Source organism: Macaca thibetana, chromosome 17 (assembly GCF_024542745.1).
Source record: "Macaca thibetana thibetana isolate TM-01 chromosome 17, ASM2454274v1, whole genome shotgun sequence".
Classification (NCBI taxonomy): domain Eukaryota; kingdom Metazoa; phylum Chordata; class Mammalia; order Primates; family Cercopithecidae; genus Macaca; species Macaca thibetana.
Window position 1 is genome coordinate 19,237,989 of NC_065594.1, and position 233,577 is coordinate 19,471,565.

The window sequence follows — 233,577 nt, forward strand, 5'->3', positions numbered from 1 at the left end:
TGGTAAAATGGATTCCCTAAAGTCACCCCGCTAGTAAGCAGCTAACTCCAGCCCCAGGTCTCCCTATAGCAGTATCTAGTCTGATCCATGAATGTAATGAGCACGTTTCTGAGCACCTGCCCAGATCGGGACAGTGACTTCATCCCTGCCCCATGCCTTCTATCATGAGCCCCTTACACTGTTTATATCACTTGAGACTCCCCGGGCTCGAACTGATGCCCATGCCGGGCCAAGCTGGGCGAGTCAGATGGTCTCTCCAGGGAATGTAGAACTTGCACCTAGAGGGACAGATGGCAGGAGGGGTAGAAGGGGCATCCGGAGCCATCGTGAGAACAGAGGAATGGCAGGTTCAGGCATGGGAAAATCACATGAAGCCATCTGCATCTCCCACTCTCCCTTCCATATCCTAAATGGCTCCCAAGGAGACACAGTCTAGAGGAAGGCTGGGGTCTCCCATACGGCCAGGTGATAATAATCCAGGAACTTAAAGAAAACTGCTTCACGTGTCCTCACCTATGGTCAAAAATCTGCCAGACCTGCTGGGAGAGAAAGTTCCAGGAGGATGGAGAGTAGTGGCTGGCAACATCTACCGCTTCATGTTTACAAACATATGTAGCACTTGCTATGTGTTAAATACCCTTCTACATGTTTTACATCTGTCAGTTCATTTAATTGCAACAACCCTATGAGACAGGTATTATTATCATCAACCCCAGTTTATACGTAAAGAAACCGAGGCACAGAGAGGTTAGGTAACTTGCCTGAAGAAGTCACACAGCTTGTATGAAGTAGAGCCAGGATTTAAACCCAGACCGTCTGGCTCCAGAGCCTAGGTGTTTAACCCTCTTAGAAGCTGCCTCTCAAAAGTGTTATTCTGGCCAGTCTGAAATAAGCAACATGCAATTTCCATTTTTAAGTTTCATTTTACCTTCACAAAATGCAGTGTCTCAGAAGTCTTGACTATTTGAAATCAGTAAGGCCTCTGAGCAGTCAAAAGGGATGTTACAAAGACGATACACAAAAGCGTGAATATTCAGTCCCTCCAATTCCCACTCAATGCCTATTTGCTCTATCTCCCTCTTTCTGTCCCTCCCTCTCTCTCTCACTTACACACACACACACACACACACACAGAGAGAGAGAGAGAGAGAGAGAGAGAGAGAGAAAAGTTTTGTTATCCACTTTCAAGCTCACAGTAAGTGAGAAGGAAATGGTAGTTCACTATGCTGACAAACATTACTATGAGCCTGGCAGTAAAAGAGGAGACAGAAAAACCCTAAAATCAATTCGATAAACGTACAAAACATGGCAGCAGGGCTTCATGGAATAATGTTCAAACAGCCCTAAACACCTTCATCCTCTATCCCAACTGTTTATTATACAAATAGCCTTCTCTTGGTAGTTAAGCCATTTCCAGCAAGGTTATCAATGATTTGCAGATGAAGAAATCCTGATTCAATAAGCTGCTCAGAATATTTGCCACATTCAGTAGATGACATTTGAAAAGGCAGAGGAATATGTGTTACTTTTTTTAAAGATTTACGTCTAAAATGGTTACTTTAGGAAAAAAGTTTGAGAGCTTAAGTGGGTAGACAGATATTTTTATTTCTTTGTTGGTTGGTTGATTGGTTAGTCGAGGGGGAGGTGCTTGTTATTTTGGGTTTGTACTATATGTTGGTTTTCTAAAAAAACGTAGTTGCCCTTTAAAAGAGTCATGTGCTGTCTAGTTCACCACAGTCCCCACCCTTCCTTCTTCATGTTGAATTTTTTGTTTTAAGATAATGGTAGGTTCACATGCAATTGTACAAGATCATTTAGAGAGATCCCATGTTCTTTTTACCCAGTCTCCCCCTAACTGTGACATCTTGCAGAACTCTAACACAAGATCACAACCAGGATATTGACAAGGACAGTGAAGACACAGACAGTTCAATCACCAGCAGGATCCCGCGGGATAGACCCACCCATCCTTATCCTGCTCCTCCTCAGCCCCAGGCAAAGGCAAACACTAATCTCTTCTCCAATTCTGTAATTTTGTCAAATGGAGAGTGTTATAGAAATGAAATCATGGAGTATGTGGCCTTTGGGATTTTTTTTTTTTTTCACTCATCGTAATTCCCCGTAGGTTGATCCATCTTGTTGCGGGTATCAATAGTGCGTTGCTTTCACTGGCCAGTAATAGTCCAAGGTGGTTTGTTTACCCAGACACCCACTGGAGGACACAGGCACCATTCTTTTTTGCTTTTTTCCCGGATGGTTTCCTCATTCATATGACCTGCCTTGCCCTGTGGACATTTGAACTTTCAACCCCCGGGGTGGTGTCTCACCTAGGACAGGAAAACTATCCGAATCCAAAAGATATCCACAATGACTCACTTCCTCTCAGGGTAGAGCTTTCAGTCTCTCCTCTCTGTGGATTATTCATGGCCACAATTTTAATCCCAAGGAGGAAAGCTTCCCCAGAATATAAGCGGCTCTGGCCCCCTATTATTAGCTGGTGTGTACTCAGGAAATGCAAAACTGGAACCAATATAAACAGGACAATAGATAGCACCAAAAGACACTCGAACATAAATATGGGAATTCCTTAGGGGGCACCTCCGCTTTGTGTTCTGCCTTCTGATAGCTTCTTTTGTGAGCGTAGATAAGCAGGGTCAAGTCCATTGAGAACTCTCTGTGCCTTATCTTTTACCCATCCTTATCTCTCCCTGATCCCAGGGAGATTTCAGAATGCTCCTGGGTTATGTACTTCATTCTTTCTCAGTGAATTCCTATTTTTCATCTGGCTAACTTCTGGGACATATCATCTTTGTTTTTTTAACATCTCACTCTTAGTATGAGATAAATTCTACTAGCCCTAAAGCACTCGAAGTGTCTTATATAACATATTTCGTTCAGTAAATATCTTCTGAGCACCTATTCTATGCCATGACTGTACTTAATGATGACATAAATTCAAATTCTTTAACTCACAAAATATATTCTCTAACTCAGCCACAAACAGAGTCATAAATGAGGGTTCTCCAGAAAATGGCCACCATGCTGGGTCCCCCACTGCCAGCATCTCATCTGTAGTGGATCAAAACCTTCTTGATTGAGCTGACTTGCTAGGACCTATGTCAGGAATTGGATATGTGTGGGTTGGATCAGTCTGCTCAGCTAGGTCCTGGCAGCAATAACCTCCTCGTTCCACCACAATACATTTTCCAATCATTCTTCACCTGGATTACTGGCAATGCCGCCTGAACGACTCCTCCTATCAATGTTGCTCACTGGTCATTCCTTTGACACTGAGGACCGTACTACACACCAAGCACTGGGAATTACAGCAAGAGCACCATTCTGTTTGGTCCCATGATGTTTGGGAAAATAAGTATGACTGCAAGATAAGTATGACTATTATTCCTGTTTTACAGAAGCACCTGAGGGGCAGACAGGTGACAGGACCTCAAAATCCCAGAGTTGATCCATTGGAGCGGGAATCTGAACTCAGGTCTGTCTGACATCAGAGCCCATTCTCTGGGGACTTGGCCAGACCACTTTTCTAGCCCCAAAGTCCCAGAAAAGACCTTCGCCCACCTCCCTGATAAGACAAATGCTTATCACCCATCTTTCTAGAAAAGAAGAACCCAGTCTGGGCCTCCTCTCAGAGGGTTCACGTAATTTCACTCCTCTAACACTGCAAATCAAGCTCTCAGGAAGCTGACTTCAGATGCAGACTTGGGTCGGTTCCTAAGGAGTGATGTGTGGATCAGGACCAGTGGGGGAGTAAAGAAAGGACTGGGTGCAGGGGGTGCAGGGGGATGTTGAACTTCGGTGCAGTCAGAGTTCAAGCCTCGGCGTACCCAAGGGGAACTGAAAGTGGCCCAAGTTAAGTCAAGGAGACCGTGCCTTTGTACCCACACCAACCAGGCACCAGGTGCAGACTGCCCCAGGAAGCAGGTCTGACCTTGGCCCATGCGAATCCCAGGGAGGGACTCAGCTGCGAGCTGTCTGCTGCCCTGCAGCTGGGGAATTGGGCAGTGCACTCCGGCATCTGTTAGGCTTAACTCTAGTTTTCTTTCTGTAGCTCTCCTGTCTTACAGAACCTCTAAATTGGGTCCAAGGAGAAGTCAAGTCAATTTTGTACATGTTTCCTACATTCCTCTTCTAAAGATCCCAGTATTCATTTTTCAATTCATTCCTTCCTCTTTCTCAATAAAGATAACAAGGTTTCTCTCCGCGGCCTCTACTTACCTGAGAAAAAATCAGGAAAATTGTCTCCCTGCATCTTCAGAGCTGTGACCTCTAGAAAGGTGCTCTGGGGGTGAGTTCTGCTGCTAGAGCCTGGAGTGAGCCTCTTCCCGTCTGCTCCAGCTGCCCTCTTCCTAGAGCCTCTGCCTTCTCTCCCCATCCCCCTCTGCTCTCCGACCCTCTGTTCCTGCCCATGCCCTTCGTGCCCCTCTTCCTAGAGCCTCTGCCTTCTCTCCCCATCCCCCTCTGCTCTCCGACCCTCTGTTCCTGCCCATGCCCTTCGTGCCCCGCACCTGGACCATGGCCACAGCATCCCACCATCCCCAGTCTTGCCCCCACAAATCCACCCTGCGCCCCTCCTGCTGCCCTAGAGATTTTTCTAGATGCAAACCTCCATGTGCCGGGTTCACCCATTGTTTCCACGATGAGAGTCCCATTCTTTACCCTCACATTCAAGACTCTCCCGATCTGGCCCTGCTGACCTCTTCAGCTTCTTTTCTTTTCTTTGTTTTTTTTTAAGTTCTGGGATGCATGTGTAGAACGTGCAGGTTTGTTACATAGGTATGCATGTGCCATCGTGGTTTGCCGGACCCATCAACCCGTCATCTACATTAGATATTTCTCCTAATGCTATCCCTCCCCTAGCCCGACTTCTTTTCTTGATAGCCCCTCCCCGCAATGACACACATATGCACATGCACACACACACACACGTGCACACACACGTGTACACACGCACACATCTGTGCACACATGCACATGCCACATGCACACATCATTCTGACGATGCTGAACTGGGCTTGGTTTTTCCTCATCCACCACATTACTCCTACCTCCACGCCATTCCCCACAAAGTTCCTTCCATCTGACGTGGCTTATCTTTCCTACACCAGGTTAACTCCTTCAAGATCCAATTAAGGTGTTTTCTCCTCCAGGCAGCCTTGCTTGCCACCAGAAGCTGGGCTACACCACCTTCCTGCCCGCAGCCTGGTTTCCACAGCACTCAGACTTGCTTCTACCACACCCCTTATTCTTCGGAAGTGTCTGCCATCACCGCGCTGCCATGCGCCTGCAGGCAGGAGAGCATCCCTTCTTTTTCTGTGTCCCCCATGCCTGGCACAGTATAGGAACTCAGGTTAAGCTTGTTGACCTGAACAGACCCAACCGCCTCTTCGGCATCCACACCAGCTATTTTCTGCATGTCCTCAACTCTCTACCTCCTTCCCCTTCACAATTCTGGCTTGCCCCAAATGTGCCCATTTTCTCTACTTCGCAAGGTGAGTATTCAGCACAGTTGTGCTGCACATTAAGTAAAACTGGTGTTAGGAAAAGTCTGTATTGTTTAAAAAAAAAAGTGAGGGTGATTGTTTCTCTTTGTAAAAGGCTGCTAGCCTCGGTTTCTTTAACAAGCAAGCTCCAAGCACAGTCACAAAGAGTACATGCCTGCAAATGCCAGTCTTCAAACTGAATGTGATTACCTCAGGATGCCTGTACTTTCTTCTTTATATTTTTATATATTATTTAAATTTTATATAATGAGAATGTCTCACACATTCATAAAAATCAAAAAGAAAACAGAAATATATTTTCATTGTGGGACAAACATGGAAAAATAATAGGCTTCCTGGTGACTTTTTTTAAAATCTCCAAATAGATATAAAAAAAAAAAAAGTAGGGCCAAGCATGGTGGCTCACACCTGTAATCTCAGCACTTTGGGAGGCTGAGGTGGGTGGATCACCTGAGGTCGGAGTTCGAGACCAGCCTGACCAACATAGTGAAACCCCGTCTCTACTAAAGATACCAAATTAGTCAGGTGTGGTGGCACATGCCTGTAATCCTAGCTACTAGGAGGCTGAGGCAGGAGAATCACTTGAACCTCAGCCTCTGAGGCAGAGGCTGCAGTGAGCCAAGATCGTGCCATTGCACTCCAGCCTGGGCAACGAGAGTGAAACTCCATCTAATAAAAAAAAAAAAAACCCAAATCCCTTAATCTCTAGGCTCACTAGCAGGAACAAATTGCACATTCGTAGGGCTCTATGCCCAAATGCATTTTAAATCATTCCATTTGAAAACTGTTTCTTTCACTATAACTCTCCAAGAGCCAATGTTTTAGAAACAACGTTAGCCATCCGGACACTATTGTGACACTGAAGATGTACACAAGAAGCAAACTCACAGTCAGGGAGCCTCAAATCCCAATCCACACAGTAAAGTAACTCTCAGCAAGTCAACGGCACTCGCTGAACCTCCACTGCTTTGACCATAATGAGCTAATCTCTGCACCCCCCACAGCTTTCCAGTAACAGGGGAAAAAAGTGAGACAACATATGTACACTTGCTTTAAAAAGTAAAAGACTAGGCTGGGAGCGGGGGCTCACACCTGTAATCCCAGCACTTTGGGAGGCCGAGGTGAGTGGATCATGAGGTCAGGAGATCGAGACCATCCTGGCCAACACAGTGAAACCCCATCTCTACTAAAAATACAAAAAATTAGCCAGACGTGGTGGCGGGCACCTGTAGTCCCAGCTACTTGGGAGACTGAGGCAGGCGAAAGACGTGAACCTGGGAGGCGGAGTTTGCAGTGAGCCGAGATCGCGCCACTGCACTCCAGCCTGGGCGACAGAGCAAGACTCTGTCTCAAAAAAAAAAAAAAAAAAAAAAAAAAGTAAAAGACTAAAGTCACCATGATAACAAGTGGCAGAGGGGTTAGGATTACTAATAATATGCCAGTAGCTGCCATTCCCCTGTCCCTTGCAGTCTCTGCCCCGTCCCTGTGGGTACAGCCATCCCTGTGTGTGGATTCTCCCCTCCCTGCAGGCTGCCCTCCAAATGCTGTCCTCCATCCTCATCAGGCAGGACTGATTCCCAAGCTCTGGTGCTTTCTGCCCATCCCTCCTTCAGGTACCAACCCTGGATGGCACTGAGTTTTTACACTAATGGGCAAAAATCACCAGCTGAACGGGAGCCTGAAACTACATACTCTTTCCTAAACATACATTTGTTTTTTTACTTTTTCATATTATTTTTTAGGGAGGGGTATCTCAAAAATTATTTTAAAGAAGCATTTGATTGCCCAATCTGGAGAATTCTTTTCTTAACAAGTTTTAGGACTTAAAAAGCCACATCATCTATTGGCTTACATCTTCCAATAGAGAGACTAAAAATCACTTTCACCTGTATTAAATCCCATTACATCCCTGCCAGGTGGGAGGCAAATTGTCTCAAATCCATGAGTCTTCTACACCATGAATGATATGGTTTGTCTGTGTCCTCACCCAAATCTCACCTTGAATTGTAGTTCCCATAATCCCCAAGTGTCGTGGGAGGGACGCAGTGGGAAGTAATTGAATCCTGGAGGCGATTACCTCCATGCTGTTCTCGTGATAGTGAGTGAGTTCTCACAAGATCTGATGTTTTTATAACAGGCTTTTCCAAACCCTTTGCTTGGCACTTCTCCTTGCTGCCGCCACGTGAAGAAGGACGTATTTGCTTTCCCTTCCACCGTAATTGTAAGTTTCCTGAAGCCTCCCCAGCTCTGCAGAACTGTGAGTCAATTAAATCTCTTTTTATAAATTACCCAGTCTTGAGTGTGTCTTTACTAGCAGTGTGAGAACAGACGAATACAATGGATTATCAAGTATCTGAGTGAGGGTGGTCAGGCCAGAACTAGAAGCTCCATGCCAGACCTGCTTGGTCCACTGGACCAGGCATTCACTTTTTTTCAGTAGCGAAGAAGATGGCAGGGAACATATCTGTCAATAACAAAGTGAACACTGTCTTTAAGACACTCCCCAGGGCATTTATCCTAAAGAAAGGAAGTTGATATACTGAAGAGATACCTACACCCCCATGTTTATTGCAGCACTATTCACAATAGCCAAGATTTGGAAGCAACCTAAGGGTCCAGCAACAGATGAGTGGATGAAGAAAATGTGGTGCATATACACAATGGAATAGTATTCAGCCATAAAAAAAATTAAATCTTATCATTGGCAGCAATGTGAATAAGCCTGGAGGACGTAATTGTAAGTAAAATAAGTTAGGCATAGAAAAATAAATACCACATTTTTTTTTACTCATATGTGGAAGCTAAAAAAAAAAAAAGATTGAGCTTAGAGAAGCAGAGAGTAGAGTTGTGGAGATTAAGATGGGAATGGTAGTGGGGAAGGGAGAATAGGGAGAGGTTACAACCAGATGGGAGGAATAAATCCTAGTGTTTTGTAGCACTGGGTAGGGTGAATATGGTTAACAATAATTTAGTGTTATTTTCAAAAGCTAGAAGAAAGGATTTTGAATGTTCACAACACAAAGAAATGATAAATGTTTGAGGTGATGGAAACGCTAACTATTCTGATTTGAGTATTGTACACCATATGTTGAAATATCACCTGTACCCCAGAAATTTGTACAATTATTATGTGTCAACTAAAAATAAAAGGAAAAGAAAAAATATATTCCCCCAGGACCTGGCAGCAAATATCCCATTGAAAGAAAACTGGGATTCCCAGTTTTGCTTTTATAAAAACCTCTGATATTCATCTTCTCAAGCAATAATAGCATCTTTGTCTAGGGAAAAAATCTGGTTTATTTATATGGTTTGACTTATATCTGGTAAGGAGAGGAGTAGAGGGTGGTTGGTGTTCATTAGTATCATGAAATCAGTACAGTGGAGCAATTAAGAGCTTAGACTTTAGAGTCTGAAACACTAGGGTCCCTTTCCCAGTTCAGCCACTCATGCATCGTGTGGACATAGACTAGTTACTTATCCTTTTATTGCCAACACCTGACTCAGAGTGTTGGCAATGAAATGACTTCATGAAAGCCAAGTTCAGGATAAAGAACTTCATGCATAGTGAGCATATAAAACATTATCATCATCATCAGCCATCAACAACCAGAAACTTCCAATCACCTGCCACATTCAAAGACCTGCCCAAAGCACTGAGAGTTGTTCACAGTTCTTTTTCAGAAGAATGTTTGAGAGATTTGAGAGGTATTTGTCAAGTATAACAATGGATTTAAAGATATTCAGGAAAAACTATCAGCATAATCACTTTTCTAAACTACAAGCAAACTGCCTAACATAAGCATTATCTTTTAACTATACAAACAATGCAAAGTAACTAGTTTAGAAAGCAAGGAGGTGCAAAGAAGCATCCATTTGCGTGGACATTTGGTCACTGGTTTCTCCTATGCTTAAGTTGGTTGTTTCTTAGGGGCTGGCCACAGTCCCCTTGGATGAGAAGCTTACAACCATCGTAGTCTTGCTTCTGCTACTTTAATTTCCAAGCTCATAGGAGCAACACTATAGCTAAATATCATGACTAGAGATGAATGTTCAACTCCACACACACACACACACACACACACACACACACACACACACACACACACATATCCTCCCCTCCATGACATCCCACGTCCCCATCACCCTCAACTGCAACTTTCTATGGAACTTTTATCCACTTCTCTGGTTCTTTGTTCTGGGACATCCTCCCTTTTACACCAAACATGGAGTCATGCCAGCTACTCTTGTTTATTACCACACAGAATGGCTCGTACCTCGTAATGTAGGAATGTTCTGTGCTATTGCTGCAAACCATTAAACTTTAAAGCACAGAACAGCTTTCGTGTTTCTTCTTCTTTGGAAGAAGACAAAGCACTGACTTCACTGCCATTTGTTTCATAACTTACTCACATTACAGCCCTGAAAACATTCTACTGTTTTGGGTCAAATGACTTCCTTGAGGGAGGACCATAGGTTTCTACAGCAGAACCAGCAGGTTAGCTCTCAGGATCAACCAACGTATGCGATGGACTCTGGCTTCCAAGAGCTGGTGCTTTGGTCCCCAGATTAAGGGCCATTACTATATATAGATCAGCCATCCTCACCACCCATACAGCAATGGACCAATTTGGAAGGAGCCACTGGTCGGCTTTATACTTAGAAGACAATTATAAGAGGAGCAACAGAGGGTAGTGACCTTACTGAATGCTCTTAGTACTTCTACTCATCCAGAGACCTATGAGGCTGTGAGAAGCCGAAACTGATGTGCTGAAAAGTAGAGTGAAATGGAAATAGATCTGTTATGAGACAGAAGGTCTTAGAGCCCAAAATTAACTTACTCCAAACATCCATCTTTGCTCCCAGTCCAAAAGTCATCCAACATAACTCAGCCAATGCCAGCGTCCAGAGAATTAATGAGTAGCTGCCAGTTTCTGCTAGATCATTCTTTATCAGAACATAATTCTGTAAGCCCCCTGTTAAATTTTCAGAACCCTAGAGGGAGGGAGCCTATCTCCTCTATCTTTACATTCCAGTTCTTAGCACAAATGGCTGGCACAGAGCAGGCTCACCATAGATATCTGCAAAGTGAGTTGAGGAAAAGCAAACATCATCTTCCTGAGCTTAGTGTTCTCAGGAATCCCCAAGCTTTTGAGGAATGGAGGAATGACCTTCTAACTCCAGTCACATCATGACTAGTGATGAATGTTCAGCACACACAGACACACACACACACAAACACACACACACACACACACTCCCCTCCGTGACACCCCATTGTTTCCCTAAACCAGAGTCAAGTACTAGGATGCAGGCTTTCTGGAATGTACCTCCCTGGAATTCCCAGCATCTGTTGATTCTATGAGTAACCGTCAGACACTGGCCACCACTATCTGTCATCAGATAATATCCTTTTCCTCCCACTAGCCAACTGGATTCTGAACCTGAAATACCCTTAGAAGGATATTTTCATTTCGGTTTGTAGTCTGGCTGCAGCCTCAGCCAGGCAGGCAGGCAGGATACAAGGGTCACCACACATTCCTGCTGGTTCTGGGAGGCAGAGCCATGGCCTCTCACCCTCAGGGCCTTGCCAGCCAAGATCCACCCATCCCAACAGCATTCTTCTTTCCAAGGGCCTCTCTCTCCAGCCAATGTCCTCTTCACCCTATTATTCTGAGGCACTTGGTTTTCCCTTGTTCCTGTGGGGTGGCCTAAGTGGGTGGCTACTTTCTACATGTCACAAAATTGCACTTGATTTTCTACCGTCTGGCCTTCTCCAATACACTGTCTATATGATCTGGTTTGCTACTCTCTCTCCAGTGTGATTTAAGAATTTCTTTCCCAAATGTGCTTTCCAGATACCAGGCTCCAGTGTTGAGCAACAGGTGTAGACTCCTTGTCAAAACTGTGCCAGAGGCTAACACCGCTGACAGGCAAGGGTCTCCTCACTCCCCAGGGACTCCACATCCTTGGACTGGAACAAGGAGAAAAGCTATAATTGGGTCCCCTAGAGCAGAGACTCAGGACTGGGGCCCATCTCGCTGGGGTTCTGGGGCGACATGAGATTCATACCTCTTCATTAATTTGATTGCCAAGAATTCAAGAGTGTATCCATTACTTCTTTTCAAAAATTGTATCTTCTTTATCTATTACTGCTTTTATGATTGAATTTTTTGTTACCGATTACTTGTTAATATCTGAATATTTCTATGGATTTCCTATGGAAAGGTATGAAAATAATTCTTTCTATGGTGCATTTACAGTTTCATAGGCTGCATTATCAGGTATACACTGGACAAGAGTCAGCTTATGTTTTGACAAGGCATTGATGACAGTTGAATCTTCAGTTTAAAATTTTATATATGTGATGACAGGAAGAATTTGTCACAGAATAGCTTCTGGCCCCTTCCATTTCAAACCTTGATCATCTTCTATTACCCACACATTTCTGGTGCCAGGTCCTTAACTGCCTGTTCACCTCAGCTCAGTCATGGAACTGGTTGAGTCAGCACAATCAGCATTAGAAGCATTTCTGTAAACCACTCCTAAACGAGTGGCTAGAAATAGTTAACTATACACAGAAGCAAATGTGAACCTCATAAATACATACCTCTAATCCAAACTAAATGTCTGCTTGACTCCACTTCCCTTAGTCTGATCCCAAAAATGGCATTGCAGTCACCAATTCAAGAAGGGAGTATATTGGAGAGGAAATTGCACTCGAAAGAGACCATGGTCTTAACCAATTATAGTTCATTTATCTTACTTGTATAAATTTTACAAAAACCTACAAGCATGTGAACAGTTTACTGGACCCTCACATGGCTGAGAAGGTGAAGGGGCCTGAGCCGAGGCTTTGATTGTCTTTATAGAAATCCATTCTGTCAATCAGAACAGATGTAGCTGATGAGCAGTTGGCTCCATTACCGGCACCTACTGGCTGAACGAGCATCCCTGAATGTTGACTGCTAACGTTCATAAACATCTGCACATGTTTATGACTAAAGACTAGGTTCTCACTCTAACTTGTTCCAAGTTCTGTTTTGCCACCCTTTGCTTTCGTTATATGTTATTGCAGCCTTCATCCGTACAGTTAGGCATTTTTAAATATGTGGTATATATTAAGGGGCTTTCTAGGATCACAGAACATATCTCTCTACAAAGGAGGATGTAAGAATAGTTTGGATTAAAGGGCAAAATCCGAGCATCCCTGAATGTTGACTACTGACATTCATAAACATCTATAGGTGTTTATGACTAAATGCGAGGTTCTCACTCTAACGTGTTTCAAGTTGTTTTGCCATTTTTTTCTTTCATTAAACCGTTCCTTCTTGCCTTCCTTTAAACACTCATTTGCTGTAGTCTCAACCTCTTTCATTTTTATGTTACTGAAGCTTTGATCTGCAGACAGTAGGTATTTTTAAATACATGGTGTATACTAAGGGACTTTATAAAGACAGGATTACAGAAGATATCTATCTCCAAAGGAGTATGTAAGAATAGCTTGGATTAAAGGGAAAAACATGTAGATCAGGTAGAGGAAAGTATTAAGCAGTCAACTGATGAGCGAGCCAACCAACCAAGCCACCGGGAGTCCTAGGAAGCATTTCCTGCCCTCAGATCAGGTCAGGAGCCAGACATTGGTGTCTGTGTGTTGACTTCTCCTCTACTGGAATGCACGTGTGTTGACAGGAGGAACTGCATCCTTCATCTCATGTGTCCAGCATGGTACATGTGCAATCAGCTTTATCAAACGAATGAATGAATGACCAAACATGGAGAATGGTCTATTTTGTTGACGGACGGTTAGGATTGTTGATGATTAGGAGTCATTGGAAACCTTGGCAAGTGTGATTCTGGCAAAGGTGAGGCAGAGGAAATCAGATCAGAGAAATTCCGGAAGCATGTTGTTTATGAAGGAAACTCATTGTGGATGCATGCTACAGGATGTAGGGAGTGAGGGGAACCGGAAGTGCAGTTCCGAACAGGGCCAAACATCTGGGTTTTATTTTATAAAAGAAGGTTTCCAAAAAGAGAGGCGGAGACCCAAAGAAAAGAGAGCTGGAGGCCGGGTGCAAGAGGCAGAACAGGGATGTGTCTAGATGAGGGTGACAAAAGGCCTTCCTGAAGCCGGTGACTTAACGGGCTTGTATGGTGCAGGGTCCTGGACCTTGGTCTCCTGTAGGGAAATGCTTACCTCAGGGGCCACAACACCGGCACAAGCAAATGAACTTCCTGGTAAAAAGGAGGGACACCATCACAGAGACATCAGAAGGGAGGCATCAGAGGCACCAGGTAACGGGAGGGGAAGCAACATGCAGCATGGACAGAAGGCAACAGTGGAATGAGAATGCGCCAGAAGGTCCTGGTGGGTGGCAAGCAGCATTCTGCCTCTGCCAACTCATCAACACAACACGGGTTCTTTTCGTTTTTCCTCTAACCACAAATCATTCATTAATTTTCTTTAGTGTCCTCCGGGATTGCCATCCTCCCATTTCCATTGAGGAGATTCCTGAACTTTACAAAAGTGTTCTGTGGGTTACAACCAGACTTGAAAGCAGTGAGGGAGGAGCACAAACACACATTTCATCATGAATTTTCATCATGAATTACATGCACCTGGTAGTCCTTCCTCAGACGGGTGCATATTTTACCTAAGTGAATTACCCTGGAGTTGTGACTTTCTAATTCTGTCTTAATTAAACATGTTTCCTTTCCCAATTAGCCAGGTCTATGTTGAGTTTTAATGTAACCCTCCAAGGTGCCAACATTTCCCCCAACATACTGTCACACACAAATTAAATGTCCACACATTCCACTTATTCAAGTAAAAGAACCAGATGTTCATTCCCATTTTTTTTTTTTTTTTTTTTTTTTTTTTTTTTTTGAGACAGAGGCTCACTCTGCCACCAGGCCAGAGTTGCAGTGGTGTGATCTCGGCTTTCTGCAACCTCCACCTCCTGGGTTCAAGCGATTTTCCTGCCTCAGCCTCCCGAGTAGCTGGGACTACAGGTGTGCACCACCACGCCCAGCTAATTTTTTGTTTTTTTAGTAGAGACAGGGTTTCATCATGTTGGCCAGGATGGTCTCGATCTCTTGACCTTGTGATCCACCCACCTCGGCCTCCCAAAGTGCTGAGATTACAGGTGTGAGCCACTGTGCCCAGCCCATTCCCTCTTTAATTAGCTTTTTCTCCTTTTTTTCCCTATGCCTTTTTGATTTTTTGATCTCAACACAAAGCAAACACAAATCTAGAAAGACAGAGAGAGAACTTCATCTGGAAACAAAAGATAGAACCCTTTTCATTTCATTGGCTGGCAATAAAGACTGAAACTTCATCACCATGTTGCCTGGCAACCCAGGAAATATTGTTGTGATTAAACAAAAACTATCTGGAGTAAATTCACAATGAAACAGCCGAAAAGCATTATATCATCCTGCATTCCACTATGAAGACATGAGCAGCAGACACCCTGGGACAGTTCACCCCCCAAAACACAAAAAACAAATATACAACATCGCCAAGAAGCAGCCTAGAGGCCAGGAAATTCCCTGGACTAGGATCAGAAATCCTGGGCAAGTCTCATAACCTTTGGGGCAGTCAGAGTTTTTTTCATCTGCAGAAAGAACAAGTAGAATTAATAAGCTCTGACATTTCATGTTTCAAAAGAAATAGTAAAGACTGGGAGCATCGTGCCAGTCATCTTTTTGAACAGCAGCATTCATTTAAGAGCCATGAACAGTGATCCACAGGCCTAAAGGGTCAAAGTCGCCGATCTTGCCTTACATAAAATCCACAGCGGGATTGGTTGGGTTCCCATAAGCTGTTGATGCCCCAGTTATTACAAGTAACTCTCCTGGCTTAAAAAAGCAGCAGCTCGGCGTTATGAGAACAGCTCATCTCATTAAGACAAAAACATCTCCTAGAAATTTCTTTAAGGCTATTATAGCGAGCAACCTTGGAATCAAAGGGACCTCGCAAAATTAAAGCAACTTGTTTGTGGAAATCACAAATGAGAAGACTTTAAAAAAAAAAATCCGACAAAAGAAGCTGCAGATGAAACCTAAAAACCGCAGCAACAAAGCTTTGAAGAATATAGTGTGGTGGCTAAAAACATTAAAATCAAAAGACTCTGGGTTCAAATTCTGTCTTTACCACTGATTGGTTGGGGTGTTATTGAAACTCTGCATCTTAGTTTATCCATCTGTATGTGAGTATGATCACTGTAGGAATGAAATGAGTTAATAATATGCTTAGAAGAGTGGCTGACACATAGTTAGCGGCTGCTGTTATTTCAGCATGAGCCCATAATTGTTAATACCAGTGCTAGGGTCAGATGGGCCTGGATTCAAAGCCCAGCACCACTGGTTATTAGCAGCTGACCTTTGTGCAAGCTTCTTAGCCTCCCTTTAAGTCTCGGTTTTTCATCAATAAGATGCGAATAATCATATAATACCTCATAAAGTCGTGAGGATTAAATGAGATAACGCTTGTGAAATGCACAGCACAATGTAGCTATCACAAATAGTACTGTCCAGGATTCATCAAGAAATTTTTCTTCAATTTCCTTATTAATAGTTTCTCACTGTTTTTCCATGCCATAGAAAATAACAATGGGCCAGTCATGGTGCCTCATGCCTGTAATCTCGGTGGGAAGATCACTAGAGCCCAGGAGTTCGAGGGCAGCCTGGGCAACAAAGTGAAACCCCATCTCTACAAAAAATTTTAAAATTACCTGGGCTTGGTGGTGTACACCTGTAGTCCCAGCTACCTGGGAGGCTGAAGTGGGAGAATCACCTGAGCCCAGTAGGTTAAGGCTGCAGTGAGCCGTGATCATGCCACTACACTCCAGCCTGGGCAACAGAGTGAGACCCCATCTCAAAAAAAACAAAAACAAAAAACAAAACCCAAACAATAAATGGTTAAGACGGTAAATTTTATGCTGTACATATTTTACTACAACATCTTTACATTAAAAAAAGAAAACGTCGGCTATCATGACATTTCAATGAGGAAAAAAATAGTCTTTTCAACAAATGATGCTGGGAAAGTTGGATAGCTGCATGCAAAAGAATGAAGTTGGACCCTTTCCTCACACTTACAGAAAAATTACCTCAAAATGAGTCAAAGACCTAAATGTAAAAGCTAAACTATTAAACTCTTAGAAGAAACATAGGCATAAGTATTTGTGGTCTTGGATTAGGCAATAGTGTCTTAGCTATTATGCCAAAATCACAAATATCCACAAAAAATACATAAATTGGACATGATCAAAATTACAACTTTTGCCTTTCAAAGGACACCATCGAGAAGGTTAAAAAAAAAAACCTACAGAATGGGAGAAAATATTAGCAAATCATATATCTGATAAGGGACTTGTATCCAGCATATATAAATAACTTTTACAACTTCTTAATAAAAACACAAATTACCCAATTAATAAATGGGCAAAGGTTTGGACTAGACACTTCTCCAAAAGAGATATACAGATGGTTAATAAGCACATGAATGGATTCTCAACATCATTAACTCTTAGGGAAAGGCAAATCAAAGCCACAATGATATCATTTCATACCCATCAGGATGAATATAATAAAAAAGACAGAAATAACAAGTGTTGGTGAGAATGTGGAGAAATTGGAACACTCATTGACATTGCCAATGGGAATATAGAATGATGCAGCCATTTGTTTGGAAAACAGTCTTGACAGTTCCTCAAAAGGTTAAACATACAGTTACCATATGATCCAGCAATTCAACCCCTAGGTATATACCCAAGAGAACTAAAAACATGTCCATGCAAATATTGTACACAAATCATCATAGCAGCATTATTCATAACAGTCAAAAAGTGTAAACAATTAAAATTTCCACCAACTGATGAATAAATGTACCATATCCAGAAAATGGAATAGTATTCAACAATAAAAAGGAATGAAATGCTAATAAATGCTGCTGTATGAATGAAACTTGAAAACCTTGAAAGAAGCCAGTCACAAAAGACCACAAATACTGTGATTCCACGAAATCATACAGCCCATCAAGATAGCAAATCCATCAGCAGGAGAAAGTAGATCAGTGGTTTCCCAGAGGTGGGTCTATGGGGGATACCAATTATGGGAAATGGGGAAAGACTGCTGATAGGTACAGGGTTTCCTTCCAGAGTGATGAAAATGCTCTAAAACCGATCGTGGCAATGGTTACACAATTGTGAATATATTAACAACAACTGAATTGTACCCTTTAAATGAGTGAATTGTATGGCATGTGAATTATCCTTTAAAAGCAATGCTATACCCAGTAATGGATTGCTGGGTCAAATGATATTTCTGGTTCTAGGTTTTTGAGGAATCATCAACTGTTTTCCATAATGGCTGAACTAATTTACACTCCCACCAACAGTGGAAAAGCGTTCCTGTTTCTCCACAGCCTCGCCAGCATCTGTTGTTTCTTGGCTTTTTAAAATTGCATTCCGACTGGTGTGAGATGGTATCTCATTGTGGTTTGATTTGCATTTCTCTAATGATCGGTGATGTTGAGCTTTTTTTCATGTTTGTTGGCTGCATAAATGTCTTATTTTGAGAAGTGTCTGTTCACATCCTTTACTCACTGTTTAATGGAGTTGTTTGGTTTTTTTCTTACAAATTTGTTTAAGCTTCTTATAGATTCTGAATATTAGCCCTTTGTCAGATGGATAGATTGCAAAAATTTTCTCCCATTCTGTAGGTTGTCTGTTCACTCTGACAATACTTTCTTTTGCTGTGCAGAAGCTCTTCAATTAGATACCATTTGTCAATTTTGGCTTTTGTTGCAATTGCTTTTAAAGTTTTCATCATGAAATCTTTGCCCATGCCTATGTCCTGAATGGTACTGCCTAGATTTTCTTCTAGGGTTTTTTATAGTTTGGGGTTTTACATTTAAGTCTTTAATCCATTTAAAGTTAATTTTTGCATAAGGTGTAAGGAAGGGGTCCAGTTTCCATTTCCTGCATATGGCTAACCTGCATATCCCAGCACCATTTATTAAATAGGGAATCCTTTCCGCATTGCTTATTATTGTCAGGTTTGTTGAAGATCAGATGGTTGTAGATGTGTGGTCTTATTTCTGAGATCTCTGTTCTGTTCCAATGGTCCATAAAGGAATATAAATCATTCTATTATAAATATACATGCACATGTATGTTCATTGCCACACTATTCACAATAGCAAAGATGCGAATTCAACCTTAATGCCCATCAATGATAGACTGGATAAAGAAAATGTAGTAGAAATACACCATGGAATACTATGCAGCCATAAAAAGGAATGACATCATGTCCTTTGCAGGGACGTGAATGAAGCTGGAAACCATTTTCCTCAGCAAACTAACGCAGGAACAGAAAACCAAATGCCACATGTTCTCACTTATAAGTGGGAGTTGAACAATGAGAATACATGGACACAGGGAGGGGAACATTACACACCGGGGCCTGTCCAGGGGCAGGGGGAAGGAAAGCATCAGGAAGGATAGCTAATGGATGCCGGGCTCAATACCTAGGTGAAGGGTTGGTAGGTGCAGCAAACCACCATGGCACACATTTACCTATGTAACAAACCTGCACATCCTGCACATGTATCCAGGAACCTAAAATAAAATAAAATAAAATATTTGCAAAAAGACAAAAAAAAAAGCTGTTATAAATAAAAAATTAACAGTAGAAATACTCAGAAGCCTCTTCAGCTTGGAGGATCAATTCTGTAGACCTTCAGATGGGCCCAGGCCTATCTCCCAGCGTAAGCAGTAGGGGCTGACAATGGGACTGTCTGGAAGGCACCCAAGATGGAGAGAACCTGGGAGAGATTCCAGACCAGTCGCTGAATGTGTGCGAGTTCCCTGCACCCTTTCCCTTCTTCAGTTTCATGGGCGAAAGGTTGTTCAGTTTCACGGGTTAATGAAATTTGGAAACGCAGATAAACTGAGCACCCAGCCCTCTTTCCCCCAGTAAAATAGAACTGGTCACACCGCAAGTAGGCGTTCGTCTTCCTTGCTCAAGCCCCATCCCATGAATCCTGTCTACCTGTAAGAATCTACAGGAGAGCGCCATGAGGTAGACTGTGCTTTGGAGGATAGCATCTCAAGGGAGTTGAAAGTGAGGAAACTAGCAGTGAGCCACTGGTCAACAGTGTGCAAACTGTGAAGAGTTTGCCAGCAGAGGCTGGGGTGTTTGAAGCTTACCTCAAAAAGGAGTCCCAAGGCTTTGTGTAAAACACTGTCTACACATAGTATTACTGCAGATTCCTCCTAAGAACCTACTAGTTAAAATTTTGTGTGTGTGAGGTTGCAGGAAAAGCGTACAATATTAGAGCAGAAAAGACAAGAGACTCAAATAGAAATGCAAAATGTTTAAAAATCTTCTTTCTCACTTTCGATTACTCTTTTCTTTCTTGGCTTTCCTGTCTTCTTTCTTCCTTTGCCTCTCTTTCCCTCTTCTGTCCTGCAATCACCTTCCTCCTTCATGTCTGGTCACAAGATGTTTCAGTAAGCAGCTTGTGAACATCTCAGAAAATGTGTGTCTCTCTGTCTGTGTATGCTGATACCTACCGTGGCACCTCACATGAAATAATTACTCTCGTTTGAATTAAACGCTACTGCACGGTGATCATCGGTTACAGAGCTCGAGCCCAATTTCTGTGGGTTGATGCCATTTCCTTGGGTTTTAAAGCAGAAATCCTCTGAGCGATGTACCTTAGACCGTAGCCCTTACGTTTGGCTGGTTATTTTCCAAACCGCTCCTTGTTCATATGTGTATTCCTATTCTTTCCAAGGCATATTCTGTGAAAACACATCAAAGCATTTCATTCTTCTAAGTCAGAGACTGGGTCAGACTGTATTTTCCAAAGATGGCCACATTTTTGTGGATCCATTCTGACCATGTGAAAAACGTTGTCTACACATAGTATCACTGCAGATTCCTCCTAAGAACTACTAAAATTTTGTGTATGTGAGGTTGGCATCAAGAAATGGGGTCTATGTTCCCTCCCTTTGGACATGAGTGGAACTTTGTAATTCCTCTACCAATAAAGAATGGCTATGAGATCTCTGAGGTTAGGATATCAAAGGTAATACAGATTCCATCTGGGTCTCCTTTTCTTGGGACACATGAACTGGTATTCATTAGCCACGATGTAAGACATTTGACCCTCAAAGCTACTATGAGGGAGAGACAATAGGGAGACAGCACATAGAGAGTGCCAAGGAGCCCCAGCTGTTCCGGCCCCCAGCTGTTTGTGTCTTCCCAGCCCTGTCAGCAGACATATGAGTGAGTAAGCCTTCAGAGGACTCCAAGTTCAGCCTTCAAGTCATCCTATTCAATGCTAAGTGGAACAGCAACAAGCTATCCTTGCCCAGACTGAAGATTTGTGAGCAAAATAAATGTTTTTAAGCCACCAAGTTTTGGAATGAATATTACAGAGCCATACGACTGTAAGAGTGTCCTCCCCTAGACCAGGAGAAAGGAAGCTATTTTCTGAAATATAAACCTTCAGCTCCTCCATCACTCCTTAACAAGTCTCTAATCTGTAAGTCACCATCGTCTGATAGAACCTCCTGCCACAGAATGTGTTACTATGGGGCCTGCTCCCAAGTCACTGTCAGGTAGCAGCTGCTCGTCAGGGCAGGGCTGGAACAGAGAGAAGAAGGTTAAGCTAGTACCTCTGAAATATCTCCCAGGTATCATCCACGGGAGGTGACATCTCCCTCCCTATGTTTTAGTGATACAAACATGTATGGTAAAATTATGAGAAAAAAGCAAGAGAATGGTCAATAAGAAATTCAGTGTAGGGCAGGCGGTGAGGTCAGGCACACAGGTAGTGAATGTTAAATTCAAGGGTGCTCATTTGACGGTTACGCTTCCTAACTTACATATACATTACCTATATTCCTTTGTGTGTATAAAATATTGCATAGCAAAAAAAAATGACTAAAAATAAATGTTAGGTTAATAAACGTTTCTAACTTAAAAAAAAAACAAGAACCACTTGGCCCCATCCAATGAGTTGCCCTGCCCTGCCCTCACTATATATATTCTGTCTCGTGCTGACTTCTCCATTCTTGCCGCATTCACATGGCTCTATCCAGTACTGGTCCCCTCTTGCTGTGGCCTAACTGGTTTCCTGCCCCTATTTCTTCTTCCCATGACACACTTCTGCTGTCCTGTCAGCCTTCCTTTTTTTTTTTTTTTTTTTTTTTGTCTGAGACAGGGTCTTGCTCTGTCGCTCAGGCTGAAGTGCAATGGTGCCATTATTGCTCACTGTAGCTTCAACCTCCTGGGCTCAAGGATCCTCCCACCTCAGCCTCCCATGTAGCTGGGACCACAGGTGTGCACCACCACACCTAGCTAAATTTTAAAAAAAATTTACAGAGACAAAGGTCTCATTTTGTTGCCAGGCTAGACTCGAACTCCTAGGCTCAAGGGATCCTCCCACCTCCATCTCCCAAAGTGCTGTGATTATAGGCATGAGCCACCACACCCCACCCAGTTAGCCTTCTTAAAGCACCACTCTAACCCTGCCTTGCACAGCTCGGTCTCTTTCAGAGCCCCTCATGGGTCCAGCATTAAAATCTAGAGCCCAGGCTGGGCACAATGGCTCATGCCTGTAATCTCAGCACTTTGGGAGGCCAAAGCAGACAGATAACTTGAGGCCAGGAGTTTGAGACCAGCCTGGCCAATGTGGCAGAAAACCCATCTCTATTAAAAATACAAAAAATTAGCTGGGCGTGGTGGTATGTGCTTATAGTCCCAGCTACTCAGGAGGTTGGGCGTGGTGGTATGTGCTTATAGTCCCAGCTACTCAGGAGGTTGGGCGTGGTGGCGTGTGCTTATAGTCCCAGCTACTCAGGAGGTTGAGGACTGAGGCAGGAGAATCGCTGAATCCAAGAGGCAGTGAGCCTGTATCATGCCACTGTACTCCAGCCTGGGGGACTGAGTGAGACTCTTTCTCAAAAATAATAATAATAATAATAATAATAATAATCTAGAGCCTGACTTCCTTAGCCTGGTAGTCAAAGCCCTCACAATCCAGATGCTTCCTGTTCATGACGCTCCAGCCAAGCCATGCCTTTTCCCATTCATGTCTCCTGATCTCCCACACGAGTGTCTTTGTTCTGCGATTCCACTCGTCTCTCTCCTACTTCTCCGCGTTTCCGTCACATCCATCCTTGAAAACCCAGTTCCAGTATCTCCACTTTCTTTTTTTTTTTTTTTTTTTTTTTTTTTTTTTGAGACGGAGTCTCGCTCTGTTGCCGGGCTGGAGTGCAGTGGCCGGATCTCAGCTCACTGCAAGCTCCGCCTCCCGGGTTCACGCCATTCTCCCGCCTCAGCCTCCCGAGTAACTGGGACTACAGGCGCCCACCACCTCGCCCGGCTAGTTTTTTGTATTTTTTAGTAGAGACGGAGTTTCACCATGTTAGCCAGGATGGTCTCGATCTCCTGACCTCGTGATCCACCCGTCTCGGCCTCCCAAAGTGCTGGGATTACAGGCTTGAGCCACCGCGCCCGGCCAGTATCTCCACTTTCATGAGGGCTTTTCTGATCTACCCTAGGGTAGATACACGCACAGCATTCTCACCACTCCTTGCCAGCAGGGCTCCAAGTGTTATGGACAGGGAGCACTCCTCACTTTCTGACCTGCGTATAGGTAGTCCATGCCCGTTCCTTTCCCCTATGAGACTGCAGGTTCATTTAGGGCAGGGGCCATAACTGATTCATTCTGTTTGCCCTTAAAATTTCTTAACACATCAGGCAGGGCGTGGTGGCTCATGCCCATAATCCCAGCACTTTGGGAGGCCAAGGCAGGTGGATCACCTGAGGTTGGGAGTTTGAGGCCAGCCTGACCAACATGGAGAAACCCCGTCTCTACGAAAAATACAAAATTAGCCGGGTGTGGTGGCATATGCCTGTAATCCCAGCTACGTGGGTGGCTGAGGCAGGAGAATCGCTTGAACCTGGGAGGCGGAGGTTGCAGTGAGCCGAGATCGCGCCATTGTACTCCAGCCTGGCGTTAAGAGCTAAACTCCATCAAAAAAAAAAAATTTCTTAACACATCAAACATTCTATATTTTTAGAATGAATGAATGGGACACTAAATAAATGAATTCTACATCAAGATAATGAATGAATTCTACATAAAGAGCTAACCTAGGAACACTATGAAGTGAAGAAAATTTGTCTTTGATGTCTCCAGCCTACCTAGCTAGTTGCCCTCCCTGCTAGGAGTTTATCCCTTCCCATCCTAGGAACTGCATATCTACTCGCCCAAGCAGAACCTGCCTCTGGAAAAATATCTGCTAAATTCATTTACGCTCCTATATAAACCACTGAGAAGGCTTCTGAGGTTATTGCTCTTTCACTGAGAAGCACTTATTTTGTTAGCAGAATACAAGGTTGAAGACTATATCAGTACTGGATTGAATAGTGTAGTCCCAAAATTTGCTTCCCCTCCCGCAACCTCAGAAGGTGACCTTATTTGGAAAGAGGGTCTTTGCAGATCTTAGTTAAGGTGGGATCATACTGGACTGGGGGGACCCTCAGTCCAATGACTGGTATCTTTATAAAAAGATCATGAAAGACACAGAGACAAAGACAGCTGCATGAAGAGACAGAAATTGGAGTGACGCAGCTAAGGAATACTAAGGATTGCCCGCAACCACCAAAAGCTAGGGAGAGACAAAGACGGATACATCCCTGGAGCCTTTAGACACTTTGATTTCAGACTTCTGACCTCCAGAACTGTGAGAGAATGCATTTCTGTTGTTTTAAGCCACCCAGTTTGTTGTACTTTGTTACAGCAGCCCAGGAAACTAATACCATGTCTAAAAATCTGAAATACTGGCTTCTATGGCACAACTGGACCCTTGGGAGAGGTATGTTGGGAGAAGGCTCCTGGTGCCCCAGAAGAGACCCACACCACCTGTTCTACTGTCCCAACCAGGCGGCTTGGCAGATGAGGGGAAGGAGCAAGGCTGAGAGGCGAACAGACCCTCAGCCATCACCATCGACAACTTGTAAAATGTGGGAACCAACAAGCACCCACTAACCTCTTTTTGCACTGAGCTTGTTCAGCTGCCTGCTGAGTGGGCTGAGAACAAAGTCAGGTGCAGTCATGAATACATGAGCCAATGCAGTGGTTATTAATACTTTGGTGTCATTGATCCTCAAAGAACATGGTGTGACCTAGGGACTTTCTCTGCAAGAAACACATGCAGATACTCACTGAAATTTGCATACAGTTTCAGGGGGTTTCACAACCCCCTGAAGCCTCTCCATAGAGGTAAGAACCTTTGATCTCATCAAACAATGATGTGTCCAAATTTAAACTTACAGAAGAGGTACAATTCCAACATTGGCAAGTAGTTTTGTTTCTGTGTATGAGCACTGAGTACAGAGTAGAAGCTCACCAAGTAAAATCCTAGCACTTCCCTTTCACCAAGAAATTTACTTAAACTTCTCAGCCTCAGTTGTCTTGTCTGAAAAAATGAAAAATAGTGATACTGCTTCCCAGAGCCACGGTCAGGATGAAATCAAGTAATGTCAGCTATAGACTCCTGAATCGCCCTGGACTTCCCCTTCCGAACCCTGAGTCCTCTTGTAATCATTCAACTTAAGCAGTTGTTCAGTAGCCATAACCCAGTAAATTGTAAGCTTCAGGAAAGCTTTATTCACAACTGTATTCCCTGGGGCTCTGACTGTCTCGTTCAGTATGGTGCCCGCCTCATGGCTTCTGCTCAGTAAATGGTAGCTCTTACGAATATCCAGTTCAAACTGGTAATGACAAGGAAGCATTGCTAGACAACGAAAGGGTATCTGCTAAAATGTCTGCGTTCAGAAACCTATAGTGGGCTCCATGGAAGAAGAACAAGTGTTGTCTTCTTTCTTTGTTGCTGTCCTCAAACAAAGAAGTGAGGCATTGTTGCAAGACTCAAAGTCTATCACTCCCACAGAGCACCAGGAAATGAACCTCTTCCCTCAGATTCCCCCACCCCAGTTCTGATCCACACAGAGCCTTCTGAGACTCAGCTCGATCTGTGAGTCTAAATGGACAAGACAGCAGCTGCTGAGTGGGAGGCAGCACCATCTCTGGCGAGAGGCCCCAGCCCTTTCCCAAGAAGGTGTTACTTTTGATTTCCTTCAAGTGTGATCAAGGTGGGTGAAGGGTGACTGCTGGAAGTCTAGGCGAGGTGTGGGCTGGCTGAGTCAGGGCTGGCCACGTTCCCCTTGGGAAATTCCCATAGGGAGGGAGCAGGTGGCAGTTGTCAGCTGGGAAATTAACCTGGCGTGACTTTAAGATCAATGGGTAGACTGTAATCTGCCCACGGAAAAACCTGGGTCTAATTAAGGGACAGCACTCTGGGTGGAAGTGAGATCCTGTGTGTGGAATGAAGTCCTTCACCTTGGCCTTCTCTGTCTCCAAGTGGTACTGTTTCCACCTCTCTAGTTCACAGGAATGTTGTTAGAATAAATCAAATGAAATGATAAATATATACATTTGAAAACTGAAAAAGTGCTCACGGAGTAGATTAATAAAATAGTATCTAAAAGAATAAGGCAGATTTTCATATTGTTACTTAAAAAGTTTAATTAAAATGCTATTGAAAAATATTAATGTAATTTATTACTATTAATTTACCTCCACTTAGCATCAGGAAGCAATTTCCCCATTTTAGGGGATGGAGCCCTGGCCAAGGAATCAGCATCTGTGGCTGACTCTTACTTGATTAGCCACATTTGCTTCAGGGCAGCATATCACAAAGGAATAAAAAAAATACCAGAACTGCCCAACAATAAAAAGTTTTCTTGGAGACATTTTAAGCTTCCTCTCAAATCCTCGTGTTTTACATATATTTCAAATTCTTAGCCCAAGTCCAAAAGACGGACTATAAATAAATTTGCAGACAGATATTAAAAGGTAGAAAGTTCAGGGTGACATGGGACCCCATGAACCCTGGGATTCATGGGGGAATGAAATCTAGAGAGAGGGACTTGTTCCTCCCGGACCAAGATAAACTCCCAGGGAAAACTTCTCCTACAACGTGGAGACAAAGCAGGACTATTTCCCAGGAAAGGAGAACAGACAGCTTTCTATCAATAATGACTACCATTGTGTTGGACATCAACTATGCACTAGATACCTTCTCCGCATCACTTCTAACCCTCAAACAAGTCCCAGTTTATAAATGAGATTGAGAGAGCACACAGGAAGTATAAGATCACAGAGGCTAAAGAATGGTGGGCTCCGGGTTTGAACCGAGGCCTACCTGTTCCGTCAGCTCACCCTTCTCAACCATGCTGTGGTTATTCACCATGAGACCCAGAGGAGCTGGCACTGCCCATCTTGGAGAATGGGTGTGATCACATGAGGTCCAGCTGGGCATTTTTGCAGGCTGAGCTGTGCCTCTTCCCTAATCGGGGACAGTTATACTGCCAGAAGTCCAATATTAAGCTAGACAAGCCATTTTCTTAGCTTCCATCCAGGAAATAAAAGTTTTAAAACCAGACATGAAAAAATGTGGGTTTTTTTTTTAACTTTTTATTATAGAAATTTTCAAATACACACCAAAGTTAAGGGAATGGTAAAAGTTAACCTCCCTGTGCCATAACCCACTTTCAACCACCATCAACATTTTACCATTCTTGTTTCATCTGTTCTTCCTATTTTCTGGAATATTTTAAGTAATCCCAGACCTCAAATCATTTCACCTGTAAATATTTCAATATTGATCCTAATACATAATGACTTAAATTTAACATGACCACGAGTCCACTATCACTCTTAAGAAAAGTAATAATTCCTTAATGTGTTTGATTTTTCCCCAATTGTCTCCAAAATGTCTTCTTATAGTTGGTTTGAATCTGGTCCACATATTACAAAATTTGGTTGTTTTAGTCCTATGCAATTTCTTTTATGTAAAAATTCTTTTGTAAATACGGGAACATGATTGCTGGGTGGTCTAAGAGATTTCTTTCACAATCAATGTAAGAAGACAGAACTACCCAAGCAAATCAAACTACATTATCCAAGCAGTGTACTTCATGTTAGTTGAAATTATTTCAGCATTAAGAATTGATTCCTATTCTTGCTGTAGGCACAGAGTGGATTTTCCTTGTAATGAAGAATGTGTGCACCAATGAGGGAAACAATGTGTGTGGAACAGGTGTGAAGTGAACTTGGTGATCACCTTAACAGTCCATGCAGTTGTTCTGAAGTAAAAGAACTGTTTCTTAAAAAATAAAAGCAGTATATGCAGCACCAACAATAATGGCAATCAGTTGAAATTTGCAAATACTTAAAATTATTAGCAATTAGTTTTTACTCTCCCTTCTTTAGAAAATAAGGCGTACGTGTTGTCATTTTTGTGTTTTGTAATTAACACACGAGAAGATGATGCAAGGATAAGCAATATTTGTACACTCCCAGGCCTCAGTTTCTTTTTTTTTAATTAATTTATTTTTTATTATACTTTAAGTTCTAGGGTACATGTGCACAACATGCAGGTTTGTTCTATATGTATACATGTGCCATGTTGGTGTGCTGCACCCACTAACTGATGCAGCTGGAAGCCTCAGTTTCTTTAGCTTCAAAATGGTGGTGTCTGGCATCGAGGTGTTGGTGACGAAGGACTCTTCCAGTTAATCATCAGTAGTGAATACTGATCACATCAGTAGTGAACACATGGTGTGCCACCCAGACACCCCTTCAAGACTGAGACACTCATTTCCCAGGTTGCCTGGAGTCTTGGCAGCTGATGGCTCACAGTTAAGTTTCTCCCCAAGAATGACTCTTGGCCCAAGCACATTCCTTTCCATGACCCACCCACAACCATTGACTAGTTGATGTGGAAGGTGTTAAGGCCAGGCCTCACGTTTCAGTTGAGAAAACTCTAAAAGGCCATCCCTCTTTAGGATGGTCTCGGGCTCTACTGCAACTGTATCAGAGTCCAGTATTCCCCTCTGCCCAGTACTACTTTCCTTACTCCTTACAGGTAATGTTCAAAAGAGCACTCCCCAATGAACTTCTCACCCACAAATCTGAGTTTCAGTTTCCTGGGAACTGACCTACAATAGCTTCTATAATTCCATGATCTGCCTCTGCAGGTCATCAGCCAAGACCCTACCACATTTATCTGATGCCCAAACCCCAACATTTATGGCTCAAGTGCAATGGGCTGGCAGCCAGAAAGAAGATGGCTTCCTTTGGAATACAAGAGTTCTGAGGTCCACAAAGCAGACAGAACCACACCCAGGCCAAACTGTATCCCAAATTCCTCAAGGGTCAGATCATTTTCGTAATCCTGAACAGCTAAAACTGCCATCAGAACTTTTTGCAGAAAAAGAATGTCAGCAAAACTACCCGGAAATGATAAAGGCAACAATATTTCCATGTAATAACTAACACAGCAGCCAGAGTGAGCCTTTTAAAATTAAAGCCAGGTTATTCTTCTCCTCTCACTCATAATATAATCCCACATTTCTACCTTGGACTCCAAAACCTAACACGCGGCTGCTTATCTCTCTGACCTCATAGTCTACTACTCTTTCCCTTATTCAGTCCGCTACAACAACACAGGTCTTCTAACTGTTTCCAGAACATTCCAAGCCCACTCCTGCCTCAGGGTTTTTGCTCTTGAGGTTTCTTCTGCCTGGATTTCTCTTCCCCCAGTAGCTATGTGGTTTCACCTGCATTTCCTTCAGGTCTATTATCAACTGTCATCTTATCAAGGATGCCTTCCTGCCTTTTCCATAGAAGGGTCTTCAAAATACGGTGCTTGCTCCTAGGTTCACAAAATCTTTCCAAGGAGTACCTGGGCACTTAGGTAGTTTAAGGGAAATACTTTTCATGAGCCTCAAGCTTTACCTGCATTCATTCCTAAATTTGAGTATCACCAGGGTCAAGTATCTTACAAGCTCCCATTTCTCACCCCTGCTTTCATAATAGATCCTTTTCCCACTTTACAAAAGAAATATTTACCTGACCCTCATTTCAAATCTTATAATGATGCCTTGTCCATGCAAAACCTCCAGGGTGACCGGCAAAGGTTTATTTGAATGTTGAGGTTGTTTTTGAGAAAGTGCAATGAGTCTGATGACTAATAAAATATCTTTTTGCAGTTCAATTAGTTTCTAACTCATTACTTGCAACAAAATGAAAGGAGTTTCTAATAGAGTTATTCATGATAGATACCTAAAAATGGTTTTGATGAAAGATCACCAAGTGATTTTTGGCGTTTAACTCAGAAGGAATTCAGAGACTTGAGTAACACTGCTCTAACAGAAACTTTCTATGCTTATCTTCTTAGGGATGCAGACAAGATTTCTTTAGGACTTCCATCTATGAAAATCAAGACAGTAATACAATTGATGTTGAGCCTTGTATCACTCGAGCAGTAAGTCATACTCAGCCATGGGTATATGAACTAATTATGATTTAAAAGGGAGACCCAGACTATTTCATAACAAGATGCATTCTCAATGAAATTGTGCTTTTTATGTTATAAGAAATTATTAAGGTTTCTAAGCATAAAAACAAGTTATGTTAAGATAAAAATCTGGGGGAGGAGTAAAATGGAAATACAAGTTCAGGGAGAATATGGGATAATGTTAGGTGTTCTCACCACTAAAAATGGTAAGTATGTGAGATAATGCATATGTTAATTAGCTCAACTGAGCCATTCCACAACGTATACATGTTTCAAAACATCATGTTGTACATGATAAATAGATGCAATTTTATTTGTCAATTTAAAGTAAAATAAAAGAAAACTGAACGATGTAATATTTCCAATAAAGATAACCTTGTTTATGAGCTTTTAAACAGATAAATAGATGATGGTAGATATCAAATTAATATGGCATTTAGATTCCATTAGATACTTTTTTTTTTTTTTTTTGAGATGGCGTCTCGCTTTGTCACTAGGCTGGAGTGCAGTGGTGCGATCTCAGCTCACTGCAACCTCCGCCTCCTGGGTTCAAGTGATTCTCCTGCCTCAGCCTCCTGAGTAGCTGGGACTACAGGCACATGCCACCACGCCCAGCTAATTTTTGTAATTTTAGCAGAGATGGGGTTTCACCATTGGCCAGGATGGTCTAGATTTCCTGACCTTGTGATCTGCTTGTCCTGGCCTCCCAAAGTGCTGGAATTACAGGCATGAGCCACCGCGCCTGGCCCATTAGATACATTTTAAGAAAATATATAATCATTTAATTTTTCAGCAAAAGCAATACATTTTACAATATACAGAAAGTTAATTCTTTACAACTACTTATTATAAAATTTAGAAGTCCATATGAAAATAGTAAGAATTGTCACTATTAACACCATGGAAATTAAAAGGATAATAACAGAATGTTATGAAAAATTTTATGCCCACAAACTTGATAACTTAGATGAAATGTACCAATTCCTTAAGGACACAAACTATCATATTTCACAAAGGAGAAATAGATAATCTAAATAGGCTTGTATCTATAAGATAAATCGAATACATAATTAATAACCTTCTACAAAGAAAGCACTAGGCCCAAATGGTGAATTCTACCAAACATGTCAGGAAGAAATGATATTAACTCTCCACAATCTCTTCCAGAAAAACTGAAGCAGAGAGAACACTTCCTAACTCATTCTAAGAAGTCAACATTACCTTAAGGAGGAATAAGTTCTAGTGTTCTCTACCACTGTAGGATGACTACAGTTAACAATAATATACAGTTTCAAATAGCTAGAGGGAGGATACTGAATGTTCCCAATACAAGGAAATGAACTTTGGGATAATGGAATGCTAATTATCCTGATCTGATCATTATATATTATATGTATTGCAACATCAATATGTAGCCCATAAATATGTATAATTATTATTGTCAATAAAAAAAGTTTAATAAAAAAATATATTACCAGAAAGGAAAACTACAGACCAATATCTCCCATTAACACAGATGCAAAAATCCTCAATAAAACATTAGTAAATTGAATTCAACAATGTACAAAAAGGATTATAAACCATGGCCAAGTGGGACTTCTTCCTCCAGATATGCAAGGCTGGTTCAACATTCAAAACTCAATCAATGTAATTTACCATATCAACAGACTAAAGAAAAAAAATCATAAGATTTTATCAATTGATGGATAAAAGTCATTTGACAAAACCCAACACTCATTTATGGTTTTTAAAACTCTCAGCAAACTCGGAACAGAGAGAAACTACCCCAATTGATTTAAAAAAAAAAAAAAAAAAAAAAAAACCTCAAAACTCCTGCAGCTATTATATTTAATGATGAAAAACTAGACACTTTCCTCTAAGTACCTTGGGAACAAGGTAAGGGTGTCCTTTCTCATTACTCATAATCAGCATTGTACTAGAAGACTTAGCTAGTGCCATAAGACAGGAAAAGGAAAGAAAAGGTATGTAGAATATGAAGGAGGAAATAAAACTGTCTTTGTTCACAGATGATATAATTGTCTATATAGAAAATCCCAAAGAATCACTAAAAATCTCTTAGGACTAACAAGCTAATATAGCAAGTTTGCAGACTTACTATAGAAAAGTCCATTGTTTTTCTATACCAGCAATTAAAAATCATAATTTGAAGTTGAAAAAACAATACAATTTACAATAGCACTAAAAAAAGAAAATTTATGTATAATTCTAACAAAATATGTACATAGTCTGTATGCAGAAAACTATAAAACTGTGATGAAAGAAATCAAAGAAAAATAAATGGAAAGATTCCATGTTCACAGATTGGAAGACTCACTATTGTTAAGATGTCAATTCTTCCAAACATGATCTATAGATTTAATGCCATCCCAATAAAAAATTCCCAGTAAGCTACTTTGTAGATGTTGACATAATGATTCCAAAGTTTACATGTAGATGTTGACATAATGATACCAAAGTTTATATAGAAAGGCAAAGACCTGACTGGGTGAAGTGGCTCATGCCTGTAATTCCACCACTTCAGGAGGCCAAGGCAGGTGAATCACTTGAGCTCAGGAGCTCAAGACCAGCATGGGCAACATGGTGAAACCCCTTCTCTACCAAAAATACAAAAAATTAGCCAGGCGTGATGGCATGCACCTGTGGTCCCAGCTACTTGAGAGGCTGAAGTAGGAGGATTTCTTAAGCCCGGGAGGCAGAGGTTGCAGTGAGCCAAGATCATGCCACTGCACACCAACCTGGGTGACAGAGTGAGACTCTGTCTCAAAATAAAACAAAATATATTTTAAAAAGGCAAAAACTAGAAGGAAGACTAATTGGGAAAACTCACACAACCTGATTTCAACATTACTTTAAAGCTACAGTAATGAAGACAGCATGGTATTGGCAAAAGAGCAGAAACATAGATCAATAGAACAGAACAGAGAGCCCAGAAATAGATTAACACAAACATAATCGACTAATCTTTGATGAAAGAGCAAAGGCAGTTCAGTAGAGAAAGGACAGTCTTTTGCCAAATGGTGCTGGAAAAAAATGAACATCCATATGCAAAAACGTGAACCTAGATCTAATACCTTTCATGAAAATTAACTCAAAATCAATTAGAGACCTATATCTAAATTGAAACTAAAAAAATTCTAGAAGGAAGCATAGAAATAGTCTAGTGATCTTGATTTTGGCAATGAGTTTTTAGATACAGCACTAAAAGCATGATCCCTTGGGAAAAAATAATAAGTTAGACATTTTTAAAGTTCAAACCTGTTCTAGGCCGGCACAGTGGCTCACACCCGTAATCCCAGCACTTTGGGAGGCCGAGGCGGGAGGATCACGAGGACAGGTGTTCAAGACTATCCTGGCCAACATGGTGAAACCCTGTCTCTACTAAAAATACAAAAATTAGCCGGGTGCAGTGGCGCATGCCTGTAATCCCAGCTACTCGGGAGGCTGAGGGAGGAGAATTGCTTGAACCTGGGAGGTGGAGGTTGCAGTGAACCGAGATCACATCACTGCACTCCAGCCTGGGCAACAGACTGAGACTGCGTCTCAAAAACAAAAACAAAAACAAAAAACTTCTGTTCTTCAAAAGACACTGTTAAGACAAGTGAAAGACATGCCACAGACTAGGAAAAAATATTTGTAAAACACATATCTGATAAGACTTATATGCAAACATACAAAGAACTCTTAAAACTGAACAATAAGAAAATAAACAGCCCAAGTTTTTAAATGGCAAAACATCTGAACAGACTCCTCACTGAAGTAAATATATACATGAAAAATAAGCAAGTGAAAATTTTCCAAACATCATTTGTCAGAAGGGCACTGGAAATTAAAACAAGATACTACTATATACTTATTAGAATAGCTAAAATTAGAAAAAAAAAACTGAACTAATGGTTGATGAGCATGTGAGCAACAGGCACTCTCATTCCTTGCTGCTAGGAATGCAAAATGGAACAGACACTTTCAAAGACAGTTTGGCAAGTTCTTAAAAATCCAAACATAGTATCAACCAACAATCCAGCAACTGCACTTCTAGATATTTACCAAACCGATTTGGAAACTTCATATTCACACAATGGCCCATGCCTGTAGTCCCAGCAATTTGGGAGGCAGGGGTGGGGGTGGATCGCCTGAAGCCAGGAGTTCAAGGCCAGCCTGGCTAACATGGTGAAACCCCATCTCTACTAAAAATACAAAAATTAGCCGGGCGTGGTGGCACATGCCTGTAGTCTCAGCTACTCGGGAGGCCGAGGCATGAGAATCACTTGAATCCAGGAGGTGGAAGTTGTAGTGAGCTGAGATCATATCACTGCACTCCAGCCTGGGTGACAGAGTGAGATTCTGTCTCAAAAAAAAAAAAAAAAGACAACTTATATTCACACAAAAATGTGCATGTGAATGTTTATAGCACCTTTATTCATAATCACCATAAACTGGAAACATCCGGTATGTCAATAGTGAGTGTATAAACAAACTTTTGCATATCCATGCAATGGAATATTATTCAACACTGAAAAGAAATGAGATATCAAGCTACAAAAAGACATGGACAAATCTTAACTGCATATTGCCAAGTGAAAGAAACCAGTTTGGAAAAGGAAAATCTATAACTACAATAAAAAGGATCAGTGGTTGGCTGAGCGTGGTGGCTCACACCTATAATCCCAGCACTTTGGGAGGCAGAGGTGGACGGATCACCTGAGGTCAGGAGTTCGAGATCAGCTGGCCAACATGGTGAAACCCCATCTCTACTAATAATAGAAAAATTAGCCAGGTGTGGTGGCGCACACCTGTAATCCCAGCTACTTGGGAGGCTGAGGCAGGAGAATTGCTTGAACTCGGGAAGTGGAGGTTGCAGTGAGCTGAGATTGCACCATTGCACCCCAGCCTGGGCAGCAAGAGCAAAACTCTGTCCATCTCAAAAAAAAAAAAAAAAAAAAGATCAGTGGTTGCCAGAGGTTTAGTGTAGGAAGGGAGGAACTAATAGGTGTTGCACAGGAGATTTTTTTTTTTTGGAGTCATAAAACTACTGTGTATGACACTGTAATTGTGGATACATGACTGCATTTATCAAGACCCATTTAACTTAACAGCATGAAGAAAAAGCCTTAAGGTGTGAAATTTTTAAAGTATCATTTAGGAGCCTGGGGAATTCTCAGATGGAATGCAGAAAGTGACAAAAGAATCTAACTATATTAAAAATGCATGAAATGACCTCACTGAAGTAGATGTGGGAAAAAGTTGTTGTCCTAAAAAACTTTGGAAATGAGTGGAATCTGTAAGACTAACAGCAAAGAAGCTACACATAAGCACTGTATTCTGGCTGATAAAGTTGCTTCCCACAGGCATACTGGTTAACAATTCTGTTAGTGCTATGCAAGTATACTGGAATTGAATAAGCGAATGGATGGCTTGTACAGCGGGAGATTACAGACAAGCAACAGGAGGATGCTGGAGTGATCTGTGTGTGTGGTAATGGACTAGAGTTGGAGATGTCTGCTATGAACCCATGTTTAGCTTAATATGAACACGTGGTTACATAAAGAATTATTTACAGATGTTCTTACATACACTGGTTAGTCTACATATGTATTTCCTTGCTTTGTCAGCTGAGAAAAGTAATGACACACCAGAATCAGTAAGCACACCTATAGCCTAGGTATTGGTTTCTAATACCATTCTCCAATAAATGGAACCAGTGCTCCTTAGAATAATGGCTGATTGTAGAACTGGAGCAGGACATAGATAAGATGAATCTGGACATTTTGTAGTGCCCAGTAAGGAAGTGCTTTAAAAAAAATGACTGGGGTATGCCAAAGGGACATAGAAGCCAAGTAAAAGAGCTCCCAACAGCCAAAGCTGAAATAATTCAAGAAACAAAATAAATAAAATAGTACTGATTATAACCCAAAGTATAAAAGAAATATCCATGAGTCCATTCTAATATAGATAAATGACTAAATTAATAAATGGAGAGAAGAGAGAAATCGCCTGTGTAGAATAATGTAATAATAAATTATGTAGGTATTCCACCCTGAAACACGTGGAGCATCACTCTCCACTCCTTACATGTGGAAGTAGAGTGACCTCCTTCTAAAGAACACAGTATAGAAAATGGGGGCGGGGGGCACTGGGTGCAGTGGCTCATGCCTGTAATCCCAGCACTTTGGGAGGCCAAGGCAGGTGGATCACGAGGTCAGGAAATTGAGACCATCCTGGCTAACACGATGAAACCCCCTCTACTAAAAATACAAAAAATTAGCCAGGCGTGGTGGTGGGCACCTGTGGTCCCAGCTACTCGGGGGGCTGAGGCAGCAGAATGGCGTAAACCCGGGAGGCAGAGCTTGCAGTGAGCCGAGATCGCGCCACTGCTCTCCAGCCTGGGCGACAGAGCGAGACTCCGTCTCAAAAAAAAAAAAAGAAAAAAAAATAGAAAGAAAATGGGGAGTGGGGGAAGAGTAGCTTTACTGTGGAAAAACCTGAAAAACACTATTCTCAGTTAGGTCACCAAGGTGAAAATCAACAGTGATAATTCCTGTTGCCAGTATATACCCTTGATACGATGTGATGAGAATGGCACTTTACTTCTGTGGTTTTCCTCTCCAAACCCGTCCCAGTTTAAACATGAGAAAAACATCAGACAACTCCCAAGTGAGGAACATTTTACAACCCCCAAGTGAGGAACATTTTACAACTTTACTCGTGCTCTTCAAAACTGTCAACATCTTAAAAACAAGGAAAGTCTGAGAAACTGTCACAGTCAAGAGGAGGCTAAGGGGGCAGGGCAACTAAAGGTCATATGAGGCCGGGCACGGTAGCTCATGCCTGTAATCCCAGCACTTTGGGAGGCCGAGGTGGGCGGATCACCTGAGGTCGGAAGTTCAAGACCAGCCTCACCAACATGGAGAAACCCCGTCTCTACTAAAAATACAAAATTAGCCGGGTGTGGTGGCACATGCCTGTAATCCCAGCTACTTGGGAGGCTGAGGCAGGAGAATTGCTTGAACCCGGGAGGCAGAGGTTGCGGTGAGCCGAGATCGAGCCATTGCACTCCAGCCTGGGCAACAAGAGCAAAACTCCATCTCAAAAAAAAATAAAAATAAAAAATAAATATCATATGATATGCTGAAAGGGATCCTGGAACAGAAAACATACTTTAGGTAAAAACTAACAAAATCTGAATAAAGTTTGGACTTCAGCTAATGATATTAATAGTACGTCAATATTAGTTCACTAATTATAACAAATGTGCTACATGAATGTAAGGTGTTAATAACGGGGAAAACAGGGTGTGGGGTATATGGGAGCTCTCTGTACTGTCTTCTCAACCTTGCCCTAGAGGTTCTAACCAGTGTAACGAGGCAAAGAGACAGAGAAGGAGGGAGGGAGGAGGAGAGAAGGGCAGCGAGAAGGGTAGAGAAAGAAAGAAATTAAAGACATGTACACTGGTGAGGAAGAAGTAAAACGGTTTTTTATAGTCAATATATTCCTGTATAGAATTCTAAGGAATACATACACACACACACACACACACCCCTACTAGATTTAATAAACAAGTTCACCAAGGTCAATATACAAAAGGCTGTTGTATTTCTATATACTAGGAACCATCTGAAAATAAAATTAAGAAAATGTATATTCACATCAGCATGAAAAATGAATAAAATAGGAATAAACAGCAAAAAAGTTCAAGGTGTGTACACTAAAACTATGAGATATTGCTGAGAGAAGTTAAAGAAGGTCTGAATAAATGCAGAGGCATTACATGCTCATGGATAGGAAGACTCAATATCGTTAAGATGGCAACACTACCTAAATTCGTCTCAGATTCAGTGCAAACCCTAACAGAAATCCCGGCAGAAATTTTGCAGAAATTGTCAAGCTGATTTTGAAACTTATATGGAAATGCAAAGGATCTAGAGTGCCCAAAACAATACTGAAAAAGAACAAACTTGAAGATTTACATCTCTCAATTTCAAAACTTACTATAAAACTGTAGTAACCAAGATAGGTTGGTGTAAAAATAGACCTAAAGATGAACGAAGGTAAGTTAAGAGTCAAGAAATCATATGTTTATGTTCAATTAATTTTCAATAAAAACGCCAAGGCAATTCCATTGGAAAAAGATGGCCTTTTCAACAAATGGTGCTGGGTGCTTTTGGAGGCAATGGAAATGTTCAAAATCTAATTCTGGTGATGGTTGTACCACTCTATTAAGTTTATTAATAGTTATTTAACTTTAAACTTAAAATGGGGGAATGTATGATATATAAATTATGCCTCAATAAAACTGTTGAACAAAAAAGGCACTTCCTAAAAGTTGAAAGTGAACTAAAGCAAACACTGAAACATTTATCTTTAATGACCTTAAAACTCAGCGTTGTTGCTGGGCATGGTGACACGTGCCTGTAGTCTCAGCTACTTCAGGCTGAGGCAGGAAGATCCCTTGAGCCCAGGAGTTTAAGTCCAGCCTGGGCAACATAGTGAGACCCCATTTCTAAATTTAAAAAACAAACACAAAAAACTTAGTGATGTTATGTACACTCCCTAGTAGAAGATCCTGGGAAAAAAAAAAAAAAAAAAAAACTTTAAAAAGCTTAAACTGTTTTCAATAAGCATATTGTTTGTAGTAGTACTGGTATAGCTTTTCTAAGACCTCTATATGTGCTGATCAAGTAAACAAGTGATCATATTGGTGTGGTTGAAAATGAGAACATTCAGAGTGGAGGACGAGGATACAAATGTAAGATCAATTGGGCTAAATGAAAACTTAAATGGTCCTGAAATGGAGTAGAAAGTAACAGTATAAATGACTGATGTATTTGATCTTAAACATTGTTTTAGCTTTGTCTACTAAAAATCCTAGTGAAAAATGACCTACCCAGTATTTATGAGCCCCCTAGCACCCAAACTGTGGTCTCTAATACAATTTTCCACTGAAAAGAACCGATGTGTCCTGAAGAAGTGATCGATTCTAGATCTGTGATACAAAATGTACCAGATAAGTCTTGAAATGTTTGTCTAACCACAAAGAAAATAAACTACCAAAAACTACTAGCATCATGTCCAGAAGAATTGAGGTGCCACCAACCTGACTGGATTTCCACTGGTCAAAGATGGAACAACTAAGCATCAAAAAGAATAATAACCACAATGGACTGAAACACTTTCAGTATGTTTAAATCTCTGGCTTTGTAATGACACTAAAAAACAAAACAAAACCCACTGGTTGCCTTGGAATGATGCTGGGAAATCAACTCATTATTTTGAAAAATGGTAGAATAAAGCATTCATCTTGCCTTGCATACTCAAATTAAATGTTAGAATAACCGGTTCAAAAGGAGAAGTTTATCTTTAGAGAAATGATCCACATAATAAAGCAAGAAGGAAAGGTGAAATTAGAAAATCACCATTTTGGGCCGGGTGCGGTGGTTCATGCCTGTAATCTTAGCACTTTGGGAGGCCGAGGCAGGTGGATCACAAGGTCAGGAGTTCAAGACCAGTCTGGCCAACATGGCAAAACCCTGTCTCTACTAAACACAAAAAACAAAAACTAGCTAGGCGTGGTGGGGTGCGTCTATAATCCCAGCTACTCGGAGGCTGAGACAGGAGAATCACTTGAAGCCAGGAAGTGGAGGTTGCAGTGAGCTGAGATCGCACCACTGCACTGCAGCCTGGGCAATAGGGCGAGACTCCATCTCAAAAAAAAAAGAAAAAGAAAAAGAAAAGAAAATCACCATTTTACAATTTTACAACCCTAATGAAAAAATGAATTTGGGCAATAATTATCAAAGATTGCTAACATCCAGAAGAGAGAAATAATCACACACCATGGCATCCTATCTGAAGTACACAACACCCTCTATGATGTATGTGCTAAAAAAAATTTAACCTAAATCTGATCAAGCCTCCAAACCCAATTTACAGGAAATACAGGGTAGAGGGACATGTTAAATAGCACTACAATGATTCAGTTGACAGAATCTAGACTTTCGGAAATTCTAAAGACAAAGACACATTTCTAAACTGAAAAAAAAAAAGCATGGAAAAATGAGAGGGCGAACCAATAGATTAAAAGAGACTGAAAAGACAACCAATCACAGCACATGAGCCCTAATAAAATTCCGATGATCTATAAGTGCTCTAACCCGGGCTTGTAGCAATGTTTGCACAACTGTTTAAGTTTACTAACAATAGGCGGGGTGCGGTGACTGATGCCTGTAATTCCAGCACTTTGGGAGGCTGAGGCAGACGGATCACGAGGTCAAGAGATGGAGACCATCCTGGCCAACATGGTGAAATCCTGTCTCTACTAAAAATAGAAAAATTAGCTGGGCTTGGTGGCTGCACACTTGTAGTCCCAGCTACTGGGGAGGCTGAGGCAGGAGAATGACTCAAACCCGGGAGGCGGAGGTTGCAGCGAGCCGAGATTTCGCCACTGCACTCCAGCCTGGAGACAGAGCAAGATTCTGTCTCAAAAAAAAAAAAAAAAAAAAATTACTAACAATCAAACTGTATTTACAATGGATGAAGTTTACAGCTTGTAAATTATACCTCAATAAAACTGTGTCAGGCTATCAGGGAAATATGAAGACTAATGAACAATAAGCAATTATTGTTGATTTTTAAGGCATTATCTTTTTTAAAAATACTTCTTATCTTTTAAAGACAAATATTGAAGTATTTACAAATATTTGCAGATAATTCGAAGCATTTGTGTCCAAACATTCTGGTGTGGAGGTGATGGGGACAAACGGTAGTGAGCACACAGGCATTATTATACTATTCTACATTTGCGCACGTTCAACATGTTCTATAATAAAGTGGAGCAGCTGGGCGCGGGGCTCACAGCTGTAATCCCAGCACTTCAGGAGGCCAAGGCAGGCAGAACATCTGAGGTCAGGAGTTCAAGACCAGCCTGGCCAACATGGTGAAACCCTGTCTCTCATAAAAATACAAAAATTAGCCAGGTGTGGTGGCACGGCCTGTGGTCCCAGCTACTCGGGAGGCTGAGGCAGAAGAATTGCTTCGCTGCACTCCAGCCTGGGTGACAGAGCAAAACTCCGTCTCAAAAATAAATAAATAAATAGGCCGGGCGCGGTGGCTCAAGCCTGTAATCCCAGCACTTTGGGAGGCCGAGACGGGCGGATCACAAGGTCAGGAGATCGAGACCATCCTCGCTAACACGGTGAAACCCCGTCTCTACTAAAAAATGCAAAAAAAAACTAGCCGGGCGGGTTGGCGGGCGCCTGTAGTCCCAGCTACTCGGGAGGCTGAGGTAGGAGAATGGCGTAAACCTGGGAGGCGGAGCTTGCAGTGAGCTGAGATCCGGCCACTGCACCCCAGCCTGGGCGACAGAGCAAGACTCCGTCTCAAAAAAAAAATAATAGGGCCGGGCGCGGTGGCTCAAGCCTGTAATCCCAGCACTTTGGGAGGCCGAGACGGGCGGATCACGAGGTCAGGAGATCGAGACCATCCTGGCTAACACGGTGAAACCCCGTCTCTAATAAAAAATACAAAAAAAAACTAGCCGGGCGAGGTGGCGGGTGCCTGTAGTCCCAGCTACTGGGGAGGCTGAGGCAGGAGAATGGCGTGAACCCGGGAGGCGGAGCTTGCAGTGAGCCGAGATCTGGCCATTGCACTCCAGCCTGGGTGACACAGCAAGACTCCGTCTCAAAAAAAAATAATAATAATAATAATAATAATAATAAATAAATAAAGAGTGGAGTATTAAAAAATAATTTGAAAAAAAGAAAAGAGAAACAGTAAGGAAGAGAGAAAGCCTTTTAATTCATTACTTTGCTCTCTCTTAATGATTTGGCTCTCAACTTTCTACCTTTGCTATTAATGCAATTGATGTGTGGGAATAGATGGCATATAAATAACAATAAATTTTTATAATAATATAAAAACCAAATAACCATAACTTACATCCCATGCCTTCAAACCCATACAGAGTGTGGAACTGCTGCCCGCCATCCCTGGGATGTTGCAAAGGAAATGGAAACCAACCACTAATACAAGGATGTGACCCACAGATGGGAGGTGAAGTGCTGAACGGGGATCTGGAGGTGTTTTCGTCGTGGTTTGCGCGCACTGCGGTGCTGCGCACAGACCGCGCCTGGGCGTCCCACCACCATTTATAATAGTCAACCCAGTGAAATTAGATCCATTAAATGGCTTCTTTCTAAAGAAAATACTTTATGTTGCTGCACACTGCTGGGTGCGGTGGCTCACACCTGTAATCCCAACACTTTGGGAGGCCGAGGCGGGTGGATCACTTGAGGCCAGGAGTTCAAGACCAACCTGGCCAACATGGTGAAACTCCGTCTCTACTAAAAATACAAAAAATTAGCCAGGTGTGGTGGCGCGTGCCTGTAGTCTCAGCTGCTCGAGAGGCTGAGGCAGAAGAATTGCTTGAACCCAGGAGGTCGAGGTTGCAGTGAGCCAAGATCGCGCCACTGCACTCCAGCCTGGGCGACAGAATGAGACTCTGTCTCAAAAATAAATAAATACATAAATAAATTGTTGCATGAACATCAAAGCTTACACATTCACGAGTAATGTTATTTAAGTTTACACTAAAAATGGGTGAATTTATGATATGTAAATTATACCTCAATAAAGCTGGTAAACAAAAAAGGCACTTCCTAAAAATTGAAAGTGACACCTGTCAGGTGAGTAACAGGTTTTTTCACATCTGAGTGTGAACATCAGTCACTTGCTCTGGACACAGAGCCAAAAAAAATGCCGAACATGTTCTCTGGATTTATCTGAGTGATGCAACATAGCATGGTGGTAAAGAACGTGGCCTTGGGGGTTGGACAGATGGGCTCTGTTCAGCAAGCTTCAGTAAATGCTTAACCTTTCCAATCCCAGACTCCTCTTCAGGGAAACAGGAACAAAAACACCTTCCTTGCAGGATAGATGCAGGGATTAAATGAGGTAATGCAGTAAAGCTTGGCATCTAAGATTTCAACCCAAACCAGTGGCTATGATTGTTTCTAACACCAAGGCTTGCACAAGGAGACTGAACAAGAGGGGGACTTGCAGCATGTTTCACTGGCCAAAAAAATTAAAAATAGGCCGGGCACGGTGCCTCACGCCTGTAATCCCAGCACTTTGGGAGGCCAAGGCGGGCGGAGCACGAGATCAGGAGTTCGAGACCAGCCTGACCAACGTGGTGAAACCCCATCTCTACTAAAAATACAAAAATTAGCTGGGCATGGTAGCACGTGCCTGTAGTCCCACGTGCCTCAGGAGGCTGAGGCAGGAGAATCGCTTGAACCCGAGAGGCGGAGGTTGCAGTGAGCCGAGATCATGCCACTGCACTCCAGCCTGGGTGACAGAGCAAGACTCCCTCTCAAAAAAAATGAAAAACAAAAATAAAAAAACAGAGCACTTGAGCTGCCAGATGACCTGGCAGGGCACACATCTGACGAACAGAATTTTCCAGTGATGATTCTGAAATGATGAAGAAGTTTAAAAGAGCTTCAAAGGGCTGCGGCCGTCTCTCGAGCCCACACAGGCCGGTCAGCCCTGTCACCTCCAGAACGGGCCTGGCACCATGGAAAGGGCACGGAGCGGGCTGCCAAGGCCGGCCTCGCGCCCACGCACAGCACCACCAACCCCGCACCCGGGCCCAGCAGCTCCCCTCCATCTCCTCTCTTCAGAATGAAGACCCTAAGCTCTCCCTCGAGGAGATGAGTAGAAGCCCAGCGGCAGAGCTGCGGACACTAAGGCCAGCGCCGAGCTGGGTGCCGACACTCCCTGCTGCTGTTCCGGCCCCACACCATCTGGAAAACAAGGTCGCCTTACCCTGTTTCGTCCATGAGGAAAGAAAGGCTCAGCTCGGGGAGGACATTTGCCCAGGGTTACATAACTGGTGGGTGCACGGGCCAGGCCTGACACCGGGTCCACCCAGATGCCTCAGCCAGCTCCCAGCCTGGGACCCAGAAAGGCCCAGAGCCCGCGCTCATGCCAGCACACGATATTTTAGGTACTAATCCCTGGATTTCATTAATCCTTATCACAGGTCCAAAGAGGAGGGGTCGCTGAGGCTGGGCTAAGCTCCCTCCGAGTTTGACTTCCAACTTTCCATGAAGGCCTTAGCCCTGTTGCATCCCATGGGACCAAGTAAAAACCTTAGGCTCCCAGAAGATCAAGGGGATATTTATCTGGCATCTAGGGATCAACTTCTGGAAGAAAAAAATACAGCAATATATCTAAATCCACTTCTTCAGAAAATTAATGAATGGAAGGGCTGCTCTAGTAAGAGGCTCCAGAACTGAATATGCAGAGGGCTTAAGGGTACCTTTGCTAAGTAAGAGCTGTCTCACTGCTTACTATTTATTTATTTATTTATTTAGAGACAGGGTCTTGCTTTGTCACCCAGGCTGGAGTGGAGTGGCACAGTCATGGCTCACTGTAGCCTGGACCTCCTGGGCTCACACAATCCTCCTGCCTCAGCAACCAAGTAGCTAGGACCACAGGCACATGCCACCACACCTGGCTTTTTTTTTTCTTTTCTTTTCTTTCTTTTCTTTTTTTTTTTTTTTTTATAGAGAAGGGGTTTCGCTATGTTTCCCAGGCTGGTCTCTAATTATTGACCTCAAGTGATCCGCCCACCGTGGCTTCCCAAAGGGCTGGGGTTACAGGCGTGAGGTTACAGGCCGAGCCCTTAAATTATTCAAAGCTAAAGTTCTAGTCCCAAGACCCCTTGTTAAGTCCAAAAGTCCTCCGGTACCTGAAATACCTCACAGCTGCTAGGCTTTATGGCTGTTGTCAGACAGTTCAAACACAAACAGAGCCAAATATCCTGCCAGCCAGCACTGACCTGCTCCCAAGAATCATGTGTTATGGTTTCCATCACACTCAGCCATCAAGTCCTGTTTGAACTTGTCATCCCCGCAAACCATGTGACTGCTGGCACCTACCTGGGTCACATGTGCCTCTTCCCTTGGGACACAGCTTTTTGCAAAAAGGCCACAGCCACTTGCTAAGATGAGTCAGAAGTTCCCCAAATCTCCTGACACAACTCAGGGGCAAAGAGAAAGGGACAGCAAACAGGCCCAGCAGGGGCTGTCTAGCCATGACATAAGAAGCCAGCACATATCTTTAGAGAAGGCTTCAGCTCCGAATCCCAACCTGCTTCACAAACACGTGGGGCAAGCTCCAGAGATGGCATTTCCACTGGTGATGACAGGAACTGGACCAAACACCACAATCCGCCTGGATACTCTTGACGTTCAGTACATTCACAGAAGCTTCCTTGACCACTCCTGGGCCCAGGGACCCTGTCAGGCCAAGGAGCTGGTTCCCAGAAAGGGGAAGATTCTGACAAGCAGAGTATTTTCTCTCTGAGCAGGTGTGGTTCCTCACTGAAACAGGAATCCTCTGTGTTCCACAAGCGAGACACAGAACAAACAGTGCCCCAGGCCAGAGAACTGAGGCCAGACCTGCTTCCCAGGTGACCCCAGTGTCCACACAATAAATGCCCCTGTGGGATGGGGACCATCCGCCTGCCTCTTTGCACACACTAGTCCCCTGGCCATTCTCCTGCGAAGGCCTCAACCTCCCAAAGCCCTTTAAAAGATACCATTTTTTCCATCCCCCTTTAATTGTCTTGAGCCAATGGGGACAGGTTCAGACTCCGTCCCTGATTACTTTGGTGGGTAAATCCCCTGCTGCTCAGCCGAGGAGGGCTCTCAGTAACCTTGGTCCAGCCATCCAGTTCCCCACAGCCCCGGTGCCACGAAGAGCCTGGCTCCCCCACCCCCTGCCAGGCCCTTGACTTTCAGCCAAGCGTACCTGCTCACTCTTTTCCTGTGCTTTCCCACACGCATGCTTTGATTCCAACTTTTAAAAGGCCTGGCTCACGGGCTCACACCTGTAATCCTGGCACTTTGGGAGGCCGAGGCCGGAGGATCTCTTGAGCCCAGGAGTTCGAGACCAGCCTGGCCAACATAGAGAGACTCGCATCTCTACAAAAAAAATTAAAATAAAAAGATTATTGGGGCCGGGCGTGGTGATTCATGCCTGTAATCCTAGCACTTTGGGAGGCTGAGGCGGGCAGATCATCTGAGGTCAGGAGATGGAGACCAGCCTGGCCAACATGAGAAACCCCATTTCTACTAAGAATACAAAAATCATCCAGGTGTGATGGCAGGCACCTGTAGTCCCAGCTACTTGGGAGGCTGAGGCAAGAAAATCGCTTGAACCCGAGAGGCAGAGATTGTAGTGAGTCGAGATCACGCCACTGCACTCCAGCCTGGGCAACAAAGCAAGACTCCCTCTCAAAAAAAAAAAAGATTATTGGGTGTGGTAGTGGGTACCTGTAATGCCAGCTACTTGGGAGGCCGGGGCAAGAGAATTCATTGAGTGCAGGAGTTTGAGGCTGCAGTGAGCCATGACAGTGACACTGCACTCCAGCTGGGGCAACACAGTGAGACTCTGTCTCTTAGAAAAAAAAAAAAGTAGGAAAGAGAGTTTTTACATACCCTTCATCCAGCTTCTCCTAATGTTAATGACTTACATACTCATAGTACAATAATCAAAACCAAGGAATTAACTCTGGAATGATACTATTTCACCAGATTCTCCACTAATGTCTTTTTTTTCTGTTTCAACATTCAATCCAGGATCCCTCGCTGCCTTTATCCTCATGTGTCCTGCAAGCTGAGACAGTTCCTCTGCGTTTTCTTGTCCTTCAGGACCCTGACAATTTGGAAGAGTCCTAGTCAGGTATTTTGTAAGATATCCCTTAACTTGGGTTCGTCTGATGTGTTTTCTTACCGTTAAACTGAGGTTACACATTTCTGGCAAGATTCCCAAAGAGATGACGTGCCCTTCTCAGTGCATCATATAAGAAAGTATATGAGGAAACTGAGGCCCAAGAGCTTAAATAATTTCCTCAAAGGCAAATGGCTAATAATGGACAGAGCTGGTACTCAAGTTTGCACAACTAAAAAGGCATTGGTCTTTTTACCTTTCCCTGTTGCCTTCCAGAGCACAGAAACCATACTTTAAGCAACATACTGGTTATGTAATACATGAAACACAGTATTCTACATTATTGCAGGTACAATATGAATATACAGGCCAGGCGCGGTGGCTCATGTCTGTAATCCCAACACTTTGGGAGGCCAAGTAGGGTGGATCATTTGAGGTCAGGAGTTCAAGACCAGCCTGTCCAACATGATGAAACCCTGTCTCTACTAAAAATACAAAAATTAGCCAGGCATGGTGTCGTGTGCCTATAATCCCAGCTACTAGGGAGGCTGAGGCAGGAGAATCTCTTGAGCCTGGGAGGTGGAGGTTGCAGTGAGCTGAGATGGCATCACTGCACTCCAGCCTGGGCGACAGAGTGAGACCCTGTCTTTAAAAAAAAAAAAAAAAAAAGTACATGATGTTGATTTATCTTACCACTGGTGATGCTAATCTTGATCATTTGGCAAAAGTGATATCTTCCAGGGTTTTCCACTGTAATCTCATTCTTTTCCCCCTTTATAATTAGAAAATATTTGAGGGGAGATGCTTTGACACTATGTAAATATCCTATTTCTCCCTTTTGCCCTCTAACTTACCATTCATCAGCAGATCTTTCTACGGCAATTATTACTGTTATATTTTAAGGGTGATCTTCCATTTCCTTCTTATTCAATAGAAGAAAAGTAACGGGTAACTATTGTGTATAAATAGGGTGTCCACGTGATTTGTCATTCAAACCAGGACACTTTTGAAAGTGAAAGAAGGTACTATTAATAACTAGAGTATGGCAACAAGCATAAGTTTGTCCTGGGAAAACTGGGATGCACAGTCACTCTATGTGTAAAATCGAATCTCCAGCTCAAAACAACAGAAACTGGTCAAAATTTACTGAAAGGATCTGTATCTTCAAGAAAGTCAACAGCAATCTTTGGTGGGGTTTTGTGGGGAAATAGATCACCTTATGGCTGAGTTAAATGTGCAAAGGAATAGAAACTGCTGGCTTGTGGAAGATAATTGTGAAAGACAATCAAGGGCTAGGAAGCAAAAGCCATAAGCAGCCTAATATACAAGAAATAATCCCCCTCTTCCAAACAAGAGAGAATGCAAACCTGCCTGTGAACCAGCTGGACAGTACTTGTCCCTGCGAAAGGGACTATGTCGCATAAACTCATTAGTCTTTCAGACCCTAAACACTTTCTTCTCTCATGTCAAGGCCAATTTTGAGTATTCTGTTTAATAATTTCCTTCACACATCTAGTCACTTAGATCATTTCCTTTTAGAAGACACTAAGCCACGAAGAAGGTAAAATGGGGAATCTCACCAGGGAGGGTGTGTTCCCTGGAAGGTCGTTCTCCTATATTTATTTGGAAAAGGTTTCAGACCCCAGCATCTGCCCAAGCTGTCTCCAGTTGGTCTGTAGTGGGCAACACCTCTTTGGCACAAAGTCATGACCCAGTATTATTTTTTCCCATTCTACCAAGGAGGAAATGGAGCCTTTGTGAGGGGCAAAGGATCTGTTTAAATTCCTGACTTGACGCAGTAAGCGGCCAGAGTGGAGATTACTCATGCTGCAGCTATGGGCCTCCTCTTTCAACTTTAATGGGAATAGTCAACATCCTATTATTTGAATGTTTATCCTGGGTTCATATTATTTCACACAGGGAAAGGCATTTAATGGTAGAAATATTTTCAAACCTAAAAAGCTAAAAGAGAGGAAAATCTTCCACATATCCATACTGGAAACAATGGCCTGGAAGAAACCTGTACAGAGGATGAGAGATTATTTGATAAATCTGTTACCTTATGTGGAAAGCCATAGTGTCTATGAATAATAATTTCCAGCTCAGAGGATCTGACGAGTGCTTCAGTTAGACCCTGCCCGCAGAGTGCTCAACATAATGATTATTTTTCTTGTTGTTGTAAATATTAATAAGCAACAACTGTAGCCTAACACTGTGGAGAAAACTTAAAAACTAGTGATACAAAGCAGAGTAACAACTTCAGAAATGATTCCTTGCTTTCCTGGAGCTATTCAAGATAGAGTCCACAGGGCATCCAAATAGTCATTTCAAGGAATTATAATCATAAAAGCTTCCAGTTAATGAATTTAGAGGAAATGGTAGAATTCGGCCAGGCACAGTGGTTCACGCCTGTAATCCCAGCACTTTGACTGAGGCAGGCAGATCACCTGAGGTCAGGAGTTCAAGACCAGCCTGGCCAGCATGGCAGAAACCCATCTCTCTATTCAAAATACAAAAATTAGCTGGGTGTGGTGGCGTGCGCCTGTAGTCCCAGCTACTTGGGAGGCTAAGGCATGAGAATCACTTGAAGCTTGAACCCAGGAAGCGGAAGTTGCAGTGAGCTGAGATCATGCCAGTGCTCTCCAGCCTGGGAGACCGAGACTCTGTCTCAAACAAAAAAAAAAAAAAAAAAAAAAAAGAAGAAGAAATGGTAGAATTAGAATATCGCCATTATGTAACCCTCATGAAATAATGACAATAACAATGGTCATCAATGGCTGCTAATACACAAAAGGCAAGTGGACATCATGTGCTTCTCACCCTATCTATTCACAGAATACTATAAAGTATTCTTGACAAAGACTGGACCCAGGCTGGGCGCGGTGGCTCAAACCTATAATCCCAGCCCTCGGGAGGCCAAGGCAGGTGGATCGCCTGAGGTCAGGAGTTCGAGACCAATCTGGCCAACATGGTGAAACCCCATCTCTACTAAAAATACAACAGTTAGCTGGGCGTGGTGGCAGGTGCCTGTAATCCCAGCTACTCAGGAGGCTGAGACAGGAAAATTGCTTGAACCGGGAGGCGGAGGTTGCAGTGAACCGAGATCATGCCACTGCACTCCAGCCTGGGGGACAAGAGTAAGACTCCAACTCCAAAAAAGAAAAAAAAAAAAAAAAAGACTGGACCTAAATATGACCGAGCCTCTAGATCTAGTTTTCAGGTTACACAGGGGCAGAGAAATATACTAATGGCACCATGAGGATAAAATCAGCAAAGTCCAAACTATGAGACACATTACAAATGACACAGTTTCTTTAAAACAGTACCAAAAAACAAAACAAACAAAAAAAATAGGGGTGACCGATAGATTAAGAAAGACTCTTAGAATACATATCAAAAAAAGCAATGTATTATCAGGCATGGTGGCTCACGCCTGTAAATCCCAGCACTTTGGGAGGCCGAGGCAGGCAGATCACGAGGTCAGGAGTTCAAGACCAGTCTGGCCAACATGGTGAAACCCTGTCTCTACTAAAAATACAAAAACCTAGCCAGGCGCAGTGGCGGGCACCTGTAATCCCAGCTACTCGGGAGGCTGAGGCAGGAGAATTGCTAAAACCCGGGAGGCGGAGGTTGCCGTGAGCCGAGATCACACCACTGCACTCTAGCCTGGGAGACAGAATGAGACTCCGTCTCAGAAAAAACAAAACAAAACAAAAAAAACAATGTATTATAATATGAATGTTATCAGGATTCTAATTTGAATGAACAAATCATAAGAAAAACCTAAAAAGTAAGTGAGAAAATGTGAACATTGTGCTAACTGGGTATTTGATAATATTAAGAATTTTTATTCTTTATGTATTATGCTGTGTTTTGTGGTTATGCTTTTCTTGTTGTTGCTTTTTTAAGTTTCTGTGCACGTATATAAACACAATGTCATTAGAAGAAAACATAAGAGAATATTAGGGTAAGTAAAGATTTCTTGATGAAGACATAGAAAGCACAAATCACAAAAGAAAAAAGTAATATATTGAACTTCATCAAAATTTAAAATTGTTCATCAAAAGGCACTCAAGAAAATAGGTAACATTGGGAGAAAATACACGCAACACCTGTGTCTGAATATCTATTATATCTAATCTATATCATATACAAAGATATTACATCCTTATATACACATAGATTCCTATATCTTATATGCAGAATATATACAGACCTCCTACAACTCAATAAAAAGACAAAAAATAATAAAATAATAAAAAGACAACCCAATTTAAACATGGATAAAATACTTGAATAGACACTTCACAAGACATACAAATGGTCAATAAGCACATGAAAAAGCATTCACCATCATAATCATCAGGGAAATGCAAGTTAAAATCATAATGAGACACCACTACGAACACTAAAATAGCTAAAATGAAAAAGATGAAAAATACCAGATTTCGGAGAGGACATGAACAATCAGAGCTCTCATGCATTGCTGGTGGGAGTGTAAACTGGTACAGTCACTTTGGAAAACCATTTGGCATTTTCTTAAAAAGTTGAATGTACCTATGATCCTGCAATTACACTCCTAAATATCCCACTCAAGAGAAATGAAAATATATGCCCACAAAAAAACTTTGTACAAGAATGTATATAGCACTTTTATCCATAATAGTCAAAAACTGGAAATAGCCCAGATGTCTATCAACAGAAGAATGGATAAACCAACTGGTATATCTACACATTGCCAATACTACTTAAAAATAAAAAGGACCTGGCTGGGCATGGTGGCTCACACCTGTAATCCCAGCACTTTGGGAGGCTGAGGCGAGTGGATCACTTGAGGTCAGGAGTTTGAGACCAGCCTGGCCAACATAGTGAAACCCCGTCTGTACTAAAAAATGAGAAAATAGCTGGGTGTGGTGGTGCATGCCTGTAATCCCAGCTACTTGGGGGGCTGAGGCAGGAGAATCGCTTGAACCCGAAGGGTGGAGCTTGCAGTGAGCTGAGTTCGCACCATTGTACCCAACCTGGACGACAGAATGAGACTTCATCTCAAAACAATAATAATAAAAATAAATAAAAGGGACCAAATTACCAATACAAGCAACAACATGAATGAATTTCAAAAATAATACTCAAGTGAAAGAAGCCAGGAGCAAAAACATGTATATAGTAAATGATATGATTCCATTTATTTGAAATTCTAGAATAATAACCAAGGATTATTGAGAATGAGGATACAGTCACATACCGCATAACGTTTTGGTCAGAAATGGACCACACATGACAGTGATCTTATAAGATAATAGAGCTGAACATTGTCTATCACCTGGTAACATGGTAGCTGTCCTACTGTGCTAGAGCAATGCATACTTGTGTGTTTGTGGTGATGCTTGTATGAACCAACCTACCACACTGCCAGTCATTCAAAAGTACAGCACATACAATTATGTACAATACATAATCCTTGATAATGATAATAAATGACCATGTTACTATTTTTTACGGTTATTTTAGAGTGTACTCCTTCTACTTATATATATATATATATATACACACATATATATATATATATATTTTTTTTTAATATTAACTGTTAGCCTCAGGCAGGTCCTGCAGGAGGTATCCAGAAGAAGGCCTTGTTATCATAAGAGATGACAGCTCCATGGATGTTATTGCTCCTGAAGACCCTTCAGTGGGACAAGATGTGGAGGTGGAAGACAGTGATATTGATGATCCTGACCCTGTGAAGGCCTAGGCTAATGTGTGTGTTTGTGTCTTAGTTTTTAACAAAAACATTTAAAAAGTAAAAATATAGGCCAGGTACAGGGGCTCACACTTGTAATCCCAACACCTTGGGAGGCCAAGACAGGAGGATTGTTTGAGGCCAGGAGTTCAAGACCAACTTGGGTAATATAGTGAGAACCTGTCTCTACCCCAAAAAAAAAAAAAAAAAAAAGGTAAAAATTTAAAACATTTAAAAATAGAAAAATCCTTATAGAATAAGGATACAAAGAATATTTTAGACAGCTACACAATGTATGTGTTAAGTGTTGTTACAAGAGTCAAAAAGCCAAAAAAATTTAAAGTTAATAAAGGGACAGTAAGCTAAGGTTAATTTATTATTGAAGACGGAAACCATATGGTATAAATATAGTGTAGCCTAAGTGCACAGCATCTGTCAAGTCTCCAGAAGTGCACAGTAATGTCCTAGGCCTTCATATTCACTCACCACATACTCACTCACTCACTCACTCACTCACCGGAGCCACTGCCGGTCCTGCAAGTTCCATGCGTGTTAAGTGCCCTACAGAGGTGTACCATTTTTGTCTTTTATACCATATTTTTACTGTACCTTTTCTATGCTGTGTTTAGATATGTTTAGATAAACAAATACCACTGTGCTATAGTTGCCTACAGTATTCAGTACAGTAATACGCTGTACAGATGTGCAGCCTAGGAGCCACAGGCCATACCATTATAGTCCAGGTGTGTAGCAGGCTATACCATCTAGATTTGTCCAAGGGCACTCTCTGATGTCCACATAACAACAGATTTGCTTAACCATACATTTCTCAGAACACATCCCTGTTGTTAAGCAACACTTGACTGTGTACGAAGCAAGTTTAGTCATGAGCTGATAATTATTCAACCCGAGTAAGGAGAACTCCCAACACTTTGGGAGGCCGAGGCAGGTGGATCACCTGAGGTCAAGAGTTCGAGACCAGCCTGACCAACATGGAGAAACCCCATCTCTACTAAAAATACAAAAAATTAGTCAGGCGTGGTGGCACATGCATGTAATCCCAGCTACTTGGGAGGCTGAGGCAGGAGAATCGCTGGAACCCGGGAGGCGGAGGTTGAAGTGAGCCAAGATCGCACCACTGCACTCCAGCCTCGGCAACAAGAGCAAAACTCTGTCTCAAAAAAAAAAAAAAAAGAAAAAAAGAAAAAGAAAAAAAAGGAGAACTCATGGGGGTTTATTATATTTTTATTTCTCTCTACTTTTTTTATGTTTCCAATTTTCCATGATAAAGAATAAGTAGGGGGTTGGAAGGATTGAGGGAGGAAGAGAGGAAGGAAGGGAGTAAGGGAGGGAAGGATGGGGAGAGAGGAGAGAGAGAAGGGAAGGGAAGCAGGTAGGACAGAGTCCAAAAACAGGACCGACCTCCACAGCCCTGAGGACATGACTGAACACCAACTCTGCGCCATCACAGATGTTCCTAATGACGCCCCTGAGGCATCAGGAAAGGCCAGGTTGTATTGGATATGATCCTTGATTCTTTTTGCAACAGAGATTGATTTATGTCCACTTTGGGGGACACTTTACAAACAGCATAGAAAAAAATCCAGGCATCCTCCTTCAAATGTTCCTCAGCATTTGTGGCATGGAACAGAGCTCGGCCTGAGGACACCACCCAAATGAAGTGTCAAAGTGTTATCATCATGGAGTGTCTGGCCCTGCCCCAGGCGGCTCCGACCTTGGCCGCTGCTCCCTCGCCAGGGGTTTGGAAGTTGCCCTGGAGCTGCCTTTGCCCTGGAGCTAGCCTGAAGCAAGGTGGTGTCCACCCAGCCTGGAGTATGGGAAATTCATCCCAGCACCAACAACTGGGTCTAGCTTATGCTACCTCAAAGATCTTGTAAGAGGAGCTGCTTCTGTTTCACAGCTTTAAGAAAAGAGAGGCCCATTTCCAATGGAAAACAGACCCTCTGCGGGGGCTGGGTTGTTATTTTCCTCAGACCTGGATGCATTTAGCTCAGCCATGTGGTCCCCCCAGATCAAATAAGCCGGTTTCCAGATCTGCCTTTTGGCTCAAACGGTTTCAATGCCACTCCACAGTGTTATTCAGGGATTGATCCTTGTGCTGGCAAGACCAGAGGAGAGGCCAAACCAGGCCCAGATGCACAAGCTCCCAGAGCAGGAGACCAGGCTGTCCAACTCACTTATGCGGCACCCACAGTAGGTTAGGGAGGGAAAAGCCTCTGATGAATGATGGAATTTTCAGTTTCATGGCCTGCTATCAGCCCAGTATTTATTTGATCCAAAGAGCCTATTTTTACAGACTACTTCATGACATCTTTCTGCTAACCCACACTACACACTGAAGAGCAGCAGGAGACTGCAAGCCTCACGAGGAAAGACAGCGCGTCTGTCCCAGTCACCACACAGGATGTCTCTAGCATCTTGCATAGGGCCTGCTACGCAGTGGATACTCAGTAGGTAAATGTAACTATTGAATGAATGAATGAATGAATGAATGAATGAATGAATGAATGACAGAAAATGTTACAGCGTTTCTGTAGTCTAAGAGCAGTCCTCAAATTTCAGTGTTTGTAAAAATCACCCGGAATAATTAAAATACAGATTTCTCCACCATCACAACCCCCATCCAAGATCCTGTTTCTGTTCCTCAGAGGTTCTGGAATTTGCATTTTTTACCAATCTTCCCAAGTAATTCTGTTGCCAACGGTTAGTAGCTCACATTGGAGAAAGTCTCATCTCTGAAGTTCCCTTACAACTTCAGGGTCTTGGGTAACTAAACTCAGGGTTCCCTCAGGGTCTTGGGTAACTAAACTGCCCCCCGCCCGGGGGACTCATTTTTCACTTCTCCATGGTCCCCAGCGAATGGGTTTTTGCTCTACTCTTTTTAATTCAAAGGGAGGCTGAGGAATTAGCGTTGGCAGAAGTGGTTGGTATCCTTGGATGGAAGGTATTATAAATGCAAAGCGCTATTAAAATCACAAAACCTTTTGAATAAAAAGCCTTTCCTAATAATCCATACACTTTTCTTAATCATAGTTTTTTTCTACAAGTCTTAGAAGTGCCCTGGAAAAAAAACAAATCAGCTTATTTTGCATAGAAACAACCAATTCCAACACTTGCTTTATGCTGGTCAATGTCCAGCCTTGCTGCTTCCAAACGTTTCATACATGGGGCCTCTATTCTCTATAGCCTACAAGGTGACAGGCACCTCCCTGTCAGGCGTAAGCCTGCAGCTCTCTTTCTGGATGACACATTTGAGGCAAAGAGCAGCTTGGTTTCAGAATGCTTACTAAGGTCAAAGCAGCACCTTTGGGAGCTGATTCACATGTCTTCTAATCCCAGAGGGGCCATTATTGTCCATAACAAACACTGAATTTTCATTCATTCAATTCATAGCAGTCTCCCCAACACTCACATCCAGCAGCGGGGAACATGGCTGAGATCTGAGCCAACTCTTTGCGCAAGGAAAGGTAACTCAAACGCTGGAAGTATTACATGATAGAATGCCCAGGCCTGGAAACATTCCAAAGTCTTTTTTTAGTTATCCAGAAATGACAAAGGAAATTATTTACTCCAGAAAGGTTTGCAGATTGGTGTGGCTGAGGGATCCAAGAAAGCATTTTTCCTATGTCTTCCTCCCTCTCTTCTACTCCTGCCAGTAACCAAGTGACAACAGTATTGCTAGTCATCTATTTTTTTAATCATGTGATTTTCTTACAAAAGACAAGGACAATTGCTCAGATTGTTGTTTCCAAAAAAAGGCACATGATGGTTAGATGAGATTCCATACAGCTGTTAAATGCTTCCAGCCAGCCCTATCCAGGGTTTTGAAAATTATAGCCACGTTTTTAATGGAACAACAATTATTGAAGACAGAAAAATGGAGTCAGAGGGGAACTAGAAACTTACAGATAATATTGACTTAAAATATAGCTCATAGGACTCTTAGAACTTTTGAGTCTCAGAAGATGCATTTACAAGTACACATGAAGTTTTCTATTCAGGTTTTTTTGTGGAGAGGTTTTGTTTTTGTTTTTGTTTTGAGATGGAGTCTCGCTCTGTTGCCCAGGCTGGAGTGCAGTGGTACGATCTCAGCTCACTGCAACCTCCGCCTCCCGAGTTCAAGCAATTCTCCTGCCTCAGCCTCCCGAGTAGCTAGGATTACAGGCGTGCAATTAACCATGCCTGGCTAATTTTCGTATTTTTGGTAGAGACGGGGTTTTGCCGTGTTGACCAGGCTGGTCTGGAACTCCTGACCTCAAGTGATTCACCCGCCTCTGCCTCCCAAATTGCTGGGACTACAGGCGTGAGCCACTGTGCCCAACCAATTCAGGGTATGTTTTCTCACAACTTCCCAATTATTTCTAAACAGAATTGCTTGACCTCAGGAGGTCCTCCTTTTCACCAAGACATTGTTTTGGTAGGAGTGGGGAAATAAAACAAGAAAAACTTTTCTGTCTTGCAAAGGAGAATTAATTTCCTTTCAAAATAATATTTAATTCCAAAATATTTCAAAAATATTTGAATATTTCAAGGACTTCAAATTAATTTTTTTTTAAGTCAAAACACGAAATCCACATATTTTATCCAATCCCATTAGGCTGGGGAGAGATGGAGACACGCCCATCACACAACCGAGGCAAAAACTACAAATAACACTGCAATGTCCTTCTCAGGTGAGGTGGCATGAAAACAAATCACATATCTATTTAATTAAGGGTGGCCAGTTGTCTTGTTAAAAAACAACCAACCTCAGAGACTATAACTGTCCCAAGACGAGCACATCCTAGCTCTGCCTATGAACATGCCACCCTTTCTGGGGGAAAGCAGATAAACTGGCATTTCAGTCTTGTTAATGGTAATTTCGGAAGTAGGAACTAAGTGAAAGGGCTGCCTCTGTCCCTGGAGCCCAGAGAAAAACCTCTATGTAAAGAAAGGATTCTGCAGCCCTGGAGATGGCTGGAGGGCAGGCCAATGATCCCTTTTAGACATTTCATCATTGCCCACACCTTTCTCTCTTGCCTTTGTACTTGCCTCGGTTGAAGTAATAGCAGCTCCAGACTTGTCAAAAGACTTGGGGGTTCTTGGTCTGCTTTTAATTTGGTGGAATGTTGGCAGATGTGGGCTGGCTCACCAAAGAAGAATGTCTTTGGCTGTGTCCAGTGGTCAACTGCACTGGCCAGTTGCTTCGGGCTCAGTGGGAGGCTGTTGATGACCCAAAGTCAGGCAGGCCTGGCTCCAAACTTCTTGTTAGGATGGCTACATGGCTGCCTCGGGAGATTGTTAGTATTTAGCCAGGGCTAAACACAGCCACAAGGCTGTATTTGGGAAAGGAGTCTTAAATGGTTCCAGTTCACCTGTGTAACGGCTCTGATACTAGGGGGTGGGGTGGACTTTAATGATAGGGAAAGGCTTTGAGCTGGACTTTGGTAAGGAAGGGAGGAGCAAGACATTCCAGATAAACAGACATTCTGGATAAACACACCTTCCAGCATGCAAAAAGGCCGGAAGCATAAAAGGGAATGGAGTGTGACTGGTGCATATAGTGGAGATGCGAAGGCAAAGGTTGGTTGGGAAGGTCCTTGCATGCTCTCTGAGTACCTTCAGGCTGCTATAATAAAATACCATAATCCAAGTGGCTTAGAAACAACAGAAATTTATTTCCCTGTTTTGGAGGCTGGGAAATCCTAGACCAAGGCCCCTCCCTTTCCTGGTTCACAGATGGCACTTTCTAGGAAGAAGTACCTAGAGACAGGTACCTCTTTCGGGTTTCTTTTGTGAGGGCACTAATCCCATTCATGAGGGCTCCACTCTCATGACCGAATTACCTCCCAAAGGCCCCACCTCCTAACATTTGTCACCACAGGGGTCAGGATTTCAACATTTGCAACATTTGAATGGGGCGGTGGAGGTACACAAACATTCGGATGGTAGTATGTGTCATAGATTCAAGTTTATGCTGAGACACCAGGCTAACATTCCTTTAGAAGAAGAACCCTCCAGCCTGTGACAGATTCTTCCAGGGGGCCTCTGAGTCCTCTCACCCACTGGGTGCTCTTGGTATGTCTACTGTGAGGTGAGCGTTTCAGGAAGTAATTAAAAAGCAGTGATTTGTTGATAGGGTGAACATATAATTAATCACCCAAACCTGAACACTTTCACTAACAAGAAGAACTTACCATAACTGTGCTGGGACACCACCTTTTCCTAAGCAAACCAGAACATTTGATTGCTCTTATTTTGTGAGCCTTTCTATATGCCAATCACTACCATAAAGGCTTGGTTAACTCGGGTTATTTAATTTCCACAGTAACCCCAGTATGCAGGTGTAATTCCTCCCATCAAAAATGACTCTAAAAAGCAGAACTGGCATTCTTTGCATTCCTTTTCCAACTCCAGAATCTTTCTCTTGCACACTCATATTAAAAGCTGGGTCCATGCTTACGGCATCAGCCTAACCTGCTGTGTGTGTGCCCTTCCCAGTCACTGACATCTAGTGGCTACTGGCTCCGCATTTCTCCCCCAAATTAAAGGCACTGGCACTAAATGTGACTCCTCTCCACCCCAAGTCCCTTGGTTAGCTCTGAAATCTAATTTGCATGCTACATTCAATCTTGAGGCCCTATCATCCATCCCCTAACCTCTTCTCTAGGGCCCTGGACTTCACAGCTTCTAAGATACCTGCTGCCATGACCTCACCCCAGACCCTTCCTCAACCTCCTATTCTATCTTTCCCTTACTTCCATTCTGCCTGTTATTCTGGCACCAAAATCATTAGTCCTTTAATGCCTTCATACACCCAGTCGGTGGTGTGTTGGCCAATGTTTAACAACCTGCTCTGTGGGGAAATAGTGTGTGCCTGTATATACGTACATAAATGAAGAATTTCTTGATACAAAAGATGAGTAACAATTTACAAATAATAAAATATACAATACTCTCTACTGTAAATTATATTAGGTCAACTGATTCTCACAGAATTCTCTGATTGATTTTTTTGGTGTACTTTTATCCATAGCCAACATATATGGTGGCAATCCAACCAGGACTTGATGAACGGACTTGTATCCCAAACCATTTTTTTCCTCAGATTTACTTTCTCAATAAACTGATGTGATTTAACTGTTAAACTATTTCTCACTCTCACCCAAATTATATTAGTGAAGCTGAAACTCTGCTTAGTGTCAGCACAGCAGCAGTGTTAACAGTGAAATAGCAAAAGAGCTAACATAACTCACTCCATTTTGGTTTAAGTGGCCCTTACCCATTTCTGCACATAGGCAAGGATAATTTTAGAGTACTATTAATATGCAAAAACAGCAATCATGTAGTTTTAAAAACTAACTCTGGGATTACAGGAGAAATATGTAAACAACTATGTTTTTGTTAAAGATTTATAGGAGCACTGTGACCTGACCAAGGACAAAGAAGTTCCTGAACCCTTGTTGGCACCCAGATGTCGGTGGTTATCTGTTACCTCTTGATCTCAATCCCCTCCTCTTCCTTCTGTCCTTAACATAAAAAAAGCCTAAAATTTGTACTGTCTTAAGATGGTACCTTAGAAGGCTAGTTTCTCATCTTCTTGGTTTGCTGGTTCTCCAATTAATCCTGCTTTTCCTCCCACCAACCCTTGTCTCTCGAATCTAGCTTTCAAGCAGTGAGCCAAGCCACACCTGGGATCAGTTATGGGAGCACACCATTACACAGCATCCTCACCATGCAACACAGTCGCAGCCAACAACCTCGATGGTGGACAAGACTAACATAAATACGATCATTACAAAATGAGGAGTTTTGAGGACTTACTATCTTTGTTTTTAAATATAATAGTTTATCTGACTTGTTGATAATGAAGGTGTTTAAAATTGGCTCACAAAACTTCTGCAAGTTTAACCATTCATTTTTCTGGACCAGGTGACTGGGCTCCAACACACACCACTGTGGCCCCATCGACCTCAGGCTTTTCCTCTCCTCTCCTCTCCTCTCTCCTATCTTACAGATGGAGTCCCACAGAGTGTATTCTAGACTCAGATGAGGTCGAGGTCAAGAAAGCTTAAATGCCTGTAAATTCTCTTAGTACGGGTTCATGTTGGGGAACTTCTTGGGGAATAAATATCAATACTAGTTTTTATTGGGTAGATATAGGTTTACAGTTTTACTACTGATAATACTTTAGAGTTGCTGAAGAAAAACAGGCCCACTCACTCTTGGAAATGGGCCTGTAAACTGTCTACACTCTCCTGCTTAAGAAATGAAACACAGCAAATAGGAATGCAGAAAAACACTGGGGGCTGGGCACGGTGGCTCACGCCTGTAATCCCAGCACTTTGGGAGGCTAAGGCAGGTAGATCACAAGGCCAGGAGTTGGAGACCAGCCTGGCCAACATGGTGAAACATCATCACTATCGCTAATACAAAAATTAGCCGGGTGTGGTGGTGCACACCTGTAGTCCCAGCTACTTGGGAGGCTGGAGCAGGACAATCAACCGAACCCGGGAGGTGGAGGTTGCAGTGAGTGGAGACTACACCACTGCATTCCAGCCTGGGTGACAGAGTGAGACTTTGTCTCAAAACAAAACACAACAAACAAACAAAAACCAGAAAAACATTGGGGATGTACCAAATAGTTCTCACTTATCCTGCAGGGAGACGCTGTCAGAAGCCCCACTACGGAAACATCCCAAGGGCTACTATTACCTAAGATGACACCACTCAGCTGTACAGGCTTTCTCCCTGACACAGGAAACCATTCGCAGACATTACCTCATCCCTCTAATCTCCTATCAAACCTGTGAGGCAGGTAACAGAACGTATCCTCATTTTCCCTGTGGGGAAATTGCTGCCCAAGCATCAGAACTTCCCACTCGGCACACACTCCAAGTGTCCCTGACACCAGCATAGACTAAGAAGTGGGCATCTCTGGCTTATTCTGGGACCAAGTGCTAAAGTGCAAATGGATATCTATCTATCCCAATTCATCACGAGAGAAAAATCTGGTTTAAAATGTGAGCCTTATTCTAGGCAGCTATCTCATCTAAGGTCATCCGACTTGGGCAGCAATTTTAGTACTTTACAAGTCAAGTATGTTTGCAGAAACTCTAGCAACTGCAAGAACCCAGCAGGGCTCCTATGCTGCCACCTGCAATGTGTTTTTGTAGGAATTCTTTCTCAAAGTTGCTTGTTCGGGGATTTAAGCTCACAGAAGTTAATATGTAAAGGACAAATAACAAGCGACCTTCTTCCTGAAGGATGTAAATCTCTACTTTCCACCAGTGGCTTCCAAGAAAACAAGAGAGTCACTTTGGGGAGATACGACATGAGAAAGGTACTAACGGCAAGAAATTTCCTTCAGCCTTGGAGTCCGTGGAAATATGGGTGCCGAGGCCTGGGGGTGGAAGTGTCCTGCCACCAGTCAGGCAGGAAAAGCTGGCCCCAACCGTTTTTTACTTTGCTTCTTCTAACAGGTGAATGCCTTCTCAGTACAGAGTTCCCTCCTCCCACAGCCACATCACCAAAGCCACGTACTTGCACAGAAAGTCCCTTCAAAAGGGCTTTCTGTGCAAAGTCCCTTGCACAGAAAGTTGGCTTCAAAAACTCTCTTTAGCTTTCGGATGCCCCCGCGACACTCCGTAGCTTCCTCCCAAGGCCTACGGCTCCGCTTCACGTCTGGTTTCCTGATGTATTACCCACCACCACCGAGGACTACTTGTTCTTCTCCTTTATCCCTGCATACAGCTACCTCCCTTTCCAGTCCACCAGAAATTCCATTTTTTCTAGTTACTTAAACTAAAAGACACCCCAGAGTCTATGATTTGACAAGTGGACTTGTACCCCAATCCACTTTTTCCCAATAATTTTCTCAATAAATGTAACTGGTGTGATTTAAGTGTTAAACTATTTCTCACCAAAGCAACTTTTACACCAAAACAACAAACTGTAATAAGGAAGCCTACCAGGAATTGACCTTCATACACCTGGGCCCAGAATGAGCACCACCAGATGATACAGGGTTTGATGTGTACGTGATGACGTCTGCTTCAGAGACTGCCACTGTTAAGCATGGTATATCCAGTGGAACAGCCCTCCACCTACCTTACCTAACCCCACCAACCAGCGCAGTGTCCTTGTTATAGGTCACCTGAAACACGGAGAAACAATAGCCAAGGCAAAGGTCTTCCAGTGTGGCCGATTCACAGGTCAAGAAACAAGCCTAGGTACACAGCCTGATTCTACCGTCGGCTCTGGTCACATCAAGGGCCTAGATAACTGTCCAAGGAAGGAAGCCCGTCAGGCTACAAAGGCTAACACCGAGCTCCTCCTGGGAGGCCTCCCAGGGAAACCTTCCTGCTATATGTTGCTTATCAATTGATGTAAAACTTGGAAACTGGCCTCAAGTAATGACACTGGATGTGCAGTTTTGTATATATGTGCAGAGTTATGAAAGGCTAGCTGGTCACAGTTCTGGGGTATAATCAAGGGCTTTTTCCTAATTTGGACTAGATCTGCAGTATTCACACCGAACTGTGCATGAGCCCCAGGGGATGGGGGTAGGTGCTTTCATCTCTTCTATACATTGGGCTTCTGGCTATCGTGTCTTTTAAAGAAAGGGTTTCCACTTCCACATGTGGGTAAATTTTAAAATACTCTGAAAGCGGGATGGACCCTCAGTGTCTACACAGATAAAAAGAATAATCTTCTTCCTTGCTTCTCCAGCTCGTTCACTTGTCCGGTCAGAAACTCAGAAATTAAGAGAAAGTAGGCTTCACAATGATTTTAAAATGCATCTTAACCATCTTAATCTAATCCCGGCTCATTCCTCAGACATCTTCTGAAAAAGGCAAACATAAACTTCCCATCTACAGCTACTTAAAGGAGGGCTGATCCTCCCTCTTCAGCAAGGTGTGCAGTAGAGACTGGAGGAGCACTTATGACCTTAGCCATGGGGTTCAGGCACTCCACCTACCATATCTGCTCTGTGACCTCCTAGCCAGACCCTCCTAACTTGCCCTCAAGGTATTTTTACCTTTAGCAGAGTCTGTTCTAACATAAGACTTAATATGTCTAGTAATTACTGAAATTGATGTAGTTTCAGACATTCCAAAGATGAAGTATTCCAGGATTGTTATCAGGGATTGTACTTGTTCCCCATCTCAGGGGACTACGGTTTGGTCCCAGAGGGGCTGTTCCCCTTTTCTCCAAAGGAAATACCAGATTTGAACCAACCATAACACTGTGGCTGACAAGACTTAACTCAAGTATTTAATAGCTGCACAAAAAAATTCCTAATAAAGAGCTTATTCTGCATAATTAGCAAAGAAAGACACCCAGCCATTTAAACATAATTTATGTACATTTATGGCTTTATACAATTATAGCAAAGATTGTTCTTGTGTCTGTAAGTACATCAACATCATCAGGCACTTCTCAGAGAGTATCGGAGAACAGGAACGTGGAATCTGCACTGTTACTAAACTCGGGTAGCAAAATGCAGGAGGCATGACTACATCCTGATGGGACTTACATGGCCATCCCTGAGGTGCCAGGCTGTGCCCACCTCAAGGAGAGGCCAACTGTAATGCCAGGCTGGTCTGTTCGCATAAACCACAATGCTTTTTTTTTTTAATGAATGATTATTCCCAAACTAAAACCAGAAAAGAAACTTCTCTTTTAAAATTAGTTATAAATTAAGAACTCTTAAGAGCTTGAATGTAAGAATTTTAAGTTGGGGCTGGGGTTAATTGGTAGCATATATCCAGCAGTTGAACAAGTCCAATTTGTATATCGTTGGAGAATGATTTCCATTTTAAGTGTCCTTATCCTCTTCTTGGGATGTTCCATTGATTTACTTCTCACTGGGATACACTTGCTCATTAATTTAGACTTTGTCAGTTTGTCAAAGCAGAACTTTCCAAGTAATACATCTATTACCTAAATATATTCCATACGTCTATATTACGGAAACAATACATCTTTATATTTAAAATATCTGAATAGCTCTATAATACAATATGCTTTTAATAACAGTACAAACCAGAGAAAATAAATCAAACAAGGCTGCATAGGTGATATCATTTGCACATTTCACAAAGCAATCATGTACAATAACTGATATATACTCATTACTCCAGAAAGTCAGTATTCTTACAGGAAAAAAAACTACCAGAGGCCACATAATGTTTGCTTTCCAGACAGACCAGATGCTTTTCCCTGGACCTCACTGTTGTCAGAGAGCTACCCAGGATTCATGTCAGGATTTCAACACACAATGGCGGCTTGGGGGAGGTGTGATTACCCAGACTCAGGAGGAAGAAACATTTTCCTAAGAGCTACTCTATGAAGTAAGATTTTAACAGTGATTTTAAGTGTAGTTGTCTCTTCAATGAACAAATGGGGGCTCTGAGGTTCCTTGTATTATGGTGCAATAATGGCATGGGAGGAAAAGTGACAGTACGTAGTAATAGAAATGAGTACACAAGTACTTTGGCACCAAGTTCAATTACACACCCGGGAGGCCGTGCTTAGAGGAACTCGGGTTTCTAAACCCAGCTATGTCTTGGAGTGCCCAAAAATGAGGATGGTTAGAGTGGTGGTTGTTCAATGAATCTTCAAAAAAAAGATCACAGTGGGAAGCTTACAATCGAGCTGGCTTACTGTAGGTAATCTGATCAGGAACACTTGTGTTCTTGTTAAACATTTAGGAACTACTAAGCCAAAGAAGATGCAATTAACATACAAGACAAAGCAAGTGTGATGTGGACTATATACAGAAAAATTAGATCCTTCTCAAGAACGCAAGAGGAACAGTGCTCTGCACCTGTTCTCTTCATTGTGATGACTTTGGGCTTTCCACATGACTTGAAAATACTGATGGACTGAATAGGACACAAAGCCAATTAATTTGGTCTGTCAGTTACAGGTAATTGGGAAGTAATAAAACCATAATGATAGAAATTACAGTTTAGGTTGCTACAGGCTAAAGACATTTTTGAGTTCTTAAGCCAAGGCTTTTAACATAATCTCAATGCACAACTTACAGCTGGAAGTTTTCAAATAAATCTCCCCAATTTTTAAGTAAGTTCTATTCCATTTGCTACCCATCTGAACTTATGAACACAAACTCTACAAACCACACAAGTCCCATTTTTAAATTCCCTCATTCCACTTGAACTTCCACAGTGTGCTAAGTAACCTAATCTGCAGCAGAAGGGAGAATGGGAAGAAGTGTGAGTGTTGACATAATTCCTCAAGGCAGAACTACAAAACCAACCTCCACCTGGACTGAAATAAGAGCAAAGAATTACGAGGGGAAACTTTTGCTAAAGCTCAACTCAAAATGGTAAAGTGGATCAAAATCCCTTGTTTGACAAAGGACCATTGCTTTAGATGCAGATCTCCCTTTTCTGATCTGCAAACATTATGAGGCCTCCCAGGACTACAGAGGTCTCTAGAGAACACTTGTTGCTATGCAGTGCGCATAGTTCAGTAGAAGCAGATGAAATTTCTTTAAAATACATACATAAAAACATATTAAGTTATCCTAAATATGAAACGCAAAGTGTCCATAACTATACATCACTTTCCTGCCCAAATAGGGCCTGAAACGTTGAGTATGCAAGTACTAATTACAATGATTTAAGATTAGTCAGAAACATCACTAAGTAGCATCCCAAAGTGTACAAACCAGTTAAGCACGTATAAAATTAGTACTAATCCAGTTAGAATACAAAATGAAAATTATGAATGCTGCCCCAAATACCTGTGGTTCCACAAAATTTACAAGCCGACTATGTAACAAAGTAGACTCTAGTTTTAAGAAAACATTATTACAGTTCAATATCTATTCCAAAAATGTTCTTAAGTCCCACCAATAACGTCAAAAATCATTTATCTGGAAATTAGAACCATTTGAATGTTTGTACAAATTTGCAAATAACAAAATAAACAAAAAAAAAAAAAAATAGAAAAGACCTGTACAAAGCTGGCATTTAACCTTTTTTTCCAAAAGTTTAACAAGTCCATTAATTTAGCAGATTGATAACAGGCTACTTGGTTCTCATGTGAATTCTGTGGCAACATGAACAGGTCCAAAGCTGTTCAATGGAGGTGCAGAATGGAGATTCAGTTCTTTGTGATCCGTCAGTTCCGCAGAAAACAGGTAGTACAAACCAAAGTTTAACTTATCAAGACATGAGACCCATCACAGTATTACAAAAAGAGTATAAACTTTCCTTGGACCAAATGGATATTTAAAAAAAACAAAAACAAAAACAAAAACACACACAAATACAATCTGTATCTACTGCTTATATACAAAACGTGAAAGCACACCAGGATCTGAAAATCTTTTCTGCAATTATATGGTGTAGTGAGTTTGGCACTTCATTGTAATGAAATTTCCAATGGCACGGTCCTTATCTACAGCAGCACATAACCTGCACACATTGGGCAAACATCCTGTACAGGAAAAATGTCTTTGCTGCCAAGTCTGACGAAAGGAAAAAAGGAAGGTTTTTTTCGTTTTTTTTTTTTTTTTTCCGTTTTTTTTGTTTTGTTTTGTTTTGTTTTTTAAACCAAGAAAACTAAAAGGGAGTTGGTGAAGGACATCTTTGGACTGCTTCTCTCAGTTCCTGCTGTCAGACAATCTGAAGTACTTTTAAGTGTAACCTAGGAAAAAACACATACACACACACACACATACACACACAATGAAAATATAGCCAAATTAAAATCAATTCAACTTAACATGTTCAGAGTGGCAGACATACTTAGGGGCAAAAAGCTAGAGCTTTCTCAAACAGCTCTAAAATCATTCAATGGGGAAAATTCTACTTTACAAAAAACCCTTCAGCATTTGATTTATATCAAATGTATTCATTTATTGAAGAGCTACTAAAAAGATGCAGCCATCAAACTGTCAAAAAGAAATCTTTAAAGCAGTTAAAGGAAGCTTCCTTCTGTTGAAGCTAGGAAGGAAAATTGATAAGCTGCAAAAAGGACAGAGAATGAATGATAAAAGATCCCTCTCTGCAAGGGGCAGTCAGTTGACATCAAAGATGTGCTAACCATGGCAAGTTACTGTGTTCCTCCCTTTTAAGTTCTATTTTTCAAAAGGTCTTTTGATATTGGGGTGAACTTACCTGCTCACTAATCCTCAGCCTGACACCCAGCTATGTGTCGTCGTCTTGACACTGTGCGGGAAGCTTTGGTTGGGCAACACATTGTCAAAGTTAAAATCCAATGTATCTCCATCCATGAGGTCATTCCGAATGATGGATTCCATGTCACAGTCTAAGCGCTCAATGAACATGCCATCCAAGTCACTTGGGAGCTTCTCCTGGTGGAGAAGGCCCATTCTGCCATAGCCATTGCAGCTGCTCACGGAGGAGTAGCCCGCCAGGGCACTCATCTGCATGGGGTGGGGCACAGGCACTTGTACAGGTGTCTTCACTTGGGTCAGGCGGTTCATTCCCGAGGTGTGGGGCATGGTGCTTACCGTGTGGGACAGGGCACGCCCGTTAACTGCAGATGTCTGCTGAGCGTGTCCAGGGTGGGTATGGGAGCTGGGATTCATCATTTTGTTATGAGATGCCTGGCTGCCATAGGATGACATGACCGAATTAGGGCCCATCATGACGTTCTGGCCCAGAACCCGGCTGTTGGGTTGAGCTACCCCAGGATCAACTGGTGTCATAATGTCATTGTGGGGAGGAGAGTCAGAAGTCAGCAACTCCTTCAAGAGTCCAGGTGCACAGTTATACTGACTCATCCCTCCGTAACTTGACTTATTGTCCTGAAGTGTTTGCATAGGCATCTGGGGTAAAGGGTTCATGCTGGATTGGCCATATGTATATTTTTGGTAGTTTGGGCTGGGTGAATTCAAACTGGTGTTTGGTGGCGCAAACGAGTAGCATGGTGTCTGCTGCATCATGGTGCCAGGTGAGGACTGGGTCGAAACAGTTAATGATGTTGGTGATGAGAGAAGGTTGAGATTATCCAAAAGATTTTCCATGTTTTCGGGATTGCTTATCTCAGACAGACTGGGTAAAGTAGAGGCCATCTTTGCGGCAGATGGCGGGTACACCATAGAATGCACATCCCCTTCTCCAAGATCATCCTGTTCGGTCATAATGGGTGAGAGTCTCCCACTAATAGTACTAGCATTTGAGCTCGTTCGAGGGCGAAATGTACTCCAGTTATCAAAGTCGTCGTTGCTATGAGAGCCAGGGCTTGCAGGCCATTTGGAAAACTGTGACCCAGGGCTGTCCCCAGCACCCTCCTGGCCAGACTGGAGGGATGCTTTCTTCTTGGCAGCCCGGCTTCGGCTCTTAGCAAATTTACTGTTGTTGTCCATGGATGCGGCTCTTCTCCTGGGAGATTTCCCGCTCTTGCCGCCCTCTGGATTGAGCATCCACCAAGAACTTTTTCCAGTTCCTTCATTCTGCACACGAATGAACTTGCTGTGTAGGGACAGATTATGACGAATTGAATTCTGTAAGGCAAAACATCTTATTAGAAGTACAATACTTCTCTGCTTGCAAAACTTACTATTCTACATGTATTACATGGAAAACAAGTAAAAAATCTTAAAGAGTGTGTGGTACAGATTTTCATCTGAACAGTCCTAATGACTCTGAAGTCACTACAAAAGATCTCAAATAGCATAGGAATAAATAGTATCTTATCTTAAAAACAGTATCTGTGGCTGGGCACGGTGGCTTACGCCTGTAATCCTAGCACTTTGGGAGGCCCAGGCGGGCGGATCACGAGGTCAGGAGATCAAGAACATCCTGGCTAAAACAGTGAAACCCCGTCTCCACTAAAAATACAAAAAATTAGCCGGGCGTGGTGGCACACGCCTGTAGTCCCAGCTACTCGGGAGGCTGAGGCAGGGGAATGACGTGAACCTGGGAGGTGGAGCTTGCAGTGAGCCGAGATCGCGCCACTGCACTCCAGCCTGGGCGCCAGAGTGAGACTGGGTCTCAAAAAAAAAAAAAAAAATCTGTATTTTAATTTAATGAAGGGATAAAATTTAATAAAGAGTATTTAAATACCTTCTTTTATACAGCTATATTTTATAGAAAAATCACAGGAACTGGTTTTAATAACCGCTTAAATTTTGCTTAGCTACAATAGTATTCTCTGTATCAAAGTGCTATCAAAAACCCCTTCCATTCTACTATCCTTAAAACTACTGCCAATTCTCTTCAGTTTGAACATGTGCCCTTTACATAAAGAAATTTTATATTACTGGGCCCAAATGCTCATAGAAACAAAAAAGAAAGAATATAGAGAATATAGGCCAGGCATGGTGGTTCACACCTGTAATCCCAGCACTGTGGGAGGCCAAGGCAGGCGTACCACCTGAGGTCAGGAGTTCGAACCAGCCTAGCCAACATGGTGAAACTCCATCTCTACTAAAAATACAAAAATTAGTAGGGTGTAGTGGCCGTCACCAGTAATCCCAGCTACTTGGGAGGCTGAGGCAGGAGAAGGAGACTGTAGTGAGCTGAGATCACTTCAGCCCGGGTGACAAGAGTTCAACACTCTGTCGCAAAAAAAAAAAAAAAAAAAAAAAAAAGAATATAGAGCTGATCAAGAATTAAAGGCCCCCAAATTAGTAAGACTTGGATTCATTCATACTTTTAAAGCCCATTAAGCAAATACAAGTGAATATAAGGAAAACAGTCATTGCTTTTGTATTTGAGAAAGCTGATCTGCCAGAAGAAATTTTTGTTTTATTTCAAGTAGTGCCCCTACCCTCCAGTTCTACCAACAACCAGTAGTATGAGTAGGATGCACCAACTAACTCCATGACACACCTCCACGTAGCCAGATGCTACACTGTCCAGACAGACAACCTGGGATGGGAAGAAATGACAAAGAATGCAAAGAGCTCTAACACTCAAGCTAGCGCAGCTTCATGACTAATCATGCCACGTTTATCATCTGTAGGTCAACTAGGGAAGAAAAACCAACCATTTTTCTTTTGAGTATTTGGGTGGCTCTGCTACTTACTTACCTAGGTGACCTTGGGAAGCTGCCTAGCCCCTAATGTGTCTTAAGTTTCCTCACCTGTAAAGCAGGGATAAATTATAGACCCTTATCAGGGTTGTTACATGTATTAAATGAGATACATAAAAATGCTCAGTGGTGCCTGGCATGTAAGCAGTCACCATGAAGGGAATATTAGACCCCAACTTAGAATAGTGGTATCCTGCGCCCCCAAAGTCCTGCTTCCCTATTCCTATTCAGTGTGGCATGTATAGGAGCTTAGAAGTAGTACAGATACAAACCCACAACTGCAAATATATGGTGAAAGAGGCCAGAGGTGGTCTCTCCAAGTTTCAGCAGAAACACCAGAGCCAGGCTGCAGATGAGAAAGTCACGGTTTGATTTACCTCCTCTATACAACACACGGTAAGACGGTGTTCAGGAGAGTCCATGGGACACGTGGAAAAGGAGACGAGGGAAACGCTGACCATGCCCCCTGCATCTCTGCGGGCCCTCTCCTCAACCACAAAAAGGCTCTGGCTGGATTTGTGGTCACCCAGGGGTGCAGCCACAGCACCCACATCCTCATGCCATTGACATGGGCCGCCCAGGCCCGAGTGCCAACCACTGCGCCTGAGCAGAGCCTCTGCACAGCAGGATGAGGCCTGGCTCCAACACGAACTGAGAGAGAAGTCTTCTCTCATTAAAAGGTGGTAGAAGAGAGAAAATGGAGGGGCCTCACTTTCTAAAGGGAGATGCAAAAGTCAGGGCAAGGCCCGGCAGTCACGGCTGAGAAATCCACATTTCAAAACGCCCTCTGACCTCTGTACTGCATTCCGCCTAAAGATTTCAACACAGCAGCTACACGACAAGCCCTCCTGCCAGAGCATACAGTGAGTGTGAGGTGGGGAAGACACCACCAGAGCCCCAGATTCCCAGCTGGAGCGGAGCAGGTGTGTGACTGCATGGCAGTGACTGTCTCCTGTTCCCAAGACTCCCCGCCTTCCTCCGCACCCAAGGTCTACCCTCACCTTGAGACATGCTGTGAGGAGGGCCAGGGGCTTAAAGTTGGTACAAGAATCCCTAAAAGAGGCCAGGGAGTACATTTCCCTCCCATCCTATTTCATTCCCCTAAGATTCCCAAATTCCTATGGGAAGGCGCTACACACACACATGCATGCTCTCACAGAGCCATAGCCTTGTCTGCTATACTCACCAATCCCAGCAGAACCGAGTTCTTAATTCCTCCTTAATATCAGCAGGCCTGCCCCTGGGGTAGCGCTGGAATGCAGCCCTGCACTCTGACCCTGACGTTTTCTATACGCTGGAAGTCCAGGCATTTGCACAATATTCCATCATGACAGTTTTGTTCTTTGAACACAATAGACACACAGATAAGCTCCCATGAAATCTCCGGAGGAGAGGAAGCTTGACTCCTGTCCCTGTCACATTTAGTTAATGATAAAGGGGGAAGAAAGATCTTCCCAGATAGAAGCTTCCTGGTTGTTGCACTGACTTGGGGAGAGTAGGTGAAGTTCTCTAACATTCATGATAAGCCTGTCAGATCACTGGCAAGCGCAGCTGGGGGTCATATTTAAAAAGACTACAGGAGACATAATAAGGAAATCTTTAAAATAGTCAAGAAGCGTTCACTAACTCAGGTGGGACATATACTAATTTAGACTTTAAAAAAAAAAAGCCACAGCGGTCTCTTACTTATCAAAACATCGTATTACATATTTTTCTAAGAGGACATTTCAGGTCGCTCTTTGAGTAACAGAGTTGTCTCCTAACTTTGCCAACAATTAAAATTTTTTCCGAACAGGAAAAGGTTTGCTGTGCAGGGCTTGTTACATAAATTCCTGTTTTTCACACAGCCAGCAGGACATTAAAGAAGCTACGGTTTCTAGGGGGTGGGGTTTGAAAAGGTAAATCTTGTAAAAATGTGTTGCTATTAACGACGTTGTGTCTGCACTCCTCTACCGGCCACAAGAGAGGCTAGATGAAAGAGCAGTTCACCAGAGGGACTCCGCAGCAGAGCCACGTGGCACTGCTGGGCTCTGAGATATTATGCCCTTGAACTCTCAACAAATATTACCTGAGGACAGAGGCAGGGTGTCAGGACAGAGGCTCATGCCCTGTCAATCACTTGCCCAAATCCAGCGTTTCTACATGACAACAGTAGAGGAACACAAGCCAGCCAATCTCCTCTCCACTAGCTTGTTTCTCTGCAGCCCCACTCACAAGCCTCTGCACACACCCCATCTGCCATCCGCATGCCTGGCCACCCCAAGCCGTGCAGCATGTGCTTCCTGGGAAGCCTGACCCAATGAGCTCCACAAATGGGGGAGATGGGGAACCCCGACATGGTGTACTTGCTTATTCAACCTGCTCTGCTAGCTGTTCTATGTTCAGATTCTGAGCTCCTTAAAGAGCAAAGGGGCTAAAGTTTGTCTTAACTTTCTAATATCATAGCGTCAATAAATGTTTGTTGCTTGAACCTAAAAAAAACATTACAAGGAAGATATGGTATCTTAAACACTACACATCTTTTAACCATCCATTTGAGTACCAATTCATGTCAACTAACATTTACTGGAAACTATTTTGTGCTAGGAGTAGTGAAAGACATGAAGGAAAGAGACACAGAACATGCCCTCCAGAAGCTTTTGATCTACCTGGGGAGAAAATGAGTCCACGTAAAGAGCCACTTAATAGGACAGAAAACAACACAACCCACAGACTGCCCAGAAGCACGGACCTTTTCTTTCCAAAGGCTGCCACCCTGCCCTCCATGCCCCAGTTTCTGTCTCAGCCCATCTGTCCCCTCCAGAAGCATTTCTTGATGACCTCATCCCATCCTACAGCTCTAACATGGGACCTTGCTTACTCACCCCTCTTTATGATTCCACTATGTCGGGTCCCTGGTGGGGGGCATGCCTGGCTCCCCACTACACTGTGAGCTGCTCAAGTGAGCACAGGACCTTTGTCTGTCTTCTTGTACACTGTATCCTCACAGCGCCAACATATGGGCACTCAAGTAACAGTTGAATAGATTAGTATTTCCCACATTCACAGGGTTGTTGCGAAGATTAAATGAGATAGTATGCGTGGAACGGCTTACCTTAATCTCTACTAGCTAATGTTACTGTTATCACTACTGGCATAATAGCAGCCATAAAATAACATATGTCTGTGTTTTACAGACCTATGTATGTCATAAACATTAGTCTTATTTCTTTATAACCACACGTTGCAGCTCTCACTTAACATGAGGCTTTTTGGTATGTTAATTACTGGAAAGATTGACTGGTTTGGGAAAAACAGTTGATTTTTCTCTTCACACTAGATATTGCCTCAGAACTGATTCAAATACTAAGGTAAGTCTGTCAATGCCCTGGTCAGCCAGTGTCACTAGAATACTTAAGTCTTCTCAAGGTGCTGCAGCCAAGCCACATGTGCAGGCATTACATATTGTTGGGGCCAGGGCCCTCCAAGCTCTGGACACAGTCAGCATGTGCAGCGCAGCAGCAGGGGCTGGCAGAGCAGGGACCTCAACAGGCCAGTTGGGAGGCTCCACGAGGGATGGTTCCAACTGAGCACTGCTATTCTATTCCCTCACTGTTCTGCCTCTGTGGCTGGAAGAAGTGAGGTGCTGAGGCTGGTCCCCAGAGATCCCTGAGGACACAATGCCCTCCACAGGATGCTCCCAGCTGTCTAAGGCAATCATCAGATAGCCATTGAAGTGCAGGATGAAATCTTTACAACTTTCATTTACTTTAATTTTTTTTTTTTTTTTTAAAGACAGAGTCTTGCTCTGTTGCCCAGGCTGGAGTGCAGTGGCACAGTCTTGGCTCACTGCAACCTCTGCCTCCCAGGTTCAAGCATTTCTCCTGCCTCAGCCTCCCGAGTAGCTGGGATTACAGGCACCTGTCACAATGCCCAGCTAATTATTTGTATTTTTAGCAGAGGCGGGGTTTCACTATGTTGGCCAGGCTGGTCTCAAACTCCTGACCTCGTGATCTGCCTGCCTTGACCTCCGCAAAGTGCTGGGATTACAGGCGTGAGCCACCGTGCCCGGCCTACTTTAAATTTTTTATCTCAGTCTTTTAAAATTCTTATTTGTGAATGTATCATGTAATACCCACAATATATTTGAAGTGTATAAACAAGTATGTTTTATCAAAAAGGGTATGTGATTTTTTTAATAAAAACCATTTACAGACCACTAGTCAGTCTATCACAGTAGCCTTCTAGGAGCCTGAAGGCCCCAATAAAGATGATCAAACCAGCAGAACTAGCTCTATGTCAAGTCTAGTTGACTTTGCCCCCATCCTTCAAGACTGGGTTGAAAAAAGAGACCTGGTCCCACCCTCTGCTTGCAGCTCTCCACCTCCTCAGAGCTGAGCCTGGCCGCCTTCCCAGCCACTTCTCTTCACCCTGGCCTGGAGACTCACATCCCCAAATCCTGCCTTCCAACCTGAGCTACCAGTTCACATGCATCTAGCTTGTCCCTCAGCCTATATGAAGACCACCACCTGTCAGCCAGTGATCTCCACACCACTGCTACATGCTGCATTTCTTTCTGCTTGGCAGTTCTATGATAACCCTGGTCTTTATATTTAACCAAAAACAATGCAAAACCGCAACTTATGCCTTGCTCATGAAACCCTTAGATGGCCTTCATATCCAGTGTTTTATATTTTTTATTTATTTTACAGTTTATTATATAAACTATGTATTTTACAGTTTACTGCTGTCAATACATCTCATTCCATCCTTGCAACAGCCCTATAAGGCAGGTATTACTGGCCTCACTTTAGAAATGGAAAAGGAAAAATTAAGACTCAGAAAATGATCTGTCCAGTTAGGGCTCAAAGCAAAGTTCTGTGAGTCAACCTGCAACCCCACTGCTGGCTGAAAAAACTATCCCCTTGGCTTCACCACTGTTAAGAGGAATCAAAGGAACATACTTAAGGCTGAGGTTACATGTGTGCACCTTGAGGGAGCAGAAATAATTCTGTTCACTGGTTTACAAAGCTCATTTTCTGCCTTAACACAATGTGGCCAGGTGTGGTGGCTCACACCTGTAATCCCAGCACTTTGGGAGGCTGAAGCGGGCAGATCACAAGATCAGGAGTTCAAGACCAGCCTGGGCAATATGGTGAAACCCCATCTCTACTAAAAATACAAAAATTAGCAGGGCATGGTGGCAGTCGCCTGTAGTCCCAGGTACTCGGGAGGCTGAGGCAGGAGAATCACTTGAACCTGGGAGGCAGAGGCTGCAGTGAGCCAAAATCATGCCACTGCACTCCAGTCTGGGCAACAGAGTGAGACTGTCTTAAAAAAAAAAAAAAAAAAATTACACAATGTGATTTGCTTTTATTCTAGTGGGTTCTTCTTTATGGCAGGAATCCACAGCAGCTGAAGTGTGCATTTCAGATGTGAGCATCGTCCTAGGGAAAGACTGTGGGGACTCACAGACAAAGCAGAAAGGTCCTCAGAGACCCCCAGCTACCTAGAACTGCCTACCACCCTGCGTGAAGGTGTGAGCAACAGCCACCAAATCCAACAAAAATAACTTCACACTCAGAAACCGGAACATATGATTAAATGAACTCATTGTCCCAGAAATTCTAGAAATTCTTTCAAAATGCTAGACGAACTAGATTTTTCCAAAGCATTTTATCTAATTTATGTGAACTTTCTCAATGTGTGCAATTGTTAACGCAGGCTCCCGGCATGGTCTTTATTCCCTCCTCCTCCTTCCTCTCTTTTACACCATCTCTTCCTGCACTTCCACAAGTGAAAACAAACCAAAGTAGGAAAATCTATTCAACAGGGTTCCCATTAAGAGTTACTAATAAAACAACAACTTTTTAAAATAATCCATTTTGTTTGCAAACAGAAGGAAAACATGACCTTTTGCCAACCCTTCTTTTTACAAGAGATGTCAGTAGACACACGTTAGCAACAGACAGTATGTAAATCAATTTTACAAAGTGTTTTACACAAGATCTGCTGAGAATAGCTAATCTACACGCTTACACCCTAGATCCTTCCATAAGGCTGGTTCATTTCCCAGAATCGTTTCCTTCTTGCCTGAATATCCTCAAAGACCACTATAGCCCCCACTACTACCCGCAGTGTGCAGAGGTCTTAAAGTGTCTCCACTGATCCCAGGGCTGTGGACAGAGACTCGCGGCCTGATAAAACCGGAAGGTACTTCCAAGGTCATCTGGTTCAACACTCTTGTTTTATACTAGGGAAACAAAATTCAGAGAGATTGCAATGCAGATGGAAAACTTATGGGTGTTCATTTACAAAAAATAGAACTACATGGAGCTTTCGTACTGAAAGAAATGTAAAGCAAGTACCAAGAACATGCAATATTCCTCCCCTAGCCAAGCCAATCCTTACCTATAGTCTCAAACCATTATAGACACAAATTTAGTTCTACACAGTTTTATCTCTGACTCTAGTCATTCCAAAGGAAGGAAAAATATGACTATCCACTGTAAAAGGAATGTAGGAGATTATGCTTGCATGTCAAACAGTACTAAAAAGACAAATGGAAGAACTCACAGGTGTCAGGAGAAGCTTCATGGACTTGGGAAGTACACTGTGAGGCAGAACCGGAGGTGCCGGCTCTGGAGGCAGAGTTACCTCTGGGCCCTTCTGAGTTAAGCCCTGGATCTCACCACTAAGCCTGTTTTCACATCTGTAAAACAGTCATATGTACAGATGGCATGATATACATGAAGTTGCCTGGTACATCGCCTGACACAAAGACAATAAATGCGGGCTATTTTGTTTTAGGAAGTGAAATAATACATAAACAACAATTTTTTAAGCCATTATGAATGGTTGTAACTTGATTAAAAGTCACTCATCACAAACCTCCTGTTTAAAGGCGGCCAGCCTTCCTCAGGCTTATTTCCATGTCCTCACAACTGAGCTGCAATCCTTCATTTACAAAAAAATCGCATTTTCTCCCTGTTAAGAAAATTTTAAATGAAAGAATTTGAGCATTTAACTAGCATATTTTGAGGTGACCTGTGTCAGAACACGTGTGTCCAGGATGTTGTTCAAGTTAAGGGAGATGCAGCAGTTGTCTGATAATAGATTTTTAATTTTAAACAACTTTTTAAATAGATTGGGTTTTGCTATGCTGCCCATGCTGGTCTCCAACTCCTGGCCTCAACTGATCCTCCCACCTCAGCCTCCCAAAGTGCTGGGATTACAGGCCTGCACCACTGCACCTGACCCGATGACAAATTATATCCAGGATGGCAATTATCAGAATGATGTTCTCTCATCTCTTCGCAAATACTAGTCACCCATGACTATTTACTTTATGGAAAACAAATTCTAAAAGAGTCCCTAGGCCAGGCGCGGTGGCTCACACCTGTAATCACAGCACTTTTGGGAGGCCAAGGCAGGCGGATCACGAGCTGAAGAGATGGAGACCATCCTGGCCAACGTGGTGAAACTCCGCCTCTACTAAAAATACAAAAATTGGCCAGGTGTGGTGGCAGGTGCCTGTAATCCCAGCTATTTGGGAGGCTGAGGCAAGAGAATTCCTTGAACCCGGGAGGTGGAGGTCGCAGTGAGCCAAGATCACGCCACCGCACTCCAGCCCGGCAACAGAGTGAGACTCTGTCTCAAAAAAAAAAAAAAAAAAAAGGCCCTAAGATGTGAGGAGGTCAAGGAGTATGAGAACATACTACAGGACAAAATGTTTGGTAAAAAGGTGCATTACAAGTAAATGGGACTATGGTATTAAGGAACAAAGAAGGAAGAAGGGGGCTACCACTAGCCTACAAGACGGGGGGGCAGAAAGCTTTACGATGGAGGATGCTCTGTGGTTTGTCTGATCTTTATTAGCCAAAGGCCTAAATATTTCAGAGTAACATTGCAGCCAATAACCTCACACATTTAGGATTGAAGAAAAACTCTTCAGGGACAGAACAGAAAATGTACTTAATGATATTACACCATACCAAAGCTTTTGCATTTCAGAAGGTAGTAATTAAAAAGAAGCACTACAAAATTTCACTGTGTCCCACATGAGAACCCTGTAATAAAGGAAGTTACAGTTTTGTGAAAGGAAGGGCAAAGCCCTTTAATTTTCAGGAAGTGAAATGGAAGTCTCCTATGCCATTCAATACTATGGGCTCTATGCACTATCAGAAACAAAGTACCCCAAAAAGACAAACCCCAAAACAATCCAGGTGAGGCGAAAATGAGCAATAACCTTAGACACTAGCTCCAGATCACAAGGCATTCATTTTAATCACTTTCCTTCTATAACCCCTCTGTATCAGGTACTAATGTGGACCCCTGTTTAAGAAAAGCCTGGAAAACAGAAACTATCTCACACTGTCATATGCTTGGGTTTAATGATACCACACAACCCAAACAAGGCCAGCTCTCAAATGAATGTCATCAACCCTAGCTAATAAGGTCCCTGTGGTGGATATATCCAGAGACTAAATTTCATCTAGCTAAAATTCTTCTAAATGACTTGTTTTAAGAGATCTGTAGGTGGATGGGGAACATCACACACTGGGGCCTGTCGTGGGGTAGAGGGAGTGGGGAGGGATAGCATTAGGAGATATACCTAATGTAAATGATGAGTTAATGGGTGCAGCACACCAACATGGCACATGTATACATATGTAACAAACCTGCACGTTGTGCACATGTACCCTAGAACATAAAGTATAATAAAAAATAAAAAAAGAGTTCTGTAGGCTACCAAGGATTTCAAAGTGGAGCCTGCTTCCCCTGGGATTTATTGTTTTGATGCAGTCTGCAGTTACCCCCGGGGACCCTTTAACCCACTCTCCAGCTCCTCCCCAGGGAGGCACAGAAGCCAGGCATTGCCAAATCCACAGCAGACAGCCACAACTCCGCCATTTTGCCCATCAGGGACCTAAAGGGGCCTTCCTGAAACTTCGACTGAATTAACTACTGGAATATCCATGCTTTTTGCTACTTCCACCTAATGGCTGTCTCAGATGCAAAAGGCCCCACCATAGGAGAATATTAAGAGGAAACTCATTTGACGCTGAAGTAATTCTGCTGTTCCTAATGAAAATCTTCGTCTATTTTATAGGCCATGCAATTTTTCTAATCTGCAATGATCCTATAAACGCACAGCATAATAACACAATTAACTACCTTATCTATTTGGATACCAGAAGACTAAGGCACAACAAAGTTAAAACCAAAAACAAAGAACACATTAGCACCTACTCTCTTCTGATGAAGAAATTAAATTAGGCATAAAATAAAGCATAACCATACCAATACTTTGATCCATTTTAAAGCTTTCTAAAATTTTAAAGAACTAAAGTGAATTTTAAAGTATTCTGTCAGCATTATATTGATGAGCCTACTAATCCTGTTCATGTTAGGTATATTCAAGGTATGTTCCGGAATTGTTTACAGAAGCCAGTGAAAAACTTTATGGATACAAATTCAGAAACAAGAACACTGAAACTTTGACAGATTAAAATCCCTAGGACAATATCCCACCCATAGCACGTACTGTGTAGAACTGTTTTTATCCTAAATATGTTTGCTATCTGGAAAATCTAGGGAAGAATTTATCTATTGGATGCATAGTCTGTTTACTAAGAATTCTTAGTAAACAGAGTACAAAGTCTAGATTTATGTGTTTTTTCCTCCTATTTTGGGACCTAGATATGATAATCCAGATTACAAAAACAACAGCAAACTGCAATAAAGTGTAACGCTGAATTACACTACCTGCAATGTTGAGTTTTCCTGCAGGGTTTACACAGAATCTTGACACCATCTTGCCCATTATTCTGTCTAGGAAGCCTAATGCAACAATGACTTGAGACTGCTGAGTATATATCGTTTGGTGGTTACCACTCAAATATTATTCAAAGTTTGTCTCAAATCAAATAGCTTCCCAAATGGGTTGACCCAATAATAGCAAAACTATTTGGACCCAGGTTTATGCTAAAGAGAAACAACTCCCCCGACCACAGAGACTGAGCCCAAGGCAGGGCTGTGGCCCAGTTTCCCACAGACATCAGGGATCCACCTGAGGAGGCAGAGCACAATTACACTCTAAGACACAGTAGGTCAGTTGCGCAACAGCCCTGCTGTCCACACTTTCCTTCTAAATAACACAAAAGATATAGTCCCCTCACAAACTGCTGCTCCCTCAGCACCACCAGAAGCCCAGGCGTGTTTAGGGACTCCAAAAGAAGCTCACATAAATGTTTCAGTAATGCTGCTTTCATTAACATACCTAAAAGCCTCCATGACTCCTCCTGGCCCTCCTCAATGTGCCCACACTAACGCCACACATCCCCATCAGCACACACCTAACATGAATGAAGCCTACATTTTGCTTATTTGTAAGGTCAAATTTCCACCCCCAACGGAAGCACCTGTATGAGAGCCGCATTTTCACGTCTGTTTGAAAACTTGGCACACACTGAGCAGCAAAGAAGCCTGCGGAGCAGCCTTCACCACTGCGCATTCACTGGCACTCCACCAGAAGTGAGCACATCTGTGTCAGGGGTACCCAAGAGGACTTCCAGCTTAAATGCAGTTTCAGGTCAAAGCAAGCCAGCCCAGGAAGAATGTGTTTCCCCAAGATCACGCCTGGGCTAAAGGAATTCTGGAAGGCTCCAAGATGAGTCGGCCTTGGAACCACATTTAGATGACTTGAGGACATCCCACTAGGAATTCTTTGGGCTCCAGAGAGAAGGGAGAATGTCAGGTAGGACAAAAGGGATCCCTGAACCACCTGAGCAAATCTTACCATATGGAGAGTTTTCCTTGTATTAAATATTAAACGTTTTATTCTAATGCTGCAGTTCGAATCATGTCTTTTTTGGAAACACGGACGATATTGTTGTCATAAATTAAGACAAGACTATCTTTATAAACCTCCAAAGACCAAAACAAAAGAAAACAACAACAACAAAAACAAAACAAAAACACCTCACAGTTGCCTTTGGAAGTTATCGATATTATTTTTAGAAAAGTCTTGATCTTTTAAAAGACACTGGCTACACACAATACGCATTTGTTGTTTGAGGATGAAAACACAAAGATAATTATATACAGTTCATTTTAATAACTTTAGACAAATTAGCAAAGGCAGAAGGAATGAATGATTAAATGAACCATTTTTTAGGATGATTCAAACCAACGGAAAATTAGAACCTCCCACACAAGCCAATAATTTGCCATGGTACACCTTAAACTCCTCTTTGGAATTTTAGTCCTCGTTGTTTCAGCGTCTTCACTTTCAATTTCCTCCAAAAGGGAAATGACTATCAACCATTGTGGCTAGAATCTTGCACACAAGTACAACGGTTTTGTATCTCTTCCAAGCTACTATTCAAGGATACTCTGCACATGTATCCCATCACTTGAAGTAAAATAAAAAAAATTTTTTTTTTGTTTTGTTTGTTTGTTTGTTTTTTGAGACGGAGTCTCGCTCTGTCGCCCAGGCTGGAGTGCAGTGGCGCGATCTCGGCTCACTGCAAGCTCCGCCTCCTGGGTTTACGCCATTCTCCTGCCTCAGCCTCCTGAGTAGCTGGGACTACAGGCGCCCGCCACCGCGCCCGGCTAGTTTTTTATATTTTTTAGTAGAGACGGGGTTTCACCGTGGTCTCGATCTCCTGACCTTGTGATCCGCCCGCCTCGGCCTCCCAAAGTGCTGGGATTACAGGCGTGAGCCACCGCGCCCGGCCAAAATAAAAAATTTTTAAAAACGATACCCTGACCTGCTGCTAGTTTTCCACCACAATGTATGTATGAGCACATCTGGAGATGCCTTTTCTCTACTTCTCTTAAAACTACAAAGTTGCCAATATGGTCCAGTAGGAAGAGTACTAGAAGTCAGGCCTTGTATGTCTATATCCAAGTTAGATCATTACTGTGCATGTGAATCTGAGCTGTATGATGGCTGGTGCCTCCGTACCATATAACTCAATGGTGCATTGTGAAGATTAAATGAGAACATGTTTGGAAAACAAAAAACAGACTACACGTATGAAGAATGCTACCAATTTCAAGCATATTAGAGAATTATTCTATAAACTCACGATATTCTAGAACAAAATGCAAGATTTTTAGAAGAAATTATTGGCTCTACTGTCACAGATACTTATATAACAAAGAGAGAAGCAGTAAGGTCAGCCTAACAGATTACTTCAGCATTTCAACTCTCAAAGATCACTCTTCACTGAACTAACATGTAGTCTCTGATATTTCAATTTACTTTCATTTTGATTACTGACAAAACTAATTTAAATTCTGACAGCCTAGTTAAGATTGCAGTGGATGACTTAGAACTGTTGTTGACTGAACAAAGTGTAAAACAATCATTCTTCAGTGGTACCCTATCACCTCCAAAAAGAAAAATTTTACATTTTAAACATTTAAAAAATCTATCACACATAATACATAACCAAACCTAGAAAACTCTTTTAAAGAAATATTTTGTTCGAAAATTGCTTGCTATTCCTAGCTTAATTTATAGCTACTTTGAAGACTAACATGGTTATCCAATATATTGAGGTCTATCTTCATGAAGTCTCTGATAGAAATACATGAATATGACTTTAAAAGGGCCATTTGGGCCAGGCTGTTAGCTCACATCTGTAATTCCAGCACTTTCGGAGGCAAAAGAGGGAGGATTGCTTGAGCATAGGAGTTCAAGACCAGCTGGGCAACACAGTGAGACCATCCTGTCTCTACATTTAAAAAAAAAAAAAATTAAAAAATTAGGTGTGGTGGTGCACATTTGTAGTCCCAGCCACACAGAAGGCAGAGGCAGGAGGATAGCTTGAGCCCAGGAAGTTGAGCCTGGAGTAAGACGAGTTCACAACAATGCACTCCGGCCTGGGTGACAAAAATAAATAAATAAGGGACCATTCAGAGAATCAGGACTCAAACAGAACATGTCCAGTTCATCCTGCCCAAGTCAGTGTTAGAGCACTTGCCAGGGGTGGGGATAGGTGGAGTGAAGGGCACCAAGGAGGAAGGGTCTCAAAGGACCTTGTGTCAGTCATTTTTATTGGGAATACAAAACCAAAGATCAATTTTTATCTTCATTTTTGTCACTGGAAAATCCAGGCAAAATTAATTGGGAACCTGAGCAAGGCCTAGCTAAAGTGGGCCTAGTGTAAACTATTTCAATCCACTGACAATTTCAGAAGTTACTTTATTTCCATTCACATTTCAATAACATAAATTAGGATCTTTTGATTTGGCCAAATCAATACTGATCAATGTAATTTTCATTGAACAATTATTTACTAAGCCCCTACTGTATACTACGTACTGTGGAAATAACAAGTAGGCATTAAGGCTCAAGGCTCTCCCTGCCTCTCATGGTCTTACACTTATGTACAGAAGGCTGACAACACGGAAACGTTAAGGTGCAGCATACGCAAAACAAGAAAGGAAAGGCCCTACGCTGGAATTGGGACGTGAAGCAAAGGACAACTTGGATTGTTGGATAAAAGGGGATGGGAATTCTCAGTGTTGGATAAAAGGGGATGGGAATTCTCAGTGTAGGGCAGAGCATGAACCAATGTTGACAGACAAACTATGTGGTGGTGCAGAACATGTGTGCTAGAACCAGACCAGCCCGATTCAAACCCAGTTACCGCCTGAGTGCTCTTGGATAAGTGGCTTGTGATCTTTGGGCTTGGTTCCCTTGTCTGCAAGAATGAAATACTAACAGTACTTACTGACCACTGTGCAGAATATCCAATAAATATGAACTATTAGTGTTGGTGAGGAAACTTTTTAAAAAACACTAGTAAGGTATCTGGAGAAAACAGAAGAGGTCAGTATGGCCATATATGAGTTTAGACACAGAAAGGGGGAAGAGAGAGAGAAGGTATGGTGGGTGGGGCCTTAACACAGGAGCATGTTTTTTACCCTACATGCAATGCACAGGAGAGCAAGTGGAAGATCAGAGGACAACAGAATAAAGTTATAATGCAGAACCTAGAGCAAAGCACCAAACCTGTCTTCCCACCTGGATGATAGGAGAGTTCGGGCCCTGCTGGGAAAGCAGAAAGGTATTTCTGATTATCCACAAATGTAACTGTGTGTGGGTGTCTGTATTTTTGCATACATCTACATTGCTCTTGATAAGTAAAAGCACCTCCAGGAGCTGCTCTCCTTGGCTGTGGTTCTTCCCCCACCTAACAGGAGGCTGCTGCAGCTAGTGCTGAGAGAAGGGGCCTCCAGAAACAAGTTACCTTCAGGCCCTCATCTCTGTCTCCCTCGCTGAAAATGACAAGGTTTTAGATTCAAGCTTTGGCTTCTGTCTCATGACTTAAAGGATACTTGATTGTTTTCAAACTTATGGCATAATCTGATATTTTCATAGCCAAAGGAGGGCAGGATGCTGGGGCCAGGACCATTTGTTTTGAAAACAAATTTTAAAAGTCTCCCTCCATGAAGTTGACTGCTTTCATTACATTTTATCCATCACTCACAACATTTGGCATACAAACTTGGTTCTTACATTTTGAAGGTTTATTTTTGTTCCTCGAGGTCATTGTCTAGGCTCAACCATAACATCTTTCAGGTTGTTTTGAACAGCTAAAAGGAAATTAAAGGAAATAATGGCCTACAATGTAACCATGGATTGTTCCACATAAACATGGATAAAGCTGCAACAAAGTACTCAGGCATTAGTCAGTACCCTGGTGGGCACACAGGAGATTCAGGGTCAAGGCTGTGCATGCTGCAGGGGTATGAGGATAAGCTGCAATGGCAGACTCCCCCCACCCACCCACCCCTCCTCCTCAATGTGAAAGGCATGATTACCGCGCCCCCCCCCCCAACCAAATGCATACTAGAAGGCAAGTGGTCCAATTCTTGAAAACTTAACTTTTAAAAGGTTGATGAGCACTTCCCACAACAAAATTCGATTATATACATTTTATGTGATGTTAACCTTACCCTCAACAGATCCCATCCTCCTTTCTTTCTTCTTCCACCAACCAGATGCCTTGACCTCTAACTGCTTCCTTTCCTTCCTGTTACAAACCAGATGTGTGCCATGCAACTTAAGACAAGGTCTAAAAGTCACAGTTACTAGCAAACAAAGGAACCTTAGCAGATAGCTCAAACATTTTGTAGAATGGGTCACAGAGTCTAATACTCTGTCCACTTTATGAAGCACATATAACCACTTTATGGGTGACGGCTAAGAGATACCTGCAGACAGGAGCACCACACCTTAGGTTATTAACTTTTCCTATTTCATAGCACTTCTTCCAGTCACTCCTCCTACCAGGATCATTCTCCTCACCAGCTCAAACTAAGTAAACTAATCACCTCCATTAATCTAAAGTTTTGTTGGGATTTAAAAATATTGTACATGAACTTTTTGATCTATACTCAATGCTCAGAACAGAACAGAGCTGAGCACAACATAAAAGAATGAAACAGAATGGAACAGTAGAGGAGAAAAGATAGATCAAGGGTGATATCCGTGACCAGTTCTTAAGAGGTTAGACTTGCTTCCTTAGTTTCAGATATCAATGCAAAATAATTTATCCTTTCTACTTGGCTGGAACAAACTTACTTCAAAATAAAAGAGTTTTATCAAGTTCTATTTCTGCTAAAAGATAGCAGAAGAGCTGATGAAGGAGACGGATGCAGAATGTGCCTGCTGGCTGGCACCTTCACCACCAACCTCTCTTCCACTCTTCCCTCAATTGCCATCTAGTAAGAGCAAAATTGCAGGCAAAGTTAAACATTAAGTACTAAAGAAAGGGCAGTGGAGGGGGGTTTGATGCAGATGGCCTCACTCAGGGAATGTGCCTTGTCAAACTCCAGGCCAAGATGCAGTAGCATGCTGGCTGTTCTGGGTCCAAATTTCTTAAGTCCATCCTTAAACCAATAAATTCTGCAGCTGTCACTCAGGCTACAGTTCATGGAACTTTACCTAACAAAGCTGACAACTGGTCCTAGAATGCTGATCCTGTAGATTGAGAACTTTTGTGCATTCTGGTTAAATTCCTACTTGGTATGAAATCCTGGAGGCATGGTGCTTACAGTGACATGATGACAAAGATTCCCTGCAGCCAGCCTCCCATCCCCCTCCACCTTCGGGACAGTCTTTAAGCCCAAAGCATCCCCAGCCACTGACTGTGCATCAGCATCCTCTGGACTCTTCCCTGCAGGTTCCCTGAAGATCACATTTTCCTCTAACCATTGAGGTCTCCTGTAGCACCTCCAAAGTAACTCCAGGACAAAGCAGCCTACTAAAGCATTCTTCAGCATGTGCTCCACAAAATAATGGTTCCTTTTAGGGTGATTTGAATTCACTGAACAGGCCGGGCGCGGTGGCTCAAGCCTGTAATCCCAGCACTTTGGGAGGCCAAGACGGGCGGATCGCTAGGTCAGGAGATCGAGACCATCCTGGCTAACACCGTGAAACCCCGTCTCTACTAAAAAATACAAAAAACTAGCCGGGCGAGGTGGCGGGCGCCTGTAGTCCCAGTTACTCAGGAGGCTGAGGCAGGAGAATGGCGTAAACCTGGGAGGCGGAGCTTGCAGTGAGCTGAGATCCAGCCACTGCACTCCAGCCTGGGCCACAGAGCGAGACTCCGTCTCAAAAAAAAAAAAAAAGAAAGAAAAAAAAGAAAAAAAAAATGAATTCACTGAACAAACACCTTTGGGACACTCTGGCCACACAGAATTAAACAGGATTCATTCCTAACTGCACCGTTTTTTAGAGCCTTGAATACACAAAACAACGCAGAACAAACAAGAGCAAAACTGTTCCCTAAGACTTTGTTTTGTTGGTGGGATGACATGCATGCACATGCACACCACTCCACACACACACACATTTCTCTGCCCACGCTTCTTGACAGAATATACCAAGAAACTGATGTTCAGCAGCACACATATCAGAAAATGCTGATCTAATGGCAAGATGGTGGTAATGAGGAAGAAGATCTAAGTCTAGCTCTATCCTTCTGACTGGACAAACTTTATATCCTTTATGTCTCAGCTTTCTTGTATAAAGTGGGAAAACAATGCCTGTCCTAAATGCCCCACAGAGTTGTAATGGTATGTATAACTGCTTCAAAAAGCATAAAGTGCTATGTATTGGTGAGATTTTATGATTATGCCAAGGTAGAAGGAGAGGCTCTCACTGAAAGCCCCAGCACTGCCCAAACTTCCTACCAAATAACGCACCTGCCCTAGGTATCTCAGAAGGCCCAGGTGTTCTGTGGGACTTGCTGCTAGAAGTAATTGAACCATGCCTCACTCTTTGATGGAGGGAGGAGGAGACCAGACAATCCAAGCCAGGTGGGATTATCCCATGTGAAGCAAGACCCAGAGTAGACCTCTTTCTCCTACATCCCACCCCCAAGAGTCAACATCATCTTCAAAAATACACAGGCAGAGTTACGACAGGAGAAGAATGGGCTAAATCTTTTCCACCTCCTTAAATGCTTCTGTAAAAAGACAAGCAAGGTACAGGAAGGAACAAGCAAAGAAGGGGAAAAGAAGACAGGAGAAGAGTGATTCAGAAGTTGATTTGCTGAGAAGGCAGCAGAATGAAAAAAAAAAGTGGGGGTGGGGGTGGGGGTGGGGTGGGAGGGGTGGGGCAGGGAAGGCACAATCCTAAGACTTCTCCCAGGCCAGGAAAACCCTCTAGCCTTGGCTGTGATACTACTCATGCTGTTAGGAGCCATGATGTGAGCACAGAGGCAGTTTCTAGGGTCACCACAATAGAGCTTGGAAGATGAGGAACCTGTACACAGGGTTTCCCCATTAGTGTAATATGTGGTGGGATTAGTGTAGAACCTAACTAGGCAAAAACGCCATCTGGAACTGGAAAGTTTATTTACAACACCTGACAATGAACATCAATCACGACACCTCTGAAACCTATTGCACACTATTTGCAACTAAAATGCAGGGTGCTCTTTATTACCAATTATACAAGCTCTGTATGGTCACAATTACTTCTTTTACAAGACAATTTTGATGAATATAATAATGTTGCTTCCAGGTGGTGAATATAATGGGGCTTTTTACTTTGTAGATTACCTTTGCATGTTGTCTTTTTTGCTGCTGTTGTTAAAGAGCATTTTACCTTTCATAATGTTGCTACATTGGGGAAACCAACAAAAATCCAGGCATTTTCCTTTCTCATATATTCATTCAAAAATAAAGCAGTTCCGGCCGGGTGCGGTGGCTCAAGCCTGTAATCCCAGCACTTTGGGAGGCCGAGACGGGCGGATCACGAGGCCAGGAGATCGAGAGACGATCCCGGCTAACACGGTGAAACCCCGTCTCTACTAAAAAATACAAAAAAACTAGCCGGGCGAGGTGGCGGGCGCCTGTAGTCCCAGCTACTCGGGAGGCTGAGGCAGGAGAACGGCGTAAACCCGGGAGGCGGAGCTTGCAGTGAGCTGAGATCCGGCCACTGCACTCCAGCCTGGGTGACAGAGCAAGACTCCGTCTCAAAAAAAAAAAAAAAAAAAGCAGTTCCTATCAAGTGGAATATATCTGAGTGAAATATACATAATATTTACACACACACACACACACACACCTGCACAACCAAATAATAATTTGTAGTCTGCAAACCATATGCTAACATTTTGGTTTTTCCACGAAACACCCTATCTTTCCTTAAGCAGGAGAAGGGGAAAGAGGGCAACAGTTTTACACAAAACTAGTGCTAAGGAGCATGGGCTTGTTGTCACACAAACCTGGAATCTACATCCAGTACTGGCACTTAGCAAATGTGAAACCTTGGCTGAGTCACTTTACCTCTCCAGGCTTCAATCTCCTCATCTACAAAATGGGGATAAACAACTTCCATTTCAAAGCATTTTTGTAAGGATTAAAATGAGATACTCCTACAAAGCACTTATAAATACTAGATATTATAGGCACAAAATCTCAAGCAAATGTCTAGTCCCTGACTCCAAGCAAGGCGTACCTCATCTGACCTCATGTCACTCCCTGCACACATTCAAAGAAAACCCAGTGCTGGCATGTTCCTTAAGCAAAACACACAGAGGGCACTCGTCCTTAATGTTCACGCAACCACTATTAGCAGTAGCAACAAAAGATGCTGTCATTTGAAGGTGAAAGTCAGCCAGGACACAATCAAGCAAAATAAGTTCAAGTCCCTAACATCTCATGGCCAGAAGCTCAAAGACACTGAAGAACAAGGTGAGGCTCCAGGAAAGTGTCTACAGCACTGCTTAGCCTTCGCCTACACACTTAAATACACGGTGCTTCTGCCAGCTAGATGTGGGCCTTCTTGGGTTATGGTCAGGGCAACAACATTGGAAAGCCCACCAAGAGACGGAGTTAAGATAAGTAAGAAAAACTACAAAAGGAAATGCTTGGGCATTTTCTTGGAGACAGACTTTAGACTTTTCTGGGACACTACAAGTGTCCAGAGAGCATCACTGAAAATCTGGCCAGGTTCTGCGATCCCTTAACACCCTTTTTTGGACAAACCCTGAAGAGACACCGCTTGAAGGCAAAAAAGGAGCGAGCACAAACAGGGCCACAACAGCCTTCACATTTGTTGCTGGAACACATGCCTTCACCTTTGAAAGATACTCATGAGAACTTGCAGAGGGCTGTCTTCATACAATAGTACAAATTGTGTTTAAATTGAGAAACCAGCTGCTCGCTCCTTGATCAGTCATCCTTTTATCATCAACAGAACTTTAATTAGCCCCCATCTGCTTCCTGTTTTATGCTACAAATCTTAACTTTCACCTGTTTGAACCAAACTGCAGTAACTACACCCATAGTAAATTAAAACAATTAACTTTCCATACAACAAGCAATTAATCCCCATTAAGCTGTTATTAGGCTATTCAAAATAATACAGAATTCAAATCAACTAGTTTCCCACAAATGACAATGTTCTATACAAAAATTCAACAGAAACTCTATCCCACCCACTTCTTGCATTTTTTTCCATTAAGAAGGTTTTCAAGCAGTCTGGCTTCAATTTCCTGATTTTACTATTAAGTATGGGGCCATATCTGGTCATGTAAGAACAATACATCTCAAAAAATATAATGGTGACTTTTCTTTAAGAAAACCAAGTTACAGAATGGTGTTTACCTTAAATGATAACATTTATGTAAAGCTTTTTTTTAAAGGGGATCCTACAAAGCGTTTGTGGACCACATCTATCAGCACAGCCGGGGGACGGGCTTCTGGCAGGAAAGGTGCCCTTCAACACACCAACTCCGGAATCAGTGGCTACCTCTGGGACAAGGAGGGGAGGAATTCTATTTACAGCTAAAACAGAGAGGTAGAATATGGGTACTAATTATATTGGCCCCTATGCCTTTCTTCATGTATGAAATACAGGCCTACCTTAGAGATACCTCAAGTTCACTTCCAGAATACCGCAATAAAGCAAGTATCACAGTAAAGCAAGTCACACAAATTTTTTGTTTCCCTGTGCATAAAAGGTATGCAGTATACTGTAGCCTATTAAGTGTGCAATAGCATTATTTTTAAAACACAATGTACACATCTTAATTTAAAACTGTTTTATTGTTAAAATATGCTAATAATCATCTGAGCCTTCAGTAAGTTGTGACTGGTTGCTGGAGGGCCTTGCCTCGATGTTGATGACTGCAATCTTACCAGGGTGGTGGTGGCTGAAAGCTGGGATGGCTGTGGAAATTTCTTAAAACAGCACAATTAAGTTTGCCTCATTGATTGACTCTTTCACGAAAAATTTCTCTGTAGCATGTGATGCTGTTTGATAGCATTTTACCCACAGAAGAACTTCTTTCAAAATTAAAGTCAATCCTCTCAAACCCTGACACCGCTTCATGTAATATCCTAAAGCCTTTATTGTCATTTCAACAATGTTCTTTCACAGCATCTTCACTAGAAGTAGATTCCATCTCAAGAAACCACTTTCTTTGTTCATCCATAAGAAGCAACTCCTCATGAGTTCGAGTTTTATCATGAGATTGCTGCAATTCAATCACACCTTCAGGTTCCACTTCTAATTCTAGTTCTTTTGATGTTTTCACCACATCTGCATCTACTTCCTCTTCTGAAATCTTGAACCCCTCCCCAAGTCATCCATGAGGATTGGAATCAGCTTCTTCCAAATTTGTTAATATTGCTATTAGGACCTCCTCCCATGAACCACAAATTTCTTAATGGCATCTACAATTGCTAAATCCTTTCCTTAAGATTTTTAATTTTACTTTGCCCAGATCCATCAGAGGAATTACTATTTATTAAGGGCCTTAATAAAATATATTTCTTAAATAATAAGACTTGAAAGTCAAAATTATTTCTTGACCTATGGGCTGCAGAATAGATGTTGTGTCAGCAGGCAAGAAAACAACACTAATCTGCTTGCACATCTCCATCAGAGCTCTTGTGTGAGGAGGTACATTATCATGAGCAGTTTAATATTTTGAATCTTTCATCCTGAGCAGTAGGTCTCAACCATGGGCTTAAAATATTCAGTAAGCCACGCTGTAAACAGATGTGCTGTCAGGCTTTGTTGTTCCATTTACAGAGCACGGATAGAGTTGATTTAGCATACTTCTTAAGGGCACTAGAATTTTCTGAATGGTCCATGAGCACTGGCTTCAACTTCAAACCGCCAGCTGCATTACCCCCTAATAAGAGAATCAACCTGTTCTTTGAAGCTTGGCATTAACTTCTCTTCTCTAGCTATGAAAGTCCTAGATGGCACCTTCTTCCAATAGAATGCCACTTCATCTACATTGAAAATCTGTTGTTTAGTGTGGCCACCTTCATCAATTGTCTTATCTACATCTTCTGGATAACTTGCTGCCGCTTCACTTTGTACTTTTATGTTATGGAGATGGCTTCTTTCCTTACACCTCATGAACCAACAACCTCTGCTAGTTTCAAACTTTTCTTCTACAGCTTCCTCACCTCTCTCAACCTTCGTAGAATTTAAGAGTTATGGTCTTGCTCTGAAGGTGGCTTTGGCTTAAAGGAATGTCGTGACTGTTTTGATCTTCTATACAAACCACTAAAACTTTCTCCCAATCAGCAATAAGCTGATGCTGTATATATATATACACACATACACACACACACATATATATATATTATTTGGATGAATCTATAGAGATAATATTTCCTGTCCTGCTATTAATTAGCCCAGTAACCAAGTACATAAATTTCCCTTTCCTGAAGGCAACTGAATAAGTGAGTGGTCATCACTCCAGTCTAATGGTCAGACTCTTCTAGGAAGCTTCGGATGTTATTATTCACTAGGTATGAAGTGGGGCTTGGCAATCTATTAAAACAGTCATGATACTGGAGCCAGGTTTGGGAACACCTGAACTACTTTCATGTCTAAGATTCTTTTCAGTTCTACTATTCTAAGAAAATAAGGTAACCATGTATTCCAGGTAGATTCTGATTTAACAAGAGGAAGATGAAGTCTCAGAATATTCTTAACAAGTATCTTATATGACAGGCAAATATGAGAAACACTATGTTAGCGGTACTTTTGGTTACTAACACCAAATAATAAAAGGCAATTCATTAGATATTTATGAAAGGATGTCTAAAAAACAAAATTGTAATCTTATGGATAAAAAGCCAGTTGGTTCTGGGATCAAATTTTTAAGTCATCATTGTTTTTCAGAAAGAAAAACAGAAGCAAGCATTAAGAGAATAAGGAATGTCAACCTCACCTTCCAATTCCCTGGAATTTTCCTCCCCCACTTTCCGCTTTAGTATGTAAGTGTTTCCTTTGCGCGCGCGCACACACACACACACAGCCAACTTCACAATGGAGTTTTGAAAAGATTACTACTCCATATGCCAACAGGCAAGTCATGGACTCAGTGGGAAGGACACTATTCCAGGGCACAGCCTTCTCCAAGCCAGATCACACCAGCTTCAGCTGTTCCAGCTCTGCAGAGAAAGGATAATCACTTCTTATCAAACATTGGTAACACCTAAAATTCCTTTACAGTTCTGACTTCAGGGTGGACGTGCAATTCGTATTTGCCCTGAAGACATGAAAAGTGGAATGTGCTTTTATGAGATCAAAGCTTCTGCGGAAATAATTGATTCAGGTGAGCCTTACTCAGGTTAATCTCAAAAGAAAGAAGCATGAAACCTCATCCAGGAAAGTGGACCCAGCAGCTGCCCGTTTTCAACGGTTGAACACAAAAGCTAAATGACAAGATGTCCAGATGGGTGAAAAACCCTATCCTAGCTAGTGTGTGCCAGCAGGACTTAAAAACCAAACTGTATCTTTTGGGTCTGTTTGATTAAGTACATAATTTTAACTAGCTCCATGTCTGAGACCAATACAGAGAGGGGCTACTGAAAAACCAGCTCAGCCCAAATCATTGTGTGTTCAAGTGACTGACCTGTGAACTCCCTCCTCATTTCTCATATATGGCCAATTCTCCATATATGGATTCATCTACCTGTTTCCCCTAACTTCAATGCTGCTGCCATGACACAAAGGTCTTGAAAGAATGTGAGAAGGCCCTCAGGCTAAAACTCTGGATCACAATCCATAAAATAGTGAAATCAATTGAGAGGATTGTGGCTAGCATTTCTGTAAAGAATAATAAAACAGAGCAAGCATATCTTACATAAATGGCTAAGTACAGTACTATTTTGTAAAATTCTTCTACCATTGTGTGCACATGTGCACTGAGTCATACTGTAAAATGGATTTCTCACTATGCATCAGGATGGGAAGAAACTGAGAAAGCCACAGAAACAGAAGGAAACATACTACTTCCTACAGGATATGCTTTCTCTCTCTAAGAAGGGCTTAATAACAAAAGCCCAATAAAATGGTAGCACAGTCCCATCCCTGGGTTTCCAGAGAGACCCCAATCCCTTCAAGAACACCTACTCCTCACAGGCAACAGAGGGACCCCTTGTGAAGCTGTTCAGCAGCCTGCACAGAAGATGTGACTCTTGCAGTCTGGGATAAAAAGTACCAAATGGGAAATAATTGTGTAGTATCACTTTTGACAATCTTTGCAACCAAATAACTTTTGAGCAAGTTCCTCATTTCTCATTTTCTTATCAACAGAATGATCATGGAATGCTAAACCTCTACAGGGTACAATTTTAAGGAAATGTTAAACCTTTTACCTGCACAAGACTGCCCCTCTGTCTTTCCTCTCTGATGGGTACAGAAGTTACTGACATGCAAAGTTAGCACAAGGGAACCATGGCTCAGGCAAACAAGGAAAAATGAATTTAGATTATGTTTACAGCCAAGGGAAGGAGACACGTTGAACAATCCTCTACTGGAAACATTGCTAAAGTGTTTTTAAACTGAAGATTATACCACCACTTAAGATATTTTTTGTCTGCTATTTTATCCAGCATATTACAAAACTGCATCTAGGACTGAAATAGCAGATTGCCTCAAGAGCAAATGACAATATTTGTACCAGAAATGTTGGCAACCAGCAGCACAGATGGGTTTCTGCACAGCAATCTTCAAAGTGGGACTCCAAGAATAACTCCACCTACTGCACCAATGTTAAATTGCTGAATCCAAAGTCAGAAGGGCTCATTATTCCATATTTTTCTACCACCTTCTTCCCAAAGGCACGTGTACCTGCCTGACCTCCTCTGCCTGAGAAGGGCTCAGAACAAAGTAAAAAAAAAGTGGGGTGGGCAGGGTGGAGCAAGAGACCACAGTGAGAAGCAATACGAACAGATAGTGAAAGATCGATTATCCGTGAGAGGAAGGAACACAAAAATGACTGGAAAGTCCAGATAAGCCAAACAGCTATTTACATGACTAGTTTTAAACTTCCCCTTCAAATACAAATAAAAAAAAAATAAAGATTTATCTTAATTTCATCTCCTCTCCAAGGCTGGGTACCCTTGCTTGAGGAGTCAAATAAAAACTTATTTTTGCAAAAAGACTCAGGGATAGAGAGAGAAGCTGGCATTAACCATGATGATTACTAGGATGGCCCCAAGACAGTCCTTCTATACCTAGAGCACGGCTCAAGCGCTTGGAGAAAATCTTTGTTGCTTCTTCCACATCTGCTCCTCCTGCCTGCCAACTGAGATGCACTATTCTCCCTCCATTCCTCTGCATTTCTACCGAATGGTCTGGAAAGGCAAATGAAACAGAAGTCTTCACTTAATGAGACATTAACTATTAAGTCCATCCAATTAAAGTGCTGTCTTCAGTGTTCACAGTAGCCTTTCCCCACCTTTTAAGAGGGTCAGAGGGTTGATGCTGGTAATGGGTCTCTGCCCCTGTGCCACCCCAGGTTGACTTACAGGGGTAAACTTTAAGGCCTTTCATGTGAAAGGGAGTCAATGCACTGACATTTTCAGGCTAGAACAGCGCTTTTCAAATTGCATAACACAGAGTACAGAGCACTACTGCATTATGCTCCATATCCTCACATCTCCTATGGTGCGGGAGGAAGCCCAGGATATAAAGGATTCAATTCAATTAACAAAACCTTGGGAGTTCAGGCAAGCTGCATCCTACATTTAAATAAATGCCCATTTAACCCTAAAGAAACTGAGTAGAGGAGGGTTAGGGAGTGCTCATCTTCCACCCTTCCTCTCCAATAATCAAGGTGCTCCTTGCTCAGGCTCTAGTTACAATTCCCTGAACTGCAGAGTCAGGAAGTTTGAGTGTATCTGCACAAGACTTCTCTAGCTTCATAACAAACCTTGAGTCACCTGAATCTGATCAGGCCAACTGATGTTGTAAGTGAACAAAATTCCCTGCCTACCTTTTCTTTTTCCATTTATTGGGCTAAAAACCTAGTGAAAATGTGGGCGGTTAAACCCTCCATAACGGTCACTAACAGAAGCAAACAATGTTCACAGAATCCCAAAGTCCAGGAACAAATATGCTAAGTTTTCATCCTTAAACTGAGTTTAAGATTTTTTGGGGGGGACATTTACTCCAAGCCAAAAAGTAACCCTAAGAAGACCCCTCTCTTACAGCGGCTGGGAAGCACTATAATTATTTCCCCCTTACCCATCTAATCTCCTCAACCAACACTGGCAGAGGCCCCAGCCTAATAAGAACAACCCTCAACCAAATCTTCTTGAAAGAATTCAGAATGAGCAACTATGGAGGCCCCCTTGGTAGAATAAAGGGCCTGTCCCTCATAAAGTCAACATAAAAAGAGTCAAGTACACAAGTGATTTAAAAGTGTCACTGATTGACTGGGAGTGATGGCTCACTCCTGTAATCCCAGCACCTTGAGAGGCCAAGGTGAGCAGATTGCTGGAAGTCAGGAGTTCAAGACCAGCCTGGTCAACATGGTAAAACCCCGTCTCTATTAAAAATGCAAAAATTAGCCAGGCATGATGGTACATGCCTGTAATTCCAGCTACTTGGGAGGCTGAGGCACGAGAATCACTTGAATCCAGCAGGCAGAGGTTGCAGTGAGCCTGAGATCGCACCACTGCAGCCTGGGCAACACAGCGAGACTCTGTCTAAAAATAAATAAGTAAGTAAATAAATAAAAGTGTCACTGATGCCAACTGTCCATCAGACAGTCAAGGTAGACCATCATGAAATGGCTGCAAGAATACTCTACATTCAAAGACATCTCAAAAGTACCTATCTATTCACATAAACAGTTTAATACAACTCAATCCAATTCTTGCCAATTTGAAACAAGACTGGCATAAAATATAAATCTTCTCCCCAATCAAGGCCAACAATGAAATTAAAGGAAAAAACTCTCACATGAGTACAGTCTGTATTATTTATAGAAACAACTTTCATATCCATTTCAAGTTACTTAAATTCAAAACTTGCTAATAATAGAAACAGTATGTAAGTGTCACTAAAACCGGAAGCTGCTGCAAAATAACATAGAATATTTCAGAGTCAAATTCAAGGATCTGTGTTGTAAAATATTTGGTCTTTGTTACTCTCTCAGCATTTAATTTGTAAAAAGTGAAGATGTTCTAGTTTGGTTAATTAACCACTAACGTTAAGTCAAATAATGAATGCTGCTGTCTCCTAAATTAATCAGAATAGATTAACAGAATCCTTTGAGCTTATTGTTTCAGAACAAATTTCAAAGCCACCACAGTAACTTTCTGGAAGTTAAGAAAGAGGAAATGTGCTTCTCATGTCAACAGCAGAACAGTTTTCAGGAGTCTCATTGTTTCAGTGCAGGGAGCTCAGCTGTCCTGGACTGGCCTGAGTCGAGACAGGAAGAGCTATCAGACTTATGGGGCTGGTCACTCAAGCATGACTGGACAAGACCAGAAGCAGCAGATGTTTAAAGGGTGATGGGAAACAACTATGCAAAGAAGCAAACACTAGCAACTTAAAGAGTTACCAAAGCCTTACTCTGTTGACATAATTTGTAATCAATAAATACGTTTTAATAAAAGTCTGCAAGTTTGTACGATGGGAGCCTCTCTCTCCCTGCTGCTGTGGCCCCTACCCAACTCCTCCCAATAACAACAGTATTATTTCACAACCCCTAGAGCAGGTCTTAAAATGTAAGAGAGATTTTAAAACTATCATTTCTGTCCAAGAATGAGTATTCTGGCATAGTGACGCAAAGAGAAGCCATTCAGATAAACAAGAAACCTATTTTCCAAGAACAAAGAATTGGATTAGACTAGTAATATCTAATAACATCTAAGCCCAATGATGCAAACAAAACAACATGAGAGGAATGTGTACTATACTATGGGCCAAACGCCACAAACAGAAATCTTCTCCTTGCTAAGACTCTTCTTACATAAAGACTCCAGGCAATTATTGTCCCCCAAAATAGCTTTCTTTCCAAAATGACCATTAACCAAAAGCCCCTCTCGCAGAGCTGCGGATAGATGTCAAGTGTTCCATCAAGTGGAACAAGAACTAAAATATGGAACCTTGAAACCACAACTGCTGATATACCAAAGATGAATCCAAATAAACCAGAAAATTCACTCAGAAAAAGTTTAGTTTTCCATCTCCACAGCATGGGTTATCACAGCAGTCTCAAAGGCTCACACCTGTTTCACTGGCTCAGCTGTGCCATCAATGGGAGATGTGGAGATATGCTGAAATATCGTTCCAGTCTCAATAACATACCACGCTGAACTAATGCCTTCTGTGTGGCTTTTTTTCTTTTTAAAGAATATCAAAATGCTAGGGGCTTGAGAGAGATTTAGTTTAAACATTTCACCTGGTACAGTAGCATTAGGACTTTCAAAAATACCAAATTGTTCACATCACAATGTTTCACTTAAGTTCCTCTTTACGAGCTGGCCATCAAAATCCTCTTCCACTTCATACCTACTCTCCTCGTTTATCACCTTCTGGTTTCTAAGGTACTGAAGTATTAGAAAAAAACAAAACAAAACACAGTGCTCAGGTTCTGGAAGGCCTCTCGGGGGATGGGCCTGGGGACACATGGAGGACCCCTTTATACCAAAGGCAAGAGGGCTAGCAGTCCCAAGAGGGAGGACTGCTTCAGAGTTCAACAGAGGTCCATCACTTCTGATCTGCAAATCAGCTCAGCAATACAGAGAGACTCTTCCTGCCAAAAAGCACAAAGCAAGAAGGGGAGTAATGAGAAATCCAAGAGAGTCAAACACCTTGAAAGAGGGCAAGCTATAGCTTGCTGCTACTGCTAGGAGGGCAGCAGTGTTGAGTTTCCTAGCTGGGTGGCTCTCACCTTCTGGACACAGCACCAGGAGGAGGTCCAGGCAGAAAGCAGCTCACAGGGAAGAAGCAAGGCTCACAAAAAGAAGGGTCATCAGCAGCGCACTTCAGTCAAAGTTGGTGCAATTGAATTTTGAGCAGCTGAAGGTCCAGAGACCTCTAGGAATGGAGAAGTACAAAGCGGCCAGAGGCCCAGAACAGGAATCCTGGTGCCATACTTACTGGGTGGGCAGGCCAGCCAGGTAGGGTGCCCAAGAGGGATGATGGGAAGGACAGACAGTAGAGTGGAGGCTAGCAGACGATACATTCTGGGTGGCTACAAACTGAGAACGCTTTAGACCATAAAGGCCAATTGCTTTATAATTTTACTAGTCTTGTTACTTTCATAAAACTATAGCAAAAACTACCAAAACTATATATATTTTTTGAGACAGAGTTTCACTCTATCACCCAGGCTGGAGTGCAGTGGCTCGATCTTGGCTCACTGCAACCTCCCCCTCCCAGGTCCAAGCGATTCTCGTACCTCAGCCTCCTGAATAGCTGGGATATTTTTACAGCTGTGTGCCACCAAGCCAGGCTAATTTTTGCATTTTTAGTAGAGTCAGGGTTTCATCAAGTTGGCCAGGCTGGTCTTGAGTTCCGGGCCTCAAGTGATCCACCCACCTTGGCCTCCCAAAGTGCTGGGATTACAGATGTGAGCCACCGCACCCAGCCCTACTAGAAATTTTTTGTTTCTACAGCTCAGTAAGTAAATTAGAGCTCTACAAGTAGATTAAATGAAATAAATTACTACGCTTGCTGAATTCTCACAAACTGTGACATCTGTATCCTCACCCGTCAACACTACCTGTATACTACCTATGCATTACTCTTCCAAACTGGGTAAACCAGAATGTGCAATCCCCATCTTATTCAATCTTCATGCTACTCTGAACTCTTCCAATCTCCAGCACTCTGCTTACTAAATTCCAGACATATTAATTGAGGACCTGTATCCTGACCATGATTTAAAAAAAAACAACTTCATCAAAACTCAGGACAGAGAAAGTTGCTCCCGGCTCACTGTACAATTTGTTTTGTGAACTAGGCCTGCAATATCTTTGAAGGAGTTACCTGAAATTATTAAAAGCAAAAACCAATCTATATCTCAAAGTTCCAGAACAAAGCTTTTCACTTTCTGAATAGTAGTGAAGCAGAAAAGACGACTTAAACCAGAAGGGTGCCCTGATTACTACATTCCTCCCGAACATTTTCTGAATATCTCCAGTTCTCCTCTCCTGCCTCTTGGAGGAACACAACCAAAACTACAGCGTCAGGTTAACCTTGTCTTGAATGTAAGCTCCTGAAGATATAAATCTTTTGTCTCACACTTTGTCTTTCTGCAGTACTTAGCACAGTCAGGAAACCAGACTTTTAATAACTACAAAAGAATTTATATTACTCCCTCACTTTTTCCAGTTTCAATAATCCCAATCCCTATTTTCCAATCCTTTACACTTTATTGCTTCACAGTGATGGCAGGCCCCTACTGTCTTCCCAAGAAATGGTAAAGGTGTGTACAGGAGGCATTTCTGGGTCTCACACAATCAAAAGTAATTAAAAGTATATGGTTTATATTACCAAACCAATCTTATATAGGCAATCACTTTACAGCCTATATAAGATAATCATTATGTTTATACCACCACTAAAACATCGACTATGCCTCAAGAATAGAGGGAAGCATTTTGTTTTGGGGGCTTTTTTGTTTCGTTTCTGAGACAGGGTCTCACTCTTTCACCCACGTTGGAGTGCAGTGGCGTGATCATTGCTCACTGCAGCCTCAAATTCCCAGGCTCAAGTGATGGCCCCAGCTCAGCCTCCTGAGTAGCCGGGACCACAGGCATACGTCACCACGCCTGGCTAATTTTTGTTTTTTTATAGAGACACGGTCTCCCAATGTTGCCCAGGTTGGTCTTGAACTCCTGGGCTCAAGTGATCCGCCCACCATGGACTCCCAAAGTGCCAGAATTACAAGCATGAGCCACCCTGTCTGGCCTAAGGAAACATTTTGAATTAAGACTATTTAAAATCTAAGACTCAAAGGGGAGAAGTACTAAACCTCATGTCACCCTGCAACTGGAAAAATTTCAGGGTGTCAAGCACCAATTTACAATCATTCCAAGATGTCACTGTTTTCTTCCTAGGTAATCTAAAACTGCAGCAAAGAAAAGTTCTTACCGCTGTAGACTGTGCTTTAAAAATATTTCAAGTTCACACTTGAACTATGGTAATATGTAAGTAATACATATTACTTACTCAATACATATTACTTACTGAACATACCAACCTATGGGTTAGTTCTATTTATACCAAAGGTAAGAAAAAAAAATTAGTTTCCTTATTTGCTATTTTTGCAAATGGGAGTTAATTAGATAAAGAATCCTCTGGCTTACAGTAAATCTACCCCAATATAACAAAACAAAAAATCAGGACTTTGGATCCTTCTCTGACATCCTTCTATGCTCCTTAATTAGATATTTCATTGGCTTTCAAGTGCTCAACTTTTGGCTCTGAGATAATTTGCATTCAGTTAGACATTTTAAGCCACCCTGTCACCATTATAGAGAACTGCCTAATGAGGTCCCCTTAGACAAGGTCTGATTTGACAACCACCTGCAATTTTAAGACTAAATTTAATACTAAAATGATCCAAGGTTTCCTAATTTCTCTGAATTTGAAAGGATTTGGTGAATGTCATTCCCTAAAGATGGGGCAGTGGGGAGGTCATATTTCATTAAAGAATATCTTCAGTTTGAAACACTTTCAAGTCAACTATATAATTATCAAGTGAACAGAAAATCAGATAAACTCACAATTTCACCTCTGACTCCTTGAACACAGCATCTCCCTCCTTGAAAAGTTAATGGATAGTGAACAAAAAGACCCACCTGATCACTTCTATGCTCTTCTGGAGTTTAAGGGGGCCCATGGGGGCAGGGGGAGCCAGGTAAAAGTCAGCCAGGATGGAGGAAGAACAGAAGAGCAGGAAGGAGTCTCAGGTCCTCAAGAGCTGGCCAGAGAGCACAGAGCGCTGGAATCTAACTCCTTCATTTCAGGGTTAAGGAAACTGAGGCCCAGGGAGACAAAGTTATTTGCCCAAAGTACAAGGCCAGGAAGTGATGGGAAACAGGCCCAGGATACCTAAATCTAGTTACTGAAAGAGCAGAATTCACCGACATTAATTAACGAAAACAAACGTTCAAACAGCCACAATGGGGGGCACCTTTCTATGCGTTCACCTCATGATTTTCTCCAAGACAGACCACAAGATGAGGGCAGGGGAAAACGTGTCAGGGAGGGAGGGTTCTGAATAATACACACGGGCTGCTCTCCTCCACACCATTTACAGGAGATTCTGTTTTAGAGACAGGGTCTTGCTCTGACACCCAGGCTGGAATGCAATGGTACAATCATGGCTCACCTGCAGCTTCCAACTCCTAGGCTCAAGCTATTCTCCTGCCTCAGCCCCCCAAGTAGCTGGGACTACAGGTACACGCCACCACACTGGCTAATTTATTTTTTCTAGAGACAAGGTCTCACTATGTTGCCCAGACTAGTCTTAAACTTCTGGGCTCAAGCGACCCTCCTACTTTGACGTCCCAAAGTGCTGAGATTATAGGCATGAGCCACTGCACCAGTATACAGTAGATTTTATATGTGTATTTGGTTTTGATTTTTATACTTTTATGAGAACTAAGATGGAATCCGCCCCCCTTTTCCCCAGAAAAGGAATATCCTAATAGCTTCACATTGCAAATGGAATACAACATAAACAGAAAAAACTGAGATGGAGTAATTAGGAGGTTTAATAAGTCAGACTTTGCTAGAAATGGCAAAACACCTCCGATGCTGAACAGGTACACTTGAGATTTTTGTTCTCTAAAGCCTAGCTTTAAAAGAGCTTGAGACACTTTGTAAAGAAGAATAAAGCCTCCATTCTATAAGCGTAACCAGTAAGTTGGAGGGAGACTGAGTACCACAAAAATCAGTGCTTCTCATACTTGAACATACACAGGAATCAACAGGGATCTATCTATCCTGTCAAAATGCACATCCTCATTCAGTATGTCTGGGGGTAGGCTTGAGATTTCCTGGTGATACTGATGTCAATGGTCCATGCTACAATTTTATCTAAATTGACACATAATAATTATACATAATTATGGAGTACTGAGTAACACTATGATACATGTATACAGTGTATAATGATCAAATCAGGGTAAAATGGGGCAGGGGTGGTAATATTTAATAAAGAGACATATTCTGTTTGAAGGGCCTCTAAGACAACTATAAAATTATCAAGTGAACAGTAATAGAAATTCAACTAAATTCACAATTTCCTCTCTGACTCCTTGAACACAGAATCTCCATCCTTGAACAGTTAACAAAATGACCCACCCTGATCACATCTATGCTCTTCTGAGCATATCACCTCGAACATTTGTCATTTCTCTGTGGGCCATAAAATACAGGAGGTATTTTATCACCACATTTCAAAGTATGTTTATTTCACAATTTGGACTGCTAGCTACAAACAGTGACATGTGAGTCTTTTTCCCTCTGGTTAGTGGTAGGCCCTGTAGAAATGTCAGCTTTTTTTTTTTTTTTTTTTTCCCTTTGCGGGAAGGAGATAGGAGTCAAGTCCAATAAATAAGTGTAAAAGCATTTGGTACATGGCATGGTTATTTAATACAACAGAATTTACTCTGAGTTGGAAGGACAGGGGTTTCAGCCTTTGTGTTTGTCATACAACAAAGGGACTTTAGGTAGATAAAGTTATGGAACATGAGACTTCATTCTTCTTATTAAATGGCCAAATGGACCGAATGTTTGCATGAAAGCTAATCTTTCCTTCCATGAAAAGGAAATTAAGCCCACTTTCTCCCAAACGGGATGCTTTTCAGGAGTCCTGAGCTATGTTCTGGCGGAAAGCTGGGGTCTGTGACCATAGAGCAGGACTGCCATCATCCAGGCCATTATCATCAGGAATGCCTAACATCGCTTCTTTCTGCAGTCTCACGTGCCTTGGTTAAGATGTAAGCTTTCTGAAGACTACCTTGCATACAGCCTTTGTGGGCTACTCCATATTTGACAAAAGAAATTTTAAACTAGCTTTAGGAAGAGATGTAGCTTTGGAGATCTTGACTCAAATCCCTGCCAGTTATTTAGTTACATGACCCTGGGCAAATTACATAAGCTTTCTGTTTCTCAACTATAAAAGAAGTACGATAGATACCAGTGAGGTTCCAGTGAGATCCTGTACTTGTGACCAGCCAGTGAGCGTCTAGGGTTAGGATTATCACTGTCGCCATCAGGGCCATCCTTCTGCAACTGTCTTACTGTACTAAATACACGTGTCACTGAGCAGGCTCTGTTCTCAATGAGAACGGAAGTTCCATGCCAGCAACATCTAATTGTTCAAACATCACTGATAACTCTTGATTTCTGCATACTCATCTAAGCACTACAGTATACAGAAAAGACCGTAAATCATATGCACAACCATTCTCTCCACTGTCCCCAATGCCATCTCATCATTGATCCTCCCCTACCTTCCTACCACCTCCTCTCATCCTCATTCTGTCAAAAGACAGCAAGGTACCCCAAAGGGGAGGAAGACAGCACCTAAATTCTCATTCCACCTCCCTACATCAAGAAAAATGTGTCCTTCATGAGCCAGCAGCAACTCATCTCCCCAAGCATGGCGTAATAAGAATGGACTGCTCTTTTGCTGTCAGTTTAGTATTGATCACATGGGGGAGCCTATTTACTAAAAGCAAAAACCTACAAAACCGCTGTTCACAGCTAGTCACACGCGATTAATGCTTTAATATCTAGTCTTTCCTCATACATTCTCAATCAATCACCACAATAACCCCAGAATCTATTAGGACTATTACTATTATTACCAAGATAAAGACAAAGGCTATTGGAGTTTGTTGCCAGAGATGAGTTCCTGGTCACCCAGCCTTGGAGCCTGTTCTCTTACTCTCTAAGGCAGACATCTTCCCAATAAGAGGGTAGTGGGAACACAAAAACATCTTTGTTATCAGAATCACCTATGTAATTCAACTGCGCACATTTCTGACAGAGCCCAAGGCCCATTTTTATCAGTCTGAGCTGCATCCCTAACTGTGATCAGGACCGATAAATGACAGCCCACCACCTGGAGGCCCTTAGTCATAGCTTCAACAAGGTCCCCTGTGTCAAAATGTAAATGACAACGCTGAGTCAAGGTTGGAGCCTAAACCCTACATCTTCCCTCGGTAAACGGTCCTGCCTTAGAAAGAACTTTTCCCTAAGTCTCTTCTGCCAGTTCAGGGCAGAAAGTAATGGTCAGCCTTGGAGTGCTGCTGACTCGCACCCTGGGAACTTCTAAGGGGCCCTGTTCACCAGTGTGAAGGCGCCTCTCTCACTGCCCACACGCTTCTCCAGCTCAAAGGGCCTTTTCAAAGGGATTAGAGGTGTGCTTCAAAATCTTCATGAAGTAATTTAATAATGTATGTGTCCAGTACTTCAGTCCCCAAACAGAAAGGAATGTGCCCAGGAGCCGGCAGGCAGAGCCACATTCTTCCTGTTAACCTGTTATGGTGGGGGCGGTGCTCGGGCCAAGTCCTCAGAGGCTTTCCCCACCTCAGAGCATCAGGCTCTCATTTTCAATTTCCAACTTGGACTTTTCTCAGTTTCAAATCATAGGCTAACAGAGGTTGAAGATCCTGACAGGGCATAATATCCTCTACCAAGTCAAGACTGTGATAGGCAAAAGGGAACAAAGGAAAGAAAGAGGCCCCATTTCAGAGGAGGGAAATGGAAATCTACTCATGTTAAGTGAGAAGACGGAACATCGGTGAAACTGGCTCTTCAGATGGCATATGGCACGGAATAGCAACTTTTGTCAAGTACTATGCATGAAATAAAGTAACAAATGGGCAGGATGGTACTCTTTAGTTCAGTTTTTGGGGCTTTTTTGTTAATGTTGTTACTATTTCTTTAAAGAAGGGGCATTCACACAAATAAATTTCTTTCCCTAAAATTCTGATCAAATTCATGACCATTTCTGATATATTATTTGCAAGAGGGAACAAAAACAAACGAATGAACAAAAAACAAACTAATGAAATCAACCAGTCTTTTCCACTAGCATTAAAAAAAAAAATCACACAACATCAAAACTTTAAAAGACAAGCTGATGCTTTCTTGAATGGATTCTTTCAGGAATATTTACATAAATGTGGTTCACAAGGTCACTACCCACCCAAATTTGTGGGGTGGTTTTTATGAGCTAAGTTCTTGTTTTGCCCTTCATAATGTCCCATCTCTGAACCTGAATACACCCCTAGCTCTGCTCTACTCCCAGTGTGGTTCTGGGGCCAGCAGCACCGGCATCACTAGGAGCTGGTTACAAATGCAGGACCTTGGGCTTCAGCCCAGACCCACTAAATCAGAACTGACAAGATCCCCAGGTGATTAATACATACACGGAAGTTTGCCATCTCGCAAAATGGTTTATTATTTCATTTTCACAGCTCAATTAAGAAAGTCTTCCTTAGTCATATGCCTTCCTAATAAGTACCATTTATGGATGCTTCTCTGGTAACTAGATGACTTGGGAAAATAAATCTTGTTTGTTGTATGAAATACTTTTAAGATAAAGTTCTTTTTTGGTATGTGCAATGTTTTGGGGGAAGGGGGAATTGCTTAATCCATTAACAGCCTTCTACAACACACCCTACTGTCATTATTTCTATTGATCAAAAATGTACACTATAAACAAGAAAAAAAGCAAGTATATCCATATTAAACCAAAAATACCAACTGAGCAAAACATGGCAATAAAAGTCAAGTGAAAAACACACTGGGGAAAAAAAAAAAAAAAAGCTTACAAAGTCTGTTTGCAGAGTTACTCTTGTCAGAGAAGAATATATCTGCCATACAATTCAGAGTGAGAGCAACTGCTTCTGTCTAAAAGAGATGAGATTTCCCCCACATGCCAGGCCTTGCCCTCAGCATTTTATATACTACATTATATAATTTAAGCCTCACCACAGCCTTACATGATGGGCACTGCTTTACTGAGGTCTAATTTACACACAGCCAAATGCTCAAATGGGCTGTGTACAGCTGGATGAAGTTTTATACATGTACCCTGTGAAATCACCACCCACAGGTATTGTCACTTACTAGCACTTACGTTCGTTTTGCTTGTTTATTGAAATTTATACGAATGGAATTGTGTGGCATGTGTCTTTGTGAGCCTGGCTTTTTTCATTGAGTGGTTCTAGATAGGGTGGGTAGGGAAAAGGAATGCCCTGCTAAGGAGCACAGAAAAGTGTAAAATATCTCAAAGGGAGGGAGTGCCCCTCCTCGGGCCTGGGAGGGGTGGTAGAGGAATCTGTAGGAAAGGAAGCTGGAAAGATGGGCCTTTCAGATGGTGAGTGGTCTTGATGCCCAGGAAAAGGATTTAGATTTTATCCTCAAAGTAGCACAGTATCTGAAGATGTTTCAGGAGGTGAAATGTTATAATTAAAGTGATGCGTCATCTTGCCCACAGCAGAGTGAAGGAAGGAACCGGAGGCAGCAAGCCGATGAAAAGACCAGTGTAGTGACCCAAGCATGAAATGATGAAATGGTTCCAGCCAACTAGGGGAAGGGAAAGAGGAAAACTCCAAGAAGCCTCAAGTCCATGCTCCACTGCAGAGGCAAAAGAGTTGAATTGGAGTTTTTCCCACTGATCCAGCACTGAAAGCTATCCTCACCTAAAAAATAATGGTAAGTGCTATTCAAAACCTGATGACCTCAGGAGGAGAAACCCATTTCAAAGAGGAAGACAAGTTCAAAACAACAGCCAGCCATCTGGTCCTCACTGAGGTGACAAATTAGACCAAAGCTCAGGAGAAAAGATGGAGAGATATGGACATGAGAGGTGAAGAACAAGACAGCTGGAACTAAATGGGCCTCCAGAAACCATCTGTGTGTGTGTCAAGGTGACAGGCTGAACCAGTCAGAAGGCACCACCACAGAAGTGCACAGGGGCTTTACCTTGGGGGGCACTCACATAAATTAGTAAAAGGAGTGTGCAATCTGACAGGAAGAGGGTAGGAGTATGATAAAAATCAAAGACTGTAGCATTAGCAAAAATTCCTGCCAATTAGGCATTCAAAATTTAAAGTCGCCTTTTCTCAACTCCAACTACTGCAAATGCTGAGTCAGATTCTCCCAAAAAACACAGTATTTCAGAAGCTTCATTAACTCCTTCCAGCATCTTCAAGGTATTACTTTGCAAATTACTGTCTGGGTATGCTAAACTTAGTAAATTACTGTTTGGGTAGACTAAATAGTAGCTTAGTACTCTGAAAGAGTTAATGGAGCTTCCAAACTGTCTAATTTACTCCTAAGGTGCTTTTGATAGTCAAGACTCTTAACTTAATTTGCATATTACCAATGCAAATTTCAAGGCAATCCAATAAACTGGGAATTCAAATTTATGTCCAAATTGGATCCAATAGACTTTTATTTAGACTTCCTAATCATCATAAATCTTAGATGATTACAACCAATCAACAGGGGTCTTTCCTCAAGCAATCTACTACAAATTAAAGCTAAAAAGTGATGGAAAAACATAAAACTTGAGATCAAGGTTTACAATTAATGTGTGTTTAGAAACATGAGTCTGGGCTATGTCTGGTCTGTCTAAAACCATCCCACAGCCACAGATTATTATACCTCAACACCCCCCACCACCCGTTTTCTCTTCTTTGCAGCTATTTTCCCTTCCATCAGACTATAGTAACTTCTGCCACACGACAAATTTGTTCGTTAAAGTCCAGTCTTTGAAGGATATTAAATAATTCCTAAGATGAGGCATGTATCTCTTCTCTAAAGGAAAACAATAAATAACATAAAAACAAGAATTTAACTTTTGACTTAAAGGTGATTGTTATGTGCTCAAGTCACTTTCCAGTTATGCTGTCAATAATGTTAATAGTATTTTACATTATTCACTGACTGAACTTTGTTAATCAAAAAAGCCGGCAAGCTTTATACATACATTCACCTTCAAAAAGATAATGCATAGAAAACAAAGTAGAAGCACTGCTAAATAAGTAGTGATAATTTTGTTTAATTAAAACAATATGGCTGACTCTTCCCTATTTTTCAAATTTGCTTTAATATTTTTAAATTATATATACAAATTTAAACACGTATTTGTTCTCAAGCCCCCAAGCAAACCTGAATAAATCAATCTTCTGAATTGTCCAATGTACTAAACATTGATTCTCCAACATAATACTTTTTAAAATTTCTGTTAAAATTCTCAGTGACAAAATGGGTTTTTTGGTCAGATTGGCACCTTTTTAGGCACGTTTCTAAAAGATGTTGTTTTTGCCTTGTTATTCTTTTGAAAAATTTAGAGCAATATCTAAGCATCTTTGTACTAGTACTGTTTTACCATTAATGACTTGATTTGATAAATACTTCGAAATGGAAATATCACCAGAGATCACAGTTTAGACCTATTAATTTTAAAAAATAGAATTGTATCTACATTTTCAAATGTTAGCGTTTTAAAAATACGGCAACTAGCACTCTCTAGAGAGGTACCTACGTTATCATTAATAATGAAATTACATATGCATACATTTCAGAGCCAAGAGGCACTAGCTGAAACCACACACATAGAAAGATTCATGTAAACCTTAGTCCCACCATTAAAGCAAAAGACAAGCATCTGGTTTTCTTAATTTATTAATATTTTCAGTTCCATCACAGTGGTTTTTTACTAACTACAAATTAAGTAGCCAACCTATGCCTTGATTGCAGGCATAATATGCTTAATATGCTTTCCCTTTCCCTCACTTTCTGAAGGTGAATCTGAGCAAAAGAAATGTGGCAGGACAACCATGGGACAGTGAATCTAAACATATTCTATGGCATTTAAATTAGTCATTTGCAAGAAACTAACCCTGTTATCCACAGAGAAATTTTCAAAAGGAATAGGTATATAACTAAAAGCGTTCAAAGAAAAATTTTAAAGTCTTTTCTCTTTCTCCCCAGTCTCACTTTTGAGGACAAGAAAATTTTAAAATTCAAAGCATAAAACTCATTAATATCAATCCCTTAGGGGAATAAATGTGGAGGGTGGGAGGAGATGCATAATCAATGTACCTGAAAAACAGAAAGAAATTCACACAAGCAATGTAAAAGATTATTTCAAACATGAAGGGGGAGAGATTGATCTTTACCTGCTAATGTGAAAGCTGCTACAGCTTTCTTAATGCTGGTGTTTTTCTACCCAAGGTCATTTACATTTTTTAAAACGGTTATTTTAATTTCATTCCAACACAATGCATTCTATCTAGATGGCATGATTTACAAAGCCCTGATACAGCACCTTTCAACACTACCTGCCAATCATTTAAGGCTTTTCCAGGTTTTGTGTCAGAGATTTAGGTATAGGTTAGCAGCAAATCCTTCTTAGTTGACACATGTGAAGATGACCCAAATGCAAAACAAAGCAAAACACACTACCAAGCTCACCTACCTGATAAGTCTTCTCCAAGTTACACTACCATAAAATTAGTAAGAGTTCAAGGTCCCAATCCAGAGGCAACTTCATGTGGGATGAGTGATGGATGGATGGGAATGAACACCACACATGCTCTGCTCATGCACTCACTGCCTACATCACTGCACAGCTAGGCCACTAATGAAGATCTCAATCTGATGAAGTCATTTCCTCAGTTGCAATTTAGGGAGTTGGCAATGGTCCTTAAGGTCTCTCCCAGCTTACTATGCCTGTACCGTGTATTTCCATTTTAGGCTTCTCTCAGCACATGTTTAAGATAAATCTTATTTTATTACAGGGTAATGAGGAGAAACAATATGTATCCTTAAAAAAGTAGGTTAGCTATGGCCTTTTGGCAATCAATGCTCTTAATGCTGCTGACTATTAGGTGGAAAGGTGTTATCCAATCCCAATCCAACCCAAACCAGATGGAGACCCTAGTCAGCACATGAATCCAAAAAAAAAAAGGTTGAGTTACAGCAAGGATTTTAAATATATACATATATTATAAATAAAAAAGTATGTATACCTTATATGTGTGTGTGTTTGTGTTGTGCGTGTGTATATGTATATGTATTCCTTAAACATTTGACTTAAAAATATACAGGTAACTGTGCTTGAGGTACAGCAAACCTTTGAATCAAGATACTCTGGTTAGGCTTCCATTCTTTCTTATAAACCCACAGCATATTGTCACCACAGATTTACGATTTGGATTTCTTTCAAGTGGAAGAGGAATCCAACTGAACCCCTTTCATATCAATCCAACTACAGAAGTTCTCCATGGTTTCCCCCAATCTTACAGGGTCTCACTGCAAATAATTTATCAGCAGCTTAAGTCTTTCAAGGGGTTCAACTTAGTTCTTCCTAAAGATAATTATTTTCACATTCATATTTAACAGCTAACTTTTTATTAGGAAAACAAGCACTACTGCACAAACACATCTGAAAAAGCACAACTGAGTTTCAAGAAAACTGTAACTCAACTACTGTACTAGAGCTTAGCTTTAGCAGTCAGAGTGCCATATACAATCACAAAGTGTGTTTTGTCAAGGGAATTAAGAGCTGGGGTTGATGTGGTGTGCTGGGGAAGCAAACGTCAGGTGAGAAAGCTACAGTAGATGATGGTGTCGCCATAGAAATTTACCCCGAACACTTAATGTGCCAAAATGGGGCAAAGACTAGGAAAACTACAGAGCGTCTTTTTAACTGTGTGATTTATACTGAATGTGACAGAATTAGCCTAAATTTTGCAACTTCCACCAAAAAAAAACACACAAAAAAAAGACAAGACATGCCACCTAGAAGCACTATTAACACTTTAAATGTGTGAGTGTCACTTGTTCTTACAAGGCAATCTTTTGAAAAATCTAGTTAGTGATACTGTATATGTATGTGTATGTACCTACATGATATTTAATGTGCACGTATGACTGAGTTCACTCAACTATCTCATAATTAGTCTAATGTCAGATTTTTTTTATTATTATTCTTGCCTCTGGAATAAACCATATGATCTGTACGTGGTTCTCTTGGTATGTTTATCTTCCCGTGTGCTATTTACACTTATATTAGAATTGATTCATGTACATTCAGCCCAGAATCATATTGGCATCAGGCAAGGACACCTACCCACCAGCAACTATGACCAGGCAGACACAAACACATAATCTATACTACAGAGAACTAACTGAAAGGTGATGCTACTTCATCACAAGCCTTTCTCTCCTGGAAGCTTTCTTCTTTAAACATGCCATGACAAAAGGAGTCTAAACCAGACAACTCTATATTTTTTCACCTATTTGTAAATATTACTGTCATCCCTAAAAAGTCTTATGTATAAGAATCACACACTAGATTAAGATGTTAATTTTTTTCCAGACAGAAACCAAAAGTGTATTCATTTAACATTATAGACAGTAAAACAGCTATATGTTAACATCCTTTCTAAAATTCAATTGGTTCCTATTTCACACAAACCCTTTCCTCTAGTTCCCAGCCTCAGGAATGTAGATTTTGCTATGAATAATCATTTGTTAAATGCTATAGAAACCTGGAATCTTTGTTTCCAGAATTTAAAAACTGGTACATATTTGATTTAAGTAAATCAGTAATGATGTTCTTCATCATTTACTTTTTAAAAACCTGATATATATCATATATGTACATGTTGATATATACATAAAATATCATATAAATAAGTATTTTTAGTCAATGGTCATCCAGTCTTCATTTTTAGTCACCAAAACCACACACTGTGTGGGCAACTCAATAATAAAACACAGTTACTAACAAATGTTTATAGCAGTAAAGAAATAGAAAAATAAGCCGGGCGCGGTGGCTCAAGCCTGTAATCCCAGCACTTTGGGAGGCCGAGACGGGTGGATCACGAGGTCAGGAGATCGAGACCATCCTGGCTAACACGGTGAAACGGCGTCTCTACTAAAACATACAAAAAAAAAAACAAAACTAGCCGGGCGAGGTGGCGGGCGCCTGTAGTCCCAGCTACTCCGGAGGCTGAGGCAGGAGAATGGCGTGAACCCGGGAGGTGGAGCTTGCAGTGAGCCGAGATCGCGCCACTGCACTCCAGCCTGGGGTACAGAGCGAGACTCCGTCTCAAAAAAAAAAAAAAAAAAAAAAAAAAGAAATAGAAAAATAAAACTCTTAAAATTCACCGCTCAACCATGTCATTTTTTTTCCTGATCAAGGAAAATTCCAGGATATTTTAAGAGAATTCCAGAGTACCTGCAGATGCTCTGTGACAACACTAAGCATTCCAGTGCTCACAGTTGGTGCTTAAAACTGTAACCTAGCAGCATTACACACACACATTTCCTACTCGATAGCTCCCTACCCTCAAAAAGAAATGATGGGGACATGGCTCCCATTTCTCCAGCCTTAACTCCAATCACACAAATCCAACCACCTGTACTTCTCAATTCCTCCCCACTGTCCAGGCTGCTCCTCCCCGAATCTCCTCTCAATCTGGCCCAAATACAGCCTCAGCCTGTTGAAATTCTATCTATACTACAGTGCTCATCATAGGTGTGCGCTCTATTTTTTCCTGGTTCCAACCCAATGGTGACCTTTTCTAGCCCCTAAACCCCCAAGGTACTCCCTTTTCCACCTCTCTAGTCACTTGCCAGCAGTACATATGTATTAGTAGCTACATAAGCCCTGAACCTGCTCGGAGGTGTGGAAAGCTAGTGTGTGAAAGAAGGCCACAAATTATACCAGTAATGCTGCTGACACTAACCACTAAGAGATACCTCTTGATTATCAGCTGAGAAGTATTGAAAAGTAGTAGGTACGAGCCTAATAATCTAGAAAACATACATCGACCAAGCAATAATAAAAATATCAACAAATTTGGAACAACAAAAAACATATTCTAACAATAACGTAGTGGAATTTACTGAAAGGCATGTTCTACTTAACCAAAATACTGTGGAAAAACAATTTTTCCAAATGTTATCTAGCAAGATAGAGCAAATGTAAAAATTGAAGATCAAAATAACCTCCATCACTTTATTGACCAAGGTGGTTTTAAACCTATCAAGTTGACAGTTTTCCAAACTGAGTTTCTATCACTCTTCAACACAGACTACACCGTATATCTCATCACCCAGAGCTATATAGCCTAAAACTGACTATTTCAAGGACCAGCAACATGGTTGGTTGGTTTCTTTGTTTGTTTGTTTCTTTATTTAGAGACAGAGTCTCGCTCTGTCACCCAGGCTGGAGTGCAGCGGCACAATCTTGGCTCACTGCAACCTCTGCCTCCTGGATTCAACTGATTCTCCTGTCTCAGCCTCCTGAGTAGCTGGGATTACAGGCACGTGCTACCACCACACCTGGCTAATTTTTGTATTTTTAGTAGAGACGGGGTTTCGCCATGTTGGCCAGGCTGGCCTCAAACTCCTGACCTCAAGTGATCTGCCAGCCTCGAATTCCCAAAGTGCTAGGATCACAGGCGTAAGCCACCACGCCTGGCCATGAAAAGGGGATTTTAAGTGACAGCACAGCATGTTATTTTCTATGGTGGGGCTCGGGGAGAGGCAGGGTGCCAAAAGGGACTGAGGAGGACTGTAAGAGTGATTGTCCATAATGGACACTACTTGCCAGATGTCAGCCCAGCTCATGCCCCTCCACTGTCCCTCCATCCTCCCCAAGTCATAGTACAGCCTGCAGGTCCCTGCAGCTCCCACATCCAACTTCCTCACTGCCATTCCTATCTCATCACATCCCTGCCCCTGCTTTAAACTCCTCAGTAACTTCCTTTTTCCATCAGGTAAAGACCAAGGTCATGTCATGCAAGGCTCTCAGATCTAACCCTGTCTGCTTCTGAAGCTTTGTCTCACCCTGCCTTTCCCTTCAGACTTTGTAGTTAGGCCCCCAAAAAATATTGTGCCACTTCACCCTTCCCAGAAAGTTCTCTATAAACCCACAGATCCGCCCAACTTCTCCCCACTCCTCAATCAAGACCAGACCCAGGTTTCTTCCAAGTGAGATCTCCCTATGTCTCCCATGTGGCCCTTCTATGCCTTGGTTGGGCCTCTGGTACAGAAGGCACAGTGCAACTCTGTTTACACATTTGTCTCCCAGACAAAAACCGAAGGGCAGCAACCATGCTTCCTCGTGCTACACCCTGAGCGCCTAGCAAAATGCTGGGGACACAGCATGGGGTCAAATGTCTATGTCAATCTTGTTTGAACACTCCCAGTCCTCTGAAGCAGAAAGCTGTCCATCCTAGGCAATAAATATAACCACCAGAAAACCATCATTCTTCTTGGACACACTTTCAGGCTAGGGAATTGTTTCCCTACTAATTTCCCACTTGGGGTTTCTTCTTTCAACCATTTGTTCCTAGAGTGCTATACTACAAATCAGGCACTGTATTAGGTAGGTAGGTAGGTAGGTAGGTAGGTAGGTAGGTAGGTGGGTGGGTGCGTGGCACGGAGGGAGGGAGGGAAGGAAATAAAGTTATCAGGGAGCTTAAAGCCTATAGGGGAGATTCTATAACCCCAAACACAACATTCAACAGTCATTACTCCACACTATTTAGTATTGTACACATAGGTAGTACATCTCTATACATTCAATGTTTTTAACCCCATTTGTCTACTAAAGTCATTCTGTTGCCTTGAGCCTACACCAACATAAAGGTGGGAATGGAGGTGCCAATAAATGAAACCTGTATCAACAGATAAGAAATCAAATCTCAATTCTAGTAGTAGAAAGAACGAAGAAGATGGGCTAGCCCAGTATCTTCATTTTACAGAACAAGAGGCCCATGGTAGAAAAAGGTTACATGAATTGCCTGGAGTCCCCCAATAGGTACACTGCTGAACCAGATTTTGAATCCAGATCTCTTAAGTCTTGGCTCAATTCATGCACTCTCTTTCTTGTCCCTTACCTAGCTGATAGTAACATGTCTCTCATGGTGTGTTAAATTCAGTCCACGTCCATATGAAAAACTGAACTAGTGTTTCTTGGGGCAGAGGAAATGACAAAAGCCAAACGCAGTAAAACAGCACCATATAATCTCATAACCAAAAGCTACCCTCAGCTGCTAACATTTTTAGCATTTGTGGTAGGACAGAATTATTGGTCCCAATTCTTCACTCTCTGGTAACTGTATTTCTACAGCCTCTTGTGGGTAAAGCACACTTTCCTCCTTCTTGATTCCAGAGATGCTATGGCTAATGGGATGCTAGGGAATCTGATGCTGGCAAAGACTTGAAACATACTCATGCAGTCAGGCTTGCCCTCTTGCACATGACACTACCATGAGAAGAACTTACCCTAGTCACTCACCTTCCAGCCAAGGCCTCAAAGTGAGACACATGGAGTAGGCTGCTGCAGGGAATTTCATACATGTGAGCAATAAATAAATACATACGGTTGCATGCCATTGAGACTTTGGGGGTTGTTATGGAGCAAAAGCTGACTGATAATCACAATGTGTTATCCTTCAAGTCAAAAATGCATATTTCTCCTTATCTGTCACTGCTGTAACCCCTCAGAGTATTAGCTCGCTGTTGAAGTAGCAATCACCTTATTCTTTTTCTATTTTACATTTCTCTAGGCTATCTTTTTTCAGATTCTCTTCAGAAAAGAACAATGTCTACAAATTGAAGTGTCATCTCCAAGGCTTTTCCTGATTCTTAAGGTAGGTATTATATAAGAGGGTGGCAGAAAATGTTATCCTTTCAGTGTCACGTCACAAAATGCCTCCTTTTTCCTTCAAAGCAGTAAAGTAAGATTTGTCATGATCATGGTTAATTTATTAAAGATAATTTTCAACTCATATGATGGATCCTAGAGATGGGTGGGAAGGGGGTACATGTATCTTCCTTCACTGCAAGTACTAAAGATTTTTAAAAGCTGTTTTAAAACCTTCAGCTGAAATAAATGTTAAAATACAATGACTTTTGGTATTTTTAAAGGGCCTCCAAATCAGGGTAACTTTAAACAATGACACTCAATGTAAATGCCCTTCAATTGTGCCATTTTCCCATTCCAGCACACAGCTCAATGTCATTAAAACTACTCAAATTTAATTAATTATCATTATCATTTGTAATTTTTGAAGCTCAGTAGACCTGAAATAAAATTACGTTTGGATGACAAAACACATTATGCAATAAAGTCATCTGGAGGGTAGAATACCAAACTGGGAGCCTACTGCTTCTTTTTCCTTCTGCTTGCCATGACAAGGTTAATTTGTTTGCTTTCTTTTTCTTCCTTCTGTCTTACAAAGGAGATGCATACACTTACTTTGGAAAGGATGTAATTTCTATATATGTATCAGTCTACACTGTATTAATATGCCTAGAGTGTGCATAGAATTATGCATGAGTATTTGTAAATTTAAGTCTGTTTACTCAAAACCACAGAAAATACAGGTTTCAGTGCATCCTCCTTTTGATGCCAAAGGAGTGAGTGATTTTCTCAGGAAAATGAAAGCTAATTTCTTCAATTCTGGACTACAGATAATTAGAACTGACTACAAAAACAAGAAGTAAACATGTCTTCCTGTTTTTGAACCAAAGCTAGTAGAATAGCATTGTCTTCAAGGAAAACTTTATTTGCATATATTCAAATTCATGCCTAAAGAAATTCTTCAGGGTGGGAAAAAAAATTCCTCAAGGCCCAGGATTTTTAACCTGGAGCCCATGGACAGAACTCAAGGGATTCATGACCTTGGATAGGAAAAAACACATTTTTATGAGTCACTCATTAAAATGTAGCATTTCTTCCAATTACGAATGTAGGCAACACATCACAGTATTGGCAGTACCTGTGACTTTGACACCAATAGAAATTGGATGCCTTCACATTACAGTTGCTGTCAAAAACCCGAAATATTGTTTATTCATCTCCACCTCGAAATTATAGTGACCCACCACTAAATAGTATGTAATGTATTGATAAAGAAGCACATCTATTACCCTATGACAATTTTGACAACTGTATTCAATGTAACTGCTTTCCTTTGCAATCGCATGTAATTTAATATTATGTACCCTGCGACACTGAGGACACGCTGCATCCACTTGCCACACTCTCACTCCTCAGCTGCCCGTCTTTATTAACTAAGGACATCCGGGGTGCTTTTTGTGGAAGCATGAGCATACTGTACTGAGGGAAGGGAGAGGAGATAACAACCTATTTATATATATCTATAACAGTGAAATTTTTAAAAATGGTAATTATGATGAGGCATCTGTCTATTTGGCACCATCTAAAACCAGCAAGCAATAATTGTACAACAAGGGGGTGTTTAGTGTGTGAGGTTTAGGACATTGTGCCAGAAAACCTAAAGCATCCAAGTTGTAAAACATTGTAATAAGCAGGTAATCCTAGGCCCAGCGTCCAAGTTTCTGCCCTAACCTGTTCCTTATGATTATGATTTTAAAACATCTCAGTGTCAGCAGGTTCACTGTGAGTCAGACCTGAAATAATAAATGGCTTATTTTCCATCCTGATGGAGGAAATACATCATGGCTCATTGTGGCTCACTTAACTGAGGCTGTTTTTACAGGAAAATATAAAAATAACTAAGCCATTCCGCCTTACCATTTTTATTTTAAATTTTTTTATTAACAAAGCTCTACAATCCATTTTAAAAAGAAAAAGCATGTTTTCAATACAGGCTATAAAAACAATAGCTCACAAACATCTAGAAGGAAAAATAACATAAACTGAGAAAATTATGCTTGTAACCAACAAATACCCTGGTTTGCCAAAATAACCAGTGAAATGCATTCACTACATCAAGATAAAGTGCTGCTTATTTAAATAGTCAACCACGTGGTAATGCTGTTAAAAGACAGCCAAAATCTTCTACCAGTATTCATTAAGGTTGCCACGCCTTAAAAACCACATGTATCTATACACATACGTGTACATAAATTCCAGAATGCAAAGTCTTAGTTGTTGTAACCTCTCAACTGAATGTTACGAGAAAAGTTATATCTTCACCAAAAATAAATGCTTATTCAGTGGCATCAATACTGCACATAGGCTGTAAAACTCATCATGACTGAGGATAAAATGAATGAGCAATATATTCTCAGAACAATGAGTTTTGTTCTCTCCTGTTACATAAACAAGTTCTATGTGACCTCATGGGTTTTAGATATGATTTATGACACCATGTCAGAATGCAATCTTATTCGTTACCCAAAACTGTGCTAGAGTGCTACCACTATGGTGGGTTCAGACATTATTTAAAACAAACAAACTTAAGACAGCATCACTGTAACCAATACTAGGTTACTAGGTACATACGGTGTATAGTTCAGGATATGACCGACCAATAAATTTAGAATCATACATAAGGTTCTCAGTGTGTAATACAAATTTGAAGCTAAAAATATTCATCGTTTCTGCTGATTTCGTACATTAAAAGAGTTAGGCCATAATTGTATCCTATGTCCTTGAAACAGCGATGCAGGGCAAAACCCTGCTAGAGGGGTTCACATGGACTTACCTGCCCATTCCCTCCTCACCTGACTCGTCTTGTGCCCCTAAACATGGATGGCATGATAGGGAAAGAACACATCTAAAACACACGGAAGCTGTGTTTGGGAGAGAGGATGGTGCTCAGCACTCTCTCATGAGCCCTGTTAATTCCCTCCTCCCATCACAGCTACAGTAATGTCAACAGTAAAATATAAAAACTGAGGCTGGGCACGGTAGCTCACACCTATAAATGCCAGCACAGTGGGAGGCCAAGTTGAGTGGGTCACTTGAGCCCAGGAGTTCAAGACTACCCTGGGTAACATGGCAAAACCCCGTCTCTACTGAAAATACAAAAAATGAGCCATGCGTGGTGGTGCATGCCTTTAGTCTCAGTTACTCAGGAGGCTGAGGTGGGAGGACTGTTTGAACCCAGGAGTCGTGGGTTGAGCCAACATCACGCCACTGCACTCCAGCATAGGCAACAGAGTGAGACCCTATCTCAATAAATAAATAAACAAACAAACAAAAATAAAAATAAAAACTCTACTAGAGGGCTAGATTTTGCCCTGCCTTTTTACAGGCCTACTGAAGACAGGGTCAGTAGACTGAGAGGGCCAGCAGAAAATGCACTGACTCAAGGGTTACAGTTATCCATCTTCCATTTATCAGCTGTCATGCTATGGAGACCCTGGATCTCCCCAACAAAATCCAGGCTTCCCCACCTCTCCTACAGGGTTTTAGAAAGCTCAAATGGACAGAGCACAGCAGGCAGACAGCATATCATAGACACAGCTATGAAGAGAAAGTGCCATGTATGATGGAAAAAATGTTGCAGGGTCTCCATGAAATTATCAGGATGACACCTCAGGTTTTCAACCTTAAGGAAGAAAACAGAAGAGACTTATGTGTGTGTTACACATATGTACGTACACAAATGCGTGCAAGCGTGCCTAGGGAGATTTCTTTCAAAAAGAAGGCTGGCCCAACAATTTCAGTGGCCAAGAAATTTTATCATCCTGGGCACAACATTTCTTGTTTCCTTGATGTCAATTCCATGTACAGTGGTCCTTCCCTGAGTTCTCACCTTCCACCTTTTTGTTACCTGCAGTACAATATGGTAAGATATTTTGAGAGAGAAACTGCATTCATCTATCTTTTATTACAGTGTACTGTTATTATTGGTCTGTTTTGTTATTAGTTATTGTTGTTAATCTCTTACTCTGACTAATGTATAAACTATCATAGGTATGTAGGTACAGGGAAAAATGTAGTATACACAGGGTCTGATACTATCCACAGTTTCAGGCACTCATTGTGGGTCCCGGAACTATCTCCCTCTTATAAAGGAGGGCTACTGTGTATCAGCTGATCTACGATTTTAACAGCAACATTTTAAAAGAGGAATGACCCACAAACTGCTCTCCCTGTCTTCGTATTCCTTTCACCAGCAAGATAGAGGTGAAGAACTAAACTTTAATCAGCCACAATTTGAAGGCTGTCAGATGATCTCCAGTATTTAAACCTTGAAATCTGGGTGAAAAAGAACACCTCATGCCTGCAAACCCTATTTCTCCATGAGGATTATCACTTGGTCAATAAGAGATAGCAAAGTCAAAAGTGTCCTCTTTTTGGGGGTGGTGTATGTGTTGGAGGGCAGGATCTCTGTGAGAACGGTTAGAAGTAAAAGAGATATGGTGAAAGGTCAATAGTCTGTCATCTCTCTCTTCCTGAGGCACATAAGATGTGACATAGTTACATGTGGTTTGCAAGAGGCCTTCTCCCTTTACGATCTGCTTCTCCAACATCCCTAATCTAAATCAATTTTTATTTTCAGTTTGGTGTTTAAAAAAAACAAAAAAGTTACCACACAGAAAGGACTGTAAGTCTGAAATGTTAATCACATCAAAGTCTGGAACTTCAAAGTTGCAGTTCCCACACCAAGAGCCGCTCCGGCCCCCATCTGCAGTTTGAGTGTTAATCTAGATGGTGGTCTCTCTGATTTAAGACCTTGTTTTATGTGTACAGGGACTGTGGCCAAGTCACAGGCCCCACGAATTTGAATCTCCTAACTCTCATTTGGTTTAGTGGATGATTACGGCGTCAGCATGTGCATTTGAAACAGGTCCCCAAAGAGGAAGCACATTCAGGTCACTTGAACAAACACGAGCGTGGGCCACACCAGAGCCCTCCAGCTGACTGCCTAGCAGCAGTTACACGGTCTTCCATCAGGACCCTGTGACCAGAACTACCAGGCGGCTTTCATGGAACTGAAGTTGGGTCCTCACAGCTGGTACCATTAAATGGCTTATTTTTCTAAGAGCCTGTAAAGAGCTTTAACAGACAGAAGAAAGTAAATCAGACCTCTCTTTAAAGAGAAAAAATAAAGGGTGAAAAAACTAGCACTCAACCCGGTATTTTAACTACTGGCAGTTGCCTTTCCTCTACCATGCAACACAGTGACTTGCAAAGGTATTTTCCAGCAGTTCTGGTTCCTGATTTCAGTGGCTACTCTATTTCAGGAATAAGGACAAAACTCAATACAGAGACAAATGTTGGAAAAGTCCCAGGGAACTAACCTGGCACCAGCAGTTCTGTGCAAGTCCACCCGGCCAGGCCAGGATGCATCTAAAAGCCAAACAGTTTGCTGTGTGTTGCTTCTCATCATCTTCATCTCCTCTAGCAGCTGGAAATTTTAAAGCTAGATATGTTTAACCATCAGGAAACATGCTGACCATGAGCTCAGTCCTCTTCAGAAAGTCAAGAACACTGCAGGGATTAGGACCTCTTTTCAAAGCATGATTCTGCAACACAATTTAATTCATCTGAATTTTCTACTCAGCAAGAGGGACCTACAGGACTCAAGGTCACTGGAGTTGTAAGCAGCCTGAAAATATGGTCAATGACGTTTCATTTTGTAAAGAGGAAAACTAAGAAACTGAGGGGACAGCAAACCTTCACATAGAAGATTTTGTTACTGAGAACAACGCTAGCAACTTTCTCACACTGCACAGACAGTGGAAGATCTCTTGGCCCTGCAGAGAAGAAAGCACAAGAATAGCGATGCTGCTCCCCTTATCTGGTGGCCAACCTTCCAACCACCTCAGCCTCTGAAACACTCAAGACTATTTAAACAAACGTGAACCAGAAAGTCAGGGCTAAAAGAAAACAATGAAAGCCAAATGCTAATCCACAGAACTACAGAGCACAGAGATCCTCTCAAATCCTCATCCAGGGCCTGGCTGGATTTAAACTGTGTATAAAATAAGACCAGTTATTTAACACACTTTGTTATAAAGCTTCTCCTGAAAGGCTCACCCCTTCCTAGCTTGAAAACCATGCTGAAGTAGCTAGGAGGCAAAGCAATGTACACAGTAAGAGAAGGTCTTTGCCAAGCTCCAGAAGACATGGCATAGGTGGTAAGCAAAAATCCAGAAAATCCCAATGATCACTCCCATCACTCCAGTAAGGCAGAAAAGCACACAGTGAATGCAGAGGTAGGTAAAAAGCACATTCATGCAGCAAACAACTGCTGAGCACCTACTACCATGTGGGTTCAAAAGAATGAAAAACATAGAGGATGTTTGTCCTTGTGGAGCCTGTGCTCTATGGTGGGGGAGATGGACACTGGGGGTAGGTGTCAACAAGTGCTACAAGAAATAAAGCAGAGGGGGCCAGGCGCAGTGGCTCACGCCTATAATCCTAGCACTTTGGGAGGCCAAGGCAGGCAGATCACCTGAGGTCAGGAGTTGGAGACTAGACTGGCCAACATGGTGAAACCCCATCTCTACTAAAAACACAATTTTGCCGGGCATGGTGGTGCGCACCTGTAATCCCAGCTACTCGGGAAGCTGAGGCAGGAGAACCACTTGAACCCAGGAGGGGAAGGTTGCAGTGAGCCAAGATTGCACCACTGCACTCTAGCCTGGGTGAGAGTGAGACTCCGTCATACATAATACATACATTGATAGATAGATCAGATAGATAGATAGATAGATAGATAGACAGACAGACAGACAGACAGACAGACAGTCAGTCAGACAGAGCAGAGCAGAGAAGAGGGGACAGTGCATAGCATATACCGGGCATGCGGGGAGGCTGTGATTATCAACAATGAAGTCAAGGAAAATTGCTTTGAAAAGGTGACATCTGAGTGAGCGAGGTGAGGTGAAGGAAGTAGCCAGGCAGACACCTGGGAACAGTGTTCCAAAGAGAGGCAAGGGATATTGCCAAAGCCCTGAGGCAGAAGGATGCATCGCATGAAAGGAGGCCAAGTGACCAGAGAGACATGAAAGAGAGGAAAATGAGGTCAGGAGGGCTGGGCTATAATAAAGAGGCTTGCAGGCTGCTGCGGGAACCTCAGCTTTCAGGCTGAGGGAGGTAGGCAGCCAGGGGAAGTTTGGAGCAGAGGATCCGTCTGGCCTTGCTGAGTACAGGCTGCAAAAGAAAGGGCAGAAGCAGGAAAAGCAGTTAGGAGACAGAGCAACCAACCTGCAGAGAAACTACAGGGGCTTGAACCAGACACAGAAGTGGAAGCAGTAAGAAGTAAAGGAACTTGGATATATTTTGAAGATAAAGATGACAGCACTGCTGATAAACCAGATGTGGGATAGGAAGGGAAAGGAAAAACACTTTCTTCCTAAATTTGAAAGAGCTTTAGTTACTTGGAATATTTACTCAAAATGAAAAACAAGTATCTTTAGCTGAGACAAGAATATCTGGGAATGATAGTAAGGAGGGTTTTTTTTTTTTAATGAAAAAAAATTAAAACACAAAAAAAGAATATTGAATGCCTTGGCACACAACAGAAAATTAAGTCAGCGCTGCAAAGGGACTAATGTTTAAAGATGTATGAAGGAGAGAGAAAAAATTAAAAAGACAAGAACTAAACCAGGTATTCTGAAAAGTTCTGTAAAGGAAATGAGTCTGAAGGATGAGACGATGCTCATCTAATGAAGCAGACAGGAAAAAGGTCTGAAGAAGAGGGACCGTGGAGGGACAAACGCATGTGGAGAAGAGTGAGAAGTCTATTGGTACACTCACAGGAAGCAGCAGCAGGAGTGGCCTGAAAAGGCCATGATGAGCAATTGTATTTATGCTGGAGGTATCAGAAGCTACTATAGGGCAGAACAAGACTGAAATACAAGAGGGAAACAAAGCTGTGTTTCTCTGCTTAGGACAGAGTTGATCCGTGAGGCTGCGTGCAAGGGGTGTGAAGGGAAGGCGGCACAATAAAATTAAGACCTGAAGCAGACCAAGGAATGAAAAGAAAAATTGGCAGTACATGGCAGTCTAGATTGGGAGCCAGAGCAAAAGGGACAGATGGAGAAAGGAGCAAGGAACCAGGAAACAACGCTCTATTGCAACTCACCTCCTGTGAGCTTCCTGGGGCTCCTTTTTCAGTGGATAGCCCTCATGCTTTAGCATCTTTATGCCAACATGCAAATACAAACAAAACCTCCCCACACCCACCCTGCTGGATACAAGTCACTCGAAATAGAAATAACTGAACAGATATTTTAAAATATGATACGAAAGTATTAATTTCTGCATGAATTTCTAATGGGATAACAGAGAAATGACGGTTTAGGGAACAATCTATCTCTGACCAATAACAAAGGTGAAAGGCCAGGCACGGTGACTCACGCCTGTAATCCCAGCACTCTGGGAGGCCAAGGCGGGCAGATCACCTGAGGTCAGGAGTTTGAGACCAGCCTGACCAACATGGAGAAGCCCCGTCTCTACTAAGAATACAACATTAGCTGGGTGTGGTGGCACATGCCTGTAATTCCAGCTACTCGGGAGGCTGAGGCAGGAGAATCGCTTGAACCCAGGAGGCGGAGGCCGCGTTGAGCTAAGATCGGGCCATTGCACTCCAGCCTGGGCAACAAGAGCAAAACTCCATCTCAAAAAAAAAAAAGAAAGAAAAAGAAAGAAAGGTGAAAAGTTACTAAGAATGTTTACCATTAAAAGAGAGAAGGGTGGGAAATCATCAGAACTCACATTCTTGTGACCAGGTAATATGTCCCCAGCATCTAGGAGCCAGAAAAGGAACTCAGTCTCATCTAATAGAAACACAGAGCCACAGTACACAAGCCTTAATAGGTCAGCACTCCTCTCCTAACTATATTTGGGTGAAGGAACAGCTGGATAGAAAGAATACCAAACATGTTGGGGTGCGGGGGGCGGGGGGCGGACATGACCTGAAAATAGGGAAAAAGATTTAAGTAACAATGTTGAACAATAAATAAGAAGGCAAAAACTAACATGGTATTTCCTTTTTAATTTCAGAGATTCCTAACCAATGAAAGCATTAAGTGTTCTGTACGTTGTTTGTAATACAACAAAGGAGATGTACCACACTGAAAATTCTCTGAAGACAAGGAAAAGCTCCAGAGTGCAAGCCTCAGGTGATCAGAAACAAGAAATGGAGAAGTCCAGATCTCACACATACCTCAGGCCTGATGCATTCACTGGCAAAATAGAAATCAACAGGTGACACACTTGCCAAAATCACATCATCTGCCTTTCTAGATATTTCTTCTACAGTAGTGCAAGACCTGAAAACTTTTATTTTTTATTTTTATTTATTTATTAATTTTTTGAGACGGAGTCTTGCTCTGTCGCCCAGGCTGGAGTGCAGTGGCGCGATCTCGGCTCACTGCTAGCTCCGCCTCCCAGGTTCACGCCATTCTCCTGCCTCAGCCTCCCGAGTAGCTGGGACTACAGGCGCCCGCCGTCACGCCCAGCTAGTTTTCTGTATTTTTAGTAGAGACGGGGTTTCACCATGTTAGCCAGGATGGTCTCGATCTCCTGACCTCGTGATCCGCCCGCCTCAGCCTCCCAAAGTGCTGGGATTACAGGTGTGAGCCACCGCGCCTGGCCTATTTATTTATTTATTTATTTATTTATTTATTTTTAAGGCACGGTCCTGGCTCTGTCACCCAGGCTGGAGTGCAGTGGCGCAATCTCGGCTCACTGCAACCCCGCCTCCCAGGCTCAAGTGATCCTCCCACCTCAGCCTCCAGAGTAGCTGGGACAACAGGCATGTGCCACACATCCTGCTAATTTTTGTAGCAAAGGAGTTTCACCATGTTGTCCAGGCTGGTTTCAAACTCCTGGACTCAAGAGATCCTCCCATCTCACCCTACACTCCCCTCCAAGAGCTGGGATTACAGGCATGAGCCATGACACCTGGCCCTGAAAACTTTAGATGTACATGTGGAATACTATCAATTCATACTAAAATACCCACTCAACTTTCTTCTTCCAAGCTCCCAAGAGCTGTTCCACAGAACAGGATTGTATTCTGGTGGATGACTTGGCTAAGCCGAGTGGTAAGGGCAGAGAGGACAATAATTGCTATTTTACTGAACAGCAGAGTTATGAAACCAAGAACAGTACAGTAGTTAAAACTAAGAACCCTGAAGACCAACAGGCCTGGATTTGAGTTGGGAAGAGATGGGCAGCTCTCAAAAAAGGCACAAACAATTGAAGGATGGATACCATGGCTTATGTTAAAAGAATGTTGAAAGGAAAATAAGCAAGCCAGGAATCTCAGGATGAATCAGTCTAGATCTAGATCAGATGGTGGTGGTGAAGAAACCTTATCTCAAGACTGTAATCATTGTGAAAATAGGAGAAGATGGCAGCAAGAGCATCTCCACAGAGAAAAGGCCTATTAGCAGTTGATTAATTAACTCAATGACGAAGATTATCGGCTTATGAGAGACCATAATCTTTTAGGCTCCCCCAGAGAAATAATTATCAGAAGAACTGCAAAAGCGGTTAGATGGGGTCAACGAACAACTAGTATCTCAGCCTGACTTGAGAAATGGCACAAATTGGCCGGGCGTGGTGGCTCATGCCTGTAATCCCAGCACTTTGGGAGGCTGAGGTGGGTGGATCATGAGGTCAGGAGTTCAAGACCCGCCTGGCCAACATGGTGAAACCCCATCTCTACTAAACAGATACAAAAATTTAGCTGGGTGTGGCGGTGCATGCCTGTAATCCCAGCTACTCGGGAGGCTGAGGCAGGAGAATCGCTTGAATCTGGGGGGTGGAGTTTGCAGTGAGCCGAGATCGTGCCATTGCACTCCAGCCTAGGCAACAAGAGTGAAACTCTGTCTCAAAAAAATAAAATAAAATAAAATAAAAGGAACAAATTACAGAGACTCAGAAGTTCCCGGAGAAAGTTCAAATGAATATTCTCTTCCAGAATAGCTGAACACCTTTCAGGGCACAGGAAATGCAACTCGAAGTGGACAAAATGAGAATCAAAATTGGAGAGCTATGAGTCAAACAAACTTGAACAGTGGAGAGTTTCAGTTTAGTCCACATAAATCAAATCCACATAAATCAAGAAATGTGGATTTATGTGCAAATCCACATAAATCAAGAAAATAAAGGATTTGAAATTCATGGAGATTATACAAACATTCCACTTTCAGATAGTAACAGATATCATACTACAAATAGGCAACAAAAGTCAACTAGTCCTGTGGCTAGGCGAACAAGAAGCCAAATTTCAGTGAATTTCAATGGTGGTAGTTCCAACGTTCTAAGGACTAGTCTTGCTTCAAGGGGGAAAAATTCAGCTGAAGGATTTTTCTCAACATTGGGAAGATTAAGAACCGGAATTGGGGGATCAGCTGGCATTCCCAGAGCTAGTGCTTCATGCACTAATTTCAGTAGTCATACAAACCAGTCAGGTGGTAGCAAACTCAGGCAAAGGGAGGCGCAACGGTTTAAAGCAGCACATGTTTGGGAAAATGGAGCTAGAGGTAATGTTACAGTAAGAAATACAAACCAAAGATTAAGGCCAATAAGATCTACCTTCAGTAGCCAAAGTCGTTCACCAATTCAAGAGACAGAGTGGCACTGTTTATCATAATTCACAAAGGGAAAGTAGACCAATACCAGCAAACCACCAGAAGATCTGTTAGGAGGAGGGGTATAACTCAAGTCTTTTTAGAGCAAGATAGAGAACACAGAGGTACTGCATATACCCCATTCTCTAATTCAAGACTTGTGTCAAGAATAACAGTAGAAGAAGAAGAATCCAGCAGATCCTCAACTGCTGTACCACAACATCCAACAATCACACTAGACCTTCAAGTGAGAAGGATCCATCCTGGAGAAAACAGAGATCGGGATAGTATTGCAGACAGAACTCATCCAGAGTAGGGCTAACAGAAAATACGGTCACTATTCAAAAGCAATAATGGGGGCTTCTGCCAAATCACTTCTTGTTTAGAGCGGTCATGTATTCAAACCTATGTTAGTACCAGAATTCTTCCTAGGATTTCTGAGAATGAGCTTGTTGAGCCATCATCAGTGGCTCGTTGGTCAATTTTAAGGCAGATTATGACTGGGTCTGGAGAACCTAGTACTCTAATGGAGGACTCAACCATTAGAGAGAAACTCTAGTTCTCCAAGTCAGAGCTTCAGAGAAATGGTCAGCATTTACCAGAGATGCACTCCGAACTGAGTAACTTAGCTACAGTTAGACAGCAGCCAGCACAGGGAAGGTTCCTCTCAAGACAGGCAGGCCCAAGGAGATAGCACTGAAATGCATGGTGTAAATGAGACCACTCACCTCATACCTGAAACAGTGACAATAGGGGTAGCATGTAGTTGCAAAATTCAAATGATTTAGTCAAACTGGAACACTACCTATTCTTCCCCTTGCTCTCTCTTTTTTGTTGTTGTTGTTTTTTGGAGATGTGAGTCTCGCTCAGCCACCCAGGCTGGAGTGTGGTGTTGCGATCTCGACTCACTGCAATCACCGTCTCCCGGGTTCAAGCTATTCTCCCACCTCAGCCTCCCTAGTAGCTGGGATTACAGGAACCCGCCATCATGCCTGGCTAATTTTTGTATTTTAGTAGAGATGGGGTTTCACCATGTTGCCCAGGCTGGTCTTGAACTCCTGACCTCAGGTGATCCACCCACCTCAGCCTCCCAAGGTGCTAGGATTACAGGCAAGAGCCATCACGCCTGCCCGAATACATGATTGAACCAAAGAGCAGACTGATAATCTTTCCACCCAGTGCTAGAGCATAACAGTATTGATAGTGAACTACATAAAATCCTTAGTGCTTGTTATCAGTGATTACATAACTGGAAACAAGCTCAGGCAATTACCCTGCATGCATGAATTTCATATTCATTGTACTGACCGATGGCTCTCAGAGAATTTCACTTGCCCGATCTGTCAGCAGCCTGTTTTAGGGTCCAACATAGCAAACAATGGGTAAAGTGATGGGATCTACTCAAATATTGTATTTTAGTAGAACTGAATGTTTAAGCATTGTTTTGCTTAGTTACTTGTGATGAGCTAACTAGGATGAAAAATAACTGATTATATATAGTTGGAACTATTTTTGTGTGCTTTTTAAAATTTGCTATAAAGAGGAAATTTATATAAAATTTAAAAATATAAATGTTAAATTATCCAGAAACACAAAATAATTAACATTGCTAGAACCAAATAACGTCTAAAATGTTTTTATTTTGGTAATTTTGTCATGCTAAGCACTTTTGTCTCTGCACAATCAATAGGTTAAAAACCAATCTTCTTTTTCTTAATAGCACAGCAGACTTTACTTTCAAGTTTCACAGGCTTAGTACTTATGTCTAGACATTTCTATCTAAATAAGCTTTTCATTAACTTTTTAAGAATAATACCTCTTCATGAAAGAGTATTTGGCTGAATGTTTGCTATACATACGTTACTTGAAATGTTAAATTTAATATACAGCATACCATGTATGCATATATAGGTATATAATTTTAAGGTTAAAAGATTCAGTCTACAAGTCTGGTTCTTATTTAAGCTTTTCGGCTAAAACTGCATATGGCACAATGTTTAATATTGGCAAGATCATCTCAGAGAGAAAGGGGATTCAGATATCATTTTAATATAGAGATAATTTACTGAAGCATCTCTGACAATCTGACTTACTAGAAAGCAAGCAATATATAACACTGAACAAGCATCTATTCAGTAATGGAAAATTTAGGACATACAGGTTATTTAACTTGTGTTCAGACTTTTTGTAACTTTTTTGAAAGTGCAAACAATTCTTTGGATTATTAAATAAGGTATACAATATGCATGGTTTCTCAAATTTAGTTTTAAGATCTAAAAAAAAGTCTATAAAGAATCAATTGCATAGATAATATGTTAAGTTCACTTGGAGGCTAAGAATCTCCAATGGAAACAAAAACCTTTAAGAGAATGCAGTTTATATAAACACAAAGAATGCATTGATGATCTATTTCTACCAATAAACATTAAAACAAACAAAAAAATCTCAAATTTCATAACTGTAGGAAAAGCTAGACTTATAGAGGGAGTGTTTATTTAACCACCACCACTACCTTCAGGTGAACTGGCTGCATCTCCACCACATTCTGAGACATCAACTTTGAAGTGCTAGCTCACTGAAGGAGTTTCTTTTCTGGCAAAAGGCAAATCTGTCTTTCCCAAGCCAAAGAAAATCCAAACAAAAATCACCAAGCCTCCTGCCTGCTCGACATAATTCCACCATTGCCTGAGCCTGTGATGAGATAGTACACAGAAAGCACACGGCTCTATGACTGGCATAACATGGTTTTTCAAAGTTAAACTATTTTTTATCATTATTCCTCAGATTCCAATCCCCTAAAAATTATTTTCCAAATTTACTCCTATTTTGCCCATTCCCTAAGGATCACTGTAAGTAAGCATGGAAGAAGAAGAGAGTCCTGCTCTGTAAGAAACAATTCCAGACTAGAGATTTCTTAAAGTACTATCTGCTTCCAGGGTGTGATTCAAAGGTTTAAGCCCATGCCAATCAATTTATGACAGCAAGTCTGCTACAGCAACACTCTTAAACAGTCATATTCTCAGCAGAATCAATTCCTTTTATCAAAGGTACGAATAAATCAAAACAAAACCACCGATTTGCATTTATTCACCTTTCTCTAAGTTCTCCAATGGGAATGTTTTTTTTAAAAAAATGAAATACAGTTAAAGGGGAAAGAAAACAAACTTGGCTTCTGAAAAATAACACAGACATTATATTGAGATGCATTTCTCTCCAGGCCATAAAACATTTATCCCTTGGTAAGGCTGCTCTATGAACAAAGGCTTTTTTCCAAAAGTGACATGGGGGACCATGTGGGGCATTAGTTATTACTGTTGCTGACTACTATGAAAATCAACTTTTTTCCTCTGCATTTACGTCTGTATCACATGACAACCCAGAAGACAGATCGGTAAACTTGCCAACAACAAGAAATAAAATAACCAATAAAATCAACAACAGAATTAAATTACACTGACAAGTTAGAATGCTGGGTTTAAAAATCAACATAAAATTGGAAGTTCAGTAGTTTTTTTTCTTTTTAATGGGGAAATGTGTTTGGAGGCAGGCACAGAAATGTTTGCTGACTGTGTCATATGAACCACTGTAAGTGACAAAAACGTGTGGTAGTCTTAGGTTGCACTAACAAATGTACAATTTCCAGATCACAGGAAATAAAAGTCTCACTACACTCAGAATTGGCCACACTATATCTAGAGAACTAGATGAGTTCTTTATTAACACACTTTAAGAAGAACATTGATAAATTAGAGTGCATCCCATAATGAGAAAGGGGTAAAGTTCCGGGGACCATGGTCAAGAAGTTCCCCAGGCCAGGCATGGTGGCTCATGCCTGTAATCCCAACACTTTGGAAAGCTGAGGCAGGAGGAGTCTGAGACCAGACTGGGCAACAAAGTGAGACACCAGCTCTTTAAAAAAAAAAATTTTTTTTTTTAATTAGCCAGGCATGGTGGCGCACGCCTGTAGTCCCAGGTACTTGGGAAGCTGAGGTGGGAGGATGGCTTGAGCCCAGGAGTTTGAGGCTGTAATGAGCTGTGATCAAACCACTGCTCTTCAGCCTGGGTGACAGTGTGAGATTGTCTCAATAAATAAAAATAAGAAATAAAAGACTCCTAATCTCTGGAGATAAACAAAGCCTAGGGGACCCTCTGCAGAAGAAGCCAAAAGGAGGTATGTGGCCTAGTCCCAATTCTAAGATTTCATGCACCTGGGGACTATTATCATATCATAGCCTGATAGTACCACCAACAGAAAACAGGCCAGGAATGTAATCAAAGCTGTTAAAAACTAATATTGCTTTCAAAAAAAAAAAATCACTCAGGACATTCCTAAGAGCAAAGAGACATATGGTACTACATGAGTTTCATGAAAACTTACCCAGAAATTGCAGCAATGCTTTGCTTTATAATATTTAAAAATTGTGCTTGCCTATCTTACCCAATCACTTATAACATGCATTATAAGTGGTCAGTTCTGATTCATACAATATAAGAACAGCACTCTGACTAAAGGGGGTGGGATGGGAACCCCAGGGCCAGAGTACTCATCTCATCATAAATTAAACGGTGGCTAGGCAGGCAACTTGGCAGAGGGAGGTGACAGATGATACTGTATAGGAATTTAATAATTTTTAAATTTTTTGGAAATTTTGAGAGTATATGGAATCAACCACTCCCCCAACCAGGAATCATTTTTGGTAAGCATGTAATGGAACACAGAATTACAAGTTTCAATGAGAGTATTTCGAGTAATGAAAATAACTATCTCACTAGGAATTATGCATATAGTTTTTTATGCATATAACAGAGTATTTCTGGCAATCCATTAGATAGAAAATTTAACAATATACATTGCAATATTAAAATCTGTTTTCTATAGCTCTTTACGAACCAATCATAAAACATGGTTTTGGATGCTAGGTAAAAGTGACAAAAAGTCTAGTAATATATAAAGTTTTGACTGGATAAATGTAAGTCAGTACAATTGAAAGTACTTTTTATTGTGAGAGATTAAGTGGATTATTAGTGAAGATGAAAGTGCTTAAAGTTTTAATGCAATGGAATGACCACACTGAGTTGAGAAAAACACAAATTAACATGTTATGTTAATCTGGATTCAAAGTGGGGAAAAAAGAGGAAATAAAAGCATTATCTAACTACCACAAATGTGGCATGTTGATAATTTATTTTGACCTAGAATATGACATGCACAAATGTACTAATGATTAAGTACTAAATTCATCATCCAAAAACTCTTAACTCAAGGGTCTCTTTCTCCACCTAAAGAAAATAAAAATAAATATGTGTATCAACGATTTTATACTGCTTACGGCTTCCAATGCTGATGGATTACTTTTCAGCAAATCCAGCAAATTCTAAGTACTGCTCAGTGTAAGTGTCCACAATTTCCCATTGTTAACACTCAAGACAGCAAGAGCAGAAAATTCATGTATGGCCAGGTAGAAAATTCTGCTATAAAACAGAGTTTTTTTCCATTCTCCATTAGCTTAGACTCAATTACAGAGAGAGTCTAGATTGCTCTGCCTTTGGAGTAGCCCTTCTACATTCCCTTATTTTAATAAGCTGCTTTCACTTAAAAAAAAAAAAAAGTTTAATTTTCCACAGGGGGGAATGTGATTATATGATCTTATAATTTTACATAAGGCAATAAGTACTCTAAAATACTTTAGGTATAAGTTAAAGAAAAACATGGCGTATGATAGGTAATGACTTTCCTCTTACCATGTGAAAGCAGGCCCTGGCACATACATTTTCAAAAGCAATCCAAGGCAGTACAGTTTATCAATCCTACTTTATAGATTCTCAAATTGAAGCAAGAGTTTTAAATTATGAACCAGGTCCCTGACCAGGGATGAGGATAAAGTCATCTTTGTCTTCACTACCATTTATTTTACCTTATCTTATTTTATTTATTTTTTGAGTCAAGTTCTTGCTCTGTTGCCCAGGCTGGTCATGAACTCCTGGGATCAAGCCAATCTCCCACCTCAGCCTCCCAAAGTGCTGGGATTACAGGTTGAACCACCATGCCCAGCCTTACTTTTTATTTAAAACCTAAGGCTATTTAAGAAAACATCTAATATATGACATATTCTATTTAAATAGAACAACAGAATAACAAATCCTAGCCAGCAGACATTCTGATAATAGGATATATTTTTAACTAATTCCACTTCTCAAAACATTGTAAAAACTTTAAAGGATTCAATATTTGCAAGTCTCCTGACAAAGCAACCAAGTAAGAGCACTGGTCTCAGGAGGTTGTGATGTTTTAATATAACTGATAAACAGTTTACAACACTGAAAGCCTAATGACTTCTAAAGCTGTACTACTGGTGAGACAACTCATGTCCCACACTGAAATGTTCTCTACTCAGACTTAGTAAAACAAAGTATAAATGCATTTTGCATTCCAGAGGTTACCGCATGTTACTAAACATGCCTAAATTTTCTTTCTTATATAGAAGATTCAGAGGTAACTCCTTGCACTTGATAAAATGTTACACACCTACAGAAATGATAACTAGGCAACATAACAAAGTTGGTAAGTTGTACCAATACCTCTCCTTTCAAAACCCGTCCTTAAAGTGAATGTCTTCATATGCTCTCTCCTTGGGGAAAGATGCCTAGTTTCACTTGCAAAGACATTGGCCCATGAACTTCCCCTAAATTAGGTCCACCACACTCTCAATCCCTTAAAGCTGGAGAACAAACATTCCTCCATCTAAAGCTTTGAACAAGTACCCAAGGGTGACTTTATTGGCAACTGCCCTACATGCACTGAATTTCAATCTGGCCACTGGGTCCCAAACTCCTAAAATTTCACAACCTTTTTTCTAAGTAGTTACCCTCAGGGCTATCACAGTGTGCAGAAAGAAGAAATGTATGCATAACAACTCCTGGACATAAAACAGCCCTTTCCCAGTTTTATCTTTAATCCTCCCTGCTCTTTACTTCTTTAATTTTCCAGAACACAAGCATTAGAACCCTGCCATCACCTCTGCTTCTTTTCCAGGTCCATTCCTATCCAAGCAATTTTACCAACAATTCCCCCAACCACGGCTTCCACCAACCTAAGCCTGTGGGAATCAGAGCACAAGGCCACTGCCTCCAACTTCCTCCCCACCAACTGTATCCACCTCACTCACAACTGTTCATTTTTCCCAAACCCAGATAGATCACATTCACACACTGGCTCAAAACTCAAAACCCTTGGACACTTTAAAAATAGTTGGTCTGGTTTCTTCCAAGGTGTCAATGGCATGAAAGACTCAGAAAGGCTAAGGAAATGTTCAAAGCAAAGGTAACTCAAGAAAGGTAATGCTCAAATGCACTGTACAACCCTGGAATGGATTCTGTACAAGGAGAAAAATGTCCTTGCTATTAAGGAGATTATTAGGAAACTGACAAAACTGGAACATGAAATAAAAAATATTGTATTAACAATAACTTTCCTGGCCGAGCACAGTGGCTCACGCCTGTAATCCCAACACTTTGGGAGGCCAAGGTGGGCAGGTCACCTAAGGTCAGGAGTTCGAGACCAGCCTGGCCAGCATGGTGAAACCCCGTCTCTACTAAAAATACCAAAATTAGTCAGGCATGGTGGCAGGTGCCTGTAATCCCAGCTACTCAGGAAGCTGAGGCAGGAGAATCACTTGAACCCAGGAGGCAGAGGTTGCAGTGAGCCGAGATCACGCCATTGCATTCCAGCCTGGGCAACAGAGCGAGACTCAAAAACAACAACAACAACAACAACAAAAAAAAAAAAACACAACAGTAACTTTCCTGAATGTGATGGCTATACTACAGATCCATAAGAGACTATTCTTGTTCTTTGGAAATACACATTAAAGCATTAATGACTACAGCAGCACCACTCATAAAAGCTACCCCTTGACTGGGTTGGCAGGGGAACCGTGTCTGTGTGCACAAATGTATGTACCTATAAATATAGACATATACACATATATACATATATACATACATAAAGCATGCAAGCAAATTATCAAAATGTCAAAAACTGGTGAATCTGGGTAATGGGGACATAAAAGTTTTTTTTATTCTTCAAACTTACTTGAAAAAATTTCAAAATAAAAATTTTTTTTAAAAGCCCTTCTGGGGGGCAGGAGGAAACTTTTCAGGGTGATGAATAATGTTCTTTCTCGAGTGTGGTGATGTTTCACAAGTATACACATGTCAAAACTTACCAAACTGTACATTCTAAATATGTGCAGATTATACATCAGCTGTTCCTCAATAGAGCTGTTTACACACACACACAGACACACACACACACAGACACACACACACCCCTGTGAGGGTTTCAGTCTTCCCGGGCACTCTCGCAACGTATCTGGACAAACCTTGTCACTGTAGGATCCCCTCATCCCTTTCTGCACTTTTCACCCTTCCCCTCCCCAGTCCCAAAGAACTCACCGTGCTGAGTCTGTCCTCTTCAGCTTTTTTGTTCATGCTACTACCACTTCCTAGAAAATGTACAGTAGAATCAATTCATATGATCTAGACCCAAATCTCAGTTGCACCAAGCCACATGCTCAAAGCCGAGTTTCCTCATCTGTGAAATGGGGACATGGCCAACCTACTGACAGAAGCAGACGAGACCTGGCAGGAGGCAACAATGGTATAGAAGTACTTTGAAATAATACAAAACACTATTGGGAATCATTACCTTCACACATCCAAAGCCCTGCAGGCTCAACCTTCCTCCCCAGGTTGTCCCCCAGGCACCTGGCTCTGAAACAGACTCATCTCTCACTCCCCTGAATTGAGCAGTAACTGTACTACTACAGACAAACTGTGAGACCACCTATAGCCTACCATGTATATTTTTACAAGTGTATCTCATGAATAAAATATACTTATCCAAACTCCCCAAGTTCGGGACCTGTGAGTGCCCCACCTTTATGTGCCAGCCCAAAGCCTTGCTCATTCATCCTAAGACCTCAATACTTGAATTTAACAATGTATTGAACTAGGATTAGATCACAATGGTTGAAGAGGCCCAACCAACAAATGGCAATGAATAGTTAAAACAACATGACTTTTCTTTTTTTTTTTTTTTTTTTGAGACGGAGCTTCACTCTTGTTGCCCACACTGGAGTGCAGTGGCGCAATCTTGGTCCACTGCAACCTCCACCTCCCAGGTTCAAGCTATTCTCCTGCCTCAGCCTCCCAAGTAGCTGGGATTACAGGCATGCACCACCACGCCCAGCTAATTTTGTATTTTTAGCAGAGATGGGTTTTCTCCATGTTGGTCAGGTTGGTCCCAAACTCCCAACGTCAGGTGATCTGCCCACCACGGCCATCCAAGGTGCTGGGATTACAGGTGTGAGCCACTGCACCTGGCCAAACAACATGACTTTTGAACTGCCTAAGATTTCACAACCTCTAGAGATATATCAAGTACAGGCTGACTATCCCTTATCCAAAATGCTTGGAACCAGAAGCATTTCAGACTTGGGATTTTTTTCAGATTCTGGAACATTTGCATTAAGCTTACCAGTTAAGCACCCCTAATCCAAAAATCCAAAATCCTCCACTGAGCGTTTTCTTTGAGCATCATGTTGCCACTCAAGAAGTTTCAGATTTTGGAGCATTTAGGATTTTAGATTTTCAGATTAGGAATATTCAACCCGTATATGGACATAAGACCCATCCACCAGTGACCCTCACTTCACATGCTTGGTGGGTTGTGGGCTTCGGCTAAAACCTGTGAGGAGACCACAGATTCAAAGTTTCCTTGTGGGGCACTGTGCTCTGTAAGAGGAAGCTACAGTTGAGAAGGTTCAAGGCAACTGAATATGTGCTAGTAAAGTGAGCATCAATCATTCTGAAACCAGAGGACCTGCAACAAGTAACCTGGTTTGTGCTTTTCTTGTGCTCAGCACTCAAGTGATAAGAACCTTTACATCTAACATTTTTAATTTACGAAATAATGCCCACCACTTCAAAAAAAATTGATAGTATTATATCTTCTACCTTTCTATGTCCAAAAAATAAGGGAAGGAGGTTTAAAACATAAGTAGCTAAACCAGGAACTCCAGTCCCGCCACAATGCTAGGCATTTTGTTCTAGGAATTCAAGTCCTGCTAATTTAAACAGCAAAGGAAACTGAAACTCTTGAGAATCTCTGATTATACAGAAAATCTGGGTGTAGTTTATACACAGGGCAAGCCAACGGGATCCTTCTAAACAGTATAGGGCTGTTTGCTTTTGTTATTCTTTTTGTTCTCACTGAAAAGCAAAAATCATTTGTCAACATGGAAAAACCAGCCTGGTGCGGTAGCTCACGCCTGTAATCCTAGCTCACTGGGAGGCTGAGGCGGCGGATTACCTGAGGTCAGGAGTTGAAGACCAGCCTGGCCAACATGGTGAAACCCCGTGTCCACTAAAAATACAAAAATGTAGCCTGCTGCAGTGGCACACGCCTGTAATCCCAGCTACTTGGGAGGTTGGGGCAAGAGAATTGCTTGAACCCAGCAGGTGGAGGTTGGGGTGAGCCGAGATCGCGCCACTGCACTCCAGCCTGGCCAGGGAGCAAGACTTCTCAAAAAAAAAAGGAAAAACCAGGAAAAGCCTGTCACTTAATGACTCTCCTGGCAAACAGGAAAAGAGCCTAAAACTATTTTTCCCTTGCCATACTGTGAAGACTACGAGCTTTGCCAACACCACTCCTCAACACCACTCTGTCATTTTTCTTTGTTTAAATCTTTTTCTTAAATGGGAAGGAAGTTGCCTTAAGGTGTAATACCAAGATTCCTGCAGGGTACCACTCTGCAGGAATGTGGTTCAGAAACCAAGAAGCAAGGGGCACCGCCTCCACACAGGTGAGGCTTTTCCCACCCCAAAGAGGCTTACTAAAGTTAGGGGGAATTTTCCAGCTAACATAAATTATGTTGTGGGGTGGGTAAGTGAGAAAGAATAGAGCTGTTATGACCACTGAGAAAAAATGAAACGGATATAAAAACATTATTGCCAAGGTCTTTGTTCCAGAGTTCTCAATCATTCAGGGCCAAGAGAGGCTGGACTTAGGGTCCTGCAGGGTGATGGAGTGGCAGCATTGTGGAGAGGGATCCCCGTGAAAAGCATTTATGCTCCAACTTTTCAGCATAACCAAAGCAGACTAACAACTAGAGCTTAAGTTTAGCACCGCCATTCCATAAACTATGACTGTGACCTCATGGCATATAACAAAAGTAACTCAAAAGAATCAAAGACCTAAATGTAAGAACTAATACATTAAACTCTTAGAAGAAAACATAGGGATATATCTTTGTGATCTTGGATTAGGCAATGGTTTCTTATTAGACAAGACACCAAAAGCACAAACAACAAAAGAAAAAAGATAGATACACTGGACTTCATCAAAATTAAAAATGTTTTTGCTTCAAAGGACACCACCACTGTTTGTACATCCATATTCACAGCAGTACTATTCACAACACCCAAAAGGTGTCCATTGAGGGATGAATAAACAAAATGTGATATATACATAGAATAGAATAGGCCATAAGCTGCAACATGGATGGACCTTGAAGACATTGTGCTAAGTGAAATAAACCAGTCACAAAAGGACAAATACTATATGATTCCACTCATATAAAGGGCCTAAAGTAGTCAAATTAATAGAGACAGAAAGTAGAATGGTGACTGTCAAAAGCCTGAAGAAGGAGGAAATGTGAAGTTATTGTTGAACGGACACAAAAAGTTACAGTTTTGCAAGATGAAAAGAGTTCTGAAGATGAATGGTGATTACAATGGGTTGGCACAACAAAATAAAAGTACTTAATGTCACAGAACGGTACATTTTAAAATGGTTAAGATAGTGTATTTTATGTATATTTTACCACAAATTTTTTAAAAATAAGGACACCACCTCCAAAAAAATGAAAAAAACCCAGCCAGGCACGGTGGCTCATGCCTGTAATCCTAGCACTTTGGGAGGCCGAGACAGGTAGATCACGAGGTCAGGAGATGGAGACCATCCTGGCTAACATGGTGAAACTCCACCTCTACTGAAAATACAAAAAAATTAGCCAGGCATGGTGGCACGTGCCTGTAGTCCCAGCTACTCAAGAGGCTGAGGCAGGAGAATAGCTTGAACCCCGGAAGCAGAGGTGGCAGTGAGCCAATATTGCACCACTCCACTCTAGCCTGGGTGACACAGCAAGATTCCATCTCAAAAATAAAACACAAAAACGGCCGGGCGCGGTGGCTCAAGCCTGTAATCCCAGCACTTCGGGAGGCCGAGACGGGCGGATCACGAGGTCAGGAGATCAAGACCATCCTGGCTAACACGGTGAAACCCCGTCTCTACTAAAAAATACAAAAAACTAGCTGGGCGAGGTGGCGGGCGCCTGTAGTCCCAGCTACTCGGGAGGCTGAGGCAGGAGAATGGCGTAAACTCGGGCGGCGGAGCTTGCAGTGAGCTGAGATCCGGCCACTGCACTCCAGCTTGGGCGACAGAGCGAGACTCCGTCTCAAAAAAAAATAAATAAATAAAATAAAATAAAATAAAACACAAAAACCCCATAGAATGGGAGCGATTATTTGTAAAGCATATATATAAGGCATTAGTACCTAGAATATATGAAGAATTCTTAAAACTCAGTACTAAAAGAACAAATAACGCAATTTAACAATGGGCAAAGGGACCACTTGAGTCCTGAAGTTCAAGACCAGCCTGAGCAACATGGCAAAATCCCATCTCTACTGAAAACACAAAAATTAGCCGGGGGTGGTGGTGGGCACCTGTAATCCTAGCTACTTGGGAGGCTGAGGCACAAATATCTCTTGAGCCTGGGAGGTGGAAGTTGCAATGAGCTGAGATTGTGCCATTTGTACTACAGCCTGAGCGACAGAGCAAGACTCTGTCTCAAAAAAAAGAAAAGAAAAAAAAAGGGCCAGGCACAGTGGCTCATGCCTGTAATCCCAGCACTTTGGGAGACTGAAGCAGGCAGATCACCTGATGTCAGGAGTTCAAGACCAGCCTGGCCAACATGGTGAAACCCTGTCTCTACTACAAATACAAAAAAATTAGCTGGGCATAGTGGTGCATGCCTGTAATCCCAGCTACTTGGGAGGCTGAGGCAGAAGAATCACTTGAACCTGAGCCAAAGTTGCATCATTGCACAAGAGCAAAACTCTGTCTCAAAAAAAAAGGGAAAAGAAACAAAGAAGAAAAAGGGGGCCAAGAATCTGAGTAGATATCTCTTCAAAGATATACAAATAACCAATAAGCATATAAAAAGATGCTTAACATTCATTATTTAGCATCAGAAAAATGGAAAACAAAATTACAATGATATCACTTCACACCCACTAGAATGGCTAAAATAAGACCATAACAAGTGTCATCAAGGATGTAGAGAGATGAGAATACTCATACCTTTCATGGTAGGAATATAAAATGGTGCAGCCACTTTTCAATAGTTTGACATTCCTCAAAAGGTCAAACGTACAGTTCTTACGACCCAGTCATTTCATTCCTAGGTATATACCCAAACCAAGAGAAATGAAATATATATATATATGCACATAGAAAAACTATACATGAATAATCACATTATTAGTAACAGCAATAATTTTGAAATCTGGGGAGGTTTTGAAATTATTCAAAATCAACTGATAAATGGATAAAATGTACTATTTCCATACAATGGCATATTAATTGGTAATAAAAAGGAATGATACTGATACATGCTACCACGGGAATAAAACTCGAAAATGTTATGCTAAGTGAAAGAAGCCTGTCAAAGCAGATCACATATTGTAACATGATACCATTTACACAAAATGTCCAGAACAGGCAAATCTATAAACACAGAAAGCAAATGCAGGTTAGGGAGATACGGGAAGAATGGGGAGTGACTGGTGGTAGATTTCTTTGGGGATGATAAAAATGTTTGAAAATTGTGGTGATAGTTGCCCAAACTCTTGCAAATACACTAAAAACTACTGAATTGTACTCTTTAGTGGGTAAACTGGTATCTGAATTATATCTCAATAAAGCTGTTATTAAATATGTACGAATGTAGATTTCTTTATCCATTTCATACTAAAAGATACATAGTCACAGTAACTTTATAAATGACCAAGGAAAGAATTCTCAAGTCTCCTTATGCTCAAGTATAGAAACTCAACTTTCCTCACCACAGGCACACATCAATAGAAATGCATGATATTTTTATTTTGCCAAGCACCCAGGTTCATCAAAATAAACTTACAAATTACTGTACCCAGTAAAGCATTCACTATCAAGGTTGGAAACTGAATTATGAGAAGTTTCATGCCTATTCTCTGGATGAGGTACTTTACAATCTAATAACTGACAATAGTTCTTCAACATCAAACTGTTAGCCCACATGATAGGTATATGACAGGGTACCAAGGCTGTGTGATTTTATAGTAAAATGTAAAGAAGTTTCCCTTTTCTAATAAAACTGCCCACGACAAAGTCCCTTTAGTTTTTCCCAATGATACCACAAAGCCTTGCTTTGTGTTGGACTAATCTGCAACACAGAACTCAACAATTTAACTGGTTCAGATGCACACCCACACGACTACATACAAGAAAATATAATTATTATACCTTGCTGAATAGGCAATATGAAATCTCACTTAGGCATTAACAAATGAACACTCCCACATTAAATAAACTGAACACAAACCTAAGAAGCTGCAGAATACACACAATTTAAGTCACTCCAAGTGTATTAGTAAGAAAAGTGAGCCAGGGCAATACAGTTAGACCCCACTTCTATGAAAAAATTTACAAATAAGTGCCTGGGAGGCTTAAGGCAGGGCAATCACTTCAGCCTGGGAGGCCAAGGCTGTAGTGAGCCATCATCATGCCACTGCATTCCAGCCTGGGCAGCAGGGCAAGACCCTGTCTCAACAACAACAAAAACAGAAAGCAACAAACGTGGCTTTGACACCTTTTTTTTTTTTTTGGAGACAGAGTTTTGCTCTGTTGCCCAGGCTGGAGCACAGAGGCACAATCTCGGCTTACTGCAACCTCCGCCTCCTGGGCTTAAGTGATTCTCCTTCCTCAGCCTCCTGAGTAGCTGGGATTAAGGTGCCCACCACCCCACCCAGCTAATTTTTGTATTTTTAGTAGAGACAGGGTTTCATCATGTTGGCCAGGCTGGTCTCGAACTCCTGACCTCATGGATCCACCCACCTCAGCCTCCCAAAGTGCTGGGATTACAGACATGAGCCACCATGCCCGGCTCCAATTTTCAAAAACAAAACAAACAACCCTCTACAACTTCAACATTAATTTAGCATCATTCATTCTAAACCTCTAAACCTAACTCATATCATTTATAATTCATAAGCAATCATTTATATAAAAATCTACCTGGTAAGGCATATGGCATTGTTCACTATTGCCTGAAACAAAGTATTAGATATCAGACAAAGAAATTGTAATACCTAATTCTTTATTAACTAATCAAAAAATTTTTTTGAAAAATACTGGTTCCCATTCACTGTTTATTCCTTCTACAAAGAAACACAGGAGTAAATTTAAGATAAATTTTTTTCTGTATACTACTAAGTATACAAGTAATGCTGTAATTCTGCAGCATCACAGAATCATTACAAGCTTCTTTTAACATTTAGGAGAAAAAAAAAACTGCTCCGGATAAAGAACCCTTTAACCCAAGAAGGGCAGCTTTTGAAGGACCTAATTTCCAGTTTAATACTGCATCCATGGGGACCAGGTAGAGGCACTGTTTACATCACTGAGTAAGTTTTCAAAATATCATCATCCTGGTCAGTTTTGCTTTGACTCAGCTTTATAATCTGCTTGTCAAGCAAATATCCTGCTAAGACTACAATGAAAATATTTTCATTACCACGAGCCTGGAAGAGTATTTTTACAGAGGAAAACTGAGATGTCATGTCTGGACAATCCCTTAAGCTAAATTTCTCACCTCTAATCACTGCCCTCTACAGTCAGTAAGGCTGATGCCTTGTGCAGGAAAGGCCTCTGGACTGTCAGGCACACCACTGAGGAGAGTGAATCCTCTCCCCTCCACTGAGGGCCTGCCCTGCCCACTTCTGGGGACGTGACAGAGGTCCCGGCCAACAGGATGAGCTGTACTCTACCTGCTGCCCCTCCCTTGGAACCAGATGCATGCATGTGACAGACCCACAGTAGCACACATCTCTAAAAACCAGTGGGAGTCAGGCACGGTTGCTCACGCCTGTAATCCCAGCACTTTGGGAGGCTGAGGCGGGCAGATCACCTGATGTCGGGAGTTAGAGACCAGCCTGGCCAACATGATGAAACCCTGTCTGTACTAAAAATACAAAAAATTAGCCAGGTGTGGCGTGGTGGCGCACACCTGTAGTCCCATCTACTTGGGAGGCAGAGGCAGAAGAATTGCTTGAACCTGGGAGGCAGAGGTTGCAGTGAACTGAGATCTCACTACCCTACTCCAACCTGGGCCACAAAGCGAGATTCCATCTCAAAAAAAAAAAACAAAAAAAAAAAAACAAAAAAAACCAGTGGGGTCCGTTAAGCTCTACACAACCGTAAGCTCTACACAAGCTCTACAACCTCAAACAAGGTAGGGTCCTCCACCTTTCTGGGTCTCCATTTCCTGACCTGTAAAATGTTGATGATACTTACACCATGAAAGGCTACTATAAGAATGAAATAATGAGATGGGCCCGGTGGCTCATGCCTGTAATCTCAGCACTCTGGAAGGCCAAGATGAGAGGACTGCTTAAAGTGAGGAGTTCAACACCAGCCTGGTCGACATAGCAAGATCCCATTTCTTTTTTTAAAAAATAACTTTTTTTTTTTTTGAGACGGAGTTTCGCTCTTTGTTGCCCAGGGTGGTGTGCAGTGGCACAATCCGGCTCACTGCAACCTCCACCTCCCAGGTTCAAACAATTCTCCCGTCTCAGCCTCCCAAGTAGCTGAGATTACAGGCATGTGCCACCACACCCAGCTAATGTTTGTATTTTTAGTAGAGATGGGGTTTCATCATGTTGGCCAGGCTGGTCTCGAACTCCTGACCTCAGGTGATCCACCCGCCTCGGCCTCCCAAAGTGCTGGGATTACAGGCGTGAGCCACCGCGCCTGGCCAAAAAATAATAATAATGCTTTTTTAAAACAATGAAATAACAAGAAGTCTAGCACAGTACCTGGTGGAGTACAAGTGCTAGGCTGAATAAACTACTGTAATTATAAACAATGACTTTTCCTGAATACTACGTACCAGGTACTGTTCTTTAGGTACCTTGCCATGTATTACTAATTTAAGTAGTTCTCATAACAACCCTTGATCATTATTGCGCCAATTTATAAACGATGAAACTGAGGCATGAAGATTAAGAATTTCATTCACGAGTGGAGGAACGTTGGATTCAAACTTGACAGAAAGATCCCCCAACTCAACACTGTGGCAGCCTTTCTGGTAGCAGTGGCAATTCATCCCATGTAAAAAGCTTATGGCCGGGTGCAGTGGCTCACGTCTGTAATCTCAGCACTTTGGGAGGCCAAGGCAGGCGGATCAGGACGTCAGGAGATCGAGACCATCCTGGGTAACATAGTGAAACCCCGTCTCTACTAAAAATACAAAAAATTAGCCGGGCATGGTGACACCTGCCTGTAGTCCCACCTACTCGGGAGGCTGAGGCAGGAGAATGGCGTGAACCCGGGAGGCGGAGGTTGCAGTGAGCCGAGATCATGCCACTGCACTCCAGCCTGGGCGACAGAGACTCCGTCTCCAAAAAAAAAAAAAAAAAAAAAAAAAAAAGCTTACGGGTTACAATAGGTAATGCTGGGATTTCACCCTTGATCTTAAGTCTTCCTATCTATCAAATTTTAACCAACTCAAAAAATGTCAGTCTTCTATTTTCTACTTTCTATATATAATCTGTACTTCGCCAAAGTAATGATAATAGCTACCATTTATAAAACACTTCCTACACACCAAACACTGCTCTAGAACACATTTTATGTTTTGTTTAATTCTCACAACAACCTATAAGAGTTACTATTTACATTCTTCACACGAGTAAAGAGCAGCACAGTGAGGTCAACTGCCCAACTGATAAAGTTGGTAAGCACTGAAGGCAGGACTCCACCTAGGCAGTGTGACTGGCAGACCGAAGCTCTTAAGCACTCTACTATAATGACTTCCTCAGCACCTACTCACTTTATGGGAATAACTGGGTATTTAGATAAGCAGTACTATACAAAACTGCAGAAAAGGTTCATGTTTATCTGTATTACAGATGAGACTAAAATATTGGAGGCACCACACTTAGGGTCATCTGCAAGTTGCAATACACATTTTACTACCAACAGTCCACTACTGAGTTAACAGTGATATGTCTACCCACTTAAAAGTTTTTGTATTTCAAAAAAACTCTTGCAATTTGGTTTTCTGTCAGTAGACTCCAGTGGCAGAAAGGCTGGAATGTTGTGAGGTTCTTTCCATTTCTAAATTTAGGAACAGCAAGGATTGGTTTAGGGTCAGTTTAGTACAATGGCAGCAGTGAACCAGATCATTTAATTTAAGGACCTAGTAATTTAAAAGGTTGCACTAGAAAAACATGTCAAGCCAGATGAGAACGTCTGGCATCACCATCATCACCATAATGAGATACCTTATAGAGGAATGTTAAAGTGATGTCAGGAAGACATTATATGAAAGAATACATTTTTGCTTCTCCAACAAAAAAAAAGCTATAATTTGTCATTTTTAAAAGTCTGTTTCATTCCCATTGTATGTGAGAAACTATATTAAGATGTTTCCTGGGACCAGAAAGGAAAAGTAAATAGAATTCTGCCCTTAAAAGCTTACAGTCCAATGAGATTTGGGGGCAAGAGACTAACTCACAAAAAGTTCCAAAAGAGAGCACACCTGTTACGGGGGGAATCAAAGGAAACAGAGATATCCCATTCAACTGGGAAGGAAATCAAGACAACAAGCTTCATGAAAAAGGCAGCAAAACAGGCAGTCCAGGACGAGGAGGGGGCCTAAGGTTTCAGAAGGTAGCAATGGTCCTAGGAAAATACATGTCCGCTTATGACAGTGGTGAGAAGCGGTCATCAGAAGGATGGGCACTGTATTCATGCTGTGATGAGGCACTGAAGGCAGCAGAAACTTCAGACCATCACTGGAAGTTCTGAAATGGAAGGAAGGGGGACAGGGCAGCACACCATCACAGTAACTCAAGAACAGTCACTAAGGCCAGGTATGGTGGCTCATGCCTATAATCCCACACTTTGGGAGGCCAAGGCAGGTGGATCACCTGACGTCAGGAGTTCGAGACTAGCCTGGCCAACATGGTAAAACCCTATCTCTACTAAAAATACAAAAATTAGCCAGGTGTGGTGGCGCGTACCTATAATCCCAGCTACTTGGGAGGCTGAGGCAGGAGAATTGCTTGAACCCAGGAGCCAGGGGTTGCAGTGAGCTGAGATCAGATAGAGCCACTGCACTCCAGCCTGGGCAACAAGAGGGAAACTTTTTTTTTTTTTTTTTTAAAAAAAAAAAAAAAAAGAGAGAAGCAGGGATATGGAGAAGGTTCAAGAGCCATCAGAGTGACTCTGTCATCTCTTCAGAGGTCACAAGCCTTAGGGCTGATGGAATAGGAGGTCTGACCTTCTGACAGTCTAACCCTGCTCGGCCCTACCAGAGTGTCGCCTGTCAGTAGTCCAGAGCCCTACACATCGTTCTTCTAGTTTTAGGTGCAGTAAATAAAGACACTAGTAACTAAGTTAGGAATTCTCTCAATTTTTTATTCCAATAGTTTAAAATCACTCAGTAAGGAACAAAGGCATTTTCATGCAGAAAAGAAATAGACAATAATTTTGTCTAGAGCAGGGAGGGTTTCACAACCTCAACACTACTGATATACATAGTGGCCAGCACTACTGGTCAGATAATTCTCTGTTATGGGAGGTGAGTCCTATGAATTGCACAGTGTTGAGCAGCATCCCTGATCTCTAATCACTAGATGCCAGTAGCAACACACCCCCACCCAAGTTGTGACCAAAAAAAATGTTTCTTGAATTGCCAAATGTCAGAGGGACCAGCTGAGAACCGCTAGCCCAGTCTTTAGCAGAGGAAGAATTTAGACCTAAATAGAAGTTTTTTCCTTTCTCCCTTCTATCTGAAAAATCTTCGAAAATAAAACAACTGAGGACAGGGTCAAGAGAGCAACTTTTGCCTTATGTGGCAACCCTAATCCCTCAACCCTCACGGCAATCTCGGCTAGTACTATCCTCATTATACAGGTGAGAAAACCTGTACTTAGATGTTAATTTGTCCAAGGTTAAGTTAAAAAAGCTTGAATGGATTTGGTGACAATACTCAAAGTTCTAAACACTACAGAAACTCTGCCCCCAAAGGGCCATAGATTCCACTCCTTGAATAAAACAAACATTAATAACTCTAGATAATCCTACACTAAAATAGCACAAATCCTGTCCGTCTATTAGGAACTACTTACTCAAGAAAAAGTTAAAGGGCCACACTTCATGCAAGCATCATACGTAAAGGGAATTAAAAGAATTGCTTTTGGGCACTGTGATTTCTTTTAAAGGATAAGGAAAGGGAAAGGGAGGGAGGATGAACATTATTTGGAAGCAGAGTCCTAAGCCAAGCAATGTCTGGCTCTGAAGGCAGCCCTGGCTACCACCGCCTCTGAACCACACACTACACTCTCTCTCTATGTATTGTCCAAAGCAAAACCAAAAGACTTTCTCAATGAGGGCCCTCCTGGGTGCCACTCTGCTCAGCTGATGATCCAGTTAGAAGGGCAGCTTTAGCATCCCCCAAGTCCTGAGTCTCAGACCTCCAGTCTGGAGCCGATCACTTCGCTTCTCTTGGCCTCAGTTTCCTATGCATGCAACAGAGACAGTACTTAATGGGAAGGGCTGACCTGTTCTTAGTAAAATGTGGATGACAGCTTAAGGATTTCATTTTGTTCTAGTCCCTTAACTGAAGGATCAGTAGCCTTCCTGAAGCTTAATCTCACCCCAAGAACAAAGTCTTTTCTGTCCAAACAGGTCAGTGTTTGTTATTTCTTTTGTTGTTGTTGTTGGAGACGGAATTTTTGCTCTGTTTCCCAGGCTGGAGTGCAATGGCACAATCTTGGCTCACTGCAACCTCTGCCTCCTGGGTTCAAGCAATTCTCCTGCCTCACCCTCCCAAGTAGCTGGGATTACAGGTACCTGCCACCATACCCGGCTAATTTTTGTATTTTTAGTAGAGACAAGGTTTCACCATGTTGGCCAGGCTGGTCTTAAACTCTTGACCTCAGGTGATCCACCCACCTCGGCCTCCCAAAGTGCTAGGATTACAGGCATGAGCCACCGTGCCCGGCCAGTGTTTGTTACTTCTATGTGCCAACCCCACAGTATCAACAAGAACAAGTTTCCATTCCCCGTAAAAGGAGGTTCTTTTCCTCCATCTTCTAGGCAGTATGTGCAGGGGGTGACAGAGCCAACTGTGAAGCCAACTAAACAGAGCCCTTCCTATCCATCTGGTGAGGAAACCACAGGCAACTCCTCTTCACCACACCATGAGCCACAACAGGGCTACTTGGTCAACTCCTCCCAACTGCTCATTAATCATCACCACAAACACACCTGAATTTCCCTCCTCAGCGAACAAGAGAATTCACTAATACTTTGATATAAATCTCCTATCTCATTTTATATATACATATATTTTACATAACATATATATATCTATCTTTCATCTTTAAGAGTCTAGTTAACTAGCTGGATGAGCCAGTAAGACTTCTACCATAGGATTGTCAGTATGTGCATTAATTGCTTAGATTCTGTTAATTAACTGATTATTTATCTGTTAATTTTATTTTACTTTATTATTTCCAGTTTCAAATTTAAGTCCTAGTTTTTCTCTCCAAAATTCCAAATTATTCTTTTTGATGTAGCAAACTGAAGTGATTAAGAGTCAGAGACCTAGGTTAAAAACCCATTGGCAGCCGGGTGCGGTGGCTCACACCTGTAATCCCAGCAACTTTGGGAGGCCAAAGCAGGCAGATCACTTGAGGTCAGGAGTTTAAGACCAGCCTGGCCAACATGATGAAACCCTATCTCTACTAAAAATGTAAAAATTAGCCAGGCATGGTGGCACATACTTGTAATCCCAGCTACTTGGGAGGCTGAGGAGAGAGGACCACTTGAACCTGGGAGGCGGAGGTTGCAGCGAACTGAGATCGCACCATTGCACTCCAGTCTGGGAGACAGAGCAATACTCTACCTCAATAAATAAATAAATACCCATTGGCATCTTGAGTCCATTTACTGTGTAACATCCAACAAATTACTCAACTTCGTATCTCAGTTTCCTCATCTACAAACTGGGGATAGTGGGAATATCTACATTATATGTTTATAAGACTAAATAATACATAAAAGGCATTTATAGCAGTGCCTGCTACAGTAAGCACACAATAAATATCAGCTTCTTTTCTGTAGATAGTGTAACTTCACTGCTTTGAAAAACAGGTCTAATTCTACAGATTTTTTTCACATTCTTAAGAATTGCTAGGATGTGTATCAAGTGCAACCAAACCTCAATCTAGACATACAGTCAGCGAATGCCCTCTCAAAATGGATTGTGTACACTGTGTACTTCCCTCAACCAGTCTGTCTTCACTTATGCACTGTCAACTATACTCCAAAAAGGCCTCTCTCATGCCTGTCACCACATATAAATGTAAATTTCAGTTTCAGTGGAAATTTACATCTATACATCCAGACTATCAGATGGCAGATATAAGCTTGGCAAACTTACCCTTTGCAATCCTAACATGATCAGCTCAGTCCTGTCTCACTGTCTATCCCATAAAAGACCCTCAAAAGTTTAATTCCAGCCCTCTGCTCTTCCCTTTAACAACATAAATAGGCTGGGCAGGGTGGCTCATGCCTGTAAACCCAAGACTCTGGACGGCCAAGGCAGGTGGATTGCCGGAGCTCAGGAGATCGAAACCAACCTGGGCAACATGGCAAAACACCCTCTCTACCAAAAATACAAAAAAGTAGTCTGCCATGGTGGCGTGCACCTGTGTTCCAGCTACTTGGGAGGCTGAAGTGGGAGGACTGGCTTGAGCCTAGAAGGTGAAAGTCGCAGTGAGCCGAGACTATGCCACTACACTTCAACCTGGGTGAGACAGAGTGAGATCCTGTCTCAAAAATAAAAAATATAAATAATCTCAAGTTTGACTTCCTTGAATCCAAAATTCTCTAAAGGAGGAGAGTATGAAAACCACAAACAGCATTTTCATTTCAAAATTGTTAATGTTTCTATTAGAAGTGTTTGTTACTTCAAATGTAATACAGGACCGGGCGGGGTGGCTCATGCCTATAATCCTGGCATTTTGGGAGGCCGAGGCAGGTGGATCACTCGAGGTCAGGAATTTGAGACCAGCCTGACCAACATGGTGAAACTCTGTCTCTATTAAAAATAGAAAAATTAGCCAGGTGTGGTGGCAGGCACCTGTAACCCCAGCTACTCCGGATACTGAGGTGGGAGAATTGCTTGAACCCAGGAGGCGGAGAATGCAGTGAGCCAAGACCAATCCACTGTACTCCAGCCTGGGTGACAAAGTGAGACTCCATCTCAAAAAGAAAAAAACAAAAAGAAAAAGAGATACATACATACATACATACATACATACATACATAACTTACCCATATTTACACACTCCAAATACAACCCACTGCAAACTTTGGGTGTATTTCCTCCCAAGTGTAGCTATACAGTAGAGCCTAAGATACTTCACATAATTGAAATCAGTTGATATACAATTTTATATTCCACTTTCTCATGCTGCCAGGTTATTTCCCCATCCCATCAGAAGTTCTTTCAAAGCAGAAAAACAATATAAGTCTGCCAGAGCACCCTTATCAAACTTGCTACACAATTACTAGGAATGCCAGGAAAGATAGGTCTAAAGGTTTTGATTCTTTCTTTGGTTCTGATCTTATGTTTTTATGTAAAAATATTCTATATAATCCTAATGTCTATAAATCTAAAAAAAAAAAAAAATGAAAGCCCCAGAATCTCAGGTTTGCTAAGTTTTAAGTCCAAGTATTTTGGCTAGTGCTAAAATATGTAATACAGCATAATTACACAGCTCCTTCCTTTCAGCACCTCAACTTGTCGTACAAGTACTTCCCAGCAGTATCATTATCCCCATTTTACAGATGACGACGCTAGTACAGCAGTGATGTGACTTGTCTAAATATGAATTATCTGGTTACCAATGTAGAAACAGAACCAAAAACTCCTAATATTTACTGCAAAATTACAGACCTAGGTTAGGCTCATGAGGGCATTATAAAGAGCAAATGCTAGAGGGAATTCCGATAGTTCTGATGTGACCCCAACATGGGTTTTGAAATGCCGTAGTGATCTAAAGACATCCTCCCAGGGCATGCCGGTAAATACATCTAACCAGCACCTTTCATCCAGTGATCTCGAAGCAAGTTTTGCAGACACTAGCACTAGATGGCCCATTATCATGCTCCAAAATTACAGGTGGGGAAACTGAGACAAAAGGAAATTGAAACACACATCCCCAACAATCTGCGATTAGCACAGGACTAGACTCTTCCTCTCACCTCACCACACCCCAAGGGGAGCCAAATAGGCAAAGTTTCCATGTGGACTGACAAGGAAGAGTGAGGGCTTTACTGCCTCTAACAGAAAGGAAAAATTTACTGGGAGAGAAAAGTGGGGTGGGAGAATGAAAGGAGGACCGATTAGAAGCCAGAGATAAGAGTAAAAGCCAAATCTAACCAGAGCCGGAGAAAAAAATCACAACATAAGATCTGCACATGAGTCCAGTGAGATATACCAGGTCACACATACAATGATGGTTCAGGAACTTCTAAAGTGTTTTACAGGAGCTTGGTATTGGACATCCCACTTATACAATGCCCGGTCTGACTGGGTCAAACCTCTATACTCTCAACATATAAAATGTCTTTGGGATTATTCACCCAAACACAGAGAACGGCAGTATTCTCTCCCATCCTCATTCAAGCACAAAAACCAAACCACCCTGAGAATTTTAACTCCTTTTACTAACATTAAGAGACTTCTCCATCCAGTCCATGGTCTCATATTCTCTAAGCTAGAAGTTAAAATTAAGAACTTCAGAATGTGAAGGCAGCCAACACTACTCATCTCAAAGTTACTAATCTTAGCATTCTACACAGATGATGCAGGAAGGTTGCAGAATTTGGTAAACCAGACTACCGCTGGCGACAGAGTCGAGACAACACTGAAAACACAAAGGCATTTAGCTCAATGAGAATAGCCAGTGACATGCACATCTAGAACACTGAAATGGCTATGATTTCTTACCTCACACCTTGGTATTTCTGCATGAGTTTGTAGTTATCTCCTCCCAAAAGTCAAGTGTGAGTTAACAACATGTCACAGTAGGAAAAGGATTGGGTAGGTGCAGTTTCAGTAGAAATTTACATCTATACCTCCAGACTATCAGATGCCAGAAAACCTGTTTCCCTCCCTTTCCTTGCCCATTTTAAAGGTCCTATTTACCAGGACACAATGAAGGTAGTAAAACTACGGTAAGACAAACACATACTTACATATTTTCAGTTTAAACGGTGAAAATACACAGAGGTAACTTCTATTTAGCTCACTCCCCTAAGTCATCCTCCTTGTGGATTTCCTCTTTATGGGCCTTAAGGTGACTTGCATGCCCAGGCTCAAGTGTATCATCACCACCTGCAAATATTTCTAAATGGGATCAGTTCTATTAATAACAATGACTATTTCTAAAGGCAGTAATAAGTAAAATAGGGTTGTTGTAGCAAACTTAAAATTCACACCAGCAACCAGCAATGACTAAAAAAACTTTTCATCTAATTAAAGTTAGAGAAATTTATTCAAGTCAAATATTTTAAATGAGGTGGCTGAAAATGAGAAGGAAAGCAAAGAAGGGATGAAAAACTAGGGAAGGGGAGTAGGAGGTTATCAAAAAGTACTCATTTTTAACATCAGCCATTTAGATGTGCACCCTCAAAAGTCATGGCACTGGCCGGGTGCGGTGGCTCACACCTGTAATCCCAGCACTTTGGGAGGCCGAGGCGGGTGGATCACTTGAGGTCGGGAGTTTGAGACCAGCCTGACCAACATGGAGAAACCCCATTTCTACTGAAAATACAAAACTAGCCAGGCATGGTGGCACATGCCTGTAATCCCAACTACTCGGGAGGCTGAGGCAGGAGAATTATTGAACCCAGGGGGCGGAGGTTGTGATGAACTGAGATCACGCCACTGCACTCAAGCCCGGGCAATAAGAGCGAAACTCTGTATCAAAGAAAAAAAAAAGTCATGGCACTCTTCATTTAGTGAATAATTGAGAAAAGAACAGATAGACTCCCCACAATCTAAATTTTTAACTAGTCTATGATGGATATCAGCCTTAGATGGGAAATGAAAAAATTAATGAACAAAAAGCAAGCCTATTAATTGATTATTTGGGGGGTGTGAGGGAATTATGGTTTTCTTTTTTAAAGCAAAAGTTGACTGCTGTGACTTTTTTTTTTTTGAGACGGAGTCTCGCTCTGTCACCCAGGCTGGAGTGCTAACTTTTGTATTTTTAGTAGAGATGGGGTTTCACCATGTTGGCCAGGCTGGTCTCAAACTCCTAACCTTGTGATCCGCCCACCTCGGCCTCCCAAAGTGCTGAGATTACAAGCGCTGGTGCCATGAGCCGCGGCACCCGGCCAACTACTGTGACTTCTAAAAGGTGAATATTATAAAATTCCAGCTTCAGCAATTTCCCTCTGCTTCATCGAATTCTGGATATTTGAACTTCATAACAATTCATTTTTGTTTTGTTTTGAGACAGTCTCGCTCTGTCGCCAGGCTGGAGTGCCGTGGTGCAATCTCAGGTCACTGCAACCTCCACCTCCCGGGTTAATGCGATTCCCCTGCTTCAGTCTCCCAAGTAGCTGGGATTACAGACATGTGCCACCATGCCCAGCTAATTTTTTGTATTTTAGTAGAGACAGGTTTCACCATGTTGGCTAGTGTGGTCTCGATCTCCTGACCTCAAGTGATCCGCCTGTCTCAGCCTCCCAAAATGCTGGGATCACAGGCGTAAGCCACCGTGCCCGGCCTGAACTTTGTAACAATTCAAAAGGGATGTTGGGACCCAGGACACACTACCCCAAAATATGACTGTAGGAGAGCAGAATATGCCACCCAAAATATACTTCCTTGGCGTATTTTGAGCTGGTTATTCTGAGAAACTGCAGACACCGGAGTAGACAAGAAAAGCTGTCCTTTTGCAAAAGAAATTTGCATCCATAAAGGAAATCTACATTAGTAAAGTATCTGTACCAGGAATAGGGCTGCTCCAGACAACTTTTATTACCTGAGAGACTTTATCCCCAAGAGCAAGACAATTGTTATTCACCATATAATTCTTCCCCTCATCTTCCTATAACTTGTGTGGCCACCACTCCACCAAAAACCTCAAACCCTAATTATTTTCTGCAGCTCAGTATACAATATAAGCTTCAATCAAGGAACCTGCATTATATATTGTGGGACTCTTGTGCAAACATAAGTATAAATAAAATGACATTTTCTCCTGTAAGAGTCTACCTTGTGTCAATCTATTTATTTCTTCCCCTCCCCTGCCCTGAGATGGAATCTTGCTCTGTCACCTAGGCTGGAGTGCAATAGCTTGATCTCAGCTCACTGCAGCCTCCACCTCCTGGGTTCAAGCAAGTCTCATGCCTCAGCCTCCCAAACAGCTGGGATTACAGCCTCCCAAATAGCTGGGATTACAGCCGTGAACCACCACATCTTGGCTAGTTTTTGTATTTTTAGGGAAGATGGAGTTTCGCCATGTTGTTCAGGCTGCTCTCCAACTCCTGAGCTCAAGTGATCCACCTGCCTCGGCGTCCCAAAGTGCTAGGATCACAGGCATGAGCCACCTCGCCCAGCTATCTAGTGTCAATTTAAATCACGGCCCAGCCCAAAGAACTTAGAAGTGTGGGGGGAAGCCATTTTTCCCTAACATATAGCTTCTGGTGCCCAATGTGGAGCATCCTTCACTGGCTGGGACACCACTAGCTCCAGGACTGCTCCAGCTGCAGGATCCTGAGACCCTGACAAACACCAGCTGCAGCTAAAACTTTTTACCACATTGGGCTCCCACATCTCTGCCTGCAGAATCTGGTCAAAGCAAGAGTGGTAAGAGTCTCTTTTTCTTTTTGCCTTTATCTGTATAATCCCCATTAACTTATAGCTGAAGATGCTCTATAAGCTTCAATCATCTGACTCTTCTTCGAGTCACCAATGCATACGAAACTACAATTTTTTTTATCCTGTTAGTCTGCCTTATGTCAATTTAATTATTGGCTCAAAGAACCTAGAGTAGAGGAAAGCCATTTTGTGTTCCCCCACAGGGATAATTATTGATGGAGGTTCTGATTACATTCAGGAAACAGAAGCACACTCATAAACTTTTAGCTGGTAGCAGCAGAACACTCCCTTCCTCAGGTCAAAATACAAACTGGCTAAGAGTTCCTTTTTGTAGCTCTTCCCAACTGTTGATACTTTGTACTGACAATACTAGTAAAAGCATCACAAAAAGTTCTTTCCACCATGTATACTTAGATGCAAAACAGTTCAAAAACACTAAAATGTCAAACTAGTCAAAAAATAAATCCAAATAAAAAACGCAAAACCTAAATATGATTGTTAGCATTTCCTCATTATTGTGCACTATTTTCATAGGCTCAGGCTTCCATAAAAAGCATGTGCATTCAACTATACACAGCAGAAATAAAATCATTAATACTTTCTTAGTGCATTCCAATTTTACTTTTTTCCTGTCTTCCTCTGCTGAAGGAGCCAAAATGTGTATTTCCCCACACTACCACAGGAAACAAAACAAGGGAATTCCACCTAAATTGAAGTATGTCAAATTCCCAGGCATAGCCAAGCAGGATGTCAAAGGTCATACCCCATATCTGGCCAGCCCAAAATACTATTAATATATTTATAGCTAGTATGAATAACCATAAATCTAAAAGCTTTAGCCTGATGAAAGATAGAACAGGCATTAAAAATTAAGTTTTCTAAGCCTACATGGATATGCTGTCCTAGTAACATTCAGGTTCATTTGCACAATAAGTATGACCAAACGAGTCATTATGCTCTAATCAACAGCCTTTCATGTGATGTGCCTTGTGCAGGTCTGCGGAAAAGTGGCTAACTTGTTTCAGGCCAGAGTAACAAGACAGCAAACTGAGGGAGCAGGGATGTCCCCTGGAGAAGTGGGCTTTTGTGCAAAAAGCCCATCACAAACCTTAAGATTTAATATAAGTCAATGTCATTTTAAGTGAGTCTCAGCAAGCCACACAGAAACAAGCTTCATAGGGCACATGACTAAGTGGAAAGGGGGTGTCTTCATTTCAAATCCCAGGAGTGTATTCACACAGTTAAGGATCACAGACAATTCTGTCTTGAAAAGAATCAATCTGATGCATTACCCTAGAATCTTAAGTGTTTCAAGTTCTCATTTTATCTCTCTGACTTAATTACTTCTTCCTCCCAATACACTTTTTAAAATGAATTTTCTAAAACAAAAATGGGGGGGTGGAGAGTGTAAATGAGGCTTAATTGGAGGCCCCCAAGTTGTCAATCATGACAGAATTGATGATGACTTCCGTGGATGAAAGTGTTTTCCTTGTCCCTTCTTGCCGTAAACACAGGCGGAAGTCATGGTTAGTCTAAGAAACATAACCATCAACAGCTTGTCTTTGATTGAAATGTGTCCCTATTTTCATCACAAAGGAAATGATTAAGTAGGGTCCTCCTATATGTTCAGCATTTTATATGACCCAAGATCATCTACATCGTTAAATGAGATCGCAGAGCGTAATTATTTTAATTTTTTTCTTAGAAATATAATGTATAAGGCATACAATCAAATTAGGTAATAAATTCAGAAACTGACTGACTTCAAACATATACCCTTCAATTGTTTGTGAGGAAGCAGAATTCACAATAAATTATAGGCTCCATCTGTACTGATATATTCCCTTCAGTTTATTCCACATCCCTATATTCTCCACCTCTAGTTCAAAATAAAGCAATCACACCAAAGAATGCAATGGCACAAACTTTAACATTCAAACTGTTACAGGAAAGTGGTCCCAATCCAGACTCCAAGTGACAGTTCTTGGATCTCACGCAAGGAAGAATTCTGGACGAGTCCCTAGAGTAAAGTGAAAGCAAGTTTATTAGGAAAGTAAAGTAATAAAAGAATGGCTACTCCATAGACAAAGCAGCCCCGAGGGCTGCTGGTTGCCCGTTTTTATGGCTATTTCTCGATGATACGCTAAACGAGGGTTGGATTATTCATGCCTCCCCTTTTTAGACCATATAGGGTAACTTCCTGACTGCCACAGCACTTGTAAACTGTCATGAGGCTTGTGGGAGCGTGGCAGTGAGGACAACCAGAGGTCACTCTCGTGGCCATCTTTGTTTTGGTGGATTTTAGCTGGCTTCTTTACTGCAACCTGTTTTATCAGCAAGGTCTTTATGACCTGTATCTTGCGCTGACCAACTAACTATCTCATTCGGTGAGTTAGAATGCCTTAACCGTCTGGGAATGCAGCCCAGTAGGTCTCAGCCTCATTTTACCCAGCTCCTATTCAAAATGGAGTTTCTCTGGTTCACATGCTTCTTGACAAAACTACTTTTTAAGAGGTTTGAATCTCAATTAAGCTAAACATATTAAGAATGTTTATTTCTGAGTTAGGCACCACACGAAGAACTATAGGCTAAAAAGAGATCACAAAGAAGGGCAGTGACACCCTGAGGGTCTACTCCTCAAGCACAGGGACAGGTCGATTCCAAACCAAACACTCAAGAGCAGGCAGGTAATTCTTGAAGCCTGTGACAATCATGCTTTTTAAATTGTTATTTTAATAATCTGGATTCTGCTTTTGTTTAGCTTTGGTGGTGGTGGTTGTTTTTGAGATGGAGTCTCACTCTGTCGCCCAGGCTGGAGTGCAGCAGCGCAATCTTGGCTCACTGCAACCTCCGCCTCCTGTATTCAAGCAACTGTCCTGCCTTAGCCTCCGAGCAGCTGGGACTACAGGCGCCCACCACCACGTCCAGTTAATTTTTGTATTTTTAGTAGAGACTGGGTTTCACCACGTTGGCCAGGCTGGTCTCAAACTCCTGACCTCAAGTGATCTGCCGACCTCGGCCTCCCAAAGTGCTGGGATTACAGGTGTGCGCCACTGCGCCTTGCCTAGTTTTGCTTTTTTTTTTTTTTTTTTTTTAGAAGATACATGGTCCCGGTGTGTTGCCCAGCCTGGCCTTTGGGCTCAAGGGATCCTCTGGTCTCAGCCTTGCAAATAGGCAAGACTACAGGCACACACTACTCTCTCTGCCTGGACGGATTCTGCTTTTTTTTAAATATAAAAAGTACATTCTAGGTATAGTTCAGAACACTGAAAGTATCAAAATGGCATTTCAAGAAATACAAAGCACCTTAAAGAAATATCCACAATTGGCCGGGCGCGGTGGCTCAAGCCTGTAATCCCAGCACTTTGGGAGGCCGAGACGGGCGGATCACGAGGTCAGGAGATCGAGACCATCCTGGCTAACACCGTGAAACCCCGTCTCTACTAAAAAATACAAAAAACTAGCCGGGCGAGGTGGCGGGCGCCTCTAGTCCCAGCTACTCGGGAGACTGAGGCAGGAGAATGGCGTAAACCTGGGAGGCGGAGCTTGCAGTGAGCTGAGATCCGGCCACTGCACTCCAGCCCGGGCGACAGAGCGAGACTCCGTCTCAAAAAAAAAAAAAAAAAAAAAAAAAAAAAAGAAATATCCACAATTACTGGAATGTGATTCCCTAGGAGAACCACTACAGGGCACAGAGGTCACAGCAAGGAAAGTATCCACTCCAAAACCAGAAAGGAGGATGTCAGTAACATCAAAACATGCCTAATTACAGGAATCTTTAACCCTGATAAATTTCCTTCGCATGAATTTTTTTTAATTATACCAAATACTTCGAGAGAAAAAAAAGTAAAACATTCTGATAACCTCTAAAATGTAGTCATCAACTGCTAAATGTTTAAAAAGTGTTTTATCATCAGAAAGCCTTCATATTAATACAAATACATGACATATAAATATACATTTACTTATAATATAAACATAATTTATTATAAGTAAATCCAGGTCCTACAAAATTCATTCTATCTCACAAATTTCACAAGTTCAACAAACTGCTCCAGGCACACCGGTAACAGAAGAGACTGGGAGTATGGGAATCTTTCAAATTCAGCGTATGTAAATGTCATAATGGGCCACTGAAGAGAAAATTAAATCCTAAAAGGTTGAAGGGGAGAGACCAATTCAGTCATACAGATTACAGAACTCTCAGGGTAGGATGATCCACAGGAAGCTTTCCCATTCATCACATGTAAATTTCATGATGGCCTACATACCTACCCATCCAGAGAGAAAAGTTTCCAATGCAACCAGCTTGGTGCCAAGTACACAAACAACCCCAGTTGATATTTACAAGTTTTGCAAGTTCCCCTCTCCTCCCTCCTCCCTCCCCGTTTAGGAGGTAGCCCTGCAGAGAGAGAGTTCTGCTGCAAACAGACCAGGTAATTGTAACTCAAGAGAGTCCACTTTCTCCTATATTCAAATCACAGTACAGTATGATGGCAAGGCTGAAAGCTACTGGTGTGACAAACTGGCGATTCTTTTTTTTTTTTTTTTTTTTTGAGATGGAGTCTCTCTCTGTCACTCAGGCTGGAGTGCAGCAGCACAATCTTGGCTCACTGCCTCTGGCTCCTGAGGGCCCGCCAACATGCCTGGCTAATTTTTGTTATTTTTAGTAAAGACAAGGTTTCACCATGTGGTGCAGGCTGGTCTCAAACTCCTGACCTCAGGTTATCCACCTGCCTAGGCCTCCCAAAGTACTGGGATTACAGGCATGAGCCACCGTGCCAGCCCAAACTGCTGATTCTGCAAATTAAACCTCACAGCTCATTAAGGCACATCATCTGTGATACAAAATTATGGTGACCAAACATACTTATGTTGATGTTACTTATGCAACCTTATGCTGAAGGTTAGAAGAGAAAAAAACTTTCTCATGTCAAAATAGAATAAAATCCACATTGTGACTATTACTACCTCAAGAATCTGCCAAAATAAGAGCTTCTAGCTAAACCATATGCAAACCATTTCCTTTGACCTTGCTTCCAAGCAACCAAAATGTCTCAAGTATTTGAAGTTTACTTGTATGGACCACTCCCAAATATTTATGTGGTTATTTTGTTTTCAAGCTTTGAAGGACACAATATTTACACAAGCCTGGGAATTAGGTGATTCAATTATAATTTATCTCTCCAAACTTAATTTGAATCTAAATGCTTCCCCCCGCCCCCAAGACATAGTATTGCTCTGTCACCCAGGCTAGAATGCAGTGGCACAATCTCAGCTCACTGCAACCTCCACCTCCTGGGTTCAAGCCATTCTCCTGCCTCAGCCTCCTGACTAGCTGGGATTACAGGCATGCGCCACCACGCCTCGCTAATTTTTGTGGGTTTAGTAGAAGTAGGGTTTCACCATGTTGCCAGGCTAGCCTCGAACTCCTGACCTCATGATCCACCTGCTTCACCTGCTTCAGCCTCCCAAAGTGCTAGGATTACAGGCATGAGCCACCATGCTGAACCTCTAAATGCATTTCTTTTCAGATACAGAAGGCAGGATGCCTTTTCACTCTCACCCTTGCCACTGCTGCAAAAATGAAGACCCTCTCATTCTGTGCTGGGAATTCCTCACTCAAAAGGGGGTTTTTCCCTTAGCCACTCGCATGGCAGGCTTCTGCGCCTGGTACCCGCAGAGGAAATGCACTAATTTTTTAATTAAAAAAGGAAAACCAATATGAAAGGAGAGGGCTGAAACACTGAAGAGACAAAGCCCAGTGCCTCCAGACCTCAGCTAACTCTTCAGAATACCAAACCACTGAAGAAATCTTTATCTTCCCACATAATCCAAACTGGTTTCCCTCTTCCTCCTTTCCTTATTATGCCCAAATAAGACTTAGAAGATTAATCATGCACATTGGCTTTTTTACTGCAGTTACAAAATGCAACCACTGAGCTTCCCTCCCTTTCCTGATGCCAGATTCACTTAGCTACTTTAAGATTTGTAAGTACTTTGTAAGTACTCAGCAGTACTTGCAAAGGCAGTACTCTAACACCTTCAAGATGGGGAAACCATGGTTGTAAACAGAAACATGTATTTTCCACTCAACTTGGATGCTTTATCATATCTCTAACATGGTAAGAGCAGAGATTCACAAAACCATGACCTATATTTTCCAGATTGTTAGAACAGCAATTGAGAAAAACTGTTTATCCAAGAAATATCTTTAATCAAACAAAAAAGAACAAAAGGATACAAGGGAAGGCCTCTCTTCCACCCTCTTTCTCATCACAGGTTCGCTTTAATCAGATACGATGGGTAGGGGCTCCAGGGCTCTTAAGCTCATGGGGTATATCATTAGGACCAGCCCTGTAACTCAACTGCACAAAGAATGAATGACATTGTTATTAAGACAAACATCATCTAGGGAGAAAAATACATCAAGGCAGAAAAAAGATTTTTTTAGGTCTTGAAGATCTGTATACAGATGCTGGAACCAAGTCACACTGAAAAAGTTGACAGCCTGGAAAGTTTTCTATGTGGTTGGCCAGAGATGTATAAAGGATACAGTGGGGCTTGTTGGAAGTAACAGCACTTCCCAGATGAGGGGTGCTGCAGTGTAGACCAAGGGGCCACAACACTTTAGAGGTGGTACTGGGCTCTGAGAAGGCAGAGGTCTCTAAGAATTAAAGAACTCCTATGACTTAAGGTCAGCCGAGATAGGCTATCTTGAAAGAAATGATCTACCTCCCTTCCCTGAGGGAGATAAGACCCTACTACATTTCTTCCCTTCAAAATTAGAACCAAGATGAGAAAGGAGTTGAAGGATGAATATGTTTTACATAATATCTTTACTTACAGAAATTAAAAGACCAAAGATGAGCTGTAATTCTGAACTTCACTGGATCTACAAACATCAATAGTGGTCAGCAGGGCACGGGGGCTCATGCCAGTAATCCTAGCACTTTGGGAGGCTGAGATGGGCGGATCACTTGAGGTCAGGAGTTTGAGACCAGTCTGGCCAACATGGTGAAACTTCATCTCTACTAAAAATACAAAAATTAGCCAGACCTGGTGGTCTCTACTATTACAGGTGTGCCTGTAATCCCAGCTATTTGCGAGGCTGAGGCAGGAGAATCGCTTGAACCTGGGAGGCAGAGGTTGCAGTGAGCCAAGATCAGGCCACTGCACTCCAGCCTGGGTGACAGAGTGAGACCCCACCTCAAAAAAAAAAATTAGACTGGCCAATTCCATATTGTTTCCTGGTTGGTTTTGACTAGTTTTGCCCGGCATCATTAACAATCATACAAGCATGAGATCCTGGTGCGCTTTGAAAGCTATTTTCTCCATGTGGAAGGTAACTTAGACACGTAATAAAACTTCATGGTAGTGGGCTTTCTCATTTACTTTTATTTCACTGTCCCCCCGACCCTCATCAGCAGTGTACCTTTTAAATAAAATGTCTGTTTCTATAGGGATAAACATATTAGTAAAATAATTTTCTACATTTCTTTTTTTTTTTTTTTTTTTTTTAGGCAGAGTCTTGCTGTCACCCAGGCCCTGGCTGGAGTGTCGTGGCACAATCTCAGCTCACTACAGCTTCCACCTCACAGGTTTGAGGGACTCTTGTGCCTCAGCCTCCCAAGCAGCAGGGACCACAGACATGCACCACCACTGACTAATTTTTTGTATTTTTAGTAGAGACAGGATTGCACCATATTGGCCAGGCCAACTCCTGGCTTCCAGTGATCCACCCACCTCAACCTCCCAAAGTGCTGGGATTACAGGTGTGAGCCACCATGCCGAGACAGCTTTCCTAAACACTTGTCATTTCTAAATGGCCGATGAGTGTTATTTAATCTGCATCTGTGCCTTCTGATGTGCCACAATGCCGTTTTTACTGCATAAACCTTTTGGTTCAACATGAGCTAGTCAGACTCACTCCAAGTACACTTAACACTGAATATATTCAGTCCTACTGGACTGCATGGTGTCAATTTTGGGTTTGGCCTATCCCAATTTAACCTCCTCTGGATCTACTGAAATACCCCATTATAATCTTCATTCTTGCATTTGGGTTAGTGAGAAGATAAATATTACAATGAGAAAGCTATCAAGGATATCTAATATTTAGCTAATGTAATATTAGAACTGACATTTACATTTTGAAATATCTTTTCAAGCCAATATAACCTTCTCTCACAATTGCCTTAAATATATTTTGAAATTGCTAACTTCAATTCAGAATTTCTCATTTTTCAAAAAAGCAAGACTTACATTTAACAGTAATCTTTATTTGAATCACTCTGCTACCAGGACACTGGGCCTCACTGAAGTTAATTTTAAAGAAAAGATCAAGCAAAAAGCTAAATACATTATAAATGCCAACTATTCACATTAAGTCAATTACATAATCTGTTCTACATATTGCCAAATTCCGTATGTCAGTTTCAAAATCAACTGCAGTATACTGGCTTTAAACTGCATTCCACAGGACTCCATATTTACACAAGTGTGTTCCCAAGAAGTTGCATTTTAAAATTTTTTTAATGTAATCATATTTTCATAATTTCTTATTTGGCAAAAACAAAGATATCATTTGATAAATTTGGTCTGTAACACAGCGTTATTTTCATAACATGTCCTTCCTACCTATACTTCTCAAACTTTGTGTGTATTTCATATGCCTATCACTCAAGAATTTTTTTTTTTTTTTTTTTTTTTTGAGACGGAGTCTGGTTCTATCGCCCAAGGTAGAGTGCAGTGGCACCATCTCAGCTCACTGCAAGCTCCGCCTCCTGGGTTCACGCCATTATCCTGCCTGGGTCGCCCGAGTAGCTAGGACTACAGGCGCCCGCCACCAGGCCCGGCTAGTATTTTTTGTATTTTTAGTACAGACAGGGTTTTACCGTGTTAGCCAGGATGGTCTCGATCTCCCGACCTCGCACTCAGAGAAATCGATACTTTCCGAATTTTCAGGCCTTTATGAATACCAGTCCACCATCCCAAAAATGTATCTTGAAAATAAGATGAACTAATGGACAGAAAGATGTGCATTTACACAGATATATGATCAAGCAAGCATAATGAAATGTTATTAGTAGAAAAGGTAGCAGAAATTCTTCCAACTTTGCTGAATGCTTGAAAATTTTCATAGCAAAATCATAAGGGAACAATCTCCCATCTCCCCCGCTTTTTTTTTTTTTTTGAGATGGGAGTCTCACCCTGTTGCCCAGGCTGGACTACAGTGGTGGGATCTCGGCTAACCGCAACTTCAGCCCTCCCCAACCCCCTGCCCCAAGTTCAAGCAATTCTCCTGCCTCAGCCTCCCAAGTAGCTGGGACTACAGATGCACGCCACCACACTCACTTAATTTTTTCTATTTTTAGCAGAGATGGGGTTTTGCCATGTTGGCCAGGCTGGTTTCTAACTCCTGACCTCAAATGATCTGCCCACCTTGGCCTCCCAAAGTGCTGGGATTACAGGCGTGACTCCCTATGCCCGGCCCAATCTCCCATTTTCAATGCCTGCTTCAATGGCCAATACAGAACTTCATTTTTCTCTAAGACACTTAACTCTTCCCACTGCATATCATAGTTATTTACACGTTGCATCTAGTCTTCCTACTGGATCTATGTTTTGAGTCATCGCTACCACTCAAAAGTACCTAGCACATCTTGTACACAGTAATCATTCAACAAATAAATGGAAAAAAAGTACTTTGACAATCTGTTGAAAATAAAATAACTGTTCTTTAGTTATATTACTTCTTAAATTATTCTCACATGATACAGACTGATATTCTGAACACACAAGAAGCTGAAATATAAAAGACCCATGTTTCAAGAAAGAATTTTTTTCCTAACAACATATTTACAATATAACTGAGAAGCCAAGACATACAGACATTAAAGTTAAATTATATATAATACACAGCAGCATGAATTAAAAGATAACCAAATATTCACTAAGAGGACAAAAATTCCTCTGGGTAGGAGCCAAGATTGCAAGTTGGTGAACTGACTTGAGCCTTGCAGACTGAGCAAGATCTGCAGAATTTTGGGGCACAAGACGATCTAAGCTCTGGGGACAGGAGAGTCTAGGCCTGAAATACTAAAAGCTAAACTAGGAGAATGGTTAGGGGGTGGGAACTGAAAGTCTCAACAGACCCTGAGAAAGAAGAGTTAACAGACTTGGGAACACTAAACACCAATAGAGTGCTCAGGAGGACATCAAGGTTTGAAAACTACGGAGACCTAACTAGACGATTAACCCAACTGGGGACCTTGAAATGAGCCATCTGAGGGCAGGGGGAAATACAGTATGTTCAGTTTTAGATATACTGGATTTGAGATAAAAGTGGGACATCCAGAGCCTTTAGGTAACTAGATACACAAGGCAACAGAGAGTAAGTTATCTAAGAAAATAACAGAGAAAAAGTCCACAACTAGTCCTGAGGTACACTTATGAATGAGCGTAGGAGAAGGGAAAATAAGTGAACCCACTGGAGAAGCCAAATGGCAGGAGGACCACTGTAATGGAATCCAAGATAAGAAATGATTTCTGAAAGCAAAGTTAAGAAAAGGAAGACTTGGACGGGCACGGTGGCTCACGCCTGTAATTCCAGCACTTTGGGAGGCCGAGGCAGGTGGATCACGAGGTCAGGAGAGCGAGACCATCCTGGCTAACACGGTGAAACCCCATCTCTACTAAAAATACAAAAAAAATTAGCTGGGCGTGGTGGCGGGCACCTGTAGTCCCAGCTACTCGGGAGACTGAGGCAGAAGAATAGCATGAACCCAGGAGGTGGAGCTTGCAGTGAGCCAAGATTACGCTACTGCACTCCAGCCTGGGCAACTGAGCAACACTCCATCTCAAAAAAAAAGAAAAGAAAAAAAAGAAAAAGAAAAGGAAGACTCAGGCTTGGCACGGTGGCTCACGCCTGTAATCCCAGCACTTTAGGCAGGCAGATCACGAGGTTAGGAGTTCGAGACCAGCCTGATCAACATGGTGAAACCCTGTCTCTACTAAAAATACAAAATTATCTGGGTGTGGTGGCGCTAATCCCAGCTACTCGGGAGGCTGAGGCAGGAGAATCACTTGAACCCAGGAGGCAGATGTTGCAGTGGGCCCAGATCACACCACTGCACTCCAGGCCTGGATGACAGAGCAAGACTCTGTCTCAAAAAAAAAAAAAAAAAAAAAAAAAGAAGAAGAAGAAAAGAAAAGGAAGACTTAGACACACATGCCCCCAACTCCCATAAATACTGCAGCTTCACGGATCATCAGAACAAAAACCAGAATTGGGGGCTACATAGGCTAATTCCCTAAACAGCTCTCCCTTGATTTTTTTTTTTCCTGTAATCAATATGGCTTGAAATAAAGGTCACATTTTGAATTTATGCCCTTTTTAAAGTAGTAAGTGAAGGTAAAATTCACTAAATTATATGATAAGGAGCTGCAGATATATCTTTTCAGTTGTATTTGGCTTAATATCAAAACTAACTTGCTTTTTTGTTTTCCTTTTTAGCTTTTATCAAAACTATACAAAAATGGATGAAAGAAAAAAAAAGTAGCCCAAATTCCTGCCAAGTGGCAAGAAAAAGTCAACCCAAGATTCAACTATTGGCGGTACTTAACCTACAAGTTGATAAACCACAGGGAGAAGACTGAGTGGAGTAAACTGGGATGCTAATAAATAAAGCAAGTTTTTTAAAAGGCTGAACCATATAAAATAGTCAACATACAAAAATGTATTTTTCATGTTTCATATGTTCCTTACAAGACTACAAATAAAAAGCAGTAATACCTACAAAGAATTTCTGTGCCACTGACTTAATTTTTGTTCATCCTCATTAGCAACTGGCAAAGAGGAAGATGTCTTCCACAATTTACACTTTAAGTATTTGTACACAGCATATCCCTTAGGCACCAAAATACCTACTTTTTCGAGTACATGTGGTCTTCTGTTTCACAGCTGAGGACCACCACCAGAGGCAACAGAATTCTGTATGCACCAAGAAAAGGTGGTTGGTTATATGACCCCAGGGAGATCCTGGGGGGTTGGGCAAGTCTCTGCAAGTTGTTGCCACAAAGGCAAAGGCAAATCTTGAACTGCAGGGAAGCAGACCAACTCCCACACAATTGAAAATTCTGCCTTCCCCAATCACTATGTGGTATTTACACTGCCTTTCCAAGAGGATCCCCAGAAAGTCCCAAAGCTACAGCACATATAGGACAAAAGAATGGCTGGGTAAATTCCCATGATGCCAGGGAACTGGGTAGTTTCCAAGGGCAGAGTGTTCCAGAAAAATGCAAATTATTCATGCTTCCCCAAAGAAATTCCAGCCAAATACAGTTGCTATCTTAGAAAGTCTAATACAAAATTGCAGTTTAGATGCTTGGATGAAGGGGTTAGAAGCACAAGGACAGGCAACATGTTCAGAGTCTACAAGGGATTCTAACTTGCCACTGAATATTTTTCCCCTTCATCCCCATTTCATATCACCTCTGAGAAGATTCCCTGTGTGTGCGGAGCATGAAATCTATGTGTCTGCTGCCCATGTGACACCTTTTCAGCGATTTTGGGGTCTTGAAGACCTTTACCTTTTTTTAAGTTTACATAAGAATTAAAATGCCTTATTTTCAGTATTTCAGTGTTTGTCACTTAAAAAAAAAAAAAAAAAAAAAAAAAAAAAAAAAACTAGGCCATAAGCATTGGCTCATGCCTGTAATCCCAACTACTCAGGAGGCTGAGGTGGGAAGATCACTTGAGCCAGGGGCAGGCAGAGGTTGCAGTGAGCTGAGATCAAGCCACTGTATTCCAGCCTGAGCAAAAGAGTGAGACCCTATCTCAGAAAAACAACAACAACAACAAAAACTTAGTATCATTCAAAAAGAGGCCACTCTTCTCGCCATCCCCTAAACCACGGACTTGCCACAAAACCATGGTAAAAAGTAAAGTTCTTCGGAGTATGAAACAAAGTATTCCAATTTGGCATCTATTCTGGAATTTCTGAACAAAATCTTTTAGCTGTCAGACATATTCAGGTAACTTTCAGCCTTTAATATGATGCTACATTTAGCTGTATAATCCCCCCATCCATTTTAAATTATTTCCTCATTCTTGCTTCCCCAGGTACATATACAGGATTATCAAGGCTTCCTTTAAGGTAATTTCAGTAACAATCCAGAAGTAGGAAAGATGCCTCAGATCCTCTAACCACTCGGTCTCACCAGGATTCTCTAAGTCAAATGTGACCATGCAACAGAAAAGCAGCCATCCTTCTAACAGGATCTCTGTGGCTGGTTCAATGACTCACCTACAGATTATACCCAAATTACAGAATAAATATTTATTTCAAAATATAAGCAAATCCACTGTCAGTTCATAGGCCAAATAAGAAACATCACTCCCAATTATTTATCTTAAGAATAAAAAGCTTTGGGGCCAGGCATGGTGGCCTATAATCCCAGCACCTCAGGAGGCCAAAGCGGGCAGATCACAAGGCCAGGAGTTCGAGGCCAGTCAAGCCAATATGATGAAACCCCTCTCTACTAAAAACACAAAAATTATCCAGGCGTGGTGGTGCGTGCCAGCAGTCCCAGCTATTTGGAAGGCTGAGGCAGAAGAATTGCTTGAACCTGGGAGGCGGAGGTTTCAGTGAGCCGAGATTGCGCCAGTGTACTCCAGCCTGGGCGACAGAGCGAGACTCCATCTCAAAAAAATAAATAAATAAAATAAATATTTATCTTTAATTAAAATCAAAGAGGATGCCTCTAATAAAACAATCTAAAAATTTATGTAAGAAGAGTTAAGTGGTATAGTCATTCTTTTAATCTAAACTGTTCTAAATAATATCAAAACAGAAGAGTCAACTCAAAACTGCCATTTATTAAAAAAAATCGGAGTTCACAATACCACTTCCCAAGCTTTAGAAGGCTTTCTATGTGAGAAAACAGGTCATGGAAATGAAGTTTCACTATTTATAAATACTGCACTAGATTTAGAAGATCCCGGGTTTTCCAAAAGTCTTAGGTTCCACTTTGTGTGTGACCTTATAGCAATTCTAGGCAATATTAAAACAAGTGTAAGACATTTAACATACCATCCCCACAAACACGAAATGCATATCCTTCAAATATAACCAGCACTTAACTATCTAAAGAATGACATTAAAAGTTTTTGAATTCACTAACAGTTTTCCAACTGGTTTGTCCTATGCAAATGACTCAAACTTTCAGGCAGGCCCCAGGAAGCAGCACACAAGAAACTATTTAATTAAAGATTCAGCCTAATTCCCAGTAGTAAATCACAGGAAATATTTTGTTCCAAAGCAACGTCTCCTCAGTCCTAAAACAGTTAAGTTTTGGTTGATTTGCATTTAAAAACTGGATTTAAGTAAAAAGTCATAGTAAAATTTCTCTTTTATGACTCTTAGAACAGGAGTCTTTCAGATCTGAGAGTGAAACTTGGTTTTAACAAGTAACTCGTTTTTATGAAACTCTAACCAGAAGACTAGTTATGAGTTACAACAGCTCAGGTTGTTTCTTTTCTTCTTAAAATACCCTTTTACTCAAACTGAAAATGTACTTGCTGTAATCCGACTTAAACCAACTGACATTACACCTGAAACATTTACTCATTTGAGAAAAGCAGCCTACTCCAAAGCAAAGCCCCATTAGGCTCCCACTGGGAGCTGCCCAAGGGCCTCCAATTCCAGACAGATAATTTAACAGGTCTCCTAGCTCTGGCAAAGAAATTTAAAAAAAAAAAAAAAAAAAAAAAAAAAAAAAAAACTAAATTATTCTTGCATTTTTCAAAGAATCAGAACAAGAACCTGATAAAATGGTTGTAAAGATGATTTAACATCAGAATCTATTTTTTAAAAACCTAAATCTTAAAAAGTGTAAGTCACATTCCTAGTTTAACACTCTGACAATGCCATTTGAGACGCAAAACTAAAAATAACCCAAAACACTGCCTTTATCTTTAAAGAAAGGCACTCCAGCAAGTTGAAGTAGGTTGTATCCATTTCCAAGGACTGAAGAATGGTGTAAGTACACACTGTACTTTGAATGCAAAAAAAGGGGGGGGAATATTTTTTTTTAAATGGCTAATACTCTGTAACAGTTGAAGTGGAATTGATAGATGAGCAAGTAAGTACTTAAATTCAAATGTTAAGTAAAACAAGATTTAGCAGACAATTTCGATTTTGTGACTTAATAGAATATATGCCGAGCTTAAAGGTAAGAAGGCACTTTACCTTTTTGAAACACTTGGTAAAATTGCATGCAATGCTTCGTAATGAAGCGATAAGTGATACCTTTACTCTAAAACACACTTTGGAAAAAATAAAATGAATCTTGAACTCCTTTCCTTCTCCAGGAACTTCAATATGGTGTGAGTAACTTAACCTCTTTGACACGCATTAACCACAGGGATGACACTGTATGTAAAATAACCTTGGTGTTAACAACTGCGCAGCTAAGACCAATCTTTTATTATGCTGTGGAGTCAATATGAGAGGCGAGGAAAGGTTTGTTTAAAAAGATGTTTAGCTCGGCCGGGCGCAGGGGCTCACGCCTGTAATCCCAGCACTTTGGGAGGCCGAGGCGGGCGGATCACGAGGTCAGGAGATCCAGAACATCCTGGCCAACACGGTGAAACTCCGTCTCTACTAAAAACACCAAAATTAGCTGGGCGTGGTGGCTCTTGCCTGTAATCCCAGCTAGTCGGGAGGCTGAGGCAGGAGAATCGCTTCAACCAGAGAGTCGGAAGTTGCAATGAGCCGAGATCGCGCCACGGTACTCCAGCCTGGCGACAGAACGAGACTCCGTCTCAGAGCGGGGATGAAAAAAAAAAAAAAAAAGGTGTTTAGCTCAACTAGACAGCCTTTACAGCAATTCCGCCACCGGTGACAGTGAGAAACTGTCAGCTTGGGGAGGCCGCGCGGCGACTGGACCCCGCCCCCGGGAAGCCTCCCCGGGGCCGAGGCCACCCCCCCGCCCCGGGCCTTCTCCTCGGAGTCGGGAAATGCCTGCCCCCACGCTAAGTCTCTACTGGCCACTCTCTATAAGGCAAAAATGGCAAAAATCCTCCTTTGAGGCATCGCTCCCTCGACGCCCATCGCCACTCCGACTCCCTCAAAAAATTGGTCGCAAAGCCCCCCGCCTGGTCCCTCATCTGGACCTCCATTCTCAAGAACAGGGTGGCAAGGCAGGAAAAGACGCACACTCCCCAGCCTCCGGCCCCCCAGGGCAGCCTCTGTGTTTCTCAGTAAAAGCCTCCTACCAGGGGCAAGACCAAGTTCGGGCGCTTCCCCTCGTGGAGAAACGCTGGCCCCACGGCTCCCGGCCCGGACGCGCGGGCCCTTTAAAGGCGCGGGCTTCCTGCGCCCGGGGCCCCTCCCACGCCATCGCCACCGCCCGCGCCCGCCCCCGCCGAGGGTCACACTTGAACTTTAGCTCGCCCAGCGCAGCCAGGCGCCGGCGCTCCGCAGGCGGTGGCCGCCCCTTCGCACGTGTCGGAGGCACCACCTCGGGCTCGGGACGCCCGGCCCCCGGCACTCGAGGCCACTCCAGAGAAAACCAAAACAAAGCAAAATGCGCACCGCCTCCAGAAACTGCCCGGCTGGCCCTGCACCGTCCACGGCCGGTCGCGCCCTGCCTGTCCCCTCCACCTGCAGCCCGGTCCCGGGACAGGGAGAGTCCGGGGCCCCTCGCCGCGCCCTCCCCCGCCGCGCCCAGCGGAAACAGCTCCGCAGCGCGGCCGGAGAGGACCTGCCCTCCCCCCGCGGAGGTCCGGGAGGGAAGGGGCAGTCGAAGCAGTCAGCGCGGGCCGGGGGAGTACCCCTCCCAGCGAACCCGTTTCTCCTTTCACTGGCAAACTTTTCGGCCGCTGATATCCACTTCTTGGCGCACTTTCTTTACTTAGTTCCTCGACGAGCCCCTTTTCGCGTCCCACGCGAACTCTTGACTGGCGCGCGCGCACACCTACTGCCGTCCCCGACCGGATCTGGGCGAGGTCACCGCGACCACCGCTTCTCGCCCGCCCTCCTGGGAACGCGCTGCCCTCCTGGCCCGCACCTTCAGGCCGAGCAAACCTGCACAGCTGCGCCCTCGCCTGACCCACCGCGCCCCCAAGGTCCGGCCGCGCGCCGAGACCGCTCACCTTCCAGCCCGCCGAGCTGTTGCTGTCACCCTTATCCTTGAAGTAGGGCACGCTCTTGACCATCCACTCGTAGATCTGCGACAGCGTCAGCCGCTTCTCCGCCGAGCTCTCGATGGCCTTGGTGATGAGGTCAGCGTAGGACAGGTTGCCCCACGCGTTGCGGCGGGACGAGCTGCTCTTGCGCGGCTGCCCCGCGAGAGGCCCAGCGGCGGCGGGGGGCACTGGCGGGTGCTGCGACAGCGGCCCGGGCGGCGGGGGCTGCGGCGGCGCTGGGTGCAGGCAGCCCGCCTCCGGGCCCTGGAAGTCCCCGCACAGTCCCCCGGTGGCGGCCGCGGCGGCCGCCGCCGCCACCGCCGCCGCCACGGAGCCGGGTGCTTGCGGAAAGTCCTCGCTCTCCTCCAGCAAGCTCAGGTTGCTCATGAAGTCGGCGCTGACAGCGGCAGCCGAGGCCGAGGGCAGGCCCGCCGCGGCGTCGGGGTTGGCAGCCGCGCCGCCCGACGGCGCCGGGCTGGAGGTGGCCGAGTTGGACTGGCTAAACTCCGGCCTGGGCAGCGGCCAGGTGCACGAGCGCGGCCGGGGCAGCGGCTCGAAGTCCGGGTCGATCTCCACCACCTGAGGCGCTTCGGCCATGGTGACCCCCGCCCCTCCCCCAGCCGCGGGAGAGCCAAGAAGGGGAGAACGCAGCACCGGGGCCGGAGGGGGAGGGGGCGCGAAGAGACGGTCCGAGATTTGGGGGAACGAAGCCGGTGCGGCGAGCGGACGGAAACTGGGAGGAAAGCGCGGCGGAGTGCAAGCGCGAGCCCAGAACTTAACTTCGCCGGGCCATCCACATCGAGGCTCCTCAGGGTCCGCCGCACGGACTGGACGGCTGGCCAGAGCCGCCGGGCCGGGGCAGAGCCTGCGCCGCGCTCCAGCTGACAGGGCCGCGGACGGAAGGACAGACGGATGCCGCGGGCCGCTCGCTCTCCCCGGCTGCGCGCCCGCTGCGCTGCTGCCTGTTGAATGTGGCGGCGGCAGCAGCGGCTGCTGCGACTACTAGGCCGCCCGACTTACGGGATCTGCCGCCGCCCCCCGCCCGCGCCGGCGCGCGCGCCGGCCCGCCCCTGACCGACAGCCCGCGCGGCCAATGGGCATGCGGCACCGCCGCCCGGGCAGCCAGTGGGCGCCGGGCTGGGCGGGGCCCGGTTTTCCACGGGGAGGCGGCGGTGGGCTGGTGGGGGGTAGTAGGGTGTTTTTCTCTTTCACACACTCATCTCCTTTTTTTTTTTTTTTGGATCTCTATTATTTTCTGGTAATTCTCGAGTGTTTCTGTGATTCTCTCGCCTTCTCAGTGTTTTGATTGCTAGGAAGCAAAGCAGCGTGGAGGCGGCGGCGACACTTTGTTTACTACGGAGGAGCAGAGCCGAGTACTCTGGAAGCCCGGGTGGGAGGAGGCGCTCGCTGCGCCTTGACCTCTGCTGCGGGCCCAGCCCGGCGGGCGGACAGGGCAGGGGGCCGGGGACCCCGGGCGCGGGGTGGGTGGGTGGAGGCGGCCGTGCGGAATTCTACTCAATCGTTCCCTCCTGGCTCCACCCACGATGTCTTTGCTAAACGACGTGGGGAATCGGTGGATTTTGTTTTGGTTTAGTGTTTTCTTTCGCTGCGATCTGTCAAGTCCTCCGGCCCGCTCACGGGCGGCACACGACCACCGCCCCTGGCGCCGCGGCTCCTGCAGTCGAGTCCGCGCTGAGAGACCCTTCTCCGCGCCCGGTGCCCACCTGTCCGCACCCCCAGGCTCAACCTGTGCCATTCGGTCTAGCCAGAGGCGCGTCACCCAGCCGGGCAGCCCCCAACCGGATTCACTGTATTCTTGATCTTTTTTAAAAGGCTAGAAATGAGGAACAGGGGCCCCGGCGCGAGGAGGAGATTCTCCCGCCTCCCCGCACACACGGATCCAAAGGCACCCGCGACCGCATGCCCTCCGTGGGAACCTCTTCCCCTGGGCGGGAATCTCCCGCTTCGTCCTCTGAGTCCAGGGCCGGCAGCGAAGGGCTCAGGAGCGCAGTTAGCGAGAACCAGGTCACTTTATTACTTACCCCTAATTAAATTTAACTGTTTGTTATTTCTTTTTTATTTACAACGGAAGTGATCGGGTGTTAAGTTAAAACGCAAGGGCGGGGGATAGGACCAAAGCCTTGGGGCGCAGCCTGCCCCATCCCCAAGTTCCTTGAGGCTACTTGCTGTGTGCGTCAATCAACCCCCCACCCACACCCCACCTTTCCTCGTCTGAGCTGCAGGTCCAGGACATCCTGTCGAGGATCAGTGGGGCCAAAGGTAGGAAGATAATGGCCCTTGTGTCTCAAGCAGAAGAAACAGTTTTCCAGTTTTGTTTTGTTATGCTTTTGCTTTTTTAGGAAGAATATGGAAGGCATTTCCTTTTAGAAAGATGGGAACACTTAGGATGGAAGATGGACAATAGGGTTTTAAATATCTTGTCCAAAAGGACAGCTTCCAACTCTTTTTTTTAATTCCCCTTTCTTTCTTACAAGTAATTCTGCAATGGAAAAAGTGGCATCTAGAGAAAATTAGTCTGTTGGACAAGAGGTTGTTGAAAAAATAGAAAAGAGGGGAAAAAGGGAAAAATGAGGCCTCTTACAAAAGTTAAAAAGATTTAGAGATCTGTTTCTTCATTTATATTCTAACTATCGTCTCTGTAGTCTGGGCTCCTGTTTCTTCATAATCCATTTATCACAATAGCTTCTTGCTGATACTGGGGATGGGTGGGGTGGGGAGCCTGAGCCGGATGGATTGGGGACGGGCGGAGGCTGGTTCCCACCCTCGTCTTGTGGTCTCTTCACGTTTACTAGCAAATTTGGACAATCTGGGCCTCCTCTGCCAGCCGCTAGGGGACCTCAGTAACCCAGATGATGAGCTCAAAGGCAGGCCCCAAAGTACAGCTGTTGCTTCCCCCATCCTTTCCAATTACACTCTGCAGAAGCAGCCCCTGATCCAGACAGCCGCACCCTAAAAATAGGCGGTGCCCTAGTGGATAATTCTTGGCAAAGGAAGCCAGCTTCAAATTTGGCCTTGCCTTCATTTCTATTCCGGTTTTTCAGGGCGTCAATCAGAGAAGAATATTTATTTGGTTAAAGGAGTCTTCCTACAGACTTTCCCCAAATCCTTGAAATCTTTGAGGCTCTCCTGCCCAATTATTTCTTCAAATGTGATGTAATAGTTTACTTTTATTTGGTCTTTCTTTAAAAAACTTGACGAGGCAGGCACAGAGAACCTATAATACCAATGTCCCTGACACATAGGTCCAAAGGATTAGAAATATATATTGAAGGGTTTTTACAGCTAACCACCACACTGTTGTATCTAAATATCAATTTACTGAACCCCAGGATGTTGTTGAATATTTCACTTGTTTCCAGTCTTTAGCTATCACAGACTATTCTGTAAGAAATAACCTTGCATAACTTCATTTCATGTCTGTAGAAGTATATATACAGGAGGAGTTTCCAGAAATGAAAGTCATTGAGTCAGCAGGTATACCCATTCGTAATTTTGAAAGGCACAGCCAAATTGCCCTCCACAAGGGTTATATCAAGCTAAACTTTCTTTTCCATTAGACCCACAGAATGTTAAACTTGAAAATAAATTTGGAGATCACCTTGGTGACCCCCTTTAACTTAGAAACTAAGAGAGGTGCAGAGAGGCCGATTTGCCCCAGCTCCCATAATAAAAGGGGTGATGCCAGGGCCATAGCTCTAATTTCTGGCTTTCCTATCGGTAACCTTCTCAAAACAGATGGAAAATTATAAATATCCTGTAATCCCACTATAACAATAACCATTATAACTTCGTGGTGTATTTCCTTCCAGTCAACACGCAGATCTTAGTAATCATAGTTAGACGAACTCCACTGAACCAAATCAAAGTTTGAATTAAAAGACCAAATAGACCGGGTGCAGTGGCTCGTGCCTGTAATCCCAACACCCTGGGAGGCCGAGGCAGGCAGATCACCTGAGTTCAGGAGTTCCAGAACAGCCTGGCCAATATGGTGAAACCCCATCTCTACTAAAAATACAAAAATTAGCTGGGCGTGGTAGCGGGTGCCTGTAATCCCAGCCACTCAGGAGGCTGAGGCAGGAGAATCCCTTGTACCCCGGAGGCAGAGGTTTCATTGAGTCAAGATCACACCACTGCTCCAGCCTAGGCTACAGAGTGAGACTCTATCTCAAAAAAATAAAAATAAATAAATAATAAGAGATCAAGAAAACAGAAATAAAACAATGATAGTGATAATAAGATTGAAAGAAGAGATTACAAAAGAAGTTTTTTGGTTTTTTTTTAGTCAAAAACGTAAACGTTGCCGTCTCTGAAGGGTGACAAAGTATTTAGGTCATCCCTGGTTCTGCTTAAGAGAAAAAGTTCTTTTCTCCTTCCTTGTGTTTTGTGGTTGCAGCTTGCTTTGAAGGCATTTTCTACTGATTATCACTCAGCTGCTGCATGTGTCTGAACTGGGAAGAAAATAGGGAAGAAAAATGTCTCATGTCAGGTAAGGACAATTAAAATGAAAAAGGAAATTTATCCTTATAAAGCCCATCTCACAAAACTATGTGATGTTCTTTTCTGGGCCTGGTTTTCAGGGTAACTATTGCCTCGTCCTTAACAGGAAGACTGAGGGATGGTTCCCTTTGATCAATTCCCAAGCAGAAATTTCTACATTTACCCCTCAGTAACACATGATGGATGTCTGGTTTAAATTTTTATTTGTCGAATAGATAATTTAAATTCTATTTAATGAGTAAGTGAAAAACTTAGATGCTGATTTTTCAGTCAGGGCACTTCACTTCGTATTTCACATTCCCTTTCCCCAACAGCTCTCTGTTTCCAAACCTTTGTCTGAATTATTAGGAGGTACTGCTATCAACCTGAAACAGCCTTTCTTCACTTAGCCCATAGAAAGTAATAATCTGAAAAATATATATATATAGCCTCGGGTCTTTAAACCAATGTCCTGAAAGCTGGCATATTAACTGGTCGCTGTAGTAAGATTAGAAGTAACCATTCGTTTCTCTTAAGGGATCATTTCCTTTGGGTTTTGTCACTAATTCCACAAATATCTACAGAGCACCTCCTACATATATGCCAGGTGCTGTGCATCTTAGAGTCCATTGTTTTGATGGAAAATTCCTTGAGATCCAAAATGGTTTATTTTCCCTGATACGATATTTGCTATCAGAGTTAAGAACGCTGTTCTTTTCAAATCAGCAATGCAGAGTGACAATGTTTATTTGGAGAAATTACAAAAAAAATGTTTTCGATAGATAAAAGCTAAGGCTGGAAAAATCGAAATATAGTCACCATTTTGGAGGAAAATAATGAGATGAGGTGGAAAAGATTTAAAAATGCACCATCCACAGGCACTGGGAGTATGAGTTCTGACCACTAAGCCTCAGGGTCGGGATGATCTAATTACAAACAAACAAAAGAGGAGACTACTTCTGGTTATCTGTCTGCTAACCTGTAACAGAAGGGAAGCAGTGAACCACTTCTTTTGTCAATTCTGTTGTGAAGGGCCAGTGTTTGTCAACTTCAATAAACTATTCCTTCACTTTATGTATTAGTGAGAGACTACTTGTGGGTCTCTGTAGGAATACTAACACATATTTGTAGATAACCTAAATGACCAACGATACAGAATGGTTAAATAAATAATGGCATATCTATAAGGTGGAATTTCACACAGCCATTTAAAATAAAATCTTTGGGCTGGGCAGGGTGGCCCACACCTGTAATCCCAGCACTTTGGGAGGCTGAGGCGGGCGGATCACTTGAAGTTAGAAGTTCCAGACCAGCCTGGCCAACAAGGTGAAACCCTGAAACCCTGTCTCTACTCAAAATACAAAAATTAGCCAGGTATAGTGGTGCAAGCCTGTAGTCCCAGCTACTAGGGAGGCTGAGGTGAGAGGATCACTTGAACCCAGGAGACAGAGGTTGCAGCGAACTGATATCATGACACTGCACTCCAGCCTAGGCGACAATAAAATAAAATAGCCTTCCCAAGCCGCAAAGGGGATACACATTCGAATTAAAATTCTTTCTAATTTTGAGAACTCATAGAATTGCCATAACATTAATGATGGTACATGAAATTCCAAATTCTCTGAATGTCACAAATCTGAATCTTACATTCATGTTTGAAATACAATGTGTTTTCACTATTTTATTTCTGTTTCTTGTCATATTAAAGCTCTTAACACACTTCCAAAAAAGGGGGGACATATGTATTAAATAAGAAAATGCTGCCATGTCGAACACAGATGGTAGAACGTTTCTGGCAGAAAGGAAGTTTAACAAGGCATTTAACTTATTTACTTGGAAAACTAATATGCATGAATGTTCAAGTAAAGCAGTAAGAAATTAATTGCTGTTTTACAATAATCAGTTTTTCCAATCTAATCGCCCTATTTCCATACCATGATAGCAGAGAAAGGGAGTCAACTGTGATTGTAAATAAACTACTGACTAAGAGAATCCAGGATAGGAATGAAGGAAGAAACTGTTAGCATTTTATAGTAACTAACCAAGTTGCTTGTCATTCGTTGATAAAAATCAATAACAAGAGGTAATAACTGTGTAGTCAGAGTACATGTGTTTTCCATATGGTACCTACAGTCACTGACTGTCAGCTAGGGTATAAAAACAGGAGGCAAGAGTTTATCACATTTCAGATTTGGCTGACTCACAGGGCCCACCCATATGCAAAGTCTACTCTGGCAGAGAGTCAACATAGATGAATAGTGAGTATTTCCCTGGGATATCAGGTTTCTACTTTGTGGTGAATACAGCCTTTAAAACACACTGAAATATTCTATATTCTAAGGTTTAACATTTAAAAATGGAATTCCTAATTAGCTGATTACTGATATAGTGCTGGAGGAAAGATTAATTTGTCTCGTGTGATGCCATGTGTACTTTAAATAATTTTGTGTTTCAACAACAAACTGAAAACAGAACATTTGACGGCTATGTTGCATGCCTGAGCTCTAGAGCATTCCAACCTGGAAAAATTCTTTCTATAATCCAAGACTAGGCTCCGGAAGCTCTCTTCCTCATTTTTCAGATTTACAGATCATCTGACACAAGATGAGCTATAAGTCAATAAATATACATGTAAGTCTGCTTTCAAGATGTTTTCAGTTATAAACTAAATCGTTTTTCACCCAGAATGAGAATATACACATGAAAGTTTTCTTTATGCTCCAGTGTTAATAAAAACTGCTTTTTTTTCCAACAATAACTATGGACCAAGCACTTTACAGCTATTATCCAAATCAGTCCTCCAAGCCACCCAATAATATAAGAGTTATTATGACTCACATTTTACAGAAATTGAAACTAAGGTACAAAGAGCTAAGAAACTTACCTGAGGTCTTATCTTAGAAGCTTATCTAATTATAATCAGACTTCTTATCCAAATTCAGAGTTCATCTCCTGTTTAACATGACACTTTCTGCCTCTATAAAATGTTGGGTTTTTCTAGAGGACAAGAAATGGAGAGGTTAATTTAAGGTTTCAATTTTTTTTTTCCAGAAAATTGACATTTGGACTTTTTTGGGGGGTAATCTATGTCAGCAATCATCTCTGCCTAAAGCCAATTCAGTTTATGTTAATGATAGAAGCCCAGAGACAGAACATAAATAACAATAATAATGCTGATGTTTGCATGTGTATAAGACAAACCATGTAGGGGATTTCAAGCCATTAGCACTTGCTTATTTAAACAACCAGCCTAAGACCATATACAATAAGAGCAGCCAGCTCTTCCAGAATGGTTGGTTTATCTGGAACTCTTTCCAAATCTCTCCTTATCCTGAATAAAGGCACATCAAACCAAGTTCAACAGCCATATTGAGTTCTATCTCCATCAAAAAAAAAGGGACTAGCATTGGATGTTTATCAAAAAGCCAGTCCTGCCGGGTGCGGTGGCTCAAGCCTGTAATCCCAGCACTTTGGGAGGCCGAGACGGGCGGATCACGAGGTCAGGAGTTCGAGACCATCCTGGGTAACAGTGAAACCCCGTCTCTACTAAAAAATACAAAAAACTAGCCGGGCGAGGTGGCGGGCGCCTGTAGTAGTCCCGGCTACTCGGGAGGCTGAGGCAGGAGAATGGCGTAAAAACCTGGGAGGCAGAGCTTGCAGTGAGCTGAGATCCGGCCACTGCACTCCAGCCTGGGCGACACAGCGAGACTCCGTCTCAAAAAAAAAAAAAAAAAAAAAGCCAGTCCTCAGCTGAGTTTCAGAAGCTTGGAGTTAGATTAGAACAAGTGAACATGTATTTTACAGTTCAGACGGTGGGCCTTATTCCAGTAATATGTAACCCACCCCACTCCCTGGACCTCCTTGGGAATTCGGCAGAGCCATAAGGTTTACTTTCATGAGGCGATAAACTAAAGCAAACAAACAAAGCCCTTATGTTCCTCTCTATTTCAAAGTTGGCTTCAAAGTTGAATTGCAGAGTGTCCCTCTCTCCCACCAAGTGGGCATAAAATATCAGAAATATTTTTAAAGCACCTTTAGAAAAAGTTACTGCATCAGACATGGTGGTGTGCGCCTGTAGTCCCAGCTACTCGGGAGGCTGAGGCAGGAGGATCACTTGAGCCCAGAAGTTCGACATACCAAGACCTTGTCTCAAAAAAGAAAAACTTGGCTGGAGGCTGGGCAAGGTGGCTCACACTCTAATCTCAGCACTTTGGGAGGCGGGGGGCAGGAGGATCACTAGGGTTAGGAGTTCAGACCAGCCTACCCAACATGGTGAAACCCCATCTCTACTAAAAGTACAAAAATTAGCCAACACAAAAAACTCGGGAGGCTGAGGCAGGAGAATTGCTTGAACCTGGGAGGCAGTGAGCCGAGATCGCACCACTGCACTCCAGCCTGGGCAAGAGAGTGAGAATTCAAAAGAAATGGGGTGGAATCAGGTGTCAGTGTACCCAGTTTTCATGAAAAGCATAAGTAAAACTTCCTTCAGCTAAGAGTTGTGGTTGTATTCTCTTTCCTTCAGCCTCACATCACAGAGAAGCATGGAAAGCCCCCATCAATCACAGACAAGAGGCTAGCCCTAGTCAGAAGAGCTTATCTCCGGCTACTTTCCTTTCAGGTGGGAACAGTTGAAATTGCCACTAAATCACAAAAGGAAAATCACTCCTTGGTGTTTTTCCATCTCCAGGAGATGTGCTAGTTTTAATGGCCCATTGGCCATTGGCCTGTGCATCCACTGATGTTGGCATCCGTAGATGCTGAAGATGAACGCCAACCGTTATATGATAACCCAGTAAAACAAAACCAGTTAAGCATCTCAATATATTATCTCTCTTCTTTAATGTCTATGTATTTGACTCATGATTTGATTTTCTCTTTTCATTGTAGACATAGCCAAATTAGGAGCCTGACAGAGGTCTGGGGAAGTAGGGTGGAGAAGGAAAAGAATGCTTCCCCCTCCTGGAGGGCTAGCATTAGGAGATATTCCTAATGTAAATAAGTTAATGGGTGCAGCACACCAACATGGCACATGTGTACATATGTAACAAACCTGCACGTTGTGCACATGTACCCTAGAACTTAAAGTATAATAATAAAAAAAAAATGCTTCCCACTCCCTGCTGTCCTCTGGACACGACAACACACCCTGAGTCCCTTGGTCATCTCCAGCCATGACTGGGGTGAGGAGAAGGCAATGGGAACACAGGGGCTCTTTACAGATCATAGCAACCCCTCATCAAGTTTGCCATGATGCTGGTCCTATATGCAAAATATGATAAAGTGAAATCACAAACAGATCTTCCAAGAAAAGCAGAAAATCAACAACGCATGATCAACTAGAACCTCTTTTATTCCCTAAGTAGTGTTCCATTTATTTTGTATTTTGAATTTTTATTTTGGTATGACTTGCCACCTACATACCTCAAAGAGGTATTGTAAGGATTAAAATAATGTCTTAAAGCACTTTGAAACAGGGATAAAATGTTTGTTCTCTGACATTAGTACAACCTCGTGGGTAGGTTTTTGTTAGTATACAAATTACTTTAACTCTGGTAAATACGTGATTTCTAAATCACTGATATTTGTTCTAAATTGTACCACAGCTTCTCCACATCCACGTGTTAGGCACATTGGTTGCCAAATCCAACCGGTCCTTTGTGAATTTAGAGAGGATATGTATAAGCATGGCACATCGTAGCAAGAATTTAGGAAAGCCTCTAATCTCAGGGATTGTTACTACCTATTCATGCCCTACAGCTTTGAGGGTTTTTGTTGTTGTTGTTATGGTTGGTTTTTTGGTTTGTTTTTTCTAGAGACAAGGTCTTGCTCTGTCACCCAGGCTGGAGTCACAGTGGTCCGATCATAGCTCACTACAGCCTCAAACTCCTGGGCTCAAGTGATCCTCCCACCTCAGCCTCCCTAGGAGTGAAGACTACAGATGCTTGCCACCACGCCCAACTATTTTTTAAATTTTTTGTAGATATGGGATCTCTCTATGTTGCCCAGGCTGGTCTGGAACTCCTGGCCTTAAGCCCCATGTCAGCCTCCCGAAATACTGGGATTACAGGTGTGAGCCATCGCACCTAGCTGCTAGGAGTTTTACATGGAAGTAAGTTGAGAATTTTGAACCTTTGATCCATCTTTTTATATGATCTGATATGCCAAAACTTTGCTAGAAAAGCTTTAAAAATCCTCATATTATTCTTGATAGTCTCAGCAGGCAATTAAAAAGCAGTTAAAAATAAAATTAGCTGACTCATTTCAGGAGTTTAGCTGACAATGGTACTGGTAGCTTCAGCTTGACAGATAATATTATCATAGAAAGCAGCACAACAACGTTAACAATCATGCAAATTTCTCTAAAACAATTGCAAAAGAGAATTGATACAATGTATCCTTTGATTTTCTGTGGCTCTTCTTTTGGACAAAATTCTCAAAAACTGAACGCACTCAGACACCCCAAGGCTTTTTGTAAGAGTTAGATGTTGCTTTAAGAAATATAAAAACTGGGGCTGGGCTTACTGGCTCACACCTGTAATCCCAGCACTTTGGGAGGCTAGGGTGGGAGGATCATTGAAGCTTGGGAGTTGAATTAAAAAAAAAGAAAGAGGAGGAAGAAGAAGAAAGAGAAACAAATATTGGAGACAAGTGACTGTCTCATAAAAATTTTAAAATCTTAACAAAATTAACTCAAATAAGAAAAGCAAAACATATAGAACAGCAGTAACAACAAAAAGTAGATGACTTGAAGGGAACTGAAATATAATGGCTTCTAAGTCTGGGATCTGTTTTTCTGGGTTTTATTTCTTTTTTTTTTTTTTTTTCTTTTTTTTTTGAGACGGAGTTTCGCTCTTGTTGCCCAGGCTGGAGTGCAATGGCGCTATCTCAGGTCACTGCAAACTCCGCCTCCCCGGTTCAAGCGATTCTCCTGCCTTAGCGTCCCGAGCAGCTGGGATTGCAGGCACCTGCCACCACACGCAGCGAATTTTTTGTATATTTAGTAGAGACGGGGTTTTGCCATGTTGGCCAGGCTGGTCTTGAACTCCTAACCTCAGGTGATCCACCTGCCTCAGCCTCCCAAAATGCTGGGGTTACAGATGTGAGCCACTGCGCCCAGCCGTGATTTCTTTTTTTAAGACTAGTTAAATTCTTATTTAGGAAGAACGCAATAGCCTAATTTTAATGTTCACTTTTAAAATTAAAAAGTACTCATGTCTTTTCATGTAGACGAATTATTTCTAACAAGGCAGATTCTGCAGTTATTCCTAGATTAGTTATTCTTGGCAGTTGTACTGTAAAACCACGTGTCAACTATGTGTACACACGATAATTCTATTAAAAGATATCATAAATGCCACCTTATTTTCACAGCCCAATTAAAACATACAACAAATTTAGTCACTAATAAACAAAAATTGACGAGAACCATGGAAACGTCTTAAATTAGAAACCAGGAAAACCTGAAATTTAAAAACAAAAGAAGCTGCTAAAATTACACAGTCAAGGTAAAAATTTATATTGTAAATGTTACCAAAAAAACATTTAAAGGTGTGAAAGGGTTTTATTTTTTTCTTAATTAGCAAGGACATTCTTAGTTCTACCTTTGGTGATCAATTCTTAAACAGGTCATAATGAAAGCATTATATTTTATTTTTATTTATATTTTTGAGACTGAGTTTCACTCTTGTTGCCAAGGCCAGAGTGCAATGGCATGATCTACACTCACTGCAACCTCTGCCTCCTGGGTTCAGGTAATTCTACTGCCTCAGCTTCTCCTGTAGCTGGGATTACAGGCGCATGCCTCCACGCCCAGCTAATTTTTTTTTTTGTATGTTTAGTAGAGACAGGGTTTCACCATGTTGGCCATGCTAGTCTTAAACTCCTGACCTCAAGTGATCCACCTACCTCGGCCTCCCAAAGTGCTGGGATTACAGGTACGAGCCACCGAGCCTGGCCTGTTTTTTATTTTTTTATTAAAAAAATTTTTTTTGAGATGCATTTCACTCTGTTGCCCGGGCTGGAGTGCAGTGGTGTGGTCTTGCTCCCTGCAACCTCTGCCTCCAGGGTTCAAGTGATTGTCCTGCCTCAGTCTCCAGAGTAGCTGGGATTGCAGGCATATACCACTGCGCCTGGCTATTTTTTTTTTTTTTTTCTTTTTTGAGATGGAGTCTCTATCGCCCAGGCTGGAGTGCAGCAGCGTGATCTCTGCTCACTGCAACCTCTGCTTCCGGGTTCAAGTGATTCTCCTGCCTCAGCCTCCCAAGTAGCTGGGACTACAGGCACATGCCACGACACCCGGCTAATTTTTTGTTTTTAGTAGAGACGGGGTTTCACCATGTTGGCCAGGCTGGTCTAGAACTCCTGACCTCAGGTGATCCGCCTGCCTTGGCCTCCCAAAGTACTGGGATTATAGGCATGAGCCACCGCACCCGGCCATTTTTGTATTGTTAATAGAGACCGGGTTTTGCCATCTAGGCCAGGCTGGTCTAGAACTCCTGACCTCAAGTGATTATCATGCCTCTGCCTCCCAAAGTCCTGGAATTACAGGCATGAGCCACTGTGCCCAGCCTATTTTTTATTTATTTTTATTTATTTATTTGTTTATTTATGTATTTATTTTGAGACAGAGTATTGCTCTATCTCCTAGGCTAGAGTGCAGTGGTACGATCTCGGCTCACTGCAACCTCCGCCTCCTGGGTTCAAGTGATTCTCCTGCCTCAGCCTCCCGAGTAGCTGGGACTACAGGCGCCTGCCACCACACGTGGCTACTTTTTGGATTTTTAGGAGAGACGGCATTTCACTATGTTGACCAGGCTGGTCTCGAACTCCTGACCTCATGATCTGCCGCCCTCGGACTCCCAAAGTGCTGGAATTACAGGTGTGAGCCACCGCGCCAGGCCACTGGGCTAATTTTTTTATGTTTTTATAGATATGAGGTCTCACTGTACTGCCAAGGCTGGCCTAAAACTCCTAGCCTCAGGTGATCCTCCTACCTCGGCCTTCCAAAGTACTGAGATCACAGGCGTGAGCCGCTCTGCCTGGATGAAAAATTATTTTTAAATGGGTCGTGATGGAGATTTTATTAAAATGGTCATAATGGATAAAGTACTTTCTTTTGTCTCCTGGAGCTATTCAAGGGCCTTTCTTGAGCTGGATCACAGAAGACACTTAACTTACCTCCCTCCAGGAGCCCTGTGCCACATTCCCTCTTCTTTTAGCTGGCTGAGAAAAAGAACAAGAAAAAAAGCTAGGGAAATTTTTTTGAATAAGTATTTCTTACTCAATTGAAAACCCGAAGCGTGCTGTGGTTCTCATACATACACATGATCATGAGCTCTGATACCCACCAGTGACCAGGCTGCTCCCAGGCGCTCAACTTCTTCCTTTCAATGATACTTGTCATTCTTTGATTGATGTTAGCACATCGAAATTCTTTTTTTCCTCGAGGAACCTGATTATTCTAGTCTGAATTGTGTTCTTCCTCCCCAAGTTCATATGCTGAACGTCTCACCCCCACTAAGGCAGAATATGACTGTATTTGGAGACAGGCTCTTTGGAAAGGTGACTAAGTGAAAATGAGACCGTTAGGCTGAGGGTTTAACCCAATCAAACCTCTGTCCGCATAAGAAAGGGTGATTTGGAGGCACACACACCAAGGATGCCTGCACGGGGGAAAAACCACGTGAGAACAGGGAGAAGGCAGTCATCTGAAAACCAAGGAGCAAGGCCTCAGGAGAAAGCAAACCTGCTGGCACGTTGATCTTGGACTCCAGACTGTGAGAAAATAAATTCCTGTTGTTTAAGCCACACAGTCTGTAGTATTGTGTTAGGGAAGCCCTCGCAAATTACAATGACTGTATGATCAATTACGTTTTTCCAAACATAGTTAGGTTTTTAACACTCACATGAGGAATGAAAGGACCCTAATTCAGAGAGGCAGTTAAGCAAATAAAGCACTAGTTTTAGAGGCAGTCTCAACCAAACCCACTCTCCTAATGCATGGTTGCTTAACAAAGCGGCACAGTCAGCACCGTACAGGAAAATTGACTATGTGCCAGGTATTGTTCTAAGCTTATTTATTTATTTATTTTTGAGGCGGAGTCTTGCTCTGTCACCCAGTCTGGAGTACAGTGGCACGATCTCAGCTCACTGCAACCTCCACCTCCCAGGTTCAAGCAATTCTCCTGCCTCAGCCTCCCGAGTAGCTGGGATTACAGGCACATGCCACCACGCCCAGCTAACTTTTGTATTTTTAGTAGAGACGGGGTTTCACCATGTTGGCCAGGCTGGTCTCAAACTCCTGACCTCAAGTGATCTGCTGGCCTTGGCTTCCCAAAGTGCTGGGATTACAGGCATGAGCTACCACACCCAGCCTCTAAGCACTTTTCCGTATAAACTCATTTACTCTTCGCAAGACCCTACTGGACAGGTATTATTGGCAGTTGAGGCACAGGGAGGTTGTGTTACTTGCACAGCTGGGATACAAACCCAGGCAGGCTAGAGCCACAGCTTTGCTTCTAACCAGTAATCCATGCTGCTTCCTTAGTTAATAGCTCTAATGCTTATTACCCCTCCCTTACCAACCAAATGCTCAGCAGGACAAAGTGGTAAATTCAAATTCAGGCTGTACTCCTTATTCCTCCAGGCAGTTTCATTATCTGAGTACTTGGCATAATAATATCTTTCTGCTGTGGGGGTCACCTGAGATAATGATACAGGTGCTTGCCTGTCGGATCAGCCCCAGGCGATGCAGGCCTGTGTGCAGTCCCCTCTGTATCTCAAGTTCCATTTGATGATATTCAAAGAAACTCCACCAGGGCCTTAGGTTCCATCAGGGGCTTCTTCCAGATCATCTTGTATCTGTAATGCACAATGATTCAGCCACACTCATCCACAAAAGCTCATTACCTCTTGCTTTCAGTAAACCAGACCGAACACAGGTAAGAAAGGGAGAAAAAAGAGGTCCCAACTCATGCGTCCCTGACCCCTGTTACCTCTTCCCTAGGCTTCTGGAGAGCCTGCCCTAGGCTGCTGGCAGCCCTTAGAACATTAGAAGGGGAGAATCTTTGGATGGAAAGTATTCGTGAGGAGGGCTCATTGAAAGGAAAAGGCAGCCTATTCAAATTCAAGTTAAGCTTAGACCAGATCGTATGGCTAACCCCCATAAGGATATCCTCCCACTATGTCATGTGGGGATAGCCATAGGACCTGGTCTATGCTTGCAGAGCCGTACCACCGTCCTCCCCACACCCGGTTGCCCGTAAATACAATTTGAGCTCCCCACCCGCCATGGTCTGCTGTACAGCTTAATACCAGACCTGCCTTTCCTGGAGCTGGCCTCAGATGGCTTCAGCTGGATCCAGTCCATCCAGATTGTAAGCTCTGGCCCTCCAGATAACCTCTGTGGCTTCCTCCAGGCCTCCCACAGCTGGGGCCTCTTGGAATCACAGCTGATAATGTTAGTTGCAGGCAATCACCCCGATCTCTAAGACTTCATCTCAGTGCTTTCTGTTCCTTTGCCAACCACCTGTTCAGGCTGATGATGACATTTAATGAATCTCCTTCCTAGTCTTGATAACAGCACAGGTCCCTCACTATAAGGAGAGAAACAGTGTTTCAAGAACCTGCTTTGGAAATTGGCACTCTCGACATACAATGCATTCCTTTCAGCTCATATTACTGCAGCTGCTCCAATGCCAGCATCTAAACCATCTCATCTTGCGCCCGGTGCAGTGAAATCACCTTGTGGGGAGAGCAGTTAATGTGTTGGTAGGGACTGAGGGCCAAGCCTACCCCACTGGGAACTGGCTGAGCTGGGCCCTGTGTTTGATAGAAATCCTAACATATTCAGAACCATAGCAATTTTCTTTTTTTGTGTGTTGATAGTTTACTTCCATACTACTAAAATTTGCAAAACACAATGCCACAGTCAAGGCTAAATACAGTGCACATTCTTGCTCTCTCTTTTTTATTTTTACATTTTTTTTGAGACAGAGTTTCACTTTTGTCGCCCAGGCTGGAGTGCAGTGGCGCGATCTTGGCTCACTGCAACCTCCACCTCCCAGGTTCAAGCAATTCTCCTGCCTCAAGTCTCCCGAGTAGCTGGGATTACAGGCACCCGCCCCCACCATGCCCGGATAATTTTTTGTGTGTTTTTAGTAGAGATGGGGTTTCACCATGTTGCCCAGGCTGGTCTCGAACTCCTGATCTCAGGTAATCCACCTGCCTTGGCTCCCAAAGTGCTGAGATTACAGGCGTGAGCCACCGCGCCAGCCGCAGTGCACATTCTCTAGCTGTGCTGCATGGCCACAGGGAAAGACATAAGCTTTCTTGTCCCCCTCTGTCTGATGGAAATAAACCAAGAAACAGAGCATTTACTTTTTCAGGAGCAGATTTATTCATGGTATTGGCTGCCCTTCTGGTAAATGAGCTGGGCCTCCAGGAATCAAGCCTGCCTATGTAAACATGGCACCCCGACCCCTGAGAATGTTAACTGGCCACTCCTCACCATATACTCCTGCCACGCCACGAGTGGATGGCTAAATGGTTCACGCCCAAACTGTCTATCTAGAAGCTATTGCGATCTAGATTTTTAAAATTACATATTCTAGATCCACAAAAGGTATAGCAGACTAGGTGCACTTAAGTTTTGCAATTTGTTTCAGCTTGAAGGATTTCCATACATAATTGCCCACAGTTGTTATGCAGTGTCAGCGAGCTAGCACAAAAGATTGTCTGCCTGAGACATAAACCGATCTAAACAGAGCTGTCATGATAGTTTTTACATAGATGATGATTCTCTCTTCTGCAAATTTAGGTCATGGTAATCTGTCTGTTACTTTTGATCTTCCAATTGAACTATGTTTCTCCATCTTGTCAGTGTCTTCGATCGTTTTCTTTTGTGAAGGGGCAAAAGAAAAGTTATCCAAAAATTTTTTTTCCACTCTGGTTTTAAGATAATACTTAAAAGTAATGTTTTATCGCCCTCTACTGGTATATGACATTAATAGCCATTTGCAAAAAAGTTAACAGAGAAAAGGTAATAAAACTCAGAAAAGTCAAAAAAAAAAAGAGAAAGAGAGAGAGAGAGAGAAGATTCTTTTATGTTCCTTTAAAAATTGTTTCATTTTTGCTTTTTTTTTTTGAGATGGAATCTCACTCTGTAGCCCAGGCTGGAGTGCAGTGGCATGACCTTGGCTCACTGCAACCTCCACCTCCCGGGTTCGGTTCAAGCAATTCTCCTGCCTCAGCCTCCAGAGTAGCTGGGATTACAGGCGCCTGACACCACGTCTGGTTACTTTTCGCATTTTTAGTAGAGACGGGGTTTCACCATGTTGGCCAGGCTGGTCTTGAACTTCTGACCTTGTGATCCACCCACCTCGGTCTCCCAAAGTGGTGGGATTACAGACGTGACCCACCTCGCCCAGCCAAAAGTTGTTTCTTTTTCTTTCTTTTCTTTTTTTTTTTTTGAGATGGAGTCTCACTCTGTCACCCAGGCTGGAGTGCCCTGGCTTGATCCCGTCTCACTGCAACCTCCGCCTCCTGGGTTCAAGCGATTCTCCTGCCTCAGCATCCTGAGTAGCTGGGATTACAGGCGCACACCGCTATGCCAGACTAATTTTTTGTACTTTAGTAGAGATGGGATTTCACTGTGTTTCCCAGGCTGGTAGCGAACTCCTGAGCTCAGGCAGTCCTCCTGCCTCAGCCTCCCAAAGTGCTGGGATTACAGGCATGAGCCACCACACCCAGTCATTTGCTTTATTTTAAAAAATGTTTATTTATTTTAATATTTTTAGTAGAGATGGGGTTTCATCATGTTGGCTAGGCTGGTCTCGAACTCCTGGCCTCAAGTGATCTGCCTGCCTCAGCCTCCCAAGGTGCTAGGATTACAGGAGTGAGCCACTGTGCCTGGCCACTATTTTCATTATTGATCATTGTACAGGCATCTTTTAATATTAGATATCTGACTTGTCTGCATCTTTTGTTCTAATATTGAGCTTTGCTGGGGGAAAAAAAGTTTATCAGTTGCATAATTTAGGGAAACTTTCTGAAGATACTTTTTAAGAAAGAATTTCTCTTAGATATTCTCATTCTCACTGAAGCATCTTTCTTTTTATTATTATTATTATTATTTTTTAGACAAGGTCTCCCTGTGTTGCCCAGGCTGGAGTGCAGTGGCAAAATCAGGCTCACTGCTACCTTGACCTCCCGGTCTCAAGTGACCCTCCCACTTCCTCCTCCCAAGTACCTGGGACTGTAGGTGTGTTGCACCATGCCGGGCTAATTTTTTTAAAACTTCCTGGGCTGGTTGAAGCTTCTTTTCTTTTCTTTTTTTTTTCTTTCTTTCTCTCTCTCTCTCTCTCTCTCTCTTTCTTTCTTTCCTTCTTCTTTCTTTTTGTGACAGAATTGCCCAGACTGCCTGTTCCCCAGACTGGAGTGCAGTGGTGCAATCTCGACTCACTGCAACCTCTGCCTCCCGGGTTCAAATGATTCTCTTGCCTCAGCCTCCCAAGTAGCTTGGATTACAGGCTCCTGCCACCACACCCAGCTAATTTTTGTATTTTTAGTAGTGACGGGGTTTCACCATGTTGGCCAGGCTGGTCTCGAACTCCTGACCTTGTGATCCACCTGCCTCAGCTTCCCAAAGTGCTGGGATTATAGGCTTGAGCCACCACACCCGGCCTAAAACTATCTTTTTTGTTTTTTGCTCCTGGGTTCAAGAGATTCTTCTGTCTCAGGTACCCGAGTAGCTGGGACTATAGGCACGTGCCACCACGCCTGGCCAAAATTTTTTTTTTTTTTTTTTGAGACAGAGTCTCACTCTGTTGCCCAGGCTGGAGAGCAGTGTCGCGATCTCGGCTCACTGCAAGCGCCGCCTTCCAGGTTCAAGCCATTCTGCTGCCTCAGCCTCCTAAGTAGCTGGGACTACAAGCGCCCGCCACCACGCTCAGCTAATTTTTTGTGTTGGTTTTTTTCAGTAGAGATGGGGTTTCACCGTGTTAGCCAGGATGATCTTGATCTCCCGAGCTTGTGATCTGCCCGCCTCGGCCTCCCAAAGTGCTGGGATTACAAGTGTGAGCCACCACGCCCAGCCCTAATTTTTGTATTTTTAGTAGAGACAGGGTTTCACCATGTTGGCCAGGATGGTCTTGATCTCTTGACCTCATGATCCACCTGCCGCAGCCTCCCAAAGTGCTGGGCTTACAGGTGTGAACCACCGCGCACCTGGCGCATTTTTCTTATTAGTCTAAAACTAGAATCTTTGTTTCACTTGAGATAAAGGAAAGAAGTAGGCACTGGGAATGGATCAATCTTTAAAGAAATATTATGCTTTGAATTTTCGTGAAAAATTAGAGTAACAATGGAAGGTGACTGATGAATAGCTATTATGATAAAACCCAAAATTTCTGTAAGGATAACAGAAAAACGTATCATGCCACATGAGATCAGTGGATGGAAGGGAACTAAGGCAAGCAGGGCCAGTGGTAAGGAAGAGTGTAAGAATTGGGACTCGAATGATTATGGACTAAATGGAAACAAAAATTGTCCCAAATAAAGCAACCCCTGCTTTAAGCAGCAGTATAATTTTTCGACATCAATTTGCACATAGTAACACTTTTTAAATTGTATTTAAGTTTTAAATATTTATTTATTTATTTGAGACCAGGTTCTGAGGTCAGGAGCTCGAGACTAGCATGGCCAACATGGTGAAACCCCATCTCTACTAAAAATACAAAAATTAGCTGGGCGTGGTGGTATGCGCCAGGAATCCTAGCCTACTGGGGAGGTTGAGGCAGGAGAATCACTTGAACCTGGGAGGCAGAGGTTGTAGTGAGCCGAGATTGTGCCATGGCACTCCAGCCTGGGCAACAAGAGTGAAACCCCGTCTCAAAGAAAAAAAAAAAAAAGTATATTATTCTTCCTGTGCCTTCCCTTTCCCTAGAACACAAGCTGAGATTTGAAGTTTTTCAAATTTACACTATGCTTCTGACCTTTGGAGAAATAAACCATGGAGACGAGCGCAGTTTTCAAGTTGTCTAGTTCCTCTGAAATTATAATGGGTAGGTTTGGTTCTAGAAGAACTGTCAGTTGAGACATCCTTTTTTTTTTTTCCTGCAGCATGACTAATAATGGCAGTTTATTAGCCGTGGCTAATTTTTGTATTTTTGGTAGAGACGGGGTTTCACCATGTTGGCCAGGCTGGTCTCAAACTCCTGACCTCAGGTGATCCACTGACCTCAGCCTCCCAAAGTGCTGGGATTACAGGCATGAGCCACCGTGCCGGCCTCATCCTTTTTTTAAATCCTAATTTTGCTTTTAAAATTCACTGAAGGAGAAGCATTTGAAGTACATTTGTCATATAACTTTGATTTCTATCATTTATTTCCACCTCTTGCTTTTAAAATCTGTTAAGTGAGAAGTGAACATTTAATCAAGGCATATAGTTAAAATGTTCAAAACCATGGAATGTCTCAGTGTGTTCTGCCAAAATCTTAATTCTAGGTGTTTTAGCTTCAATTTTAAAAACTGCCATTATTAGTCATGCTGCAGGAAAAAAAAAAAAAAAAAAAAAGGATGTCTCAACTGACAGTTCTTCTAGAACCAAACCTACCCATTATAATTTCAGAGGAACTAGACAACTTGAAAACTGCGCTCGTCTCCATGGTTTATTTCTCCAAAGGTCAGAAGCATAGTGTAAATTTGAATAACTTCAAATCTCAGCTTGTGTTCTAGGGAAAGGGAAGGCACAGGAAGAATAATACTTTTTTTTTTTTTTTCTTTGAGACGGGGTTTCACTCTTGTTGCCCAGGCTGGAGTGCCATGGCACAATCTCGGCTCACTACAACCTCTGCCTCCCAGGTTCAAGTGATTCTCCTGCCTCAGCCTCCCCAGTAGGCTAGGATTCCTGGCGCATACCACCACGCCCAGCTAATTTTTGTATTTTTAGTAGAGATGGGGTTTCACCATGTTGGCCATGCTAGTCTCGAGCTCCTGACCTCAGGTGATCTGCCCACCTCGGCCTCCCAAAGGTCTGGGATTACAGGCATGAGCCACCACGCCCAGCCAGAAGAATACTTTTTATGACCAAGCCTATTAAAATGCAAATAATTCTTACTGCATCCCATAGTTTTACTAAAATACCTGTCTCAAAAAAAAGAATAACGAGAGACTGACACCTACAAGCACTGCATTAGGGCCTTTGCCGTCTTGTTGAATGGAAGGTAGGGTCTCCTTCTGCTAAAAGCACAATTCCTACCGCTGGGAAAAGTTGGAAACCCTGATTTAAAAAGCAGTTGCCCTGGGTTTGTTTCTGTTTTTGTTTTCTGAGTTCCACCACTAACTTACTTAGAGAAAACCTATGATTACATAGTTATTCCAGAAGAAATTCCATGACGCTTGCTTATCCTATGTTAGAAGCTATGATAGAGATACTCCAATGAGAGCTACCATTTAGTCCATGCTTACTGTGTGCCAGGCACCATTCTAAGTACTTTGTTCATATAATCCACCATATCACAAGTTCTACATCGCTATCAAATAAGGCAACCAAGGCACAAAGGTGTTAAATAATTTATGCAGAGTAACATGGCGAGTCAACCATGGGACCAGACCTGCCATCTTGCTGATCAACAGTAGGGCCCTGTGGTGATGCTGTGCCCGAAGGTACAAAAGGAACATCATGGGCCGGTGCAGTGGCTCACGCCTGTAATCCCAGCACTTTGGGAGGCTGAAATGGGTGGATCGCTTGAGCCCAGGAGTTTGAGACCAGCCTGGGCAACATGGTGAGACCCCATCTCAATTAAAAACAACAACAACAAAAGGAACACCAGGGCCAGTCCTTCCTGGAGAGCCTAGGAAGGAAGCCCAGAACAGCCAGCTGAGTATTGGAGGAGACAGGATGGTAAGAAGTTTCCCAGTCAGAGAAGGAAGGTGGTACTCTACCACGTGGAAAGGTACAAAAGTGTGAAGTTTGCCATTTAATCAATGCAGGGCCACCAAAGCCTATTTTATTTTATTTTATTTTATTTATTTTATTTTATTTTTTCATATTTTTTGAGACAGAGTTTTGTTCTTCTTGACCAGGCTGGAGTGCAATGGTGCCATCTCGGCTCCCTGCAACCTCCGCCTCCCGGGTTCAAGTGATTCTCCTGCCTCAGCTTCCCAAGTAGCTGGGATTATAGGTGCCCACCACCAGGCACAGCAAATTTTGTATTTTTAGTGGAGACGGGGTTTCTCCATGTTGGTCAGGCTGGTCTCGAACTCCCGACCTCAGGCGATCCACCCACCTCGGCCTCCCAAGGTGCTGGGATTAGAGGTGTGAGCCACTGCACCCGGCATTTTTTCTTCTTTTTTTGAAATAGTTTCCCTCTATTGCCCAGGCTGGAGTACAGAGGCATAATCATAGCTCACTGTAACCTTGATGTCCTGGGCTCAAGTCATCCTCCTGCGTCAGCATCTCTCAGCGCTGGGATTAGAGGCCTGAGCCACTGTGCCTGGCGCTGAAAGCCTTTTTAAATAAAAGGTTATCATTATCAACACTGTATTGTTACAGATGACTGTGGAGAAACTGTGATTTCTTTTGGGTTCTTTCATCTCTACCATTCTTGGGGAAGATATGAAGGTGATGCTTCGGAAGGAGATGCAACGTGCTCCACATTATCTTCCTGCAGAACCATGCTCCAGTAGGTTATGTTTCCATTAGGGAGCTCGCTTACCCCAGTTCTGGATTTCACTGGCTCTAGGCTAATAGATGCAGGATGATTTTACGGACTTGAGTGTGTTGAGCAGGTATGTGCAGATGTGAGGACAGAGAAGGATCTGGGCTTTGATCCTTTCTCTACCTCTACCTGTGCTGAGGGCAAGACGAGGAAAATGGGATGGGCAGCCCCGGGCTGAGCTATCAGTGGCTCTCAAGTGGGGAACTGAAGAAAACAGAATGGAAATGAGGAAGATTTTTCAGAACAAGGAAGTAGGCGGAGGTTTTCACCTACTTAGTCTATCGTGTTATGATCGATTAATAAAGCCTTATTGTTTTGTTCTGTTTTCATCAAACATTTATTGGCTGTCAATTCTGCCAGCCAGCATGCTAGCCGCTGAAAATGAATAAGATGCATTTTAAGACTTTGGGACCTTTGCTTTAAAAATAAAAGAAAGCAAGCTCTTGGTTCTATTCTTCAGGCCACTGATTTGGTGGAGTCAAAAAGCATCACCCCAAGTATTGTTGATTGGAAACTATAACCATAGGTGATGGGTGGAAAACCCAGAAAACTTAAAGAAAAAACAAAAGATGCTGAGAAAGGAGTACCATGACATAATTTTTATTTCTTTCTTCTTCCTTTCCTTCCTTCCTTCCATCCTTCCTTCCTTCCTTCCATCCTTCCTTCCTTCCATCCTTCCTTCCTTCCTTCTTTCCTTCCTTCCTTCCTCCCTCCCTTTCTTTCTTTACTTTCTTTCTTTATTTTTCTTTTTTTGACAGAGTCTTGCTCAGTCGCCCAGGCTGGAGTGCAATGGCACAATCTTAGCTCACCGCAACCTCCACCTCCCGGGCTTAAGTGAGTCTCCTGCCTCAGCCTCCCCAGTAGCTGGGACTATAGGCATGAGCCACCATGCCCGGCTAATTTTTGCATTTTTAGTAGAGGCAAGGTTTCCCTATGTTGGCCAGGCTGGTCTTGAACTCCTGACCTCAAGTGATCTACCTGCCTCGGCCTCCCAAAGTTCTGGGATTACAGGCATGAGCCACCACACCTGGCTCCATGACATAATTTTCTGTCTTAAAAAATATATCGTGAACCTGTCTGTCAGGTAGATACAGGACTTTCCACACCAACTTCCCCTTCTACATGAAGCCAACCTGCCTACAGACCCTGCTCTGGGAAGCTGCACTGGACTGAGTTGGACAGGGTTGACCATAATCAGAGAAGAGGGACCACAGGATCTGATCCAGGGCAGGACCTGGAGGTGGCCTGAAAGGATGGTTCTGGTCAATAGGGACTATGGTCATTACTAAGCCAGCCAACCCAGCTGGCTCCTTCCATGTTGAAGTTTACAAGGATGAGACAACGCTGGGTCAGGCATGGTGGCACATGCCTTTGGTCTCAGATACTTGGGAGGTCCAGTGAGCTATGATTGCACCACGTTCTCCAGCCTGGGCAACAGGAGTGAGACCATTTCAAAAAAAGAAAGAAAGAAAGAAAGAAAGACAACATTGTCCATTGGGTAGAGGGAGGAGGCCAGGGTACTGTAGTGGGAGCATGAAGACTGTGGGATCCAGACAGAAGAGCTGGCCCTAGACCAGCCTTAGATCCAGGTCCAGTCCATGTGAACTTGCCACAAAATCTTTTTCTCTTAAAAAGGTTTGAGTGAGTGAGTATTTGCTTCTGATACAACTAGCACCTAGCAACCATTCCAGAAACAGTGTGGAGGATGGGTTTGCAGAAAGGCAGATTTTTGGCAACTCTGCATTTGATAAAAATACTTTATTGAACTCTTTCCAAATTATTACTGATTTGCATTAGACACTGTCACATCTCCTATAAACTCTAAAATTTCAGGCACTTTCTCTTCACTTTGCACTCTGAGTGACTGAGGTGATTTTTTTTTTTTTCCGAGACAGAGTCTCGCTCTGTCGCCAAGGCTAGAGTGCAGTGGCACGATCTCAGCTCACTGCCACCTCTGCCTCCCAGGTTCAAGCAATTCTCCTGCCTTAGCCTCCCAAGTAGGTGGGATTACAGGCACGCACCACCATGCCTGGCTAATTTTTGTATTTTTGTAGAGATGGGATCTTGTCATGTTGGCTAGGCTGGTCTCGAACTCATGACCTCAGGTGATCCACCGCCTTGGCCTCCCAAAGTGCTGGGATTACAGGCGTGAGCCACCATGCCCGGCCTCATGTTCTTTAAACTTTGCATGTAGTGGGTCTTCCATAAATCTTTATTAAATTAGAAAATCCTAAACACTGTCAAAAGGCTCCTGGGACTGATACATGACTTCAGTAATGTTTCAGAACACAAAATCAATGTATAAAAATCAGCAACATTTTTGTTTTCTTTCTTTTTTTCTTTTTTGAGATGGAGTCTTGCTCTGTCACCCAGGCTGGAGTGCAGTGGCACAATCTCGGCTCACTGCAACCTCCGCCTCCTGGGTTCACACCATTCTCCTGCCTCAGCCTCCTGAGTAGCTGGGACTATAGGCGCTCGCCACTACGCCTGGCTAATTTTTTTTATTCTTTAGTAGAGATGGGGTTTCACTGTGTTAGCCAGGATGGTCTCAATCTCCTGACCTCAGGATCCACCCGCCTCAGCCTCCCAAAGTGCTGGGATTACAGGCATGAGCCACCGCGCCCAGCTAAAATCAGCAACATTTTTCTACACCAATAATGTTCAAGCTGAAAGCCAAATCAAGAATGCAATTTCATTTACAATAGCCACAAAAAATACATTAGTAAAATACTTAGGAATACATCTAACCAAGGAGGTGAAAGACTTCTACAAGGAAAACTACAAAACACTGCTGAAAGAAATCATAGATGACACAAACAAATGGAAAAACATCCCATATTCATGGATTGGAAGAATCAATATCATTAAGATGGCCATATTGCCCAAAGCAATTTACAGATTCAGTGCTATTCTTAACAAGCTACCAATGCCATTTTTCACAGAATTAGAAAAAAAAAAAAAAAACTTCCTAAAATTTATATCAAACCAAAGGGCCCAAATAGCCAAAGTAATTCTAAGTAAAAAGAACAAAGTTATAGGCATCACATTACCTGACTTTAAATTATACTATAGGGCTACAGTAACCAAAACAGCATGGTACTGGTACAAAAACAGACACATAGACCAAAGGAACAGAATGGAGAACCCAGAAATAAAGCTGCACACCTACATCTGGTCTTTGCTAAAGCTGACAAAATTAAGCAATGGGGAAAGGACTCCCTATTCAATAAATGGTGCTGGATGTAATAGCTGACTAGCCATATGCAGAAGAATGAAACTGAACCCCTGTATTTCACCATATAAAAAATTAACCAACGATGGATTAAAGGTCTAAATGTAAGACCTCAAACTATAAGAATCCCAGACCAGGCTGGGTGCAGTAGGTCACGCCTGTAATCCGAGTACTTTGGGAGACTAAAGCAGGAGGATAACTTGAGCCCAGGAGGTTGAGACAGCCTGGGCAACATAAGACCCTGTCTCTACAAAAAAAAAAAAAAAAATTTTTTTTTAATTAGCCAATGTGGTGGCATGCACCTGTAGTCTCAGCTATTTGGGAGGCTGAGATGGGAGGATCACTTGAGCCCAGGAGGTCAAGGCTGCAGTGAGCCCAAATCACACCACTGCTTTCCAGCATGGGTGACAGAGCAAGACCCTGTCTAAAAAAAAGAAGGGAAGGAAAAGGGAGGGGAGGGGAGGGTAAGGAAGGCTAGGAAACACTATTCTGTACATCACCCTTCAGAAATAATTTATAACTAAGTTCTCAACAGCAATTACAGCCTGGGTACAGTGGCTCATGCCTGTAATCCCAGCACTTTGGGATGCCAAGGTGGGAGGATTGCTTAAGCTCAGAAGTACAAGCTGGGGCAACATAGGGATACTCCATCTCTATAAAAACATTTTTTAAATTAGCTGGGTATAGTGGCACATACCTGTGGTCCCGCTACTCAGAAGGAGGCTGAGTTGGGAGGATCACTTGAGCCCAGGAGGTCAAGGCTGCATTGAGCCATGATCATGCCAGGAGTTCGAGCAAACCTGACCAACATGGAGAAATCCGTCTCTACTAAAAATACAAAATTAGCCAGACATTGTGGTGCATGCCTATAATCCCAACGACTTGGGAAGCTGAGGCAGGAGAATTGCTTGAACCTGGGAGGTGGAGGTTGCAGTGAGCCGAGATAGCGCCATTGCGCTCCAGCCTGGGTAACAAGAGCAAAATTCCGTCTCCAAAAAAAAAAAAAAAAAAGAAGAAACTATCAATAGAGTATGCAGACAACCTACAGAATGGGAGAAAATGTTTGCAAAGTATGCATCGGACAAACAACCCCATTAAAAAGTGGACAAAAAGCCAGGCGCGGTGGATCATGCCTGAAATCCCAGCATGTTGGGAGGCCGAGGCAGGCGGATCACAATGTCAGGAGTTCGAGACCAACCTGGCCAACATGGCGAAACCTCATCTCTAACTAAAAATACAAACATTGGCAGGAAGTGGTGGCACATGCCTGTAATCCCAGCTCCTCAGGAGGCTGAGGCAGGAGAATCGCTTGAACCCAGGAGGTGGAGGTTGCAGTGAGACGGGATCAAGGCACTGCACTCCAGCCTGGGCAACAAGAGTGAAACTGTCTCAAAAAGAAAAGAAAAGAAAAAAGGAAAGGAAAGGAAGGGGAGTGGAGGGGAAGGGAGGGAAATCATGTCATTTGCAGCAACATAAGCAAATTAATGCAGAAACAAAAAAACCAAATACTGCATGTTCTTGCTTATAAGTGGGGGCTAAACGTTGGGTGCTTATGGACATAAAGATGGCAACAATAGACACTGGGGACTACTGAGGTAGGGCAAGGGTTGAGAAATGAACTATATTGGGTACTATATTCAGTACCTGGGTAACGAGATAAATCATACCTTAAACCTCAGCATCATACAATATAGCCAGGTAACAAATCTGCACATGCACCCTATTAACCTAAAATAAGTTGAGATTATTTTATAAAAAGGAGTAAGTATGGTGTGTTTAAAGACAAAACTCTACTTCATTCCTCATCCGTAAGCTTTTTGGCCAACAGGAAATTCAGATTTCAGAACCACAGTGGAACTCTTGCTTGGAGAATTGAGATGATAAAATGTACATGAAGTACTCAGCATTGCGTCTGAATGTTAGCTGTGGCTGCTGTTCTTCACTGAGCACCTGCCATGTGCAGGCTCAATGTTCTGCTCACTCCTTTTACCTCCTTTTCTCCTCACAGCAAACTGTGAGGTATGCCATGAGGATTCGCACACCCATTTTACAGATAAGGGAACTGAAGATTTCTTTTTTTTTTTTTTTTTTTTTTTTTTTTTGTCTGAGACGGAGTCTCTCTCTGTTGCCCAGGCTGAAGTGCACTGACACAATCTCAGCTCATTGCAACCTCAACCTCCTGGGTTCAGGTGATTCTCCTGCCTCAGCCTCTCCTATAGCTGGGACTACAGGCACATGCTACCACATCTGGCTAATTTTTGTATTTTTAGTAGAGACTGGGATCTCGCCATTTTGGCCAGGCTAGTCTCGAACTCCTGACCTCAAGTGATCTGCCAGCCTTGGCCTACCAAAGTGCTAGGATTACCAGCGTGAGCCACCATGCCCGGCCTGAAGCTGAACAATATTGAGTGAACACACAAAGTCTCTCGGGTAGAAGGTGTGGAAGTTAAGGCTGTGAATTGAATATGTCTGCTAATTTTTCTGTTACGCCCAACTTTTAATTTAACTGTCCTATCACAGCTTTCAAAGGGGCAGCCTAGCATGCCAATTACTCTTTACTCCACATATGCTCCTACAATAGCTAATTAGTCTGAGAGAGGGCACCTTACCCCAGGGGACCAATCCACAGGGTGACCAGTGGCCCAGGATGTGAATTAAGATAGAGGTTCTGCCCCAATGGAGACAAGATGGGCCAATTACATTTTGACTTTTTCAAGAATTTAAACTATGAGACAACAACATAATTATGAGCTGAAGGCGGATCGTCAAGCTAAGAGGTTGTGATGTAGACGTGAGAAGCCACAGTAAATGCAAGACAGAAGCAGCGATAAAAACAATTAGAGGCTGGGTGCATTGGCTCATGCCTGTAATCCCAGCACTTTGGGAGGCTGAGGCAGGAGGATCACCTGAGCCCAGGAGTTCGAGACCAGCCTGGACTGCATAGTGAGACCTCATCTCTACTAAAAATTAAAAAATTAGTTGGGCATGGTGGCATACACCTGTAGTCCCAGCTACTTGGGAGGCTGAACCTGGAGTTTGAGGTTGCAGCAGGCTATGATCATGCCACTGCACTCCAGCCTGGTGACAGAATAAGACCCCGAGACCCTATCTTTAAAAAAAAAAAAAGCAATTGGAATTTCTCCAATATGATCCCTCTCTCATTCTCTCTCTCTCTCTCTCTCTCTCTCTCTCACACACACACACACACACACACACACACACACACAAAAATTCACTATCCATCCTTTCTCTCTATCTGGGATAGGTGGATGGATGGATATTGTGAGAGTAATGTGAGAGGTAAGTAGAACAGACCAGAAACACAGCTTTTTGGACAAAAAGTCAACAACTGTATTCATGACACTATGCTACCTTGAAACAAAGTGCATCCACTTATATGGCAAGATCTTTATAATACTGGAGGCCTTCCAAACTTGTGTTGTGCACAATTAATTTTCAAATCATACTCATTTGAGGCTATAGAGCCAACATTCCCCCTCTCCCCTTTTACACTGTGAGATGTTGTATTGTAGATGATACATTTTACAACACAAAGGCTTTGTTACTAGGAGGAGGAGATTAGAAACCCTGACACAAATCATCCTGCGAGCCAAAGGGGTTGTTAATGAAAGGACCACACTCACCTCTAAGTTCAAACAGCAGGTAGATGTGGTTAACCTCACACTCTACATTTGTCCTTCAAATTCCTGAGAAACCTCCCAGGAATCTTTTCTCTAATTCTCAGATGTGTATAATAAGGCACTTATATGCTTACTTTACTAAACAGTAAAGCTCAAGACAAGCCTTTTGGGTATCTCTTCTACACTTCACCTGTGACCTCACTCTAAAAATACAGTATTTATGCCTTTTTATTTTTTGTTTTTTGAGACAAGGTCTTGCTCTGTTGCCCAGGCTGGAGTGCAGTGGCTCGAACATGGCTCACTGCAGCCTCCACCTCCTGGCTCAAGTGATCCTCCTGCCTCAGCCTCCCAAATAGCTGGTAGTACAGGCACATACCACCATGACTGGCTAATTTTTTTTTTTTGTAGAGACAGCGGTCTCCCTATGTTGCCCAGGCTGGTCTCAAGCTCATAAACTCAAGCAATCCTCCTGCCTCGGCCTCACAAAGTGCTGAGATTACAGGCATGAGCCACTGCACCCAGCCAAAAGGAATTTTTATAAAAAGGCATAGCCAAGGCCGTGGCTCAAGTCTGTAATCCCAGCACTTTGGGAGGCTAAGGCCGGTGAATCACTTGAGGTCAGGAGTTCAAGACCAGTTTGACTAACATGGTGAAACCCCATCTCTACTAAAAATATAAAAATTAGCCGGGCTTGGTGGCGCACACCTGTGGTCCCAGCTACTCAGGAGGTTGTGAACCCAGGAGACAGAGATGCACTGAGCCAAGATCGCAACACTGCCCTTCAGCCTGGGTGACAGAGCGAGATTCTGTTAAAAAAAAAATCATTTTATTGTTATTTTACTGGGGCTCCAGGAAGGAAAGTAGATGGCATGTGTTCAATCTGTTATCTTCTGTCTGGTGTAGATTGCAATCACGACATACGTCAAAACTTTTTATTATGGAAAGTTTCGAATATATACAAAATACAGAGAATGTTCATGAAACGCTCCCCCCAACACACACACATTACCCACCACCCAGCTTTAGCAATTACCAACTCATGAGCAATCCTGTTTCATCCATATTCCTCCCCATTTGCCCCTCCTCCTGGATTATTTTGAAACAAATCCCAAACATCATATCATTTCATTTGTAAAACAATAATGGATTTCGAGTGCTTATGTAGCTCCCTCTAGGAAAAGAATTTCTAATTAGGGTACTTCAAATACTAAGTAATCTTCCTAGAGTGTGGGTTCCTAATTAGGGCACTCCAGATGTGAATAGCATCTAGAGTATAGATTAAAGTTAATCTACACACACACACATCACACTGGTAATTCTAAAGTACTTTAAAGGAAATTGTCATACAGACAATCTACCACTGTGAAACTCAAAGGTAGAGGAGAATTAGTGGGTCTTGTTGTCTGAGTAGCAGAAGCTTGAGAGACAAGGCGCTCGGGGTTGATGATTGTGTTTTGCTCTTGCGAGAATGGGAGAAGAAAGGTATCAGGAAAAAGAGGTAATTTGTGAAGAAAGATGAAGACCTTGAGATAATGGTGGACACAACAAGAAACAGACCACTGTGAATACATGATTGGGGCTCGGAGAGAGGTCAGGCTGAGTATTCGCATGTAAGAGTCATTCTTATGGAAATAAGAATTGAAGCAGAAGCACAAGTGGTTTCTCCAACTGAGAGTGGGAAGAGAATAGAATAACCAGAGTTTATTTAGGTTAGGGAGAGGAAAAGGTGCTGCTTATCTGACAGAAAGGGAGTTGGGCCATGACACCTACAATTTACATTACCTCCTTTATGAGGCTGGGTGCTGTGGCTCACAACTGTAATCCCAGCACTTTGGGAGGCCGAGGTGGGCAGATCACCTGAGGTCGGGAGTTCGAGACCAGCCTGATCAACATGGAGAAACCCTGTCTCTACTAAAAATACAAAATCAGCCGGGCATGGTGGCACATGCCTGTAATCCCAGCTACTCTGGAGGCTGAGGGAGGAGAATCGCTTGAACCCAGGAGGCGGAGGTTGCGGTGAACCGAGATCGTACCACTGCACTCAAGCCTGGGCAACAAGAGCGAAACTCCGCCTCAAAAAATAAAAAAAATAAAAATAAAAATAAAAAACCATCACCTCCTTCACCACAGAGAGAGTGGTAGAAAGGGTTGTATATGACACTTTTGGGCAAGGTTCTTAGCCCCTTGCACAAGGACTCCCTTGATAGTTGGGAGAAACCTGTGGACTCCCTCTCAGAACAGTGTTCTGAAATGCATAAAATAAAATACATAGGATTACAAAGGATGCCAATTATGTTGAAATACAGTTATCAAAATATTTTAACATGTGATATAATAATAAATGTTATTCTTTTATTGACACATTAAATAAGATCTAGTGGCAGGTGTGATAATTACTGTAATTTTGAAGTAGTAATGAGCATAAATTATATTTTGAGATACGTGCAACAACTCTAATGTGAGATGAAAATAACTGTGACTTCTAGGGGTGACAGAGTCATAGGTACTGCTAATACTACTGTGTTTTGTTGTGTAAATTCATAATGGAAAGAAGTGCTAATTTTCAGTTAGAGGTGAATGGAAATAAGAAAGCTTTTTTTTTCCTATTCAATTTTACCAACCATCCCCCAACCCCCAACCCCCCAGCCATCATGGGACCTTCAACCCCGGGTTAAGATTTCTTTTCCAGGGTTAGTCGGTCAAATTATTTCATTCATTTAACAACTATGTTTTGAATGTCAGTCAGGACTAGACATGGAGATACCAGAATAAGCAAGCTGCAAGGAGCTCATGGTGAAGTTAGGGAGACCAGCACATAAATAGATGCTCCTTCTTAAGGAGCATCTGAAGCTCCTCTTCATTCTTAAGCTCTCTTCCTCTCCCTCCTTCCTAATATCCAAGTCTTGAACACACCATCTTCTTGCCTCAGGGCCACCCTATGTACCATAGCTTGCCTTGGATGTTCTCTCCTCACCCCAACACACATACACAATTCACAGAGCTTGTTCCTACTCATCTTTTAGTTATTTCACCACTTAAACATCACTTCTTCTAGGAAAACTTCCACGACTCTCCCCCAGCTGCGTGATACAGTGGTTCAAAGTACTTAACTAGTCCTTCTTGACGGACAGTTCAATTATCTCGTTTTTAATCATTACCAGCAATGTAGTCACACACACACACAAACACATACCCCATTATATACTTGTACTTCTATTTCTGATGGAAACGTTTTTAGAAGTGGAATTGTTAAGACAAAATAAATGCACATTTTACATGTCCATCAATACTACCAATTGCTCTCAAATAGGTGCTGTAGAGGATTTGCTTTCTCACACTCTTAGTATTTTTTTTTTTTTTTTTTTTGAGACAGAGTCTTGCTGTGTCACCCAGGCTAGAGTGCAGTGGCTGTGATCTTGGCTCACTGCAACCTCTGCCCCCTGGGTTCAAGCAATTCTCCTGCCTCAGCCTCCCAAGTAGCTGGGATTACAGGCGTTCACCACCACTCCCAGCTAATTTTTATATTTTTAGTAGAGGCGGGGTTTCACTATGTTGGCTAGGCTGGTCTCAAACTCCTGGCCTCAAGTGATCCACCCACCTTGGCCTTCCAAAGTGTTGGGATTACAGGCATGAGCCACTGTGCCTGGCCTACTCTTAACAATATTATCAATCTTTTAAACATTTGTTAATATTTTCATAAGATGGCAGCAATCTCATTAAGTTTACTTTTTTTTCTTTTTGTTTTGAGACAGAGTCTCACTCTGTCACTCAGGCTGGAGTATACAGTGGCGTGATCTCGGCTCACTGCAACCTCCACCTCCTGGGTTCAAGCGATTCTCCTGCCTCAGCCTCCTGAGTAGCTGGGACTACAGGTACGCACCACCACGCCCAGCTAATTTTTTGTATTTTTAGTAGAGACAGGGTTTCACCATGTTGGCCAGGATGGTCTCGATCTCCTGACCTTGTGGTCCACCGACCTCGGCCTCCCAAAGTGCTGGGATTACAGGCATGAGCCACTGTGCCTGGCCAAGATTTTTGATTATCAATGAGATTCAACATTTTGTCATTCTATTATTTAAAATATGAGATGTAATTAGTTTGACATTATGCATAGAAGAATGTGAGACACAAAATGAAATAAAATTAATATTCCTGCTTAAAAATAAAGGAGCATTTTAGGAAGGAAAGCACTTTCCTGACTTTGATATAAATGGCATTTGTACCTAAAGCATTTTTTGGAGTAAACAAAACATTTTCAAGTGTGCTTAAAGCTGACCATATATAATGGCTGTTTTGCTTCAGATTATTACTGAAGATGCTGCATCATCCTATATTGGTAAATCTTCTGATATACAAGCTTTATAATCGTCAAGGAACAAGCTTTCACCTAGTACCCATGTCTTGGTTTCTAAATGTTATTCTTTGACAACAACAAACAAAATCTAGGCTGGAAGCGGTGGCTCACGCCTGTAATGCCAGCACTTTAGAAGGCCGAGGTGGGTGGATCATTTGAGGTCAGGAGTTCAAGACCAGCCTGGCCAATATGGTGAAACCACACTCCTACTAAAAATATAAAAATTAGCTGGGTGTGGTGGCGGGTGCCAGCAGTCCCAGCTACTCGGGAGGCTGAGACAGGAGAATCATTTGAACCTGGGAGGTGGAGGTTGTAGTGAGCCGAAATTGCACCATTGCACTCCAGCCTGGATGACAGAGCAAGACTCTGTCTCAAAAAAAAAAAAAAAAAAAAAAAAATCTAAGGGGCCAGGTGCAGTGGCTCACTCCTGTAATCCCAGCACTTTGGGAGGCTGAGGTGGGGGGATCACTTGAGGTCAGGAGTTCGAGACCAGCCTGACCAATATAGTCAAACCTCATCTCTACTAAAAATACAAAAATTGCGAGAGCCATGGTGGCTTATGCCTCTGATCCCAGCACTTTGGGAGGCCGAGGTGGGCAGATCACCTGAGGTCAGGAGTTCGAGACCAGCCTGACCAACATGGCAAAACCCCTTCTCTACTAAAAATACAAAAATTAGCTGGGCATAGTGGTGGGTGCCTGTAATCCCAATTACTCGGGAGGCTGAACAGAAGAATTGCTTGAACCCGGGAGGTGGAGGTTGCAGGGAGGCAGAGGTTGCAGTGAGCCGAGATGGTGCCATTGCACTCCAGCCTGGGCAACAGAGCGAGACACTGTCTCAAAAAAAAATTTTTTTTTAATTAATTAATTAATTAAAATACAAAAGTTAGCCAGGCATGGTGGCGGGCAACTGTAATCCCAGCTACCTCAGGAGGTTGAGGCAGGAGAATCACTTGAACTTGGGAGGCAGAGGCTGCAGTGAGCTGAGATCACACCACTGCACTCCAGCCTGGGCAACAGAGCAAGACTCCGTCTCAAAAAAAAAAAAAAATTCCAAGTGTTCCCAGAGAAGTGATTGATTCCAGGACTAGGGTAGGGACAAGAAGGGCCTGGAGCTGGCCACATGCGATGGCTCACACTTGTAATTCCAACACTTTGTGAGGCTGAGGTGGGAGGATTGCAAGGTCAGGAGTTTGAGACCAGCCTGACCAACATAGTGAAACCCTGTTTCTACTAAAAATACAAAAATTAGCTGGGTGTGGTGGCACATGCCTGTAGTCCCAGCTACTTGAGAGGCTGAAGCAGGAGAATTGCTTGAACCGGGGAGGTGGAAGTTGCAGTGAGCCAAAACCACACCATTGCACTCCAGCCCAGGTAACAGCGTGAAACTCTGTCTCCAAAACAAACAAACAAACAAAAGAAGGGCCTGGACTGTTTTGTGGCACCAGACAATAGGAAAGTGCTCCAAAAAGATGGGGATATGTCAAAAGGTCACAGGAACCACCACAAAAAAGCTCTCAATGGACAAACCTGGAAGAACTTGAGCAAGAAAATAATGATAATACTAGATTATATCACCTAGTAGAGCTATGGGAAGGGGACTGCCGCCCTCTTGATCCAAGAATGGTAGAGCCAGCAGCAGCTTGCATCCTGATCCCAGAAAAGCCGCAGGCACTGGATTCCAGTCCATCAGAGCAGCCGAGTGGGCTACATCCAGCAAAGCCACAGGGGAGGAGTTGCCCAAGGCCTTTGGAGCCCTGTGTGCCCTGGATGGCAGACATGGAGTCAAAGGAGATTAGTTTGGAGCTTTTAGATTTAATGACTGCCTTGCTGGATTTCAGACTTGTGTGGGGCCTATTGCCTGCTTCTTTTGGCTAATTTCTCCCCTTTGGAATGAGAATGTCTACCTAGTGCCTGTATCAAAATTGTATCTTGGGAGTAAATAACTTGTTTTTGATCTTACAGGCTCATGGGTGAAAGGGACTCATCTCCAAATGAGACTTTGGACTTGGGACTTTTGAGTTAATGCTGGAGTTAAAGCTTTGAGGAACTAGTGCAAAGGCATCTTTTTTGTTTTTTGTTTTTTTTTTGAGATGGAGTTTTTGCTCTATTGCACAGGCTGGAGTGCAACGGCGCAATCTCGGCTCACTGCAACTTCTGCCTCCCGGGTTCAAGTGATTCTCCTGCCTCAGCCTCCGGAGTAGCTGGGATTACAGATGCTCGCCACCACACCCATCTAATTTTTTTTGTGTTTTTAGCAGAGACGAGGTTTCACCATGCTGGCCAGGCTGGTCTCGAACTCTTGACCTCAGGTGATCCACCTGCCTCGGCCTCCCAAAGTGCTAGGATTACAGGCGTGAGCCACTGTACCCAGCCCATAATTGTATTTTGAAATGTAAGGACATGAGATTTGGGGGGCCAGAGGCAGAATGATATGGTTTGGATGTTTGTCCCCTCCAAATCTCATGTTGAAATGTAATTCCCAGTGTTGAAGGTGGGGCCTGGTGGGAGGCGATTGGAATGGGAGGCGATTGGATCATCATTTGGTGATGAGTGGGTTCTTGCTCAGTTCACGGAAGATCTAGTTGTTTAAAGCAGTCTGGGACCTCCCCTGACTCTTGTTCCCTCTCTTGCCATGTAACTCACTGGCTCCTCTTTACCTTCCACCATGATTGGAAGCTTCTTGAGGCCATGAGTCAAAAATCTCTTTTCTTCTTTTTTTTTTTTTTTTTTGAGATGGAGTCTCACTCTGTTACCCAGGCTGGAGCACAATGGCGCAATCTCGGCTCACTGCAACCTCCACCTCCCAGGTTCAAGCAATTCTCCTGCCTCAGCCTCCCCAATAGCTGGGATTACAGGTGTGTACCACCAAGCCCAGCTAATTTTTATATTTTTAGTAGAGACGGAGTTTCACCATGTTGGCCAGGCTGGTCTCGAACTCCTGACCTCAAATGATCCACCCGCCTCAGCCTCCCAAAGTGCTGGGATTACAGGCATGAGCCACTGCGCCCGGCCAATCTCTTTTCTTCATAAATTACACAGTGTCAGGTGCTCCTTTATAGCAAGGCAAGAACTGACTTAACACAATCCCATAGGACTAAATAAATATCCATAAATCCATATGGACATAAATAAATAATTCAATAAATAAATGTTTAAGAGAAGGGACAACTCTTCCTTATAGAATTCCAATTAATAAATGTAGAAGGAATGAGTAAAATACAAAATCCCCACTATAACGCCACAGTAATAATTGTTGACAAGATCCACCAATGAATGTGAAAATCAACAGGCAAAAGTTTGAGAAGAAACAGGATGCTAGCAGTCTCAAAGCATCTCTCCAAGATGTTTATCATTTACAAAGGGAGAAAAGTAACTTTACAGCGATGAAACCTGGGAGATTCCACCTTAACCAAGTGATCGCGGTAAATATCACTAATAAACCACGCTGGCATCCCGTACCCCTGATAGGAAATAACAAGAGCATTTCACCTTGTGATCTTCTTCCCCAAACCCATCACCTTAGTCTAATCATGAGGAAAACGTAGACAAACCCAAACTGAGGATCATTCTACAAAACACCTGGCCAGTACTCATCAAGAGTCCATGAAAGACAAGGAAATACAGAGCAACTGTCACAGATAGGAGGAAACTGAGGCAACATAGATGGTAGGGGGTGGCAGGAGATGGTGAAAATCAAAGGGCTGTAGTTTAATTCATAGTATTGTATCAAAGTTAATTTCCTCATTTTGATTATTGAACTGTGGTTATATAGTTTTTGTTGTTGTTGTTTTAATTTGAGACGGAGTCTCTGTTGCCAAGGCTAGAGTGCAGTGGCGCGATCTCGGCTCACTGCAACCCCCGCCTCCCAGGTTGAATCAATTCTCATGCTTCAGCCTTTGGAATAGCTGGGATTACAAGCACGTGCCACCATGTCCTGCTAATTTTTGTATTTTTTTAGTAGAGATGGGGTTTCACTATGTTGGCCAGGCTGGTCTTGAACTCCTAACCTCAAGTGATCTGCCCGCCTCGGCCTCCCAAAGTGTTAGGATTACAGGCGTGAGTCACCATGCCCAGCTTATGGTTATATAAGTTTTTAACATTAGGGGAAGCAAAGTGGTAGGTATATGTGAACTCTGTATTATTTCTGCAACTTTTCTGTAAGTCTAAAATTATTTCAGAAATAGGCCGGGCGCGGTGGCTCAAGCCTGTAATCCCAGCACTTTGGGAGGCCGAGATGGGCGGATCACAAGGTCAGGAGATTGAGACCATCCTGGCTAACCTGGTGAAACCCCGTCTCTACTAAGAAATACAAAAAACTAGCCGGGCGAGGCGGCGGGCGCCTGTAGTCCCAGCTACTCGGGAGGCTGAGGCAGGAGAATGGCGTAAACCCGGGAAGCGGAGCTTGCAGTGAGCTGAGACCCAGCCACTGCACTCCAGCCTGGGCGACAGAGCAAGACTCCGTCTCAAAAAAAAAAAAAAAAAAAAAGAAAGAAATACATGCGCATCCACAAAATGGTAACTATGGAGAAGTGATAATGTTAATTAGCTTGATTGTGATGCTCATTTCACAACGTATATGTGTATCTACCATCAAGTTGTACACCATATATATAATTTTTATGTCAATAAATCTATGAAAATATATAAAAATAAATGAATGAATCCAATAAAAAAATAAATTAAGAATAAGCACCATCTGAAGCACTACTTTCATAGTGAGCATTAAAAACCACATCCTGGCTGGGCGCAGTGACTCACGCCTGTAATCCCAGCACTTTGGGAGGCCGAGGTGGGCGGATCATGAGGTCAGGAGATCGAGACCATCCTGGCTAACATGGTGAAACCCCGTCTCCACTAAAAATACAAAAAATTAGCCGGGCATGGTGACACGTGCCTGTAGTCCCAGCTACTCGGGAGGCTGAGGCAGGAGAATAGCTTGAACCCAGGAGGCAGAGGTGGCAGTGAGCCAATATTGCACCACTGCACTCCAGCCTGGGTGACACAGCAAGACTCCGTCTCAAAAATAAAACACAAAAACCCCACATAATGGGAGCTATTATTTGTAAATCATATATATAAGGGATTAGTACCAAGAATATATGAAGAATTCTTAAAACTCAGTACTAAAAGGACAGAGTGAGACTCCGTCTCAAAAAAAAAAAAACAAAAAAAAAAAAACAAACCCACATCCTGCTGCTGCTGGCTGTGCTAAGGACTTGAACACTGTTCAGAATTTCCCCTAGCAGCTCTTCATCTAGAACCATGTGCTTTCGCAAACTGCTGAAACTTTTTAAAAACAGTGTGCATTCCACTTTTCTTCTTCTTTTATTATTATTATACTTTAAGTTCTGGAGTGCATGTGCAGAACATGCAGGTTTGTTACATAGGTATACACGTGCCATGGTGGTTTGCTGCACCCATCAACCCGTCATCTACATTAGGTATTTCTCCTAATGCTATTCCCCCCAGACCCCCTCCTCGACAGACCCCGGTGTGTGATCTTCCCCGCCCTGTGTCCATGTGTTTTCATTGTTCAACTCCCACTTATGAGCGAGAACATGTGGTGTTTGGTTTTCTGTTCCTGTGTTAGTTTGCTGAGAATGATGGTGTCCAGCTTCATCCATGTCCCTGCAAAGGACATTAACGCATCCTTTTTGGTGGCTGCATAGTATTCCATGGTGTACATGTGCCACATTTTCTTTATCCAGTCTATCATTGATGGGCATTTGGGTTGGTTCCAAGACTTTGCTATTGTCAGTAGTGCTGCAATAAACATACGTGTGCATGTGTCTTTATAGTAGAATGACTTATAATCCTTTGGGTATATACCTAGTAATGGGATTGCTGGGTCTAATGGTATTTCTGGTTCTAGATCCTTGAGGAATCACCACACTGTCTTCCACAATGGTTGAACTAATTTACACTCCCAACGACAGTGTAAAAGTGTTCCTATTTCTCCACATCCTCTCCAACATCTGTTGTTTCCTGACTTTTTAATGACTGCCATTCTAACTGGCGTGAGATGGTATCTTATTGTAGTTTTGATTTGCATTTCTCTAATGACCAGTGATGATGAGCTTTTTTTCATATGTTTGTGGGATGCATAAATGTCTTCTTTTGAGAAGTGTCTGTTCATAAACTTTGCCCACTTTTTGATGGGGTTGTTTTTTTTTCTTGTAAATTTGTTTAAGTTTCTTACAGATTCTGGATATTAGCTCTTTGCCAGATGGATAGATTGCAAAAATTTTCTCCTATTCTGTAGGTTGACTGTTCACTCTGATGATAGTTTCTTTTGCTGTGCAGAAGCTCTTTAGTTTAATTAGATCCCATTTGTAAATTTTGGCTTTTGTTGCCATTGCTTTTGGTGTTTTAGTCATGAAGTCTTTGCCCATGCCAATGTCCTGAATGGTATTTAGCCTAGGTTTTCTTCTAGGGTTTTTATGGTTTTAGGTCTTACATTTAAGTCTTTAATCCATCTTGAGTTAATTTTTGTGTAAGGTGTAAGGAAGGGGTTTAATTTCAGTTTTCTGCATATGGCTAGTCAGTTTTCCCAACACCATTTATTAAATAGGGAATCCTTTCCCCATTGCTTGTTTTTGTCAGGTTTATCAAACATCAAATGGTTGTAGATGTGTGGCATTATTTCTGAGGCCTCTATTCTGTTTCATTGGTCTATCTACCTGTTTTGGTACCAGTACCATGCTGTTTTGGTTACTGTAACCTTGTAATATAGTTTGAAGTCAGGTAGCATGATGCCTCCAGCTTTGTTCTTTTTGCTTAGGATTGTCTTGGCTATATGGGCTCTTTTTAGGTTTCATCTGAAATTTAAAGTAGTTTTTTTCTAATTCTGTGAAGAAAGTTAGTGGTAGCTTGATGGGGATAGCGTTGAATCTATAAATTACTTGGGCAGTATGGCCATTTTCATGATATTGATTCTTCCTATTCATGAGCATGGAATGTTTTTCCACTTGTTTGTGTCTTCTCTTATTTCCTTGAGCAGTGGTTTGTAGTTCTCCTTGAAGAGGTCCTTCACATCCCTTGAAAGTTGTATTCCTAGGTATTTTATTCTCTTTGTAGCAATTATGAATGGGAGTTCACTCATGATTTGGCTCTCTGTTTGTCTATTATTGGTGTGTATGAATGCTTGTGATTTTTGCAAACTGATTTTGTGTCCTGAGACTTTGCTGAAGTTGCTTATCAGCTTAAGGTGATTTTGAGCTGAGAAAATGGAGTTTTCTAAATATACAATCATGTCATCTGCAAACAGACAATTTGACTTCCTCTCTTTCTATCTGGATACCTTTTATTTCTTTCTCCTGTCTGATTGCCCTGGCCAGAACTTGCGATACTAGGTTGAATAGGAGTGGTGAGAGGGCATCCTTGTCTTGTGCCCGTTTTCAAAGGGAATGCTTCCAGCTTTTGCCCATTCAGTATGATATTGGCTGTGGCTTTGTCATAAATAACTTATTATTTTGAGATATGTTCCATCAATACATAGTTTATTGAGTTTTTAGCATGTATAGGTGTTGAATTTTATTGAAGGCCTTTTCTGCTTCTATTGAGATAATCATGTGGTTTTTGTCATTGGTTCTGTTTATGTGATGGGTTACGTTTATTGATTTGCAAATGTTGAACCAGCCTTGCATCCCAGGAATGAAGCTGACTTGATCGTGGTGGATAAGCTTTTTGATGTGCTGCTGGATTTGGTTTGCCAGTATTTTACTGAGATTTTCACATCGATGTTCTTCAGGGATATTGGCCTGAAATATTCTGTTTTTGTTTTGTCTCTGCCAGGTTTTGGTATCAGGATGATGCTGGCCTCATAAAATGAGTTAGAGAGGAATCCCTCTTTTTCTATTGTTTGGAATAATTTCAGAAGGAATGCTACCAGCTCCTCTTTGTACCTCTGGTAGAATTAGGCTGTGAAACCGTCTGGTCCTGTGCTTTTTTTGGTTGGTAGGCTATTAATTACTGCCTCAATTTCAGAACTTGTTATTGGTCTATTGAGGGATTCGATGTCTTCCTGGTTTAGTCTTGGGAGGGTGTATGTGTCCAGGAATTTATCCATTTCTTCTGGATTTTCTAGTTTATTTACATAGAGGTGTTTATAGTATTTTCTGATGGTAGTCTGTATTTCTGTGGGATCAGTGGTGATATTCCCTTCATCATTTTTTATTGTGTCTATTTGATTCTTCTCTCTTTTCTTCTTTATTAATCTGGCTAGCGATCTATCTATTTTGTTAATCGTTTCAAAAAACCGGCTCCTGGATTTCATTGATTTTTTGAAGGGTTTTTCATGTCTCTATCTCCTTCAGTTCTGCTCTGATCTTAGTTATTTCTTGTCTTCTGCTAGCTTTTGAATTTGTTTACTCTTGCTTCTCTAGTTCTTTAATTGAGGTGTTAGGTGATGATTTTAGATCTTTCCCACTTTCTCCTGTTATTTCTGCCTTGATTTCATTATTTACCCAGTAGTCATTCAGGAGCCGGTTGTTCAGTTTCCCTGTAGTTGTGCGGTTTTGAGTGAGTTTCTTTTTTTTTTGAGACGGAGTCTCGCTCTGTCACCCAGGCTGGAGTGCAGTGGCCGGATCTCAGCTCACTGCAAGCTCCGCCCCCCGGGTTTACGCCATTCTCCTGCCTCAGCCTCCCGAGTAGCTGGGACTACAGGCGCCTGCCACCTCGCCCGGCTAGTTTTTTGTATTTTTTAGTAGAGACGGGGTTTCACTGTGTTAGCCAGGATGGTCTTGATCTCCTGACCTCGTGATCCGCCCGTCTCGGCCTCCCAAAGTGCTGGGATTACAGGCTTGAGCCACTGCGCCCGGCCTTGAGTGAGTTTCTTAATCCTGAGTAATTTGATTGCACTGTGGTCTGACAGACTGTTTGTTATGATTTCCATTCTTTTGCATTGGCAAAGGAGTGTTTTACTTCCAATCATGTGGCCAATCTTAGAATAAGTGCAGTGTGGTGCTGAGAAGAATGTATATTCTGTTGATTTGGGGTGGAGATGTTTCTATACATGTCTATTAGGTCTGCTTGGTCCAGAGCTGAGTTCAAGTCCTGAATATCCTTGTTAATTTTCTGTCTCATTGATCTAATATTGACAGTAGGGTGTTAAAGTCTTCCACTATTATTGTGTGGGAATCTAAGTCTCTTTGTAGGTCTCTAAGAACTTGCTTTATGAATCTGGGTGCTCCTGTATTGGGTGGATATATATTTAGGATAGTTAGCTCTTCTTGTTGTATTGATACCTTTACCATTATGTAATGCCCTTCTTTGTCTTTTTTGATCTTTGTTGGTTTAAAGTCTGTTTTATCAGAGGCTAGGATTGCAACCCCTGCTTTTTTTTGCTTTCCATTTGCTTGGTAAATATTCCTCTACCCCTTTATTTTGAGCCTATGAGTCTGTTTACATTTAAGGTTAATATCGTTATGTGTGAATTTGATTCTGTCATTTTGATGCTAGCTGGTTATTTTTCCCATTTGTTGATGCAGTTTCTTCATGGTGTCAATGGTCTTTACAATTTGGTATGTTTTTGCAGTGTCTGGTATCAGTTTTTCATTTCCATATTTAGTGCTTCCTTCAGGAGCTCTTGTAAGGCAGGCCTGGTGGTGACAAAATCAGCATATGCTTTTCTGTAAAGGATTTTCTTTCTTTTTTGCTTATGGAGCCTAGTTTGGCTAGATATGAAATTCTGGGTTGAAAATTCTTTTCTTGAGGCCGGGCGCGGTGACTCACGCCTGAAATCCTAGCACTTTGGGAGGCTGAGGTGAGCAGATCACAAGGTCAGGAGTTCAAGACCAGCCTGGCTAACATGATGAGACCCCGTCTCTACTAAAAATACAAAAATTAGCTGGGCATGGTGGCACGTTCCTGTAATCCCAGCTACTCAGGAGGCTGAGGCAGGAGAATTGCTTGAACCAGGACCTGGGAGGCAGAGGTTGCAGTGAGCCAAGATTGCGCCACTGCACTCCAGCCTGGGCTACAAAGCGAGACTCCATCTCAAAAAAAAAAGAAAAAGAAAAAAGAAGTAAAAGAAAAAAGAAAATTCTTTTCTTTAAGAATGTTGATTGAATATTGGCCCCCACTCCCTTCTGGCTTGTAGGGTTTCTGCAGAGAGATCCACTGTTAGTCTGATGGGGTCCCCTTTATGGGTAACCTGACCTTTCTCTCTGGCTGCCTTTAACATTTTTTCTTCATTTCAACCTTCGTGAATCTGACAATATGTGTCTTGGGGTTGCTCTTCTCGAGGAGTATCTTTGTGGCGTTCTCTGTATTTCCTGAATTTGAATGTTGGCCTGTCTTGCTAGGTTGGGGAAATTCTCCTAGATAATATCCTGAAAAGTGTTTTCCAACTTGGTTCTATTCTCCTCGTCACTTTCAGGTACACCAACCGAACGTAGGTTTGGTCTTTTCACATAGCCCCAAAATTCCTGGAGGCTTTGTTCGTTCCTTTTCATTCGTTTTTCTCTAATCTTGTCTTCACACATTGTTTCATTAAGTTGATCTTTAATCTCTGATATCCTTTCTTCTGCTTGATGGATTCGACTATTGATACTTGTGTATTTTTCACGAAGTTCTCATGCTGTGTTTTTCAGCTCCATCGGGTCATTTATGTTCTTCTCTAAACTGGTTATTCTAGTTAGCAATTCCTCTAACCTTTTTTCAAGGTTCTTAGCTTCCTTTCATTGGGTTAGAACATGCTCCTTTAGCTTGGAGTAGTTTGTTTTTACCCACCTTCTCAAGCCTACTTCTGTCAATTCGTCAATCTCATTCTCCGTCCAGTTTTGTTCCCTTGCTGGCGAGGAGTTATGATCCTTTGGAGAAGAGGCATTCTGGTTTTTGGAATTTTTAGTTTTTTTATGCTGGTTTTTACTCATCCTCATGGATTTATCTACCTTTGGTCTTTGATGTTGGTGACCTTCAGATGGGGTTTTTGTGTGGATGTCGATTTTGTTGATGTTGATGTTACTCCTTTTTTTTGGTTAGTTTTCCTTCTAACAGTCAGGTCCCTCAGCTGCAAGTCTGCTGGAGTTTGCTGGAGGTCCACTCCAGACCCTGTTTGCCTGGGTATCACCAGTGGAGGCTGCAGAATAGCAAAGATTGCTGCCTGTTCCTTCCTCCGGAAGCTTCATCCCAGAGGGGCACACTCCAGATGCCAGCTAGAGCTCTTCTGTATGAGGTGTTCTGTTGACCCTGCTAGGAGATGTCTCCCAGTCAGGAGGCATGGGGGTCTGGGACCCACTTGAGAAGGCAGTCTGTCTCTTAGCAGAGCAACAGCACTGTGCTAGGAGATCTGCTGCTCTCCTCAGAGCTGGCAGGCAGGAACGTTTAAGTCTGCTGAAGCTGTCCCCACAGCCACCCCTTCCCCCAGATGTTCTGTCCCAGGGAGATGGGAGTTTTATCTGTAAGCCCCTTACTGGGTCTGCTGCCTTTCTTTCAGAGATGCCCTGCCCAGAGAGGAGGAATCTGGAGAGGCGGTCTGGCTACAGTGGCTTTATGGTGCTGCAGTGGGCTCCACCCAGTTTGAACTTCCCAGTGGGTTTGTTTACACTGTGAGGGGAAAACTGCCTACTTAAGCCTCAGTAATGGTGGACGCCCCTTCCCCCACCAAGCTCGAGCATACCAGGTCAACTTCAGACTGCTGTGCTGGCAGCAAGAATTTCAAGCCAGTGGATCTTAGCTTGCTGGGATCTGTGGGAGTGGGATCTGCTGAGCTAGACCACTTGGCTCCCTGGCTTCAGCCCCCTTTCCAGAGAGTGAACAGTTCTTACTGGCATTCCAGGAGCCACTGGGGTATGGGGGAAAAAAAAAAAAAAAAAAAAACCTCCTGCAGCTAGCTCAATTTCTGCCCAAACGGCCACCTAGTTTTGTGCTTGAAACCCAGGGCCCTGGTGGTATAGACACCCAAGGGAATCTCCTGGTCTGAAGGTTGTGAAGACCATGGGAAAAGCATAGTATCTAGCCCGGAGTGCACCATTGCTCATGGCACAGTCCGTCACGGCTTCCCTTGGCTAAGGGAGGGAGTTCCCCGACCCCTTGCACTTTCCGGGTGAGGTGACTCCCCACCCTGCTTCTGCTCACCCTCCATGGGCTGCACCCACTGTCTAACCAGTCTGAATGAGATGAGCCAGGTACCTCAGTTGGAAATGCTGAAATCACCTGCCTTCTGCGTTGATCTTGCTGGGAGCTGCAGACCAGAACTGTTCCTATTCGGCCATCTTGCCAGCCACCCTCTTCTTTTATCTTATGTGTTAATTGAATTCACTGTTGTTCATTCAGAGAATAATTCTTACCTGCTTAAGCTACTGGTTTATGTAAAGAGCAATATGATAAAATGGAAGGGCTCTGATCTGAGATCTGGGGTCCCATCTCAGTTCTGCCATGAATTAACTACAAAATTGCTGGCAAGATACTCTCCCTGGGCCTCAACTTTCCACACCTATAAAATGAAAGTGTTTGGGAAAAAGATATTTTTCTTAGTTTTCAGATTCTAGGCTCCATGCTTCATAATTCCAGACTCTTCTTGGCCTTCACTGTCAGGTTAGGGTAACAGCTTTGGTGTAGAAGTGACCAGAGATTATATATGCCGGTTTGGGGCTCAGTATGTCAGCACGTTAACCAAAGTCAATGTATGCGGCAGAGGTAATTGGTTCTTAGTTTTCTTTTCCTTTTTGTTTTTGAGGTGGAGTCTCACTCTGTCGCCCAGGCTGGAGTGCAGTGGCACAGTCTTGGCTCACTGCAACCTCCACCTCACAGGTTTAAGCAATTCTCCTGCCTCAGCCTCCTGAGTAGCTGGGATTACAGGCGTCTGCTATCAAGCCCAGCCAATTTTTTGTATTTTTAGTAGAGACGGGGTTTCACCATGTTGGGCAGGCTGGTCTCGAACTCCTTACCTCAAGTGATCCACCCACCTTGGCCTCCCAAAGTGCTGAGATAACAGGTGTGAGCCACCACACTCGGCCCTGGTTCTTAGTTTTCAATATCTCAGAAAGCTAATCAAAGATCTTAATCTCATTTAAATCTTTATTTTATACACAGTAATAACAGTGAACACATGGTGAAATTCGGCTCATCTAACTCAGAAACTTCATTTTAGGACAATATTTCAAACTCCTTTCCCATCTAGGCATTTTTCAGTAGCAGACATGTGGCACACCTGACTCCCTTCACCTCCCTCTTAGTGAAGGTTTAGGGATTAGAGATGTACTCAGAGCCAGAACTCAGTGGCCTAAATCACCAGTCCTTGCATTACTACAAACTCACCTTGAGTATAAAAGATCAATTCTCTTTATGCCCATTGTGATGCTGGAAACATTACTTCTCTCCTCAGTTGCTGTTTTTCACTTAGCATCTCATTTTGAAAATCTTTGTTTCTCTGTGGCCACTATGACATTTGCTCCACTGAGCTTTCTGGCTTTAATTTTTGTCCCCTCAATCAGTTCCAAACAGCCCTACTGAAATAGCCCCAGAAACTTGCATTGCGATTCCACTCTTTAATGATTTCTCATCTAAATATTAATTACCATCCAACATTCCTGCATTTGTGGTCATCTTGTCAGCATATCTCGCTGACCTAAATGAAGAAGTTCCTATTCCATTTACTCCAGATTATCCATATAATTCTTCTTGAAAGCTATTCTTGGGATGTGCTAAAGAAAGTACTTGACTTTTGGTGTCTGATGATGTAGGGTTTAAGTTCTGGCTGCACCACTTACTTAGGAAATTTCAGAAAGGTATTAAATTCTTATAAATGGGAATAATGTCTACTTTATAAGGTGTTTCAAAAATTCAGTGATAATATATGTGATATTCACAGCACAAGGTCAGTCTGTTGAGAAAGACCCTGCCGGTGGTGATTATGAAGATGATGATAAGTACCCATGGGATGCCATGAACAGAGCAGTCACCTTTGCTGACCTCAGCCACCAAACACCGGTCCTTCCAGCTTTCCTGGATCCTGTGCTTTTTTTCTGGGATAATATGTAGTTCTCTATGTGGCTTGAGAACAAAACACTCCTTCAAATGGTTGAAGTATCTTTATTATATACATGGTCTGTGCTTTATCATACTAATTTTCTTTTTTTTCAAGATAGGGTCTTTCTCTGTTGTCCAGGCTGGAGTGCAGTGGCATAATCACAGCTCACTGCAGCCTTGAACTCCCAGGCTAAAGCAATCCTCCCACCTCAGCCTCCTGAGTAGCTGGGACCACAGGCACACACCGCTGGGTAATTTTTTAAAAATCTGTAGAGGTGGGGTCTCACTATATTGCCCAGGTTGGTCTCAAACTCCTGGGCTCAAATGATCCTTCCACCTTGGTCTTCCAATGTGTTGGGATTACAGGTGTGAGCCACCTTGCCCAGCCCTAAATTTTTTTTCTTATGGTAAAATACACAAAAATGTACCATCCTAACCATGTTTAAGTGTGCAATTCAGTGGTGTGAAGTACATTCACATTGTTATGTAGCCATCACCACTATCCATCCCCTGAACTTTAAAAAAATCATCCCAACAGAAAGTCTATACCCATTAAACATTAACTCTCTATTTCCCGCTACCCCCAGCCCCTGGAAACTACTTTCTGTCTCTATGAATTTGCCTATTCTAGGTTCCTCACATAAGTGGAATCATATTTGTCCTTCTGTGACTGGCTTATTTCACTTAGTATAATGTCCTTCCTCAAGGTTCATCTTTGTTGTAGCATATATAAGAATTGCACTTCTTTTTTTTTTTCTTTTTTTTTTTTTGAGATGGGAGTCTCACTCTGTCGCCAGGCTGGAATATAGTAGCACGATCTTGGCTCACTGCAAGCTCTGCCTCCCAGGTGTTAAGCAACTCTCCTGCCTCAGCCTCCCCAGCAGCTGGGACTACAGGTGTGCACCACCATGCCCAGCTAAGTTTTGTATTTTTAGTAGAGGCAGGGTTCCACCATATTGGCCAGGCTGGTCTTGAACTACTGACCTCATAATCCGCCCACCTCGGCCTCCCAAAGTGTTGGGATTACAGGCGTGAGCCACTATGCCCAGCCAAGAATTGCACTTCTTTTTAAGGCTGAATCATAGTCCATTGTAAATATATCTCATTTTGTTGATCCATTCATCCATGGATGACATTTGGGTTGTTTCTACATTTTGGCTAGTATGACTTTATCCTATTGTACGTTCTGCAGCAATTTACATCTTTATTTTCGGAACTATTAAGTTTCCTCATACTGATAATATTAGGAAGAGAGTCATGAAAGACTTTTTTCATTTTTTGGCCATTTATTATTATTATTATTATTTTGGGCAGCCACAAAGACTGGGATTTCTAATTCTATGCTATGATAAGTGGACAATTTAAGCCATTTAAAATTTTTTTTCTTAAATTAAGCTATTTATCTTTTTTTTCCATTTCCTTTTCCAAAAAAAATGTATTTTTCTAAAATATGATCATGTCAGTTTGGTCTATTTTATATGTGTTAAGGAGAGCAATAACAGACAAAAGAATAACCTAACAATTAGGTATTCAGTTAAAAAAAAAAAAGTTGGCCGGGCACAGTGGCTCATGCTTGTAATCTCAGCACTTTGGGAGGCTGAGGCGGGTGGATCACCTGAGGTCAGTAGTTCAAGACCAGCCTGGCCAACATGGTGAGACCCCATCTCTATTAAAAATACAAAAAATTAGCCAGGCATGGTGGCAGATGCCTGTAATCCCAGTTACTCCAGAGGCTGAGGCAGGAGAATCACTTGAACCCAGGAGGCGGAGGTTGTGGTGAGCCGAAATAGCGCCACTTCACTCCAGCCTGGGCTAGAGTGAGACTCCGTCTCAAAATAAAACCAAAAAAAAGTAGAGGATGGGGCAATAGATAGCCTACCTCTTCTTGAACCAAGTTGTGAACTGTTTAAGAAATAGCTAATAGGCTGGGCGTGGTGGCTCACACCTGTAATCCCAGCACTTTGGGATGCCAAGGCAGGCGGATCACCTGAGGTCAGGAGTTGGAGACCAGCCTGGCCAACACAGTGAGACCCTGCCTCTACTAAAAATGCAGAAATTAGCTGGGCATGGTCGCACATGCCTGTAATCCCAGCTACTTGGGAGGTTGAGGTAGGAGAATCACTGGAAACCAGGAGGCAGATATTGCAGTGAGCCGAGATCATGCCATTGCACTCCAGCCTGGAGCCACAGACAAGACTCTGTCTCGGAAAAAAAAAAAAAAAAAAAAAAAAAAGAGAGAGGAGAGAGAGAGAGAGAGAGAGAGAGAGAGAGAGAGAGAGAGAGAGAGAGAGAGAGAGAGAGAGAGAGAGAGAGAGAGAGAGTATGGTATAAGGAGGCCAGAATATTACTTTTATTATGAACAAAGCTGATTTGGGAGAATGCAGTTTATTTCTACTTACAGGCAGACGGCCATCTTAATTCTATACCCCAGAATTAAACAGGTCTCCCAGCCACTCACAGACAGGTCTCCTGCAGGGAAGGAAAAATTATCAACTGACATATAGTCTGATTAAACGCTTGTCTTTTATACCTGCTATTGTTTGAGTGTGTCTCCTCCAAAATTTAGGTATTGCTAAAGTGATTTATGGTATTAAGAGGTGGGGCCTTTAAAAGGTGATCGGGCCACAAGGGCTCCTATCTTGTGAATGGGATTAGATGTCCTTATAAAAGGGCTTGAAAGAGGGAGTTCATCCCCTTTTGTCCTTCTGCCTTCTAGTATATGAGCACACAGCATTCTTCCCCCACTCCTCAAGATGCAACAGTCAAGCCGCCATCTTGGAAGTAAAAAGACCAGACCCTCACCAGGTAACTGAACCAGCCAGTGCCTTCATCTTGGACTTTCTGACTTCCAGACCTGTGAGGGAACAAATTCCTGTTCTTTATAAATTACCCAGTCTCTGGTATTCTGGTATAACAGCTTAAAACAGACTAACACAATGCCCTCAACCCACCTCTCTGCCTTGGCACCCATCACACTGTATAGCAATGAATCTTGGCCCATCTCTTCCCTATGAGCATGTTGCCTTCATCCATTCTTCCAATCACTCAACTGGTTTTATTGAGTTCCTATTTTGGGCCTAGCAATAGCTAGGTCTTACATTCAGGACCTCAAGAAAGGACAGAAACTGACACAACCCCTACCCTTAAGGAGATCAGCACAGAAAATATCATAAAGGAGACAGAGTGTGGTATTAGACAATAAGAAGGGCGGAGTGACTTCACAAAGCAGGAGGAGAAGGTTTCTTGGGAAGTCACATTTTTTATGACACCTCAAGGTCAAGGAGTACTTCAGTATACTATACTCTGGTGTCTAGTAAAGGCAAAGCATGTAACAGAGCTCAGTAAATGCTTAACAAATTAATGAATGAGTGATACATGTGAAAACACTTCATAAGCAAAGTACCACACAGGTGTTAACCATTATCATATAGTTAATATGGAGAGATCTACTTTTATTCAGTTCTCTGGAACACTCAAAAAGATATTACAGCATACAACAGAGAAAACTCATTAAGGATGTCTACTCATTTAGATATACCCAGAGTCCTGTCTTCCTAGGAGAGAGCTTGAAGCTATTAGGTGTAGGACTGAATACAGAGAAATTAGAGAACCAATCATCCCATTTCAATGTTTGATCAATCCCATTTTCCTCCATGCAAAAGCAAGAGTTCACAAAACTGATTTTTAAAATAGTGATAAAATGACTTAAAAGATATAGGAAAATGAGGGAAATACATAATAAAGATTAAGTATTCTATTTCACTGATGGAAGGTAATGTTAACTAGATCTGAAAATGTAAAAGCAGCAACCTGCCATTCTCAAATTGATAGTGGACAGTGAAGAAAATGATTCACTCTGTATCCATCATGGCACTGGAGTTCTGACAACCATGTGGAAAGAGACGGATAGTATTTTTGAAGCACGTAGTATGTATTAATACATTACCTCACTCAATTCTAACACAAATCCTGTGGGATGGAAATTATACCCATCATTTACGAAGGAGGAAACAGGCTGAAAGATTGTTATGTTGACATGGCAGGGATTTGAACTGAAGTTTCTGACTCCAAAGCAGAGAACAGAAAAAAAGCAGATAAAAAATACAGGAAGGCCACTGTAATATGGTTTTTATCTGTTGTTTTTTTTTTTTTTTTTTTTTCTGAGCCAGAGTCTTGCTCTGTCACCAGGCTGGAGTGCAGTGGCGCAATCTCAGCTCACTGCAACCTATGCCTCCCAGGTTTGAGAGATTCTCCTCAGCCTCTCGAGTAGCTGAGACTACAGGTGTACACCACCACGCCCAGCTAATTTTTGTATTTTTTGTATTTTTAGTAGAGAGAGGGTTTCACCATGTTGGCCAGGATGGTCTCAATCTCCTGACCTCATAATTTGCCTATCTTGGGCTCCCAAAATGCTGGGATTACAGGCGTGAGTCACTGCTCCCGGCCAGAATTTTTTTTTTTTTTTTGCAACCTAAGAATATTTACTTATTAAAACTATATTAATACTTTAAGATAAACTATACAAAAAAGGTAATGAGGCAAACATGTGCATTTATGGAACTGCAAGTCAATCAGGCCAGTTCCCTGCAGAGGGAATTCCTAGCAGGACCTAGTTCATCTGTGAGGACACAGAGCAGTCCTTGTTTAGACATAGACATTCATCTACTGCTCCAACATGGCCAGCCTTCCACTTCTTGATGGTTTCCTTCGCTATGAATGCGCATGTCCAGTTGTCTGCTTCTTAGAGTGGACATTTACCTTCCTCATCCACCAGCCACTGGAGGAGGACTGGGGCCATGCAGATGATTGATTCTACCCATTCTTTGAGGAGGGTTTCCCGGCGGCCCTCTTCCATCATTGTATCTGGAATCAGATGAGTTTCCATAGCTTCTTTTTTTCACATCTTGCTGAAGCAGAGTTTTGAAAAACAAAACCTCAAACTCAGCTATTCCCCAGAAGAAATCTGTTATCAAAGATAATCTCCATGGAGACTGACTCTGGCTGTCCAACACTTGTCCGTTTGAGACGTAAACCATCTTGCCCCACTTCCCTGCTTCGGAGTGGTGTAGAATTGTTAAGAATTCAGGAGCTAGCAAGCAAAGACACACTCAGAGCGTTTCTCTTTGCTTCCTTGCCCTCTGAACTGTTCAATAAATAGTGAAGAACACAAAGCTAACTTCGGTATTTATCTGGGATCTGCTGTTGCTCTCCAATTTAAAAGCAAGACAGGAACATTAAATTTGTCACAGTTTAAATTGGTAAAGGTAGACCTCTATCAGATACAGGTGCTTCCTGACTTACGATGCGTTTATTGGGAAGGGAAAACATCCTAAGTCCTTTTAATACACCTAACCTACATCAGAGCTTAGCCTAGCCTACCTTAAACACACTCAGAACACTTACATCAGCCTACAGTTGGGCAAAGTCATCTAATACAAATCCTGTTTTATTAGAAAGTGTTGAATAGCTCATGTAATTTATGGGAACAACATTCTGAACATGAAAAACAGAATAGTTGTATGGAGACTTGAAGTACGGTTTCTACTGAATGTGCATCACCTTTGGAACTATTATAATGTTGAAAACTTTTAAGTCAAAGCATCGTAAGCCCCCGATTGTCTGTATATGCAACGCTCCCTAAGGGGCACTATGTCAGATACCATGCCTAAGTGTTTTCTAACTTTCTGTACTACATTCAAAAGGAGCATCTTCATAAAGATGTTACTGAAATCGTGGAAAATATTAGTCCTTCCTTTCTTTTGCAGCTAACAGGATTTTTGAAAGAAGCTCTAAACCACAAGCATATTCTAGCAACTGTTTGTTCTTCCAAGTATGAGCTACTTCCTTCCTCTGCCACCATCGCTCATATTCTAGTTTGAGGAAATACTAAGAAGCACAGTAAATCAGTCTGTTTTCAGAAACTGCTTAGTCCTTGAATTAATGTATCTTCTAAAGCTCCTTAAGATTTGGTCACTTAGAATAAAGTCTGTTCAATTTGTAGCCAATTTGCATACATGTATAAATGCATGAATTTTAAAAGCACCTTTAGGATTAAGAGAGATTTGTTGTCTGTATTTACATAATTTAAACCTGATTACTTAAGCAAGTTTTACAGCAATTTTAAGAATAGTAATGAGACAAGAATCTTTTTTTTTTTTTTTTTTTTTTTTTTTTTTTTTTTTTTTTTTTTTTTGAGACGGAGTCTCGCTCTGCCGCCCAGGCTGGAGTGCAGTGGCCAGATCTCGGCTCACTGCAAGCTCTGCCTCCCGGGTTCACGCCATTCTCCTGCCTCAGCCTCCTGAGTAGCTGGGACTACAGGCGCCCGCCACCTCGCCCGGCTAGTTTTTTGTATTTTTTAGTAGAGACGGGGTTTCACCGTGTCAGCCAGGATGGTCTCGATCTCCTGACCTCGTGATCCGCCCGTCTCGGCCTCCCAAAGTGCTGGGATTACAGGCTTGAGCCACCGCGCCCGGCCAAGAGACAAGAATCTTAAGATAATACATTCTTGCCAGGCACTGTGGCTGATGCCTGCAATCTCAGGACTTTGGGAGGCCAAGACGGGCGTTATCACTTGAGGTCAGGAGTTCGAGACCAGCCTGGCCAACATGGTGAAACCCTGTCTGTACAAAAAATATAGAAATTAGCCGGGCGTGGTGGCAGGTGCCTGTAATCCCAGCTACTTGAGAGGCTGAGGCAGGAGAATCGCCGGAACTCAGGAGGCAGAGGTTGCAGTGAGCTGAGATTGCAGACTACACTCCAGCGTGGGCCACAGAGTGAGACTCCTTCTTGCAAAAAAAAAAAAAAGATAATACATTCTTTAGAACCAAGAATCTAAGGCCAATGCATTCTTTAGAACCAAATGTGTAAATGGTCAAACAAAGGATGTTTTTAACAACATAGTCCCAACTGTGGCGGTATCATCATCTTTCAAAGCTATCTGCAAAAAAGGGACAATGTCATCATTGGCTAGTGAAAATTAGAAAAATTTAAGGAATTCTCAGCAAATGTCGTATCTTTTAAAATACCAATGACCATCCCCTAACAGGGTAAATGCACCTGTCTTTTCTAAAAATAAAGCAAAACCAAAACAAAATTCTACAGAAAGATATTATAAAATCAAGGATTAAATTTAGATTGATTAATAAGTGATTGAGGTTACAAGTAATACTACCTCCAGGATTTTAATTTTTATTTATTTCTTTCTCACTCTGTTGCCCAGGTTGGAGTGCAGTGGTGTGATCTCAGCTCACTGCAACCTCCACCTACCGAGTTCAAGTGATTCTCCTGCCTCACCCTCTCGAGTAGCTGGGACTACAGATGCCTGCCCTCATGCCCAGCTAATTTTCGTATTTTTACTAGAGACAGAGTTTCACTATGTTGGCCAGGCTGGTCTCGAACTCCTGGCCTCAAGTGATCTGCCTGCCTTGGCCTCCCAAAGTGCTGGGATTACAGGCATGAGCCACCGCGGCTGGCCTACCTCCAGGATTTTTAATTTCTCAGCAGGGATAATATGACATTAAAAACAAGCTTATATTTTATTAATAAGGAGAAGATAGGCCGGGCGCGGTGGCTCAAGCCTGTAATCCCAGCACTTTGGGAGGCCGAGACGGGCGGATCACGAAGTCAGGAGATCGAGACCATCCTGGCTAACACAGTGAAACCCCGTCTCCACTAAAAATATACAAAAAACTAGCCGGGCGAGGTGGCGGGCGCCTGTAGTCCCAGCTACTCGGGAGGCTGAGGCAGGAGAATGGCATAAACCCGGGAGGCGGAGCTTGCAGTGAGCTGAGATCCGGCCACTGCACTCCAGCCTGGGAGACAGAGCGAGACTCCGTCTCAAAAAAAAAAAAAAAAAAAAGGAGAAGATTTATTCACAACTAATTTCTGATTCAAAACACTTCCAAGCATATAACAAATGCTATTCTTAAAAGAGGGATTCCCTATTTGATTGTCTCAGTTTATTAGAATATGGATGGTCTTTTCATTCTAGATAACATGCCCTTTGCTTGTTTTTGTATAGGAGTTATCTTGGAATCTGATAATTCTGAGACTCTACTGATGGCTAAGCACTACGTATCTTCATTATGTGCCCATTTCCATTCATTCCTTAAAATATTATGAAACACTGTTACATACAAAATATGTATAATGTATAATATGCATAACATATATTGTAGTATAATTATATTCATCATATAATAACATAAAAGCATGATGAAATGACCACCTGCAAAACTGTCATTCAACTTGAGAAACAGAATCATAGTACTATTGAAGCTCCTGTGTGTCCCTCATCAATCACCGTGTTATATTGATCATTCCTGTGCTTTTCTTTATAGTTTTATCACATTTATAGCTAAGAAAGTGTATTCATAATTTGGCTTTTGAATTTCATAAAATACTACTATATTGCATGCATTCTGCTGCAACTTACTTTTTCACTCAGCATTGTTTCTGAAATTCATGTATGATGATGTGTATAGCTCTATTTCAATCATTTTCACTTCCATATAGTGTTCCATTGCATGGATAAACAACAAACTATTATCAGTTCTCCAGGTCTTGGGCACATTCTCCCTTGATTTGTACTGTTCTGATCATTTCTGTACTTGCTTCCCAGCCATTATCTGCAAGAGGTTTTTTTTTTGGGGTATGTTCTCCAGGAACAGGATTGATTGTTCATAAATTATGTAATTACATATATATATAGATATAAATATATAATACATACACATAATTATATATATTCATATACTTGTTTAATATGAATATGAAATAAATGTTATATAATTATATATTATATAGAACATATACTATAAATGTAACTGTGTAATTCCAAAAAGGGGTTGCCACCAACAGTGTAAAAGTGGTATCACCTAATTTTTTGACCATCTAAGGGGTATACAAATGGTTTCAATATGGTTTTAATTTGCATTTCCCTGAGCATTCTTTTATATCTTTATTAGCCACTGATAGTTTTTCTTCTATGAAATGTATGAAATGCTATGGAATTTGCCCACTATGTTTTTGGGTTGTTTGTCTTCTACTTTCTTTTTTTGTTTGTTTCTTGAGACTGAGTTTTGCTCTTGTCACCTCAGCCTCCCAAAGTGCTGGGATTACAGGCGTGAGCCACCACGCCCAGCCCTTCTACTTGATTTTTAGGAGTTTGTTTGTTTTGGACCAAAGCCTTTTAATGCACTATTTTTTTCTCCAGGCAAAGGACCTTCAGAAAAGATCCATCCATAGATTTATAAATGGTACTTTTTTTGAGATTCATTCTCCCTCTGTTGCCCAGGCTGGAGTGCAGTGGTGTGATCTTGGCTCACTGCAACCTCCACCTCCCAGGTTCAAGTGATTCTCCTGCCTCAGCCTCCTGAATAACCGGGATTACAGATGCACAGCACCATGCCTGGCTAATTTTTTGTATTTTTAGTAGAGACAGGGTTTCACCATGTTGGCTAGGCTGGTCTTGAACTCCTGACCTCAAATGATCCACCCACCTCGGCCTCCCAAAGTGCTGGGATTACAGGTGTGAGCCACTGCACCCAGCCTGCTTCAACCATTTTAAATTTTCTCATTTAAATCATAAATCCAAAGAACTGGATTTTTTTGTACGTATGGTATGAAGCAGAGAATCCATTTTCCCCCTCCATGTGGATAACCAATTGTCTTTGCACCATTTATTGAATAGCCACCCTTTTCCCATTGATCTACAATGCCAACTATCTTAGTCCATTTTCTGTTGCTTGTAACAGAATACCTGAAACTGGGTAATTTATAAAGAAAAGGAATTTATTTCTTAGTTATGGAAGCTGAGATGTCAAGGTCAAGGAGCCATGTCTGGTGAGAGCCTTCTTGCTGGTGGGGACTCTCTACAAAGTTCTGAAGTAGCTGAGCATGCTCACATGCTATGCTAAAGATTCTCCCTCTTATAAAGCCACTGGTGCCCTCCCATGATAGCCCATTAATCCATTAATCCATGAGTGGATTAATCCATTGAGGGCAGAGCCCTCATGATTCTATCAACTCTTAAAGGCCCCACCTCTCAATGCTGCCACATTGGGGATGAAGGGTCAACATGAGTTTTGGAGGGCATATTCAAACCTGATATGGTCTGGCTGTGTCCCCATCTAAATCTCACCTTGAATTGTAGCTCCCATTATCTCCACATGTCATGTGAGGGACCCAGTGGAAGGTAACTGAATCAAGGGGGTGGGATTTTCCCATGCTATTCTTGTGATAGTGAATAAGACTTACGAGATCTGATGGTTTTATAAAGGGCAGTTCCCTACGCATGCTCTCTTGCCTGCTACCATGTAAGATGTGCCTTTGCTTCTCCTTCGCCTTCTACCATGATTGTGAGGCCTCCCCAGCCATGTGGAACTGTGAGTCCATTAAACCTCTTTTTCTTTATAAATTACCCAGTTTTGGATATTTCTTCATAGCAGTATGAAAAGGGACTAATACAAAACCATAGGACTGATTTTGTCACGTCAAATTTCCATATACTAATGTTCTATTTCTGTGTTCTCTATTCTGTTCCATCAGTCCATTTAATTATCTGTGTGTATTGTGTCTAATTATTATAGCTTTATAATAAGTCTTGATAGCTTACAAGTTAGGGTAACTCCCTCACCTTGTCTTCTTTTTTCAAGAGTATTTTGGCTCTTCTTGGTTCTTTGCTTCTCCCTATGATGATTTTATAATACATTTATGAAGTTCCATGACAAATCCTATTGGGGCTGGGTATGGTGGCTCACGCTTGTAATCCCAGGACTTTGGGAAGCCAAGGTGGATGGATCACCTGAGATCAGGAGTTCAAGACCAGCCTGACCAACATGGTGAAACCCTGCCTCTACTAAAAGTACAAAATTAGCCAGGCATGGTGGCATGTGTCTGTAATCCCAGCTACTTGGGAGGCTGAGGCAGAAGAATCACTTCAACTCAGGAGGCGTAGGTTGCATTGAGACGAGCTCGTGCTACTGCACTCCAGCCTGGGCAACAAGAGCAAAACGCCATCTCAAAAAAGAAAAAAACATCCTGTGAAATTTTGTATGGA

General features: G+C 42.5%; 1 protein-coding gene, 2 long non-coding RNA genes and 2 pseudogenes across 5 annotated transcripts; 1 reads left to right on the plus strand and 4 right to left on the minus strand.

Moving 5' to 3' along the window:
* Nucleotides 1-63,714: 63,714 nt before the first annotated feature.
* On the minus strand, nt 63,715-175,125 carry FOXO1 (forkhead box O1). Its single transcript, XM_050766125.1, has 3 exons — nt 174,070-175,125; nt 67,619-68,970; nt 63,715-67,145 (listed from the first exon to the last, which is right to left on the minus strand). Exons 1-2 carry the CDS (start codon nt 174,697-174,699, stop codon nt 67,633-67,635), a joined length of 1,968 nt encoding a protein of 655 aa, XP_050622082.1. The 5' UTR covers nt 174,700-175,125; the 3' UTR covers nt 63,715-67,145; nt 67,619-67,632.
* LOC126940359 (E3 ubiquitin-protein ligase RNF6-like) lies at nt 128,106-147,805 on the plus strand (annotated as a pseudogene).
* On the minus strand, nt 161,441-173,263 carry LOC126940358 (uncharacterized). Its single transcript, XR_007720726.1, has 2 exons — nt 172,163-173,263; nt 161,441-170,614 (listed from the first exon to the last, which is right to left on the minus strand). It is a non-coding gene; the product is annotated as an uncharacterized LOC126940358 (long non-coding RNA).
* Nucleotides 175,126-178,496: 3,371 nt separating the features above from the next.
* On the minus strand, nt 178,497-189,670 carry LOC126940353 (uncharacterized). Of its 2 annotated transcripts, XR_007720717.1 has the most exons (4): nt 187,947-189,670; nt 187,777-187,821; nt 181,484-181,596; nt 178,497-178,571 (listed from the first exon to the last, which is right to left on the minus strand). It is a non-coding gene; the product is annotated as an uncharacterized LOC126940353 (long non-coding RNA). The 2 variants fall into 2 exon arrangements; XR_007720716.1 differs by having other exon boundaries at nt 187,777-189,670.
* A 36,974-nt stretch (nt 189,671-226,644) lies between these two features.
* On the minus strand, nt 226,645-228,031 carry LOC126940349 (selenoprotein K-like; annotated as a pseudogene). Its single transcript, XR_007720712.1, has one exon. The product of XR_007720712.1 is annotated as a selenoprotein K-like (transcript).
* Between the last annotated feature and the right edge of the window lie 5,546 nt (nt 228,032-233,577).

Bases quoted from the DNA above. Each gene is read 5' to 3' on its own strand.
- FOXO1 (XM_050766125.1), bottom strand. From the start codon at position 174,699: ATGGCCGAAGCGCCTCAGGTGGTGGAGATCGACCCGGACTTCGAGCCG. The intron at 68,971-174,069 runs GTGAGCGGTCTC...TTTGCCTTACAG, and splicing joins ACAGCTCGGCGGGCTGGAAG to AATTCAATTCGTCATAATCT.